At 44.3% G+C, this 284,886-nt stretch overlaps 106 non-coding genes across 106 annotated transcripts; 28 read left to right on the top strand and 78 right to left on the bottom strand.

Moving 5' to 3' along the window:
* Positions 1-55,135: 55,135 nt before the first annotated feature.
* trnat-cgu (transfer RNA threonine (anticodon CGU)) lies at positions 55,136-55,209 on the bottom strand. The gene has a single exon. It is a non-coding gene; the product is annotated as a tRNA-Thr (tRNA).
* Positions 55,210-55,763: 554 nt separating this feature from the next.
* trnat-agu (transfer RNA threonine (anticodon AGU)) lies at positions 55,764-55,837 on the bottom strand. Its single transcript has one exon. It is a non-coding gene; the product is annotated as a tRNA-Thr (tRNA).
* Positions 55,838-58,066: 2,229 nt separating this feature from the next.
* Positions 58,067-58,140, top strand: trnan-guu (transfer RNA asparagine (anticodon GUU)). The gene has a single exon. It is a non-coding gene; the product is annotated as a tRNA-Asn (tRNA).
* Positions 58,141-58,310: 170 nt separating this feature from the next.
* Positions 58,311-58,384, bottom strand: trnat-cgu (transfer RNA threonine (anticodon CGU)). Its single transcript has one exon. It is a non-coding gene; the product is annotated as a tRNA-Thr (tRNA).
* A 550-nt stretch (positions 58,385-58,934) lies between these two features.
* Positions 58,935-59,008, bottom strand: trnat-agu (transfer RNA threonine (anticodon AGU)). Its single transcript has one exon. It is a non-coding gene; the product is annotated as a tRNA-Thr (tRNA).
* Positions 59,009-65,145: 6,137 nt separating this feature from the next.
* Positions 65,146-65,219, top strand: trnan-guu (transfer RNA asparagine (anticodon GUU)). Its single transcript has one exon. It is a non-coding gene; the product is annotated as a tRNA-Asn (tRNA).
* A 170-nt stretch (positions 65,220-65,389) lies between these two features.
* trnat-cgu (transfer RNA threonine (anticodon CGU)) lies at positions 65,390-65,463 on the bottom strand. The gene has a single exon. It is a non-coding gene; the product is annotated as a tRNA-Thr (tRNA).
* Positions 65,464-66,017: 554 nt separating this feature from the next.
* trnat-agu (transfer RNA threonine (anticodon AGU)) lies at positions 66,018-66,091 on the bottom strand. Its single transcript has one exon. It is a non-coding gene; the product is annotated as a tRNA-Thr (tRNA).
* A 1,219-nt stretch (positions 66,092-67,310) lies between these two features.
* Positions 67,311-67,384, top strand: trnan-guu (transfer RNA asparagine (anticodon GUU)). Its single transcript has one exon. It is a non-coding gene; the product is annotated as a tRNA-Asn (tRNA).
* A 170-nt stretch (positions 67,385-67,554) lies between these two features.
* On the bottom strand, positions 67,555-67,628 carry trnas-cga (transfer RNA serine (anticodon CGA)). Its single transcript has one exon. It is a non-coding gene; the product is annotated as a tRNA-Ser (tRNA).
* Positions 67,629-68,185: 557 nt separating this feature from the next.
* On the bottom strand, positions 68,186-68,259 carry trnat-agu (transfer RNA threonine (anticodon AGU)). The gene has a single exon. It is a non-coding gene; the product is annotated as a tRNA-Thr (tRNA).
* Positions 68,260-70,947: 2,688 nt separating this feature from the next.
* Positions 70,948-71,021, top strand: trnan-guu (transfer RNA asparagine (anticodon GUU)). Its single transcript has one exon. It is a non-coding gene; the product is annotated as a tRNA-Asn (tRNA).
* Positions 71,022-71,191: 170 nt separating this feature from the next.
* trnat-cgu (transfer RNA threonine (anticodon CGU)) lies at positions 71,192-71,265 on the bottom strand. Its single transcript has one exon. It is a non-coding gene; the product is annotated as a tRNA-Thr (tRNA).
* A 554-nt stretch (positions 71,266-71,819) lies between these two features.
* trnat-agu (transfer RNA threonine (anticodon AGU)) lies at positions 71,820-71,893 on the bottom strand. The gene has a single exon. It is a non-coding gene; the product is annotated as a tRNA-Thr (tRNA).
* A 4,662-nt stretch (positions 71,894-76,555) lies between these two features.
* On the top strand, positions 76,556-76,629 carry trnan-guu (transfer RNA asparagine (anticodon GUU)). Its single transcript has one exon. It is a non-coding gene; the product is annotated as a tRNA-Asn (tRNA).
* A 170-nt stretch (positions 76,630-76,799) lies between these two features.
* trnat-cgu (transfer RNA threonine (anticodon CGU)) lies at positions 76,800-76,873 on the bottom strand. Its single transcript has one exon. It is a non-coding gene; the product is annotated as a tRNA-Thr (tRNA).
* Positions 76,874-77,427: 554 nt separating this feature from the next.
* On the bottom strand, positions 77,428-77,501 carry trnat-agu (transfer RNA threonine (anticodon AGU)). The gene has a single exon. It is a non-coding gene; the product is annotated as a tRNA-Thr (tRNA).
* A 4,167-nt stretch (positions 77,502-81,668) lies between these two features.
* On the bottom strand, positions 81,669-81,742 carry trnat-cgu (transfer RNA threonine (anticodon CGU)). The gene has a single exon. It is a non-coding gene; the product is annotated as a tRNA-Thr (tRNA).
* A 541-nt stretch (positions 81,743-82,283) lies between these two features.
* Positions 82,284-82,357, bottom strand: trnat-agu (transfer RNA threonine (anticodon AGU)). Its single transcript has one exon. It is a non-coding gene; the product is annotated as a tRNA-Thr (tRNA).
* Positions 82,358-83,820: 1,463 nt separating this feature from the next.
* On the top strand, positions 83,821-83,894 carry trnan-guu (transfer RNA asparagine (anticodon GUU)). Its single transcript has one exon. It is a non-coding gene; the product is annotated as a tRNA-Asn (tRNA).
* Positions 83,895-84,064: 170 nt separating this feature from the next.
* On the bottom strand, positions 84,065-84,138 carry trnat-cgu (transfer RNA threonine (anticodon CGU)). Its single transcript has one exon. It is a non-coding gene; the product is annotated as a tRNA-Thr (tRNA).
* Positions 84,139-84,696: 558 nt separating this feature from the next.
* On the bottom strand, positions 84,697-84,770 carry trnat-agu (transfer RNA threonine (anticodon AGU)). Its single transcript has one exon. It is a non-coding gene; the product is annotated as a tRNA-Thr (tRNA).
* A 9,851-nt stretch (positions 84,771-94,621) lies between these two features.
* trnat-cgu (transfer RNA threonine (anticodon CGU)) lies at positions 94,622-94,695 on the bottom strand. The gene has a single exon. It is a non-coding gene; the product is annotated as a tRNA-Thr (tRNA).
* Positions 94,696-96,658: 1,963 nt separating this feature from the next.
* trnan-guu (transfer RNA asparagine (anticodon GUU)) lies at positions 96,659-96,732 on the top strand. Its single transcript has one exon. It is a non-coding gene; the product is annotated as a tRNA-Asn (tRNA).
* Positions 96,733-96,902: 170 nt separating this feature from the next.
* On the bottom strand, positions 96,903-96,976 carry trnat-cgu (transfer RNA threonine (anticodon CGU)). The gene has a single exon. It is a non-coding gene; the product is annotated as a tRNA-Thr (tRNA).
* A 550-nt stretch (positions 96,977-97,526) lies between these two features.
* trnat-agu (transfer RNA threonine (anticodon AGU)) lies at positions 97,527-97,600 on the bottom strand. The gene has a single exon. It is a non-coding gene; the product is annotated as a tRNA-Thr (tRNA).
* A 3,687-nt stretch (positions 97,601-101,287) lies between these two features.
* trnan-guu (transfer RNA asparagine (anticodon GUU)) lies at positions 101,288-101,361 on the top strand. The gene has a single exon. It is a non-coding gene; the product is annotated as a tRNA-Asn (tRNA).
* A 170-nt stretch (positions 101,362-101,531) lies between these two features.
* On the bottom strand, positions 101,532-101,605 carry trnat-cgu (transfer RNA threonine (anticodon CGU)). Its single transcript has one exon. It is a non-coding gene; the product is annotated as a tRNA-Thr (tRNA).
* Positions 101,606-102,159: 554 nt separating this feature from the next.
* trnat-agu (transfer RNA threonine (anticodon AGU)) lies at positions 102,160-102,233 on the bottom strand. Its single transcript has one exon. It is a non-coding gene; the product is annotated as a tRNA-Thr (tRNA).
* A 4,680-nt stretch (positions 102,234-106,913) lies between these two features.
* trnan-guu (transfer RNA asparagine (anticodon GUU)) lies at positions 106,914-106,987 on the top strand. The gene has a single exon. It is a non-coding gene; the product is annotated as a tRNA-Asn (tRNA).
* Positions 106,988-107,157: 170 nt separating this feature from the next.
* trnat-cgu (transfer RNA threonine (anticodon CGU)) lies at positions 107,158-107,231 on the bottom strand. Its single transcript has one exon. It is a non-coding gene; the product is annotated as a tRNA-Thr (tRNA).
* A 554-nt stretch (positions 107,232-107,785) lies between these two features.
* On the bottom strand, positions 107,786-107,859 carry trnat-agu (transfer RNA threonine (anticodon AGU)). Its single transcript has one exon. It is a non-coding gene; the product is annotated as a tRNA-Thr (tRNA).
* Positions 107,860-115,469: 7,610 nt separating this feature from the next.
* On the top strand, positions 115,470-115,543 carry trnan-guu (transfer RNA asparagine (anticodon GUU)). Its single transcript has one exon. It is a non-coding gene; the product is annotated as a tRNA-Asn (tRNA).
* A 170-nt stretch (positions 115,544-115,713) lies between these two features.
* Positions 115,714-115,787, bottom strand: trnat-cgu (transfer RNA threonine (anticodon CGU)). The gene has a single exon. It is a non-coding gene; the product is annotated as a tRNA-Thr (tRNA).
* Positions 115,788-116,341: 554 nt separating this feature from the next.
* On the bottom strand, positions 116,342-116,415 carry trnat-agu (transfer RNA threonine (anticodon AGU)). Its single transcript has one exon. It is a non-coding gene; the product is annotated as a tRNA-Thr (tRNA).
* A 980-nt stretch (positions 116,416-117,395) lies between these two features.
* On the bottom strand, positions 117,396-117,469 carry trnat-cgu (transfer RNA threonine (anticodon CGU)). The gene has a single exon. It is a non-coding gene; the product is annotated as a tRNA-Thr (tRNA).
* Positions 117,470-118,023: 554 nt separating this feature from the next.
* Positions 118,024-118,097, bottom strand: trnat-agu (transfer RNA threonine (anticodon AGU)). The gene has a single exon. It is a non-coding gene; the product is annotated as a tRNA-Thr (tRNA).
* Positions 118,098-118,589: 492 nt separating this feature from the next.
* On the top strand, positions 118,590-118,663 carry trnan-guu (transfer RNA asparagine (anticodon GUU)). The gene has a single exon. It is a non-coding gene; the product is annotated as a tRNA-Asn (tRNA).
* Positions 118,664-118,833: 170 nt separating this feature from the next.
* On the bottom strand, positions 118,834-118,907 carry trnat-cgu (transfer RNA threonine (anticodon CGU)). Its single transcript has one exon. It is a non-coding gene; the product is annotated as a tRNA-Thr (tRNA).
* A 1,965-nt stretch (positions 118,908-120,872) lies between these two features.
* On the top strand, positions 120,873-120,946 carry trnan-guu (transfer RNA asparagine (anticodon GUU)). The gene has a single exon. It is a non-coding gene; the product is annotated as a tRNA-Asn (tRNA).
* A 170-nt stretch (positions 120,947-121,116) lies between these two features.
* trnat-cgu (transfer RNA threonine (anticodon CGU)) lies at positions 121,117-121,190 on the bottom strand. Its single transcript has one exon. It is a non-coding gene; the product is annotated as a tRNA-Thr (tRNA).
* A 550-nt stretch (positions 121,191-121,740) lies between these two features.
* On the bottom strand, positions 121,741-121,814 carry trnat-agu (transfer RNA threonine (anticodon AGU)). The gene has a single exon. It is a non-coding gene; the product is annotated as a tRNA-Thr (tRNA).
* A 3,687-nt stretch (positions 121,815-125,501) lies between these two features.
* Positions 125,502-125,575, top strand: trnan-guu (transfer RNA asparagine (anticodon GUU)). Its single transcript has one exon. It is a non-coding gene; the product is annotated as a tRNA-Asn (tRNA).
* Positions 125,576-125,745: 170 nt separating this feature from the next.
* Positions 125,746-125,819, bottom strand: trnat-cgu (transfer RNA threonine (anticodon CGU)). Its single transcript has one exon. It is a non-coding gene; the product is annotated as a tRNA-Thr (tRNA).
* A 554-nt stretch (positions 125,820-126,373) lies between these two features.
* trnat-agu (transfer RNA threonine (anticodon AGU)) lies at positions 126,374-126,447 on the bottom strand. Its single transcript has one exon. It is a non-coding gene; the product is annotated as a tRNA-Thr (tRNA).
* Positions 126,448-131,127: 4,680 nt separating this feature from the next.
* On the top strand, positions 131,128-131,201 carry trnan-guu (transfer RNA asparagine (anticodon GUU)). Its single transcript has one exon. It is a non-coding gene; the product is annotated as a tRNA-Asn (tRNA).
* Positions 131,202-131,371: 170 nt separating this feature from the next.
* Positions 131,372-131,445, bottom strand: trnat-cgu (transfer RNA threonine (anticodon CGU)). Its single transcript has one exon. It is a non-coding gene; the product is annotated as a tRNA-Thr (tRNA).
* A 554-nt stretch (positions 131,446-131,999) lies between these two features.
* trnat-agu (transfer RNA threonine (anticodon AGU)) lies at positions 132,000-132,073 on the bottom strand. The gene has a single exon. It is a non-coding gene; the product is annotated as a tRNA-Thr (tRNA).
* Positions 132,074-138,941: 6,868 nt separating this feature from the next.
* trnan-guu (transfer RNA asparagine (anticodon GUU)) lies at positions 138,942-139,015 on the top strand. The gene has a single exon. It is a non-coding gene; the product is annotated as a tRNA-Asn (tRNA).
* Positions 139,016-139,185: 170 nt separating this feature from the next.
* trnat-cgu (transfer RNA threonine (anticodon CGU)) lies at positions 139,186-139,259 on the bottom strand. The gene has a single exon. It is a non-coding gene; the product is annotated as a tRNA-Thr (tRNA).
* Positions 139,260-139,813: 554 nt separating this feature from the next.
* Positions 139,814-139,887, bottom strand: trnat-agu (transfer RNA threonine (anticodon AGU)). The gene has a single exon. It is a non-coding gene; the product is annotated as a tRNA-Thr (tRNA).
* A 736-nt stretch (positions 139,888-140,623) lies between these two features.
* Positions 140,624-140,697, top strand: trnan-guu (transfer RNA asparagine (anticodon GUU)). The gene has a single exon. It is a non-coding gene; the product is annotated as a tRNA-Asn (tRNA).
* A 170-nt stretch (positions 140,698-140,867) lies between these two features.
* Positions 140,868-140,941, bottom strand: trnat-cgu (transfer RNA threonine (anticodon CGU)). Its single transcript has one exon. It is a non-coding gene; the product is annotated as a tRNA-Thr (tRNA).
* A 554-nt stretch (positions 140,942-141,495) lies between these two features.
* On the bottom strand, positions 141,496-141,569 carry trnat-agu (transfer RNA threonine (anticodon AGU)). Its single transcript has one exon. It is a non-coding gene; the product is annotated as a tRNA-Thr (tRNA).
* Positions 141,570-142,296: 727 nt separating this feature from the next.
* Positions 142,297-142,370, top strand: trnan-guu (transfer RNA asparagine (anticodon GUU)). Its single transcript has one exon. It is a non-coding gene; the product is annotated as a tRNA-Asn (tRNA).
* A 170-nt stretch (positions 142,371-142,540) lies between these two features.
* Positions 142,541-142,614, bottom strand: trnak-cuu (transfer RNA lysine (anticodon CUU)). The gene has a single exon. It is a non-coding gene; the product is annotated as a tRNA-Lys (tRNA).
* Positions 142,615-143,168: 554 nt separating this feature from the next.
* trnat-agu (transfer RNA threonine (anticodon AGU)) lies at positions 143,169-143,242 on the bottom strand. The gene has a single exon. It is a non-coding gene; the product is annotated as a tRNA-Thr (tRNA).
* A 980-nt stretch (positions 143,243-144,222) lies between these two features.
* Positions 144,223-144,296, bottom strand: trnat-cgu (transfer RNA threonine (anticodon CGU)). Its single transcript has one exon. It is a non-coding gene; the product is annotated as a tRNA-Thr (tRNA).
* Positions 144,297-144,850: 554 nt separating this feature from the next.
* Positions 144,851-144,924, bottom strand: trnat-agu (transfer RNA threonine (anticodon AGU)). Its single transcript has one exon. It is a non-coding gene; the product is annotated as a tRNA-Thr (tRNA).
* A 736-nt stretch (positions 144,925-145,660) lies between these two features.
* trnan-guu (transfer RNA asparagine (anticodon GUU)) lies at positions 145,661-145,734 on the top strand. Its single transcript has one exon. It is a non-coding gene; the product is annotated as a tRNA-Asn (tRNA).
* Positions 145,735-145,904: 170 nt separating this feature from the next.
* Positions 145,905-145,978, bottom strand: trnat-cgu (transfer RNA threonine (anticodon CGU)). Its single transcript has one exon. It is a non-coding gene; the product is annotated as a tRNA-Thr (tRNA).
* Positions 145,979-146,532: 554 nt separating this feature from the next.
* trnat-agu (transfer RNA threonine (anticodon AGU)) lies at positions 146,533-146,606 on the bottom strand. The gene has a single exon. It is a non-coding gene; the product is annotated as a tRNA-Thr (tRNA).
* A 1,961-nt stretch (positions 146,607-148,567) lies between these two features.
* On the top strand, positions 148,568-148,641 carry trnan-guu (transfer RNA asparagine (anticodon GUU)). The gene has a single exon. It is a non-coding gene; the product is annotated as a tRNA-Asn (tRNA).
* A 170-nt stretch (positions 148,642-148,811) lies between these two features.
* Positions 148,812-148,885, bottom strand: trnak-cuu (transfer RNA lysine (anticodon CUU)). The gene has a single exon. It is a non-coding gene; the product is annotated as a tRNA-Lys (tRNA).
* Positions 148,886-149,439: 554 nt separating this feature from the next.
* Positions 149,440-149,513, bottom strand: trnat-agu (transfer RNA threonine (anticodon AGU)). Its single transcript has one exon. It is a non-coding gene; the product is annotated as a tRNA-Thr (tRNA).
* Positions 149,514-150,493: 980 nt separating this feature from the next.
* On the bottom strand, positions 150,494-150,567 carry trnat-cgu (transfer RNA threonine (anticodon CGU)). The gene has a single exon. It is a non-coding gene; the product is annotated as a tRNA-Thr (tRNA).
* A 554-nt stretch (positions 150,568-151,121) lies between these two features.
* trnat-agu (transfer RNA threonine (anticodon AGU)) lies at positions 151,122-151,195 on the bottom strand. The gene has a single exon. It is a non-coding gene; the product is annotated as a tRNA-Thr (tRNA).
* A 6,373-nt stretch (positions 151,196-157,568) lies between these two features.
* trnan-guu (transfer RNA asparagine (anticodon GUU)) lies at positions 157,569-157,642 on the top strand. Its single transcript has one exon. It is a non-coding gene; the product is annotated as a tRNA-Asn (tRNA).
* Positions 157,643-157,812: 170 nt separating this feature from the next.
* trnat-cgu (transfer RNA threonine (anticodon CGU)) lies at positions 157,813-157,886 on the bottom strand. The gene has a single exon. It is a non-coding gene; the product is annotated as a tRNA-Thr (tRNA).
* Positions 157,887-158,440: 554 nt separating this feature from the next.
* trnat-agu (transfer RNA threonine (anticodon AGU)) lies at positions 158,441-158,514 on the bottom strand. The gene has a single exon. It is a non-coding gene; the product is annotated as a tRNA-Thr (tRNA).
* Positions 158,515-159,241: 727 nt separating this feature from the next.
* Positions 159,242-159,315, bottom strand: trnat-cgu (transfer RNA threonine (anticodon CGU)). Its single transcript has one exon. It is a non-coding gene; the product is annotated as a tRNA-Thr (tRNA).
* Positions 159,316-159,869: 554 nt separating this feature from the next.
* trnat-agu (transfer RNA threonine (anticodon AGU)) lies at positions 159,870-159,943 on the bottom strand. Its single transcript has one exon. It is a non-coding gene; the product is annotated as a tRNA-Thr (tRNA).
* A 980-nt stretch (positions 159,944-160,923) lies between these two features.
* On the bottom strand, positions 160,924-160,997 carry trnat-cgu (transfer RNA threonine (anticodon CGU)). The gene has a single exon. It is a non-coding gene; the product is annotated as a tRNA-Thr (tRNA).
* Positions 160,998-161,551: 554 nt separating this feature from the next.
* Positions 161,552-161,625, bottom strand: trnat-agu (transfer RNA threonine (anticodon AGU)). Its single transcript has one exon. It is a non-coding gene; the product is annotated as a tRNA-Thr (tRNA).
* Positions 161,626-167,180: 5,555 nt separating this feature from the next.
* trnan-guu (transfer RNA asparagine (anticodon GUU)) lies at positions 167,181-167,254 on the top strand. Its single transcript has one exon. It is a non-coding gene; the product is annotated as a tRNA-Asn (tRNA).
* A 170-nt stretch (positions 167,255-167,424) lies between these two features.
* Positions 167,425-167,498, bottom strand: trnat-ugu (transfer RNA threonine (anticodon UGU)). The gene has a single exon. It is a non-coding gene; the product is annotated as a tRNA-Thr (tRNA).
* Positions 167,499-169,177: 1,679 nt separating this feature from the next.
* Positions 169,178-169,251, bottom strand: trnat-cgu (transfer RNA threonine (anticodon CGU)). Its single transcript has one exon. It is a non-coding gene; the product is annotated as a tRNA-Thr (tRNA).
* Positions 169,252-169,805: 554 nt separating this feature from the next.
* trnat-agu (transfer RNA threonine (anticodon AGU)) lies at positions 169,806-169,879 on the bottom strand. The gene has a single exon. It is a non-coding gene; the product is annotated as a tRNA-Thr (tRNA).
* Positions 169,880-171,352: 1,473 nt separating this feature from the next.
* On the top strand, positions 171,353-171,426 carry trnan-guu (transfer RNA asparagine (anticodon GUU)). Its single transcript has one exon. It is a non-coding gene; the product is annotated as a tRNA-Asn (tRNA).
* A 170-nt stretch (positions 171,427-171,596) lies between these two features.
* On the bottom strand, positions 171,597-171,670 carry trnat-cgu (transfer RNA threonine (anticodon CGU)). Its single transcript has one exon. It is a non-coding gene; the product is annotated as a tRNA-Thr (tRNA).
* Positions 171,671-172,224: 554 nt separating this feature from the next.
* On the bottom strand, positions 172,225-172,298 carry trnat-agu (transfer RNA threonine (anticodon AGU)). The gene has a single exon. It is a non-coding gene; the product is annotated as a tRNA-Thr (tRNA).
* Positions 172,299-177,684: 5,386 nt separating this feature from the next.
* Positions 177,685-177,758, top strand: trnan-guu (transfer RNA asparagine (anticodon GUU)). The gene has a single exon. It is a non-coding gene; the product is annotated as a tRNA-Asn (tRNA).
* A 170-nt stretch (positions 177,759-177,928) lies between these two features.
* trnat-cgu (transfer RNA threonine (anticodon CGU)) lies at positions 177,929-178,002 on the bottom strand. The gene has a single exon. It is a non-coding gene; the product is annotated as a tRNA-Thr (tRNA).
* A 554-nt stretch (positions 178,003-178,556) lies between these two features.
* On the bottom strand, positions 178,557-178,630 carry trnat-agu (transfer RNA threonine (anticodon AGU)). Its single transcript has one exon. It is a non-coding gene; the product is annotated as a tRNA-Thr (tRNA).
* A 6,138-nt stretch (positions 178,631-184,768) lies between these two features.
* Positions 184,769-184,842, top strand: trnan-guu (transfer RNA asparagine (anticodon GUU)). The gene has a single exon. It is a non-coding gene; the product is annotated as a tRNA-Asn (tRNA).
* A 170-nt stretch (positions 184,843-185,012) lies between these two features.
* trnat-cgu (transfer RNA threonine (anticodon CGU)) lies at positions 185,013-185,086 on the bottom strand. Its single transcript has one exon. It is a non-coding gene; the product is annotated as a tRNA-Thr (tRNA).
* A 554-nt stretch (positions 185,087-185,640) lies between these two features.
* Positions 185,641-185,714, bottom strand: trnat-agu (transfer RNA threonine (anticodon AGU)). Its single transcript has one exon. It is a non-coding gene; the product is annotated as a tRNA-Thr (tRNA).
* A 1,459-nt stretch (positions 185,715-187,173) lies between these two features.
* trnat-cgu (transfer RNA threonine (anticodon CGU)) lies at positions 187,174-187,247 on the bottom strand. Its single transcript has one exon. It is a non-coding gene; the product is annotated as a tRNA-Thr (tRNA).
* A 554-nt stretch (positions 187,248-187,801) lies between these two features.
* On the bottom strand, positions 187,802-187,875 carry trnat-agu (transfer RNA threonine (anticodon AGU)). Its single transcript has one exon. It is a non-coding gene; the product is annotated as a tRNA-Thr (tRNA).
* A 3,927-nt stretch (positions 187,876-191,802) lies between these two features.
* trnan-guu (transfer RNA asparagine (anticodon GUU)) lies at positions 191,803-191,876 on the top strand. The gene has a single exon. It is a non-coding gene; the product is annotated as a tRNA-Asn (tRNA).
* Positions 191,877-192,046: 170 nt separating this feature from the next.
* On the bottom strand, positions 192,047-192,120 carry trnat-ugu (transfer RNA threonine (anticodon UGU)). The gene has a single exon. It is a non-coding gene; the product is annotated as a tRNA-Thr (tRNA).
* Positions 192,121-193,799: 1,679 nt separating this feature from the next.
* On the bottom strand, positions 193,800-193,873 carry trnat-cgu (transfer RNA threonine (anticodon CGU)). The gene has a single exon. It is a non-coding gene; the product is annotated as a tRNA-Thr (tRNA).
* Positions 193,874-194,394: 521 nt separating this feature from the next.
* On the bottom strand, positions 194,395-194,468 carry trnat-agu (transfer RNA threonine (anticodon AGU)). The gene has a single exon. It is a non-coding gene; the product is annotated as a tRNA-Thr (tRNA).
* Positions 194,469-199,863: 5,395 nt separating this feature from the next.
* Positions 199,864-199,937, top strand: trnan-guu (transfer RNA asparagine (anticodon GUU)). The gene has a single exon. It is a non-coding gene; the product is annotated as a tRNA-Asn (tRNA).
* Positions 199,938-200,107: 170 nt separating this feature from the next.
* On the bottom strand, positions 200,108-200,181 carry trnat-cgu (transfer RNA threonine (anticodon CGU)). Its single transcript has one exon. It is a non-coding gene; the product is annotated as a tRNA-Thr (tRNA).
* Positions 200,182-200,735: 554 nt separating this feature from the next.
* Positions 200,736-200,809, bottom strand: trnat-agu (transfer RNA threonine (anticodon AGU)). The gene has a single exon. It is a non-coding gene; the product is annotated as a tRNA-Thr (tRNA).
* Positions 200,810-203,745: 2,936 nt separating this feature from the next.
* trnan-guu (transfer RNA asparagine (anticodon GUU)) lies at positions 203,746-203,819 on the top strand. Its single transcript has one exon. It is a non-coding gene; the product is annotated as a tRNA-Asn (tRNA).
* A 170-nt stretch (positions 203,820-203,989) lies between these two features.
* trnat-cgu (transfer RNA threonine (anticodon CGU)) lies at positions 203,990-204,063 on the bottom strand. Its single transcript has one exon. It is a non-coding gene; the product is annotated as a tRNA-Thr (tRNA).
* A 554-nt stretch (positions 204,064-204,617) lies between these two features.
* trnat-agu (transfer RNA threonine (anticodon AGU)) lies at positions 204,618-204,691 on the bottom strand. Its single transcript has one exon. It is a non-coding gene; the product is annotated as a tRNA-Thr (tRNA).
* A 3,689-nt stretch (positions 204,692-208,380) lies between these two features.
* trnan-guu (transfer RNA asparagine (anticodon GUU)) lies at positions 208,381-208,454 on the top strand. The gene has a single exon. It is a non-coding gene; the product is annotated as a tRNA-Asn (tRNA).
* A 170-nt stretch (positions 208,455-208,624) lies between these two features.
* trnat-cgu (transfer RNA threonine (anticodon CGU)) lies at positions 208,625-208,698 on the bottom strand. Its single transcript has one exon. It is a non-coding gene; the product is annotated as a tRNA-Thr (tRNA).
* Positions 208,699-209,252: 554 nt separating this feature from the next.
* On the bottom strand, positions 209,253-209,326 carry trnat-agu (transfer RNA threonine (anticodon AGU)). The gene has a single exon. It is a non-coding gene; the product is annotated as a tRNA-Thr (tRNA).
* A 12,549-nt stretch (positions 209,327-221,875) lies between these two features.
* Positions 221,876-221,949, bottom strand: trnat-ugu (transfer RNA threonine (anticodon UGU)). The gene has a single exon. It is a non-coding gene; the product is annotated as a tRNA-Thr (tRNA).
* Positions 221,950-222,495: 546 nt separating this feature from the next.
* On the bottom strand, positions 222,496-222,569 carry trnat-agu (transfer RNA threonine (anticodon AGU)). The gene has a single exon. It is a non-coding gene; the product is annotated as a tRNA-Thr (tRNA).
* A 948-nt stretch (positions 222,570-223,517) lies between these two features.
* Positions 223,518-223,591, bottom strand: trnat-ugu (transfer RNA threonine (anticodon UGU)). Its single transcript has one exon. It is a non-coding gene; the product is annotated as a tRNA-Thr (tRNA).
* Positions 223,592-224,141: 550 nt separating this feature from the next.
* Positions 224,142-224,215, bottom strand: trnat-agu (transfer RNA threonine (anticodon AGU)). The gene has a single exon. It is a non-coding gene; the product is annotated as a tRNA-Thr (tRNA).
* Between the last annotated feature and the right edge of the window lie 60,671 nt (positions 224,216-284,886).

The raw sequence follows: 284,886 nt of genomic DNA on the forward strand, positions 1-284,886 counted from the left end.
GCTCCCCACGTGCATCACTGAGCCTTGGCCACCCATGAGCCTGTCGCCGGTTCACCGCTTTTCCTTCCTTGGACCACTTCTGACCACTGCAGACTGGGAAAACACCACAAGAGCTGCAGTTTTGGAGATGCTCTGACCCAGTCGTCTAGTATATATATACACATATGTGTGTCCTATGGCTCTACAATAAGTGAATGCACTCATGGTTACAAAGTGTAGAACGTATAAACATGGGGGCGAATTGTCATCGGGGACAAATTATTATAGGGGCGAATTGACACGGGGAGAATTGTCGTGGGACAAATTTACGTGCTCCCATAATTTTCAGGTATACTCAACTCAAACACTAATTCTGCAGTGCTTCTGTCCTGCACCTGCTTGCGGAACTGTAACTGAATACAGTTTTCCTGTGCTATGTGCTACAGGTACAATAGCTGGTTTAAGAAAAAAATCTAACTGGTAGAATTCTTATTATTCTTATTTTTATTTTGTTTACAAGTTGAGGAAAGTTTTGGTAATTCAAATCAGCCATATGCATCACTTTTACAAACTGCACGTGCAATGAACCATGGTAGGATCGTCGCCCTGGTAGTCCACAATATAAGAACTGCTACATTTAGGTATCTCTGGTACTGGTACTACTATTGCCTACTGGCACTAGTCATGTCATTTTTAGACTTCTTTGGGGGTGGATTCAAGAGGCTAAGAATCCCCAATACCGAGGAAGACTGGGAGAGTTCTTCAAGGCACTGTGTAGATTATGCACAGATCGAGTGATGCACAAATAATTCTCAGCACCAGAAACCATGGTGTGTGATTATATTATTATATACAGATCATATATTCTGCTCAGAATCTGCTCATTGAGTTTAACAAATCGCCCATTCATTCTGCAGCCGAAGGCAGTGCGAGGACAGATGTGTAAAACTTAAGGTGGACTCGCATATTTGAAGTCAGTTCAGCGTGAAACAAAATATGAAAGATGCAACAGCCAAGCAACAGCAACGGCACTGCGAAACAAGTATTGTATTTGTTTTTATTGACTAAATGCTGCTCGCCAGATGGGTTAGTAATTCATATTTGTCACTCACCCTGCCTTCGAAATATTTGTCAGGGATGAGCAGGTTACCTTAATTTGCAGCCCTGCATCCAACACAGCCTTGTCATGGACAAAGAAACTAAAGGTTTTCTTCACCTTGATCATCAGTTTTCTCTTTGGCTTCTCTTTCTGTAGTGCAATAACCACACAATATCACTTTAGACATTTACTTTTACATGCATTTATGTCGGTATGTGAAGTGTCACAAATAGCTAATATGAAAAGAAAATACACGGGTATATAAACAGGTATAGTTAACTTGGTAACACTTTATAATATGATTCTGCTTATTAATGTGCTATTAATGATTTATACATGTTTAATAGATGGTTTATATACACTTTACAAAGCATTCATAATGTACTATAAACTAGTTATAACTCAGTTATCTTTCAAATATATATATTTGTAATGTGCCTGCAGTCCACCAGCGCACAGGTCAACCGGCTGACTGGGAATTCACCCAGTGCTCCAGATGGCCAGTCAGCTACTGTATAAACTGTCTGACAGAACGAATAACAGAATGACAGAATTAATCGACAAATTGACCACTCCCCCATGTGCTGATTGGTCGCAAGACTAGGAAAATGTCAAACATTCCAGACTAATTATGATTGACAGATTGTCTTCCAATATAAGTTCTCCGGAGCTTATATTATGCCACTGTCTGGTTTCCATTGATCAGTTCATGAGTTTAGGAAAGACAGAGCATCATGATGATGGTGCACAAAAACCTGACTACTGAATGTGAGAGAAATCTTTCAATATAATTATTCACTTTTCTCTGTTGGATTGCATGCAGGACATGCCATAATCAAAAAGGTTAGCATTATCAGTACAGTGCAAATCAAAAACAATAAAAGCCCATGCATAAATGGGAAATCCTATTCATAGCAATAAAATAATAAATAAATAATATAAGCCTGCTCAGGAAGAAACACATAATTAAATGACTCCTTAAACTGGGGCTATAATGGACTGTTCCAGAAAATCAAACAACTTAGTTTAACCATTTAAATGTATCAGCATTGATGGAATTCTAACTGTTAGAGAGGCTTCTGAAGGTTGGACTTCCTCTCATAATCCCATCACTGACTAGCACAAATATATAGATACATCCCCAAAGCTCTTAAAAAACAGCTACTATACTGTATTCAGATTTGAGGTTATCTTTCTTCATGCTCTGCTAGATGGAGTGTGCTTCTCAATTCAAGCTCAGAGAACATACCATGAACTGGTATGGAAGCTTTCAAGAACCTGTCATGAACCATTTCAACTATTATCCATCAAATACTGACTTCTATTCAGCCTTGGACGCTGTTTGTGCAGACTTGATTCTATTTTCCAGATGAGAAAATATGTTTTGCCCAAGGAGTACTGGTGCCTTAAACTGTTAAGCCACTGTATGCTTCTGTGCTTTCAGATGAGGGTCAGTATGGAAGGTTAACAGTCGATTTAGCAGAGTGACTTCCACATAATTTCAGCCAAGAGAGCTTTTATATCACAGTGGATTATGTCACAGTTAATATCACAGTTGATATTATAAATAAGTAACTGATACATTCTCCTTCAGAATCACAGAAATCCTTGTCAATATTTGCTGCCGTGCTTTTTGTTATGATCTTACTTTCCTTATTTTATCAATTTATTTATTTATTTTTCCTAATCCTCACTAATTTAAACTTTCCTATTTACACAAAGATGCAAACTCCTGTTAGCTTTGAAGAAGGTGAGCTGAGTGACAATCTTGATGTTTTGGTGTTTGCTCATACACTTGCTTGGGGAAATGCTAGACACCAAGAGGACCCAGAGCAAAGTTCAGCATGTTGAAAATAAAAACAATATATATATATATATATATATATATAGAGAGAGAGAGAGAGAGAGAGAGAGAGAGAGAGAATTTGTATTGTAGGGAAAACAGGAAGAAACCATGTTTGTCCAAATTTTCTAATATACTGCACATTTCTTTATATGTTTTTGAAATCAAACGTGTATTTGTGTACATGTAATGCAAATGTGCTGAGACTAGAATACAATAGAGAAGGAAAAGATAAACTGGTCACACTTTAAATAAGGTGGTGTAATTCCTCATTAATCAAGATCAACACATGACAATTCCAGACACTTAATCACATGTATAACAGGGTTACGGTTAGAGTTCATGTGCTCAATATCAGAACTGAGATGATGTGTGTGGGTTATTGTTATGTTAATTCTGTGGTATTCCTATATTAATTAAAGAGGATTCACACCACCTTATTTTAAAGTGTTACCATTAAATGATATGTGTATTTATGTATATAAGAAGAAAACAATAAAGCTACAGAGCAAAAGCACCCCTGGTACAAACCATTACCACCATTTTGATATACACACACAATATGTGTTTTAGTAATGCCACTTGCAAGAAAATCCCCTAGTATCCAGCAATACACTATGGGTCTGTACTTCCAAACCAACTGAATATTGCACATTGCATGAGGCTCCCAAGTGGTACAAAAGCACTCCATGGGAATGCAAGATGCATGGAATAAGCCTATCCATTTGTCTGCTTTGGCCACAGGTTCCTAGAGGGTGGTTCACAATTGGCTGTGTGCCACTGGGGGAAAGTGGGTGGAAGCTGGCTGGGGTGAATTGTTTTCTCTGTACACACGCGACTCCTGTGGCTTCTCGGGCACTTGAAGTTTGATGTGTTAGCTGTTTTATCAACATCAAATCCTTTCACTTGTGTGATAGATGGGGAGTATACACTCCAGGCTTTGCAGTGTGAAAAATAGCAGATGGCTTTGATGTGTGCTTTCTCTCATCCCTTCTAAAGAAATATAGAAGTTGTAGCAGTGAATTGAGTTAATTAATTGGTGATACCAAATTAAGCAGAAGGGGTAGAAATTAAAAAAAAATTGAAAATTGCACATCACGTGACCTTTATATTAGAAATGCATTCTATATATACGATGAAAAAATGATTTATAATAGAATAGAATCTTGAACAGTATTTTAAACTGTGTGCAGTACATTCTGTCCTGTATAATACAGGGCAATGAAGAAAAAGGCAAATACATTCTAATGTAAAGAATGTCTGCTTCAAAGGGCTAATAACCATAAACTGTGGTCTACCTGAACTAGATAAAATGAAGAAGAAAGCAGAAGCAAAAGTAAAGTTGCTTTGATCATTAAGAATTATTAACCCTCAGAGTACTAAGCTGACAGCGGCCGTTATATGCATCAGGAGTACAGCACTCTCACACAAATCACAGCACTTGTTATAGTGCAGCAAATTACTTTTTACATAAATAAATATAATGATCATATGAAACCTATATATCACAAGAAACATAAGACTTGAACATTGAACTTTTTTATTCTTTCTATAATTTGTTTATTTTTGGAATGAATACAGAACTGTGCATTAGCAAAGAAATCTAAGTTATACAGACACCACTTTTATTCTCAAAACAATGTTGTTTTCAAAATTAACCTGGCGTATTAACACTTAAAAATATAATATATATATATGAAACCCCCGAATGTTCTTATGAAAATACAAAAAACACAGATGTTTACAAATAATTGCAAGGAGTGCTTGTGAAAACTATGCGGCAAAAAAACTAAATTAACGAAATCGGACAGGCTTGAGAAATCTTAGGAGCGTTAGCGTTTGGGGGTGGTGGGGAGGTGCTGACAGTGTTTTGTCGGATAGTTACTTCATAGTTCTTTGGTCATAACATTTTAAGGGGGGCTTAAGTTCCACTAAATAGGGTCTAGCGATGCCCCTGCTTGTTATTATTGTTGTCGTTATTACTACTAGTAATATTTAATCATAACAATAATAATAATAAATGTACATTGTTTACTATGCACTAATTAACTAAGTGTTTTTGTTTTGGTGCAGTTCTTTCTTCTTTGTTGAGAAATCAGCCAGTCGGGTTTGTTGTGTTGAATACATCTCGGACTATTACTGCTGTGCATTTCTTAATCTTAGCGGCTTTCTTTTGTGTAAATTCTGTAATTTGGGTTGAAAAGGGGATTCTGACATTGAGGTTGACCAGCTGAAATAAACTAGAAACATCTTAATCTGTACATTCACTCCCTCGCATTTACATTCTCGTGATCAAATGCTCTCATAACTGTCTACAATACTGAGCAATGTGTCCAAATAAAAGTTTACAATACTAAACAAAATGCTTAATTAAGTTTTATCAGTCTCAAAAGCAGTAAAATGATCAAAACATCCCTCATTTGACTTCCTTAAAAGCACTCTCATTTAGTGAGCACTTTCAGCATGCCGCCATTTTTCCCATCCTCTAAGAGACGGCTTTGTTTTTTTAACCAATAAAAAAAATCTATTTGTTTTAAAACATGTCTGCTATTGGTTAAGAGAGTTTGGTTGCTATGTAGAATTGTCGAATAAAAAATGAGGGTGGAATTTTGGGGCAAACCTCTAGTCCTCTAGCAACACTACATTAATGGGTTAAATCCTCTGAGGGTAAAGAACTATAAATATCTTCTCAGAGCAGAAGGTGCACTGTATGCTGGCAAATACAGCAATATTGCATTGGAAAAAGATTATTGACTATTTCATGAAATTCAGTTTAAGATAAATTTACTATACCAGTACTTTCAAAATAATATAGAATTAAGTTAAAATTGATAGGAAGGATAGAGGGTTGCTTTAATTGCTTAATTCAGATTATTTCATTTCTTACCTGTTCAAAATCAATTATCTTGCTTCGGCAAGGCTGTGTGTTTTATTTTACGGTAGGTCGTTAATCGTCAAGGTTAATCATGAGCCCTGCAGTAAAGTGCAACATTCACAGCCCAGCAATTCCCAATTGCCGGTTGCCTCTAAAGACACAAGAATGATTGTGTCTTTACACCTTGTAGTTGTTGAAGTGATTTTTATTTAGATATATAAAGTTAATCGTTTTGGGGAAACTGTTTGAGTGAAAATCTGGGACAGAGAGGAAGATTAGGGAAAAATCTATCACAGAAGGCCCTCTTGTTGCTCTTAATCCATATGAAACACCTCAAAAACAAAATGGTTAGTCCTTTGGTTAAGATTATAGGAATATTATGCAGAAGGACCCTCCTGTTTATTTCTTATATTGTACATTTTTTAATTTATTTTATTGGTTGTTGCTGTTTTGGGGGAGCTTTATTGTCTTGAAAATATTTTAAAAACTGAGGAAAATAGAGGGATCTTAACATTCATTGTATCAGTATGGTAGCTTCCTGCTCTTTTAGACAGATAAAATGCTGATCAATATGTAAATACAGGCTTTTCAAATAGTATCAGGTAACTAACTTGTGTTGTCTTTATTTTATTAAATGCTTATAAAATGTACTTGAGTCAAATAAGTTCTAAATCACAGGACTCAGTTGTTCAGTCGTCTTTATCAAGCCATGTAGCAGTGTTACTCAGACTTTGTTGTTGATGTCTTTTAAAGGTAAATAAAACCAAAATGTACATTTAAGAATTACACTATATATATATATGTATATGTTTGTATATATATATATATATATATATATATATATATATATATATATATATATATATATAGAGAGAGAGAGAGAGAGAGAGAGAGAGAAGTCTGAGTTAAGATGACATCCTGTTCTGCTGAAATTTCTTCAAAGTGTGGCATATTGTCGTTTTAGTGTATTTCATATGATAAATGGAGCACTTCAAAAAGAAATTAAGCTTGAAGGAGTACATTCTGCAAAGAGGTGACTTTCCCATACACCATTCTAAGTTATTTAATTAACCTGGTGTGAGCATATAGAAGTCATCCCTCAATATTCTTTAATTTCTTATGGATTAATTTGCCTTCTTTATGTCCTTGTGAACACCAGTTTATTTTGTCTAAGTTCATGACTGGGAAGGGATAAGTCTTGGGACTTGGGATTTATCAAACATTTCTGAAATAAGTGATTTATTTTGTAATAATAAGATTTTACCTGCTGAATTTTAAGTATGATGTTTTAATTTAGACTTTGAAAGTCTTACTGAAATAGTATTATTATTATTATTATTATTATTACTAGTATTATTTAATGTTATTAAACTGTCCCAGTCATGTGCGTCTCATGGTGACTGGAGCCAAATGTAGATCCAGGGCAGGATTAAATCAAAAATGTTTGTCACGCCCTAGTGGGTGCTTAGGGGGGACTATGCTACCCGACCACACCACCTCCTTTGATATATGACGGAGGAGCTCATCTACCCACTCCAATACTTTCTCCGGCAGGCTCGACGGAACCCCAAGACACTCACACAGGCAGGTAAAATATAATAATATTTATTTGACAAGCTGCAGACAGGGCATGAAGACTGTCCTGGATAAACGTACAGGATTATATCAAAAGTAACTATGTAAAACCTAACTAAAACCGCCATTAATTCATAGGGGCAATAAAACGGTAAAAACCCTATCTAAACAAATAACCAAAAATAAGGAAGAAAAAGGAAACTAGTAAAATCCTATAAGACTACAATTTCTTAACACTAGAAGTGCCGGGCCGCTTTGGTTATTATAATTTGGTTAATTTAGTTATTATAATTTGGTTATTAAAATTTGAATTACTGGGTGTTCCTAAATACACTGCACATACCCATTCGTGACTTTTCCTAAATATATGTATTAAACATGCCTAAAGCGTTTTAGCTGGAAAAACGTGAAAATGAATAAGTTATAAACACATTTACCTAGAATAGCCAAAATCTGGTTATTTTGACCGGTCATTTAAATACATAATAACTCAAATATAACGCATAATCCTGCCTTCCCTTTACAATAGAGTCAGTCTGGCACTCCAGTGGTGATCTATACCTGTCTAGGGTCTTTCATGTGCTTGAAAAACACACCCATTGTACAGCATTACAGGTGTTTTCTTACAGCTGTAGTCAGATTGAGTGGATACAGTGATTACCTGCAAATAAACATGTGTTGGAAACGGAGATTGCTGAGAGCGCGTTTTGGAAATGCCGTATATATGAACATGACTGATCAGTGAAATGGAAGACCTCAGGTAAGGAGAAAAACAATGAATGTTCACAGTCCATTCCTTGCCACGACTAGATAAAGCTGAACGTGGCGAGTACCAGGGGAGAGGGGATGCACCCAGTTCCAAATAAAGCCGAGTTCAACAGTACTGATGCGTATGGCTCTTAATTTTCGTGTTCCAAGCCGCTTCACTCGTGCTCTCACTAATTACCACTCTGTTACACATACAGTCAACAAAAACCCATGGACTAGCTGCTCGAAGCTCTCGCCGTCACTGCTCTGCTGCCAAGTCCTTATCTCATCGCTGTCTCAGATTCAGAGTCTCCGTTCTACTATTTGTAATCCACTGGAAGATAAAGAGTTCATCAGCCCCGCTCCCCTCTCCAGCACTGGCTTTGTTTCTGCGTCCTGCTGTTTACCACCATTCTGTCCGTGAACCTCTGTGTGTCCCTACTGAAGGATCCCTCTCAGCTTATATGTGCAAGCAGAGAACCAGGGTGCAGGTGAAGGTGATTGGGAGAGATTATGCAGGTAGGTCCAGAATGTATCTGGTGGCGTGTACTGAGCTGAACAAACAATAAAACAATTAAAAACCCAATAACCCAATTAAACACGGAAAATAATACAACCAAAATAAGTAAAAGAACCTACTTCATAAATGAAAATAAACGTAATCAATTTAAGGTGCACACAACAATATAAAAGTGAAAGAAACAAATACAATAATTAACTAATCAGTGATTAAATTGCCTGTCATGCACCACCCGTAACATTTGCAAAGTGTGAACATGAAAAGTTGCGGAAGAGTTACAGGAGGGAATCTCGCAGCTTAACTTCTCGCTGAATTAAATCTAAAATGTGAGGACCTGCGAGCGGGGAGGAGCCTATTCGGAGGATGTGGCTTCTGGGATGGGCGGGCAGCGCGAGAGGCACCGCGAGCCAATCACTGTGTATGAAATTGAAGAGAAACCAGGGGCAGAAGAGCAGGACGGGCTGCGAGAAGCAGAAATCGGCCAATAAAGCAGATAAACAGTGATCTGGCACTCCGTGCTGTGAATCCACAGCATTAATCTCCCCGCTGACACAAAACTACAACCCTATACTTCGTAGCGGTTACAAATATGAGTAGATAAAAACCAAAGCCGCCATTGATGAAAGCGGTGTAGTTATTATTGGTAGACGCCCTTACTTAGGCGTTATCTATTAGTGGGTGGATCAATGGTTGGGTGAATAACAGATCAATGTAAATATTGTATTCAGCATCCACTTCCCAGCTAACACACAATGTTGCCACAATGTTGAATTAAGTTGCTACAAGCAATTCAACATTGTGGCAAAGTTGTGTGTTAGCTGGGTTATGTGTAGTGGTGCAGATGTGATGCACCGGCTACAAAACTCATAGTGGTTACATTTAGCATTGGAAGAAACTAGCACCTAAAAATCAGCCACAACTATTAATAGGAAATCAGCCATTTCCACCGCTATGTTGGAGTTTCTATGTGAATGCAAGTCTCCTGTTGTGATGCCCAAATTCATCAATAACATCAACGTACATTAGTGCGAGTCCTTATGTACAGGTGCACTACCCATAAAGACTTTCCTCTGTCATAGTGGAGCGCAAATATGTTTTAAGTAATTTTTGCTCACTGAACATAACTTGTAATATGAGCACATTACAAGTGACATAACCTTCCGAATTAAGTACAGTATTAAAAGTGAGAGGGGAGGGACTCACTAAACCCCTCTCTCACTCCCCCAACACAGGTCTGGCAGACAACCCCAGATACACACAGCACAGGCACCAGTTCACAGTTGTCAGTTTATTTACACAATCAACAATCCAGAGGGATGGGGCACAAAGTCCACGCCCTCTGGTAGTTACAGGTTTGAAACCCCCCTTAAAACAGCCTTTAATAAATGGGCAGTATTGTTTCATTCAACACAACACAGGCGTTTCTGTCCTAATTAGTTACAGGTGTCGTATTTAACAGCACCCCCACACCTCTGCACCAGCAGTCAGCGCCAGCAGCCTTCAGTACCCCCCTTCCAAAGGGCCTCCCTTACAAAGGGCAAGGACTCTAGCTGCGGGGACTCCAGCGAGGAGAAGACTGCGAGGAGATGCTGCACAGCAACAACAGGCAACCATGACAATCTCTTCGATTCCTGTCCTGCCGTCTCCTCCCTCTCAGCGTGCACCTGCATGCTATTGTTTCCCTAATCCCTCCAACCTCATCTCTCTGCCTCTCCCCCCCTCCTCCTCCCTTCCCACTACTCCACTCTCTAGGGGCCTGTGGAACTGCCACTCAGCTTCCAACAAGGCCGACTTCATCTCCGCCTTCGCCTCCCACCAGTCTCTGGATTTCCTTGCTCTCACTGAGAAATGCATCTCCCCAGACAACTCTACCACCCCTGCTGCCTTATCCTCTCTCTTTGTCCTGTCCCACTCCCCTCGTCTTACCGGGCAGGGAGGAGGAACAGGGCTCCTGCTCTCCCCTTCTCTGTACCCCCCCTCTCTCTCTCCCACATCTCAACCCACAGCTTTGAATTCCATGCAGTGGAAATCACCTCTCCCTCTCACCTCTTCCTTCTAGTTCTCTACCGTCCACCTGGTCCACTCACCTCCTTCCTGGATGAACTCGACTTTCTTCTCTCCTCCCTGCCCTCGCTGTCCTCACCTACAATCCACCTGGGAGACTTCAACATCCACCTCTCCAACCCTTCCCACTGTGCCGGATTTCTACCTCTCCTTCACTCCTTTAACTTCTCTTTCTCCCTATCTCCCCCCACTCACAGGGCTGGCCGCCAGCTAGACCTCATCTTCTCTAGAGGCTGCTCCACTTCAACACTCTCCGTGACACCCATGGACATCCTGGACCACCACTTAATTTCCTTCTCCCTCTCCCTCCGTCACCTTCCGCCGTAATCTCCGCTCTGTCTCCCCCTCCACCCTTGCCTCCACTGCTCTTACTCTTACCTTCCATTGACTGTTTTTCCCCTTCTATCTGTCAACTGTGCTACCTCCTCTTTGTTCTCCTCCCTCACCTCCTCCCTTGACTCTCTGTCCTCTCACATCTCGTCCTGCCCATCCCTCCCCTCCTCAGCCTTGGCTCTCGGCTGTTCTCCGCGCAACCCGAACTAGTCTGCGTGCCGCCGAACAGAAGTGGGAAAGGACCAAACTCCCAGCTGCCCTCGAACTCTACTGCTCTCTACTGTCTGCTTTTTTTGTTTTTCATTTTTAATAAATTTGCAAAGATTTCAAAGAAACTTCTTTCACATTGTCATTATGGGGTATTGTTTGTAGAATTTTGAGGAAATTAATTAATTTAATCCATTTTGGAATAAGGCTGTAACGTAACATAACAATGTGGAAAAAGTGAAGCGCTGTGAGTACTTTCCGGATGCACTGTACTCTTTACAGTACACCTTTGTAATGTGTGTGTGTGTGTGTGTGTGTGTGTGTGCGATCCGACCGCACTGAGCCTGCTTCATGTACTCTGTGTGTGTGTCAATGTAACATGCATAGTTATCACTTCCACTTCGTATAATGTGCCTGGGATGAAGGCAAAACGTTGACCACCCCCTAGAAAATTATCTGTTCAGATTATATTTGTTTACAATCCTAAATGTATCCACTACATTGAGCAAATTTGCCTTTAACAGATTACTCAATAAACACATAATTAATCCACCCAATGTGCAGTGCACAAATCTGCGGTGAGTGCGTTACTGCACGGGCTTCTAGGGTACAGATGTCACCGCCTAGTGGGCAACTACGCAAGACCACGCCACCTCCTTTGATTAACGAGGTCATCCACACTTTTCTCCCTGATCAGACTCGACAGAATCCCCAGACAAACTCCACACGAACAGGAAGAACAATATTTATTACAGATCCAGTCAGGGCACGAAGGCTGTCCTGGAGTTTTACAAAAGAGTAAAATTCAAATAACCTAGCTAAAACCACCTTTAATCCCGGCGCTAAAAATAAGAAAAGAACCCCTCCTCCCCCCAACATAAAACAAAACGAAAAAGCTGAAAAACTACCAAAACAGACTAAAATACTAATACTATAACATGACTGCATTGCAATATCCTAAAAATGTACTAATGTTACTTCTCTCGCTTTACTCCCACAAACACGGCATCACTCAGCCTTCCCGAGTAAGTACACAGTTCTCCCATGCGTCTTTTTCCCCCCAGGAACCCGGTCGGCGCTTCGTTGCCCAAACAAGCACAGACAAACTGGAAACAAAGGAAATGAAGGTGAGAAGAGAGTTAGAACTCCAAAATCAACCTGTCACATTGGCAGTCCTGTCCAAGTCAATATCTTGCCATACTACTAAAAGGTCTTGTACTTTCTCTCTCCACAGGCAGTTCCGCACAGAATAATCTCCAAAAGAGAAGATGAAAACCAGGAGATTGATATAGCTAATTTAATAAAAGCTGTTCTCAAAAATACGACTGTCTACTCTCTTAATTGCCGGTCGAAAGTCTCAAGTTCTTTTAGTAAATAACCAGTACTGTACCCTCGCTACGCAACCACAGACACCAAGCCCATAGACTTGCTGCCTGAAGCCCATGCCGTCCTGCTCTGCTGCTCAGTCTTCCGTGGGTCTCCTCGCCGTCTCTGGGCTGCAGGCTCCGCGTTGTACTCCGATAAAGGAAACGAACGAGCCAGCTCCAAAGGTCTCCCCCTTTCACCTCTCCAGCACTGGCCCTGCTCCCTGCTCCCTGCTCCCGAAAAAACAAAGCGAACAAAGCAACAGCAGAATAAACGAACAAAGTAAAAAACATAATCGAAACACTGACACATTGGTAAACAAAATATAATATAACATGACATTCAATAACAACATATTTTCTCTCTGTGCACGAACAATAGGCAACAGTTTGTTTGTGTGGATGTTGTTACCCGCACTGTGCACCTGTATTGTAGTTACTGTAGCAATAATCAGTTATTTCCACTGAACACACAGCCTCGGAGGCTGTGAATAAACCCGGAGCTGCGCCTGCGCAGACCTGTGCCGGACGGACTTTCTTTCCACTGTGCCTTTGGACAACTGCGCAGTGTGTAAAACTAGAAGAGCTGCGAGAGCATTGTCAGGGTGTTTTCTCGCAGATATTTTATTGATTTAATACAGCGAAAATGTAACCACTCCCACTGTATTGTTGGGCGGGATTAACTACAATTTTAACCAGCTGCTAATAGCAAACTACAAAACTGTACATCATGGGATTTGCATTAAAAATTAGAAGAGAGTAGCATCTAACTAAACATGAAAGCGCGACTGAGTACAGTGTGTAGTTTTCTAGTGGCGGCTGTGTGAAAGTGGTGTTTTATTCTCTCACGTTGTGCAAGAAAGCAGCTGCGAGAAGGTCGTTTTGTGGCGCAAATCGGGTCAGATTTAAAAGTGCGATAGTTTAGCAGCACGATTTCCATTTGCAGACATGCGCTAATGCTTCTGCGAGTGACTCAAAGCGCGAACATTTTTGATTTAATCCTGCCCCCAGACATGTACATTTCAGTGACAGTCAATCAGTCAAATTATGACAAGACTGCTTCTCTTATAAAATGAAAATGTACTTTTAGTTAGTTATGTTGTTTCTTATCAGGTTAAGCAATATAACATATAGCCTTGGCCTAATCATAAATTCAGTGATTGATTGAAATCAAATATTAATTACTGCATGGTTCTTTTTCAGCCTGACACACATCATTGTTATTGTCAAAGCTATGCAGTGCATATAACTCCTAATTAAGGCAACTCATATTCTTCCATAAAAGCAATCGGTCTTCAAAGGGAAATTAGCAGCTTTTGCTAGAAAAGGAGAGAGATATTAAATTGGCTACTCTTTAAAATTAAAGTAAATGCCATTTTGCTCCCCTGTTAATGAAAATTCATATGTTTGTATTTGTAGCAATTTATTTGCTAAAGCTGGGAGCCAAAGCCTCTTTAAATAGTTTCCTATATTGGGCTTAAAGATTATTTGTAAGTACAGTAATGCTTTCTTGTTTCCAACCTGAATTATTTTAACATCCATTAAAAATATTATTTATCAGATAAGACAAGATATAACACATTTTCCAATATTTCATTATTTCATCCCTGATGTATTGAGCATATATATATATATATATATATTTCACTTTGATTACACTATGTAGTAAGTGTTATTTCCTAATTGCTTATACCTCACTCAAAAGTATAGAAAATGGCTATTATTTCTACCACAAACTTTGCTTTTGTGACCAGGACAGTGATATTTCGAAATGTAACTATTTCCTATGAGAAAACGGATGCATTTGTGTCTTTTCGTTCACATAAAGTCAGAAAATAACAACATATGAATCCAAATTAACATGTATTTATATTAAAGTAATACAAAAATGACTACAAAAGATTTAGAAGTGAGTAGTTTTTTGAGATTTACAATTATACTGTGAATACAAATAACACTTACTACCCAGGAACAAAAAAAAACAAACAGAAAAAGGTGTTATTATTTATTGGCATGAATTCAACAGTGATACATAACTAACTACATATTTCCTAAATTGTTTTCTAAAACAATGAACACTTGCAGTTTGTTTTACTTGTTCCTCATCTTTGAGGAATCTTTTCTGAATAGTTTTTCCAGAAACCATAGTAAGAATGACACAGAAAAGTAGTGTAAAAACAACAACATAGATAAATAATGTTCATTCAGTATGATATAGAACAAAAACGAAGCAAAATAATAGATAACAGATTGGTGATATAAACTTCCCTCAAGGCAAAAAAATAACACTGGTCATGTGATTCCTGACATTCTTAAATAATTGCACAGAGAGCTCAAAGACAACATGTCAGTATGAGTAACAATAGAATTTTCTTTAATTTTTTTACTGGTCTTATAACAAGCTGTTCCTCTGACAGAGACATATGGGAAGAAAAACATTATTAGGAAAAGAAAAGTCATGGTTCTCCTAGAACTTCTGTGCTAACTTTCTAGTGATGATTTCAAGTGAACATCACACCTTACAGATAAAAATGTACTGAGTGAAATGTTTTCATTATTTAATATATTTGGTACATCTGTGTAATATGAGGCACTACATTAGAACAGTAGAGTGACAGTAATTCATACATATATATGTACAACTTAATACTTTATTCAATACTTGAATGCTAACACATTTAATGTAAATTACAGTAAATGTAGTTTTTGTTAAAGAAAATAATAAGAAAATAATATATATTTTGACTGCAGAATTATTCAGACCATCAACTAAATTATTGGTGGAAGGAATTGGCAGCAATTACAGCTGCAAGTCTTTTTGGATAAGTATCCACCAACTTTGTAATAAACTTTCAAATCAGGACTTTGACTGGGCCACTCGAGAACATTAAATGTCTTAATATTTTGCCACTCCAGCTTTGTTCTTAGTCCACTGTCCTCCCGAAAGGTGATTTTTTTACACTGGTGTTAAGTCTTTAAAAGTCTGAAACAAGTTTTCCTCTAGTATTTGCCTCTATGGTGCTATTTTTTTTCCCTTAATCATAACAAGCTTTCCAATCCACGCTCAGGAGAAGCATCCCCATAGCATGATGCAACCACCACTGGGCTTGACTGTAGGGAGGGTGTTTACCAGATGTGTTGTGTTGGGTCTGCAGTAAATTTAATACTTGGCATTTAGACCAAAAGTTTCCAATTTGGATTAATCTGAACAAAACACCTTTTGTCACAGTTTTGAAGGATCACTCAGTTTTTTTTTATTTTTTATTGCAAACTCCATGCAGGACTTGAGATTGCTTATTTTTTTGTAATAGCTTTCTTCTTGCTAGCCTGCCACACAGGCTGGTTTTGTGAAGTGTTCTTGATATTGTTGACTGATGCACATTTTCTGCCATCTCAGCCATTGAACTGTGTAACTCTTTTAAAGTTGTCATTGGCCTCACAGTGGCATTGGTAAAATGCACCTTCCATGTATTGATGATTGAATACACTGTGCTCACATGGATATTCTGGGACATTTATATTTATATTTCTCCTGAGCTTTGTTTTTCAATGACTTGCTTTGGAAGCTCTTTGATCTTCATGGTTGTGTCTTTGCTGACTAAGGAACCTGACATAAATCATACGTACTGTTGGAAATATACCATCTGGGCCAGGTGATGTTTTTGTTTTTAATTCTGGTAGTCCCTTTAGTACCTCCTCTTAATTTACACTGATATCTCTTAGAGTTTGGCTAGACAGATTGTTAACCTGTGGCATGTTATCTGTTTTTTCTTTTGTAAATAGCTCTGTAAAATACTAATTTAGAACATTTGGCACACCTTGTTTTGTTTTCTATGATATTGCAATGTTTAGCCTTTAGCTGTTTCACTTCCTCCTTTATTGACCACTGTCTTTTCTTAACATTCAAGAATCCTGCCAATCAATCACCCTGCCTGGGAATTGATTTGAGTACAATGGCAGGAGCATATTTTCCAGGAATCCTAGATCTTACACAACACTTGAGCTCACATTTACCGGGCTTTAAACCTTTCACATTCATGCTGCCTGACTCCTTACTTCAGGCTGCCAGGAGCTAAAACAAGAAGGCAGCTTTCACATAGTGGGATGCCAGAAAAATAAAATAAAAAGTACTGCCACAAAACATGAAATGTACAGTCTCAGGGGGGCTTGCTGATACAAACAGGCTTATTTACTTAAATCAAAGAAAAAGACTTATGAAATTTGTTCTTCTCTTATGGAACATATTGGATGCTGTCTGTACACAGAAAGTAATAAATAACTAATAATAACATCTTGAAATTATGGCTTAGGGCAGACCTAAAAAACAGTAATACCATGTCGTTCTAGTGTACAGAATCTGATTTCAAGCTACAGTCTCAGTGCAGGGATAGCTTTATATTGAAGCTTTCAGCAATTAATAAGAGAAATTAAAAGTAAAACATATAGTATGTATTTATTGTTTGCTAAAACATGAGGTGGAAGTTAAATAACAGCTGGCAAAAGTCAGACTAGAATCTGGAAATTATTCTAAATACATTACCATCAGAGTTTATCAGAAAATTAAAAAAAAAAATCTGGATATCAGTGAAGCAACACAGAGACATGCTAGAGAATGGTTAGAGACAATGTGACAAGCTCCATTTTACCAATGATCCTGACATTCTGTGATATTTCTTGCAAGAAGTAATGCTTGATGATAGTGGCCCCTTTAGAGAAGAAGAGGAGATACATGTGAGTGACATAAGAAGATCCAATAAACACACAAGCTTGTAAAAGGGGCCTGATCCTGTTATGACTATGGCAATGTGCTCTCTGGCAACTGAGGACAAATATTAAATTCCCAGTGTGACATGTTCCTTTTCCCCTGCCCTCTGCCTAGGAGCTCACACAAAGCCCAACTGCAATGTCATCCCAATATTTATTTATATCTTTGTATTTCATTGTTTGTCAAATGTCTGTTACCATGTGATGTCTCAGTAGGAGTGTTCCTTTTTCTTTCACTTTGACAGGATGATTGAAAGAAAGAATGAATAAAAGTTACATTTATGCTACAAAGACAGTGCACTTTTAGTCCTAAAAATCTTCCTCTTTGTGTTTTTTTTAAATCTAATTTCCATTTCAAAGCTGTGCAATCAGTCAACAAATGACCTGTGATGTCTGTTTCAACAGTAAATGTCTTTCTGCTACTTGAATGATGCTATATATATTAATTTATAAGGCAAATACATTATTTGTCAGATGCAGTGGTATACTTCTTCAGTTTAGCTTTACACACACATAAAAAAAACACCATTATTAACCTTCAATTGTTTATTGAAATATGTATTATGTTCTCTGGTCAGTTAAATCTAAAGTTAAAAAGGCTTACAGTATTGTTTTTTGGCACCATCATGATATACAGTGCATCCGGAAAGTATTCACAGCGCTTCACTTTTTCCACATTTTTTTATGTTACAGCCTTATTCCAAAATTCATTCATTCATTATTTTCCTCAAAATTCTACAAACAATACCCCATAATGACAATGTGAAAGAAGTTTGTTTCAAATCTTTGCAAATTTATTAAAAATAAAAGACAAAAAAGCACATGTACATAAGTATTCACAGCCTTTGCACCTTTGGCACCAATTACAGCCTCAAGTCTTTTTGAGTATGATGCTACAAGCTTGGCACACCTATTTTTGGGCAGTTTTTCCCCTTCTTCTTTGCAGGACCTCTCAAGCTCCATCAGGTTGGATGGGGAGCGTCGGTGCACAGCCATTTTCAGATCTCTCCAGTGATGTTCAATCGGGTTCAAGTCTGGGCTCTGGCTGGGCCACTCAAGGACATTCACAGAGTTGTCCTGTAGCCACTCCTTTGTTATCTTGGCTGTGTACTAAGGGTTGTTGTTGTGTTGGAAGATTAACCTTCGCCCCAGTCTGAGGTCCAGAGCGCTCTGGAGCAGGTTTTCATCAAGGATGTCTCTGTACATTGCTGCATTCATCTTTCCCTCGATCCTGACTAGTCTCCCAGTTCCTGCCGCTGAAAAACATCCCCACAGCATGATGCTGCCACCACCATGCTTCACTGTAGGGATGGTATTGGCCAGGTGATGAGCGGTGCCTGGTTTCCTCCAGACATTAGTTCAATCTTTGTTTCATCAGACCAGAGAATTTTCTGTTTCTCATGGTCTGAGAGTCCTTCAGGTGCCATTTGGCAAACTCCAGGCGGGCTGTCATGTGCCTTTTACTGAGGAGTGGCTTCTGTCTGGTCACTCTACCATACAGGCCTGATTGCTGGAGTGCTGCAGAGATGGTTGTTCTTCTGGAAGGTTCTCCTCTCACCACAGATACACACTGGAGCTCTGTTTGAGTGACCATCGGGTTCTTGGTCACCTCCCTGACTAAGGCCCCCGATCGCTCAGTTTGGCCGGGCGGCCAGCTCTAGGAAGAGTCCTGGTGGTTCCAAACTTCTTCCATTTATGGATGATGGAGGCCACTGTGCTCATTGGGACCTTCAATGCTCCAGGCATTTTTCTGTACCCTTCCCCAGATCTGTGCCTCGATACAATCCTGTCTCGGAGGTCTGCTGACAATTCCTTGGCTTGACTTCATGGCTTGGTTTGCTAAAGGTTTATTTATTTAATCTTGGTTTAGTTTATTTTACATAATTTCAACTGTTAAAGGTCTATTTTTATGTATTTCATTATTTATTTATTTATTTAGTACTATTTATGTATTTATTTTATTTTGCTGTACGTTTACCACTCTGTAAAGCACTCAGTGGCTACCCTGCAAAGGGCACTATACAAATACAAATTGATTGATTGATAATTCAGATAAAAGGTTAGTTAGACATTAACTCTTTATTTTTTCAATTTTTGTTAATCATTGATTGATGAGGTAGAATACTGCATGTTGTCTGTGTTGATGGTTAATAAGCAAATTAGCTTGCCTTGCTCACACTCAACACTGATGCTTTGTTTTGTAGAAAAACTTGAAATGACCTGGCCTATCTATAATAAAACAATGGAAAGAATTTGACACACCCAGGCATTTAAGCAGTTGTAGAGCAATAAAAAGACAAAGGAAGTGTTCAGGAGTTACCCAAGTGAGTCACAGGACAGGTGAGAGAGAGAGCAAGCTATTTTGTTGTGCTTTTACTTTCAGAAAGTCTTAGCATTCCTAATCTTGTTTTAGATTTGCCTTAATTGAAGTAAATCTTATTCCTAGTTTGCCTTAATTGTAGTTAATTCAGTCCAGCTGTTAGACTAGAGTGAAGGAAAGGTGACCTAGTTTGGGACTCTGGAGGTGGAGTCAGTGAGGTGTCAATTGGTGGGCAGAAGCTGAACACAAAGGTAGTTAAGCAGCTGTAGAGAAAGAGCTGTCCTGTTTCTCGGTGACAAAAGGTCGAGCAGTTGAATTAGGGGACAAAAACCAAGAGACGGTGTTTAGGGCACCAAGAACTTATTAAATTTAGAAGCATGTGGCCACTACAGTGTCAGGTTTGCAGAATGATTGCCTTCCTGGATGAACCCATCCAAGAAGATTTCATTTGTGAACACTGTTGACATGTTGAATGTTGAAAGAGATCAAGGTTCGTGATCTTGAGGCTCAGCTTGTTGATATGCGCTGTATTAGTGATATGGAAGAATTGGTCAATTTGCCCATGAAAGAGATGGTGTGCATGCCAAAACCTAGGAGAGTTGAGACTGTAGAGCAGGAAAGTGTAAAGAACTGCTGGGTTACAGTAGGTCGAAACCGCAGAAAGGAGCATGCACATCCCTTAGAGACATCCCAAGAGCTAGAAATGCCCAACAGGTTCCAACTGCTGGACACCGAATTGGACAGTGACGGTTCAGAGGGTGATCAACTGGTCATGGTCCACATTGGAACCAATGACATAGGAAAAGGTAGGACAGAGGTTCTGCAACATAAATTTAAAGAGTTATGAACTAAACAAAAGAGCAGAACCTCCATGGTAGTTTTTTCTGAAATACTTCCGGTACCACGTGCCAGGCCAGGGAGACAGGCTGAGATTAGAATGTTTAACACGTGGTTGAAATCCTGGTGTAGGGAAGAGGGTTTTAGGTTTATGGAGCATTGGTCTTTCTTCTGGGATAGATGTGACCTGTACAAACATGATAGTCTACATCTAAACATAAGGGGGGCTAATGCATTGGGTGAGCGTATGTGCAGACTAATTGAGAATCTTTTAAACTAGGGACCAGGGGGGCAGGGAGCTCTGACAATGGGAGATGTGCTACTAAGGAAAGAAAACTAAGGGAAACTGCTGGTAGGAAAGTCCTGAAGTGTTTGTACCTCAATGCCAGGAGTATAAGGAACAATATGTTAGACCTAGAAGGCACAGTGCTGGTATGTGACTATGCTGTTGTAGGAGTGACAGAAACATGGCTTACAGAAAATGATGGGGATGAATACAAGTTGAAAGGATACACACAGTTTAGGAGAGACAGACAAAATCGAAGAGGGGGTGGGGTAGCATTATATATCAGAAACGACATTGAGGCAGAAGAACTCAAATTAGATCCTAGTAATAAAACAGAATCTTTGTGGGTTAAACTTTTGAATAAAAGATCTGGAGGATTAGTGGTAGGAGTGTGTTACAGGCCACCCAACTCAGATATTCAGAAAGATGTTGCACTGTACAGTGTAATCAGGACTGCATGTACCAAGGATGTGGCTGTCATAATGGGGGATTTCAATTTCCCAAACATAGACTGGGAAAGCCCAGTTGGGACTACAGAAGCAGAAATAGAAATGGTTGAGATGTAAATGACTGCTTTCTAACTGAATTTGTCAGGGAACCAACCAGGGAGAGTGCATGCATTGACTTTATCTTTTCAAATGACCAAGATAGAGTCAGAGGGACGCTAGTTAGAGACCCAATGGCAAACTGTAATCACAATATGGTTAGCTTTCAGGCATTCTTTCAAAAAACAAGGACCAAGTCTAAAAGAATGGTCTACAATTTTAGAAAAGCAAGCCTTGAAGGTATGAGTTGGCACTTGAGGTAGACTGGAGCACACTGGGTACAGATTCAGTTGAAAATGGATGGTTATATTTTAAGAATATACTACGTGATGCTCAGGAGAAATTTGCACCAAAACAAAAACATTTTGGCCAAAATCATTTAATAGAGGTATGCAAAAAAATATCAAGAGAAAATGTTGTATAGTGCATTCAAAAGGGATAGGGATGAAACAAAATACAAATAAAATGTTGAGCTGCAAAGTGATCTTAAGAAAGGGATCACGAAAGCAAAGAGAAATAGAAAGAAACATAGCTCTTGGAGCTTAAACTAAAGCAAAGAGCTTTTTCAATACTACAACAGCAAGAGGTCAATAAAGGAGGAAGTGAAACAGATAAAGGGCAAAAACTGAAGTATCTTGGAAAATGAACAAGATGTGGCAAATGTTCTAAATTAGTATTTCACAGAGGTTTTTACAAAGGAAAAAACAGATAACATGCCACAGGTTAACAATCAGTCCACTCAAACCCTAAGAAAGATCAGGGATCAGTACTATGGCCTTTGCTGTTTATAATCTATATTAATGATCTGGACTGTGGGATAGTTAGCAAACTTGTCAAATTTGCAGATTATACTAAAATAGGTGGCTGAGCAGATACAATCTCCACAGTACAGGCTATTCAAAGGGACTTAGATAATATTCAGGTATGGGCTGACACCTGGCAGATGAAATTCAATGTGGACAAGTGCAAGGTAATGCATGCAGGTTACAAAAATTTCCACTATAATTACACTATGGGAGGAACAGAACTAGATGAAGCAATAAAAAAGGCAAACAGAATGTTAGGGTATATTGTCAAAAGTGTAGAATTTAAAACAAGGCAAGTAATGTTAAGACTGTATAATGTGCTAGTTAGAGCTCATCTGGAATACTGTGTACAGTTCTGGGCACCACACTTCAAGAAGGATATCTCTGCTCTAGAGGCAGTTCAGAGTAGAGCAACCAGACTTATATCAGGTCTGAATGTCCGACTTGGAGAGACTGAGGGAACTGAACCTTTTCACACTGGAACAGAGGAGACTACGTGGGGACTTGATCCAAGTCTTCAGTCGTCACCCCATGTTGTCCAAATCACTCATTCGTTTGTGCTCGAATAGTGCCGGTTTGTGCCATTAAAATGAACAGTATCTATTTCCATTCCTTAGAAATAACAAATATGATTCAGGGCTGTGACATCACTCTCCACCCCATGTTGTCCAAATCGCTCCAAACCGGTGTCATTCGTTTGCATAAACAGTGAAGCAAGGATAAGTGAGGTGTGTGTTTTATTATGTTTCAAATATTTTAAAGCAATTGGTCGGGAACCTGGGCTGGTAGACCAGTTAAGACCAAAAAACCTTATGCTGTTATAAGTTTATTTTTTTCAGCACAGAAATATCATTAATATCAAATAATGTAGTAATTAGTTATGTTTAAATTTCAACATGTAATCAATATTGAAGATTAAGGTATCAAGCAGAATGCAGCTTACAGCATTGCTATTTAAAGATGGTACAAAGAACAGACAACACCCAATGCTTGTGTCAGGGTTTTAAGCCATCACCTTCTCTCTCCACTAGAGGCCGCTGTCTCCCTGTCTTTCCTTTCCCTTCATTGTTCTTTTTTCGCCTATATGTGCACTTGTTCACTCTTCCTCTGTTTCCATTGGCTCTGCACCTTTCTTCCCAGTTCCTGCTCCCTGTCTTAAACCCCTCACTGCCCTCACTCCGGGTGAAGTCTCATCAGCATTTGCTATGATTCCAAGCCATCTCCTCGCTCCTTGTCTCCTCGGCTCTTTGATTATCATTGCCTGTCTTTCCGTTTTCGATTCCATCTTGCCTTTGCTAGTCTGTCTGCCCGATCCCACGACCATTGCTTGTTTCCTCGATCACGTCTTTGCCTAGCCCCTTCGTCTTGTCTGCCCACTCTACGTGAACTGCACCTGGGACTCCTTAAGCTCTGCGGTCCTTCCCTTGAGAGACCGTGACAGCTTGTGTATACTTTTAAATGCAAAGATGAAAAAATGTACAAAGGACAGAACAGAACTATGAAAACGAAGAGATCTATAAATCTGTATGAATAACAGAACAGAACAATTACTGATAAGAATTGCTGTTCAAAAAACATGGAACTGTTTAAATGAGTATGTCAGTAGGCTAATATAAATCAAATGGGAATGAAATTGTCTACGGACTATTTCTGTTATTGACTAACTTATTTATGCAGAGGCCAGAACAAGATATTGATTAACAAAATGTTTTAGTCCTCTTTAGTGAACAATATGACGTGGGGTTGTATTTTGGTTTTTGCTGATACTGTTGTGAGGCGGTCACACAGGTCATCATATTTCTCCCAGCCAACAGATGTTCTCCTGCAGTAAGCCACATAATGTCCGATAGAATCCCTTCTGGGTCCCGGAATGAATGCGACAACACCTCGCAATGTGAACAAATGATTGTCCAGGTCCATGTTCACAGGGATTTCACACAATGGATGGTTTGTATCAGCACTTGTTTCAATACAAAGTAGTTGTCCAGTTATGCAGCTGTGTGTGACTGATCCATTGCAGAGGAATTTAATTGATGAAACATCCTTTATTTTCAAGTTATCTGGGCACTCTTGATGAGACTTCAGCGGCTTCAAGCACTTGGACCTATTGAGGTGTAGTCCATCTTCCAGTGCTGCTTGGAGTTTACCCAATCTATCAGTTTGGAGAATATCCACATATCCACTGTTAGGAGAAAGATGGTCCTTGAAGATTTTGTATTTCGACTGCAGTATGGAGAAGAGCACTCAGTCATAATTGTTGCACTTGGTATTTGTTTCATTGTTGATGTTACTATGGTAGCAACATTGCACTCAGCATCAACCTGCCTCACACCTGATTTAAGGTGAAACACATTGAAACGTTCCCAACAGCATTTTTGCCCTCTTTGCATAAGCATATTTTCCAACTCCTTTTGTGAAAATGGTCTTCACCAAATCAAACATTTCAGTTTTTGTGTGCAGTTTGTTTAGATAATTGCAGAATATCACTGCACAGAATTTGCACAGAGCAAAGGCACTGGCAAAAGGAGTCAAATGTACAAATATTGTTGACACTTACAAGCATTTTGTCTACTCTAATAGGCATTTTAGCCTGGTAGTTTCCATTTTTTAAGAGATTAATTTTGGTATTTTTTCTTTTCAGGTTTGTGTCCGCATGCAGCCACTCTGCGCAAGGGGTCAGGTAGGACAGACCCTTTTTGGGAGGAACACTGAGGCCTTTCCAGTTTTCAACAGGATCTTCTTCCACTGATTGTGGTTTAATCTCTGTATCCTGCTCAATACAGTCAGTTTTTGTCTCAGTCTTTGTCTCGGTGTGCTCACATGGCTTCACTGGAGCAGAAGAAAGCATCATGTTGTCCTCAAGGAATTCAAGGTGACGTATGACAAAGCGGTCAATTCGGATAGGGAGGCTTTTATGTTTGAAGAGACCATGTTTTAAGTTTTTAAATTCAGCCTCAACATTTGCAGAGCTTGCTGTATTGTGTACACGTTTAAAGTGTGGAACCATCACAGCTGTCCAGAGAAGTAAGGAAATGTAGATTGTCTCTATCGCCATAATGTGCTGCAGTCATCTGACTCTCTGCACAGATTTCTGTTACCCATGTTTTCAGATCTGTGTGGAGTGTCTCCTCATGCTCCATCACCTCTGTGAAATTGTCATCTTCAGTGACACATGGCAGCACCCCCTCTGCAATTCGTCTCTTCAGTTGTGCTTTGCATGTTTCAGAAACAACAGGTATGCCTTTTTCGTCATTGCCTTCTGATTCACTGTAGGCAACAACTGTAATTGAGTGAATGAGCTCCCTTGCATCCCAGTGAATCAGATTGTAAAAGTTGTGCCATTGCTCTGAGGAACTCTGTTTCCTCTTTGTCTTAAGCATTCCCACCGGCTAATGAGCTTGATGCAGTGTGCAACATCAACCCTGATGAAGCAAGGTGGTAGCTTTGAGTCATTCCTCATCAACAATCCAAAGCACTCATTGATGTAGGTTTTCAAGTCTGGGTAAGGAGTGAAGGCCTTAACTAATGCTCCAAGCAAAGCCAGAGAGAAATCACAGACTGCCTCTTTGGGCACAGCAGCACCTGCTCGTTGCCATTCTGTGAGCCAGTATGCAATGGGATTGATGGTGTGGTTCTCAGAAAGCATGTGCACTACTGAGACAAGATCTCCCTGTAAACACAAAACTCCTTGGTACAGAAAGACATGCCCAGAACTGCCACAGGGTCTTCGCAGTTTTTTAACGACTGTATCTGTTGCATCAAAACTCACAATGGAACCTGAATCCTTGGATTTTTTTTTTATAAACTTGCATCTGAGATGGAGTCCAGTAATGGCAAAAAAAACTTATCAAGGCCTATGTCATGAATGCTTCCATTGTGGGGCACACTGTATTTCAGCAGATGCAATGAGATTATTGGGTCCCTGTCGCCAAGCTCTTTGTCACCCATCTCCTGTTTGGCTTTTCTTAGTGTTGCCAGATTTGGTAGGTGGCTAGGCTATGGGTCACCAACATCCATCATTTTGTAAGCCTCATCTGCTCGCCATACATGTGCTGGTTTTCATCCTTCCCAGAGTTCTTTAGACACTTGTATTCTGAGATCTCCAGATAATTTGCATTTTGCTTTCCCAGTATCGAGACTGTCATCAACATTCCGGATAACACACTTAAGCACTACTATAGACAGTTGTGTATCACACTCAGTGCAGTTTCCAATTATGTCTGTATAGTGAGATGTAACAGTTGGATAGATGTTTGCTCTCCTAAATCTAAGAGTGCAGGAGGTCTTGATATTTTTCCATATCTCTTCATACAAAATATGAGTGCATGCAGCACGTTTCAAGATGGTGTATTCTCTTTTACATGTGTTGAGTGATTTGTCATTGTAAACAACTTTATCAGGCCAGATTTCTACCCATCTCTGATAAGAGAGACTAATCTCAAACTGAATGTCATAGCATTGACATTGCTGATTTGTGACTGAGTTTGACACGGATAAATGATCTTCTGAGCTGTCTTCAGGGCCGTCACTGTTTGGATTTTCATCTTAGATTTTTTTGTCATTTTTGCAAAGGCCAAGGACTTGCCATATATTGTGTGCCTGTTTGTCTTGACAAAAGTGTAAAGGTTTTTTGATGAAACATTTTTGTTGAGTTTCTGACTTAAATCTACCCACACCTTTTCTGAGGGAACTGCCCTGTAATAATCTGATCTTTTGAAGCACTGATGACTTTGATGTCATCACTTCCACAAGCTGGCCTTCTCGGCATCTAATAAAAACAATAATTATTTTTAATGTAATACCTAGGTCAAGGGCACTAACTCATTTCTAACAGCCCACATAGCAAATGCTGAGGTTGCATGCTTATCCTTAAAGGGAAATATATATATATATATATATATATATATATATATATATATATATATATATATATATTTTTTTTTTTATGTAGTTATTTGTTGAGAATAACAGCCTCAGTTACCGTTCATTTACACTGCATCTTTTTCAAATTAATGTTAAGTAAATGGTGGCTTTCATTTCCTTAAATTCTGCCTAGCATCCACTTTTGTGTTCCACGTAAGAAAGTCATGTGGGTTTGGAACGTCATGAGGGTGAGTAAATGACAAAAAATACAAATTCTTTCATCATTTACTCACCCTCATGTCAGTCCAAACCAATATGACTTTCTCTCTCTCTCATGGACCACAGATTAAAGTACATGTTTGAACAATATCCTGGCCACTTTTTTCCCATATAATGAAAGTGAAGTGGACTGCAGTTGTCAAGTGCCACAAGTGAAGAAAAAAACTAAAACAAACAAACATTATTATCATATATTTATTATCATATATTAACTAGTGCATTTTATTCCATGTCTTCTGAAGTGTTTTGATAGCTTTGTGTGATAAACAGACTGAAATTTAAGGCATCATTCTCTGAAAATCTTGCCATCCATCCTAGATCACTTTGCTGTTTTCATAAGAGAAGTAGCAATGACTTTTTAATGAATTGGTTTATTCAGCTCAAAAAACCTGTCTTAATGATTTGTTCATGTATCGGACAAATTGCTCTTCACTTTCTAACTAAACGATTCAGTTCATTGGAAGGGAAGATTATCAAAAAAATATTGTATTCATTTTTTCCTCAAAGCTATAATGTGACTTGAAATATACTGCACGAGTGGTATGGACCACATTTATGGTACTTTTATATATTGTTTTGTCATTCTGAAGCTTTCCAGCACTAGTCCACATTTACTTTAATTATATGGGAGTATGTGGCCAGGATGTTCTTCAAAAATTTACCTTTTGTGATCTAAGAAAGACAGAGTTTCAATTTTGAAACCTCATGAGGATAAGGGGTATGGGTTTTTAAGGGGAATGTCTGAATATCAAATCTTAATGATGTCAAAGATGTCCTACCCTTATTGGTGTGACCAATGCAGGATAATATTATTCATGAGGATGTTCATTGGAGTTTCTATTGAATGCTAAATATTAATGAAAAAAATTATCTCTCTGAAGTATGTGCTCTGAGTTTAAAAAAATATTTTATTATTTTTTATTCATTTATTTTTGAGTATTGTAACTCAAGCACATGTTAATGCTTACCTTTACTCACAGCCAGACGTTATTTCCTGTTATTTCCTGCGATGCAGTGCTTAGGGTAAATAAAAGTTTTGAAGGGGGCAGAGACTACAAACATCTATAAACTGTTAAGTGTTCACATAACACCACATAAGACACCACACACTGAGATTGTTTAATCATTATTTATTGTAAAAGTTCAAGTGTTACTCCTACTACAGCAGTATCAGTACAGTTACAGTAAATACAGTACATTTTTACAGGTAAATTAGATCACAGTGTATTGTGTCAAATATCTTAAACATCAATCATTACAAACGACAATCTGCAGCACAAATACAGGGCATATGTGATTTGGATTTGAAGCTTGAAGTTACTGCCAATGATCAAACTGTCAATATTAAAAGAAAAGAAAACCATGACAGCAACAGTAAGAAACCTGCACTGAGAGCACAAACGAACGAGTCAGAAAATGAGTGCATTGGACAAGATGGGGTAAATGCATGACTGACGTCACAGATCCGAGAGATAATTTTGTTATTTCTATGTAAGGGAATTAGTTAGATTGTTTCTTTCAACAGCACAAAACAGCACAAATCGAGCACAAACGAATGACACCGGTTTGGAGCGATTCGGACGACATGGGGTGGAGAGTGACGTCACAGCCCCGAATCATATTTGTTATTTCTAAGGAATGGAAATAGATAAAGTGTTCATTTTAACGGCAAAAAAAGGCACACATCGAGCACAAACGAATGACACTGGTTTGGAGTGATTTGGACAACATGGGGTGGAGAATGATGTCACCGCTCCTGAAAACATTCTTGCTATATCTAAGGAAGGGAAATAGTTACAGCGTTTGTTTTAATGGCACAAACCGGCACAAACCGAGCACAAACGACCAGCACCGGTTTGGAGCGATTTGAGCGAGATGGGGTGGAGAGTGATGTCACACAGCCCAAAAAAGAATTCTTAATATCTCAAACACCAAACCAGGACATTTTTTGTACAGGGCAGCCATTTGTTCTGATTGCATCTGCAGATGTGTTTAAGCCTCTCAGCTGGCAGTTGCTTTTAACAATTAGTTTTTCACATAAACTCATACAGTGTAAGATGTTCTGTGAGTATATATTTTGATTGGCAGCTCCATATTAGTATTAAGGGAAGTGTTTTCAAGTGAATACTGCATTGTATTATTTTCTGTACAACTGAAAAGCAACATGCCATGCAGGTGTACTTCTTCAAACACAATCACTCAGGCGTTCAAAGCTAATAATTTCCCTTCAAACAAGTCCTTTCATTTTAATATTTAATTTTGTTTACAGTTGACCTGTGGAGAAGAAAAACGAAATATAAAATGCATCAGTTTAATTCTCTGTTGACAGCACACTCTACTCTACTGCGTGTCTCTAAGTAACACTTTAGTGATGCTGTAGAAGTATAAGGCCAACTAAAGCACAATTGACATAACACACATAACAAATGCCTCTGAATATATTAATTGAAGAAGAAGCAATAAAGTATCAAATGTTTGTTATGCACTATGTGTTGAAATACAAATGTTGCATTAAGGAGAACGCAAAAGACCCACATTCATCCTAAACACAATAAATGTTTGCAATAGACAATTGAAAAAAAGCATCCAAATCCGCAACCTACTTAAATGCTCATAACATTAATATAATATTTACTTCAATAGAAAATAACTTAATTGGCTGGGTTTGAAAGTAATTTATTCAGGCCAGCAGTCTAGTCCAATACCAGTTTAAGAAGATGTACAGTGGGGGAAAAAAGTATTTGATCCCCTGCTGATTTTGTATGTTTGCCCACTGACAAAGAAATGATCAGTCTATAATTTTAATGGTAGGTGTATTTTAACAGTGAGAGACAGAATAACAACAAAAAAATCCAGAAAAATGCATTTAAAAAAAGTTATAAATTGATTTGCATGTTAATGAGGGAAATAAGTATTTGACCCCTTCGACTTAGTACTTGGTGGCAAAACCCTTGTTGGCAATCACAGAGGGTCAGACGTTTCTTTTAGTTGGCCACCAGGTTTGCACACATCTCAGGAGGGATTTTGTCCCACTCCTCTTTGCAGATCCTCTCCAAGTCATTAAGGTTTCGAGGCTGATGTTTGGCAACTCGAACCTTCAGCTCCCTCCACAGATTTTCTATGGGATTAAGGTCTGGAGGCGGGCTAGGCCACTCCAGGACCTTAATGTGCTTCTTCTTGAGCCACTCCTTTGTTGCCTTGGCTGTGTGTTTTGGGTCATTGTCATGCTGGAATACCATCCACGACCCATTTTCAATGCCCTGGCTGAGGGAAGGAGGTTCTCACCCAATATTTGATGGTACATGGCCCCGTCCATCGTCCCTTTGATGCGGTGCAGTTGTCCTGTCCCCTTAGCAGAAAAACACCCCCAAAGCATAATGTTTCCACCTCCATGTTTGACGGTGGGGATGGTGTTCTTGGGGTCATTCCTCCTCCTCTAAACACGGCGAGTTGAGTTGATACCAAAGAGCTCGATTTTGTGGACAGGTATCTTTTATACAGGTAATGAGCTGAGATTAGGAGCACTCCCTTTAAGAGAGTGCTCCTAATCTCAGCTCGTTACCTGTATAAAAGACACCTGGGAGCCAGAAATCTTGTTGATTGACAGGGGATCAAATACTTATTTCCCTCATTAACATGCAAATCAATGTATAACTTTTTTTAAATGCGTTTTTCTGGATTTTTTTGCTGTTATTCTGTCTCTCACTGTTAAAATACACCTACCATTAAATTTATAGACTGATCATTTCTTTATCAGTGGGCAAACATACAATATCAGCAGGGGATCAAATACTTTTTTCCCTCACTGTATATTTTATTATTTCTCACCTGGGAATTATTCTAAATAGGGTTCTTTAATATCAGCAGTGTCATTAATATATTATTCAAATAATTGTAATCCTAAATTATGTTTTCCATATGTCAGCACAAGTAAAAGTTTCTGCAATATGATGGTGAATTAAACTTGTCTGTTTTATAAGCTAAGGATAGCTCTTTTCAGACAATGTTATTCTGAAAGTGCTCTCTTGATGATTCATACTTATCTTTCACAAATGCACTGGTTGTTATTTTTGTTTTTCTTGAGCATGGTTCCACAATCTTATATATATAAATATATATTCTAAGAATTATTATTATACTGCAGCATTATCCTGGAGTTCCTATTATCAGCCCCTGAAGATAATTAGATGGTCTGCAAAGAATGCAACTTAGCTCGTTTGTTTTGTTCAGCCAGGTGAAAATAAAATTGGACATAATGTAAGGTTATATCTAAGTCTGTTGTATACCCCTGATTGATTACCTTATTACTATGGAGGCTGATGGAGTTAGAAGATAACAGTACACTAATATGGAAAAGGAAATCCAATTTAACGCCTGAGAGAAGTACCATTCTGTATTGCATCTAAAGACGAAGGCCTTCTCTCAGAAAATGTCTTCTGTATATTCAATAACATGACATAGAGTGGATGCTTGTTGTTTGTAGAAACATAATTTCCCCCGTTAAAGCCTTTGTAATACGTAAAGAGTTAAAAAGGCTCTCCTTGTGTCCTTTCTTGAAATATGAAATTAAAATTATAGTCAGTCCCAATGATTATTCCCCAGACATTGTTAAATGAAACATTATTTGCAATTAAATACTTGCTATATAACTATTGTAACTGTATTGATACAATCTGTCTTATGTTAACCTCAGAAATATTGCGGATTCTAAAAACCTAAATATTGTAATTGTTATAATGTTCAGTTAACAATATGCTGAACACAAAACACTTATAGTCCACATAATAACAAACAAAAAAAACAGGAAGCAATAGAAAATATATTGCAATATGCAAAAAGAAAATGCAAACAGAACTGAAAGACAAGTATTTGATGCAATGTACAGGCTTTTATCTGAATTTAATATAATTTAATTTAATTTGAATATTATAAGTTGAAAGATGGTAATACTGTCACGGTTCCCTAGCCATTACCCTCTATGCCCACTAGAGGCCGCCAATGTTACCCTGCCTTTTCTTTCTCCCTTCACTGCTTTCATCAGTCATTCTTCCAATTAACATTCCTCCACACCCTTGTGCACTCCTGTTCCTTTCCTCTTCTCCCAGTGGCCCTGCACCTGCCTTCCCAGTTTCTGCTTCCTTTTTTAAACCCCTCACTGCCCTCACTTTTTGCGAAGTGTCGTCAGCTATTCCTGCTTCGCCTAGGTTGCTCCTTGCTCCTTGCTCCTTGCTTTTTGCTCCTTGCTCCTGACCTCGTCTAGCCCCTTTGTCCTGTCAGCTGCCTGAAAGAGCACTGCACCTGGGTACTTAACTCCTGTGCCCTGCGGTCCTCCCTGAGAGACCGTGACAGAACACTTCTCCATCAACATGGACCCAGCAGAGCTCCTCTTTGAGTTACGCCAGGGAAACTGTCCCCTTATGGATTATAGCCAAGTGGATTTCGATGAAACCAACCTTAAGGACCTTTTTCGTTTTGGACTGAAGAAGCCCCTATCCACCTGGCTCCCTGGTGGTAGATGTGACTTTTCTCTGGTCACATTTATGCACTTTCCTATTCTGTTGAGTGGCCCAACCCCGGCCACGCACGCCGCTGAATCAGAGGTCTCGATCCTGGCCGCACCCGCCGCTGAACCAAAGGTCCCAAAGAAAAGAAAAAAAAAAAAAAGGTACCTGCCCCGACCCCGACCGACCAGCCAGAGTTCCCGGTCCCGACCGCGGCCGTGCCCAACGCCGGACCAGAGGTCCCGACCCCAGCCCGCCGCGCCCGCCGCGCCCGCCGCTGAACCAGAGGGCCCAGTCCCGGTCCTGTCAGCGTCTACCGAACCAGAGGTCCCGGTCCCAGTTCTGGTCCCGTCTGCCGAACCAGAGGTCCCGGTCCCAGTTCCGGTTCCATCTGCTGAGCCAGAGGTCCCGGTCTCGTCAGCATCTGCCGAACCAGAGATCCCGGTCCCAGTTCCGGTCCCGTCTGCTGAACCAGAGGTCCCGGTCCTGTCAGCGTCTGCCGAACCAGAGGTCCCGGTCCCAGTTCCGGTCCCGTCTGCTGAGCCAGAGGTCCTTGTCCCGTCAGCAACCGCCAAACCAGAGTTTCCGGTTCTGGTCCCATCTACCTAGCTCGAGTGCCCAGCTGCCGTCGCCGCCTCGCTTATCCTGGAGCCTACCACGGATCTGCCCTCTGAACCTTCCACGGTTAACAAAAAAATCTGAATGCACCTTTTTGCCATGAAATAGCTGTTCATTCAAAAAGTGTAAAATGTAAAAATTATTACCTTTGATAAAAATCTATTCTACCCTGTGATCATGGATAATTTCAAAATATATGTACAGTGAGAGGAAAAAGTATTTGATCCCCTACTGATTTTGTACGTTTGCCCACTGACAAAGAAATGATCAGTCTATAATTTTTATGGTAGGTGTATTTTAACAGTGAGAGACAGAATAACAACAAATGAACATGACAAATGAACTCCAAATGCTGCTAGAGTCAGAGATCATTGAGCCAGCAAATGCTGAACCCTGGATCTCCAACTTGGTCATCACGACAAAGAAGTCAGAGGGGCTCCGCATCTGTGTGGATCTGCGCTCTGTAAACCAGACGGTCATCACATACAAATACCCTTTGCCCACAGCGGAGGAGCTAATCACTCAGTTTTATGGCCCCTCCGCATTCTGAAATGGGGGGGGGGGGGGTTGGGGGATACTTGGTATGAGTGGAAATACAAAATCTCAGAAAATATTGACAATTATGACCTATTCTTGAACCAGACAGTCTGATCAAAACAAGACCATCCACGTTTTGGTAGAAGCAACACACACACCTGTAGAGAGCTCAAAATGTCAAGATGGGAAAACTCTGTTTACAGTGTACTAATACACAAATATTTTACTTAATTGGATCTGAACTGCTCTGTGTGAACATCAAATTCTATATAATGGATTAATAGTTAGGTTTTCTGAACAAAACAAATCTATTTGCAAAGAAATCCAATTGAAACTGAGTGATCTGTGACCGTCTGAATGAGACTCCCCCCCCACCCCCCCTACAGCAGACTGTACATTTACCCCCTCTGCGCTCTGAATGATGGCAGGCAATACAGAAAATGTAAATCAGATTTGTTTGAGAATGAAACGCGCTGGTAGCCAAGAGAATAAGCTATCAAATGATGTGTGCATTGTTGGAATACAGTGTAATTTCCGTGCACAGGAGCTGTGTGTAACACTGCCAAATAATGCTTAAGAGGGTGTAGTAACACAATATATAACTCTGAAATGTGAATTCTTTTTCAGTTTTTAGTAAGCTAAGCTTTTGTTTATAACCTCTGGCAGTTTACCGCTTACCTTTGTACCATTTCAGGTTATTCACTGGACTTAAATTTCAATACAAACTGGAAAATTGGGGTGTTCTAAAACTTTTGACCAGTAGTGTACTGTATATATAAAGAGACTTTATTTAGGCATTGTCAGGAATCTGCACAAGCACTTTATACAAACTGGGTATACTGTATGTTTTTTGGACACTGTGCTTGGTTTGCATTGTGCTTTTGGAAGCTGTTGCTGCTTATGATTTTTATTTTCTTGTGTTGTATTTCGATAGGGTCTTTTAGTATTTTAGACACCCATTTTCATTAAAGGTGGGTTTTACTATAGGTTTTATATAATTCTTCAGCATACTGTATATTGTGTGTTTGCCCAAGAAATCCCAAGAGTCTTCATGCCCTGCCTTGTGTGTGTAAATAAACATGTGTGTGGTGGTGTCTTGGGGTCCTGTCAAGCCTGCCCGGGGAGAGAGGGAGTGGGTGCAATGAGGACCTCTCTCGTTATAAAAAGAGGTCATTCAGCGTGTCGCCCCTAAAACCCACTAAGTGGTGACAGATATTTTCTTGCAGCTTGGCCTACAACCAAGAGTCATTGATGGATTATGTAATTTTTTCCCCATAGGATACTCCTAAAGTAAAGGAACTTTGTAGTAGAGCCCTGTGCAGGACTGGTTAGTTAATCCTGCTCCCGCCTGCTCCCACTGAATTTCTGACCATTACCGCCCGCTCCCGCAGTGTGTGTTCCACTCCCGCCTGTTCCCCCAATGTGTGTGTTTCACTCCCGCCTGCACCCACAACGTGTGTGTCCACTCTCACCCGCACCCGCAAACATTGTGTCACAGCTTGTAAAGATAGTGAAGAATTTACACAAATAATAGGGCTATGCTAAATGTTCAGAATAACAGACAAAACACTGCGTTCAATTAAGCGGACCATAAGATTAACGTGTTCATGTCAAGCTAAAGTAAAGCACCACACATGACAAATAACTTGGGCCTATTTTTTATTTATCACAAGTGTTAGGCTGTAGCAGATCCTACAAAAAAATTATATTCAAAATATGCACAATAACTTACACCTATAATTGACAAATACCAATAACAGTTACACGCAAATATAGCCTAACGAGGCACAACATTTAAATGAATTCCTTTAAAACTCAAATTAAGGCCTCTAAAATGCCAGATGACTAAGTAATAGCCAAATAAATATAAAACAAATAGGAAATAAATAAAAATCTCTCAATTTTTAATAGAAAACACTAATAGAAAAAACTGTTAGGCTAAAACCTACCAAATCACCACATTATAAGAAATAAAATGAACAACAACAGCTTAAAAATTATTAGCTGAATAGCCAGATGCCTCAAGGTATTTTCTTAAAAAAATAAAAACATTCAAACGTAGTCTATGCTCAACAACACAGGCATTATACTACCTGTTTATGTAATTAACAAATAGCGAAAAGAGACATATGAATGGCCTAAATAATAATAAATTAAATGAACTCAACGAATGAATGAAACAAATTAATCACTTGGCCTACTTAAGATTGCTGTGCAGTCCCAGGCTAGTGCTATCGACTGTTTCTGTCTGCCGCTGTGATTGTTGGGAGTGAGTGTGGAGGTGCAGGTGTGCATGTTTGCTGCTGCCAGGTTTGTTTGTGGTTTTTCTCCTTTACTTTTTCCTTTCTTTCTTTCTTTCTTTCTGAATGTGTTTTTGACAGTTTTGTAAAAGGTTTTTCTGAAGAGTTTCCCCATGCTGAGCTGACTCCTGCAGTCAGCGAAGCGATCGGGATGTCTGGGGCTGGGTCGGGGAGGGGGTGGAATCTGAGTTTTTCATTCGAGACTTTAACACGTCGGCATGGCGTTAAAGTGACCTCTGATGAGTTTTTGCCGCTGGAGGAGTGTGTTCTGGCGATCGGGCAAGTTGTCGGTTGTGAAAATATAAAGTCGACAGCTCGTATGAGCGGGTCTGTTGTGCTGTTTCTGAGCAGCATTGAGTTAGTCTCGCGTATCGTTGAGACCGGTATAGTGATCAGTGGTGTTTTGATCAATGTTACCCCCCTAGCAGCTCCTGCCAGGAGAGTTACTTTGTCTAATGTTCCTCCTTTTCTGTCAAACGACCTATTAGAGAGGGAACTAGCGAGACATGGGCAGATAATGTCGGGCTTGAAACGTATACCGCTTGGGTGTAAGTCACAGCAGTTGAAACATGTTGTTTCGTTCAGAAGGCAGGTATTTATGATTTTGAATTACATAAATGGGGATCTGAACAGTGTACTTAAGTTCAAGGTTGATGGCAATGATTATGTTGTTTTTGTCACATCTGATTCTATGAAGTGCTTCAACTGTGGTAATGAAGGCCACACTGTTAGGCATTGCCCTGAGAAGGATCAGGATGAGGGTGCTGGTCCCAGTCGACGGGGAAACTCGGAGGCAGGGAACCGGGGAGGTCAGCCCAAGCAGACCAGGTCGGGGAGTGGTGAGCAGCCTGACCGCCCTACTAGCGGAACAGCCGAAGTGGCAGAGGAGGTGAGAAGAGGGGCTGCGGGGGAGACTGTTGAAGAGAGTGAAGGTCTGGAGGTCCAGGTACAGGAGAGTGTGGGCGGTGAGAGTATTTCTGACCACGGCGGTACCGTGCCGACTGTGGAGGTCCCAGGTATTAGCGGTGTGTCAGCTAATGTTAGTGGAGCATCAGACAGTACGGTTCACAGCCGTTTATCTGGACTGGATGGCAGTATACAGCAGCAGGACGGGGCATCACGTAGTGGAGTGGGGGTGAGCAGCGAGAGGGCTGGTGACCAGACTGAAAAGATCGAGACTTTGAAGACAACACTGAGCAGTGTGTGGGACACGGGAATGGAAGTGGGGACGGATTCTGGTCAGGACAGCAGGGTTTTTAAAGTGCCTGGGAAGAAACACACTCGCAAATCTGTGGACGGTGCTTCTGCTAAAAAACGGAGTCAAGCTCCTGAGCCGGATTAGGCAGTGTGTTCCCAGCCGGGCTCAGATCCCCGTACGCCGTGGAGTGTGCAGGCTGTGACGGCAGTGGGTGATGGCTCGGAGTTTGTTCGTTTAAAGAATATCTCCAGCAAACTCAGTAAAGGTTTGAAAACGAAAAAAGACTCCAATGTACAGTAACACTGGTGTTTGCTTTCTTATTGCGGTCACCTGTTTTTTTGCGTCTCTGTTTTTGTTTTCTTCTTCCTCTTTCTTATCAATGTATAATAATTTACATCTTGGGAGCTTAAATATTAATGGTGGTAGGAATGCTGTAAAGAGAGCCACGGTTCTCTCTTATATCATTCAGAAAGGCCTGGGTGTTACTTTCTTACAGGAGACCCACATAGACAGTGTGAATCAAGTAGATTGGGAGAAGGAGTGGGCAGGAGACTTCATCTTTAGTAATGGGACTAATGTCAGTGCAGGGGTGGCAGTTTTGTTTAGTAGAGGGTTTTTGCCCTCTACTGTCATTCTGAACGAGGTGGTCAAAGGACGTTTGATGAGCGTTCGGGCAGTGGTGGAAAAACACGCTTTTCATTTTATAAACGTTTATGCACCCACTGAGGGAAGAGAGAGAGTGTGTTTCCTCCAAGTGTTGGAAACACTGTTTTTGGAGTGCACACCTGAGGAGACTGTGGTTATAGGGGGGGATTTTAATTGTACAGTTGATCCTCTGAAGGATAGGAATCATTTAGAACCTCATCCTCAGTCCAGCAAAGAGCTTTTAAGGATTATTAAACGTTTTCAATTGGATGATGTTTGGAAAGTTTTTAACAACACCAGACAGTATACTTGGACGAAGATCACAGAGAAGGATGTCTCTCTGGCTAGATTGGATCGCTTTTATACCTTTCAGCACAATGTAAATATTTTAAAAGCTGGTTTTATCACCCCTAGTGGTTTTTCAGATCACAGTTTGGTAACAGCAACTGTGATGTTTCCATCAGTAAAGCCACGTAGCTCCCATTGGCATTTCAATGCAGTTCTGGGTGCTGACATGCACTTTAGGAGAGTATTTACCTTCTTTTGGGAGAGGTGGAGGGCACAGAAATCCGGTTTCTCTTCTGTACGGCAATGGTGGGATGTGGGGAAAGTACAGATTCGGGCTTTTTGTCAGCAGTACACCATGAATGTCACCAATGGCTTAACTGAAGCCATGAAAGTTTTAGAGGTGGAGATTCTGGAGCTCCAGAGAGCCGAAGACTCCTGCCCATCGGCTGGACTGATTGAGAGTCTGCAGAAGAAAAGGAGGGGATTGTCAGATCTGTTGCGAATGAAAGTACAGGGAGCCCTGGTGAGGGCACGTTTTCAGAGTTGTGCGGAGATGGATGCTCCCACTCATTATTTTTTCGGGCTAGAGAAAAAGAGGGCACAGAGTAAGCTGATACACTGCTTGACGACCTCAGCAGGACAGGAGCTGCGCGAGCCTGGGGACATTCGCAGGCTGGCTGTGGAGTTCTACAGGGACTTGTTCATGGCGGAGGCCATGGAGGAGACGTCGGATTCCCAGCGCTTCCTTGAGGACCTCCCGCAGGTTTCAGAGGAGGGAGCCAGGCGACTTGAGCAGCATCTGAGTGAGGAGGAGCTCACTGACGCTTTGCAGGGCCTGAACACTGGCAAGGCTCCTGGGATTGATGGCTTGTCAGTGGAGTTCTACAAACTGTTCTGGTCCTTGTTGAAGGCAGATCTGTGTGAGGTGTTGGAGGAGAGTCTGCAAAGGAAAGAACTGCCTCTGAGTTGCCGAAGGGCTGTGATCTCGCTGCTCCCCAAGAAAGGGGACCTCTGCAGCATAAGGAACTGGAGACCTGTGTCGCTACTCTGTACCGATTATAAGATCATCTCGAAAGCCCTAGCCAATTGCTTAAAGACTGTCATGAGCGAGGTGGTGCATCCAGATCAGACGTACTGTATACCTAACAGGTCCATTTTTGACAATGTTTTTTTGATTCGGGACATTATGGCAGCCTCTAAACTTTTTGGTTTTAAAGCTGGTATTGTGTCGTTGGATCAAGAGAAAGCTTTTGATAGAGTAGATCACTTGTATTTGTGGAAGGTCCTGGATGTCTTTGGGTTTAGTGTCGGCTTTATTGAGAAAATCCAGCTGCTTTATGGTGATATTTTTGGTGTACTGAAGATAAATGGCATTTTAAGTGCCCCATTTTCGGTACGGCGGGGCATTTGGCAAGGCTGCCCTCTCTCTGGCATGCTGTACTCCTTGGCTATAGAGCCCCTGGTGAATGAGTTACGGAGAGTACTGACAGGGGTGACTTTTCCTCAGTGTCCATATATGTCCTTCAAAGTCACTGCATATGCTGATGACATAGCAGTGCTTGTGGTTGGAGACGGGGATGTGGAGCAGCTTGAGGCATGCCAGAGAAAGTATGAGAGGCTCTCCAGTGAAAAAATCAACTGGGCGAAAAGCAATGCAGTGCTAGTGGGTGACTGGAATGGCTGTGCTACGCCGTACCTGCCAGCAGGACTGCGGTGGGACAGGGGGGGTTTCCAGTACTTGGGAGTGTTTTTGGGTGATGACGCCACCACTCAGAAGAATTGGGAAGGGCTGGTGGAGAAATTTAAAGCCAGGTTGCAGCGATGGCGGTGGTTACTTCCTCAACTGTCTTATAGGGGCAGGGCACTTGTAGTTAATAACCTGGTTGCCTCAAGTGTATGGCACAGGTTTATTGTTTTAGAACCTCCTGAGGTTTTGATTAAGCAGCTTCAGTCCATTTTGTTGGATTTTTTTTGGGACAGGCTGCACTGGATCAGACAATGTGTGCTGTATCTGCCTTTGGCAGAGGGGGGGCAGGGTCTGATCGACATTGCCAGTAGGACTGCGGCCTTTCGTCTGAAGGCACTTCAGAGGCTGCTGTACTCTTCAGAGGACCTGCCCTGGGCACAGCTTGCTCTGGGTTTCCTGCGACAGGTGGGGGAGTTTTTCTCATAGAAATGCATTGCCTTAAGGTGACCCAGTTGCCCCTGTACTACTGCAGTCTCCTGAAGGCCTGGAGCTTGTTCAGAATTGTCGGCAGAGATACTGAGAGGTTCAGTTTCTATGGTGTACTGGAGGAGCCCCTGATTCTGAATCCCTTTTTCCAAACACAGCTAGTGGAGAGGTCACATTTCACTAGTGTGTTAGTCAGGGCTGGAGTGGTGAAAGTCGGGCACTTGTTGGACTTGAGTCATTTTAGGTGGAAGGAGCCTGAGCTTTTGGCTGCAGAGCTGGGCATTAACTGTGCGTGTAGTGGAGCGGTTTCTAAATCAGGTCCGTAATGCTCTGCCAACAGAGGGGCTGGTTTTGCTGGAGAGAATGCTTAGGCAAAGGAGGGCCCCACAGCCTGACTCTGAGTTCCCCTTGTTAACAGTGTCCCCAGCATTCAGTCAGCACACTGAGGTGCCGGGTCATTTACTGAAGGTTGAGAATGTTACTGAGCTTTCTCTATTTACTGTGGATGGGAAGCAGGTGTACAAGGCCTGCGTGAAGGTTCGTCACCAGCAGCAGCTCCAGCAGTTACCTGATACGCACTGGCGAGAGCAGTTAGGGGTGGGGGAGGAGTTTGAACCGGCTTGGCGTACTTTGTACAAACCTCCACTGCAAAAAGGGTCGGGGGATCTGCAGTGGAGGATCCTGCATTCCATCATTGCCATTAACTCTTTTCTGACCATCATTAAGCCTGGGGTTACGGACAATTGTCCTTTCTGTTCTCAGAGGGAGACTGTTTTTCACTGCTTTTTTTTCTGTGCCAGACTGAGGCCACTGTTTATGCTAATGAAGACGCTGATTGAGGGTCTGGGTTTGCCGTTTACTGAAGCAAGTTTTATTTTTGGTTTTAAATACCGAAAGACGAGGCGAAGCATTTTTCAGCTGAGCAATTTTATTTTTGGACAGGCCAAGTTTGCCATTTTGAAAAGCAGGAAGAACAAAGACAATGGTTTTATCGCTCAGGATCCTGTGCATATTTTCAAACATCTAGTGGTGTCTAAAATCAGGGTAGATTTTCAGTTCTACAGCGCTATGCAGGATTTGGACAACTTTGAGCTACTGTGGTGTGTAAACAAAGTGTTGTGTGAAGTGGAGGGGGGTGTTTTAGTGTTGTTGATATGATGATTTCATGGGAGGGGATGGGAGGGTTTGGGGTTTTTGCAGTGCTAATGATTTAGTAGATAGGTCTACAATGTTATTGTTATGCTGAAATTATGAATGAAGTTCTAATTTAACTAAAACCTATATCTCTATCAACCTGAGGGGGGGGGGCATTATTATTCTTGAAAATGTTGTGTTGGTTGCTGTGATATGTGCTTTTATGTATAAGATTGCAGGTTTTATACTTTTGCTTGTAGTAGTTGGTGGAATGTGGGTGGGGTGGGGGATGGGAGGGTATGGGTTTTTTTCTGTGTTTCTGTTTTATGTGCTATACTGTATAAGATTGTGGGTTTTATACTTTTGCTTGTAGTAGTTGGTGGAATGTGGGTGGGGTGAGGGATGGGAGGGTTTGGGGTTGTTGCTGTGTTAATGATTTAGTGGATTGCTGTACAGTGTTTTTGTTTATTTCAACTTGTAAATAAAGTGCTTATTAAAACCTATCTATCTGTCTATCTATCTACCTACCTCTCTGTCTTTCTACAGCAAGCACTCACTTGCTTACGCTTGCGGACAAAGCAAGAAGTGTGCGTTTAACAGGATCTGACAGCGGAAAAAGATTTACAGGAAGATGTAGACAGCACTGACAAGTGCAACAAACATTGGGCAGTGTCCGTCTCTGTGCGGCAATGGCATTTTCGCCATCGGACCTAAGGCCAAAGGTGGCCACGCGAAGCCCACCCAGGGAAATCCTTGTCGTCCTGACCCTATTCTTTAAAGACAGGGTTCTGGGAAGGTGACTTTCGGCTTTACTCTCTCAGTGGAAGGGAAATATTATTCCGGTCCGTGATGAAAGGCAATCCTGCAGAATTCTGGAGGGGGAGTTCTTTTTATATTATTGTATTATTACTGAAAGGTCAAACATCTGTTGAATGTTTTTCCCTCCCAAGGTGGGGACTGTAAGATATTATTTGTTAGAATATATTTTTCTATGGGAAATTCTATACCATCTGGTTTGGTAGAGGAAACAGACCTCCTCCATTTTATCTAAGTTCCCTGGTAGCCCTGGTATCCCTGGTAACCCTATCTTTATGACCAGAGACCAAAAAGGGACCTGTCCTCTGATTGGCTCCTAGCCAAATTCAAAATGACCCCCACTTCTAAATTACTTTAGCATAAGGCACCAAAGTCATGGTGTTGGCAAAATGCTATTGTTTGGAAGGAAACCTTATACAAGGGAAAACAAAGAGAATTTGAGTTTCTCTTAACTTCTTCATCCTACAACGAGACACAAGACAGAGCTGGAGAGGAGAGACAGAGAGAGACACACCGCTTCCTGCCTGACCAGACTGGCCTATAAGCTGTACTGTGAGGAGAAAGAAGAAAATGGGTATTATCTGTTTCTTACTGTAATCCAGCAGAAGCTTAATATTACTTATTTTCATTAATATAATTCAATGATATTAGTTTCCTATTTTTGTCAAAATAAATGATTATTGCACATCTGTGACTTGACCGCATCTTGCCTCTAAAAAGAATCTTAAAAGAGAAACCAATTGACCTATGAGTTTTCAGTTCAACTATTTATTTAGATTGACTGGAAAACCAAGCATTTCCAAATTCTCTTACAAAGTGGTGGCCAGTACGGGGATGATGACGGATATTTGCTACAAGTCACAGATTGCTCTGGAGTATTAATGTGCATGCATTGACAGAACAGCGCTGTATATCCGACTTTGCCTGAAAGACGAACCTCGCGTAACGGTGTCGTCAGCAAAGCCAGGATTGTACGAACTGATCATTGACCTTAGGAGTGTGTAGTGATTTCAACTCCAAGGAGGAAAACCACATAAAGTGTGGGCGAGTGATTGAAAAGTTACCTTCTGTAAACAGAGGCAAACATGGATGATCTGTGTCAGAAGGCAAGCCGGTGTGTCCATAAAGACCGAATTAAAAACGCCATAGCAAAGTGTGTGAGCACTTCATTACAGAACTTAGAGTCCTGTTTAGCAGAGTTAACAAACGAAAAAGTGAAGAAGTCACAACTGAAATTATCTGTTCTGTATGGGTTAGCTCAGTGTGTTAAGATCTTATCTGATCATTCTGCCGAGGTAGAAACTAAATTGAAACGTGTTAGCGATGATACATCTGCCCTGCTTTTACAAAATGCAGAGTTGAAACTTCAGATGCAGACAGTGAGCAATAATGCTGTGATCGCAGCTGCTGCCTGTTTCGATGAAGAGCAACGCAGATCTGACAATGAGAGTCTGAGAAAAGAGAATCGCACTTTACAGCAACAGTTGAATGATTGCCAGGCAGCTCTCAGACACACTGCGACCAAAGTTTCCCAAAGTAATCACACCGCATTTAAACAGCTAGTAATGCGCTTAAAAACCAAACTAGGCATGAAAACTGCTATCATTGCAGCTGTCGGAGGTCCGTGTTGTCCTGAACTGGACTCTGATGATGATGAATATTGGGAAGAGCTAGAGAGAGAGGCGTGGGACTGTGAATTCAATCCTGAATCCGCTCCCGTCTGTGTGGTTCGCACTCGGGCTGCAGTGAAACGCAGGATGTTAAGGACGAGCGACACAGAGCCGAGTCCAATACATGAAAGTACGAGAAGACGAAGTCATTCAGAAAGTACAGACAGCTCTGATGATCCTCAAGTCAGTAATGAGCCTCAGACAACTAAGCGTCTGACTGCTCTGGAACTGAGAGCAATCAAAGATGATTTGGGTCCAATTACTCTAGAGACAGATTTAGAGGAATTAATAATTCGACTTTTATCTTGCATTCAGTTACACCCACAACTGAACGACCTGCATTGGAAAACAATAGTTTTAGCTGCATGTTCTCCAACTTTAAGATCCCTGTTAAGTGTTGATGAAGTGGGGAGAGCAAGTTCGTGGACTGAGGTCTTAGAGTTAATAAGCGAATCTTGTGGCTGGGATGCAGCAGATTGGGGAAGTAAATTTTATTCTGCAACACAGAGAAAAGGTGAACATGTAAGGGCATATGCCCTGAGAAAACGAGCTCTCTATTTGTTTCTGGATACAATTGATGATGATATATATGATGAACAGTTTAAGAATTCCTTTTTACATGGATTAAACCCTGATTTGAAGGCAATCCTGGGCATCTCAGCTGATGCAACCGAGGATTGGGAGAATTTGTTTCCTAAAATTTGCAGAGCACAGGAATTAGTGAAAAAAGGAGCTTGGAAATGTGTTAAAATTGATAATAAGGGGAAAACTGAAAAAGAATCCCGTGAAAAACTATTCCAGGTCGAGGGGCCTCATGTTTTCTTAAACACTGAGCCTGAATATGGGCGTTGTCCCCCTCATAATCCTCACTGGGAAAAGAAACCTAACTCTGGTTACAAGCATAACAGGGGCAGAAGTGACCGCGCTGGAGATCAGACTCACACTCACCCCAAGTTTAACAGACAGGCCGGGACACCCCGAGGTGCGGTGCCTAACGTGACTCCTCCCACATACGATGAGTCAAAGGCAGCACCGACTCCTCCTCAGTACTCAACTCCTCCCCTGTATCCGCAGAAAGAGCTACAGCTCCTGCGTCAGGAAGTGCAACAACTGTGCACTAATCTCATACGGAAAGCAGCCCATGCACAGCACGCATAGGGGTGCATGGCCTCCCTGAAGGTAGAAACGAAGCTCTACCGGGACAGATGGAATAGGCCGATCTTAAGAGCAGCTGTTGACGGAGGCCCACAGCAATGCATGCTCTTAGACACTGGTGCTTCTGTGTCTGTCCTACATGCTCAATCTCCACACACACACACACATTATCTACAGGTATTACAGCTAATGTATCTGGGTTTAAGGGAGACATGACTACTGCTATGAAGGGTATAAAATGTAATTTGAAAATAGGTGATTATCAAACAACTTGGTCTCCTATATTAATGCCTTTACCTGAGGGTCAGTCAATTATTGGTTCGGATGTCTTGAGAAGAGAAGGTGTAATACTTGATTACGCTAATAATCAGATTTGGTTTAACAGAGGCAGAAATGTTGTGTACACTGTTAGTGATTCACATGCAGTATGTACTATTAAGTCAGCAGGTGAATTACCGCTTCCATTCAATGAAAATTATGCAGTGAGGCAAATAATAGCAAAATACTCTGATGTGTTTGCCAGGCATAAGCATGATTGTGGTAATGTGGGTCAGGAGGAAGACATCAATGGTCCTCCTCATTAATTTCAAAAACAATATGGGATCCCCACCGAAAGTCACGAATTTGTTGCAACTGTTATTAGTTCTCTGTTACAGCAAGCAGTCATAAGACATTGTACTTCTACAACGAACTCTCCTATTTGGCCTGTGCGGAAGCCAGACGGATCCTGGAGACTGACTGTGGACTACAGGCGACTCAATGCTGTGGCACCTACCTGTGCACCGATTGGAAGAGACACTGCCACTCTTCTGTCCCGTGTCCCAACTGACAGTAAGGTCTTCACAGTGCTGGACATTTCCAATGGTTTCTGGAGCGTTCCACTTGCTCAAAATTGCCAATACAAATTTGCTTTCACTTTTGACAATCAGCAATACACATGGACTCGCTTACCGCAAGGTTTGCATAATTCTCCAACTATTTTTCACAAGCGGATGGCTGAGGCTATAGAAGGTTTTTCCAGACCTGAGTGCCTTGTCCAATACGTCGATGATCTACTGCTTGCTACAACTACAGAAGAAGAACATCTTCAGCTCTTTGATGAACTCTTAAGTCTCCTTTCACAAGCAGGTTTGAAAATCAACCCAAAGAAAGTGCAATTGTTTCGAGACTCTGTTTCATATCTAGGGGTTACTCTCACTCCAGAGGGGAAATCACCTGACAATGCCAAGGTTCAGCTAATCATAAAGTTGCCTTTGCCTGTCACTAAAACTGCATTGCGTTCTTTCCTAGGTTTGATGGGATACCAACGAGACTTTATTCCAGAGTTTGCTACTTTTGCAAAGCCACTATATGAACTTTTGAGAAAAGAGGTGCCTGAAGATTTCTACAGTACTGAAACTTGGACAGAGAACCACACTAAAGCCGTTGAACAGTTAAAACAAGCATTGCTGCAAGCTACTGTGCTGCTAACTCCAAACCCTACACTACCTTTTCACCTAGAGGTGGGCTCCTCCAAAGAAGCACTGACTGCCGTGCTTTGTCAAGAACTCCACGGTGTGCTGAAACCAGTAGCCTTCGCTTCACGGTGTCTTCAGGGTGTTGAGAGACAGTATGATACGTGCACTAGACACTTGTTAGCGACTTTTTGGGCAGTGAAACATTTCACTTATATTACAGGACTGAACAAAGTGGTGCTACACACACCACATACTCCACTGAACTTGTTATTGAAGCCCACAGATACTTTAGTTTCATCACAGAGACTTTCACATTGGACTTTGTTAATGTTGCAACGTGACTTAGACCTTGATTGTAAACGAACCACATTGATTCCACAAATATTGCTTATGCAGGGTAAACCACATGAGTGTCCATTGCCTGACACTGATATTTTGCCTAATCCTTTTGTTTTTGAGCCGCGTTCACAGGTTCCGAATGTGTATATTGATGGATCAGCATACATTTGTAAGAACTCTGGTAGATTGCTAGCAGGTTTTGCAGTATTGTTCCCCGAGTACACTGTTACATTTTCTTGTCCAGGACAATCGTCACAATATTCTGAATTGGCAGCTTTGCTAGAAACCCTTAGGATAACTGATGATTCTGCAGATATTTATACAGATAGTGCTTATGTTGTTACTGCATGTAACTTGCTAACTCTCTATGCCAAAAATAATTTCCGATCATCAGATGATCGTCCCTTGAAACATGCTACCTTACTACAGCATATCTGGTCTTCTATTCAGTCGAGACCAGGCGAAATTGCTGTTTTGAAAGTTAAGGCCCATGTGAGAAAGGATCGTAGAGGTGAACATCATATCAGAAATGATGAAGCTGTTCGGTGTGCTAAATTTGCTGCTAGACATTGTGGTCCGTGGCATTTGCCAGACCCATTACCTACCAATGAAAATGTCTCTGCCTTGGCTAACTCACAGTCTCTTTTTGAGATTCAAAAATTAGATTCAGACATCCAGACTAATATTCACTGGCATTTGCAGGAGAAACCGCTTTAACAACCTACGTTTTGGTCTCACAACAGTACTCTGGTGGGTGTGGGTGATTCTGACAAAGTCCTCATGGTAAACATTCCACAATCTGAATACCCTGTAGTCTGTGTTCCCTCACAATTAGCTCCAGATATTTTTGACCTATTTCACAACTCACCAGTAGGAGGTCATTTTTCTGTAGAAAAGACACTAGAGAAGATTACACAGAACTACTGGTGGCCGACTATGAAAGCTGACATGACCACTGCATGTAACCACTGTCTTGTCTGCTTACAGGTGAATCCTGCACCTTTCACACACAAATCCAAACTCAGACTATCAACTCCGCCGGAAGGTCCCTGGACTCATATTCAAATTGATTTCATTGGTCCTTTAGCCAAAACATCACAGGGAAACCAGTATATTTTGGTTATCCTTGACAAATTCACAAAGTGGATTGAAGCTTTTCCTTGCAGACATGCCACAGCTGCCACTGTAGCGAAAACTCTCATACAAAATGTGTTCACTAGGTGGGGACTACCGAAGGTGATTGATAGTGATCGAGGAACACATTTCACAAGCAGTGTAGTGAAAGTTATGTGTCAAGCATTAGGCATCACCCAGAAATTACATATTCCATTCCTCCCTCAATCGTCAGGAGTAGTCGAGCGTGGAAACCGCGCTTTAAAAACACTTTTGAAAAAAATGTGCCAAGACAATCCAAAAAGGTGGGCTGAGGCATTACCTCTGTGCCTAATGGCAATGCGGTCAACACCACACTCCACTACCAGAATTACACCACATCAAGCAATGACTAGACGTCTTATGCATGTCCCAGGACATTGTTTGCTTCCTTTAGAAGAACAACCTGTTCTTTTGCAAGCTGCTAATGTGACTTGGTTACGAAATTGCCTAGCGTCTGTAGATCAAATGCAACGCTTTGTAGCTAAACAATTAGGCCACAAACAGAGACAAATTAAGAAATATTTTGACACCAAAGTTTATGAAGAATAACTACAGATTGGTGACAGATGTATGGTTCGAAATTACAAACACAAACGCCATACCTCAGAAGCCGATTGGTATGGACCATTCCTCATTGTGGACAAATTAAGTCCAGCAGTGTACAAAGTCAAAATTCAGGAAAAAGGTAAAGATACTCTTAAATGGTTTCACATCAATCAGATAAAAACTGTTAAGTGATCACTGCTACCCTTGATCTTTCAGGTGTTCCTGAGAGAAAATGGAGACCATGATGCTATTCCTCGTTGGTTTCCTGGGGTTTGTCATTGATGCTGCAATAGTTTACAAACAACCATGAGACTCCATAACCATTATGGGAATTGCAAGCCTAAAATTTGTTCTGAATATTGATAATCTGACTTAGATGTAGAAACTGCTCTAATAGTATCCATGTGTGTTATCCTCATTTAAACTCTATAATATGTGTTACTGGATCTGTAGTTAGTAGACACTTGGTTTGTGATGTATATGATGCACAAACTTGTCAATCCCTGTCACTTGAATTTCCGTAACTGATGAAAACTGTTAGTGTTACCAATTGAAACCACATATAGACACTATACTATAGGTTTTGTTTTTATTCTGTATACAGCTGAAAATGTGATGAAGTTCCTGCATAATATGTATGATTTAGGTATTATTGCAGATGGAAAAGTATTAACTCTACGACAATTACCTCCATTTGTAGGTCAAATGAGAACCTCATGGAATGTTGTTGATCATACTGAATGTTGAATCACCTATCGCTCTACTATGTTGTGTACATGTTACGTTACTGGAGACTCATTACAGTTTAGGGTTAATGACATAACCAAGTTATCAACCTTACCTGCTGTACCTGTGGATAAAAAAGGATATTTGCAAGCACGACTAGTAGGCAATGACACGTAGTGCATTACAGCAAACTATTATTTGTACAATAATTTGGAATGTCGAATAACTAACTCCACTTTATGTGTTCAAACCAGAAGTGCAATTAAGATTGGTGATCTGACCTTGCCTTATATTCCGCAAGACTTACATTTTGCACCCACGTTGCCAGCTATGTTTGCAGAGATCCTGAAACCTGTTGATGCGAAGGTTTTATTGAATATGGAGCCTTTGTTGTAACTTTCTAGTATAAAACTCAATCACAAAACAGTTCAACAGGGGGTACAACATTTGATTTCTGATGGAAATATGGAGAACACTTACAATCATTCTTAATGGGATTTTGCTTTTAAAGGTGGTACTTTCTTATCTGTGTTAATTGTTACTATGTGTATGTTTTATTACCTATGTCCTCTAATATGCACTTATTATAGTGATGTTATCACCATTCGGCGTGAGACATTAGTTTCACGTAATAAGCTTGGTAAATCCAATCTACCTCACAACTACATATAACAGGCTCATTGACTAAATGTTTATTTGTATTTTGTAATTCCTGTTTTAATTTGTTTTGTTTTGTTTTGTTTTGTTCTGCATTCTTTTTATATTATTGTATTATTTACTGAAAGGTCAAACATCTGTTGAATGTTTTTCCCTCCCAAGGTGGGGACTGTAAGATATTATTTGTTTGAATATATTTTTCTATGGGAAATTCTATACCATCTGGTTTGGTAGAGGAAACAGACCTCCTCCATTTTATCTAAGTTCCCTGGTAGCCCTGGTAGCCCTGGTAACCCTATCTTTATGACCAGAGACCAAAAAGGGACCTGTCCTCTGATTGGCTCCTAGCCAAATTCAAAATGACCCCCACTTCTAACTTACTTTAGCATAAGGCACCCAAGTCATGGTGGTGGCAAAATGCTATTGGTTGGAAGGAAACCGTATAAAAGGGAAAACAAAGAGAATTTGAGTTTCTCTTAACTTCTTCATCCTGCAACGAGACACAAGACAGAGCTGAAGAGGAGAGACAGAGAGAGACACACCGCTTCCTGCCTGACCAGACTGGCCTATAAGCTGTACTGTGAGGAGAAAGAAGAAAATGGGTATTATCTGTTTCTTACTGTAATCCAGCAGAAGCTTAATTTAACTTATTTTCAGTATTATAATTGAATGATATTAGTTTCCTATTTTTGTCAAAATAAATGATTATTGCACATCTGTGACTTGACCGCATCTTGCCTCTAAAAAGAATCTTAAAAGAGAAACCAATTGACCTATGAGATTTCAGTTCAACTATTTATTTAGATTGACTGGAAAACCAAGCATTTCCAAATTCTCTTACAATATTTATGTCTGTCTATCACTAACTCTCATTCGTTTACACTCTACGATGCAGAGAAAGCGTGCATGCATCAGAAACTGGCAAACTGCAGCGGTAACACGCAACGTGGTGGACCCCAGTGCTTTGACCAACTAAGCCATGGCGCCAAGGCGCAACTCTGTACTACTGTTCAAGCAAGTGGTGGACCTCTGTCTTTCGGACCCAGGTCTTTCCTAGAATGGATTCATCCATCCAGCCATCCATCCTCCCTTTGATTATTTATGTCTGTCAATCACTAACGGTCATTCGTTTACACTCTACGATGCAGAGTAGGCGTGCATGCATCAGAAACAGGCAAACGTCAGCGGTAACACGCAACGTGGTGGATCCCAGTGCTTTGACCAACTAAGCCATGGCGCCAAGGCGCAACTCTGTACTACTGTAAAAGCAAATGGGTGACCTCTGTCATTCGGACCCAGGTCTTTCCTAGAATGGATCCATCCAGCCTACCTCCCGTTGATTTTTATGTCTGTCTATCACTAACGGTCATTCATTTACACTCTACGATGCAGACAAGGCGTGCTTGCAACAGAAACAGGCAAACTGCAGCGGTAACGCGCAACGTGGTGGACCCCAGTGCTTTGACCAACTAAGCCATGGCGCCAAGGCGCAACTCTGTACTACTGTAAAAGCAAATGGTGGACCTCTGTCATTCGGACCCAGGTCTTTCCAAGAATGGATCCATCCAGCCATCCTCCCTTTGATATTTATGTCTGTATATCAATAACGGTCATTCGTTTACACTCTACGATGCAGAGAAGGCGTGCTTGCAACAGAAACAGGCAAACTGCAGCGGTAACGCGCAACGTGGTGGACCCCAGTGCTTTGACCTACTAAGCCATGGCGCCAAGGCGTAACTCTGTACTACTGTAAAAGCAAATGGTGGACCTCTGTCTTTCGGACCCAGGTCTTTCCAAGAATGGATCCATCCAAACATCCTCCCTTTGATATTTATGTCTGTCTATCAATAACGGTCATTCGTTTACACTCTACGATGCAGAGAAGGCGTGCTTGCAACAGAAACAGGCAAACTGCAGCGGTAACGCGCAACGTGGTGGACCCCAGTGCTTTGACCTACTAAGCCATGGCGCCAAGGCGTAACTCTGTACTACTGTAAAAGCAAATGGTGGACCTCTGTCTTTCGGACCCAGGTCGTTCCAAGAATGGATCCATCCAGCCATCCATCCTCCCTTTGATTATTTATGTCTGTCTATCACTAACGGTCATTCGTATACACTCTATGATGCAGAGAAAGCGTGCATGCATAAGAAACTGGCAAACGTCAGCGTTAACGCGCAACGTGGTGGACCCCAGTGCTTTGACCAACTAAGCCATGGCGCCAAGGCACAACTCTGTACTACTGTAAAAGCAAATGGTGGACCTCTGTCATTCGGACCCAGGTCTTTCCAAGAATGGATCCATCCAGCCATCCTCCCTTTGATATTTATGTCTGTATATCAATAACGGTCATTCGTTTACACTCTACGATGCAGAGAAGGCGTGCTTGCAACAGAAACAGGCAAACTGCAGCGGTAACGCGCAACGTGGTGGACCCCAGTGCTTTGACCTACTAAGCCATGGCGCCAAGGCGTAACTCTGTACTACTGTAAAAGCAAATGGTGGACCTCTGTCTTTCGGACCCACGTCTTTCCAAGAATGGATCCATCCAAACATCCTCCCTTTGATATTTATGTCTGTCTATCAATAACGGTCATTCGTTTACACTCTACGATGCAGAGAAGGCGTGCTTGCAACAGAAACAGGCAAACTGCAGCGGTAACGCGCAACGTGGTGGACCCCAGTGCTTTGACCTACTAAGCCATGGCGCCAAGGCGTAACTCTGTACTACTGTAAAAGCAAATGGTGGACCTCTGTCTTTCGGACCCACGTCTTTCCAAGAATGGATCCATCCAAACATCCTCCCTTTGATATTTATGTCTGTCTATCAATAACGGTCATTCGTTTACACTCTACGATGCAGAGAAGGCGTGCTTGCAACAGAAACAGGCAAACTGCAGCGGTAACGCGCAACGTGGTGGACCCCAGTGCTTTGACCTACTAAGCCATGGCGCCAAGGCGTAACTCTGTACTACTGTAAAAGCAAATGGTGGACCTCTGTCTTTCGGACCCAGGTCTTTCCAAGAATGGATCCATCCAGCCATCCTCCCTTTGATATTTATGTCTGTCTATCAATAATTGTCATTCGTTTACACTCTACGATGCAGAGAAGGCGTGCTTGCAACAGAAACAGGCAAACTGCAGCGGTAACGCGCAACGTGGTGGACCCCAGTGCTTTGACCTACTAAGCCATGGCGCCAAAGCACAACTCTGTACTACTTTAAAAGCAAATGCTGGACCTCTGTCATTCGGACCCAGGTCTTTCCTAGAATGGATCCATCCAGCCAGCCATCCATCCTCCCTTTGATTATTTATGTCTGTCTATTACTAACGGTCATTCGTTTACACTCTACGATGCAGAGAAAGCGTGCATGCATCAGAAACTGGCAAACGTCAGCGGTAACACGCAACGTGGTGGACCCCAGTGCTTTGACCAACTAAGCCATGGCGCCAAGGTGCAACTCTGTACTACTGCAGAAGCAAATGGTGGACCTCTGTCAATCGGACCCAGGTCTTTCCTAGAATGGATCCATCCAGCCATCCATCCTCCCTTTGATTATTTATGTCTGTCTATCACTAACGGTCATTTGTATACACTCTACGATGCAGAGAAAGCGTGCATGCATAAGAAACTGGCAAACGTCAGCGTTAACGCGCAACGTGGTGGACCCCAGTGCTTTGACCAACTAAGCCATGGTGCCAAGGCGCAACTCTGTACTACTGTAAAAGCAAATGGTGGAACTCTGTCATTCGGACCCAGGTCTTTCCAAGAATGGATCCATCCAGCCATCCTCCCTTTGATATTTATGTCTGTCTATCAATAACGGACATTCGTTTACACTCTACGATGCAGAGAGGGCGTGCTTGCAACAGAAACTGGCAAACTGCAGCGGTAACACGCAACGTAGTGGACCCCAGTGCTTTGACCAACTAAGCCATGGCGCCAAGGCACAACTCTGTACTACTGTAAAAGCAAATGCTAGACCTCTGTCATTCGGACCCAGGTCTTTCCTAGGATGCATCCATCCAGCCATCCTCCCTTTGATATTTATGTCTGTCTATCAATAACGGTCATTCGTTTACACTCTACGATGCAGAGAAGGCGTGCTTGCAACAGAAACAGGCAAACTGCAGCGGTAACGCGCAACGTGGTGGACCCCAGTGCTCTGACCTACTAAGCCATGGTGCCAAGGCGTAACTCTGTACTGCTGTAAAAGCAAATGGTGGACCTCTGTCTTTCGGACCCTGGTCTTTCCAAGAATGGGTCCATCCAGCCATCCTCCCTTTGATATTTATGTCTGTCTATCAATAATTGTCATTCGTTTACACTCTACGATGCAGAGAAGGCGTGCTTGCAACAGAAACAGGCAAACTGCAGCGGTAACGCGCAACGTGGTGGACCCCAGTGCTCTGACCTACTAAGCCATGGTGCCAAGGCGTAACTCTGTACTGCTGTAAAAGCAAATGGTGGACCTCTGTCATTCGGACCCAGGACTTTCCAAGAATGGATCCATCCAGCCATCCATCATCCCTTTGATTATTTATGTCTGTCTATCACTAACGGTCATTCGTTTACACTATACGATGCAGAGAAGGCGTGCTTGCAACAGAAACTGGCAAACGTCAGCGGAAACACGCAACATGGTGGACCCCAGTCACAGCTGCTGCGCCTGTCTCTGTGGCGCAATCGCATATCGCGTTCGGCTGTTAACCGAAAGGTTGGTGGTTCGAGCCCACCCAGGGACGTCCGTCTACTTCTTACCTCATTGCTTCCATTCGTGGTTTGAGACCTGGACCTCTGCTTTCTAATCTCCTGTCCAAGAAACATCGCCTCATGCAGTAACAATGGCTACGCTGCCAAAAACTTAAACTTGCCCCACAGTCTTGCTGTACATAGCCTCTGCCTCCTTCAGGCCAGGCACCGCTGGGATTTGAACCCAGGATTTCCTGTTTACGAGACAGGTGCTTTCACCAGCTAAGCCACGGCGCCAGAGCTTGCTGCACCCACCCTTTCCTAGTTTCATACCAATTCAGTGGCTGCTACCGTTTACCTACTATATGTTCCACGCATCCATCCAACCAACTATCCACCCACCCATCCATCCATCTATCTATCTATCTATCCTTCTATCTATCTGTCTGTCTATCTACCTACCTCTCTGTCTTTCTACAGCTAGCACTCACTTGCTTACGCTTGCGGACAAAGCAATAAGTGTGCTTTCAACAGGATCTGACAGCGGAAAAAGATTTACAGGAAGATGTAGACAGCACTGACAAGTGCATCAAACATTGGGCGGTGTCCGTCTCTGTGCGGCAATGGCATTTTCGCCATCGGACCTAAAGCCAAAGGTGGCCGCGCGAAGCCTGCACAGGGAAGTATTTGTCGTCCTGACCCTATTCTTTAAATACAGGGTTCTGGGAAGATGACTTTCTGCTTTACTCTCTCAGTGGAAGGGATATATCATTCCGGCCCGTGACGAGAGGCAATCTTGCAAAATCCTGGAAGGGGAGTCCTTATCATGTACCCTAACATGAACAAAGCTGAGGCACCACTGGGATTTGAACCCAGGATCTCCTGTTTACTAGACAGGTGCTTTGACCAACTAAGCCATGGCGCCAAGGCACAACTCTGTACTACTTTAAAAGCAAATGCTGGACCTCTGTCATTCGGACCCAGGTCTTTCCTAGAATGGATCCATCCAGCCAGCCATCCATCGTCCCTTTGATTATTTATGTCTGTCTATCAATAACGGTCATTCGTTTACACTCTACGATGCAGAGAAGGCGTGCTTGCAACAGAAACAGGCAAACGTCAGCGGTAACACGCAACGTGGTGGACCCCAGTGCTTTGACCAACTAAGCCATGGCGCCAAGGCGCAACTCTGTACTACTGCAGAAGCAAATGGTGGACCTCTGTCTTTCGGACCCAGGTCTTTCAAAGAATCGATCCATCCAGCCATCCATCCTCCCTTTGATTATTTATGTCTGTCTATCAATAACGGTCATTCGTTTACACTCTACGATGCAGAGAAGGCGTGCTTGCAACAGAAACAGGCAAACTGCAGCGGTAACGCGCAACGTGGTGGACCCCAGTGCTTTGACCTACTAAGCCATGGCGCCAAAGCACAACTCTGTACTACTTTAAAAGCAAATGCTGGACCTCTGTCATTCGGACCCAGGTCTTTCCTAGAATGGATCCATCCAGCCAGCCATCCATCCTCCCTTTGATTATTTATGTCTGTCTATTACTAACGGTCATTCGTTTACACTCTACGATGCAGAGAAAGCGTGCATGCATCAGAAACTGGCAAACGTCAGCGGTAACACGCAACGTGGTGGACCCCAGTGCTTTGACCAACTAAGCCATGGCGCCAAGGTGCAACTCTGTACTACTGCAGAAGCAAATGGTGGACCTCTGTCAATCGGACCCAGGTCTTTCCTAGAATGGATCCATCCAGCCATCCATCCTCCCTTTGATTATTTATGTCTGTCTATCACTAACGGTCATTCGTATACACTCTACGATGCAGAGAAAGCGTGCATGCATAAGAAACTGGCAAACGTCAGCGTTAACGTGCAACGTGGTGGACCCCAGTGCTTTGACCAACTAAGCCATGGTGCCAAGGCGCAACTCTGTACTACTGTAAAAGCAAATGGTGGAACTCTGTCATTCGGACCCAGGTCTTTCCAAGAATGGATCCATCCAGCCATCCTCCCTTTGATATTTATGTCTGTCTATCAATAACGGACATTCGTTTACACTCTACGATGCAGAGAAGGCGTGCTTGCAACAGAAACAGGCAAACTGCAGCGGTAACGCGCAACGTGGTGGACCCCAGTGCTCTGACCTACTAAGCCATGGTGCCAAGGCGTAACTCTGTACTGCTGTAAAAGCAAATGGTGGACCTCTGTCTTTCGGACCCTGGTCTTTCCAAGAATGGGTCCATCCAGCCATCCTCCCTTTGATATTTATGTCTGTCTATCAATAATTGTCATTCGTTTACACTCTACGATGCAGAGAAGGCGTGCTTGCAACAGAAACAGGCAAACTGCAGCGGTAACGCGCAACGTGGTGGACCCCAGTGCTTTGAACTACTAAGCCATGGCGCCAAGGCACAACTCTGTACTACTTTAAAAGCAAATGGTGGACCTCTGTCATTCGGACCCAGGTCTTTCCAAGAATGGATCCATCCAGCCATCCATCATCCCTTTGATTATTTATGTCTGTCTATCACTAACGGTCATTCGTTTACACTATACGATGCAGAGAAGGCGTGCTTGCAACAGAAACTGGCAAACGTCAGCGGAAACACGCAACATGGTGGACCCCAGTGCTTTGACCAACTAAGCCATGGTGCCAAGGCGCAACTCTTTACTACTGCAGAAGCAAATGGTGGACCTCTGTCTTTCGGACCCAGGTCTTTCAAAGAATGGATCCATCCAGCCATCCATCCTCCCTTTGATTATTTATGTCTGTCTATCACTAACGGTCATTCGTATACACTCTACGATGCAGAGAAGGCGTGCTTGCAACAGAAACTGACAAACTGCAGCGGTAACACGCAACGTGGTGGACACCAGTGCTTTGACCAACTAAGCCATGGCGCCAAGGCGCAACTCTGTACTACTGTAAAAGCAAATGGTGGACCTCTGTCATTCGGACCCAGGTCTTTCCAAGAATAGATCCATCCAGCCATCCATCATCCCTTTGATTATTTATGTCTGTCTATCAGTAACGGTCATTCATTTACACTATACGATGCAGAGAAGGCGTGCTTGCAACAGAAACTGGCAAACGTCAGCGGAAACACGCAACATGGTGGACCCCAGTCACAACTGCTGCGCCTGTCTCTGTGGCGCAATCGGATAGCGCGTTCGGCTGTTAACCGAAAGGTTGGTGGTTCGAGCCCACCCAGGGACGTCCGTCTACTTCTTACCTCATTGCTTCCATTCGTGGTGTGAGACCTGGACCTCTGCTTTATAATCTCCTGTCCAAGAAACATCGCCTCATGCAGTAACAATGGCTACGCTGCCAAAAACTTAAACTTGCCCCACAGTCTTGCTGTACATAGCCTCTGCCTCCTTCAGGCCAGGCACCGCTGGGATTTGAACCCAGGATTTCCTGTGTACGAGACAGGCGCTTTCACCAGCTAAGCCACGGCGCCAGAGCTTGCTGCACCAACCCTTTCCTAGTTTCATACCAATTGAGTGGCTGCTACCGTTTACCTACTATATGTTCCACGCATCCATCCAACCAACTATCCACCCACCCATCTATCTATCTATCTATCTATCCTTCTATCTATCTGTCTGTCTATCTACCTAACTCTCTGTTTTTCTACAGCTAGCACTCACTTGCTTACGCTTGCGGACAAAGCAAGAAGTGTGCGTTCAACAGGGTCTGACAGCGGAAAAAGATTTACAGGAAGATGTAGACAGCACTGACAAGTGCATCAAACATTGGGCGGTGTCCGTCTCTGTGCGGCAATGGCATTTTCGCCATCGGACCTAAAGCCAAAGGTGGCCGCGCGAAGCCTGCACAGGGAAGTATTTGTCGTCCTGACCCTATTCTTTAAATACAGGGTTCTGGGAAGATGACTTTCTGCTTTACTCTCTCAGTGGAAGGGATATATCATTCCGGCCCGTGACGAGAGGCAATCTTGCAAAATCCTGGAAGGGAAGTCCTTAGCATGTACCCTAACATGAACAAAGCTGAGGCACCACTGGGATTTGATCCCAGGATCTCCTGTTTACTAGACAGGTGCTTTGACCAACTAAGCCATGGCGCCAAGGCACAACTCTGTACTACTTTAAAAGCAAATGCTGGACCTCTGTCATTCGGACCCAGGTCTTTCCTAGAATGGATCCATCCAGCCAGCCATCCATCCTCCCTTTGATTATTTATGTCTGTCTATCACTAACGGTCATTCTTATACACTCTACGATGCAGAGAAAGCGTGCATGCATAAGAAACAGGCAAACTGCAGCGGTAACGCGCAACGTGGTGGACCCCAGTGCTTTGACCAACTAAGCCATGGCGCCAAGGCACAACTCTGTACTACTGTAAAAGCAAATGCTAGACCTCTGTCATTTGGACCCAGGTCTTTTCTAGGATGGATCCTTCAAGCCATCCTCCCTTTGATATTTATGTCTGTCTATCACTAACGGTCATTCGTTTACACTCTACGATGCAGAGAAGGCGTGTATGCATCAGAAACTGGCAAACGTCAGTGGTAACACGCAACGTGGTGGACCCCAGTGCTTTGACCAACTAAGCCATGGCGCCAAGGCGTAACTCTGTACTACTGTAAAAGCAAATGGTGGACCTCTGTCTTTCGGACCCAGGTCTTTCCAAGAATTGATCCATCCAGCCATCCTCCCTTTGATATTTATGTCTGTCTATCAATAACGGTCATTCGTTTACACTCTACGATGCAGAGAAGGCGTGCTTGCAACAGAAACAGGCAAACTGCAGCGGTATCGCGCAACGTGGTGGACCCCAGTGCTTTGACCAACTAAGCCATGGCGCCAAGGCGTAACTCTGTACTACTGTAAAAGCAAATGGTGGACCTCTGTCTTTCGGACCCAGGTCTTTCCAAGAATGGATCCATCCAGCCATCCATCCTCCCTTTGATTATTTATGTCTGTCTATCACTAACGGTCATTCTTATACACTCTACGATGCAGAGAAAGCGTGCATGCATAAGAAACAGGCAAACTGCAGCGGTAACGCGCAACGTGGTGGACCCCAGTGCTTTGACCAACTAAGCCATGGCGCCAAGGCACAACTCTGTACTACTGTAAAAGCAAATGCTAGACCTCTGTCATTTGGACCCAGGTCTTTTCTAGGATGGATCCTTCAAGCCATCCTCCCTTTGATATTTATGTCTGTCTATCACTAACGGTCATTCGTTTACACTCTACGATGCAGAGAAGGCGTGTATGCATCAGAAACTGGCAAACGTCAGTGGTAACACGCAACGTGGTGGACCCCAGTGCTTTGACCAACTAAGCCATGGCGCCAAGGCGCAACTCTGTACTACTGTAAAAGCAAATGGTGGACCTCTGTCATTCGGACCCAGGTCTTTCCAAGAATGGATCCATCCAGCCATCCATCATCCCTTTGATTATTTATGTCTGTCTATCAATAACGGTCATTCGTTTACACTATACGATGCAGAGAAGGCGTGCTTGCAACAGAAACTGGCAAACGTCAGCGGAAACACGCAACATGGTGGACCCCAGTGCTTTGACCAACTAAGCCATGGCGCCAAGGCACAACTCTGTACTACTGTAAAAGCAAATGGTGGACCTCTGTCTTTCGGACCCAGGTCTTAACAAGAATGGATCCATCCAGCCATCCATCCTCCCTTTGATTATTTATGTCTGTCTATCACTAACGGTCATTCTTATACACTCTACGATGCAGAGAAAGCGTGCATGCATAAGAAACAGGCAAACTGCAGCGGTAACGCGCAACGTGGTGGTCCCCAGTGCTTTGACCAACTAAGCCATGGCGCCAAGGCACAACTCTGTACTACTGTAAAAGCAAATGCTAGACCTCTGTCATTTGGACCCAGGTCTTTCCTAGGATGGATCCTTCAAGCCATCCTCCCTTTGATATTTATGTCTGTCTATCACTAACGGTCATTCGTTTACACTCTACGATGCAGAGAAGGCGTGCTTGCAACAGAAACAGGCAAACGTCATCGGTAACACGCAACGTGGTGGACCCCAGTGATTTAAACAACTAAGCCATGGCGCCAAGGCGCAACTCTGTACTACTGCAGAAGCAAATGGTGGACCTCTGTCAATCGGACCCAGGTCTTTCCTAGAATGGATCCATCCAGCCATCCTCCCATTGATATTTATGTCTGTCTATCAATAACGGTCATTCGTTTACACTCTACGATGCAGAGAAGGCGTGCTTGCAACAGAAACAGGCAAACTGCAGCGGTAACGCGCAACGTGGTGGACCCCAGTGCTTTGACCAACTAAGCCATGATGCCAAGGCGCAACTCTGAACTACTGTAAAAGCAAATGGTGGAACTCTGTCATTCGGACCCAGGTCTTTCCAAGAATGGATCCATCCAGCCATCCTCCCTTTGATATTTATGTCTGTCTATCAATAACGGTCATTCGTTTACTCTCACGATGCAGAGAAGGCGTGCTTACAACAGAAACTGGCAAACTGCAGCGGTAACACGCAACGTAGTGGACCCCAGTGCTTTGACCAACTAAGCCATGGCGCCAAGGCACAACTCTGTACTACTGTAAAAGCAAATGCTAGACCTCTGTCATTCGGACCCAGGTCTTTCATAGGATGGATCCATCAAGCCATCATCCCTTTGATATTTATGTCTGTCTATCAATAACGGTCATTCGTTAACACTCTACGATGCAGAGAAGGCGTGCTTGCAACAGAAACAGGCAAACTGCAGCGGTAACGCGCAACGTGGTGGACCCCAGTGCTTTGACCTACTAAGCCATGGCGCCAAGGCGTAACTCTGTACTACTGTAAAAGCAAATGGTGGACCTCTGTCTTTCGGACCCAGGTCTTTCCAAGAATGGATCCATCCAGCCATCCATCCTCCCTTTGATTATTTATGTCTGTCTAACACTAACGGTCATTCTTATACACTCTACGATGCAGAGAAAGCGTGCATGCATAAGAAACAGGCAAACTGCAGCGTTAACGCGCAACGTGGTGGACCCCAGTGCTTTGACCAACTAAGCCATGGCGCCAAGGCACAACTCTGTACTACTGTAAAAGCAAATGCTAGACCTCTGTCATTTGGACCCAGGTCTTTCCTAGGATGGATCCATCAAGCCATCCTCCCTTTGATATTTATGTCTGTCTATCACTAACGGTCATTCGTTTACACTCTACGATGCAGAGAAGGCGTGTATGCATCAGAAACTGGCAAACGTCAGTGGTAACACGCAACGTGGTGGACCCCAGTGCTTTGACCAACTAAGCCATGGCGCCAAGGGACAACTCTGTACTACTGTAAAAGCAAATGGTGGACCTCTGTCTTTCGGACCCAGGTCTTTCCAAGAATGGATCCATCCAGCCATCCATCCTCCCTTTGATTATTTATGTCTGTCTATCACTAACGGTCATTCTTATACACTCTACGATGCAGAGAAGGCGTGCATGCATAAGAAACAGGCAAACTGCAGCGGTAACGCGCAACGTGGTGGACCCCAGTGCTTTGACCAACTAAGCCATGGCGCCAAGGCACAACTCTGTACTACTTTAAAAGCAAATGCTAGACCTCTGTCATTTGGACCCAGGTCTTTCCTAGAATGGATCCATCCAGCCATCCTCCCTTTGATATTTATGTCTGTCTATCAATAACGGTCATTCGTTTACACTCTACGATGCAGAGAAGGCGTGCTTGCAACAGAAACAGGCAAACGTCAGCGGTAACACGCAACGTGGTGGACCCAGTGCTTTGACCAACTAAGCCATGGCGCCAAGGCGCAACTCTGTACTACTGCAGAAGCAAATGGTGGACCTCTGTCAATCGGACCCAGGTCTTTCCTAGAATGGATCCATTCAGCCATCCTCCCTTTGATATTTATGTCTGTATATCAATAACGGTCATTCGTTTACACTCTACGATGCAGAGAAGGCGTGCTTGCAACAGAAACAGGCAAACTGCAGCGGTAACGCGCAACGTGGTGGACCCCAGTGCTTTGACCAACTAAGCCATGGTGCCAAGGCGCAACTCTGAACTACTGTAAAAGCAAATGGTGGAACTCTGTCATTCGGACCCAGGTCTTTCCAAGAATGGATCCATCCAGCCATCCTCCCTTTGATATTTATGTCTGTCTATCAATAACGGTCATTCGTTTACTCTCTACGATGCACAGAAGGCGTGCTTACAACAGAAACTGGCAAACTGCAGCGGTAACACGCAACGTAGTGGACCCCAGTGCTTTGACCAACTAAGCCATGGCGCCAAGGCACAACTCTGTTCTACTGTAAAAGCAAATGCTAGACCTCTGTCATTCGGACCCAGGTCTTTCATAGGATGGATCCATCAAGCCATCATCCCTTTGATATTTATGTCTGTCTATCAATAACGGTCATTCGTTAACACTCTACGATGCAGAGAAGGCGTGCTTGCAACAGAAACAGGCAAACTGCAGCGGTAACGCGCAACGTGGTGGACCCCAGTGCTTTGACCAACTAAGCCATGGCGCCAAGGCGTAACTCTGTACTACTGTAAAAGCAAATGGTGGACCTCTGTCTTTCGGACTTAGGTCTTTCCAAGAATGGATCCATCCAGCCATCCTCCCTTTGATATTTATGTCTGTCTATCAATAACGGTCATTCGTTTACACTCTACGATGCAGAGAAGGCGTGCTTGCAACAGAAACAGGCAAACTGCAGCGGTAACGCGCAACGTGGTGGACCCCAGTGCTTTGACCTACTAAGCCATGGCGCCAAGGCACAACTCTGTACTACTGCAGAAGCAAATGGTGGACCTCTGTCATTCGGACCCAGGTATTTCCAAGAATGGATCCATCCAGCCATCCATCCTCCCTTTGATTATTTATGTCTGTCTATCACTAACGGTCATTCGTATACACTCTACGATGCAGAGAAAGCGTGCTGGCAATAGAAACTGGCAAACTGCAGCGGTAACGCGCAACGTGGTGGACCCAAGTGCTTTGACCAACTAAGCCATGGCGCCAAGACACAACTCTGTACTACTGTAAAAGCAAATGCTAGACCTCTGTCATTCGGACCCAGGTCTTTCCTAGGATGGATCCATCAAGCTATCCTCCCTTTGATATTTATGTCTGTCTATCACTAACGGTCATTCGTTTACACTCTACGATGCAGAGAAGGCGTGTATCAATCAGAAACTGGCAAACATCAGTGGTAACACGCAACGTGGTGGACCCCAGTGCTTTGACCTACTAAGCCATGGTGCCAAGGCACAACTCTGTACTACTTTAAAAGCAAATGGTGGACCTCTGTCATTCGGACCCAGGTCTTTCCAAGAATGGATCCATCCAGCCATCCATCCTCCCTTTGATTATTTATGTCTGTCTATCACTAACGGTCATTCGTATACACTCTACGATGCAGAGAAAGCGTGCATGCATAAGAAACTGGCAAACGTCAGCGGTAACACGCAACGTGGTGGACCCTAGTGCTTTGACCAACTAAGCAATGGCGCCAAGGCGCAACTCTGTACTACTGCAGAAGCAAACGGTGGACCTCTTTCAATCGGACCCAGGTCTTTCCTAGAATGGATCCATCCAGCCATCCTCCCTTTGATATTTATGTCTGTCTATCAATAACGGTCATTCGTTTACACTCTACGATGCAGAGAAGGCGTGCTTGCAACAGAAACAGGCAAACGTCAGCGGTAACGCGCAACGTGGTGGACCCCAGTGCTTTGACCAACTAAGCCATGGTGCCAAGGCGCAACTCTGTACTACTGTAAAAGCAAATGCTAGACCTCTGTCATTCGGACCCAGGTCTTTCCTAGGATGGATCCATCAAGCCATCCTCCCTTTGATATTTATGTCTGTCTATCAATAACGGTCATTCGTTTACACTCTACGATGCAGAGAAGGCGTGTATGCATCAGAAACTGGCAAACGTCAGTGGTAACACGCAACGTGGTGGACCCCAGTGCCTTGACCAACTAAGCCATGGCGCCAAGGCACAACTCTGTACTACTGTAAAAGCAAATGGTGGACCTCTGTCATTCGGACCCAGGTCTTTCCAAGAATGGATCCATCCAGCCATCCATCATCCCTTTGATTATTTATGTCTGTCTATCACTAACGGTCATTCTTATACACTCTACGATGCAGAGAAAGCGTGCATGCATAAGAAACAGGCAAACTGCAGCGGTAACGCGCAACGTGGTGGACCCCAGTCACAACTGCTGCGCCTGTCTCTGTGGCGCAATCGGATAGCGCGTTCGGCTGTTAACCGAAAGGTTGGTGGTTCGAGCCCACCCAGGGACGTCCGTCTACTTCTTACCTCATTGCTTCCATTCGTGGTGTGAGACCTGGACCTCTGCTTTATAATCTCCTGTCCAAGAAACATCGCCTCATGCAGTAACAATGGCTACGCTGCCAAAAACTTAAACTTGCCCCACAGTCTTGCTGTACATAGCCTCTGCCTCCTTCAGGCCAGGCAACGCTGGGATTTGAACCCAGGATTTCCTGTGTACGAGACAGGCGCTTTCACCAGCTAAGCCACGGCACCAGAGCTTGCTGCACCCACCCTTTCCTAGTTTCATAGCAATTGAGTGGCTGCTACCGTTTACCTACTATATGTTCCACGCATCCATCCAACCAACTATCCACCCACCCATCCATCCATCTATCTATCTATCTATCCTTCTATCTATCTGTCTGTCTATCTACCTACCTCTCTGTGTTTCTACAGCTAGCACTCACTTGCTTACGCTTGCGGACAAAGCAAGAAGTGTGCGTTCAACAGGATCTGACAGCGGATAAAGATTTGCAGGAAGATGTAGACAGCACTGACAAGTGCAACAAACATTGGGCGGTGTCCGTCTCTGTGCGGCAATGGCATTTTCGCCATCGGACCTAAAGCCAAAGGTGGCCGCGCGAAGCCTACACAGGGAAGTCTTTGTCGTCCTGACCCTATTCTTTAAATACAGGGTTCTGGGAAGATGACTTCCTGCTTTACTCTCTCAGTGGAAGGGATATATCATTCTGGCCCGTGACGAGAGGCAATCTTGCAAAATCCTGGAAGGGGAGTCCTTAGCATGTACCCTAACATGAACAAAGCTGAGGCACCACTGGGATTTGAACCCAGGATCTCCTGTTTACTAGACAGGTGCTTTGACCAACTAAGCCATGGCGCCAAGGCACAACTCTGTACTACTTTAAAAACAAATGCTGGACCTCTGTCATTCGGACACAGGTCTTTCCTAGAATGGATCCATCCAGCCAGCAATCCATCCTCCCTTTGATTATTTATGTCTGTCTATCAATAACGGTCATTCGTTTACACTCTACGATGCAGAGAAGGCGTGTATGCATCAGAAACTGGCAAACGTCAGCCGTAACACGCAACGTGGTGGACCCCAGTGCTTTGACCAACTAAGTCATGGCGCCAAGGCACAACTCTGTACTACTGTGAAAGCAAATGCTAGACCTCTGTCATTCGGACCTAGGTCTTTCATAGGATGGATCCATCAAGCCATCCTCCCTTTGATATTTATGTCTGTCTATCAATAACGGTCATTCGTTTACACTCTACGATGCAGAGAAGGCGTGCTTGCAACAGAAACAGGCAAACTGCAGCGGTAACGCGCAACGTGGTGGACCCCAGTGCTTTGACCGACTAAGCCATGGCGCCAAGGCGTAACTCTGTACTACTGTAAAAGCAAATGGTGGACCTCTGTCTTTCGGACCCAGGTCTTTCCTAGAATGGATCCATCCAGCAAACCTCCCTTTGATATTTATGTCTGTCTATCACTAACGGTCATTCGGTTACACTCTACGATGCAGAGAAGGCGTGCTTGCAACAGAAACTGGCAATCTGCAGCGGTAACGCGCAACGTGGTGGACCCCAGTGCTTTGACCTACTAAGCCATGGCGCCTAGGCGTAACTCTGTACTACTGTAAAAGCAAATGGTCGACCTCTGTCTTTCGGACCCAGGTCTTTCCAAGAATGGATCCATCCAGCCATCCTCCCTTTGATATTTATGTCTGTCTATCAATAACGGTCATTCGTTTACACTCTACGATGCAGAGAAGGCGTGCTTGCAACAGAAACAGGCAAACTGCAGCGGTAACACGCAACGTAGTGGACCCCAGTGCTTTGACCAACTAAGCCATGGCGCCAAGGCGCAACTCTGTACTACTGTAAAAGCAAATGGTGGACCTCTGTCATTCGGACCCAGGTCTTTCCTAGGATGGATCCATCCAGCAAACCTCCCTTTGATATTTATGTCTGTCTATCAATAACGGTCATTCGTTTACACTATACGATGCAGAGAAGGCGTGCTTGCAACAGAAACTGGCAAACGTCAGCGGAAACACGCAACATGGTGGACCCCAGTCACAACTGCTGCGCCTGTCTCTGTGGCGCAATCGGATAGCGCGTTCGGCTGTTAATCGAAAGGTTGGTGGTTCGAGCCCACCCAGGGACGTCCGTCTACTTCTTACCTCATTGCTTCCATTCGTGGTGTGAGACCTGGACCTCTGCTTTATAATCTCCTGTCCAAGAAACATCGCCTCATGCAGTAACAATGGCTACGCTGCCAAAAACTTAAACTTGCCCCACAGTCTTGCTGTACATAGCCTCTGCTTCCTTCAGGCCAGGCACCGCTGGGATTTGAACCCAGGATTTCCTGTTTTCGAGACAGGTGCTTTCACCAGCCAAGCCACGGCGCCAGAGATTGCTCCACCCACCCTTTCCTAGTTTCATACCAATTCAGTGGCTGCTACCGTTTACTTACTATATGTTCCACGCATCCATCCAACCAACTATCCACCCACCCATCCATCCATCTATCTATCTATCTATCTATCTATCCTTCTATCTATCTGTCTGTCTATCTACCTACCTCTCTGTCTTTCTACAGCTAGCACTCACTTGCTTACGCTTGCGGACAAAGCATTAAGTGTGCGTTCAACAGGATCTGACAGCGGAAAAAGATTTACAGGAAGATGTAGACAGCACTGACAAGTGCAACAAACATTGGGCGGTGTCCGTCTCTGTGCGGCAATGGCATTTTCGCCATCGGACCTAAAGCCAAAGGTGGCCGCGCGAAGCCTACACAGGGAAGTCTTTGTCGTCCTGACCCTATTCTTTAAATACAGGGTTCTGGGAATATGACTTTCTGCTTTACTCTCTCAGTGGAAGGGATATATCATTCGTTGATGAGAGGCAATCTTGCAAAATCCTGGAGGGGGAGTCCTTAGCATGTACCCTAACATGAGCGAAGCTGAGGCACCACTGGGATTTGAACCCAGGATCTCCTGTTTACTAGACAGGTGCTTTGACCAACTAAGCCATGGCGCCAAGATGCAACTCTGTACTACTGTTAAAGCAAATGCTGGACCTCTGTCATTCGGACCCAGGTCTTTCCTAGAATGGATCCATCCAGCCAGCCATCCATCCTCCCTTTGATTATTTATGTCTGTCTATTACTAACGGTCATTCGTTTACACTCTACGATGCAGAGAAAGCGTGCATGCATCAGAAACTGGCAAACGTCAGCGGTAACACGCAACGTGGTGGACCCCAGTGCTTTGACCAACTAAGCCATGGCGCCAAGGCACAACTCTGTACTACTGTAAAAGAAAATGGTGGACCTCTGTCTTTCGGACCCAGGTCTTTCATAGGATGGATCCATCAATCCATCCTCCCTTTGATATTTATGTCTGTCTATCAATAACGGTCATTCGTTTACACTATACGATGCAGAGAAGGCGTGCTTGCAACATAAACAGGAAAACTGAAGCGGTAACGCGCAACGTGGTGGACCCCAGTGCTTTGACCTACTAAGCCATGGCGCCAAGGCGTAACTCTGTACTACTGTAAAAGCAAATGGTGGACCTCTGTCATTCGGACCCAGGTCTTTCCAAGAATGGATACATCCAGCCATCCTCCCTTTGATATTTATGTCTGTCTATCAATAACGGTCATTCGTTTACACTCTACGATGCAGAGAAAGCGTGCATGCATCAGAAACTGGCAAACGTCAGCCGTAACACGCAACGTGGTGGACACCAGTGCTTTGACCAACTAAGCCATGGCGCCAAGGCACAACTCTGTACTACTGTGAAAGCAAATGCTAGACCTCTGTCATTCGGACCTAGGTCTTTCATAGGATGGATCCATCAAGCCATCCTCCCTTTGATATTTATGTCTGTCTATCAATAACGGTCATTCGTTTACACTCTACGATGCAGAGAAGGCGTGCTTGCAACAGAAACAGGCAAACTGCAGCGGTAACACGCAACGTGGTGGACCCCAGTGCTTTGACCGACTAAGCCATGGCGCCAAGGCGTAACTCTGTACTACTGTAAAAGCAAATGGTGGACCTCTGTCTTTCGGACCCAGGTCTTTCCAAGAATGGATCCATCCAGCAAACCTCCCTTTGATATTTATGTCTGTCTATCACTAACGGTCATTCGGTTACACTCTACGATACAGAGAAGGCGTGCTTGCAACAGAAACTGGCAATCTGCAGCGGTAACGCGCAACGTGGTGGACCCCAGTGCTTTGACCTACTAAGCCATGGCGCCAAGGCGTAACTCTGTACTACTGTAAAAGCAAATGGTGTACCTCTGTCTTTCGGACCCAGGTCTTTCCAAGAATGGATCCATCCAGCCATCCTCCCTTTGATATTTATGTCTGTCTATCAATAACGGTCATTCGTTTACACTCTACGATGCAGAGAAGGCGTGCTTGCAACAGAAACAGGCAAACTGCAGCGGTAACACGCAACGTAGTGGACCCCAGTGCTTTGACCAACTAAGCCATGGCGCCAAGGCACAACTCTGTACTACTGTAAAAGCAAATGCTGGACCTCTGTCATTCGGACCTAGGTCTTACATAGGATGGATCCATCAAGCCATCATCCCTTTGATATTTATGTCTGTCTATCAATAACGGTCATTCGTTTACACTCTACGATGCAGAGAAGGCGTGTATGCATCAGAAACTGGCAAACGTCAGCCGTAACACGCAACGTGGTGGACCCCAGTGCTTTGACCAACTAAGCCATGGCGCCAAGGCACAACTCTGTACTACTGTGAAAGCAAATGCTAGACCTCTGTCATTCGGACCTAGGTCTTTCATAGGATGGATCCATCAAGCCATCCTCCCTTTGATATTTATGTCTGTCTATCAATAACGGTCATTCGTTTACACTCTACGATGCAGAGAAGGCGTGCTTGCAACAGAAACAGGCAAACTGCAGCGGTAACGCGCAACGTGGTGGACCCCAGTGCTTTGACCGACTAAGCCATGGCGCCAAGGCGTAACTCTGTACTACTGTAAAAGCAAATGGTGGACCTCTGTCTTTCGGACCCAGGTCTTTCCTAGAATGGATCCATCCAGCAAACCTCCCTTTGATATTTATGTCTGTCTATCACTAACGGTCATTCGGTTACACTCTACGATGCAGAGAAGGCGTGCTTGCAACAGAAACTGGCAATCTGCAGCGGTAACGCGCAACGTGGTGGACCCCAGTGCTTTGACCTACTAAGCCATGTCGCCTAGGCGTAACTCGGTACTACTGTAAAAGCAAATGGTTGACCTCTGTCTTTCGGACCCAGGTCTTTCCAAGAATGGATCCATCCAGCCATCCTCCCTTTGATATTTATGTCTGTCTATCAATAACGGTCATTCGTTTACACTATACGATGTAGAGAAGGCGTGCTTGCAACAGAAACTGGCAAACGTCAGCGGAAACACGCAACATGGTGGACCCCAGTGCTTTGACCAACTAAGCCATGGCGCCAAGGCACAACTCTGTACTACTGTAAAAGCAAATGATGGACCTCTGTCTTTCGGACCCAGGTCTTTCCAAGAATGGATCCATCCAGCCATCCATCCTCCCTTTGATTATTTATGTCTGTCTATCACTAACGGTCATTCTTATACACTCTACGATGCAGAGAAAGCGTGCATGCATAAGAAACAGGCAAACTGCAGCGGTAACGCGCAACGTGGTGGACCCCAGTCACAACTGCTGCGCCTGTCTCTGTGGCGCAATCGGATAGCGCGTTCGGCTGTTAACCGAAAGGTTGGTGGTTCGAGCCCACCCAGGGACGTCCGTCTACTTCTTACCTCATTGCTTCCATTCGTGGTGTGAGACCTGGACCTCTGCTTTATAATCTCCTGTCCAAGAAACATCGCCTCATGCAGTAACAATGGCTACGCTGCCAAAAACTTAAACTTGCCCCACAGTCTTGCTGTACATAGCCTCTGCCTCCTTCAGGCCAGGCACCGCTGGGATTTGAACCCAGGATTTCCTGTGTACGAGACAGGCGCTTTCACCAGCTAAGCCACGGCACCAGAGCTTGCTGCACCCACCCTTTCCTAGTTTCATACCAATTGAGTGGCTGCTACCGTTTACCTACTATATGTTCCACGCATCCATCCAACCAACTATCCACCCACCCATCCATCCATCTATCTATCTATCTATCCTTCTATCTATCTGTCTGTCTATCTACCTACCTCTCTGTCTTTCTACAGCAAGCACTCACTTGCTTACGCTTGCGGACAAAGCAAGAAGTGTGCGTTCAACAGGATCTGACAGCGGAAAAAGATTTACAGGAAGATGTAGACAGCACTGACAAGTGCAACAAACATTGGGCGGTGTCCGTCTCTGTGCGGCAATGGCATTTTCGCCATCGGACCTAAAGCCAAAGGTGGCCGCGCGAAGCCTGCACAGGGAAGTCTTTGTCGTCCTGACCCTATTCTTTAAATACAGGGTTCTGGGAAGATGACTTTCTGCTTTACTCTCTCAGTGGAAGGGATATATCATTCCGGCCCGTGACGAGAGGCAATCTTGCAAAATCCTGGAAGGGGAGTCCTTAGCATGTACCCTAACATGAACAAAGCTGAGACACCATTGGGATTTGAACCCAGGATCTCCTGTTTACTAGACAGGTGCTTTGACCAACTAAGCCATGGCGCCAAGGCACAACTCTGTACTACTTTAAAAGCAAATGCTGGACCTCTGTCATTCGGACCCAGGTCTTTCCAAGAATGGATCCATCCAGCCAGCCATCCATCCTCCCTTTGATTATTTATGTCTGTCTATCAATAACGGTCATTCGTTTACACTCTACGATGCAGAGAAGGCGTGCTTGCAACAGAAACAGGCAAACGTCAGCGGTAACACGCAACGTGGTGGACCCCAGTGATTTAAACAACTAAGCCATGGCGCCAAGGCGCAACTCTGTACTACTGCAGAAGCAAATGGTGGACCTCTGTCAATCGGACCCAGGTCTTTCCTAGAATGGATCCATCCAGCCATCCTCCCTTTGATATTTATGTCTGTCTATCAATAACGGTCATTCGTTTACACTCTACGATGCAGAGAAGGCGTGCTTGCAACAGAAACAGGCAAACTGCAGCGGTAACGCGCAACGTGGTGGACCCCAGTGCTTTGACCAACTAAGCCATGGTGCCAAGGCGCAACTCTGAACTACTGTAAAAGCAAATGGTGGAACTCTGTCATTCGGACCCAGGTCTTTCCAAGAATGGATCCATCCAGCCATCCTCCCTTTGATATTTATGTCTGTCTATCAATAACGGTCATTCGTTTACTCTCACGATGCAGAGAAGGCGTGCTTACAACAGAAACTGGCAAACTGCAGCGGTAACACGCAACGTAGTGGACCCCAGTGCTTTGACCAACTAAGCCATGGCGCCAAGGCACAACTCTGTACTACTGTAAAAGCAAATGCTAGACCTCTGTCATTCGGACCCAGGTCTTTCATAGGATGGATCCATCAAGCCATCATCCCTTTGATATTTATGTCTGTCTATCAATAACGGTCATTCGTTAACACTCTACGATGCAGAGAAGGCGTGCTTGCAACAGAAACAGGCAAACTGCAGCGGTAACGCGCAACGTGGTGGACCCCAGTGCTTTGACCTACTAAGCCATGGCGCCAAGGCGTAACTCTGTACTACTGTAAAAGCAAATGCTGGACCTCTGTCTTTCGGTCCCAGGTCTTTCCAAGAATGGATCCATCCAGCCATCCATCCTCCCTTTGATTATTTATGTCTGTCTATCACTAACGGTCATTCTTATACACTCTACGATGCAGAGAAAGCGTGCATGCATAAGATACAGGCAAACTGCAGCGGTAACGCGCAACGTGGTGGACCCCAGTGCATTGACCAACTAAGCCATGGCGCCAAGGCACAACTCTGTACTACTGTAAAAGCAAATGCTAGACCTCTGTCATTTGGACCCAGGTCTTTCCTAGGATGGATCCTTCAAGCCATCCTCCCTTTGATATTTATGTCTGTCTATCACTAACGGTCATTCGTTTACACTTTACGATGCAGAGAAGGCGTGTATGCATCAGAAACTGGCAAACGTCAGTGGTAACACGCAACGTGGTGGACCCCAGTGCTTTGACCAACTAAGCCATGGCGCCAAGGCACAACTCTGTACTACTGTAAAAGCAAATGGTGGACCTCTGTCTTTCGGACCCAGGTCTTTCCAAGAATGGATCCATCCAGCCATCCATCCTCCCTTTGATTATTTATGTCTGTCTATCACTAACGGTCATTCTTATACACTCTACGATGCAGAGAAGGCGTGCATGCATAAGAAACAGGCAAACTGCAGCGGTATCGCGCAACGTGGTGGACCCCAGTGCTTTGACCAACTAAGCCATGGCGCCAAGGCACAACTCTGTACTACTTTAAAAGCAAATGCTAGACCTCTGTCATTTGGACCCAGGTCTTTCCTAGAATGGATCCATCCAGCCATCCTCCCTTTGATATTTATGTCTGTCTATCAATAACGGTCATTCGTTTACACTCTACGATGCAGAGAAGGCGTGCTTGCAACAGAAACAGGCAAACGTCAGCGGTAACACGCAACGTGGTGGACCCAGTGCTTTGACCAACAAAGCCATGGCGCCAAGGCGCAACTCTGTACTACTGCAGAAGCAAATGGTGGACCTCTGTCAATCGGACCCAGGTCTTTCCAAGAATGGATCCATCCAGCCATCCTCCCTTTGATATTTATGTCTGTCTATCAATAACGGTCATTCGTTTACTCTCTACGATGCAGAGAAGGCGTGCTTACAACAGAAACTGGCAAACTGCAGCGGTAACACGCAACGTAGTGGACCCCAGTGCTTTGACCAACTAAGCCATGGCGCCAAGGCACAACTCTGTTCTACTGTAAAAGCAAATGCTAGACCTCTGTCATTCGGACCCAGGTCTTTCATAGGATGGATCCATCAAGCCATCATCCCTTTGATATTTATGTCTGTCTATCAATAACGGTCATTCGTTAACACTCTACGATGCAGAGAAGGCGTGCTTGCAACAGAAACAGGCAAACTGCAGCGGTAACGCGCAACGTGGTGGACCCCAGTGCTTTGACCAACTAAGCCATGGCGCCAAGGCGTAACTCTGTACTACTGTAAAAGCAAATGGTGGACCTCTGTCTTTCGGACTTAGGTCTTTCCAAGAATGGATCCATCCAGCCATCCTCCCTTTGATATTTATGTCTGTCTATCACTAACGGTCATTCGTATACACTCTACGATGCAGAGAAAGCGTGCTGGCAATAGAAACTGGCAAACTGCAGCGGTAACGCGCAACGTGGTGGACCCAAGTGCTTTGACCAACTAAGCCATGGCGCCAAGACACAACTCTGTACTACTGTAAAAGCAAATGCTAGACCTCTGTCATTCGGACCCAGGTCTTTCCTAGGATGGATCCATCAAGCTATCCTCCCTTTGATATTTATGTCTGTCTATCACTAACAGTCATTCGTTTACACTCTACGATGCAGAGAAGGCGTGTATCAATCAGAAACTGGCAAACATCAGTGGTAACACGCAACGTGGTGGACCCCAGTGCTTTGACCTACTAAGCCATGACGCCAAGGCACAACTCTGTACTACTTTAAAAGCAAATGCTGGACCTCTGTCATTCGGACCCAGGTCTTTCCTAGAATGGATCCATCCAGCCAGCCATCCATCATCCCTTTGATTATTTATGTCTGTCTATTACTAACGGTCATTCGTTTACACTCTACGATGCAGAGAAAGCGTGCATGCATCAAAAACTGGCAAACGTCAGCGTTAACACGCAACGTGGTGGACCCCAGTGCTTTGAGCAACTAAGCCATGGCGCCAAGGCGCAACTCTGTACTACTACAGAAGCAAATGGTGGACCTCTGTCATTCGGACCCAGGTCTTTCCTAGAATGGATCCATCCAGCAAACCACCCTTTGATATTTATGTCTGTCTATCACTAACGGTCATTCGGTTACACTCTACGATGCAGAGAAGGCGTGCTTGCAACAGAAACTGGCAATCTGCAGCGGTAACGCGCAACGTGGTGGACCCCAGTGCTTTGACCTACTAAGCCATGGCGCCAAGGCGTAACTCTGTACTACTGTAAAAGCAAACGGTGGACCTCTGTCTTTCGTACCCAGGTCTTTCCAAGAATGGATCCATCCAGCCATCCATCCTCCCTTTGATTATTTATGTCTGTCTATCACTAACGGTCATTCGTATACACTCTACGATGCAGAGAAAGCGTGCATGCATAAGAAACTGGCAAACGTCAGCGTTAACGCGCAACGTGGTGGACCCCAGTGCTTTGACCAACTAAGCCATGGTGCCAAGGCGCAACTCTGTACTACTGCAGAAGCAAATGGTGGACCTCTTTCAATCGGACCCAGGTCTTTCCTAGAATGGATCCATCCAGCCATCCTCCCTTTGATATTTATGTCTGTCTATCAATAACGGTCATTCGTTTACACTCTACGATGCAGAGAAGGCGTGCTTGCAACAGAAACAGGCAAACGTCAGCGGTAACGCGCAACGTGGTGGACCCCAGTGCTTTGACCAACTAAGCCATGGTGCCAAGGCGCAACTCTGTACTACTGTAAAAGCAAATGCTAGACCTCTGTCATTCGGACCCAGGTCTTTCCTAGGATGGATCCATCAAGCCATCCTCCCTTTGATATTTATGTCTGTCTATCACTAACGGTCATTCGTTTACACTCTACGATGCAGAGAAGGCGTGTATGCATCAGAAACTGGCAAACGTCAGTGGTAACACGCAACGTGGTGGACCCCAGTGCTTTGACCAACTAAGCCATGGTGCCAAGGCGCAACTCTGTACTACTGTTAAAGCAAATGCTAGACCTCTGTCATTCGGACCCAGGTCTTTCCTAGGATGGATCCATCAAGCCATCCTCCCTTTGATATTTATGTCTGTCTATCAATAACGGTCATTCGTTTACACTCTACGATGCAGAGAAGGCGTGTATGCATCAGAAACTGGCAAACGTCAGTGGTAACACGCAACGTGGTGGACCCCAGTGCTTTGACCAACTAAGCCATGGCGCCAAGGCGCAACTCTGTACTACTGTAAAAGCAAATGGTGGACCTCTGTCATTCGGACCCAGGTCTTTCCAAGAATGGATCCATCCAGCCATCCATCATCCCTTTGATTATTTATGTCTGTCTATCACTAACGGTCATTCGTTTACACTATACGATGCAGAGAAGGCGTGCTTGCAACAGAAACTGGCAAACGTCAGCGGAAACACGCAACATGGTGGACCCCAGTCACAACTGCTGCGCCTGTCTCTGTGGCGCAATCGGATAGCGCGTTCGGCTGTTAACCGAAAGGTTGGTGGTTCGAGCCCACCCAGGGACGTCCGTCTACTTCTTACCTCATTGCTTCCGTTCGTGGTGTGAGACCTGGACCTCTGCTTTATAATCTCCTGTCCAAGAAACATGGCCTCATGCAGTAACAATGGCTACGCTGCCAAAAACTTAAACTTGCCCCACAGTCTTGCTGTACATAGCCTCTGCCTCCTTCAGGCCAGGCACCGCTGGGATTTGAACCCAGGATTTCCTGTTTACGAGACAGGCGCTTTCACCAGCTAAGCCACGGCGCCAGAGCTTGCTGCACCCACCCTCTCCTAGTTTCATACCAATTGAGTGGCTGCTACCGTTTACCTACTATATGTTCCACGCATCCATCCAACCAACTATCCACCCACCCATCCATCCATCTATCTATCTATCGATCCTTCTATCTATCTGTCTGTCTATCTACCTACCTCTCTGTTTTTCTACAGCTAGCACTCACTTGCTTACGCTTGCGGACAAAGCAAGAAGTGTGCGTTCAACAGGATCTGACAGCGGAAAAAGATTTACAGGAAGATGTAGACAGCACTGACAAGTGCAACAAACATTGGGCGGTGTCCGTCTCTGTGCGGCAATGGCATTTTCACCATCGGACCTAAAGCCAAAGGTGGCCGCGCGAAGCCTACACAGGGAAGACTTTGTCGTCCTGACCCTATTCTTTAAATACAGGGTTCTGGGAAGATGACTTTCTGCTTTACTCTCTCAGAGGAAGGGATATATCATTCCGGCCCGTGACGAGAGGCAATCTTGCAAAATCCTGGAAGGGGAGTCCTTAGCATGTACCCTAACATGAACAAAGCTAAGGCACCACTGGGATTTGAACCCAGGATCTCCTGTTTACTAGACAGGTGCTTTGACCAACTAAGCCATGGCGCCAAGGCGTAACTCTGTACTACTGTAAAAGCAAATGGTGGACCTCTGTCTTTCGGACCCAGGTCTTTCCAAGAATGGATCCATCCACCCATCCTCCCTTTGATATTTATGTCTGTCTATCAATAACGGTCATTCGTTTATACTCTACGATGCAGAAAAGGCATGCTTGCAACAGAAACTGGCAAACTGCAGCAGTAACGCGCAACGTGGTGGACCCAAGTGCTTTGACCTACTAAGCCATGGCGCCAAGGCACAACTCTGTACTACTGCAGAAGCAAATGGTGGACCTCTGACATTCGGACCCAGGTATTTCCAAGAATGGATCCATCCAGCCATCCATCCTCCCTTTGATTATTTATGTCTGTCTCTCACTAACGGTCATTCGTATACACTCTACGATGCAGAGAAAGCGTGCATGCATAAGAAACTGGCAAACGTCAGCGTTAACGCGCAACGTGGTGGACCCCAGTGCTTTGACCAACTAAGCCATGGTGCCAAGGCGCAACTCTGTACTACTGTAAAAGCAAATGGTGGAACTCTGTCTTTCGGACCCAGGTCTTTCCAAGAATGGATCCATCCAGCCATCCTCCCATTGATATTTATGTCTGTCTATCAATAACGGTCATTCGTTTACACTCTACGATGCAGAGAAGGCGTGCTTGCAACAGAAACAGGCAAACTGCAGCGGTAACGCGCAACGTGGTGGACCCCAGTGCTTTGACCAACTAAGCCATGGTGCCAAGGCGCAACTCTGTACTACTGTAAAAGCAAATGCTAGACCTCTGTCATTTGGACCCAGGTCTTTCATAGGATGGATCCATCAAGCCATCCTCCCTTTGATATTTATGTCTGTCTGTCAATAATTGTCATTCGTTTACACTCTACGATGCAGAGAAGGCGTGCTTGCAACAGAAACAGGCAACCTGCAGCGGTAACGCGCAACGTGGTGGACCCCAGTGCTTTGACCAACTAAGCCATGGCGCCAAGGCGCAACTCTGTACTACTGCAGAAGCAAATGGTGTACCTCTGTCAATCGGACCCAGGTCTTTCCTAGAATGGATCCATCCAGCCATCCTCCCTTTGATATTTATGTCTGTCTATCAATAACGGTCTTTCGTTTACACTCTACGATGCAGAGAAAGCGTGCATGCATAAGAAAAAGGCAAACTGCAGCGGTAACGCGCAACGTGGTGGACCCCAGTGCTTTGACCTACTAAGCCATGGCGCCAAGGCGTAACTCTGTACTACTGTAAAAGCAAATGGTGGACCTCTGTCTTTCGGACCCAGGTCTATCCAAGAATGGATCCATCCAGCCATCCTCCCTTTGATATTTATGTCTGTCTATCAATAACGGTCATTCGTTAATACTCTACGATGCAGAGAAGGCGTGCTTGCAACAGAAACTGGCAAACTGCAGCGGTAACGCGCAACATGGTGGACCCAAGAGCTTTGACCTACTAAGCCATGGCGCCAAGGCACAACTCTGTACTACTTTAAAAGCAAATGCTGGACCTCTGTCATTCGGACCCAGGTCTTTCCTAGAATGGATCCATCCAGCAGGCCATCCATCATCCCTTTGATTATTTATGTCTGTCTATTACTAACGGTCATTCGTTTACACTCTACGATGCAGAGAAAGCGTGCATGCATCAGAAACTGGCAAACGTCAGCGGTAACACGCAACGTGGTGGACCCCAGTGCTTTGAGCAACTAAGCCATGGCGCCAAGGCGCAACTCTGTACTACTGCAGAAGCAAATGGTGGACCTCTGTCATTCGGACCCAGGTCTTTCCTAGAATGGATCCATCAAGCCATCCTCCCTTTGATATTTATGTCTGTCTATCAATAATTGTCATTCGTTTACACTCTACGATGCAGAGAAGGCGTGCTTGCAACAGAAACAGGCAACCTGCAGCGGTAACGCGCAACGTGGTGGACCCCAGTGCTTTGACCTACTAAGCCATGGCGCCAAGGCGTAACTCTGTACTACTGTAAAAGCAAATGGTGGACCTCTGTCTTTCGGACCCAGGTCTTTCCAAGAATGGATCCATCCAGCCATCCATCCTCCCTTTGATTATTTATGTCTGTCTATCACTAACGGTCATTCGTATACACTCTACGATGCAGAGAAAGCGTGCATGCATAAGAAACTGGCAAACGTCAGCGGTAACACGCAACGTGGTGGACCCCAGTGCTTTGACCAACTAAGCCATGGCGCCAAGGCGCAACTCTGTACTACTGCAGAAGCAAATGGTGGACCTCTTTCAATCGGACCCAGGTCTTTCCTAGAATGGATCCATCCAGCCATCCTCCCTTTGATATTTATGTCTGTCTATCAATAACGGTCATTCGTTTACACTCTACGATGCAGAGAAGGCGTGCTTGCAACAGAAACAGGCAAACGTCAGCGGTAACGCGCAACGTGGTGGACCCCAGTGCTTTGACCAACTAAGCCATGGTGCCAAGGCGCAACTCTGTACTACTGTAAAAGCAAATGCTAGACCTCTGTCATTCGGACCCAGGTCTTTCCTAGGATGGATCCATCAAGCCATCCTCCCTTTGATATTTATGTCTGTCTATCAATAACGGTCATTCGTTTACACTCTACGATGCAGAGAAGGCGTGTATGCATCAGAAACTGGCAAACGTCAGTGGTAACACGCAACGTGGTGGACCCCAGTGCTTTGACCAACTAAGCCATGGCGCCAAGGCGCAACTCTGTACTACTGTAAAAGCAAATGGTGGACCTCTGTCATTCGGACCCAGGTCTTTCCAAGAATGGATCCATCCAGCCATCCATCATCCCTTTGATTATTTATGTCTGTCTATTACTAACGGTCATTCGTTTACACTCTACGATGCAGAGAAAGCGTGCATGCATCAGAAACTGGCAATCGTCAGCGGTAACACGCAACGTGGTGGACCTCAGTGCTTTGACCAACTAAGCCATGGCGCCAAGGCGCAACTCTGTACTACTGCAGAAGCAAATGTTGGACCTCTGTCAATCGGACCCAGGTCTTTCCTAGAATGGATCCATCCAGCCATCCTCCCTTTGATATTTATGTCTGTCTATCAATAACGGTCATTCGTTTACACTCTACGATGCAGAGAAGGCGTGCTTGCAACAGAAACAGGCAAACTGCAGCGGTAACGCGCAACGTGGTGGACCCCAGTGCTTTGACCGACTAAGCCATGGCGCCAAGGCGTAACTCTGTACTACTGTAAAAGCAAATGGTGGACCTCTGTCTTTCGGACCCAGGTCTTTCCTAGAATGGATCCATCCAGCAAACCTCCCTTTGATATTTATGTCTGTCTATCACTAACGGTCATTCGGTTACACTCTACGATGCAGAGAAGGCGTGCTTGCAACAGAAACTGGTAATCTGCAGCGGTAACGCGCAACGTGGTGGACCCCAGTGCTTTGACCTACTAAGCCATGGCGCCAAGGCGTAACTCTGTACTTCTGTAAAAGCAAATGGTGGACCTCTGTCTTTCGGACCCAGGTCTTTCCAAGAATGGATCCATCCAGCCATCCTCCCTTTGATATTTATGTCTGTCTATCAATAACGGTCATTCGTTTACACTCTACGATGCAGAGAAGGCGTGCTTGCAACAGAAACAGGAAAACTGCAGCGGTAACGCGCAATGTGGTGGACCCCAGTGCTTTGACCTACTAAGCCATGGCGCCAAGGCGTAACTCTGTACTACTGTAAAAGCAAATGGTGGACCTCTGTCTTTCGGACCCAGGTCTTTCCAAGAATGGATCCATCCAGCCATCCTCCCTTTGATATTTATGTCTGTCTATCAATAACGGTCATTCGTTTACACTCTACGATGCAGAGAAAGCGTGCATGCATAAGAAACAGGCAAACTGCAGCGGTAACGCGCAACGTGGTGGACCCCAGTGCTTTGACCTACTAAGCCATGGCGAAAAGGCGTAAATCGGATAGCGCGTACGGCTGTTAACCGAAAGGTTGGTGGTTCGAGCCCACCCAGGGACGTCCGTCTACTTCTTACCTCATTGCTTCCATTTGTGGTGTGAGACCTGGACCTCTGCTTTCTAATCTCCTGTCCAAGAAACATCGCCTCATGCAGTAACAATGGCTACGCTGCCAAAAACTTAAACTTGCCCCACAGTCTTGCTGTACATAGCCTCTGCCTCCTTCAGGCCAGGCACCGCTGGGATTTGAACCCAGGATTTCCTGTTTACGAGACAGGTGCTTTCACCAGCTAAGCCACGGCGCCAGAGCTTGCTGCACCCACCCTTTCCTAGTTTCATACCAATTCAGTGGCTGCTACCGTTAACCTACTATATGTTCCACGCATCCAACCAACTACCCACCCATCCATCCATCTATCCATCTATCTATCCTTCTATCTATCTGTCTGTCTATCTACCTACCTCTCTGTCTTTCTACAGCTAGCACTCACTTGCTTACGCTTGCGGACAAAGCAAGAAGTGTGCGTTCAACAGGATCTGACAGCGGAAAAAGATTTACAGGAAGATGTAGACAGCACTGAGAAGTGCAACAAACATTGGGTGGTGTCCGTCTCTGTGCGGCAATGGCATTTTCGCCATCGGACCTAAAGCCAAAGGTGGCCGCGCGAAGCCTACACAGGGAAGTCTTTGTCGTCCTGACCCTATTCTTTAAATACAGAGTTCTGGGAAGATGACTTTCTGCTTTACTCTCTCAGTGGAAGGGATATATCATTCGTTGATGAGAGGCAATCTTGCAAAATCCTGGAGGGGGAGTCCTTAGCATGTACCCTAACATGAGCGAAGCTGAGGCACCACTGGGATTTGAACCCAGGATCTCCTGTTTACTAGACAGGTGCTTTGACCAACTAAGCCATGGCGCCAAGATGCAACTCTGTACTACTGTTAAAGCAAATGCTGGACCTCTGTCATTCGGACCCAGGTCTTTCCTAGAATGGATCCATCCAGCCAGCCATCCATCCTCCCTTTGATTATTTATGTCTGTCTATTACTAACGGTCATTCGTTTACACTCTACGATGCAGAGAAAGCGTGCATGCATCAGAAACTGGCAAACGTCAGCGGTAACACGCAACGTGGTGGACCCCAGTGCTTTGACCAACTAAGCCATGGCGCCAAGGCACAACTCTGTACTACTGTAAAAGCAAATGGTGGACCTCTGTCTTTCGGACCCAGGTCTTTCATAGGATGGATCCATCAAGCCATCCTCCCTTTGATATTTATGTCTGTCTATCAATAACGGTCATTCGTTTACACTATACGATGCAGAGAAGGCGTGCTTGCAACAGAAACAGGAAAACTGAAGCGGTAACGCGCAACGTGGTGGACCCCAGTGCTTTGACCTACTAAGCCATGGCGCCAAGGCGTAACTCTGTACTACTGTAAAAGCAAATGGTGGACCTCTGTCATTCGGACCCAGGTCTTTCCAAGAATGGATACATCCAGCCATCCTCCCTTTGATATTTATGTCTGTCTATCAATAACGGTCATTCGTTTACACTCTACGATGCAGAGAAAGCGTGCATGCATCAGAAACTGGCAAACGTCAGCCGTAACACGCAACGTGGTGGACCCCAGTGCTTTGACCAACTAAGCCATGGCGCCAAGGCACAACTCTGTACTACTGTGAAAGGAAATGCTAGACCTCTGTCATTCGGACCTAGGTCTTTCATAGGATGGATCCATCAAGCCATCCTCCCTTTGATATTTATGTCTGTCTATCAATAACGGTCATTCGTTTACACTGTACGATGCAGAGAAGGCGTGCTTGCAACAGAAACAGGCAAACTGCAGCGGTAACGCGCAACGTGGTGGACCCCAGTGCTTTGACCGACTAAGCCATGGCGCCAAGGCGTAACTCTGTACTACTGTAAAAGCAAATGGTGGACCTCTGTCTTTCGGACCCAGGTCTTTCCTAGAATGGATCCATCCAGCAAACCTCCCTTTGATATTTATGTCTGTCTATCACTAACGGTCATTCGGTTACACTCTACGATGCAGAGAAGGCGTGCTTTCAACAGAAACTGGCAATCTGCAGCGGTAACGCGCAACGTGGTGGACCCCAGTGCTTTGACCTACTAAGCCATGGCGCCAAGGCGCAACTCTGTACTACTGTAAAAGCAAATGGTGGACCTCTGTCATTCGGACCCAGGTCTTTCCTAGGATGGATCCATCCAGCAAACCTCCCTTTGATATTTATGTCTGTCTATCAATAACGGTCATTCGTTTACACTATACGATGCAGAGAAGGCGTGCTTGCAACAGAAACTGGCAAACGTCAGCGGAAATACGCAACATGGTGGACCCCAGTCACAACTGCTGCGCCTGTCTTTGTGGCGCAATCGGATAGCGCGTTCGGCTGTTAACCGAAAGGTTGGTGGTTCGAGCCCACCCAGGGATGTCCGTCTACTTCTTACCTCATTGCTTCCATTCGTGGTGTGAGACCTGGACCTCTGCTTTATAATCTCCTGTCCAAGAAACATCGCCTCATGCAGTAACAATGGCTACGCTGCCAAAAACTTAAACTTGCCCCACAGTCTTGCTGTACATAGCCTCTGCCTCCTTCAGGCCAGGCACCGCTGGGATTTGAACCCAGGATTTCCTGTTTACGAGACAGGTGCTTTCACCAGCTAAGCCACGGCGCCAGAGATTGCTGCACCCACCCTTTCCTAGTTTCATACCAATTCAGTGGCTGCTACCGTTTACCTACTATATGTTCCACGCATCCATCCAACCAACTATCCACCCACCCATCCATCCATCTATCTATCTATCTATCTATCCTTCTATCTATCTGTCTGTCTATCTACCTACCTCTCTGTCTTTCTACAGCTAGCACTCACTTGCTTACGCTTGCGGACAAAGCAAGAAGTGTGCGTTCAACAGGATCTGACAGCGGAAAAAGATTTACAGGAAGATGTAGACAGCACTGACAAGTGCAACAAACATTGGGCGGTGTCCGTCTCTGTGCGGCAATGGCATTTTCGCCATCGGACCTAAAGCCAAAGGTGGCCGCGCGAAGCCTACACAGGGAAGTCTTTGTCGTCCTGACCCTATTCTTTAAATACAGGGTTCTGGGAAGATGACTTTCTGCTTTACTCTCTCAGTGGAAGGGATATATCATTCCGGCCCGTGACGAGAGGCAATCTTGCAAAATCCTGAAAGGAGAGTCCTTAGCATGTACCCTAACATGAATAAAGCTGAGGCACCACTGTGATTTGAACCCAGGATCTCCTGTTTACTAGACAGGTGCTTTGACCAACTAAGCCAAGGCACCAAGGCACAACTCTTTACTACTGTAAAAGCAAATGCTGGACCTCTGTCATTCGGACCTAGGTCTTACATAGGATGGATCCATCAAGCCAGCCTCCCTTTGATATTTATGTCTGTCTATAAATAACGGTCATTCGTTTACACTCTACGATGCAGAGAAGGCGTGCTTGCAACAGAAACAGGCAAACTGCAACGGTAACGCGCAACGTGGTGGACCCCAGTGCTTTGACCGACTAAGCCATGGCGCCAAGGCGTAACTCTGTACTACTGTAAAAGCAAATGGTGGACCTCTGTCTTTCGGACCCAGGTCTTTCCAAGAATGGATCCATCCAGCCATCCTCCCTTTGATATTGTAAGATATTATTTGTTAGAATATATTTTTCTATGGGATATTCTATACCATCTGGTTTGGTAGAGGAAACAGACCTCCTCCATTTTATCTAAGTTCCCTGGTAGCCCTGGTAGCCCTGGTAACCCTATCTTTATGACCAGAGACCAAAAAGGGACCTGTCCTCTGATTGGCTCCTAGCCAAATTCAAAATGACCCCCACTTCTAAATTACTTTAGCATAAGGCACCCAAGTCATGGTGGTGGCAAAATGCTATTGGTTGGAAGGAAACCTTATACAAGGGAAAACAAAGAGAATTTGAGTTTCTCTTAACTTCTTCATCCTACAACGAGACATAAGACAGAGCTGGAGAGGTGAGACAGAGAGAGACACACCGCTTCCTGCCTGACCAGACTGGCCTATAAGCTGTACTGTGAGGAGAAAGAAGAAAATGGGTATTATCTGTTTCTCACTGTAATCCAGCAGAAGCTTAATATTACTTATTTTCAGTAATATAATTGAATGATATTAGTTTCCTATTTTTATCAAAATAAATGATTATTGCACATCTGTGACTTGACCGCATCTTGCCTCTAAAAAGAATCTTAAAAGAGAAATTAATTGACCTATGAGTTTTCAGTTCAACTATTTATTTAGATTGACTGGAAAACCAAGCATTTCCAAACTCTCTTACATAGTGGTGGCCAGTACGGGGATGATGACGGATATTTGCTACATGTCACAGATTGCTCTGGAGTATTAATGTGCATGCATTGACAGAATAGCGCTGTATATCCGACTTTGCCTGAAAGACGAACCTCGCGTAACGGTGTCGTCAGCAAAGCCAGGATTGTACGAACTGATCATTGACCTTTGGAGTGTGTAGTGATTTCAACTCCAAGGAGTAAAACCACATAAAGTGTGGGCGAGTGATTGAAAAGTTACCAAGACAAACATGGATCATCTGTGTCAGAAGGCAAGCCGGTGTGTCCATAAAGACCGAATTAAAAACGCCATAGCAAAGTGTGCGAGCACTTCATTACAGAACTTAGAGTCCTGTTTAGCGGAGTTAACAAACGAAAAAGTGAAGAAGTCACAACTGAAATTATCTGTTCTGTATGGGTTAGCTCAGTGTGTTAAGATCTTATCTGATCATTCTGCCGAGGTAGAAACTAAATTGAAACGTGTTAGCGATGATACATCTGCCCTGCTTTTACAAAATGCAGAGTTGAAACTTCAGATGCAGACAGTGAGCAATAATGCTGTGATCGCAGCTGCTGCCTGTTTCGATGAAGAGCAACGCAGATCTGACAATGAGAGTCTGAGAAAAGAGAATCGCACTTTACAGCAACAGTTGAATGATTGCCAGGCAGCTCTCAGACACACTGCGACCAAAGTTTCCCAAAGTAATCACACCGCATGTAAACAGCTAGTAATGCGCTTAAAAACCAAACTAGGCATGAAAACTGCTACCATTGCAGCTGTCGGAGGTCCGTGTTGTCCTGAACTGGAGTCTGATGATGATGAATATTGGGAAGAGCTAGAGAGAGAGGCGTGGGACTGTGAATTCAATCCTGAATCCGCTCCCATCTGTGTGGTTCGCACTCGGGCTGCAGTGAAACGCAGGATGTTAAGGACGAGCAACACAGAGCCGAGTCCAATACATGAAAGTACGAGAAGACGAAGTCATTCAGAAAGTACAGACAGCTCTGATGATCCTCAAGTCAGTAATGAGCCTCAGACAACTAAGCGTCTGACTGCTCTGGAACTGAGAGCATTCAAAGATGATTTGGGTCCAATTACTCTAGAGACAGATTTAGAGGAATTAATAATTCGACTTTTATCTTGCATTCAGTTACACCCACAACTGAACGACCTGCATTAGAAAACAATAGTTTTAGCTGCATGTTCTCCAACTTTAAGATCCCTGTTAAGTGTTGATGAAGTGGGGAGAGCAAGTTCGTGGACTGAGGTCTTAGAGTTAATAAGAGAAGCTTGTGGCTGGGATGCAGCAGATTGGGGAAGTAAATTTTATTGTGCAACACAGAGAAAAGGTGAATATGTAAGGGCATATGCCCTGAGAAAACAAGCTCTTTATTTGTTTCTGGATACAATTGATGATGATATATATGATGAACAGTTTAAGAAATCCTTTTTACATGGATTACACCCTGATTTGAAGGCAATCCTGGGCATCTCAGCTGATGCAACCGAGGATTGGGAGAATTTGTTTCCTAAAATTTGCAGAGCACAGGAATTAGTGAAAAAAGGAGCTTGGAAATGTGTTAAAATTGATAATAAGGGGAAAACTGAAAAAGAATCCCGTGAAAAACTATTCCAGGTCGAGGGGCCTCATGTTTTCTTAAACACTGAGCCTGAATATGGGCGTTGTCCCCCTCATAATCCTCACTGGGAAAAGAAACCTAACTCTGGTTACAAACGTAACAGGGGCAGAAGTGACCGCGCTGGAGATCAGACTCACACTGACCCCAAGTTTAACAGACAGGCCGGGACACCCCGAGGGGCGGTGCATAACGTGACTCCTCCCACATACGATGAGACAAAGGCAGCACCGACTCCTCCTCAGTACTCAACTCCTCCCCTGTATCCGCAGAAAGAGCTACAGCTCCTGCGTCAGGAAGTGCAACAACTGCGCACTGATCTCATAGGGAAAGCAGCCCATGCACAGCACACATAGGGGTGCATGTCCTCCCTGAAGGTAGATACGAAGCTCTACCGGGACAGATGGAATAGGCCGATCTTAAGAGCAGCTGTTGACGGAGGCCCACAGCAATGCATGCTCTTAGACACTGGTGCTTCTGTGTCTGTCCTACATGCTCAATCTCCACACGCACACACATTATCTACAGGTATTGCAGCTAATGTATCTGGGTTTAAGGGAGACATGACTACTGCTATGAAGGGTATAAAATGTAATTTGAAAATAGGTGATTATCAAACAACTTGGTCTCCTATATTAATGCCTTTACCTGAGGGTCAGTCAGTTATTGGTTCGGATGTCTTGAGAAGAGAAGGTGTAATACTTGATTACGCTAATAATCAGATTTGGTTTAACAGAGGCAGAAATGTTGTGTACACTGTTATTCACACTGTCATTCACATGCAGTATGTACTATTAAGTCACCAGGTGAATTACCGCTTCCATTCAATGAAAATTATGCAGTGAGGCAAATAATAGCAAAATACTCTGATGTGTTTGCCAGGCATAAGCATGATTGTGGTAATGTGGGTCAGGAGGAAGACATCAATGGTCCTCCTCATAAATTTCAAAAACAATATGGGATCCCCACCGAAAGTCACGAATCTGTTGCAACTGTTATTAGTTCTCTGTTACAGCAGGCAGTCATAAGACATTGTACTTCTACAACGAACTCTCCTATTTGGCCTGTGCGGAAGCCAGATGGATCCTGGAGACTGACTGTGGACTACAGGCGACTCAATGCTGTGACACCTACCTGTGCACCGATTGGATGAGACACTGCCACTCTACTGTCCCGTGTCCCAACTGACAGTAAGGTCTTCACAGTGCTGGACATTTCCAATGGTTTCTGGAGCGTTCCACTTGCTCAAAATTGCCAATACAAATTTGCTTTCACTTTTGACAATCAGCAATACACATGGACTCGCTTACCGCAAGGTTTGCATAATTCTGCAACTATTTTTCACAAGCGGATGGCTGAGGCTATAAAAGGTTTTTCCAGACCTGAGTGCCTTGTCCAATACGTCGATGATCTACTGCTTGCTACAACTACAGAAGAAGAACATCTTCAGCTCTTTGATGAACTCTTAAGTCTCCTTTCACAAGCAGGTTTGAAAATCAACCCAAAGAAAGTGCAATTGTTTCGAGTCTCTGTTTCATATCTAGGGGTTACTCTCACTCCAGAGGGGAAATCACCTGACAATGCCAAGGTTCAGCTAATCACAAAGTTGCCTTTGCATGTCACTAAAACTGCATTGCGTTCTTTCCTAGGTTTGATGGGATACCAACGAGACTTTATTCCAGAGTTTGCTACTTTTGCAAAGCCACTATATGAACTTTTGAGAAAAGAGGTGCCTGAAGATTTCTACAGTACTGAAACTTGGACAGAGAACCACACTAAAGCCGTTGAACAGTTAAAACAAGCATTGGTGCAAGCTACTGTGCTGCTAACTCCAAACCCTACACTACCTTTTCACCTAGAGGTGGGCTCCTCCAAAGAAGCACTGACTGCCGTGCTTTGTCAAGAACGCCACGGTGTGCTGAAACCAGTAGCCTTCGCTTCACGGTGTCTTCAGGGTGTTGAGAGACAGTATGATACGTGCACTAGACACTTGTTAGCGACTTTTTGGGCAGTGAAACATTTCACTTATATTACAAGACTGAACAAAGTGGTGCTACACACACCACATACTCCACTGAACTTGTTATTGAAGCCCACAGATACTTTAGTTTCATCACAGAGACTTTCACATTGGACTTTGTTAATGTTGCAACGTGACTTAGACCTTGATTGTAAACGAACCACATTGATTCCACAAATGTTGCTTATGCAGGGTAAACCACATGAGTGTCCATTGCCTGACACTGATATTTTGCCTAATCCTTTTGTTTTTGAGCCGCGTTCACAGGTTCCGAATGTGTATATTGATGGATCAGCATACATTTGTAAGAACTCTGGTAGATTGCTAGCAGGTTTTGCAGTATTGTTCCCCGAGTACACTGTTACATTTTCTTGTCCAGGACAATCGTCACAATATTCTGAATTGGCAGCTTTGCTAGAGACCCTTAGGATAACTGATGATTCTGCAGATATTTATACAGATAGTGCTTATATTGTTACTGCATGTACCTTGCTACCTCTCTATGCCAAAAATAATTTCCGATCATCAGATGATCGTCCCTTGAAACATGCTACCTTACTACAGCATATCTGGTCTTCTATTCAGTCGAGACCAGGCGAAATTGCTGTTTTGAAAGTTAAGGCCCATGTGAGAAAGGATCGTAGAGGTGAACATCATATCAGAAATGATGAAGCTGATCGGTGTGCTAAATTTGCTGCTAGACATTGTGGTCTGTGGCATTTGCCAGACCCATTGCCTACCAATGAAAATGTCTCTGCCTTGGCTAACTCACAGTCTCTTTTTGAGATTCAAAAATTAGATTCAGACATCCAGACTAATATTCACTGGCATTTGCAGGAGAAACCGCTTCCACAACCTACGTTTTGGTCTCACAAAAGTACTCTGGTGGGTGCGGGTGATTCTGACAAAGTCCTCATGGTAAACATTCCACAATCTGAATACCCTGTAGTCTGTGTTCCCTCACAATTAGCTCCAGATATTTTTGACCTATTTCACAACTCACCAGTAGGAGGTCATTTTTCTGTAGAAAAGACACTAGAGAAGATTACACAGTACTACTGGTGGCCGACTATGAAAGCTGACATGACCACTGCATGTAACCACTGTCTTGTCTGCTTACAGGTGAATCCTGCACCTTTCACACACAAATCCAAACTCAGACTATCAACTCCGCCGGAAGGTCCCTGGACTCATATTCAAATTGATTTCATTGGTCCTTTAGCCAAAACATCACAGGGAAACCAGTATATTTTGGTTATCCTTGACAAATTCACAAAGTGGATTGAAGCTTTTCCTTGCAGACGTGCCACAGCTGCCACTGTAGCGAAAACTCTCATACAAAATGTGTTCACTAGGTGGGGACTACCGAAGGTGATTGATAGTGATCGAGGAACACATTTCACAAGCAGTGTAGTGAAAGTTATGTGTCAAGCATTAGGCATCACCCAGAAATTACATATTCCATTCCACCTTCAATCGTCAGAAGTAGTTGAGCGTGGAAACCGCACTCTAAAAACACTTTTGAAAAAAATGTTTCAAGGGAATCCAAAAAGGCATTACCTCTGTGCCTAATGGCAATGCGGTCAACACCACACTCCACTACCAGAATTACACCACATCAAGCAATGACTGGACGTCTTATGCATGTCCCAGGACATTGTTTGCTTCCTTTAGAAGAACAACCTGTTCTTTTGCAAGCTGCTAATGTGACTTGGGTACGAAATTGCCTAGCGTCTGTAGATCAAATGCAACGCTTTGTAGCTAAACAATTAGGCCACAAACAGAGACAAATTAAGAAATATCTTGACACCAAAGTTCATGAAGAAGAACTACAGATTGGTGACAGATGTATGGTTCGAAATTACAAACACAAAAGCCATACCTCAGAAGCCGATTGGTATGGACCATTCCTCATTGTGGACAAATGAAGTCCAGCAGTGTACAAAGTCAAAATTCAGGAAAAAGGTAAAGATACTCTTAAATGGTTTCACATCAATCAGATAAAAACTGTTAAGTGATCACTGCTACCCTTGATCTTTCAGGTGTTCCTGAGAGAAAATGGAGACCATGATGCTATTCCTCATTGGTTTCCTGGGGTTTGTCATTGATGCTGCAATAGATTACAAACAACCATGAGACTCCATAACCATTATGGGAATTGCAAGCCTAAAATTTGTTCTGAATATTGATAATCTGACTTAGATGTAGAAACTGCTGTAATAGTATCCATGTGTGTTATCCTCATTTAAACTCTATAATATGTGTTACTGGATCTGTAGTTAGTAGACACTTGGTTTGTGATGTATATGATGCACAAACTTGAATTTGAATTTCCATAACTGATGAAAACTGTTAGTGTTACCAATTGAAACCACATATAGACACTAATACTATAGGTTTTGTTTTTATTTTATATACAGCTGAAAAGGTGATGAAGTTCCTGTATAATATGTATGATTTAGGTATTATTGCACATGGAAAAGTATTAACTCTACGACAATTACCTCCATTTGTAGGTCAAATGAGAACCTCATGGAATGTTGTTGATCATACTGAATGTTGAATCACCTATCGCTCTATTATGTTGTGTACATGTTACGTTACTGGAGACTCATTACAGTTTAGGGTTAATGACATAACCAAGTTATCAACCTTACCTGCTGTACCTGTGGATAAAATAGGATATTTGCAAGCACAACTAGTAGGCAATGACACGTAGTGCATTACAACAAACTATTATTTGTACAATAATTTGGAATGTCGAATAACTAACTCCACTTTCTGTGTTCAAACCAGAAGTGCAATTAAGATTGGTGATCTGACCTTGCCTTATATTCCGCAAGACTTACATTTTGCACCCACGTTGCCAGCTATGTTTGCAGAGATCCTGAAACCTGTTGATGCGAAGGTTTTATAGAATATGGAGCCTTTGTTGTAACTTTCTAGTATAAAAATCAATCACAAAACAGTTCAACAAGGGGTACAACATTTGATTTCTGATGGAAATATGGAGAACACTTAAAATCATTCTTAATGGGATTTTGCTTTTAAAGGTGCTACTTTCTTATCTGTGTTAATTGTTACTATGTGTATGTTTTATTACCTATGTCCTCTAATATGTACTTATTATAGTGATGTTATCACCATTCGGCGTGAGACATTAGTTTCACGTAATAAGCTTGGTAAATCCAATCTACCTCACAACTACATATAACAGGCTCATTGACTAAATGTTTATTTGTATTTTGTAATTCCTGTTTTAATTTGTTTTGTTTTGTTTTGTTTTGTTCTGCATTCTTTCTATATTATTGTATTATTTACTGAAAGGTCGAACATCTGTTGAATGTTTTTCCCTCCCAAGGTGGGGACTGTAAGATATTATTTGTTAGAATATATTTTTCTATGGGAAATTCTATACCATCTGGTTTGGTAGAGGAAACAGACCTCCTCCATTTTATCTAAGTTCCCTGGTAGCCCTGGTAGCCCTGGTAACCCTATCTTTATGACCAGAGACCAAAAAGGGACCTGTCCTCTGATTGGCTCCTAGCCAAATTCAAAATGACCCCCACTTCTAACTTACTTTAGCATAAGGCACCCAAGTCATGGTGGTGGCAAAATGCTATTGGTTGGAAGGAAACCTTATAAATGGGAAAACAAAGAGAATTTGAGTTTCTCTTAACTTCTTCATCCTACAACGAGACACAAGACAGAGCTGGAGAGGAGAGACAGAGAGAGACACAACGCTTCCTGCCTGACCAGACTGGCCTATAAGCTGTACTGTGAGGAGAAAGAAGAAAATGGGTATTATCTGTTTCTTACTGTAATCCAGCAGAAGCTTAATATTTCTTATTTTCAGTAATATAATTGAATGATATTAGTTTCCTATTTTTGTCAAAATAAAATATTATTGCACATCTGTGACTTGACCGCATCTTGCCTCTAAAAAGAATCTTAAAAGAGAAACCAATTGACCTATGAGTTTTCAGTTCAACTATTTATTTAGATTGACTGGAAAACCAAGCATTTCCAAATTCTCTTACAATATTTATGTCTGTCTATCACTAACGGTCATTCGGTTACACTCTACGATGCAGAGAAGGCGTACTTGCAACAGAAACTGGCAAACTGCGGCGGTAACGCGCAACGTGGTGGACCCCAGTGCTTTGACCAACTAAGCAATGGCGCCAAGGCGTAACTCTGTACTACTGTAAAAGCAAATGGTGGACCTCTGTCTTTCGGACCCAGGTCTTTCCAAGAATGGATCCATCCAGCCATCCATCCTCCCTTTGATTATTTATGTCTGTCTATCACTAACGGTCATTCGTTTACACTCTACGATGCAGAAAAAGCGTGCATGCATCAGAAACTGGCAAACGTCAGCGTAACACGCAACGTGGTGGACCCCAGTGCTTTGACCAACTAAGCCATGGCGCCAAGGCGCAACTCTGTACTACTGTAAAAGCAAATGGTGGACCTCTGTCATTCGGACCCAGGTCTTTCCAAGAATGGATCCATCCATCCAGCCATCATTCCTCCCTTTGATTATTTATGTCTGTCTATCACTAACGGTCCTTCGTTTACACTCTACGATGCAGAGAAAGCGTGCATGCAACAGAAACTGGAAAACTGCAGCGGTTACACGCAACGTGGAGGATCCCAGTGCTTTGACCAACTAAGCCATAGCGCCAAGGCGCAACTCTGTACTACTGTAAAAGCAAATGGTGGACCTCTGTGTTTCGGACCCAGGCCTTTCCAAGAATGGATCCATCCAGCCAACCTCCCTTTGATATTTATGTCTGTCTATCACTAACGGTCATTCGTTTACACTCTATGATGCAGAGAAAGCGTGCATGCATCAGAAACTGGCAAACCGCAGCGGTAACACGCAACATGGTGGACCCCAGTCACAACCGCTGTGCCTGTCTCTGTGGCGCAATCGGATAGCGCGTTCGGCTGTTAACCGAAAGGTTGGTGCTTCAAGCCCACCCAGCGACTTCCATCTACTTCTTACGTCATTGCTTCCATTCGTGGTGTGAGACCTGGACCTCTGCTTTATAATCTCCTGTCCAAGAAACATCGCCTCATGCAGTAACAATGGCTACGCTGCCAAAAACTTAAACTTGCCCCACAGGCTTGCTGTACATAGCCTCTGCCTTCTTCAGGCCAGGCACCGCTGGGATTTGAACCCAGGATTTCCTGTTTACGAGACAGGCGCTTTCACCAGCTAAGCCACGGCGCCAGAGCTTGCTGCACCCACCCTTTCCTAGTTTCATACCAATTCAGTGGCTGCTACCGTTTACCTACTATATGTTCCACGCATCCATCCAACCAACTATCCACCCACCCATCCATCCATCTATCTATCTATCTATCCTTCTATCTATCTGTCTGTCTATCTACCTACCTCTGTCTTTCTACAGCTAGCACTCACTTGCTTACGCTTGCGGACAAAGCAAGAAGTGTGCGTTCAACAGGATCTGACAGCGGAAAAAGATTTACAGGAAGATGTAGACAGCACTGACAAGTGCAACAAACATTGGGCGGTGTCCGTCTCTGTGCGGCAATGGCATTTTGGCCATCGGACCTAAAGCCAAAGGTGGCCGCGCGAAGCCTACACAGGGAAGTCTTTGTCGTCCTGACCCTATTCTTTAAATACAGGGTTCTGGGAAGATGACTTTCTGCTTTACTCTCTCAGTGGAAGGGATATATCATTCCGGCCCGTGACGAGAGGCAATCTTGCAAAATCCTGGAAGGGGAGTCCTTAGCATGTACCCTAACATGAACAAAGCTGAGGCACCACTGGGATTTGATCCCAGGATCTCCTGTTTACTAGACAGGTGCTATGACGATGGTCATTCGGTCATTTGTTTACACTCTACGATGCAGAGAAGGCGTGCTTGCAACAGAAGCTGGCAAACTGCAGCGGTAACACGCAACGTAGTGGACCCCAGTGCGTTGACCAAATAAGCCATGGCGCCAAGGCACAACTCTGTACTACTTTAAAAGCAAATGCTGGACCTCTGTCATTCGGACCCAGGTCTTTCCTAGAATGGATCCATCCAGCCAGCCATCCATCCTCCCTTTGATTATTTATGTCTGTCTATTACTAACGGTCATTCGTTTACACTCTACGATGCAGAGAAAGCGTGCATGCATCAGAAACTGGCAAACGTCAGCGGTAACACGCAACGTGGTGGACCCCAGTGCTTTGACCAACTAAGCCATGGCGCCAAGGCGCAACTCTGTACTACTGCAGAAGCAAATGGTGGACCTCTGTCATTCGGACCCAGGTCTTTCCTAGGATGGATCCATCAAGCCATCCTCCCTTTGATATTTATGTCTGTCTATCACTAACGGTCATTCGTTTACACTCTATGATGCAGAGAAGGCGTGTATGCATCAGAAACTGGCAAACTTCAGTGGTAACACGCAACGTGGTGGACCCCAGTGCTTTGACCGACTAAGCCATGGTGCCAAGGCGCAACTCTGTACAACTGTAAAAGCAAATGGTGGACCTCTGTCATTCGGACCCAGGTCTTTCCAAGAATGGATCCATCCAGCCATCCATCATCCCTTTGATTATTTATGTCTGTCTATCACTAACGGTCATTCGTTTACACTCTACGATGCAGAGAAGGCGTGCTTGCAACAGAAACAGGCAAACTGCAGCGGTAACGCGCAACGTGGTGGACCCCAGTGCTTTGACCAACTAAGCCATGGTGCCAAGGCGCAACTCTGTACTACTGTAAAAGCAAATGGTGGAACTCTGTCATTCGTACCCAGGTCTTTCCAAGAATGGATCCATCCAGCCATCCTCCCTTTGATATTTATGTCTGTCTATCAATAACGGACATTCGTTTACACTCTACGATGCAGAGAAGGCGTGCTTGCAACAGAAACTGGCAAACTGCAGCGGTAACAAGCAACGTAGTGGACCCCAGTGCTTTGACCAACTAAGCCATGGCGCCAAGGCACAACTCTGTACTACTGTAAAAGCAAATGCTAGACCTCTGTCATTTGGACCCAGGTCTTTCCTAGGATGGATCCATCCAGCCATCCTCCCTTTGATATTTATGTCTGTCTATCAATAACGGTCATTCGTTTACACTATACGATGCAGAGAAGGCGTGCTTGCAACAGAAACTGGCAAACGTCAGCGGAAACACGCAACATGGTGGACCCCAGTCACAACTGCTGCGCCTGTCTCTGTGGCGCAATCGGATAGCGCGTTCGGCTGTTAACCGAAAGGTTGGTGGTTCGAGCCCACCCAGGGACGTCCGTCTACTTCTTACCTCATTGCTTCCATTCGTGGTGTGAGACCTGGACCTCTGCTTTATAATCTCCTTTCCAAGAAACATCGCCTCATGCAGTAACAATGGCTACGCTGCCAAAAACTTAAACTTACCCCACAGTCTTGCTGTACATAGCCTCTGCCTCCTTCAGGCCAGGCACCGCTGGGATTTGAACCCAGGATTTCCTGTTTACGAGACAGGCGCTTTCACCAGCTAAGCCACGGCGCCAGAGCTTGCTGCACCCACCCTTTCCTAGTTTCATACCAATTGAGTGGCTGCTACCGTTTACCTACTATATGTTCCACGCATCCATCCAACCAACTATCCACCCATCCATCCATCTATCTATCTATCTATCCTTCTATCTATCTGTCTGTCTATCTACCTACCTCTCTGTCTTTCTACAGCTAGCACTCACTTGCTTACGCTTGCGGACAAAGCAAGAAGTGTGCGTTCAACAGGATCTGACAGCGGAAAAAGATTTACAGGAAGATGTAGACAGCACTGACAAGTGCAACAAACATTGGGCGGTGTCCGTCTCTGTGCGGCAATGGCATTTTGGCCATCGGACCTAAAGCCAAAGGTGGCCGCGCGAAGCCTACACAGGGAAGTCTTTGTCGTCCTGACCCTATTCTTTAAATACAGGGTTCTGGGAAGATGACTTTCTGCTTTACTCTCTCAGTGGAAGGGATATATCATTCCGGCCCGTGACGAGAGGCAATCTTGCAAAATCCTGGAAGAGGAGTCCTTAGCATGAACCCTAACATGAACAAAGCTGAGGCACCACTGGGATTTGAACCCAGGATCTCCTGTTTACTAGACAAGTGCTTTGACCAACTAAGCCATGGTGCCAATGCACAACTCTGTACTACTTTAAAAGCAAATGCTGGACCTCTGTCATTCGGACCCAGGTCTTTCCTAGAATGGATCCATCCAGCCAGCCATCCATCCTCCCTTTGATTATTTATGTCTGTCTATTACTAACGGTCATTCGTTTACACTCTACGATGCAGAGAAAGCGTGCATGCATCAGAAACTGGCAAACGTCAGCGGTAACACGCAACGTGGTGGACCCCAGTGCTTTAAACAACTAAGCCATGGCGCCAAGGCGCAACTCTGTACTACTGTAAAAGCAAATGGTGGACCTCTGTCATTCGGACCCAGGTCTTTCCAAGAATGGATCCATCCAGCTATCCTATCCTCCAATTGATTATTATGTCTGTATATCAATAACGGTCATTCGTTTACACTCTACGATGCAGAGAAGGCGTGCTTGCAACAGAAACAGGCAAACTGCAGCGGTAACGCGCAACGTGGTGGACCCCAGTGCTTTGACCTACTAAGCCATGGCGCCAAGGCGTAACTCTGTACTACTGTAAAAGCAAATGGTGGACCTCTGTCTTTCGGACCCAGGTCTTTCCAGGAATGGATCCATCCAGCCATCCTCCCTTTGATATTTATGTCTGTCTATCAATAACGGTCATTCGTTTACACTCTATGATGCAGAGCAGGCGTGCATGCATAAGAAACAGGCAAACTGCAGCGGTAACGCGCAACGTGGTGGACCCCAGTGCTTTGACCTACTAAGCCATGGCGCCAAGGCGCAACTCTGTACTACTGTAAAAGCAAATGGTGGACCTCTGTCATTCGGACCCAGGTCTTTCCAAGAATGGATCCATCCAGCCATCCTCCCATTGATTATTATGTCTGTATATCAATAACGGTCATTCGTTTACACTCTACGATGCAGAGAAGGCGTGCTTGCAACAGAAACAGGCAAATTGCAGCGGTAACACACAACGTAGTGGACCCCAGTGCTTTGACCAACTTAGCCATGGAGCCAAGGCACAACTCTTTACTACTGTAAAAGCAAATGCTATACCTCTGTCATTCGAACCCAGGTCTTTCCTAGGATGGTTCCATCAAGCCATCCTCCCTTTGATATTTATGTCTGTCTATCAATAACGGTCATTCGTTTACACTCTACGATGCAGAGAAGGCGTGCTTGCAACAGAAACAGGCAAACTGCAGCGGTAACGCGCAACGTGGTGGACCCCAGTGCTTTGACCTACTAAGCCATGGCGCCAAGGCGTAACTCTGTACTACTGTAAAAGCAAATGGTGGACCTCTGTCATTCGGACCCAGGTCTTTCCTAGAATGGATCCATCCAGCCAGCCTTCCATCCTCCCTTTGATTATTTATGTCTGTCTATTACTAACGGTCATTCGTTTACACTCTACGATGCAGAGAAAGCGTGCATGCATCAGAAACTGGCAAACGTCAGCGGTAACACGCAACGTGGTGGACCCCAGTGCTTTGACCAACTAAGCCATGGCGCTAAGGCGCAACTCTGTACTACTGCAGAAGCAAATGGTGGACCTCTGTCAATCGGACCCAGGTCTTTCCTAAAATGGATCCATCCAGCCATCCTCCCTTTGATATTTATGTCTGTCTATCAATAACGGTCATTCGTTTACACTCTACGATGCAGAGAAGGCGTGCTTGCAACAGAAACTGGCAAACTGCAGCGGTAACACGCAACGTAGTGGACCCCAGTGCTTTGACCAACTAAGCCATGGCGCCAAGGCACAACTCTGTACTACTGTAAAAGCAAATGCTAGACCTCTGTCATTCGGACCCAGGTCTTTCCTAGGATGGATCCATCCAGCCATCATCCCTTTGATATTTATGTCTGTCTATCAATAACGGTCATTCGTTTACACTCTACGATGCAGAGAAGGCGTGCTTGCAACAGAAACAGGCAAATTGCAGCGGTAACACACAACGTAGTGGACCCCAGTGCTTTGACCAACTTAGCCATGGAGCCAAGGCACAACTCTGTACTACTGTAAAAGCAAATGCTATACCTCTGTCATTCGAACCCAGGTCTTTCCTAGGATGGTTCCATCAAGCCATCCTCCCTTTGATATTTATGTCTGTCTATCAATAACGGTCATTCGTTTACACTCTACGATGCAGAGAAGGCGTGCTTGCAACAGAAACAGGCAAACTGCAGCGGTAACGCGCAACGTGGTGGACCCCAGTGCTTTGACCTACTAAGCCATGGCGCCAAGGCGTAACTCTGTACTACTGTAAAAGCAAATGGTGGACCTCTGTCATTCGGACCCAGGTCTTTCCTAGAATGGATCCATCCAGCCAGCCATCCATCCTCCCTTTGATTATTTATGTCTGTCTATTACTAACGGTCATTCGTTTACACTCTACGATGCAGAGAAAGCGTGCATGCATCAGAAACTGGCAAACGTCAGCGGTAACACGCAACGTGGTGGACCCCAGTGCTTTGACCAACTAAGCCATGGCGCTAAGGCGCAACTCTGTACTACTGCAGAAGCAAATGGTGGACCTCTGTCAATCGGACCCAGGTCTTTCCTAAAATGGATCCATCCAGCCATCCTCCCTTTGATATTTATGTCTGTCTATCAATAACGGTCATTCGTTTACACTCTACGATGCAGAGAAGGCGTGCTTGCAACAGAAACTGGCAAACTGCAGCGGTAACACACAACGTAGTGGACCCCAGTGCTTTGACCAACTAAGCCATGGCGCCAAGGCACAACTCTGTACTACTGTAAAAGCAAATGCTAGACCTCTGTCATTCGGACCCAGGTCTTTCCTAGGATGGATCCATCCAGCCATCATCCCTTTGATATTTATGTCTGTCTATCAATAACGGTCATTCGTTTACACTGTACGATGCAGAGAAGGCGTGCTTGCAACAGAAACAGGCAAACTGCAGCGGTAACGCGCAACGTGGTGGACCCCAGTGCTCTGACCTACTAAGCCATGGCGCCAAGGCGTAACTCTGTACTGCTGTAAAAGCAAATGGTGGACCTCTGTCTTTCGGACCCAGGTCTTTCCAAGAATGGATCCATCCAGCCATCATCCCTTTGATATTTATGTCTGTCTATCACTAACGGTCATTCGTATACACTCTACGATGCAGAGAAAGCATGCATGCATAAGAAACAGGCAAACTGCAGCGGTAACGCGCAACGTGGTGGACCCCAGTGCTTTGACCTACTAAGCCATGGCGCCAAGGCGTAACTCTGTACTGCTGTAAAAGCAAATGGTGGACCTCTGTCTTTCGGACCCAGGTCTTTCCAAGAATGGATCCATCCAGCCATCCTCCCTTTGATATTTATGTCTGTCTATCAATAACGGTCATTCGTTTACACTCTACGATGCAGAGAAGGCGTGCTTGCAACAGAAACAGGCAAACTGCAGCGGTAACGCGCAACGTGGTGGACACCAGTGCTTTGACCTACTAAGCCATGGCGCCAAGGCGTAACTCTGTACTACTGTAAAAGCAAATGGTGGACCTCTGTCTTTCGGACCCAGGTCTTTCAAAGAATGGATCCATCCAGCCATCCATCCTCCCTTTGATTATTTATGTCTGTCTATCACTAACGGTCATTCATTTACACTATACGATGCAGAGAAGGCGTGCTTGCAACAGAAACTGGCAAACGTCAGCGGAAACACGCAACATGGTGGACCCCAGTCACAACTGCTGCGCCTGTCTCTGTGGCGCAATCGGATAGCGCGTTCGGCTGTTAACCGAAAGGTTGGTGGTTCGAGCCCACCCAGGGACGTCTGTCTACTTCTTACCTCATTGCTTCCATTCGTGGTGTGAGACCTGGACCTCTGCTTTATAATCTCCTGCCCAAGAAACATCGCCTCATGCAGTAACAATGGCTACGCTGCCAAAAACTTAAACTTGCCCCACAGTCTTGCTGTACATAGCCTCTGCCTCCTTCAGGCCAGGCACCGCTGGGATTTGAACCCAGGATTTCCTGTTTACGAGACAGGCGCTTTCACCAGCTAAGCCACGGCGCCAGAGCTTGCTGCACCCACCCTTTCCTAGTTTCATACCAATTCAGTGGCTGCTACCGTTTACCTACTATATGTTCCACGCATCCATCCAACCAACTATCCACCCACCCATCCATCCATCTATCTATCTATCTATCCTTCTATCTATCTGTCTTTCTATCTACCTACCTCTCTGTCTTTCTACAGCTAGCACTCACTTGCTTACGCTTGCGGACAAAGCAATAAGTGTGCTTTCAACAGGATCTGACAGCGGAAAAAGATTTACAGGAAGATGTAGACAGCACTGACAAGTGCAACAAACATTGGGCGGTGTCCGTCTCTGTGCGGCAATGGCATTTTCGCCATCGGACCTAAAGCCAAAGGTGGCCGCGCGAAGCCTACACAGGGAAGTCTTTGTCGTCCTGACCCTATTCTTTAAATACAGGGTTCTGGGAAGATGACTTTCTGCTTTACTCTCTCAGTGGAAGGGATATATCATTCCGGCCCGTGACGAGAGGCAATCTTGCAAAATCCTGGAAGGGGAGTCCTTAGCATGTACCCTAACATGAACAAAGCTGAGGCACCACTGGGATTTGAACCCAGGATCTCCTGTTTACTAGACAAGTGCTTTGACCAACTAAGCCATGGCGCCAAGGCACAACTCTGTACTACTTTAAAAGCAAATGCTGGACCTCTGTCATTCGGACCCAGGTCTTTCCTAGAATGGATCCATCCAGCCAGCCATCCATCCTCCCTTTGATTATTTATGTCTGTCTATCAATAACGGTCATTCATTTACACTCTACGATGCAGAGAAGGCGTGCTTGCAACAGAAACAGGCAAACGTCAGCGGTAACACGCAACGTGGTGGACCCCAGTGCTTTAAACAACTAAGCCATGGCGCCAAGGCGCAACTCTGTACTACTGCAGAAGCAAATGGTGGACCTCTGTAAATCGGACCCAGGTCTTTCCTAGAATGGATCCATCCAGCCATCCTCCCTTTGATATTTATGTCTGTCTATCAATAACGGTCATTCGTTTACACTCTACGATGCAGAGAAGGCGTGCTTGCAACAGAAACAGGCAAACTGCAGCGGTAACACGCAACGTAGTGGACCCCAGTGCTTTGACCAACTAAGCCATGGTGCCAAGGCGCAACTCTGTACTACTGTAAAAGCAAATGCTAGACCTCTGTCATTCGGACCCAGGTCTTTCATAGGATGGATCCATCAAGCCATCATCCCTTTGATATTTATGTCTGTCTATCAATAACGGTCATTCGTTAACACTCTACGATGCAGAGAAGGCGTGCTTGCAACAGAAACAGGCAAACTGCAGCGGTAACGCGCAACGTGGTGGACCCCAGTGCTTTGACCTACTAAGCCATGGCGCCAAGGCGTAACTCTGTACTACTGTAAAAGCAAATGGTGGACCTCTGTCTTTCGGACCCAGGTCTTTCCAAGAATGGATCCATCCAGCCATCCATCCTCCCTTTGATTATTTATGTCTGTCTATCACTAACGGTCATTCTTATACACTCTACGATGCAGAGAAAGCGTGCATGCATAAGAAACAGGCAAACTGCAGCGGTAACGCGCAACGTGGTGGACCCCAGTGCGTTGACCAACTAAGCCATGGCGCCAAGGCACAACTCTGTACTACTGTAAAAGCAAATGCTAGACCTCTGTCATTTGGACCCAGGTCTTTCCTAGGATGGATCCTTCAAGCCATCCTCCCTTTGATATTTATGTCTGTCTATCACTAACGGTCATTCGTTTACACTCTACGATGCAGAGAAGGCATGTATGCATCAGAAACTGGCAAACGTCAGGGGTAACACGCAACGTGGTGGACCCCAGTGCTTTGACCAACTAAGCCATGGTGCCAAGGCGCAACTCTGTACTACTGTAAAAGCAAATGGTGGACCTCTGTCATTCGGACCCAGGTCTTTCCAAGAATGGATCCATCCAGCCATCCATCATCCCTTTGATTATTTATGTCTGTCTATCACTAACGGTCATTTGTTTACACTATACGATGCAGAGAAGGCGTGCTTGCAACAGAAACTGGCAAACGTCAGCGGAAACACGCAACATGGTGGACCCCAGTGCTTTGACCAACTAAGCCATGGCGCCAAGACACAACTCTGTACTACTGTAAAAGCATATGGTGGACCTCTGTCTTTCGGACCCAGGTCTTTCCAAGAATGGATCCATCCAGCCATCCATCCTCCCTTTGATTATTTATGTCTGTCTATCAATAACGGTCATTCGTTTACTCTCTACGATGCAGAGAAGGCGTGCTTACAACAGAAACTGGCAAACTGCAGCGGTAACACGCAACGTAGTGGACCCCAGTGCTTTGACCAACTAAGCCATGGCGCCAAGGCACAACTCTGTTCTACTGTAAAAGCAAATGCTAGACCTCTGTCATTCGGACCCAGGTCTTTCATAGGATGGATCCTTCAAGCCATCATCCCTTTGATATTTATGTCTGTCTATCAATAACGGTCATTCGTTAACACTCTACGATGCAGAGAAGGCGTGCTTGCAACAGAAACAGGCAAACTGCAGCGGTAACGCGCAACGTGGTGGACCCCAGTGCTTTGACCTACTAAGCCATGGCGCCAAGGCGTAACTCTGTACTACTGTAAAAGCAAATGGTGGACCTCTGTCTTTCGGACCCAGGTCTTTCCAAGAATTGATCCATCCAGCCATCCTCCCTTTGATATTTATGTCTGTCTATCAATAACGGTCATTCGTTTACACTCTACGATGCAGAGAAGGCGTGCTTGCAACAGAAACAGGCAAACTGCAGCGGTATCGCGCAACGTGGTGGACCCCAGTGCTTTGACCTACTAAGCCATGGCGCCAAGGCGTAACTCTGTACTACTGTAAAAGCAAATGGTGGACCTCTGTCTTTCGTACCCAGGTCTTTCCAAGAATGGATCCATCCAGCCATCCATCCTCCCTTTGATTATTTATGTCTGTCTATCACTAACGGTCATTCGTATACACTCTACGATGCAGAGAAGGGGTGCTTGCAACAGAAACAGGCAAACTGCAGCGGTATCGCGCAACGTGGTGGACCCCAGTGCTTTGACCTACTAAGCCATGGCGCCAAGGCGTAACTCTGTACTACTGTAAAAGCAAATGGTGGACCTCTGTCTTTCGTACCCAGGTCTTTCCAAGAATGGATCCATCCAGCCATCCATCCTCCCTTTGATTATTTATGTCTGTCTATCACTAACGGTCATTCGTATACACTCTACGATGCAGAGAAAGCGCGCATGCATAAGAAACTGGCAAACGTCAGCGTTAACGCGCAACGTGGTGGACCCCAGTGCTTTGACCAACTAAGCCATGGTGCCAAGGCTCAACTCTGTACTACTGTAAAAGCAAACGCTAGACCTCTGTCATTCGGACCCAGGTCTTTCCAAGAATGGATCCATCCAGCCATCCTCCCTTTGATATTTATGTCTGTCTATCACTAACGGTCATTCTTATACACTCTACGATGCAGAGAAAGCGTGCATGCATAAGAAACAGGCAAACTGCAGCGGTAACGCGCAACGTGGTGGACCCCAGTGCTTTGACCAACTAAGCCATGGCGCCAAGGCACAACTCTGTACTACTGTAAAAGCAAATGCTAGACCTCTGTCATTCGGACCCAGGTCTTTCCTAGGATGGATCCATCAAGCCATCCTCCCTTTGATATTTATGTCTGTCTATCACTAACGGTCATTCGTTTACATTCTACGATGCAGAGAAGGCGTGTATGCATCAGAAACTGGCAAACGTCAGTGGTAACACGCAACGTGGTGGACCCCAGTGCTTTGACCAACTAAGCCATGGCGCCAAGGCGCAACTCTGTACTACTGTAAAAGCAAATGGTGGACCTCTGTCATTCGGACCCAGGTCTTTCCAAGAATGGATCCATCCAGCCATCCATCATCCCTTTGATTATTTATGTCTGTCTATCACTAACGGTCATTCGTTTACACTATACGATGCAGAGAAGGCGTGCTTGCAACAGAAACTGGCAAACGTCAGCGGAAACACGCAACATGGTGGACCCCAGTGCTTTGACCAACTAAGCCATGGCGCCAAGACACAACTCTGTACTACTGTAAAAGCATATGGTGGACCTCTGTCTTTCGGACCCAGGTCTTTCCAAGAATGGATCCATCCAGCCATCCATCCTCCCTTTGATTATTTATGTCTGTCTATCAATAACGGTCATTCGTTTACTCTCTACGATGCAGAGAAGGCGTGCTTACAACAGAAACTGGCAAACTGCAGCGGTAACACGCAACGTAGTGGACCCCAGTGCTTTGACCAACTAAGCCATGGCGCCAAGGCACAACTCTGTTCTACTGTAAAAGCAAATGCTAGACCTCTGTCATTCGGACCCAGGTCTTTCATAGGATGGATCCTTCAAGCCATCATCCCTTTGATATTTATGTCTGTCTATCAATAACGGTCATTCGTTAACACTCTACGATGCAGAGAAGGCGTGCTTGCAACAGAAACAGGCAAACTGCAGCGGTAACGCGCAACGTGGTGGACCCCAGTGCTTTGACCTACTAAGCCATGGCGCCAAGGCGTAACTCTGTACTACTGTAAAAGCAAATGGTGGACCTCTGTCTTTCGGACCCAGGTCTTTCCAAGAATTGATCCATCCAGCCATCCTCCCTTTGATATTTATGTCTGTCTATCAATAACGGTCATTCGTTTACACTCTACGATGCAGAGAAGGCGTGCTTGCAACAGAAACAGGCAAACTGCAGCGGTATCGCGCAACGTGGTGGACCCCAGTGCTTTGACCTACTAAGCCATGGCGCCAAGGCGTAACTCTGTACGACTGTAAAAGCAAATGGTGGACCTCTGTCTTTCGTACCCAGGTCTTTCCAAGAATGGATCCATCCAGCCATCCATCCTCCCTTTGATTATTTATGTCTGTCTATCACTAACGGTCATTCGTATACACTCTACGATGCAGAGAAGGGGTGTATGCATCAGAAACTGGCAAACGTCAGTGGTAACACGCAACGTGGTGGACCCCAGTGCTTTGACCAACTAAGCCATGGCGCCAAGGCGCAACTCTGTACTACTGTAAAAGCAAATGGTGGACCTCTGTCATTCGGACCCAGGTCTTTCCAAGAATGGATCCATCCAGCCATCCATCATCCCTTTGATTATTTATGTCTGTCTATCACTAACGGTCATTCGTTTACACTATACGATGCAGAGAAGGCGTGCTTGCAACAGAAACTGGCAAACGTCAGCGGAAACACGCAAAATGGTGGACCCCAGTCACAACTGCTGCGCCTGTCTCTGTGGCGCAATCGGATAGCGCGTTCGGCTGTTAACCGATAGGTTGGTGGTTCGAGCCCACCCAGGGACTTCCGTCTACTTCTTACCTCATTGCTTCCATTCGTGGTGTGATACCTGGACCTCTGCTTTATAATCTCCTGTCCAAGAAACATCGCCTCATGCAGTAACAATGGCTACGCTGCCAAAAATTTAAACTTGCCCCACAGTCTTGCTGTACATAGCCTCTGCCTCCTTCAGGCCAGGCACCGCTGGGATTTGAACCCAGGATTTCCTGTTTACGAGACAGGCGCTTTCACCAGCTAAGCCACGGCGCCAGAGCTTGCTGCACTCACCCTCTCCTAGTTTCATACCAATTGAGTGGCTGCTACCGTTTACCTACTATATGTTCCACGCATCCATCCAACCAACTATCCACCCACCCATCCATCCATCTATCTATCTATCTATCCTTCTATCTATCTGTCTGTCTATCTACCTACCTCTCTGTTTTTCTACAGCTAGCACTCACTTGCTTACGCTTGCGGACAAAGCAAGAAGTGTGCGTTCAACAGGATCTGACAGCGGAAAAAGATTTACAGGAAGATGTAGACAGCACTGACAAGTGCAACAAACATTGGGCGGTGTCCGTCTCTGTGCGGCAATGGCATTTTGGCCATCGGACCTAAAGCCAAAGGTGGCCGCGCGAAGCCTACACAGGGAAGTCTTTGTCGTCCTGACCCTATTCTTTAAATACAAGGTTCTGGGAAGATGACTTTCTGCTTTACTCTCTCAGTGGAAGGGATATATCATTCCGGCCCGTGACGAGAGGCAATCTTGCAAAATCCTGGAAGGGGAGTCCTTAGCATGTACCCTAACATGAACAAAGCTGAGGCACCACTGGGATTTGAACCCAGGATCTCCTGTTTACTAGACAGGTGCTTTGACCAACTAAGCCATGGCACCAAGGCACAACTCTGTACTACTTTAAAAGCAAATGCTGGACCTCTGTCATTCGGACCCAGGTCTTTCCTAGAATGGATCCAGCCAGCCAGCCATCCATCCTCCCTTTGATATTTATGTCTGTCTATTACTAACGGTCATTCGTTTACACTCTACGATGCAGAAAAAGCGTGCATGCATCAGAAACTGGCAAATGTCAGCGGTAACATGCAACGTGGTGGACCCCAGTGCTTTGACCAACTAAGCCATGGCGCCAAGGCGCAACTCTGTACTACTGCAGAAGCAAATGGTGGACCTCTGTCATTCGGACCCAGGTCTTTCCTAGAATGGATCTATCCAGCAAACCTCCCTTTGATATTTATGTCTGTCTATCACTAACGGTCATTCGGTTACACTCTACGATGCAGAGAAGGCGTGCTTGCAACAGAAACTGGCAATCTGCAGCGGTAACGCGCAACGTGGTGGACCCCAGTGCTCTGACCTACTAAGCCACGGCGCCAAGGCGTAACTCTGTACTACTGTAAAAGCAAATGGTGGACCTCTGTCTTTTGGACCTAGGTCTTCCAAGAATGGATCCATCCAGCCATCCTCCCTTTGATATTTATGTCTGTCTATCACTAACGGTCATTCGTTTACACTCTACGATGCAGAGAAGGCGTGCTTGCAACAGAAACAGGCAAACTGCAGCGGTAACGCGCAACGTGGTGGACCCCAGTGCTTTGACCTACTAAGCCATGGCGCCAAGGCGCAACTCTGTACTACTGTAAAAGCAAATGGTGGACCTCTGTCTTTCGTACCCAGGTCTTTCCAAGAATGGATCCATCCAGCCATCCATCCTCCCTTTGATTATTTATGTCTGTCTATCACTAACGGTCATTCGTATACACACTACGATGCAGAGAAAGCGCGCATGCATAAGAAACTGGCAAACGTCAGCGTTAACGCGCAACGTGGTGGACCCCAGTGCTTTGACCAACTAAGCCATGGTGCCAAGGCTCAACTCTGTACTACTGTAAAAGCAAACGCTAGACCTCTGTCATTCGGACCCAGGTCTTTCCAAGAATGGATCCATCCAGCCATCCTCCCTTTGATATTTATGTCTGTCTATCACTAATGGTCATTCGTTTACACTCTACGATGCAGAGAAGGCGTGCTTGCAACAGAAACAGGCAAACTGCAGCGGTAACGCGCAACGTGGTGGACCCCAGTGCTTTGACCAACTAAGCCATGGTGCCAAGGCGCAACTCTGAACTACTGTAAAAGCAAATGGTGGAACTCTGTCATTCGGACCCAGGTCTTTCCAAGAATGGATCCATCCAGCCATCTTCCCTTTGATATTTATGTCTGTCTATCAATAACGGTCATTCGTTTACACTCTACGATGCAGAGAAGGCGTGCTTGCAACAGAAACAGGCAAACTGCAGCGGTAACGCGCAACGTGGTGGACCCCAGTGCTTTGACCAACTAAGCCATGGTGCCAAGGCGCAACTCTGTACTACTGTAAAAGCAAATTGTGGAACTCTGTCATTCGGACCCAGGTCTTTCCAAGAATGGATCCATCCAGCCATCCTCCCTTTGATATTTATTTCTGTCTATCAATAACGGTCATTCGTTTACACTCTACGATGCAGAGAAGGCGTGCTTGCAACAGAAACAGGCAAACTGCAGCGGTAACGCGCAACGTGGTGGACCCCAGTGCTTTGACCAACTAAGCCATGGTGCCAAGGCGCAACTCTGTACTACTGTAAAAGCAAATGCTAGACCTCTGTCATTCGGACCCAGGTCTTTCCTAGGATGGATCCATCATGCCATCCTCGCTTTGATATTTATGTCTGTCTATCACTAACGGTCATTCGTTTACACTCTACGATGCAGAGAAGGCGTGCTTGCAACAGAAACAGGCAAACTGCAGCGGTAACGCGCAACGTGGTGGGCCCCAGTGCATTGACCTACTAAGCCATGGCGCCAAGGCACAACTCTGTACTACTGCAGAAGCAAATGGTGGACCTCTGTCATTCGGACCCAGGTATTTCCAAGAATGGATCCATCCAGCCATCCATCCTCCCTTTGATTATTTATGTCTGTCTATCACTAACTGTCATTCGTATACACTCTACGATGCAGAGAAAGCGTGCTTGCAATAGAAACTGGCAAACTGCAGCGGTAACACGCAATGTAGTGGACCCCAGTGCTTTGACCAACTAAGCCATGGCGCCAAGGCACAACTCTGTACTACTGTAAAAGCAAATGCTAGACCTCTGTCATTCGGACCCAGGTCTTTCCTAGGATGGATCCATCAAGCTATCCTCCCTTTGATATTTATGTCTGTCTATCACTAACGGTCATTCGTTTACACTCTACGATGCAGAGAAGGCGTGTATCAATCAGAAACTGGCAAACGTCAGTGGTAACACGCAACGTAGTGGACCCCAGTGCTTTGACCTACTAAGCCATGGCGCCAAGGCACAACTCTGTACTACTTTAAAAGCAAATGCTGGACCTCTGTCATTCGGACCCAGGTCTTTCCTAGAATGGATCCATCCAGGCAGCCATCCATCATCCCTTTGATTATTTATGTCTGTCTATTACTAACGGTCATTCGTTTACACTCTACGATGCAGAGAAAGCGTGCATGCATCAGAAACTGGCAAACGTCAGCGGTAACACGCAACGTGGTGGACCCCAGTGCTTTGAGCAACTAAGCCATGGCGCCAAGGCGCAACTCTGTACTACTGCAGAAGCAAATGGTGGACCTCTGTCATTCGGACCCAGGTCTTTCCTAGAATGGATCCATCCAGCAAACCTCCCTTTGATATTTATGTCTGTCTATCACTAACGGTCATTCGGTTACACTCTACGATGCAGAGAAGGCGTGCTTGCAACAGAAACTGGCAATCTGCAGCGGTAACGCGCAACGTGGTGGACCCCAGTGCTTTGACCTACTAAGCCATGGCGCCAAGGCGTAACTCTGTACAACTGTAAAAGCAAATGGTGGACCTCTGTCTTTCGGACCCAGGTCTTTCCAAGAATGGATCCATCCAGCCATCCTCCCTTTGATATTTATGTCTGTCTATCAATAACGGTCATTCGTTTATACTCTACGATGCAGAGAAGGCGTGCTTGCAACAGAAACTGGCAAACTGCAGCGGTAACGCGCAACGTGGTGGACCCAAGTGCTTTGACCTACTAAGCCATGGCGCCAAGGCACAACTCTGTACTACTGCAGAAGCAAATGGTGGACCTCTGTCATTCGGACCCAGGTATTTCCAAGAATGGATCCATCCAGCCATCCATCCTCCCTTTAATTATTTATGTCTGTCTATGACTAACGGTCATTCGCATACACTCTACGATGCAGAGAAAGCGTGCTGGCAATAGAAACTGGCAAACGTCAGCGGTAACACGCAACGTGGTGGACCCCAGTGCTTTGACCAACTAAGCCATGGCGCCAAGGCGCAACTCTGTACTACTGCAGAAGCAAATGGTGGACCTCTGTCAATCGGACCCAGGTCTTTCCTAGAATGGATCCATCCAGCCATCCTCCCTTTGATATTTATGTCTGTCTATCAATAACGGTCATTCGTTTACACTCTACGATGCAGAGAAGGCGTGCTTGCAACAGAAACAGGCAAACTGCAGCAGTAACGCGCAACGTGGTGGACCCCAGTGCTTTGACCAACTAAGCCATGGTGCCAAGGCGCAACTCTGAACTACTGTAAAAGCAAATGGTGGAACTCTGTCATTCGGACCCAGGTCTTTCCAAGAATGGATTCATCCAGCCATCCTCCCTTTGATATTTATGTCTGTCTATCAATAACGGTCATTCGTTTACTCTCTACGATGCAGAGAAGGCGTGCTTACAACAGAAACTGGCAAACTGCAGCGGTAACACGCAATGTAGTGGACCCCAGTGCTTTGACCAACTAAGCCATGGCGCCAAGGCACAACTCTGTTCTACTGTAAAAGCAAATGCTAGACCTCTGTCATTCGGACCCAGGTCTTTCATAGGATGGATCCATCAAGCCATCATCCCTTTGATATTTATGTCTGTCTATCAATAACGGTCATTCGTTAACACTCTACGATGCAGAGAAGGCGTGCTTGCAACAGAAACAGGCAAACTGCAGCGGTAACGCGCAACGTGGTGGACCCCAGTGCTTTGACCTACTAAGCCATGGCGCCAAGGCGTAACTCTGTACTACTGTAAAAGCAAATGGTGGACCTCTGTCTTTCGGACCCAGGTCTTGCCAAGAATTGATCCATCCAGCCATCCTCCCTTTGATATTTATGTCTGTCTATCAATAACGGTCATTCGTTTACACTCTACGATGCAGAGAAGGCGTGCTTGCAACAGAAACAGGCAAACTGCAGCGGTATCGCGCAACGTGGTGGACCCCAGTGCTTTGACCTACTAAGCCATGGCGCCAAGGCGTAACTCTGTACTACTGTAAAAGCAAATGGTGGACCTCTGTCTTTCGGACCAAGGTCTTTCCAAGAATGGATCCATCCAGCCATCCTCCCTTTGATATTTATGTCTGTCTATCAATAACGGTCATTCGTTTACTCTCTACGATGCAGAGAAGGCGTGCTTACAACAGAAACTGGCAAACTGCAGCGGTAACACGCAATGTAGTGGACCCCAGTGCTTTGACCAACTAAGCCATGGCGCCAAGGCACAACTCTGTTCTACTGTAAAAGCAAATGCTAGACCTCTGTCATTCGGACCCAGGTCTTTCATAGGATGGATCCATCAAGCCATCATCCCTTTGATATTTATGTCTGTCTATCAATAACGGTCATTCGTTAACACTCTACTATGCAGAGAAGGCGTGCTTGCAACAGAAACAGGCAAACTGCAGCGGTAACGCGCAACGTGGTGGACCCCAGTGCTTTGACCTACTAAGCCATGGCGCCAAGGCGTAACTCTGTACTACTGTAAAAGCAAATGGTGGACCTCTGTCTTTCGGACCCAGGTCTTTCCAAGAATTGATCCATCCAGCCATCCTCCCTTTGATATTTATGTCTGTCTATCAATAACGGTCATTCGTTTACACTCTACGATGCAGAGAAGGCGTGCTTGCAACAGAAACAGGCAAACTGCAGCGGTATCGCGCAACGTGGTGGACCCCAGTGCTTTGACCTACTAAGCCATGGCGCCAAGGCGTAACTCTGTACTACTGTAAAAGCAAATGGTGGACCTCTGTCTTTCGGACCCAGGTCTTTCCAAGAATGGATCCATCCAGCCATCCATCCTCCCTTTGATTATTTATGTCTGTCTATCAATAACGGTCATTCGTTTACACTCTACGATGCAGAGAAGGCGTGCTTGCAACAGAAACAGGCAAACTGCAGCGGTATCGCGCAACGTGGTGGACCCCAGTGCTTTGACCTACTAAGCCATGGCGCCAAGGCGTAACTCTGTACTACTGTAAAAGCAAATGGTGGACCTCTGTCTTTCGGACCCAGGTCTTTCCAAGAATGGATCCATCCAGCCATCCATCCTCCCTTTGATTATTTATGTCTGTCTATCACTAACGGTCATTCTTATACACTCTACGATGCAGAGAAAGCGTGCATGCATAAGAAACAGGCAAACTGCAGCGGTAACGCGCAACGTGGTGGACCCCAGTGCTTTGACCAACTAAGCCATGGTGCCAAGGCGCAACTCTGAACTACTGTAAAAGCAAATGGTGGAACTCTGTCATTCGGACCCAGTTCTTTCATTGGATGGATCCATCAAGCCATCATCCCTTTGATATTTATGTCTGTCTATCAATAACGGTCATTCGTTAACACTCTACGATGCAGAGAAGGCGTGCTTGCAACAGAAACAGGCAAACTGCAGCGGTAACACGCAACGTAGTGGACCCCAGTGCTTTGACCAACTAAGCCATGGCGCCAAGGCACAACTCTGTTCTACTGTAAAAGCAAATGCTAGACCTCTGTCATTCGGACCCAGGTCTTTCATTGGATGGATCCATCAAGCCATCATCCCTTTGATATTTATGTCTGTCTATCAATAACGGTCATTCGTTAACACTCTACGATGCAGAGAAGGCGTGCTTGCAACAGAAACAGGCAAACTGCAGCGGTAACGCGCAACGTGGTGGACCCCAGTGCTTTGACCTACTAAGCCATGGCGCCAAGGCGTAACTCTGTACTACTGAAAAAGCAAATGGTGGACCTCTGTCTTTCGGACCCAGGTCTTTCCAAGAATTGATCCATCCAGCCATCCTCCCTTTGATATTTATGTCTGTCTATCAATAACGGTCATTCGTTTACACTCTACGATGCAGAGAAGGCGTTCTTGCAACAGAAACAGGCAAACTGCAGCGGTATCGCGCAACGTGGTGGACCCCAGTGCTTCGACCTACTAAGCCATGGCGCCAAGGCGTTACTCTGTACTACTGTAAAAGCAAATGGTGGACCTCTGTCTTTCGGACCCAGGTCTTTCCAAGAATGGATCCATCCAGCCATCCATCCTCCCTTTGATTATTTATGTCTGTCTATCACTAACGGTCATTCTTATACACTCTACGATGCAGAGAAGGCGTGCTTGCAACAGAAACAGGCAAACTGCAGCGGTAACGCGCAACGTGGTGGACCCCAGTGCTTTGACCTACTAAGCCATGGCGCCAAGGCGTAACTCTGTACTACTGTAAAAGCAAATGGTGGACCTCTGTCTTTCGGACCCAGGTCTTTCCAAGAATTGATCCATCCAGCCATCCTCCCTTTGATATTTATGTCTGTCTATCAATAACGGTCATTCGTTTACACTCTACGATGCAGAGAAGGCGTTCTTGCAACAGAAACAGGCAAACTGCAGCGGTATCGCGCAACGTGGTGGACCCCAGTGCTTCGACCTACTAAGCCATGGCGCCAAGGCGTTACTCTGTACTACTGTAAAAGCAAATGGTGGACCTCTGTCTTTCGGACCCAGGTCTTTCCAAGAATGGATCCATCCAGCCATCCATCCTCCCTTTGATTATTTATGTCTGTCTATCACTAACGGTCATTCTTATACACTCTACGATGCAGAGAAAGCGTGCTTGCAACAGAAACAGGCAAACTGCAGCGGTAACGCGCAACGTGGTGGACCCCAGTGCTTTGACAAACTAAGCCATGGCGCCAAGGCGCAACTCTGTACTACTGTAAAAGCAAATGGTGGACCTCTGTCATTCGGACCCAGGTCTTTCCTAGGATGGATCCATCAAGCCATCCTCCCTTTGATATTTATGTCTGTCTATCACTAACGGTCATTCGTTTACACTCTACGATGCAGAGAAGGCGTGTATGCATCAGAAAGTGGCAAACGTCAGTGGTAACACGCAACGTGGTGGACCCCAGTGCTTTGACCAACTAAGCCATGGCACCAAGGCGCAACTCTGTACTACTGTAAAAGCAAATGGTGGACCTCTGTCATTCGGACCCAGGTCTTTCCAAGAATGGATCCATCCAGCCATCCATCATCCCTTTGATTATTTATGTCTGTCTATCACTAACGGTCATTCGTTTACACTATACGATGCAGAGAAGGCGTGCTTGCAACAGAAACTGGCAAACGTCAGCGGAAACACGCAACATGGTGGACCCCAGTCACAACTGCTGCGCCTGTCTCTGTGGCGCAATCGGATAGCGCGTTCGGCTGTTAACCGAAAGGTTGGTGGTTCAAGCCCACCCAGGGACGTCCGTCTATTTCTTACCTCATTGCTTCCATTCGTGGTGTGAGACCTGGACCTCTGCTTTATAATCTCCTGTCCAAGAAACATGGCCTCATGCAGTAACAATGGCTACGCTGCCAAAAACTTAAACTTGCCCCACAGTCTTGCTGTACATAGCCTCTGCCTCCTTCAGGCCAGGCACCGCTGGGATTTGAACCCAGGATTTCCTGTTTACGAGACAGGCGCTTTCACCAGCTAAGCCACGGCGCCAGAGCTTGCTGCACCCACCCTTTCCTAGTTTCATACCAATTCAGTGGCTGCTACCGTTTACCTACTATATGTTCCACGCATCCATCCAACCAACTATCAACCCACCCATCCATCCATCTATCTATCTATCTATCCTTCTATCTATCTGTCTGTCTATCTACCTACCTCTCTGTCTTTCTACAGCTAGCACTCACTTGCTTACGCTTGCGGACAAAGCAAGAAGTGTGCGTTCAACAGGATCTGACAGCGGAAAAAGATTTGCAGGAAGATGTAGACAGCACTGACAAGTGCAACAAACATTGGGCGGTGTCCGTCTCTGTGCGGCAATGGCATTTTCGCCATCGGACCTAAAGCCAAAGGTGGCCGCGCGAAGCCTACACAGGGAAGTCTTTGTCGTCCTGACCCTATTCTTTAAATACAGGGTTCTGGGAAGATGACTTTCTGCTTTACTCTCTCAGTGGAAGGGATATATCATTCCGGCCCGTGACGAGAGGCAATCTTGCAAAATCCTGGAAGGGGAGTCCTTAGCATGTACCCTAACATGAACAAAGCTGAGGCACCACTGGGATTTGAACCCAGGATCTCCTGTTTACTAGACAGGTGCTTTGACCAACTAAGCCATGGCGCCAAGGCACATGTCTGTACTACTTTAAAAACAAATGCTGGACCTCTGTCATTCGGACCCAGGTCTTTCCTAGAATGGATCCATCCAGCCAGCCATCCATCATCCCTTTGATTATTTATGTCTGTCTATTACTAACGGTCATTCGTTTACACTCTACGATGCAGAGAAAGCGTGCATGCATCAGAAACAGGCAAACGTCAGCGGTAACACGCAACGTGGTGGACCCCAGTGCTTTGAGCAACTAAGCCATGGCGCCAAGGCGCAACTCTGTACTACTGCAGAAGCAAATGGTGGACCTCTGTCATTCGGACCCAGGTCTTTCCTAGAATGGATCCATCTAGCAAACCTCCCTTTGATATTTATGTCTGTCTATCACTAACGGTCATTCGGTTACACTCTACGATGCAGAGAAGGCGTGCTTGCAACAGAAACTGGCAATCTGCAGCGGTAACGCGCAACGTGGTGGACCCCAGTGCTTTGACCTACTAAGCCATGGCGCCAAGGCGTAACTCTGTTCAACTGTAAAAGCAAATGGTGGACCTCTGTCTTTCGGACCCAGGTCTTTCCAAGAATGGATCCATCCAGCCATCCATCATCCCTTTGATTATTTATGTCTGTCTATCACTAACGGTCATTCGTTTACACTATACGATGCAGAGAAGGCGTGCTTGCAACAGAAACTGGCAAACGTCAGCGGAAACACGCAACATGGTGGACCCCAGTCACAACTGCTGCGCCTGTCTCTGTGGCGCAATCGGATAGCGCGTTCGGCTGTTAACTTAAAGGTTGGTGGTTCAAGCCCACCCAGGGACGTCCGTCTATTTCTTACCTCATTGCTTCCATTCGTGGTGTGAGACCTGGACCTCTGCTTTATAATCTCCTGTCCAAGAAACATCGCCTCATGCAGTAACAAAGGCTACGCTGCCAAAAACTTAAACTTGCCCCACAGTCTTGCTGTACATAGCCTCTGCCTCCTTCAGGCCTGGCACCGCTGGGATTTGAACCCAGGATTTCCTGTTTACGAGACAGGCGCTTTCACCAGCTAAGCCACGGCGCCAGAGCTTGCTGCACCCACCCTTTCCTAGTTTCATACCAATTCAGTGGCTGCTACCGTTTACCTACTATATGTTCCACGCATCCATCCAACCAACTATCAACCCACCCATCCATCCATCTATCTATCTATCTATCCTTCTATCTATCTGTCTGTCTATCTACCTACCTCTCTGTCTTTCTACAGCTAGCACTCACTTGCTTACGCTTGCGGACAAAGCAAGAAGTGTGCGTTCAACAGGATCTGACAGCGGAAAAAGATTTGCAGGAAGATGTAGACAGCACTGACAAGTGCAACAAACATTGGGCGGTGTCCGTCTCTGTGCGGCAATGGCATTTTCGCCATCGGACCTAAAGCCAAAGGTGGCCGCGCGAAGCCTACACAGGGAAGTCTTTGTCGTCCTGACCCTATTCTTTAAATACAGGGTTCTGGGAAGATGACTTTCTGCTTTACTCTCTCAGTGGAAGGGATATATCATTCCGGCCCGTGACGAGAGGCAATCTTGCAAAATCCTGGAAGGGGAGTCCTTAGCATGTACCCTAACATGAACAAAGCTGAGGCACCACTGGGATTTGAACCCAGGATCTCCTGTTTACTAGACAGGTGCTTTGACCAACTAAGCCATGGCGCCAAGGCACATGTCTGTACTACTTTAAAAACAAATGCTGGACCTCTGTCATTCGGACCCAGGTCTTTCCTAGAATGGATCCATCCAGCCAGCCATCCATCATCCCTTTGATTATTTATGTCTGTCTATTACTAACGGTCATTCGTTTACACTCTACGATGCAGAGAAAGCGTGCATGCATCAGAAACAGGCAAACGTCAGCGGTAACACGCAACGTGGTGGACCCCAGTGCTTTGACCTACTAAGCCATGGCGCCAAGGCGTAACTCTGTTCAACTGTAAAAGCAAATGGTGGACCTCTGTCTTTCGGACCCAGGTCTTTCCAAGAATGGATCCATCCAGCCATCCATCATCCCTTTGATTATTTATGTCTGTCTATCACTAACGGTCATTCGTTTACACTATACGATGCAGAGAAGGCGTGCTTGCAACAGAAACTGGCAAACGTCAGCGGAAACACGCAACATGGTGGACCCCAGTCACAACTGCTGCGCCTGTCTCTGTGGCGCAATCGGATAGCGCGTTCGGCTGTTAACCGAAAGGTTGGTGGTTCAAGCCCACCCAGGGACGTCCGTCTATTTCTTACCTCATTGCTTCCATTCGTGGTGTGAGACCTGGACCTCTGCTTTATAATCTCCTGTCCAAGAAACATCGCCTCATGCAGTAACAATGGCTACGCTGCCAAAAACTTAAACTTGCCCCACAGTCTTGCTGTACATAGCCTCTGCCTCCTTCAGGCCTGGCACCGCTGGGATTTGAACCCAGGATTTCCTGTTTACGAGACAGGCGCTTTCACCAGCTAAGCCACGGCGCCAGAGCTTGCTGCACCCACCCTTTCCTAGTTTCATACCAATTCAGTGGCTGCTACCGTTTACCTACTATATGTTCCACGCATCCATCCAACCAACTATCAACCCACCCATCCATCCATCTATCTATCTATCTATCCTTCTATCTATCTGTCTGTCTATCTACCTACCTCTCTGTCTTTCTACAGCTAGCACTCACTTGCTTACGCTTGCGGACAAAGCAAGAAGTGTGCGTTCAACAGGATCTGACAGCGGAAAAAGATTTGCAGGAAGATGTAGACAGCACTGACAAGTGCAACAAACATTGGGCGGTGTCCGTCTCTGTGCGGCAATGGCATTTTCGCCATCGGACCTAAAGCCAAAGGTGGCCGCGCGAAGCCTACACAGGGAAGTCTTTGTCGTCCTGACCCTATTCTTTAAATACAGGGTTCTGGGAAGATGACTTTCTGCTTTACTCTCTCAGTGGAAGGGATATATCATTCCGGCCCGTGACGAGAGGCAATCTTGCAAAATCCTGGAAGGGGAGTCCTTAGCATGTACCCTAACATGAACAAAGCTGAGGCACCACTGGGATTTGAACCCAGGATCTCCTGTTTACTAGACAGGTGCTATGACGATGGTCATTCGGTCATTTGTTTACACTCTACGATGCAGAGAAGGCGTGCTTGCAAAAGAAGCTGGCAAACTGCAGCGGTAACACGCAACGTAGTGGACCCCAGTGCGTTGACCAAATAAGCCATGGCGCCAAGGCACAACTCTGTACTACTTTAAAAGCAAATGCTGGACCTCTGTCATTCGGACCCAGGTCTTTCCTAGAATGGATCCATCCAGCCAGCCATCCATCCTCCCTTTGATTATTTATGTCTGTCTATTACTAACGGTCATTCGTTTACACTCTACGATGCAGAGAAAGCGTGCATGCATCAGAAACTGGCAAACGTCAGCGGTAACACGCAACGTGGTGGACCCCAGTGCTTTGACCAACTAAGCCATGGCGCCAAGGCGCAACTCTGTACTACTGCAGAAGCAAATGGTGGACCTCTGTCATTCGGACCCAGGTCTTTCCTAGGATGGATCCATCAAGCCATCCTCCCTTTGATATTTATGTCTGTCTATCACTAACGGTCATTCGTTTACACTCTATGATGCAGAGAAGGCGTGTATGCATCAGAAACTGGCAAACTTCAGTGGTAACACGCAACGTGGTGGACCCCAGTGCTTTGACCGACTAAGCCATGGTGCCAAGGCGCAACTCTGTACAACTGTAAAAGCAAATGGTGGACCTCTGTCATTCGGACCCAGGTCTTTCCAAGAATGGATCCATCCAGCCATCCATCATCCCTTTGATTATTTATGTCTGTCTATCACTAACGGTCATTCGTTTACACTCTACGATGCAGAGAAGGCGTGCTTGCAACAGAAACAGGCAAACTGCAGCGGTAACGCGCAACGTGGTGGACCCCAGTGCTTTGACCAACTAAGCCATGGTGCCAAGGCGCAACTCTGTACTACTGTAAAAGCAAATGGTGGAACTCTGTCATTCGTACCCAGGTCTTTCCAAGAATGGATCCATCCAGCCATCCTCCCTTTGATATTTATGTCTGTCTATCAATAACGGACATTCGTTTACACTCTACGATGCAGAGAAGGCGTGCTTGCAACAGAAACTGGCAAACTGCAGCGGTAACAAGCAACGTAGTGGACCCCAGTGCTTTGACCAACTAAGCCATGGCGCCAAGGCACAACTCTGTACTACTGTAAAAGCAAATGCTAGACCTCTGTCATTTGGACCCAGGTCTTTCCTAGGATGGATCCATCCAGCCATCCTCCCTTTGATATTTATGTCTGTCTATCAATAACGGTCATTCGTTTACACTATACGATGCAGAGAAGGCGTGCTTGCAACAGAAACTGGCAAACGTCAGCGGAAACACGCAACATGGTGGACCCCAGTCACAACTGCTGCGCCTGTCTCTGTGGCGCAATCGGATAGCGCGTTCGGCTGTTAACCGAAAGGTTGGTGGTTCGAGCCCACCCAGGGACGTCCGTCTACTTCTTACCTCATTGCTTCCATTCGTGGTGTGAGACCTGGACCTCTGCTTTATAATCTCCTTTCCAAGAAACATCGCCTCATGCAGTAACAATGGCTACGCTGCCAAAAACTTAAACTTACCCCACAGTCTTGCTGTACATAGCCTCTGCCTCCTTCAGGCCAGGCACCGCTGGGATTTGAACCCAGGATTTCCTGTTTACGAGACAGGCGCTTTCACCAGCTAAGCCACGGCGCCAGAGCTTGCTGCACCCACCCTTTCCTAGTTTCATACCAATTGAGTGGCTGCTACCGTTTACCTACTATATGTTCCACGCATCCATCCAACCAACTATCCACCCATCCATCCATCTATCTATCTATCTATCCTTCTATCTATCTGTCTGTCTATCTACCTACCTCTCTGTCTTTCTACAGCTAGCACTCACTTGCTTACGCTTGCGGACAAAGCAAGAAGTGTGCGTTCAACAGGATCTGACAGCGGAAAAAGATTTACAGGAAGATGTAGACAGCACTGACAAGTGCAACAAACATTGGGCGGTGTCCGTCTCTGTGCGGCAATGGCATTTTGGCCATCGGACCTAAAGCCAAAGGTGGCCGCGCGAAGCCTACACAGGGAAGTCTTTGTCGTCCTGACCCTATTCTTTAAATACAGGGTTCTGGGAAGATGACTTTCTGCTTTACTCTCTCAGTGGAAGGGATATATCATTCCGGCCCGTGACGAGAGGCAATCTTGCAAAATCCTGGAAGAGGAGTCCTTAGCATGAACCCTAACATGAACAAAGCTGAGGCACCACTGGGATTTGAACCCAGGATCTCCTGTTTACTAGACAAGTGCTTTGACCAACTAAGCCATGGTGCCAATGCACAACTCTGTACTACTTTAAAAGCAAATGCTGGACCTCTGTCATTCGGACCCAGGTCTTTCCTAGAATGGATCCATCCAGCCAGCCATCCATCCTCCCTTTGATTATTTATGTCTGTCTATTACTAACGGTCATTCGTTTACACTCTACGATGCAGAGAAAGCGTGCATGCATCAGAAACTGGCAAACGTCAGCGGTAACACGCAACGTGGTGGACCCCAGTGCTTTAAACAACTAAGCCATGGCGCCAAGGCGCAACTCTGTACTACTGTAAAAGCAAATGGTGGACCTCTGTCATTCGGACCCAGGTCTTTCCAAGAATGGATCCATCCAGCTATCCTATCCTCCAATTGATTATTATGTCTGTATATCAATAACGGTCATTCGTTTACACTCTACGATGCAGAGAAGGCGTGCTTGCAACAGAAACAGGCAAACTGCAGCGGTAACGCGCTACGTGGTGGACCCCAGTGCTTTGACCTACTAAGCCATGGCGCCAAGGCGTAACTCTGTACTACTGTAAAAGCAAATGGTGGACCTCTGTCTTTCGGACCCAGGTCTTTCCAGGAATGGATCCATCCAGCCATCCTCCCTTTGATATTTATGTCTGTCTATCAATAACGGTCATTCGTTTACACTCTATGATGCAGAGCAGGCGTGCATGCATAAGAAACAGGCAAACTGCAGCGGTAACGCGCAACGTGGTGGACCCCAGTGCTTTGACCTACTAAGCCATGGCGCCAAGGCGCAACTCTGTACTACTGTAAAAGCAAATGGTGGACCTCTGTCATTCGGACCCAGGTCTTTCCAAGAATGGATCCATCCAGCCATCCTCCCATTGATTATTATGTCTGTATATCAATAACGGTCATTCGTTTACACTCTACGATGCAGAGAAGGCGTGCTTGCAACAGAAACAGGCAAATTGCAGCGGTAACACACAACGTAGTGGACCCCAGTGCTTTGACCAACTTAGCCATGGAGCCAAGGCACAACTCTTTACTACTGTAAAAGCAAATGCTATACCTCTGTCATTCGAACCCAGGTCTTTCCTAGGATGGTTCCATCAAGCCATCCTCCCTTTGATATTTATGTCTGTCTATCAATAACGGTCATTCGTTTACACTCTACGATGCAGAGAAGGCGTGCTTGCAACAGAAACAGGCAAACTGCAGCGGTAACGCGCAACGTGGTGGACCCCAGTGCTTTGACCTACTAAGCCATGGCGCCAAGGCGTAACTCTGTACTACTGTAAAAGCAAATGGTGGACCTCTGTCATTCGGACCCAGGTCTTTCCTAGAATGGATCCATCCAGCCAGCCTTCCATCCTCCCTTTGATTATTTATGTCTGTCTATTACTAACGGTCATTCGTTTACACTCTACGATGCAGAGAAAGCGTGCATGCATCAGAAACTGGCAAACGTCAGCGGTAACACGCAACGTGGTGGACCCCAGTGCTTTGACCAACTAAGCCATGGCGCTAAGGCGCAACTCTGTACTACTGCAGAAGCAAATGGTGGACCTCTGTCAATCGGACCCAGGTCTTTCCTAAAATGGATCCATCCAGCCATCCTCCCTTTGATATTTATGTCTGTCTATCAATAACGGTCATTCGTTTACACTCTACGATGCAGAGAAGGCGTGCTTGCAACAGAAACTGGCAAACTGCAGCGGTAACACGCAACGTAGTGGACCCCAGTGCTTTGACCAACTAAGCCATGGCGCCAAGGCACAACTCTGTACTACTGTAAAAGCAAATGCTAGACCTCTGTCATTCGGACCCAGGTCTTTCCTAGGATGGATCCATCCAGCCATCATCCCTTTGATATTTATGTCTGTCTATCAATAACGGTCATTCGTTTACACTCTACGATGCAGAGAAGGCGTGCTTGCAACAGAAACAGGCAAATTGCAGCGGTAACACACAACGTAGTGGACCCCAGTGCTTTGACCAACTTAGCCATGGAGCCAAGGCACAACTCTGTACTACTGTAAAAGCAAATGCTATACCTCTGTCATTCGAACCCAGGTCTTTCCTAGGATGGTTCCATCAAGCCATCCTCCCTTTGATATTTATGTCTGTCTATCAATAACGGTCATTCGTTTACACTCTACGATGCAGAGAAGGCGTGCTTGCAACAGAAACAGGCAAACTGCAGCGGTAACGCGCAACGTGGTGGACCCCAGTGCTTTGACCTACTAAGCCATGGCGCCAAGGCGTAACTCTGTACTACTGTAAAAGCAAATGGTGGACCTCTGTCATTCGGACCCAGGTCTTTCCTAGAATGGATCCATCCAGCCAGCCATCCATCCTCCCTTTGATTATTTATGTCTGTCTATTACTAACGGTCATTCGTTTACACTCTACGATGCAGAGAAAGCGTGCATGCATCAGAAACTGGCAAACGTCAGCGGTAACACGCAACGTGGTGGACCCCAGTGCTTTGACCAACTAAGCCATGGCGCTAAGGCGCAACTCTGTACTACTGCAGAAGCAAATGGTGGACCTCTGTCAATCGGACCCAGGTCTTTCCTAAAATGGATCCATCCAGCCATCCTCCCTTTGATATTTATGTCTGTCTATCAATAACGGTCATTCGTTTACACTCTACGATGCAGAGAAGGCGTGCTTGCAACAGAAACTGGCAAACTGCAGCGGTAACACACAACGTAGTGGACCCCAGTGCTTTGACCAACTAAGCCATGGCGCCAAGGCACAACTCTGTACTACTGTAAAAGCAAATGCTAGACCTCTGTCAATCGGACCCAGGTCTTTCCTAGGATGGATCCATCCAGCCATCATCCCTTTGATATTTATGTCTGTCTATCAATAACGATCATTCGTTTACACTGTACGATGCAGAGAAGGCGTGCTTGCAACAGAAACAGGCAAACTGCAGCGGTAACGCGCAACGTGGTGGACCCCAGTGCTCTGACCTACTAAGCCATGGCGCCAAGGCGTAACTCTGTACTGCTGTAAAAGCAAATGGTGGACCTCTGTCTTTCGGACCCAGGTCTTTCCAAGAATGGATCCATCCAGCCATCATCCCTTTGATATTTATGTCTGTCTATCACTAACGGTCATTCGTATACACTCTACGATGCAGAGAAAGCATGCATGCATAAGAAACAGGCAAACTGCAGCGGTAACGCGCAACGTGGTGGACCCCAGTGCTTTGACCTACTAAGCCATGGCGCCAAGGCGTAACTCTGTACTGCTGTAAAAGCAAATGGTGGACCTCTGTCTTTCGGACCCAGGTCTTTCCAAGAATGGATCCATCCAGCCATCCTCCCTTTGATATTTATGTCTGTCTATCAATAACGGTCATTCGTTTACACTCTACGATGCAGAGAAGGCGTGCTTGCAACAGAAACAGGCAAACTGCAGCGGTAACGCGCAACGTGGTGGACACCAGTGCTTTGACCTACTAAGCCATGGCGCCAAGGCGTAACTCTGTACTACTGTAAAAGCAAATGGTGGACCTCTGTCTTTCGGACCCAGGTCTTTCAAAGAATGGATCCATCCAGCCATCCATCCTCCCTTTGATTATTTATGTCTGTCTATCACTAACGGTCATTCATTTACACTATACGATGCAGAGAAGGCGTGCTTGCAACAGAAACTGGCAAACGTCAGCGGAAACACGCAACATGGTGGACCCCAGTCACAACTGCTGCGCCTGTCTCTGTGGCGCAATCGTATAGCGCGTTCGGCTGTTAACCGAAAGGTTGGTGGTTCGAGCCCACCCAGGGACGTCTGTCTACTTCTTACCTCATTGCTTCCATTCGTGGTGTGAGACCTGGACCTCTGCTTTATAATCTCCTGCCCAAGAAACATCGCCTCATGCAGTAACAATGGCTACGCTGCCAAAAACTTAAACTTGCCCCACAGTCTTGCTGTACATAGCCTCTGCCTCCTTCAGGCCAGGCACCGCTGGGATTTGAACCCAGGATTTCCTGTTTACGAGACAGGCGCTTTCACCAGCTGAGCCACGGCGCCAGAGCTTGCTGCACCCACCCTTTCCTAGTTTCATACCAATTCAGTGGCTGCTACCGTTTACCTACTATATGTTCCACGCATCCATCCAACCAACTATCCACCCACCCATCCATCCATCTATCTATCTATCTATCCTTCTATCTATCTGTCTTTCTATCTACCTACCTCTCTGTCTTTCTACAGCTAGCACTCACTTGCTTACGCTTGCGGACAAAGCAATAAGTGTGCTTTCAACAGGATCTGACAGCGGAAAAAGATTTACAGGAAGATGTAGACAGCACTGACAAGTGCAACAAACATTGGGCGGTGTCCGTCTCTGTGCGGCAATGGCATTTTCGCCATCGGACCTAAAGCCAAAGGTGGCCGCGCGAAGCCTACACAGGGAAGTCTTTGTCGTCCTGACCCTATTCTTTAAATACAGGGTTCTGGGAAGATGACTTTCTGCTTTACTCTCTCAGTGGAAGGGATATATCATTCCGGCCCGTGACGAGAGGCAATCTTGCAAAATCCTGGAAGGGGAGTCCTTAGCATGTACCCTAACATGAACAAAGCTGAGGCACCACTGGGATTTGAACCCAGGATCTCCTGTTTACTAGACAAGTGCTTTGACCAACTAAGCCATGGCGCCAAGGCACAACTCTGTACTACTTTAAAAGCAAATGCTGGACCTCTGTCATTCGGACCCAGGTCTTTCCTAGAATGGATCCATCCAGCCAGCCATCCATCCTCCCTTTGATTATTTATGTCTGTCTATCAATAACGGTCATTCATTTACACTCTACGATGCAGAGAAGGCGTGCTTGCAACAGAAACAGGCAAACGTCAGCGGTAACACGCAACGTGGTGGACCCCAGTGCTTTAAACAACTAAGCCATGGCGCCAAGGCGCAACTCTGTACTACTGCAGAAGCAAATGGTGGACCTCTGTAAATCGGACCCAGGTCTTTCCTAGAATGGATCCATCCAGCCATCCTCCCTTTGATATTTATGTCTGTCTATCAATAACGGTCATTCGTTTACACTCTACGATGCAGAGAAGGCGTGCTTGCAACAGAAACAGGCAAACTGCAGCGGTAACACGCAACGTAGTGGACCCCAGTGCTTTGACCAACTAAGCCATGGTGCCAAGGCGCAACTCTGTACTACTGTAAAAGCAAATGCTAGACCTCTGTCATTCGGACCCAGGTCTTTCATAGGATGGATCCATCAAGCCATCATCCCTTTGATATTTATGTCTGTCTATCAATAACGGTCATTCGTTAACACTCTACGATGCAGAGAAGGCGTGCTTGCAACAGAAACAGGCAAACTGCAGCGGTAACGCGCAACGTGGTGGACCCCAGTGCTTTGACCTACTAAGCCATGGCGCCAAGGCGTAACTCTGTACTACTGTAAAAGCAAATGGTGGACCTCTGTCTTTCGGACCCAGGTCTTTCCAAGAATGGATCCATCCAGCCATCCATCCTCCCTTTGATTATTTATGTCTGTCTATCACTAACGGTCATTCTTATACACTCTACGATGCAGAGAAAGCGTGCATGCATAAGAAACAGGCAAACTGCAGCGGTAACGCGCAACGTGGTGGACCCCAGTGCGTTGACCAACTAAGCCATGGCGCCAAGGCACAACTCTGTACTACTGTAAAAGCAAATGCTAGACCTCTGTCATTTGGACCCAGGTCTTTCCTAGGATGGATCCTTCAAGCCATCCTCCCTTTGATATTTATGTCTGTCTATCACTAACGGTCATTCGTTTACACTCTACGATGCAGAGAAGGCATGTATGCATCAGAAACTGGCAAACGTCAGGGGTAACACGCAACGTGGTGGACCCCAGTGCTTTGACCAACTAAGCCATGGTGCCAAGGCGCAACTCTGTACTACTGTAAAAGCAAATGGTGGACCTCTGTCATTCGGACCCAGGTCTTTCCAAGAATGGATCCATCCAGCCATCCATCATCCCTTTGATTATTTATGTCTGTCTATCACTAACGGTCATTTGTTTACACTATACGATGCAGAGAAGGCGTGCTTGCAACAGAAACTGGCAAACGTCAGCGGAAACACGCAACATGGTGGACCCCAGTGCTTTGACCAACTAAGCCATGGCGCCAAGACACAACTCTGTACTACTGTAAAAGCATATGGTGGACCTCTGTCTTTCGGACCCAGGTCTTTCCAAGAATGGATCCATCCAGCCATCCATCCTCCCTTTGATTATTTATGTCTGTCTATCAATAACGGTCATTCGTTTACTCTCTACGATGCAGAGAAGGCGTGCTTACAACAGAAACTGGCAAACTGCAGCGGTAACACGCAACGTAGTGGACCCCAGTGCTTTGACCAACTAAGCCATGGCGCCAAGGCACAACTCTGTTCTACTGTAAAAGCAAATGCTAGACCTCTGTCATTCGGACCCAGGTCTTTCATAGGATGGATCCTTCAAGCCATCATCCCTTTGATATTTATGTCTGTCTATCAATAACGGTCATTCGTTAACACTCTACGATGCAGAGAAGGCGTGCTTGCAACAGAAACAGGCAAACTGCAGCGGTAACGCGCAACGTGGTGGACCCCAGTGCTTTGACCTACTAAGCCATGGCGCCAAGGCGTAACTCTGTACTACTGTAAAAGCAAATGGTGGACCTCTGTCTTTCGGACCCAGGTCTTTCCAAGAATTGATCCATCCAGCCATCCTCCCTTTGATATTTATGTCTGTCTATCAATAACGGTCATTCGTTTACACTCTACGATGCAGAGAAGGCGTGCTTGCAACAGAAACAGGCAAACTGCAGCGGTATCGCGCAACGTGGTGGACCCCAGTGCTTTGACCTACTAAGCCATGGCGCCAAGGCGTAACTCTGTACTACTGTAAAAGCAAATGGTGGACCTCTGTCTTTCGTACCCAGGTCTTTCCAAGAATGGATCCATCCAGCCATCCATCCTCCCTTTGATTATTTATGTCTGTCTATCACTAACGGTCATTCGTATACACTCTACGATGCAGAGAAGGGGTGCTTGCAACAGAAACAGGCAAACTGCAGCGGTATCGCGCAACGTGGTGGACCCCAGTGCTTTGACCTACTAAGCCATGGCGCCAAGGCGTAACTCTGTACTACTGTAAAAGCAAATGGTGGACCTCTGTCTTTCGTACCCAGGTCTTTCCAAGAATGGATCCATCCAGCCATCCATCCTCCCTTTGATTATTTATGTCTGTCTATCACTAACGGTCATTCGTATACACTCTACGATGCAGAGAAAGCGCGCATGCATAAGAAACTGGCAAACGTCAGCGTTAACGCGCAACGTGGTGGACCCCAGTGCTTTGACCAACTAAGCCATGGTGCCAAGGCTCAACTCTGTACTACTGTAAAAGCAAACGCTAGACCTCTGTCATTCGGACCCAGGTCTTTCCAAGAATGGATCCATCCAGCCATCCTCCCTTTGATATTTATGTCTGTCTATCACTAACGGTCATTCTTATACACTCTACGATGCAGAGAAAGCGTGCATGCATAAGAAACAGGCAAACTGCAGCGGTAACGCGCAACGTGGTGGACCCCAGTGCTTTGACCAACTAAGCCATGGCGCCAAGGCACAACTCTGTACTACTGTAAAAGCAAATGCTAGACCTCTGTCATTCGGACCCAGGTCTTTCCTAGGATGGATCCATCAAGCCATCCTCCCTTTGATATTTATGTCTGTCTATCACTAACGGTCATTCGTTTACATTCTACGATGCAGAGAAGGCGTGTATGCATCAGAAACTGGCAAACGTCAGTGGTAACACGCAACGTGGTGGACCCCAGTGCTTTGACCAACTAAGCCATGGCGCCAAGGCGCAACTCTGTACTACTGTAAAAGCAAATGGTGGACCTCTGTCATTCGGACCCAGGTCTTTCCAAGAATGGATCCATCCAGCCATCCATCATCCCTTTGATTATTTATGTCTGTCTATCACTAACGGTCATTCGTTTACACTATACGATGCAGAGAAGGCGTGCTTGCAACAGAAACTGGCAAACGTCAGCGGAAACACGCAACATGGTGGACCCCAGTGCTTTGACCAACTAAGCCATGGCGCCAAGACACAACTCTGTACTACTGTAAAAGCATATGGTGGACCTCTGTCTTTCGGACCCAGGTCTTTCCAAGAATGGATCCATCCAGCCATCCATCCTCCCTTTGATTATTTATGTCTGTCTATCAATAACGGTCATTCGTTTACTCTCTACGATGCAGAGAAGGCGTGCTTACAACAGAAACTGGCAAACTGCAGCGGTAACACGCAACGTAGTGGACCCCAGTGCTTTGACCAACTAAGCCATGGCGCCAAGGCACAACTCTGTTCTACTGTAAAAGCAAATGCTAGACCTCTGTCATTCGGACCCAGGTCTTTCATAGGATGGATCCTTCAAGCCATCATCCCTTTGATATTTATGTCTGTCTATCAATAACGGTCATTCGTTAACACTCTACGATGCAGAGAAGGCGTGCTTGCAACAGAAACAGGCAAACTGCAGCGGTAACGCGCAACGTGGTGGACCCCAGTGCTTTGACCTACTAAGCCATGGCGCCAAGGCGTAACTCTGTACTACTGTAAAAGCAAATGGTGGACCTCTGTCTTTCGGACCCAGGTCTTTCCAAGAATTGATCCATCCAGCCATCCTCCCTTTGATATTTATGTCTGTCTATCAATAACGGTCATTCGTTTACACTCTACGATGCAGAGAAGGCGTGCTTGCAACAGAAACAGGCAAACTGCAGCGGTATCGCGCAACGTGGTGGACCCCAGTGCTTTGACCTACTAAGCCATGGCGCCAAGGCGTAACTCTGTACGACTGTAAAAGCAAATGGTGGACCTCTGTCTTTCGTACCCAGGTCTTTCCAAGAATGGATCCATCCAGCCATCCATCCTCCCTTTGATTATTTATGTCTGTCTATCACTAACGGTCATTCGTATACACTCTACGATGCAGAGAAGGGGTGTATGCATCAGAAACTGGCAAACGTCAGTGGTAACACGCAACGTGGTGGACCCCAGTGCTTTGACCAACTAAGCCATGGCGCCAAGGCGCAACTCTGTACTACTGTAAAAGCAAATGGTGGACCTCTGTCATTCGGACCCAGGTCTTTCCAAGAATGGATCCATCCAGCCATCCATCATCCCTTTGATTATTTATGTCTGTCTATCACTAACGGTCATTCGTTTACACTATACGATGCAGAGAAGGCGTGCTTGCAACAGAAACTGGCAAACGTCAGCGGAAACACGCAAAATGGTGGACCCCAGTCACAACTGCTGCGCCTGTCTCTGTGGCGCAATCGGATAGCGCGTTCGGCTGTTAACCGATAGGTTGGTGGTTCGAGCCCACCCAGGGACTTCCATCTACTTCTTACCTCATTGCTTCCATTCGTGGTGTGATACCTGGACCTCTGCTTTATAATCTCCTGTCCAAGAAACATCGCCTCATGCAGTAACAATGGCTACGCTGCCAAAAATTTAAACTTGCCCCACAGTCTTGCTGTACATAGCCTCTGCCTCCTTCAGGCCAGGCACCGCTGGGATTTGAACCCAGGATTTCCTGTTTACGAGACAGGCGCTTTCACCAGCTAAGCCACGGCGCCAGAGCTTGCTGCACTCACCCTCTCCTAGTTTCATACCAATTGAGTGGCTGCTACCGTTTACCTACTATATGTTCCACGCATCCATCCAACCAACTATCCACCCACCCATCCATCCATCTATCTATCTATCTATCCTTCTATCTATCTGTCTGTCTATCTACCTACCTCTCTGTTTTTCTACAGCTAGCACTCACTTGCTTACGCTTGCGGACAAAGCAAGAAGTGTGCGTTCAACAGGATCTGACAGCGGAAAAAGATTTACAGGAAGATGTAGACAGCACTGACAAGTGCAACAAACATTGGGCGGTGTCCGTCTCTGTGCGGCAATGGCATTTTGGCCATCGGACCTAAAGCCAAAGGTGGCCGCGCGAAGCCTACACAGGGAAGTCTTTGTCGTCCTGACCCTATTCTTTAAATACAAGGTTCTGGGAAGATGACTTTCTGCTTTACTCTCTCAGTGGAAGGGATATATCATTCCGGCCCGTGACGAGAGGCAATCTTGCAAAATCCTGGAAGGGGAGTCCTTAGCATGTACCCTAACATGAACAAAGCTGAGGCACCACTGGGATTTGAACCCAGGATCTCCTGTTTACTAGACAGGTGCTTTGACCAACTAAGCCATGGCACCAAGGCACAACTCTGTACTACTTTAAAAGCAAATGCTGGACCTCTGTCATTCGGACCCAGGTCTTTCCTAGAATGGATCCAGCCAGCCAGCCATCCATCCTCCCTTTGATATTTATGTCTGTCTATTACTAACGGTCATTCGTTTACACTCTACGATGCAGAAAAAGCGTGCATGCATCAGAAACTGGCAAATGTCAGCGGTAACATGCAACGTGGTGGACCCCAGTGCTTTGACCAACTAAGCCATGGCGCCAAGGCGCAACTCTGTACTACTGCAGAAGCAAATGGTGGACCTCTGTCATTCGGACCCAGGTCTTTCCTAGAATGGATCTATCCAGCAAACCTCCCTTTGATATTTATGTCTGTCTATCACTAACGGTCATTCGGTTACACTCTACGATGCAGAGAAGGCGTGCTTGCAACAGAAACTGGCAATCTGCAGCGGTAACGCGCAACGTGGTGGACCCCAGTGCTCTGACCTACTAAGCCACGGCGCCAAGGCGTAACTCTGTACTACTGTAAAAGCAAATGGTGGACCTCTGTCTTTTGGACCTAGGTCTTCCAAGAATGGATCCATCCAGCCATCCTCCCTTTGATATTTATGTCTGTCTATCACTAACGGTCATTCGTTTACACTCTACGATGCAGAGAAGGCGTGCTTGCAACAGAAACAGGCAAACTGCAGCGGTAACGCGCAACGTGGTGGACCCCAGTGCTTTGACCTACTAAGCCATGGCGCCAAGGCGCAACTCTGTACTACTGTAAAAGCAAATGGTGGACCTCTGTCTTTCGTACCCAGGTCTTTCCAAGAATGGATCCATCCAGCCATCCATCCTCCCTTTGATTATTTATGTCTGTCTATCACTAACGGTCATTCGTATACACACTACGATGCAGAGAAAGCGCGCATGCATAAGAAACTGGCAAACGTCAGCGTTAACGCGCAACGTGGTGGACCCCAGTGCTTTGACCAACTAAGCCATGGTGCCAAGGCTCAACTCTGTACTACTGTAAAAGCAAACGCTAGACCTCTGTCATTCGGACCCAGGTCTTTCCAAGAATGGATCCATCCAGCCATCCTCCCTTTGATATTTATGTCTGTCTATCACTAATGGTCATTCGTTTACACTCTACGATGCAGAGAAGGCGTGCTTGCAACAGAAACAGGCAAACTGCAGCGGTAACGCGCAACGTGGTGGACCCCAGTGCTTTGACCAACTAAGCCATGGTGCCAAGGCGCAACTCTGAACTACTGTAAAAGCAAATGGTGGAACTCTGTCATTCGGACCCAGGTCTTTCCAAGAATGGATCCATCCAGCCATCTTCCCTTTGATATTTATGTCTGTCTATCAATAACGGTCATTCGTTTACACTCTACGATGCAGAGAAGGCGTGCTTGCAACAGAAACAGGCAAACTGCAGCGGTAACGCGCAACGTGGTGGACCCCAGTGCTTTGACCAACTAAGCCATGGTGCCAAGGCGCAACTCTGTACTACTGTAAAAGCAAATTGTGGAACTCTGTCATTCGGACCCAGGTCTTTCCAAGAATGGATCCATCCAGCCATCCTCCCTTTGATATTTATTTCTGTCTATCAATAACGGTCATTCGTTTACACTCTACGATGCAGAGAAGGCGTGCTTGCAACAGAAACAGGCAAACTGCAGCGGTAACGCGCAACGTGGTGGACCCCAGTGCTTTGACCAACTAAGCCATGGTGCCAAGGCGCAACTCTGTACTACTGTAAAAGCAAATGCTAGACCTCTGTCATTCGGACCCAGGTCTTTCCTAGGATGGATCCATCATGCCATCCTCGCTTTGATATTTATGTCTGTCTATCACTAACGGTCATTCGTTTACACTCTACGATGCAGAGAAGGCGTGCTTGCAACAGAAACAGGCAAACTGCAGCGGTAACGCGCAACGTGGTGGGCCCCAGTGCATTGACCTACTAAGCCATGGCGCCAAGGCACAACTCTGTACTACTGCAGAAGCAAATGGTGGACCTCTGTCATTCGGACCCAGGTATTTCCAAGAATGGATCCATCCAGCCATCCATCCTCCCTTTGATTATTTATGTCTGTCTATCACTAACTGTCATTCGTATACACTCTACGATGCAGAGAAAGCGTGCTTGCAATAGAAACTGGCAAACTGCAGCGGTAACACGCAATGTAGTGGACCCCAATGCTTTGACCAACTAAGCCATGGCGCCAAGGCACAACTCTGTACTACTGTAAAAGCAAATGCTAGACCTCTGTCATTCGGACCCAGGTCTTTCCTAGGATGGATCCATCAAGCTATCCTCCCTTTGATATTTATGTCTGTCTATCACTAACGGTCATTCGTTTACACTCTACGATGCAGAGAAGGCGTGTATCAATCAGAAACTGGCAAACGTCAGTGGTAACACGCAACGTAGTGGACCCCAGTGCTTTGACCTACTAAGCCATGGCGCCAAGGCACAACTCTGTACTACTTTAAAAGCAAATGCTGGACCTCTGTCATTCGGACCCAGGTCTTTCCTAGAATGGATCCATCCAGGCAGCCATCCATCATCCCTTTGATTATTTATGTCTGTCTATTAGTAACGGTCATTCGTTTACACTCTACGATGCAGAGAAAGCGTGCATGCATCAGAAACTGGCAAACGTCAGCGGTAACACGCAACGTGGTGGACCCCAGTGCTTTGAGCAACTAAGCCATGGCGCCAAGGCGCAACTCTGTACTACTGCAGAAGCAAATGGTGGACCTCTGTCATTCGGACCCAGGTCTTTCCTAGAATGGATCCATCCAGCAAACCTCCCTTTGATATTTATGTCTGTCTATCACTAACGGTCATTCGGTTACACTCTACGATGCAGAGAAGGCGTGCTTGCAACAGAAACTGGCAATCTGCAGCGGTAACGCGCAACGTGGTGGACCCCAGTGCTTTGACCTACTAAGCCATGGCGCCAAGGCGTAACTCTGTACTACTGCAGAAGCAAATGGTGGACCTCTGTCATTCGGACCCAGGTATTTCCAAGAATGGATCCATCCAGCCATCCATCCTCCCTTTGATTATTTATGTCTGTCTATGACTAACGGTCATTCGCATACACTCTACGATGCAGAGAAAGCGTGCTGGCAATAGAAACTGGCAAACGTCAGCGGTAACACGCAACGTGGTGGACCCCAGTGCTTTGACCAACTAAGCCATGGCGCCAAGGCGCAACTCTGTACTACTGCAGAAGCAAATGGTGGACCTCTGTCAATCGGACCCAGGTCTTTCCTAGAATGGATCCATCCAGCCATCCTCCCTTTGATATTTATGTCTGTCTATCAATAACGGTCATTCGTTTACACTCTACGATGCAGAGAAGGCGTGCTTGCAACAGAAACAGGCAAACTGCAGCAGTAACGCGCAACGTGGTGGACCCCAGTGCTTTGACCAACTAAGCCATGGTGCCAAGGCGCAACTCTGAACTACTGTAAAAGCAAATGGTGGAACTCTGTCATTCGGACCCAGGTCTTTCCAAGAATGGATTCATCCAGCCATCCTCCCTTTGATATTTATGTCTGTCTATCAATAACGGTCATTCGTTTACTCTCTACGATGCAGAGAAGGCGTGCTTACAACAGAAACTGGCAAACTGCAGCGGTAACACGCAATGTAGTGGACCCCAGTGCTTTGACCAACTAAGCCATGGCGCCAAGGCACAACTCTGTTCTACTGTAAAAGCAAATGCTAGACCTCTGTCATTCGGACCCAGGTCTTTCATAGGATGGATCCATCAAGCCATCATCCCTTTGATATTTATGTCTGTCTATCAATAACGGTCATTCGTTAACACTCTACGATGCAGAGAAGGCGTGCTTGCAACAGAAACAGGCAAACTGCAGCGGTAACGCGCAACGTGGTGGACCCCAGTGCTTTGACCTACTAAGCCATGGCGCCAAGGCGTAACTCTGTACTACTGTAAAAGCAAATGGTGGACCTCTGTCTTTCGGACCCAGGTCTTGCCAAGAATTGATCCATCCAGCCATCCTCCCTTTGATATTTATGTCTGTCTATCAATAACGGTCATTCGTTTACACTCTACGATGCAGAGAAGGCGTGCTTGCAACAGAAACAGGCAAACTGCAGCGGTATCGCGCAACGTGGTGGACCCCAGTGCTTTTACCTACTAAGCCATGGCGCCAAGGCGTAACTCTGTACTACTGTAAAAGCAAATGGTGGACCTCTGTCTTTCGGACCAAGGTCTTTCCAAGAATGGATCCATCCAGCCATCCTCCCTTTGATATTTATGTCTGTCTATCAATAACGGTCATTCGTTTACTCTCTACGATGCAGAGAAGGCGTACTTACAACAGAAACTGGCAAACTGCAGCGGTAACACGCAATGTAGTGGACCCCAGTGCTTTGACCAACTAAGCCATGGCGCCAAGGCACAACTCTGTTCTACTGTAAAAGCAAATGCTAGACCTCTGTCATTCGGACCCAGGTCTTTCATAGGATGGATCCATCAAGCCATCATCCCTTTGATATTTATGTCTGTCTATCAATAACGGTCATTCGTTAACACTCTACTATGCAGAGAAGGCGTGCTTGCAACAGAAACAGGCAAACTGCAGCGGTAACGCGCAACGTGGTGGACCCCAGTGCTTTGACCTACTAAGCCATGGCGCCAAGGCGTAACTCTGTACTACTGTAAAAGCAAATGGTGGACCTCTGTCTTTCGGACCCAGGTCTTTCCAAGAATTGATCCATCCAGCCATCCTCCCTTTGATATTTATGTCTGTCTATCAATAACGGTCATTCGTTTACACTCTACGATGCAGAGAAAGCGTGCATGCATAAGAAACAGGCAAACTGCAGCGGTAACGCGCAACGTGGTGGACCCCAGTGCTTTGACCTACTAAGCCATGGTGCCAAGGCGCAACTCTGAACTACTGTAAAAGCAAATGGTGGAACTCTGTCATTCGGACCCAGTTCTTTCATTGGATGGATCCATCAAGCCATCATCCCTTTGATATTTATGTCTGTCTATCAATAACGGTCATTCGTTAACACTCTACGATGCAGAGAAGGCGTGCTTGCAACAGAAACAGGCAAACTGCAGCGGTAACACGCAACGTAGTGGACCCCAGTGCTTTGACCAACTAAGCCATGGCGCCAAGGCACAACTCTGTTCTACTGTAAAAGCAAATGCTAGACCTCTGTCATTCGGACCCAGGTCTTTCATTGGATGGATCCATCAAGCCATCATCCCTTTGATATTTATGTCTGTCTATCAATAACGGTCATTCGTTAACACTCTACGATGCAGAGAAGGCGTGCTTGCAACAGAAACAGGCAAACTGCAGCGGTAACGCGCAACGTGGTGGACCCCAGTGCTTTGACCTACTAAGCCATGGCGCCAAGGCGTAACTCTGTACTACTGAAAAAGCAAATGGTGGACCTCTGTCTTTCGGACCCAGGTCTTTCCAAGAATTGATCCATCCAGCCATCCTCCCTTTGATATTTATGTCTGTCTATCAATAACGGTCATTCGTTTACACTCTACGATGCAGAGAAGGCGTTCTTGCAACAGAAACAGGCAAACTGCAGCGGTATCGCGCAACGTGGTGGACCCCAGTGCTTCGACCTACTAAGCCATGGCGCCAAGGCGTTACTCTGTACTACTGTAAAAGCAAATGGTGGACCTCTGTCTTTCGGACCCAGGTCTTTCCAAGAATGGATCCATCCAGCCATCCATCCTCCCTTTGATTATTTATGTCTGTCTATCACTAACGGTCATTCTTATACACTCTACGATGCAGAGAAGGCGTGCTTGCAACAGAAACAGGCAAACTGCAGCGGTAACGCGCAACGTGGTGGACCCCAGTGCTTTGACCTACTAAGCCATGGCGCCAAGGCGTAACTCTGTACTACTGTAAAAGCAAATGGTGGACCTCTGTCTTTCGGACCCAGGTCTTTCCAAGAATTGATCCATCCAGCCATCCTCCCTTTGATATTTATGTCTGTCTATCAATAACGGTCATTCGTTTACACTCTACGATGCAGAGAAGGCGTTCTTGCAACAGAAACAGGCAAACTGCAGCGGTATCGCGCAACGTGGTGGACCCCAGTGCTTCGACCTACTAAGCCATGGCGCCAAGGCGTTACTCTGTACTACTGTAAAAGCAAATGGTGGACCTCTGTCTTTCGGACCCAGGTCTTTCCAAGAATGGATCCATCCAGCCATCCATCCTCCCTTTGATTATTTATGTCTGTCTATCACTAACGGTCATTCTTATACACTCTACGATGCAGAGAAAGCGTGCATGCATAAGAAACAGGCAAACTGCAGCGGTAACGCGCAACGTGGTGGACCCCAGTGCTTTGACAAACTAAGCCATGGCGCCAAGGCGCAACTCTGTACTACTGTAAAAGCAAATGGTGGACCTCTGTCATTCGGACCCAGGTCTTTCCTAGGATGGATCCATCAAGCCATCCTCCCTTTGATATTTATGTCTGTCTATCACTAACGGTCATTCGTTTACACTCTACGATGCAGAGAAGGCGTGTATGCATCAGAAAGTGGCAAACGTCAGTGGTAACACGCAACGTGGTGGACCCCAGTGCTTTGACCAACTAAGCCATGGCACCAAGGCGCAACTCTGTACTACTGTAAAAGCAAATGGTGGACCTCTGTCATTCGGACCCAGGTCTTTCCAAGAATGGATCCATCCAGCCATCCATCATCCCTTTGATTATTTATGTCTGTCTATCACTAACGGTCATTCGTTTACACTATACGATGCAGAGAAGGCGTGCTTGCAACAGAAACTGGCAAACGTCAGCGGAAACACGCAACATGGTGGACCCCAGTCACAACTGCTGCGCCTGTCTCTGTGGCGCAATCGGATAGCGCGTTCGGCTGTTAACCGAAAAGTTGGTGGTTCAAGCCCACCCAGGGACGTCCGTCTATTTCTTACCTCATTGCTTCCATTCGTGGTGTGAGACCTGGACCTCTGCTTTATAATCTCCTGTCCAAGAAACATGGCCTCATGCAGTAACAATGGCTACGCTGCCAAAAACTTAAACTTGCCCCACAGTCTTGCTGTACATAGCCTCTGCCTCCTTCAGGCCAGGCACCGCTGGGATTTGAACCCAGGATTTCCTGTTTACGAGACAGGCGCTTTCACCAGCTAAGCCACGGCGCCAGAGCTTGCTGCACCCACCCTTTCCTAGTTTCATACCAATTCAGTGGCTGCTACCGTTTACCTACTATATGTTCCACGCATCCATCCAACCAACTATCAACCCACCCATCCATCCATCTATCTATCTATCTATCCTTCTATCTATCTGTCTGTCTATCTACCTACCTCTCTGTCTTTCTACAGCTAGCACTCACTTGCTTACGCTTGCGGACAAAGCAAGAAGTGTGCGTTCAACAGGATCTGACAGCGGAAAAAGATTTGCAGGAAGATGTAGACAGCACTGACAAGTGCAACAAACATTGGGCGGTGTCCGTCTCTGTGCGGCAATGGCATTTTCGCCATCGGACCTAAAGCCAAAGGTGGCCGCGCGAAGCCTACACAGGGAAGTCTTTGTCGTCCTGACCCTATTCTTTAAATACAGGGTTCTGGGAAGATGACTTTCTGCTTTACTCTCTCAGTGGAAGGGATATATCATTCCGGCCCGTGACGAGAGGCAATCTTGCAAAATCCTGGAAGGGGAGTCCTTAGCATGTACCCTAACATGAACAAAGCTGAGGCACCACTGGGATTTGAACCCAGGATCTCCTGTTTACTAGACAGGTGCTTTGACCAACTAAGCCATGGCGCCAAGGCACATGTCTGTACTACTTTAAAAACAAATGCTGGACCTCTGTCATTCGGACCCAGGTCTTTCCTAGAATGGATCCATCCAGCCAGCCATCCATCATCCCTTTGATTATTTATGTCTGTCTATTACTAACGGTCATTCGTTTACACTCTACGATGCAGAGAAAGCGTGCATGCATCAGAAACAGGCAAACGTCAGCGGTAACACGCAACGTGGTGGACCCCAGTGCTTTGAGCAACTAAGCCATGGCGCCAAGGCGCAACTCTGTACTACTGCAGAAGCAAATGGTGGACCTCTGTCATTCGGACCCAGGTCTTTCCTAGAATGGATCCATCTAGCAAACCTCCCTTTGATATTTATGTCTGTCTATCACTAACGGTCATTCGGTTACACTCTACGATGCAGAGAAGGCGTGCTTGCAACAGAAACTGGCAATCTGCAGCGGTAACGCGCAACGTGGTGGACCCCAGTGCTTTGACCTACTAAGCCATGGCGCCAAGGCGTAACTCTGTTCAACTGTAAAAGCAAATGGTGGACCTCTGTCTTTCGGACCCAGGTCTTTCCAAGAATGGATCCATCCAGCCATCCATCATCCCTTTGATTATTTATGTCTGTCTATCACTAACGGTCATTCGTTTACACTATACGATGCAGAGAAGGCGTGCTTGCAACAGAAACTGGCAAACGTCAGCGGAAACACGCAACATGGTGGACCCCAGTCACAACTGCTGCGCCTGTCTCTGTGGCGCAATCGGATAGCGCGTTCGGCTGTTAACCGAAAGGTTGGTGGTTCAAGCCCACCCAGGGACGTCCGTCTATTTCTTACCTCATTGCTTCCATTCGTGGTGTGAGACCTGGACCTCTGCTTTATAATCTCCTGTCCAAGAAACATCGCCTCATGCAGTAACAAAGGCTACGCTGCCAAAAACTTAAACTTGCCCCACAGTCTTGCTGTACATAGCCTCTGCCTCCTTCAGGCCTGGCACCGCTGGGATTTGAACCCAGGATTTCCTGTTTACGAGACAGGCGCTTTCACCAGCTAAGCCACGGCGCCAGAGCTTGCTGCACCCACCCTTTCCTAGTTTCATACCAATTCAGTGGCTGCTACCGTTTACCTACTATATGTTCCACGCATCCATCCAACCAACTATCAACCCACCCATCCATCCATCTATCTATCTATCTATCCTTCTATCTATCTGTCTGTCTATCTACCTACCTCTCTGTCTTTCTACAGCTAGCACTCACTTGCTTACGCTTGCGGACAAAGCAAGAAGTGTGCGTTCAACAGGATCTGACAGCGGAAAAAGATTTGCAGGAAGATGTAGACAGCACTGACAAGTGCAACAAACATTGGGCGGTGTCCGTCTCTATGCGGCAATGGCATTTTCGCCATCGGACCTAAAGCCAAAGGTGGCCGCGCGAAGCCTACACAGGGAAGTCTTTGTCGTCCTGACCCTATTCTTTAAATACAGGGTTCTGGGAAGATGACTTTCTGCTTTACTCTCTCAGTGGAAGGGATATATCATTCCGGCCCGTGACGAGAGGCAATCTTGCAAAATCCTGGAAGGGGAGTCCTTAGCATGTACCCTAACATGAACAAAGCTGAGGCACCACTGGGATTTGAACCCAGGATCTCCTGTTTACTAGACAGGTGCTTTGACCAACTAAGCCATGGCGCCAAGGCACATCTCTGTACTACTTTAAAAACAAATGCTGGACCTCTGTCATTCGGACCCAGGTCTTTCCTAGAATGGATCCATCCAGCCATCCATCCTCTCTTTGATTATTTATGTCTGTCTATCACTAACGGTCATTCGTATACACTCTACGATGCAGAGAAAGCGTGCATGCATAAGAAACAGGCAAACTGCAGCGGTAACGCGCAACGTGGTGGACCCCAGTGCTTTGACCTACTAAGCCATGGCGCCAAGGCGTAACTCTGTACTACTGTAAAAGCAAATGGTGGACCTCTGTCTTTCGGACCCAGGTCTTTCCAAGAATGGATCCATCCAGCCATCCTCCCTTTGATATTTATGTCTGTCTATCAATAACGGTCATTCGTTTACACTCTACGATGCAGAGAAAGCGTGCATGCATAAGAAACAGGCAAACTGCAGCGGAAACACGCAACATGGTGGACCCCAGTGCTTTGACCTACTAAGCCATGGCGCCAAGGCGTAACTCTGTACTACTGTAAAAGCAAATGGTGGACCTCTGTCTTTCGGACCCAGGTCTTTCCAAGAATGGATCCATCCAGCCATCCTCCCTTTGATATTTATGTCTGTCTATCAATAACGGTCATTCGTTTACACTCTACGATGCAGAGAAAGCGTGCATGCATAAGAAACAGGCAAACTGCAGCGGAAACACGCAACATGGTGGACCCCAGTCACAACTGCTGCGCCTGTCTCTGTGGCGCAATCGGATAGCGCGTTCGGTTGTTAACCGAAAGGTTGGTGGTTCGAGCCCACCCAGGGACGTCCGTCTACTTCTTACCTCATTGCTTCCATTCGTGGTGTGAGACCTGGACCTCTGCTTTATAATCTCCTGTCCAAGAAACATCGCCTCATGCAGTAACAATGGCTTCGCTGCCAAAAACTTAAACTTGCCCCACAGTCTTGCTGTACATAGCCTCTGCCTCCTTCAGGCCAGGCACCGCTGGGATTTGAACCCAGGATTTCCTGTTTAAGAGACAGGCGCTTTCACCAGCTAAGCCATGGCGCCAGAGCTTGCTGCACCCACCCTTTCCTAGTTTCATACCAATTCAGTGGCTGCTACCGTTTACCTACTATATGTTCCACGCATCCATCCAACCAACTATCCACCCACCCATCCATCCATCTATCTATCTATCTATCCTTCTATCTATCTGTCTGTCTATCTACCTACCTCTCTGTCTTTCTACAGCTAGCACTCACTTGCTTACGCTTGCGGACAAAGCAAGAAGTGTGCGTTCAACAGGATCTGACAGCGGAAAAAGATTTACAGGAAGATGTAGACAGCACTGACAAGTGCAACAAACATTGGGCGGTGTCCGTCTCTGTGCGGCAATGGCATTTTGGCCATCGGACCTAAAGCCAAAGGTGGCCGCGCGAAGCCTACACAGGGAAGTCTTTGTCGTCCTGACCCTATTCTTTAAATACAGGGTTCTGGGACGATGACTTTCTGCTTTACTCTCTCAGTGGAAGGGATATATAATTCCGGCCCGTGACGAGAGGCAATCTTGCAAAATCCTGGAAGGGTAGTCCTTAGCATGTACCCTAACATGAACAAAGCTGAGGCACCACTGGGATTTGAACCCAGGATCTCCTGTTTACTAGACAAGTGCTTTGACCAACTAAGCCATGGCGCCAAGGCACAACTCTGTACTACTTGAAAAGCAAATGCTGGACCTCTGTCATTCGGACCCAGGTCATTCCTAGAATGGATCCATCCAGCCAGCCATCCATCCTCCCTTTGATTATTTATGTCTGTCTATTACTAACGGTCATTCGTTTACACTCTACGATGCAGAGAAAGCGTGCATGCATCAGAAACTGGCAAACGTCAGCGGTAACACGCAACGTGGTGGACCCCAGTGCTTTAAACAACTAAGCCATGGCGCCAAGGCGCATCTCTGTACTACTGTAAAAGCAAAAGGTGGACCTCTGTCATTCGGACCCAGGTCCTTCCAAGAATGGATCCATCCAGCCATCCTCCAATTGATTATTATGTCTGTATATAAATAACGGTCATTCGTTTACACTCTACGATGCAGAGAAGGCGTGTATGCATCAGAAACTGGCAAACGTCAGTGGTAACACGCAACGTGGTGGACCACAGTGCTTTGACCAACTAAGCCATGGCGCCAAGGCGCAACTCTGTACTACTGTAAAAGCAAATGGTGGACCTCTGTCATTCGGACCCAGGTCTTTCCAAGAATGGATCCATCCAGCCATCCATCATCCCTTTGATTATTTATGTCTGTCTATCACTAACGGTCATTCGTTTACACTATACGATGCAGAGAAGGCGTGCTTGCAACAGAAACTGGCAAACGTCAGCGGAAACACGCAACATGGTGGACCCCAGTCACAACTGCTGCGCATGTCTCTTTGGCGCAATCGGATAGCGCGTTCGGCTGTTAACCGAAATGTTGGTGGTTCTAGCCCACCCAGGGACGTCCGTCTACTTCTTACCTCATTGCTTCCATTCGTGGTGTGAGACCTGGACCTCTGCTTTATAATCTCCTGTCCAAGAAACATCGCCTCATGCAGTAACAATGGCTACGCTGCCAAAAACTTAAACTTGCCCCACAGTCTTGCTGTACATAGCCTCTGCCTCCTTCAGGCCAGGCACCGCTGGGATTTGAACCCAGGATTTCCTGTTTACGAGACAGGCGCTTTCACCAGCTAAGCCACGGCGCCAGAGCTTGCTGCACCCACCCTTTCCTAGTTTCATACCAATTCAGTGGCTGCTACCGTTTACCTACTATATGTTCCACGCATCCATCCAACCAACTATCAACCCACCCATCCATCCATCTATCTATCTATCTATCCTTCTATCTATCTGTCTGTCTATCTACCTACCTCTCTGTCTTTCTACAGCTAGCACTCACTTGCTTACGCTTGCGGACAAAGCAAGAAGTGTGCGTTCAACAGGATCTGACAGCGGAAAAAGATTTGCAGGAAGATGTAGACAGCACTGACAAGTGCAACAAACATTGGGCGGTGTCCGTCTCTGTGCGGCAATGGCATTTTCGCCATCGGACCTAAAGCCAAAGGTGGCCGCGCGAAGCCTACACAGGGAAGTCTTTGTCGTCCTGACCCTATTCTTTAAATACAGGGTTCTGGGAAGATGACTTTCTGCTTTACTCTCTCAGTGGAAGGGATATATCATTCCGGCCCGTGACGAGAGGCAATCTTGCAAAATCCTGGAAGGGGAGTCCTTAGCATGTACCCTAACATGAACAAAGCTGAGGCACCACTGGGATTTGAACCCAGGATCTCCTGTTTACTAGACAGGTGCTTTGACCAACTAAGCCATGGCGCCAAGGCACATGTCTGTACTACTTTAAAAACAAATGCTGGACCTCTGTCATTCGGACCCAGGTCTTTCCTAGAATGGATCCATCCAGCCAGCCATCCATCATCCCTTTGATTATTTATGTCTGTCTATTACTAACGGTCATTCGTTTACACTCTACGATGCAGAGAAAGCGTGCATGCATCAGAAACAGGCAAACGTCAGCGGTAACACGCAACGTGGTGGACCCCAGTGCTTTGAGCAACTAAGCCATGGCGCCAAGGCGCAACTCTGTACTACTGCAGAAGCAAATGGTGGACCTCTGTCATTCGGACCCAGGTCTTTCCTAGAATGGATCCATCTAGCAAACCTCCCTTTGATATTTATGTCTGTCTATCACTAACGGTCATTCGGTTACACTCTACGATGCAGAGAAGGCGTGCTTGCAACAGAAACTGGCAATCTGCAGCGGTAACGCGCAACGTGGTGGACCCCAGTGCTTTGACCTACTAAGCCATGGCGCCAAGGCGTAACTCTGTTCAACTGTAAAAGCAAATGGTGGACCTCTGTCTTTCGGACCCAGGTCTTTCCAAGAATGGATCCATCCAGCCATCCATCATCCCTTTGATTATTTATGTCTGTCTATCACTAACGGTCATTCGTTTACACTATACGATGCAGAGAAGGCGTGCTTGCAACAGAATCTGGCAAACGTCAGCGGAAACACGCAACATGGTGGACCCCAGTCACAACTGCTGCGCCTGTCTCTGTGGCGCAATCGGATAGCGCGTTCGGCTGTTAACCGAAAGGTTGGTGGTTCAAGCCCACCCAGGGACGTCCGTCTATTTCTTACCTCATTGCTTCCATTCGTGGTGTGAGACCTGGACCTCTGCTTTATAATCTCCTGTCCAAGAAACATCGCCTCATGCAGTAACAAAGGCTACGCTGCCAAAAACTTAAACTTGCCCCACAGTCTTGCTGTACATAGCCTCTGCCTCCTTCAGGCCTGGCACCGCTGGGATTTGAACCCAGGATTTCCTGTTTACGAGACAGGCGCTTTCACCAGCTAAGCCACGGCGCCAGAGCTTGCTGCACCCACCCTTTCCTAGTTTCATACCAATTCAGTGGCTGCTACCGTTTACCTACTATATGTTCCACGCATCCATCCAACCAACTATCAACCCACCCATCCATCCATCTATCTATCTATCTATCCTTCTATCTATCTGTCTGTCTATCTACCTACCTCTCTGTCTTTCTACAGCTAGCACTCACTTGCTTACGCTTGCGGACAAAGCAAGAAGTGTGCGTTCAACAGGATCTGACAGCGGAAAAAGATTTGCAGGAAGATGTAGACAGCACTGACAAGTGCAACAAACATTGGGCGGTGTCCGTCTCTGTGCGGCAATGGCATTTTCGCCATCGGACCTAAAGCCAAAGGTGGCCGCGCGAAGCCTACACAGGGAAGTCTTTGTCGTCCTGACCCTATTCTTTAAATACAGGGTTCTGGGAAGATGACTTTCTGCTTTACTCTCTCAGTGGAAGGGATATATCATTCCGGCCCGTGACGAGAGGCAATCTTGCAAAATCCTGGAAGGGGAGTCCTTAGCATGTACCCTAACATGAACAAAGCTGAGGCACCACTGGGATTTGAACCCAGGATCTCCTGTTTACTAGACAGGTGCTTTGACCAACTAAGCCATGGCGCCAAGGCACATCTCTGTACTACTTTAAAAACAAATGCTGGACCTCTGTCATTCGGACCCAGGTCTTTCCTAGAATGGATCCATCCAGCCAGCCATCCATCATCCCTTTGATTATTTATGTCTGTCTATTACTAACGGTCATTCGTTTACACTCTACGATGCAGAGAAAGCGTGCATGCATCAGAAACTGGCAAACGTCAGCGGTAACACGCAACGTGGTGGACCCCAGTGCTTTGAGCAACTAAGCCATGGCGCCAAGGCGCAACTCTGTACTACTGCAGAAGCAAATGGTGGACCTCTGTCATTCGGACCCAGGTCTTTCCTAGAATGGATCCATCCAGCAAACCTCCCTTTGATATTTATGTCTGTCTATCACTAACGGTCATTCGGTTACACTCTACGATGCAGAGAAGGCGTGCTTGCAACAGAAACTGGCAATCTGCAGCGGTAACGCGCAACGTGGTGGACCCCAGTGCTTTGACCTACTAAGCCATGGCGCCAAGGCGTAACTCTGTTCAACTGTAAAAGCAAATGGTGGACCTCTGTCTTTCGGACCCAGGTCTTTCCAAGAATGGATCCATCCAGCCATCCTCCCTTTGATATTTATGTCTGTCTATCAATAACGGTCATTCGTTTACACTCTACGATGCAGAGAAGGCGTGCTTGCAACAGAAACAGGCAAACTGCAGCGGTAACGCGCAACGTGGTGGACCCCAATGCTTTGACTTACTAAGCCATGGCACCAAGGCGTAACTCTGTACTACTGTAAAAGCAAATGGTGGACCTCTGTATTTCGGACCCAGGTCTTTCCAAGAATGGATCCATCCAGCCATCCATCCTCCCTTTGATTATTTATGTCTGTCTATCACTAACGGTCATTCGTATACACTCTACGATGCAGAGAAAGCGTGCATGCATAAGAAACTGGCAAACGTCAGCGTTAACGCGCAACGTGGTGGACCCCAGTGCTTTGACCAACTAAGCCATGGTGCCAAGGCGTAACTCTGTACTGCTGTAAAAGCAAATGGTGGACCTCTGTCTTTCGGACACTGGTCTTTCCAAGAATGGATCCATCCAGCCTTCCTCCCTTTGATATTTATGTCTGTCTATCAATAATTGTCATTCGTTTACACTCTACGATGCAGAGAAGGCGTGCTTGCAACAGAAACAGGCAAACTGCAGCGGTAACGCGCAACGTGGTGGACCCCAGTGCTTTGAACTACTAAGCCATGGCGCCAAGGCGTAACTCTGTACTACTGTAAAAGCAAATGGTGGACCTCTGTCTTTCGGACCCAGGTCTTTCCAAGAATGGATCCATCCAGCCATCCATCCTCTCTTTGATTATTTATGTCTGTCTATCACTAACGGTCATTCGTATACACTCTACGATGCAGAGAAAGCGTGCATGCATAAGAAACAGGCAAACTGCAGCGGTAACGCGCAACGTGGTGGACCCCAGTGCTTTGACCTACTAAGCCATGGCGCCAAGGCGTAACTCTGTACTACTGTAAAAGCAAATGGTGGACCTCTGTCTTTCGGACCCAGGTCTTTCCAAGAATGGATCCATCCAGCCATCCTCCCTTTGATATTTATGTCTGTCTATCAATAACGGTCATTCGTTTACACTCTACGATGCAGAGAAAGCGTGCATGCATAAGAAACAGGCAAACTGCAGCGGAAACACGCAACATGGTGGACCCCAGTGCTTTGACCTACTAAGCCATGGCGCCAAGGCGTAACTCTGTACTACTGTAAAAGCAAATGGTGGACCTCTGTCTTTCGGACCCAGGTCTTTCCAAGAATGGATCCATCCAGCCATCCTCCCTTTGATATTTATGTCTGTCTATCAATAACGGTCATTCGTTTACACTCTACGATGCAGAGAAAGCGTGCATGCATAAGAAACAGGCAAACTGCAGCGGAAACACGCAACATGGTGGACCCCAGTCACAACTGCTGCGCCTGTCTCTGTGGCGCAATCGGATAGCGCGTTCGGTTGTTAACCGAAAGGTTGGTGGTTCGAGCCCACCCAGGGACGTCCGTCTACTTCTTACCTCATTGCTTCCATTCGTGGTGTGAGACCTGGACCTCTGCTTTATAATCTCCTGTCCAAGAAACATCGCCTCATGCAGTAACAATGGCTTCGCTGCCAAAAACTTAAACTTGCCCCACAGTCTTGCTGTACATAGCCTCTGCCTCCTTCAAGCCAGGCACCGCTGGGATTTGAACCCAGGATTTCCTGTTTAAGAGACAGGCGCTTTCACCAGCTAAGCCATGGCGCCAGAGCTTGCTGCACCTACCCTTTCCTAGTTTCATACCAATTCAGTGGCTGCTACCGTTTACCTACTATATGTTCCACGCATCCATCCAACCAACTATCCACCCACCCATCCATCCATCTATCTATCTATCTATCCTTCTATCTATCTGTCTGTCTATCTACCTACCTCTCTGTCTTTCTACAGCTAGCACTCACTTGCTTACGCTTGCGGACAAAGCAAGAAGTGTGCGTTCAACAGGATCTGACAGCGGAAAAAGATTTACAGGAAGATGTAGACAGCACTGACAAGTGCAACAAACATTGGGCGGTGTCCGTCTCTGTGCGGCAATGGCATTTTGGCCATCGGACCTAAAGCCAAAGGTGGCCGCGCGAAGCCTACACAGGGAAGTCTTTGTCGTCCTGACCCTATTCTTTAAATACAGGGTTCTGGGACGATGACTTTCTGCTTTACTCTCTCAGTGGAAGGGATATATAATTCCGGCCCGTGACGAGAGGCAATCTTGCAAAATCCTGGAAGGGTAGTCCTTAGCATGTACCCTAACATGAACAAAGCTGAGGCACCACTGGGATTTGAACCCAGGATCTCCTGTTTACTAGACAAGTGCTTTGACCAACTAAGCCATGGCGCCAAGGCACAACTCTGTACTACTTGAAAAGCAAATGCTGGACCTCTGTCATTCGGACCCAGGTCATTCCTAGAATGGATCCATCCAGCCAGCCATCCATCCTCCCTTTGATTATTTATGTCTGTCTATTACTAACGGTCATTCGTTTACACTCTACGATGCAGAGAAAGCGTGCATGCATCAGAAACTGGCAAACGTCAGCGGTAACACGCAACGTGGTGGACCCCAGTGCTTTAAACAACTAAGCCATGGCGCCAAGGCGCATCTCTGTACTACTGTAAAAGCAAAAGGTGGACCTCTGTCATTCGGACCCAGGTCCTTCCAAGAATGGATCCATCCAGCCATCCTCCAATTGATTATTATGTCTGTATATAAATAACGGTCATTCGTTTACACTCTACGATGCAGAGAAGGCGTGTATGCATCAGAAACTGGCAAACGTCAGTGGTAACACGCAACGTGGTGGACCACAGTGCTTTGACCAACTAAGCCATGGCGCCAAGGCGCAACTCTGTACTACTGTAAAAGCAAATGGTGGACCTCTGTCATTCGGACCCAGGTCTTTCCAAGAATGGATCCATCCAGCCATCCATCATCCCTTTGATTATTTATGTCTGTCTATCACTAACGGTCATTCGTTTACACTATACGATGCAGAGAAGGCGTGCTTGCAACAGAAACTGGCAAACGTCAGCGGAAACACGCAACATGGTGGACCCCAGTCACAACTGCTGCGCATGTCTCTTTGGCGCAATCGGATAGCGCGTTCGGCTGTTAACCGAAATGTTGGTGGTTCTAGCCCACCCAGGGACGTCCGTCTACTTCTTACCTCATTGCTTCCATTCGTGGTGTGAGACCTGGACCTCTGCTTTATAATCTCCTGTCCAAGAAACATCGCCTCATGCAGTAACAATGGCTTCGCTGCCAAAAACTTAAACTTGCCCCACAGTCTTGCTGTACATAGCCTCTGCCTCCTTCAGGCCAGGCACCGCTGGGATTTGAACCCAGGATTTCCTGTTTACGAGACTGGCGCTTTCACCAGCTAAGCCACGGTGCCAGAGCTTGCTGCACCCACCCTTTCCTAGTTTCATACCAATTCAGTGGCTGCTACCGTTTACCTACTATATGTTCCACGCATCCATCCAACCAACTATCCACCCACCCATCCATCCATCTATCTATCTATCTATCCTTCTATCTATCTGTCTGTCTATCTACCTACCTCTCTGTCTTTCTACAGCTAGCACTCACTTGCTTACGCTTGCGGACAAAGCAAGAAGTGTGCGTTCAACAGGATCTGACAGCGGAAAAAGATTTACAGGAAGATGTAGACAGCACTGACAAGTGCAACAAACATTGGGCGGTGTCCGTCTCTGTGCGGCAATGGCATTTTGGCCATCGGACCTAAAGCCAAAGGTGGCCGCGCGAAGCCTACACAGGGAAGTCTTTGTCGTCCTGACCCTATTCTTTAAATACAGGGTTCTGGGACGATGACTTTCTGCTTTACTCTCTCAGTGGAAGGGATATATCATTCCGGCCCGTGACGAGAGGCAATCTTGCAAAATCCTGGAAGGGTAGTCCTTAGCATGTACCCTAACATGAACAAAGCTGAGGCACCACTGGGATTTGAACCCAGGATCTCCTGTTTACTAGACAAGTGCTTTGACCAACTAAGCCATGGCGCCAAGGCACAACTCTGTACTACTTTAAAAGCAAATGCTGGACCTCTGTCATTCGGACCCAGGTCATTCCTAGAATGGATCCATCCAGCCAGCCATCCATCCTCCCTTTGATTATTTATGTCTGTCTATTACTAACGGTCATTCGTTTACACTCTACGATGCAGAGAAAGCATGCATGCATCAGAAACTGGCAAACGTCAGCGGTAACACGCAACGTGGTGGACCCCAGTGCTTTAAACAACTAAGCCATGGCGCCAAGGCGCATCTCTGTACTACTGTAAAAGCAAAAGGTGGACCTCTGTCATTCGGACCCAGGTCCTTCCAAGAATGGATCCATCCAGCCATCCTCCAATTGATTATTATGTCTGTATATAAATAACGGTCATTCGTTTACACTCTACGATGCAGAGAAGGCGTGCTTGCAACAGAAACAGGCAAACTGCAGCGGTAACACACAACGTAGTGGACCCCAGTGCTTTGACCAACTTAGCCATGGAGCCAAGGCACAACTCTGTACTACTGTAAAAGCAAATGCTAGACCTCTGTCATTCGAACCCAGGTCTTTCCTAGGATGGTTCCATCAAGCCATCCTCCCTTTGATATTTATGTCTGTCTATCAATAACGGTCATTCGTTTACACTCTACGATGCAGAGAAGGCGTGCTTGCAACAGAAACAGGCAAACTGCAGCGGTAACGCGCAACGTGGTGGACCCCAGTGCTTTGACCTACTAAGCCATGGCGCCAAGGCGTAACTCTGTACTACTGCAGAAGCAAATGGTGGACCTCTGTCAATAGGATCCAGGTCTTTCCTAGAATGGATCCATCCAGCCATCCTCCCTTTGATATTTATGTCTGTCTATCAATAACGGTCATTCGTTTACACTCTACGATGCAGAGAAGGCGTGCTTGCAACAGAAACAGGCAAACTGCAGCGGTAACGCGCAACGTGGTGGACCCCAGTGCTTTGACCAACTAAGCCATGGTGCCAAGGCGCAACTCTGTACTACTGTAAAAGCAAATGGTGGAACTCTGTCATTCGGACCCAGGTCTTTCCAAGAATGGATCCAGCCAGCCATCCTCCCTTTGATATTTATGTCTGTCTATCAATAACGGACATTCGTTTACACTCTACGATGCAGAGAAGGCGTGCTTGCAACAGAAACTGGCAAACTGCAGCGGTAACACGCAACGTAGTGGACCCCAGTGCTTTGACCAACTAAGCCATGGCGCCAAGGCACAACTCTGTACTACTGTAAAAGCAAATGCTAGACCTCTGTCATTCGGACCCAGGTCTTTCCTAGGATGGATCCATCCAGCCATCCTCCCTTTGATATTTATGTCTGTCTATCACTAACGGTCATTCGTTTACACTCTACGATGCAGAGAAGGCGTGTATGCATCAGAAACTGGCAAACTGCAGCGTTAACACGCAACGTGGTGGACCCCAGTGCTTTGACCAACTAAGCCATGGTGCCAAGACGCAACTCTGTACTACTGTAAAAGCAAATGCTAGACCTCTGTCATTCGGACCCAGGTCTTTCATAGGATGGATCCATCAAGCCATCCTCCCTTTGATATTCATGTCTGTCTATCAATAACGGTCATTCGTTTACACTCTACGATGCAGAGAAGGCGTGCTTGCAACAGAAACAGGCAAACTGCCGCGGTATCGCGCAACGTGGTGGACCCCAGTGCTTTGACCTACTAAGCCATGGCGCCAAGGCGTAACTCTGTACTACTGTAATAGCAAATGGTGGACCTCTGTCTTTCGGACCCAGGTCTATCCAAGAATGGATCCATCCAGCCATCCATCCTCCCTTTGATTATTTATGTCTGTCTATCACTAACGGTCATTCGTATACACTCTACGATGCAGAGAAAGCGTGCATGCATAAGAAACTGGCAAACGTCAGCGTTAACGCGCAACGTGGTGGACCCCAGTGCTTTGACCAACTAAGCCATGGCACCAAGGCACAACTCTGTTCTACTGTAAAAGCAAATGCTAGACCTCTGTCATTCGGACCCAGGTCTTTCATAGGATGGATCCATCAAGCCATCATCCCTTTGATATTTATGTCTGTCTATCAATAACGGTCATTCGTTAACACTCTACGATGCAGAGAAGGCGTGCTTGCAACAGAAACAGGCAAACTGCAGCGGTAACGCGCAACGTGGTGGACCCCAGTGCTTTGACCAACTAAGCCATGGCGCCAAGGCGTAACTCTGTACTACTGTAAAAGCAAATGGTGGACCTCTGTCTTTCGGACTTAGGTCTTTCCAAGAATGGATCCATCCAGCCATCCTCCCTTTGATATTTATGTCTGTCTATCAATAACGGTCATTCGTTTACACTCTACGATGCAGAGAAGGCGTGCTTGCAACAGAAACAGGCAAACTGCAGCGGTAACGCGCAACGTGGTGGACCCCAGTGCTTTGACCTACTAAGCCATGGCACCAAGGCACAACTCTGTACTACTGCAGAAGCAAATGGTGGACCTCTGTCATTCGGACCCAGGTATTTCCAAGAATGGATCCATCCAGCCATCCATCCTCCCTTTGATTATTTATGTCTGTCTATCACTAACGGTCATTCGTATACACTCTACGATGCAGAGAAAGCGTGCTGGCAATAGAAACTGGCAAACTGCAGCGGTAACGCGCAACGTGGTGGACCCAAGTGCTTTGACCAACTAAGCCATGGCGCCAAGACACAACTCTGTACTACTGTAAAAGCAAATGCTAGACCTCTGTCATTCGGACCCAGGTCTTTCCTAGGATGGATCCGTCAAGCTATCCTCCCTTTGATATTTATGTCTGTCTATCACTAACGGTCATTCGTTTACACTCTACGATGCAGAGAAGGCGTGTATCAATCAGAAACTGGCAAACATCAGTGGTAACACGCAACGTGGTGGACCCCAGTGCTTTGACCTACTAAGCCATGGCGCCAAGGCACAACTCTGTACTACTTTAAAAGCAAATGCTGGACCTCTGTCATTCGGACCCAGGTCTTTCCTAGAATGGATCCATCCAGCCAGCCATCCATCATCCCTTTGATTATTTATGTCTGTCTATTACTAACGGTCATTCGTTTACACTCTACGATGCAGAGAAAGCGTGCATGCATCAAAAACTGGCAAACGTCAGCAGTAACAAGCAACGTTGGTGGACCCCAGTGCTTTGAGCAACTAAGCCATGGCGCCAAGGCGCAACTCTGTACTACTGCAGAAGCAAATGGTGGACCTCTGTCATTCGGACCCAGGTCTTTCCTAGAATGGATCCATCCAGCAAACCACCCTTTGATATTTATGTCTGTCTATCACTAACGGTCATTCGGTTACACTCTACGATGCAGAGAAGGCGTGCTTGCATCAGAAACTGGCAATCTGCAGCGGTAACGCGCAACGTGGTGGACCCCAGTGCTTTGACCTACTAAGCCATGACGCCAAGGCGTAACTCTGTACTACTGTAAAAGCAAATGGTGGACCTCTGTCTTTCGGACCCAGGTCTTTCCAAGAATGGATCCATCCAGCCATCCTCCCTTTAATATTTATGTCTGTCTATCACTAACGGTCATTTGTTTACACTCTACGATGCAGAGAAGGCGTGCTTGCAACAGAAACAGGCAAACTGCAGCGGTAACGCGCAACGTGGTGGACCCCAGTGCTTTGACCTACTAAGCCATGGCGCCAAGGCGCAACTCTGTACTACTGCAGAAGCAAACGGTGGACCTCTTTCAATCGGACCCAGGTCTTTCCTAGAATGGATCCATCCAGCCATCCTCCCTTTGATATTTATGTCTGTCTATCAATAACGGTCATTCGTTTACACTCTACGATGCAGAGAAGGCGTGCTTGCAACAGAAACAGGCAAACGTCAGCGGTAACGCGCAACGTGGTGGACCCCAGTGCTTTGACCAACTAAGCCATGGTGCCAAGGCGCAACTCTGTACTACTGCAGAAGCAAACGGTGGACCTCTTTCAATCGGACCCAGGTCTTTCCTAGAATGGATCCATCCAGCCATCCTCCCTTTGATATTTATGTCTGTCTATCAATAACGGTCTTTCGTTTACACTCTACGATGCAGAGAAAGCGTGCATGCATAAGAAACAGGCAAACTGCAGCGGTAACGCGCAACGTGGTGGACCCCAGTGCTTTGACCTACTAAGCCATGGCGCCAAGGCGTAACTCTGTACTACTGTAAAAGCAAATGGTGGACCTCTGTCTTTCGGACCCAGGTCTTTCCTAGAATGGATCCATCCAGCAAACCTCCCTTTGATATTTATGTCTGTCTATCACTAACGGTCATTCGGTTACACTCTACGATGCAGAGAAGGCGTGCTTGCAACAGAAACTGGCAATCTGCAGCGGTAACGCGCAACGTGGTGGACCCCAGTGCTTTGACCAACTAAGCCATGGCGCCAAGGCGTAACTCTGTTCAACTGTAAAAGCAAATGGTGGACCTCTGTCTTTCGGACCCAGGTCTTTCCAAGAATGGATCCATTCAGCCATCCTCCCTTTGATATTTATGTCTGTCTATCAATAACGGTCATTCGTTTACACTCTACGATGCAGAGAAGGCGTGCTTGCAACAGAAACAGGCAAACTGCAGCGGTAATGCGCAACGTGGTGGACCCCAGTGCTTTGACTTACTAAGCCATGGCGCCAAGGCGTAACTCTGTACTACTGTAAAAGCAAATGGTGGACCTCTGTCTTTCGGACCCAGGTCTTTCCAAGAATGGATCCATCCAGCCATCCATCCTCCCTTTGATTATTTATGTCTGTCTATCACTAACGGTCATTCGTATACACTCTACGATGCAGAGAAAGCGTGCATGCATAAGAAACTGGCAAACGTTAGCGTTAACGTGCAACGTGGTGGACCCCAGTGCTTTGACCAACTAAGCCATGGTGCCAAGGCGCAACTCTGAACTACTGTAAAAGCAAATGGTGGAACTCTGTCATTCGGACCCAGGTCTTTCCAAGAATGGATCCATCCAGCCATCCTCCCTTTGATATTTATGTCTGTCTATCAATAACGGTCATTCGTTTACACTCTACGATGCAGAGAAAGCGTGCTTGCAACAGAAACTGGCAAACTGCAGCGGTAACACGCAACGTAGTGGACCCCAGTGCTTTGACCAACTAAGCCATGGCGCCAAGGCACAACTCTGTACTACTGTAAAAGCAAATGCTAGACCTCTGTCATTCGGACCCAGGTCTTTCATAGGATGGATCCATCAAGCCATCCTCCCTTTGATATTTATGTCTGTCTATCAATAATTGTCATTCGTTTACACTCTACGATGCAGAGAAGGCGTGCTTGCAACAGAAACAGGCAACCTGCAGCGGTAACGCGCAACGTGGTGGACCCCAGTGCTTTGACCTACTAAGCCATGGCGCCAAGGCGCAACTCTGTACTACTGTAAAAGCAAATGGTGGACCTCTGTCTTTCGGACCCAGGTCTTTCCAAGAATGGATCCATCCAGCCATCCATCCTCCCTTTGATTATTTATGTCTGTCTATCACTAACGGTCATTCGTATACACTCTACGATGCAGAGAAAGCGTGCATGCATAAGAAACTGGCAAACGTCAGCGGTAACACGCAACGTGGTGGACCCTAGTGCTTTGACCAACTAAGCAATGGCGCCAAGGCGCAACTCTGTACTACTGCAGAAGCAAACGATGGACCTCTTTCAATCGGACCCAGGTCTTTCCTAGAATGGATCCATCCAGCCATCCTCCCTTTGATATTTATGTCTGTCTATCAATAACGGTCATTCGTTTACACTCTACGATGCAGAGAAGGCGTGCTTGCAACAGAAACAGGCAAACGTCAGCGGTAACGCGCAACGTGGTGGACCCCAGTGCTTTGACCAACTAAGCCATGGTGCCAAGGCGCAACTCTGTACTACTGTAAAAGCAAATGCTAGACCTCTGTCATTCGGACCCAGGTCTTTCCTAGGATGGATCCATCAAGCCATCCTCCCTTTGATATTTATGTCTGTCTATCACTAACGGTCATTCGTTTACACTCTACGATGCAGAGAAGGCGTGTGTGCATCAGAAACTGGCAAACGTCAGTGGTAACACGCAACGTGGTGGACCCCAGTGCTTTGACCAACTAATTCATGGTGCCAAGGCGCAACTCTGTACTACTGTAAAAGCAAATGCTAGACCTCTGTCATTCGGACCCAGGTCTTTCCTAGGATGGATCCATCAAGCCATCCTCCCTTTGATATTTATGTCTGTCTATCAATAACGGTCATTCGTTTACACTCTACGATGCAGAGAAGGCGTGTATGCATCAGAAACTGGCAAACGTCAGCGGAAACACGCAACATGGTGGACCCCAGTCACAACTGCTGCGCCTGTCTCTGTGGCGCAATCGGATAGCGCGTTCGGCTGTTAACCGATAGGTTGGTGGTTCGAGCCCACCCAGGGACGTCCGTCTACTTCTTACCTCATTGCTTCCATTCGTGGTGTGAGACCTGGACCTCTGCTTTATAATCTCCTGTCCAAGAAACATCGCCTCATGCAGTAACAATGGCTACGCTGCCAAAAACTTAAACTTGCCCCACAGTCTTGCTGTACATAGCCTCTGCCTCCTTCAGGCCTGGCACCGCTGGGATTTGAACCCAGGATTTCCTGTTTACGAGACAGGCGCTTTCACCAGCTAAGCCACGGCGCCAGAGCTTGCTGCACCCACCCTTTCCTAGTTTCATACCAATTCAGTGGCTGCTACCGTTTACCTACTATATGTTCCACGCATCCATCCAACCAACTATCCACCCACCCATCCATCCATCTATCTATCTATCTATCCTTCTATCTATCTGTCTGTCTATCTACCTACCTCTCTGTGTTTCTACAGCTAGCACTCACTTGCTTACGCTTGCGGACAAAGCAAGAAGTGTGCGTTCAACAGGATCTGACAGCGGAAAAAGATTTACAGGAAGATGTAGATAGCACTGACAAGTGCAACAAACATTGGGCGGTGTCCGTCTCTGTGCGGCAATGGCATTTTCGCCATCGGACCTAAAGCCAAAGGTGGCCGCGCGAAGCCTACACAGGGAAGACTTTGTCGTCCTGACCCTATTCTTTAAATACAGGGTTCTGGGAAGATGACTTTCTGCTTTACTCTCTCAGAGGAAGGGATATATCATTCCGGCCCGTGACGAGAGGCAATCTTGCAAAATCCTGGAAGGGGAGTCCTTAGCATGTACCCTAACATGAACAAAGCTAAGGCACCACTGGGATTTGAACCCAGGATCTCCTGTTTACTAGACAGGTGCTTTGACCAACTAAGCCATGGTGCCAAGGCACAACTCTGTACTACTGTAAAAGCAAATGCTAGACCTCTGTCATTTGGACCCAGGTCTTTCATAGGATGGATCCATCAAGCCATCCTCCCTAAGATATTTATATCTGTCTATCAATAATTGTCATTCGTTTACACTCTACGATGCAGAGAAGGCGTGCTTGCAACAGAAACAGGCAACCTGCAGCGGTAACGCGCAACGTGGTGGACCCCAGTGCTTTGACCAACTAAGCCATGGCGCCAAGGCACAACTCTGTACTACTGTAAAAGCAAATGCTGGACCTCTGTCATTCGGACCCAGGTCTTTCCAAGAATGGATCCATCCAGCCATCCTCCCTTTGATATTTATGTCTGTCTATCAATAACGGTCATTCGTTTACACTCTACGATGCAGAGAAAGCGTGCATGCATAAGAAACAGGCAAACTGCAGCGGTAACGCGCAACGTGGTGGACCCCAGTGCTTTGACCTACTAAGCCATGGCGTAAAGGCGTAAATCGGATAGCGCGTACGGCTGTTAACCGAAAGGTTGGTGGTTCTAGCCCACCCAGGGACGTCCGTCTACTTCTTACCTCATTGCTTCCATTCGTGGTGTGAGACCTGGACCTCTGCTTTATAATCTCCTGTCCAAGAAACATTGCCTCATGCAGTAACAATGGCTACGCTGCCAAAAACTTAAACTTGCCCCACAGTCTTGCTGTACATAGCCTCTGCCTCCTTCAGGCCAGGCACCGCTGGGATTTGAACCCAGGATTTCATGTTTACGAGACAGGCGCTTTCACCAGCTAAGCCATGGCGCCAGAGCTTGCTGCACCCACCCTTTCCTAGTTTCATACCAATTCAGTGGCTGCTACCGTTTACCTACTATATGTTCCACGCATCCATCCAACCAACTATCCACCCACCCATCCATCCATCTATCTATCTATCTATCCTTCTATCTATCTGTCTGTCTATCTACCTACCTCTCTGTGTTTCTACAGCAAGCACTCACTTGCTTACGCTTGCGGACAAAGCAAGAAGTGTGCGTTCAACAGGATCTGACAGCGGAAAAAGATTTGCAGGAAGATGTAGACAGCACTGACAAGTGCAACAAACATTGGGCGGTGTCCGTCTCTGTGCGGCAATGGCATTTTCGCCATCGGACCTAAAGCCAAAGGTGGCCGCGCGAAGCCTACACAGGGAAGTCTTTGTCGTCCTGACCCTATTCTTTAAATACAGGGTTCTGGGAAGATGACTTTCTGCTTTACTCTCTCAGTGGAAGGGATATATCATTCTGGCCCGTGACGAGAGGCAATCTTGCAAAATCCTGGAAGGGGAGTCCTTAGCATGTACCCTAACATGAACAAAGCTGAGGCACCACTGGGATTTGAACCCAGGATCTGCTGTTTACTAGACAGGTGCTTTGACCAACTAAGCCATGGCGCCAAGGCACAACTCTGTACTACTTTAAAAACAAATGCTGGACCTCTGTCATTCGGACCCAGGTCTTTCCTAGAATGGATCCATCCAGCCAGCAATCCATCCTCCCTTTGATTATTTATGTCTGTCTATTACTAACGGTCATTCGTTTACACTCTACGATGCAGAGAAAGCGTGCATGCATCAGAAACAGGAAAACTGAAGCGGTAACGCGCAACGTGGTGGACCCCAGTGCTTTGACCTACTAAGCCATGGCGCCAAGGCGTAACTCTGTACTACTGTAAAAGCAAATGGTGGACCTCTGTCATTCGGACCCAGGTCTTTCCAAGAATGGATACATCCAGCCATCCTCCCTTTGATATTTATGTCTGTCTATCAATAACGGTCATTCGTTTACACTCTACGATGCAGAGAAAGCGTGCATGCATCAGAAACTGGCAAACGTCAGCCGTAACACGCAACGTGGTGGACCCCAGTGCTTTGACCAACTAAGCCATGGCGCCAAGGCACAACTCTGTACTACTGTAAAAGCAAATGCTGGACCTCTGTCATTCGGACCCAGGTCTTTCCAAGAATGGATCCATCCAGCCATCCTCCCTTTGATATTTATGTCTGTCTATCAATAACGGTCATTCGTTTACACTCTACGATGCAGAGAAAGCGTGCATGCATAAGAAACAGGCAAACTGCAGCGGTAACGCGCAACGTGGTGGACCCCAGTGCTTTGACCTACTAAGCCATGGCGTAAAGGCGTAAATCGGATAGCGCGTACGGCTGTTAACCGAAAGGTTGGTGGTTCTAGCCCACCCAGGGACGTCCGTCTACTTCTTACCTCATTGCTTCCATTCGTGGTGTGAGACCTGGACCTCTGCTTTATAATCTCCTGTCCAAGAAACATGGCCTCATGCAGTAACAATGGCTACGTTGCCAAAAACTTATACTTGCCCCACAGTCTTGCTGTACATAGCCTCTGCCTCCTTCAGGCCAGGCACCGCTGGGATTTGAACCCAGGATTTCCTGTTTACGAGACAGGCGCTTTCACCAGCTAAGCCACGGCGCCAGAGCTTGCTGCACCCACCCTCTCCTAGTTTCATACCAATTGAGTGGCTGCTACCGTTTACCTACTATATGTTCCACGCATCCATCCAACCAACTATCCACCCACCCATCCATCCATCTATCTATCTATCTATCCTTCTATCTATCTGTCTGTCTATCTACCTACCTCTCTGTTTTTCTACAGCTAGCACTCACTTGCTTACGCTTGCGGACAAAGCAAGAAGTGTGCGTTCAACAGGATCTGACAGCGGAAAAAGATTTACAGGAAGATGTAGACAGCACTGACAAGTGCAACAAACATTGGGCGGTGTCCGTCTCTGTGCGGCAATGGCATTTTCGCCATCGGACCTAAAGCCAAAGGTGGCCGCGCGAAGCCTACACAGGGAAGACTTTGTCGTCCTGACCCTATTCTTTAAATACAGGGTTCTGGGAAGATGACTTTCTGCTTTACTCTCTCAGAGGAAGGGATATATCATTCCGGCCCGTGACGAGAGGCAATCTTGCAAAATCCTGGAAGGGGAGTCCTTAGCATGTACCCTAACATGAACAAAGCTAAGGCACCACTGGGATTTGAACCCAGGATCTCCTGTTTACTAGACAGGTGCTTTGACCAACTAAGCCATGGCGCCAAGGCGTAACTCTGTACTACTGTAAAAGCAAATGGTGGACCTCTGTCATTCGGACCCAGGTCTTTCCAAGAATGGATCCATCCAGCCATCCTCCCTTTGATATTTATGTCTGTCTATCAATAACGGTCATTCGTTTATACTCTACGATGCAGAGAAGGCGTGCTTGCAACAGAAACAGGAAAACTGAAGCGGTAACGCGCAACGTGGTGGACCCCAGTGCTTTGACCTACTAAGCCATGGCGCCAAGGCGTAACTCTGTACTACTGTAAAAGCAAATGGTGGACCTCTGACATTCGGACCCAGGTATTTCCAAGAATGGATCCATCCAGCCATCCTCCCTTTGATATTTATGTCTGTCTATCAATAACGGTCATTCGTTTACACTCTACGATGCAGAGAAAGCGTGCATGCATCAGAAACTGGCAAACGTCAGCCATAACACGCAACGTGGTGGACCCCAGTGCTTTGACCAACTAAGCCATGGCGCCAAGGCACAACTCTGTACTACTGTGAAAGCAAATGCTAGACCTCTGTCATTCGGACCTAGGTCTTTCATAGGATGGATCCATCCAGCCATCCTCCCTTTGATATTTATGTCTGTCTATCACTAACGGTCATTCGTTTACACTCTACGATGCAGAGAAGGCGTGTATGCATCAGAAACTGGCAATCTGCAGCGTTAACGCGCAACGTTGTGGACCCCAGTGCTTTGACCAACTAAGCCATGGTGCCAAGACGCAACTCTGTACTACTGTAAAAGCAAATGCTAGACCTCTGTCATTCGGACCCAGGTCTTTCATAGGATGGATCCATCAAGCCATCCTCCCTTTGATATTCATGTCTGTCTATCAATAACGGTCATTCGTTTACACTCTACGATGCAGAGAAGGCGTGCTTGCAACAGAAACAGGCAAACTGCAGCGGTATCGCGCAACGTGGTGGACCCCAGTGCTTTGACCTACTAAGCCATGGCGCCAAGGCGTAACTCTGTACTACTGTAAAAGCAAATGGTGGACCTCTGTCTTTCGGACCCACGTCTTTCCAAGAATGGATCCATCCAGCCATCCATCCTCCCTTTGATTATTTATGTCTGTCTATCACTAACGGTCATTCGTATACACTCTACGATGCAGAGAAAGCGTGCATGCATAAGAAACAGGCAAACTGCAGCGGTAACGCGCAACCTGGTGGACCCCAGTGCTTTGACCAACTAAGCCATGGCGCCAAGGCGCAACTCTGTACTACAGTAAAAGCAAATGGTGGACCTCTGTCATTCGGACCCAGGTCTTTCCAAGAATGGATCCATCCAGCCATCCTCCAATTGATTATTATGTCTGTATATCAATAACGGTCATTCGTTTACACTCTACGATGCAGAGAAGGCGTGCTTGCAACAGAAACAGGCAAATTGCAGCGGTAACACACAACGTAGTGGACCCCAGTGCTTTGACCAACTTAGCCATGGAGCCAAGGCACAACTCTGTACTACTGTAAAAGCAAATGCTAGACCTCTGTCATTCGAACCCAGGTCTTTCCTAGGATGGTTCCATCAAGCCATCCTACCTTTGATATTTATGTCTGTCTATCAATAACGGTCATTCGTCTACACTCTACGATGCAGAGAAGGCGTGTATGCATCAGAAACTGGCAAACGTCAGCCGTAACACGCAACGTGGTGGACCCCAGTGCTTTGACCAACTAAGCCATGGCGCCAAGGCACAACTCTATACTACTGTGAAAGCAAATGCTAGACCTCTGTCATTCGAACCCAGGTCTTTCCTAGGATGGTTCCATCAAGCCATCCTCCCTTTGATATTTATGTCTGTCTATCAATAACGGTCATTCGTTTACACTCTACGATGCAGAGAAGGCGTGCTTGCAACAGAAACAGGCAAACTGCAGCGGTAACGCGCAACGTGGTGGACCCCAGTGCTCTGACCTACTAAGCCATGGTGCCAAGGCGTAACTCTGTACTGCTGTAAAAGCAAATGGTGGACCTCTGTCTTTCGGACCCTGGTCTTTCCAAGAATGGATCCATCCAGCCATCCTCCCTTTGATATTTATGTCTGTCTATCAATAATTGTAATTCGTTTACACTCTACGATGCAGAGAAGGCGTGCTTGCAACAGAAACAGGCAAACTGCAGCGGTAACGCGCAACGTGGTGGACCCCAGTGCTTTGAACTACTAAGCCATGGCGCCAAGGCGTAACTCTGTACTACTGTAAAAGCAAATGGTGGACCTCTGTCTTTCGGACCCAGGTCTTTCCAAGAATGGATCCATCCAGCCATCCATCCTCTCTTTGATTATTTATGTCTGTCTATCACTAACGGTCATTCGTATACACTCTACGATGCAGAGCAGGCGTGCATGCATAAGAAACAGGCAAACTGCAGCGGTTAAGCGCAACGTGGTGGACCCCAGTGCTTTGACCTACTAAGCCATGGCGCCAAGGCGCAACTCTGTACTACTGTAAAAGCAAATGGTGGACCTCTGTCATTCGGACCCAGGTCTTTCCAAGAATGGATCCATCCAGCCATCCTCCCATTGATTATTATGTCTGTATATCAATAACGGTCATTCGTTTACACTCTACGATGCAGAGAAGGCGTGCTTGCAACAGAAACAGGCAAATTGCAGCGGTAACACACAACGTAGTGGACCCCAGTGCTTTGACCAACTTAGCCATGGAGCCAAGGCACAACTCTTTACTACTGTAAAAGCAAATGCTATACCTCTGTCATTCGAACCCAGGTCTTTCCTAGGATGGTTCCATCAAGCCATCCTCCCTTTGATATTTATGTCTGTCTATCAATAACGGTCATTCGTTTACACTCTACGATGCAGAGAAGGCGTGCTTGCAACAGAAACAGGCAAACTGCAGCGGTAACGCGCAACGTGGTGGACCCCAGTGCTTTGACCTACTAAGCCATGGCGCCAAGGCGTAACTCTGTACTAATGTAAAAGCAAATGGTGGACCTCTGTCATTCGGACCCAGGTCTTTCCTAGAATGGATCCATCCAGCCATCCATCCTCCCTTTGATTATTTATGTCTGTCTATCACTAACGGCCATTCATTTACACTATACGATGCAGAGAAGGCGTGCTTGCAAGAGAAACTGGCAAACGACAAATGCTGGACCTCTGTCATTCGGACCCAGGTCTTTCCAAGAATGGATCCATCCAGCCAGCCATCCATCATCCCTTTGATTATTTATGTCTGTCTATTACTAACGGTCATTCGTTTACACTCTACGATGCAGAGAAAGCGTGCATGCATCAGAAACTGGCAAACGTCAGCGGTAACACGCAACGTGGTGGACCCCAGTGCTTTGAGCAACTAAGCCATGGCGCCAAGGCGCAACTCTGTACTACTGCAGAAGCAAATGGTGGACCTCTGTCTTTCGGACCCAGGTCTTTCCAAGAATGGATCCATCCAGCCATCCTCCCTTTGATATTTATGTCTGTCTATCAATAACGGTCATTCGATTACACTCTACGATGCAGAGAAGGCGTGCTTGCAACAGAAACAGGCAAACTGCAGCGGTAACGCGCAACGTGGTGGACCCCAGTGCTTCGACCTACTAAGCCATGGCGCCAAGGCGTTACTCTGTACTACTGTAAAAGCAAATGGTGGACCTCTGTCTTTCGGACCCAGGTCTTTCCAAGAATGGATCCATCCAGCCATCCATCCTCCCTTTGATTATTTATGTCTGTCTATCACTAACGGTCATTCTTATACACTCTACGATGCAGAGAAAGCGTGCATGCATTAGAAACAGGCAAACTGCAGCGGTAACGCGCAACGTGGTGGACCCCAGTGCTTTGACAAACTAAGCCATGGCGCCAAGGCGCAACTCTGTACTACTGTAAAAGCAAATGGTGGACCTCTGTCATTCGGACCCAGGTCTTTCCTAGGATGGATCCATCAAGCCATCCTCCCTTTGATATTTATGTCTGTCTATCACTAACGGTCATTCGTTTACACTCTACGATGCAGAGAAGGCGTGTATGCATCAGAAACTGGCAAACGTCAGCGGTAACACGCAACGTGGTGGACCCCAGTGCTTTGAGCAACTAAGCCATGGCGCCAAGGCGCAACTCTGTACTACTGCAGAAGCAAATGGTGGACCTCTGTCATTCGGACCCAGGTCTTTCCTAGAATGGATCCATCCAGCAAACCTCCCTTTGATATTTATGTCTGTCTATCACTAACGGTCATTCGGTTACACTCTACGATGCAGAGAAGGCGTGCTTGCAACAGAAACTGGCAATCTGCAGCGGTAACGCGCAACGTGGTGGACCCCAGTGCTTTGACCAACTAAGCCATGGCGCCAAGGCGTAACTCTGTTCAACTGTAAAAGCAAATGGTGGACCTCTGTCTTTCGGACCCAGGTCTTTCCAAGAATGGATCCATCCAGCCATCCTCCCTTTGATATTTATGTCTGTCTATCAATAACGGTCATTCGTTTACACTCTACGATGCAGAGAAGGCGTGCTTGCAACAGAAACAGGCAACCTGCAGCGGTAACGCGCAACGTGGTGGACCCCAGTGCTTTGACCTACTAAGCCATGGCGCCAAGGCGTAACTCTGTACTACTGTAAAAGCAAATGGTGGACCTCTGTCTTTCGGACCCAGGTCTTTCCAAGAATGGATCCATCCAGCCATCCATCCTCCCTTTGATTATTTATGTCTGTCTATCACTAACGGTCATTCGTATACACTCTACGATGCAGAGAAAGCGTGCATGCATAAGAAACTGGCAAACGTCAGCGGTAACACGCAACGTGGTGGACCCCAGTGCTTTGACCAACTAAGCCATGGCGCCAAGGCGCAACTCTGTACTACTGCAGAAGCAAATGGTGGACCTCTTTCAATCGGACCCAGGTCTTTCCTAGAATGGATCCATCCAGCCATCCTCCCTTTGATATTTATGTCTGTCTATCAATAACGGTCATTCGTTTACACTCTACGATGCAGAGAAGGCGTGCTTGCAACAGAAACAGGCAAACGTCAGCGGTAACGCGCAACGTGGTGGACCCCAGTGCTTTGACCAACTAAGCCATGGTGCCAAGGCGCAACTCTGTACTACTGTAAAAGCAAATGCTAGACCTCTGTCATTCGGACCCAGGTCTTTCCTAGGATGGATCCATCAAGCCATCCTCCCTTTGATATTTATGTCTGTCTATCAATAACGGTCATTCGTTTACACTCTACGATGCAGAGAAGGCGTGTATGCATCAGAAACTGGCAAACGTCAGTGGTAACACGCAACGTGGTGGACCCCAGTGCTTTGACCAACTAAGCCATGGCGCCAAGGCGCAACTCTGTACTACTGTAAAAGCAAATGGTGGACCTCTGTCATTCGGACCCAGGTCTTTCCAAGAATGGATCCATCCAGCCATCCATCATCCCATTGATTATTTATGTCTGTCTATCACTAACGGTCATTCGTTTACACTATACGATGCAGAGAAGGCGTGCTTGCAACAGAAACTGGCAAACGTCAGCGGAAACACGCAACATGGTGGACCCCAGTCACAACTGCTGCGCCTGTCTCTGTGGCGCAATCGGATAGCGCGTTCGGCTGTTAACCGAAAGGTTGGTGGTTCGAGCCCACCCAGGGACGTCCGTCTACTTCTTACCTCATTGCTTCCATTCGTGGTGTGAGACCTGGACCTCTGCTTTATAATCTCCTGTCCAAGAAACATGGCCTCATGCAGTAACAATGGCTACGCTGCCAAAAACTTAAACTTGCTCCACAGTCTTGCTGTACATAGCCTCTGCCTCCTTCAGGCCAGGCACCGCTGGGATTTGAACCCAGGATTTCCTGTTTACAAGACAGGCGCTTTCACCAGCTAAGCCACAGCGCCAGAGCTTGCTGCACCCACCCTTTCCTAGTTTCATACCAATTCAGTGGCTGCTACCGTTTACCTATTATATGTTCCACGCATCCATCCAACCAACTATCATCCCACCCATCCATCCATCTATCTATCTATCCTTCTATCTATCTGTCTGTCTATCTACCTACCTCTCTGTCTTTCTACAGCTAGCACTCACTTGCTTACGCTTGCGGACAAAGCAAGAAGTGTGCGTTCAACAGGATCTGACAGCGGAAAAAGATTTACAGGAAGATTCAGGTCATTCCTAGAATGGATCCATCCAGCCAGCAATCCATCCTCCCTTTGATTATTTATGTCTGTCTATTACTAACGGTCTTTCGTTTACACTCTACGATGCAGAGAAAGCGTGCATGCATCAGAAACTGGCAATCGTCAGCGGTAACACGCAACGTGGTGGACCCCAGTGCTTTGACCAACTAAGCCATGGCGCCAAGGCGCAACTCTGTACTACTGCAGAAGCAAATGTTGGACCTCTGTCAATCGGACCCAGGTCTTTCCTAGAATGGATCCATCCAGCCATCCTCCCTTTGATATTTATGTCTGTCTATCAATAACGGTCATTCGTTTACACTCTACGATGCAGAGAAGGCGTGCTTGCAACAGAAACAGGCAAACTGCAGCGGTAACGCGCAACGTGGTGGACCCCAGTGCTTTGACCGACTAAGCCATGGCGCCAAGGCGTAACTCTGTACTACTGTAAAAGCAAATGGTGGACCTCTGTCTTTCGGACCCAGGTCTTTCCTAGAATGGATCCATCCAGCAAACCTCCCTTTGATATTTATGTCTGTCTATCACTAACGGTCATTCGGTTACACTCTACGATGCAGAGAAGGCGTGCTTGCAACAGAAACTGGCAATCTGCAGCGGTAACGCGCAACGTGGTGGACCCCAGTGCTTTGACCTACTAAGCCATGGCGCCAAGGCGTAACTCTGTACTACTGTAAAAGCAAATGGTGGACCTCTGTCTTTCGGACCCAGGTCTTTCCAAGAATGGATCCATCCAGCAAACCTCCCTTTGATATTTATGTCTGTCTATCAATAACGGTCATTCGTTTACACTCTACGATGCAGAGAAGGCGTGCTTGCAACAGAAACAGGAAAACTGCAGCGGTAACGCGCAACGTGGTGGACCCCAGTGCTTTGACCTACTAAGCCATGGCGCCAAGGCGTAACTCTGTACTACTGTAAAAGCAAATGGTGGACCTCTGTCTTTCGGACCCAGGTCTTTCCAAGAATGGATCCATCCAGCCATCCTCCCTTTAATATTTATGTCTGTCTATCAATAACGGTCATTCGTTTACACTCTACGATGCAGAGAAAGCGTGCATGCATAAGAAACAGGCAAACTGCAGCGGTAACGCGCAACGTGGTGGACCCCAGTGCTTTGACCTACTAAGCCATGGCGAAAAGGCGTAAATCGGATAGCGCGTACGGCTGTTAACCGAAAGGTTGGTGGTTCGAGCCCACCCAGGGACGTCCGTCTACTTCTTACCTCATTGCTTCCATTCGTGGTGTGAGACCTGGACCTCTGCTTTCTAATCTCCTGTCCAAGAAACATCGCCTCATGCAGTAACAATGGCTACGCTGCCAAAAACTTAAACTTGCCCCACAGTCTTGCTGTACATAGCCTCTGACTCCTTCAGGCCAGGCACCGCTGGGATTTGAACCCAGGATTTCCTGTTTACGAGACAGGCGCTTTCACCAGCTAAGCCACGGCGCCAGAGCTTGCTGCACCCACCCTTTCCTAGTTTCATACCAATTCAGTGGCTGCTACCGTTTACCTACTATATGTTCCACGCATCCATCCAACCAACTATCAACCCACCCATCCATCCATCTATCTATCTATCTATCCTTCTATCTATCTGTCTGTCTATCTACCTACCTCTCTGTCTTTCTACAGCTAGCACTCACTTGCTTACGCTTGCGGACAAAGCAAGAAGTGTGCGTTCAACAGGATCTGACAGCGGAAAAAGATTTGCAGGAAGATGTAGACAGCACTGACAAGTGCAACAAACATTGGGCGGTGTCCGTCTCTGTGCGGCAATGGCATTTTCGCCATCGGACCTAAAGCCAAAGGTGGCCGTGCGAAGCCTACACAGGGAAGTCTTTGTCGTCCTGACCCTATTCTTTAAATACAGGGTTCTGGGAAGATGACTTTCTGCTTTACTCTCTCAGTGGAAGGGATATATCATTCCGGCCTGTGACGAGAGGCAATCTTGCAAAATCCTGGAAGGGGAGTCCTTAGCATGTACCCTAACATGAACAAAGCTGAGGCACCACTGGGATTTGAACCCAGGATCTCCTGTTTACTAGACAGGTGCTTTGACCAACTAAGCCATGGCGCCAAGGCACATCTCTGTACTACTTTAAAAACAAATGCTGGACCTCTGTCATTCGGACCCAGGTCTTTCCTAGAATGGATCCATCCAGCCAGCCATCCATCATCCCTTTGATTATTTATGTCTGTCTATTACTAACGGTCATTCGTTTACACTCTACGATGCAGAGAAAGCGTGCATGCATCAGAAACTGGCAAACGTCAGCGGTAACACGCAACGTGGTGGACCCCAGTGCTTTGAGCAACTAAGCCATGGCGCCAAGGCGCAACTCTGTACTACTGCAGAAGCAAATGGTGGACCTCTGTCATTCGGACCCAGGTCTTTCCTAGAATGGATCCATCCAGCAAACCTCCCTTTGATATTTATGTCTGTCTATCACTAACGGTCATTCGGTTACACTCTACGATGCAGAGAAGGCGTGCTTGCAACAGAAACTGGCAATCTGCAGCGGTAACGCGCAACGTGGTGGACCCCAGTGCTTTGACCTACTAAGCCATGGCGCCAAGGCGTAACTCTGTTCAACTGTAAAAGCAAATGGTGGACCTCTGTCTTTCGGACCCAGGTCTTTCCAAGAATGGATCCATCCAGCCATCCTCCCTTTGATATTTATGTCTGTCTATCAATAACGGTCATTCGTTTACACTCTACGATGCAGAGAAGGCGTGCTTGCAACAGAAACAGGCAAACTGCAGCGGTAACGCGCAACGTGGTGGACCCCAGTGCTTCGAACTACTAAGCCATGGCGCCAAGGCGTTACTCTGTACTACTGTAAAAGCAAATGGTGGACCTCTGTCTTTCGGACCCAGGTCTTTCCAAGAATGGATCCATCCAGCCATCCATCCTCCCTTTGATTATTTATGTCTGTCTATCACTAACGGTCATTCTTATACACTCTACGATGCAGAGAAAGCGTGCATGCATTAGAAACAGGCAAACTGCAGCGGTAACGCGCAACGTGGTGGACCCCAGTGCTTTGACAAACTAAGCCATGGCGCCAAGGCGCAACTCTGTACTACTGTAAAAGCAAATGGTGGACCTCTGTCATTCGGACCCAGGTCTTTCCTAGGATGGATCCATCAAGCCATCCTCCCTTTGATATTTATGTCTGTCTATCACTAACGGTAATTCGTTTACACTCTACGATGCAGAGAAGGCGTGTATGCATCAGAAACTGGCAAACGTCAGTGGTAACACGCAACGTGGTGGACCCCAGTGCTTTGACCAACTAAGCCATGGCACCAAGGCGCAACTCTGTACTACTGTAAAAGCAAATGGTGGACCTCTGTCATTCGGACCCAGGTCTTTCCAAGAATGGATCCATCCAGCCATCCATCATCCCTTTGATTATTTATGTCTGTCTATCACTAACGGTCATTCGTTTACACTATACGATGCAGAGAAGGCGTGCTTGCAACAGAAACTGGCAAACGTCAGCGGAAACACGCAACATGGTGGACCCCAGTCACAACTGCTGCGCCTGTCTCTGTGGCGCAATCGGATAGCGCGTTCGGCTGTTAACCGAAAGGTTGGTGGTTCAAGCCCACCCAGGGACGTCCGTCTATTTCTTACCTCATTGCTTCCATTCGTGCTGTGAGACCTGGACCTCTGCTTTATAATCTCCTGTCCAAGAAACATCGCCTCATGCAGTAACAAAGGCTACGCTGCCAAAAACTTAAACTTGCCCCACAGTCTTGCTGTACATAGCCTCTGCCTCCTTCAGGCCTGGCACCGCTGGGATTTGAACCCAGGATTTCCTGTTTACGAGACAGGCGCTTTCACCAGCTAAGCCACGGCGCCAGAGCTTGCTGCACCCACCCTCTCCTAGTTTCATACCAATTGAGTGGCTGCTACCGTTTACCTACTATATGTTCCACGCATCCATCCAACCAACTATCCACCCACCCATCCATCCATCTATCTATCTATCTATCCTTCTATCTATCTGTCTGTCTATCTACCTACCTCTCTGTTTTTCTACAGCTAGCACTCACTTGCTTACGCTTGCGGACAAAGCAAGAAGTGTGCGTTCAACAGGATCTGACAGCGGAAAAAGATTTACAGGAAGATGTAGACAGCACTGACAAGTGCAACAAACATTGGGCGGTGTCCGTCTCTGTGCGGCAATGGCATTTTCGCCATCGGACCTAAAGCCAAAGGTGGCCGCGCGAAGCCTACACAGGGAAGACTTTGTCGTCCTGACCCTATTCTTTAAATACAGGGTTCTGGGAAGATGACTTTCTGCTTTACTCTCTCAGAGCAAGGGATTTATCATTCCGGCCCGTGACGAGAGGCAATCTTGCAAAATCCTGGAAGGGGAGTCCTTAGCATGTACCCTAACATGAACAAAGCTAAGGCACCACTGGGATTTGAACCCAGGAACTCCTGTTTACTAGACAGGTGCTTTGACCAACTAAGCCATGGTGCCAAGGCACAACTCTGTACTACTGTAAAAGCAAATGCTAGACCTCTGTCATTCGGACCCAGGTCTTTCCTAGAATGGATCCATCCAGCAAACCTCCCTTTGATATTTATGTCTGTCTATCACTAACGGTCATTCGGTTACACTCTACGATGCAGAGAAGGCGTGCTTGCAACAGAAACTGGCAATCTGCAGCGGTAACGCGCAACGTGGTGGACCCCAGTGCTTTGACCTACTAAGCCATGGCGCCAAGGCGTAACTCTGTACTACTGTAAAAGCAAATGGTGGACCTCTGTCATTCGGACCCAGGTCTTTCCTAGAATGGATCCATCCAGCAAACCTCCCTTTGATATTTATGTCTGTCTATCAATAACGGTCATTCGTTTACACTCTACGATGCAGAGAAAGCGTGCATGCATCAGAAACTGGCAAACGTCAGCGGTAACACGCAACGTGGTGGACCCCAGTGCTTTGACCAACTAAGCCATGGCGCCAAGGCACAACTCTGTACTACTGTAAAAGCAAATGGTGGACCTCTGTCTTTCGGACCCAGGTCTTTCATAGGATGGATCCATCAAGCCATCCTCCCTTTGATATTTATGTCTGTCTATCAATAACGGTCATTCGTTTACACTATACGATGCAGAGAAGGCGTGCTTGCAACAGAAACAGGAAAACTGAAGCGGTAACGCGCAACGTGGTGGACCCCAGTGCTTTGACCTACTAAGCCATGGCGCCAAGGCGTAACTCTGTACTACTGTAAAAGCAAATGGTGGACCTCTGTCATTCGGACCCAGGTCTGTCCAAGAATGGATACATCCAGCCATCCTCCCTTTGATATTTATGTCTGTCTATCAATAACGGTCATTCGTTTACACTCTACGATGCAGAGAAAGCGTGTATGCATCAGAAACTGGCAATCTGCAGCGTTAACGCGCAACGTTGTGGACCCCAGTGCTTTGACCAACTAAGCCATGGTGCCAAGACGCAACTCTGTACTACTGTGAAAGCAAATGCTAGACCTCTGTCATTCGGACCTAGGTCTTTCATAGGATGGATCCATCCAGCCATCCTCCCTTTGATATTTATGTCTGTCTATCACTAACGGTCATTCGTTTACACTCTACGATGCAGAGAAGGCGTGCTTGCATCAGAAACTGGCAAACGTCAGCCATAACACGCAACGTGGTGGACCCCAGTGCTTTGACCAACTAAGCCATGGCGCCAAGGCACAACTCTGTACTACTGTGAAAGCAAATGCTAGACCTCTGTCATTCGGACCTAGGTCTTTCATAGGATGGATCCATCCAGCCATCCTCCCTTTGATATTTATGTCTGTCTATCACTAACGGTCATTCGTTTACACTCTACGATGCAGAGAAGGCGTGTATGCATCAGAAACTGGCAATCTGCAGCGTTAACGCGCAACGTTGTGGACCCCAGTGCTTTGACCAACTAAGCCATGGTGCCAAGACGCAACTCTGTACTACTGTAAAAGCAAATGCTAGACCTCTGTCATTCGGACCCAGGTCTTTCATAGGATGGATCCATCAAGCCATCCTCCCTTTGATATTCATGTCTGTCTATCAATAACGGTCATTCGTTTACACTCTACGATGCAGAGAAGGCGTGCTTGCAACAGAAACAGGCAAACTGCAGCGGTATCGCGCAACGTGGTGGACCCCAGTGCTTTGACCTACTAAGCCATGGCGCCAAGGCGTAACTCTGTACTACTGTAAAAGCAAATGGTGGACCTCTGTCTTTCGGACCCACGTCTTTCCAAGAATGGATCCATCCAGCCATCCATCCTCCCTTTGATTATTTATGTCTGTCTATCACTAACGGTCATTCGTATACACTCTACGATGCAGAGAAAGCGTGCATGCATAAGAAACAGGCAAACTGCAGCGGTAACGCGCAACCTGGTGGACCCCAGTGCTTTGACCAACTAAGCCATGGCGCCAAGGCGCAACTCTGTACTACTGTAAAAGCAAATTGTGGACCTCTGTCATTCGGACCCAGGTCTTTCCAAGAATGGATCCATCCAGCCATCCTCCCATTGATTATTATGTCTGTATATCAATAACGGTCATTCGTTTACACTCTACGATGCAGAGAAGGCGTGCTTGCAACAGAAACAGGCAAATTGCAGCGGTAACACACAACGTAGTGGACCCCAGTGCTTTGACCAACTTAGCCATGGAGCCAAGGCACAACTCTGTACTACTGTAAAAGCAAATGCTAGACCTCTGTCATTCGAACCCAGGTCTTTCCTAGGATGGTTCCATCAAGCCATCCTACCTTTGATATTTATGTCTGTCTATCAATAACGGTCATTCGTCTACACTCTACGATGCAGAGAAGGCGTGTATGCATCAGAAACTGGCAAACGTCAGCCGTAACACGCAACGTGGTGGACCCCAGTGCTTTGACCAACTAAGCCATGGCGCCAAGGCACAACTCTATACTACTGTGAAAGCAAATGCTAGACCTCTGTCATTCGGACCTAGGTCTTTCATAGGATGGATCCATCAAGCCATCCTCCCTTTGATATTTATGTCTGTCTATCAATAACGGTCATTCGTTTACACTCTACGATGCAGAGAAGGCGTGCTTGCAACAGAAACAGGCAAACTGCAGCGGTAACACACAACGTAGTGGACCCCAGTGCTTTGACCAACTTAGCCATGGAGCCAAGGCACAACTCTTTACTACTGTAAAAGCAAATGCTATACCTCTGTCATTCGAACCCAGGTCTTTCCTAGGATGGTTCCATCAAGCCATCCACCCTTTGATATTTATGTCTGTCTATCAATAACGGTCATTCGTTTACACTCTACGATGCAGAGAAGGCGTGCTTGCAACAGAAACAGGCAAACTGCAGCGGTAACGCGCAACGTGGTGGACCCCAGTGCTTTGACCTACTAAGCCATGGCGCCAAGGCGTAACTCTGTACTACTGTAAAAGCAAATGGTGGACCTCTGTCATTCGGACCCAGGTCTTTCCTAGAATGGATCCATCCAGCCAGCCATCCATCCTCCCTTTGATTATTTATGTCTGTCTATTACTAACGGTCATTCGTTTACACTCTATGATGCAGAGAAAGCGTGCATGCATCAGAAACTGGCAAACGTCAGCGGTAACACGCAACGTGGTGGACCCCAGTGCTTTGACCAACTAAGCCATGGCGCTAAGGCGCAACTCTGTACTACTGCAGAAGCAAATGGTGGACCTCTGTCAATCGGACCCAGGTCTTTCCTAAAATGGATCCATCCAGCCATCCTCCCTTTGATATTTATGTCTGTCTATCAATAACGGTCATTCGTTTACACTCTACGATGCAGAGAAGGCGTGCTTGCAACAGAAACTGGCAAACTGCAGCGGTAACACGCAACGTAGTGGACCCCAGTGCTTTGACCAACTAAGCCATGGCGCCAAGGCACAACTCTGTACTACTGTAAAAGCAAATGCTAGACCTCTGTCATTCGGACCCAGGTCTTTCTTAGGATGGATCCATCCAGCCATCATCCCTTTGATATTTATGTCTGTCTATCAATAACGGTCATTCGTTTACACTCTACGATGCAGAGAAGGCGTGCTTGCAACAGAAACAGGCAAATTGCAGCGGTAACACACAACGTAGTGGACCCCAGTGCTTTGACCAACTTAGCCATGGAGCCAAGGCACAACTCTGTACTACTGTAAAAGCAAATGCTATACCTCTGTCATTCGAACCCAGGTCTTTCCTAGGATGGTTCCATCAAGCCATCCTCCCTTTGATATTTATGTCTGTCTATCAATAACGGTCATTCGTTTACACTCTACGATGCAGAGAAGGCGTGCTTGCAACAGAAACAGGCAAACTGCAGCGGTAACGCGCAACGTGGTGGACCCCAGTGCTTTGACCTACTAAGCCATGGCGCCAAGGCGTAACTCTGTACTACTGTAAAAGCAAATGGTGGACCTCTGTCATTCGGACCCAGGTCTTTCCTAGAATGGATCCATCCAGCCAGCCATCCATCCTCCCTTTGATTATTTATGTCTGTCTATTACTAACGGTCATTCGTTTACACTCTACGATGCAGAGAAAGCGTGCATGCATCAGAAACTGGCAAACGTCAGCGGTAACACGCAACGTGGTGGACCCCAGTGCTTTGACCAACTAAGCCATGGCGCTAAGGCGCAACTCTGTACTACTGCAGAAGCAAATGGTGGACCTCTGTCAATCGGACCCAGGTCTTTCCTAAAATGGATCCATCCAGCCATCCTCCCTTTGATATTTATTTCTGTCTATCAATAACGGTCATTCGTTTACACTCTACGATGCAGAGAAGGCGTGCTTGCAACAGAAACTGGCAAACTGCAGCGGTAACACACAACGTAGTGGACCCCAGTGCTTTGACCAACTAAGCCATGGCGCCAAGGCACAACTCTGTACTACTGTAAAAGCAAATGCTAGACCTCTGTCATTCGGACCCAGGTCTTTCCTAGGATGGATCCATCCAGCCATCATCCCTTTGAAATTTATGTCTGTCTATCAATAACGGTCATTCGTTTACACTGTATGATGCAGAGAAGGCGTGCTTGCAACAGAAACAGGCAAACTGCAGCGGTAACGCGCAACGTGGTGGACCCCAGTGCTCTGACCTACTAAGCCATGGCGCCAAGGCGTAACTCTGTACTGCTGTAAAAGCAAATGGTGGACCTCTGTCTTTCGGACCCAGGTCTTTCCAAGAATGGATCCATCCAGCCATCAACCCTTTGATATTTATGTCTGTCTATCACTAACGGTCATTCGTATACACTCTACGATGCAGAGAAAGCATGCATGCATAAGAAACAGGCAAACTGCAGCGGTAACGCGCAACGTGGTGGACCCCAGTGCTTTGACCTACTAAGCCATGGCGCCAAGGCGTAACTCTGTACTGCTGTAAAAGCAAATGGTGGACCTCTGTCTTTCGGACCCAGGTCTTTCCAAGAATGGATCCATCCAGCCATCCTCCCTTTGATATTTATGTCTGTTTATCAATAACGGTCATTCGTTTACACTCTACGATGCAGAGAAGGCGTGCTTGCAACAGAAACAGGCAAACTGCAGCGGTAACGCGAAACGTGGTGGACACCAGTGCTTTGACCTACTAAGCCATGGCGCCAAGGCGTAACTCTGTACTACTGTAAAAGCAAATGGTGGACCTCTGTCTTTCGGACCCAGGTCTTTCAAAGAATGGATCCATCCAGCCATCCATCCTCCCTTTGATTATTTATGTCTGTCTATCACTAACGGCCATTCATTTACACTATACGATGCAGAGAAGGCGTGCTTGCAACAGAAACTGGCAAACGTCAGCGGAAACACGCAACATGGTGGACCCCAGTCACAACTGCTGCGCCTGTCTCTGTGGCGCAATCGGATAGCGCGTTCGGCTGTTAACCGAAAGGTTGGTGGTTCGAGCCCACCCAGGGACGTCCGTCTACTTCTTACCTCATTGCTTCCATTCGTGGTGTGAGACCTGGACCTCTGCTTTATAATCTCCTGCCCAAGAAACATCGCCTCATGCAGTAACAATGGCTACGCTGCCAAAAACTTAATCTTGCCCCACAGTCTTGCTGTACATAGCCTCTGCCTCCTTCAGGCCAGGCACCGCTGGGATTTGAACCCAGGATTTCCTGTTCACGAGACAGGCGCTTTCACCAGCTAAGCCACGGCGCCAGAGCTTGCTGCACCCACCCTTTCCTAGTTTCATACCAATTGAGTGGCTGCTACCGTTTACCTACTATATGTTCCACGCATCCATCCAACCAACTATCCACCCACCCATCCATCCATCTATCTATCTATCTATCCTTCTATCTATCTGTCTGTCTATCTACCTACCTCTCTGTCTTTCTACAGCTAGCACTCACTTGCTTACGCTTGCGGACAAAGCAATAAGTGTGCTTTCAACAGGATCTGACAGCGGAAAAAGATTTACAGGAAGATGTAGACAGCACTGACAAGTGCAACAAACATTGGGCGGTGTCCGTCTCTGTGCGGCAATGGCATTTTCGCCATCGGACCTAAAGCCAAAGGTGGCCGCGCGAAGCCTACACAGGGAAGTCTTTGTCGTCCTGACCCTATTCTTTAAATACAGGGTTCTGGGAAGATGACTTTCTGCTTTACTCTCTCAGTGGAAGGGATATATCATTCCGGCCCGTGACGAGAGGCAATCTTGCAAAATCCTGGAAGGGGAGTCCTTAGCATGTACCCTAACATGAACAAAGCTGAGGCACCACTGGGATTTGAACCCAGGATCTCCTGTTTACTAGACAAGTGCTTTGACCAACTAAGCCATGGCGCCATGGCACAACTCTGTACTACTTTAAAAGCAAATGCTGGACCTCTGTCATTCGGACCCAGGTCTTTCCTAGAATGGATCCATCCAGCCAGCCATCCATCCTCCCTTTGATTATTTATGTCTGTCTATCAATAACGGTCATTCATTTACACTCTACGATGCAGAGAAGGCGTGCTTGCAACAGAAACAGGCAAACGTCAGCGGTAACACGCAACGTGGTGGACCCCAGTGCTTTAAACAACTAAGCCATGGCGCCAAGGCGCAACTCTGTACTACTGCAGAAGCAAATGGTGGACCTCTGTAAATCGGACCCAGGTCTTTCCTAGAATGGATCCATCCAGCCATCCTCCCTTTGATATTTATGTCTGTCTATCAATAACGGTCATTCGTTTACACTCTACGATGCAGAGAAGGCATGCTTGCAACAGAAACAGGCAAACTGCAGCGGTAACACGCAACGTAGTGGACCCCAGTGCTTTGACCAACTAAGCCATGGTGCCAAGGCGCAACTCTGTACTACTGTAAAAGCAAATGCTAGACCTCTGTCATTCGGACCCAGGTCTTTCATAGGATGGATCCATCAAGCCATCATCCCTTTGATATTTATGTCTGTCTATCAATAACGGTCATTCGTTAACACTCTACGATGCAGAGAAGGCGTGCTTGCAACAGAAACAGGCAAACTGCAGCGGTAACGCGCAACGTGGTGGACCCCAGTGCTTTGACCTACTAAGCCATGGCGCCAAGGCGTAACTCTGTACTACTGTGAAAGCAAATGGTGGACCTCTGTCTTTCGGACCCAGGTCTTTCCAAGAATGGATCCATCCAGCCATCCATCCTCCCTTTGATTATTTATGTCTGTCTATCACTAACGGTCATTCTTATACACTCTACGATGCAGAGAAAGCGTGCATGCATAAGAAACAGGCAAACTGCAGCGGTAACGCGCAACGTGGTGGACCCCAGTGCGTTGACCAACTAAGCCATGGCGCCAAGGCACAACTCTGTACTACTGTAAAAGCAAATGCTAGACCTCTGTCATTTGGACCCAGGTCTTTCCTAGGATGGATCCTTCAAGCCATCCTCCCTTTGATATTTATGTCTGTCTATCACTAACGGTCATTCGTTTACACTCTACGATGCAGAGAAGGCATGTATGCATCAGAAACTGGCAAACGTCAGGGGTAACACGCAACGTGGTGGACCCCAGTGCTTTGACCAACTAAGCCATGGCGCCAAGGCGCAACTCTGTACTACTGTAAAAGCAAATGGTGGACCTCTGTCATTCGGACCCAGGTCTTTCCAAGAATGGATCCATCCAGCCATCCATCATCCCTTTGATTATTTATGTCTGTCTATCACTAACGGTCATTTGTTTACACTATACGATGCAGAGAAGGCGTGCTTGCAACAGAAACTGGCAAACGTCAGCGGAAACACGCAACATGGTGGACCCCAGTGCTTTGACCAACTAAGCCATGGCGCCAAGACACAACTCTGTACTACTGTAAAAGCATATGGTGGACCTCTGTCTTTCGGACCCAGGTCTTTCCAAGAATGGATCCATCCAGCCATCCATCCTCCCTTTGATTATTTATGTCTGTCTATCAATAACGGTCATTCGTTTACTCTCTACGATGCAGAGAAGGCGTGCTTACAACAGAAACTGGCAAACTGCAGCGGTAACACGCAACGTAGTGGACCCCAGTGCTTTGAACAACTAAGCCATGGCGCCAAGGCACAACTCTGTTCTACTGTAAAAGCAAATGCTAGACCTCTGTCATTCGGACCCAGGTCTTTCATAGGATGGATCCTTCAAGCCATCATCCCTTTGATATTTATGTCTGTCTATCAATAACGGTCATTCGTTAACACTCTACAATGCAGAGAAGGCGTGCTTGCAACAGAAACAGGCAAACTGCAGCGGTAACGCGCAACGTGGTGGACCCCAGTGCTTTTACCTACTAAGCCATGGCGCCAAGGCGTAACTCTGTACTACTGTAAAAGCAAATGGTGGACCTCTGTCATTCGGACCCAGGTCTTTCCAAGAATGGATCCATCCAGCCATCCTCCCTTTGATATTTATGTCTGTCTATCACTAACGGTCATTCTTATACACTCTACGATGCAGAGAAAGCGTGCATGCATAAGAAACAGGCAAACTGCAGCGGTAACGCGCAACGTGGTGGACCCCAGTGCTTTGACCAACTAAGCCATGGCGCCAAGGCACAACTCTGTTCTACTGTAAAAGCAAATGCTAGACCTCTGTCATTCGGACCCAGGTCTTTCATAGGATGGATCCTTCAAGCCATCATCCCTTTGATATTTATGTCTGTCTATCAATAACGGTCATTCGTTAACACTCTACGATGCAGAGAAGGCGTGCTTGCAACAGAAACAGGCAAACTGCAGCGGTAACGCGCAACGTGGTGGACCCCAGTGCTTTGACCTACTAAGCCATGGCGCCAAGGCGTAACTCTGTACTACTGTAAAAGCAAATGGTGGACCTCTGTCATTCGGACCCAGGTCTTTCCAAGAATGGATCCATCCAGCCATCCTCCCTTTGATATTTATGTCTGTCTATCACTAACGGTCATTCTTATACACTCTACGATGCAGAGAAAGCGTGCATGCATAAGAAACAGGCAAACTGCAGCGGTAACGCGCAACGTGGTGGACCCCAGTGCTTTGACCAACTAAGCCATGGCGCCAAGGCACAACTCTGTACTACTGTAAAAGCAAATGCTAGACCTCTGTCATTCGGACCCAGGTCTTTCCTAGGATGGATCCATCAAGCCATCCTCCCTTTGATATTTATGTCTGTCTATCACTAACGGTCATTCGTTTACACTCTACGATGCAGAGAAGGCGTGTATGCATCAGAAACTGGCAAACGTCAGTGGTAACACGCAACGTGGTGGACCCCAGTGCTTTGACCAACTAAGCCATGGCGCCAAGGCGCAACTCTGTACTACTGCAGAAGCAAATGGTGGACCTCTGTCATTCGGACCCAGGTCTTTCCTAGAATGGATCTATCCAGCAAACCTCCCTTTGATATTTATGTCTGTCTATCACTAACGGTCATTCGGTTACACTCTACGATGCAGAGAAGGCGTGCTTGCAACAGAAACTGGCAATCGGCAGCGGTAACGCGCAACGTGGTGGACCCCAGTGCTTTGACCTACTAAGCCACGGCGCCAAGGCGTAACTCTGTACTACTGTAAAAGCAAATGGTGGACCTCTGTCTTTTGGACCTAGGTCTTCCAAGAATGGATCCATCCAGCCATCCTCCCTTTGATATTTATGTCTGTCTATCACTAACGGTCATTCGTTTACACTCTACGATGCAGAGAAGGCGTGCTTGCAACAGAAACAGGCAAACTGCAGCGGTAACGCGCAACGTGGTGGACCCCAGTGCTTTGACCTACTAAGCCATGGCGCCAAGGCGTAACTCTGTACTACTGTAAAAGCAAATGGTGGACCTCTGTCTTTCGTACCCAGGTCTTTCCAAGAATGGATCCATCCAGCCATCCATCCTCCCTTTGATTATTTATGTCTGTCTATCACTAACGGTCATTCGTATACACTCTACGATGCAGAGAAAGCGCGCATGCATAAGAAACTGGCAAACGTCAGCGTTAACGCGCAACGTGGTGGACCCCAGTGCTTTGACCAACTAAGCCATGGTGCCAAGGCTCAACTCTGTACTACTGTAAAAGCAAACGCTAGACCTCTGTCATTCGGACCCAGGTCTTTCCAAGAATGGATCCATCCAGCCATCCTCCCTTTGATATTTATGTCTGTCTATCACTAACGGTCATTCGTTTACACTCTACGATGCAGAGAAGGCGTGCTTGCAACAGAAACAGGCAAACTGCAGCGGTATCGCGCAACGTGGTGGACCCCAGTGCTTTGACCTACTAAGCCATGGCGCCAAGGCGTAACTCTGTACTACTGTAAAAGCAAATGGTGGACCTCTGTCTTTCGGACCCAGGTCTTTCCAAGAATGGATCCATCCAGCCATCCATCCTCCCTTTGATTATTTATGTCTGTCTATCACTAACGGTCATTCTTATACACTCTACGATGCAGAGAGAGCGTGCATGCATAAGAAACAGGCAAACTGCAGCGGTAACGCGCAACGTGGTGGACCCCAGTGCTTTGACCAACTAAGCCATGGTGCCAAGGCGCAACTCTGAACTACTGTAAAAGCAAATGGTGGAACTCTGTCATTCGGACCCAGGTCTTTCATTGGATGGATCCATCAAGCCATCATCCCTTTGATATTTATGTCTGTCTATCACTAACGGTCATTCGTTTACACTCTACGATGCAGAGAAGGCGTGCTTGCAACAGAAACAGGCAAACTGCAGCGGTATCGCGCAACGTGGTGGACCCCAGTGCTTTGACCTACTAAGCCATGGCGCCAAGGCGTAACTCTGTACTACTGTAAAAGCAAATGGTGGACCTCTGTCTTTCGGACCCAGGTCTTTCCAAGAATGGATCCATCCAGCCATCCATCCTCCCTTTGATTATTTATGTCTGTCTATCACTAACGGTCATTCTTATACACTCTACGATGCAGAGAAAGCGTGCATGCATAAGAAACAGGCAAACTGCAGCGGTAACGCGCAACGTGGTGGACCCCAGTGCTTTGACCAACTAAGCCATGGTGCCAAGGCGCAACTCTGAACTACTGTAAAAGCAAATGGTGGAACTCTGTCATTCGGACCCAGGTCTTTCATTGGATGGATCCATCAAGCCATCATCCCTTTGATATTTATGTCTGTCTATCAATAACGGTCATTCGTTAACACTCTACGATGCAGAGAAGGCGTGCTTGCAACAGAAACAGGCAAACTGCAGCGGTAACACGCAACGTAGTGGACCCCAGTGCTTTGAGCAACTAAGCCATGGCGCCAAGGCGCAACTCTGTACTACTGCAGAAGCAAATGGTGGACCTCTGTCATTCGGACCCAGGTCTTTCCTAGAATGGATCCATCCAGCAAACCTCCCTTTGATATTTATGTCTGTCTATCACTAACGGTCATTCGGTTACACTCTACGATGCAGAGAAGGCGTGCTTGCAACAGAAACTGGCAATCTGCAGCGGTAACGCGCAACGTGGTGGACCCCAGTGCTTTGACCTACTAAGCCATGGCGCCAAGGCGTAACTCTGTTCAACTGTAAAAGCAAATGGTGGACCTCTGTCTTTCGGACCCAGGTCTTTCCAAGAATGGATCCATCCAGCCATCCTCCCTTTGATATTTATGTCTGTCTATCAATAACGGTCATTCGTTTACACTCTACGATGCAGAGAAGGCGTGCTTGCAACAGAAACAGGCAAACTGCAGCGGTAACGCGCAACGTGGTGGACCCCAGTGCTTCGACCTACTAAGCCATGGCGCCAAGGCGTTACTCTGTACTACTGTAAAAGCAAATGGTGGACCTCTGTCTTTCGGACCCAGGTCTTTCCAAGAATGGATCCATCCAGCCATCCATCCTCCCTTTGATTATTTATGTCTGTCTATCACTAACGGTCATTCTTATACACTCTACGATGCAGAGAAAGCGTGCATGCATTAGAAACAGGCAAACTGCAGCGGTAACGCGCAACGTGGTGGACCCCAGTGCTTTGACAAACTAAGCCATGGCGCCAAGGCGCAACTCTGTACTACTGTAAAAGCAAATGGTGGACCTCTGTCATTCGGACCCAGGTCTTTCCTAGGATGGATCCATCAAGCCATCCTCCCTTTGATATTTATGTCTGTCTATCACTAACGGTAATTCGTTTACACTCTACGATGCAGAGAAGGCGTGTATGCATCAGAAACTGGCAAACGTCAGTGGTAACACGCAACGTGGTGGACCCCAGTGCTTTGACCAACTAAGCCATGGCACCAAGGCGCAACTCTGTACTACTGTAAAAGCAAATGGTGGACCTCTGTCATTCGGACCCAGGTCTTTCCAAGAATGGATCCATCCAGCCATCCATCATCCCTTTGATTATTTATGTCTGTCTATCACTAACGGTCATTCGTTTACACTATACGATGCAGAGAAGGCGTGCTTGCAACAGAAACTGGCAAACGTCAGCGGAAACACGCAACATGGTGGACCCCAGTCACAACTGCTGCGCCTGTCTCTGTGGCGCAATCGGATAGCGCGTTCGGCTGTTAACCGAAAGGTTGGTGGTTCAAGCCCACCCAGGGACGTCCGTCTATTTCTTACCTCATTGCTTCCATTCGTGGTGTGAGACCTGGACCTCTGCTTTATAATCTCCTGTCCAAGAAACATCGCCTCATGCAGTAACAAAGGCTACGCTGCCAAAAACTTAAACTTGCCCCACAGTCTTGCTGTACATAGCCTCTGCCTCCTTCAGGCCTGGCACCGCTGGGATTTGAACCCAGGATTTCCTGTTTACGAGACAGGCGCTTTCACCAGCTAAGCCACGGCGCCAGAGCTTGCTGCACCCACCCTCTCCTAGTTTCATACCAATTGAGTGGCTGCTACCGTTTACCTACTATATGTTCCACGCATCCATCCAACCAACTATCCACCCACCCATCCATCCATCTATCTATCTATCTATCCTTCTATCTATCTGTCTGTCTATCTACCTACCTCTCTGTTTTTCTACAGCTAGCACTCACTTGCTTACGCTTGCGGACAAAGCAAGAAGTGTGCGTTCAACAGGATCTGACAGCGGAAAAAGATTTACAGGAAGATGTAGACAGCACTGACAAGTGCAACAAACATTGGGCGGTGTCCGTCTCTGTGCGGCAATGGCATTTTCGCCATCGGACCTAAAGCCAAAGGTGGCCGCGCGAAGCCTACACAGGGAAGACTTTGTCGTCCTGACCCTATTCTTTAAATACAGGGTTCTGGGAAGATGACTTTCTGCTTTACTCTCTCAGAGGAAGGGATATATCATTCCGGCCCGTGACGAGAGGCAATCTTGCAAAATCCTGGAAGGGGAGTCCTTAGCATGTACCCTAACATGAACAAAGCTAAGGCACCACTGGGATTTGAACCCAGGAACTCCTGTTTACTAGACAGGTGCTTTGACCAACTAAGCCATGGTGCCAAGGCACAACTCTGTACTACTGTAAAAGCAAATGCTAGACCTCTGTCATTTGGACCCAGGTCTTTCATAGGATGGATCCATCAAGCCATCCTCCCTTTGATATTTATGTCTGTCTATCAATAATTGTCATTCGTTTACACTCTACGATGCAGAGAAGGCGTGCTTGCAACAGAAACAGGCAACCTGCAGCGGTAACGCGCAACGTGGTGGACCCCAGTGCTTTGACCAACTAAGCCATGGCGCCAAGGCGCAACTCTGTACTACTGCAGAAGCAAATGGTGGACCTCTGTCAATCGGACCCAGGTCTTTCCTAGAATGGATCCATCCAGCCATCCTCCCTTTGATATTTATGTCTGTCTATCAATAACGGTCTTTCGTTTACACTCTACGATGCAGAGAAAGCGTGCATGCATAAGAAACAGGCAAACTGCAGCGGTAACGCGCAACGTGGTGGACCCCAGTGCTTTGACCTACTAAGCCATGGCGCCAAGGCGTAACTCTGTACTACTGTAAAAGCAAATGGTGGACCTCTGTCTTTCGGACCCAGGTCTGTCCAAGAATGGATCCATCCAGCCATCCTCCCTTTGATATTTATGTCTGTCTATCAATAACGGTCATTCGTTAATACTCTACGATGCAGAGAAGGCGTGCTTGCAACAGAAACTGGCAAACTGCAGCGGTAACGCGCAACGTGGTGGACCCAAGTGCTTTGACCTACTAAGCCATGGCGCCAAGGCGCAACTCTGTACTACTGTAAAAGCAAATGCTAGACCTCTGTCATTCGGACCCAGGTCTTTCCTAGGATGGATCCATCAAGCCATCCTCCCTTTGATATTTATGTCTGTCTATCAATAACGGTCATTCGTTTACACTCTACGATGCAGAGAAGGCGTGTATGCATCAGAAACTGGCAAACGTCAGTGGTAACACGCAACGTGGTGGACCACAGTGCTTTGACCAACTAAGCCATGGCGCCAAGGCGCAACTCTGTACTACTGTAAAAGCAAATGGTGGACCTCTGTCATTCGGACCCAGGTCTTTCCAAGAATGGATCCATCCAGCCATCCATCATCCCTTTGATTATTTATGTCTGTCTATCACTAACGGTCATTCGTTTACACTATACGATGCAGAGAAGGCGTGCTTGCAACAGAAACTGGCAAACGTCAGCGGAAACACGCAACATGGTGGACCCCAGTCACAACTGCTGCGCATGTCTCTTTGGCGCAATCGGATAGCGCGTTCGGCTGTTAACCGAAATGTTGGTGGTTCTAGCCCACCCAGGGACGTCCGTCTACTTCTTACCTCATTGCTTCCATTCGTGGTGTGAGACCTGGACCTCTGCTTTATAATCTCCTGTCCAAGAAACATGGCCTCATGCAGTAACAATGGCTACGCTGCCAAAAACTTAAACTTGCCCCACAGTCTTGCTGTACATAGCCTCTGCCTCCTTCAGGCCAGGCACCGCTGGGATTTGAACCCAGGATTTCCTGTTTACGAGACAGGCGCTTTCACCAGCTAAGCCACGGCGCCAGAGCTTGCTGCACCCACCCTCTCCTAGTTTCATACCAATTGAGTGGCTGCTACCGTTTACCTACTATATGTTCCACGCATCCATCCAACCAACTATCCACCCACCCATCCATCCATCTATCTATCTATCTATCCTTCTATCTATCTGTCTGTCTATCTACCTACCTCTCTGTTTTTCTACAGCTAGCACTCACTTGCTTACGCTTGCGGACAAAGCAAGAAGTGTGCGTTCAACAGGATCTGACAGCGGAAAAAGATTTACAGGAAGATGTAGACAGCACTGACAAGTGCAACAAACATTGGGCGGTGTCCGTCTCTGTGCGGCAATGGCATTTTCGCCATCGGACCTAAAGCCAAAGGTGGCCGCGCGAAGCCTACACAGGGAAGACTTTGTCGTCCTGACCCTATTCTTTAAATACAGGGTTCTGGGAAGATGACTTTCTGCTTTACTCTCTCAGAGGAAGGGATATATCATTCCGGCCCGTGACGAGAGGCAATCTTGCAAAATCCTGGAAGGGGAGTCCTTAGCATGTACCCTAACATGAACAAAGCTAAGGCACCACTGGGATTTGAACCCAGGATCTCCTGTTTACTAGACAGGTGCTTTGACCAACTAAGCCATGGCGCCAAGGCGTAACTCTGTACTACTATAAAAGCAAATGGTGGACCTCTGTCATTCGGACCCAGGTCTTTCCAAGAATGGATCCATCCAGCCATCCTCCCTTTGATATTTATGTCTGTCTATCAATAACGGTCATTCGTTTATACTCTACGATGCAGAAAAGGCATGCATGCAACAGAAACTGGCAAACTGCAGCGGTAACGCGCAACGTGGTGGACCCAAGTGCTTTGACCTACTAAGCCATGGCACCAAGGCACAACTCTGTACTACTGCAGAAGCAAATGGTGGACCTCTGACATTCGGACCCAGGTATTTCCAAGAATGGATCCATCCAGCCATCCATCCTCCCTTTGATTATTTATGTCTGTCTATCACTAACGGTCATTCGTATACACTCTACGATGCAGAGAAAGCGTGCATGCATAAGAAACTGGCAAACGTCAGCGTTAACCCGCAACGTGGTGGACCCCAGTGCTTTGACCAACTAAGCCATGGTGCCAAGGCGCAACTCTGTACTACTGTAAAAGCAAATGGTGGAACTCTGTCTTTCGGACCCAGGTCTTTCCAAGAATGGATCCATCCAGCCATCCTCCCATTGAGATTTATGTCTGTCTATCAATAACGGTCATTCGTTTACACTCTACGATGCAGAGAAGGCGTGCTTGCAACAGAAACAGGCAAACTGCAGCGGTAACGCGCAACGTGGTGGACCTCAGTGCTTTGACCAACTAAGCCATGGTGCCAAGGCGCAACTCTGTACTACTGTAAAAGCAAATGCTAGACCTCTGTCATTTGGACCCAGGTCTTTCATAGGATGGATCCATCATGCCATCCTCCCTTTGATATTTATGTCTGTCTGTCAATAATTGTCATTCGTTTACACTCTACGATGCAGAGAAGGCGTGCTTGCAACAGAAACAGGCAACCTGCAGCGGTAACGCACAACGTGGTGGACCCCAGTGCTTTGACCAACTAAGCCATGGCGCCAAGGCGCAACTCTGTACTACTGCAGAAGCAAATGGTGGACCTCTGTCAATCGGACCCAGGTCTTTCCTAGAATGGATCCATCCAGCCATCCTCCCTTTGATATTTATGTCTGTCTATCAATAACGGTCTTTCGTTTACACTCTACGATGCAGAGAAAGCGTGCATGCATAAGAAACAGGCAAACTGCAGCGGTAACGCGCAACGTGGTGGACCCCAGTGCTTTGACCTACTAAGCCATGGCGCCAAGGCGTAACTCTGTACTACTGTAAAAGCAAATGGTGGACCTCTGTCTTTCGGACCCAGGTCTATCCAAGAATGGATCCATCCAGCCATCCTCCCTTTGATATTTATGTCTGTCTATCAATAACGGTCATTCGTTAATACTCTACGATGCAGAGAAGGCGTGCTTGCAACAGAAACTGGCAAACTGCAGCGGTAACGCGCAACGTGGTGGACCCAAGTGCTTTGACCTACTAAGCCATGGCGCCAAGGCACAACTCTGTACTACTTTAAAAGCAAATGCTGGACCTCTGTCATTCGGACCCAGGTCTTTCCTAGAATGGATCCATCCAGCCAGCCATCCATCATCCCTTTGATTATTTATGTCTGTCTATTACTAATGGTCATTCGTTTACACTCTACGATGCAGAGAAAGCGTGCATGCATCAGAAACTGGCAAACGTCAGCGGTAACACGCAACGTGGTGGACCCCAGTGCTTTGAGCAACTAAGCCATGGCGCCAAGGCGCAACTCTGTACTACTGCAGAAGCAAATGGTGGACCTCTGTCATTCGGACCCAGGTCTTTCCTAGAATGGATCCATCCAGCAAACCTCCCTTTGATATTTATGTCTGTCTATCACTAACGGTCATTCGGTTACACTCTACGATGCAGAGACGGCGTGCTTGCAACAGAAACTGGCAATCTGCAGCGGTAACGCGCAACGTGGTGGACCCAAGTGCTTTGACCTACTAAGCCATGGCGCCAAGGCACAACTCTGTACTACTGCAGAAGCAAATGGTGGACCTCTGACATTCGGACCCAGGTATTTCCAAGAATGGATCCATCCAGCCATCCATCCTCCCTTTGATTATTTATGTCTGTCTATCACTAACGGTCATTCGTATACACTCTACGATGCAGAGAAAGCGTGCATGCATAAGAATCTGGCAAACGTCAGCGTTAACGCGCAACGTGGTGGACCCCAGTGCTTTGACCAACTAAGCCATGGTGCCAAGGCGCAACTCTGAACTACTGTAAAAGCAAATGCTAGACCTCTGTCATTCGGACCCAGGTCTTTCATAGGATGGATCCATCAAGCCATCCTCCCTTTGATATTTATGTCTGTCTATCAATAATTGTCATTCGTTAATACTCTACGATGCAGAGAAGGCGTGCTTGCAACAGAAACTGGCAAACTGCAGCGGTAACGCGCAACGTGGTGGACCCAAGTGCTTTGACCTACTAAGCCATGGCGCCAAGGCACAACTCTGTACTACTTTAAAAGCAAATGCTGGACCTCTGTCATTCGGACCCAGGTCTTTCCTAGAATGGATCCATCCAGCCAGCCATCCATCATCCCTTTGATTATTTATGTCTGTCTATTACTAACGGTCATTCGTTTACACTCTACGATGCAGAGAAAGCGTGCATGCATCAGAAACTGGCAAACGTCAGCGGTAACACGCAACGTGGTGGACCCCAGTGCTTTGAGCAACTAAGCCATGGCGCCAAGGCGCAACTCTGTACTACTGCAGAAGCAAATGGTGGACCTCTGTCATTCGGACCCAGGTCTTTCCTAGAATGAATCCATCCAGCAAACCTCCCTTTGATATTTATGTCTGTCTATCACTAACGGTCATTCGGTTACACTCTACGATGCAGAGAAGGCGTGCTTGCAACAGAAACTGGCAATCTGCAGCGGTAACGCGCAACGTGGTGGACCCCAGTGCTTTGACCAACTAAGCCATGGCGCCAAGGCGTAACTCTGTTCAACTGTAAAAGCAAATGGTGGACCTCTGTCTTTCGGACCCAGGTCTTTCCAAGAATGGATCCATCCAGCCATCCTCCCTTTGATATTTATGTCTGTCTATCAATAACGGTCATTCGTTTACACTCTACGATGCAGAGAAGGCGTGCTTGCAACAGAAACAGGCAAACTGCAGCGGTAACGCGCAACGTGGTGGACCCCAGTGCTTTGACTTACTAAGCCATGGCGCCAAGGAGTAACTCTGTACTACTGTAAAAGCAAATGGTGGACCTCTGTCTTTCGGACCCAGGTCTTTCCAAGAATGGATCCATCCAGCCATCCATCCTCCCTTTGATTATTTATGTCTGTCTATCACTAACGGTCATTCGTATACACTCTACGATGCAGAGAAAGCGTGCATGCATAAGAAACTGGCAAACGTTAGCGTTAACGCGCAACGTGGTGGACCCCAGTGCTTTGACCAACTAAGCCATGGTGCCAAGGCGCAACTCTGAACTACTGTAAAAGCAAATGCTAGACCTCTGTCATTCGGACCCAGGTCTTTCATAGGATGGATCCATCAAGCCATCCTCCCTTTGATATTTATGTCTGTCTATCAATAATTGTCATTCGTTTACACTCTACGATGCAGAGAAGGCGTGCTTGCAACAGAAACAGGCAACCTGCAGCGGTAACGCGCAACGTGGTGGACCCCAGTGCTTTGACCTACTAAGCCATGGCGCCAAGGCGTAACTCTGTACTACTGTAAAAGCAAATGCTAGACCTCTGTCATTCGGACCCAGGTCTTTCATAGGATGGATCCATCAAGCCATCCTCCCTTTGATATTCATGTCTGTCTATCAATAACGGTCATTTGTTTACACTATACGATGCAGAGAAGGCGTGCTTGCAACAGAAACTGGCAAACGTCAGCGGAAACACGCAACATGGTGGACCCCAGTCACCACTGCTGCGCCTGTCTCTGTGGCGCAATCGGATAGCGCGTTCGGCTGTTAACCGAAAGGTTGGTGGTTCGAGCCCACCCAGGGACGTCCGTCTACTTCTTACCTCATTGCTTCCATTCGTGGTGTGAGACCTGGACCTCTGCTTTATAATCTCCTGTCCAAGAAACATGGCCTCATGCAGTAACAATGGCTACGCTGCCAAAAACTTAAACTTGCCCCACAGTCTTGCTGTACATAGCCTCTGCCTCCTTCAGGCCAGGCACCGCTGGGATTTGAACACAGGATTTCCTGTTTACAAGACAGGCGCTTTCACCAGCTAAGCCACAGCGCCAGAGCTTGCTGCACCCACCCTTTCCTAGTTTCATACCAATTCAGTGGCTGCTACCGTTTACCTATTATATGTTCCACGCATCCATCCAACCAACTATCATCCCACCCATCCATCCATCTATCTATCTATCCTTCTATCTATCTGTCTGTCTATCTACCTACCTCTCTGTCTTTCTACAGCTAGCACTCACTTGCTTACGCTTGCGGACAAAGCAAGAAGTGTGCGTTCAACAGGATCTGACAGCGGAAAAAGATTTACAGGAAGATTCAGGTCATTCCTAGAATGGATCCATCCAGCCAGCAATCCATCCTCCCTTTGATTATTTATGTCTGTCTATTACTAACGGTCATTCGTTTACACTCTACGATGCAGAGAAAGCGTGCATGCATCAGAAACTGGCAATCGTCAGCGGTAACACGCAACGTGGTGGACCCCAGTGCTTTGACCAACTAAGCCATGGCGCCAAGGCGCAACTCTGTACTACTGCAGAAGCAAATGTTGGACCTCTGTCAATCGGACCCAGGTCTTTCCTAGAATGGATCCATCCAGCCATCCTCCCTTTGATATTTATGTCTGTCTATCAATAACGGTCATTCGTTTACACTCTACGATGCAGAGAAGGCGTGCTTGCAACAGAAACAGGCAAACTGCAGCGGTAACGCGCAACGTGGTGGACCCCAGTGCTTTGACCGACTAAGCCATGGCGCCAAGGCGTAACTCTGTACTACTGTAAAAGCAAATGGTGGACCTCTGTCTTTCGGACCCAGGTCTTTCCTAGAATGGATCCATCCAGCAAACCTCCCTTTGATATTTATGTCTGTCTATCACTAACGGTCATTCGGTTACACTCTACGATGCAGAGAAGGCGTGCTTGCAACAGAAACTGGCAATCTGCAGCGGTAACGCGCAACGTGGTGGACCCCAGTGCTTTGACCTACTAAGCCATGGCGCCAAGGCGTAACTCTGTACTACTGTAAAAGCAAATGGTGGACCTCTGTCTTTCTGACCCAGGTCTTTCCAAGAATGGATCCATCCAGCAAACCTCCCTTTGATATTTATGTCTGTCTATCAATAACGGTCATTCGTTTACACTCTACGATGCAGAGAAGGCGTGCTTGCAACAGAAACAGGAAAACTGCAGCGGTAACGCGCAACGTGGTGGACCCCAGTGCTTTGACCTACTAAGCCATGGCGCCAAGGCGTAACTCTGTACTACTGAAAAAGCAAATGGTGGACCTCTGTCTTTCGGACCCAGGTCTTTCCAAGAATGGATCCATCCAGCCATCCTCCCTTTAATATTTATGTCTGTCTATCAATAACGGTCATTCGTTTACACTCTACGATGCAGAGAAAGCGTGCATGCATAAGAAACAGGCAAACTGCAGCGGTAACGCGCAACGTGGTGGACCCCAGTGCTTTGACCTACTAAGCCATGGCGAAAAGGCGTAAATCGGATAGCGCGTACGGCTGTTAACCGAAAGGTTGGTGGTTCGAGCCCACCCAGGGACGTCCGTCTACTTCTTACCTCATTGCTTCCATTCGTGGTGTGAGACCTGGACCTCTGCTTTCTAATCTCCTGTCCAAGAAACATCGCCTCATGCAGTAACAATGGCTACGCTGCCAAAAACTTAAACTTGCCCCACAGTCTTGCTGTACATAGCCTCTGCCTCCTTCAGGCCAGGCACCGCTGGGATTTGAACCCAGGATTTCCTGTTTACGAGACAGGCGCTTTCACCAGCTAAGCCACGGCGTCAGAGCTTGCTGCACCCACCCTTTCCTAGTTTCATACCAATTCAGTGGCTGCTACCGTTTACCTACTATATGTTACACGCATCCAACCAACTACCCACCTATCTATCCTTCTATCTATCTGTCTGTCTATCTACCTACCTCTCTGTCTTTCTACAGCTAGCACTCACTTGCTTACGCTTGCGGACAAAGCAAGAAGTGTGCGTTCAACAGGATCTGACAGCGGTAAAAGATTTACAGGAAGATGTAGACAGCACTGACAAGTGCAACAAACATTGGGTGGTGTCCGTCTCTGTGCGGCAATGGCATTTTCGCCATCAGACCTAAAGCCAAAGGTGGCCGCGCGAAGCCTACACAGGGAAGTCTTTGTCGTCCTGACCCTATTCTTTAAATACAGGGTTCTGGGAAGATGACTTTCTGCTTTACTCTCTCAGTGGAAGGGATATATCATTCGTTGATGAGAGGCAATCTTGCAAAATCCTGGAGGGGGAGTCCTTAGCATGTACCCTAACATGAGCGAAGCTGAGGCACCACTGGGATTTGAACCCAGGATCTCCTGTTTACTAGACAGGTGCTTTGACCAACTAAGCCATGGCGCCAAGATGCAACTCTGTACTACTGTTAAAGCAAATGCTGGACCTCTGTCATTCGGACCCAGGTCTTTCCTAGAATGGATCCATCCAGCCAGCCATCCATCCTCCCTTTGATTATTTATGTCTGTCTATTACTTACGGTCATTCGTTTACACTCTACGATGCAGAGAAAGCGTGCATGCATCAGAAACTGGCAAACGTCAGCGGTAACACGCAACGTGGTGGACCCCAGTGCTTTGACCAACTAAGCCATGGCGCCAAGGCACAACTCTGTACTACTGTAAAAGCAAATGGTGGACCTCTGTCTTTCGGACCCAGGTCTTTCATAGGATGGATCCATCAAGCCATCCTCCCTTTGATATTTATGTCTGTCTATCAATAACGGTCATTCGTTTACACTATACGATGCAGAGAAGGCGTGCTTGCAACAGAAACAGGAAAACTGAAGCGGTAACGCGCAACGTGGTGGACCCCAGTGCTTTGACCTACTAAGCCATGGCGCCAAGGCGTAACTCTGTACTACTGTAAAAGCAAATGGTGGACCTCTGTCATTCGGACCCAGGTCTGTCCAAGAATGGATACATCCAGCCATCCTCCCTTTGATATTTATGTCTGTCTATCAATAACGGTCATTCGTTTACACTCTACGATGCAGAGAAAGCGTGCATGCATCAGAAACTGGCAAACGTCAGCCATAACACGCAACGTGGTGGACCCCAGTGCTTTGACCAACTAAGCCATGGCGCCAAGGCACAACTCTGTACTACTGTGAAAGCAAATGCTAGACCTCTGTCATTCGGACCTAGGTCTTTCATAGGATGGATCCATCCAGCCATCCTCCCTTTGATATTTATGTCTGTCTATCACTAACGGTCATTCGTTTACACTCTACGATGCAGAGAAGGCGTGTATGCATCAGAAACTGGCAATCTGCAGCGTTAACGCGCAACGTTGTGGACCCCAGTGCTTTGACCAACTAAGCCATGGTGCCAAGACGCAACTCTGTACTACTGTAAAAGCAAATGCTAGACCTCTGTCATTCGGACCCAGGTCTTTCATAGGATGGATCCATCAAGCCATCCTCCCTTTGATATTCATGTCTGTCTATCAATAACGGTCATTCGTTTACACTCTACGATGCAGAGAAGGCGTGCTTGCAACAGAAACAGGCAAACTGCAGCGGTATCGCGCAACGTGGTGGACCCCAGTGCTTTGACCTACTAAGCCATGGCGCCAAGGCGTAACTCTGTACTACTGTAAAAGCAAATGGTGGACCTCTGTCTTTCGGACCCACGTCTTTCCAAGAATGGATCCATCCAGCCATCCATCCTCCCTTTGATTATTTATGTCTGTCTATCACTAACGGTCATTCGTATACACTCTACGATGCAGAGAAAGCGTGCATGCATAAGAAACAGGCAAACTGCAGCGGTAACGCGCAACCTGGTGGACCCCAGTGCTTTGACCAACTAAGCCATGGCGCCAAGGCGCAACTCTGTACTACTGTAAAAGCAAATGGTGGACCTCTGTCATTCGGACCCAGGTCTTTCCAAGAATGGATCCATCCAGCCATCCTCCCATTGATTATTATGTCTGTATATCAATAACGGTCATTCGTTTACACTCTACGATGCAGAGAAGGCGTGCTTGCAACAGAAACAGGCAAATTGCAGCGGTAACACACAACGTAGTGGACCCCAGTGCTTTGACCAACTTAGCCATGGAGCCAAGGCACAACTCTGTACTACTGTAAAAGCAAATGCTAGACCTCTGTCATTCGAACCCAGGTCTTTCCTAGGATGGTTCCATCAAGCCATCCTACCTTTGATATTTATGTCTGTCTATCAATAACGGTCATTCGTCTACACTCTACGATGCAGAGAAGGCGTGTATGCATCAGAAACTGGCAAACGTCAGCCGTAACACGCAACGTGGTGGACCCCAGTGCTTTGACCAACTAAGCCATGGCGCCAAGGCACAACTCTATACTACTGTGAAAGCAAATGCTAGACCTCTGTCATTCGGACCTAGGTCTTTCATAGGATGGATCCATCAAGCCATCCTCCCTTTGATATTTATGTCTGTCTATCAATAACGGTCATTCGTTTACACTCTACGATGCAGAGAAGGCGTGCTTGCAACAGAAACAGGCAAACTGCAGCGGTAACGCGCAACGTGGTGGACCCCAGTGCTCTGACCTACTAAGCCATGGTGCCAAGGCGTAACTCTGTACTGCTGTAAAAGCAAATGGTGGACCTCTGTCTTTCGGACCCTGGTCTTTCCAAGAATGGATCCATCCAGCCATCCTCCCTTTGATATTTATGTCTGTCTATCACTAACGGTCATTCGTATACACTCTACGATGCAGAGCAGGCGTGCATGCATAAGAAACAGGCAAACTGCAGCGGTTAAGCGCAACGTGGTGGACCCCAGTGCTTTGACCTACTAAGCCATGGCGCCAAGGCGCAACTCTGTACTACTGTAAAAGCAAATGGTGGACCTCTGTCATTCGGACCCAGGTCTTTCCAAGAATGGATCCATCCAGCCATCCTCCCATTGATTATTATGTCTGTATATCAATAACGGTCATTCGTTTACACTCTACGATGCAGAGAAGGCGTGCTTGCAACAGAAACAGGCAAATTGCAGCGGTAACACACAACGTAGTGGACCCCAGTGCTTTGACCAACTTAGCCATGGAGCCAAGGCACAACTCTTTACTACTGTAAAAGCAAATGCTATACCTCTGTCATTCGAACCCAGGTCTTTCCTAGGATGGTTCCATCAAGCAATCCTCCCTTTGATATTTATGTCTGTCTATCAATAACGGTCATTCGTTTACACTCTACGATGCAGAGAAGGCGTGCTTGCAACAGAAACAGGCAAACTGCAGCGGTAACGCGCAACGTGGTGGACCCCAGTGCTTTGACCTACTAAGCCATGGCGCCAAGGCGTAACTCTGTACTACTGTAAAAGCAAATGGTGGACCTCTGTCATTCGGACCCAGGTCTTTCCTAGAATGGATCCATCCAGCCAGCCATCCATCCTCCCTTTGATTATTTATGTCTGTCTATTACTAACGGTCATTCGTTTACACTCTATGATGCAGAGAAAGCGTGCATGCATCAGAAACTGGCAAACGTCAGCGGTAACACGCAACGTGGTGGACCCCAGTGCTTTGACCAACTAAGCCATGGCGCTAAGGCGCAACTCTGTACTACTGCAGAAGCAAATGGTGGACCTCTGTCAATCGGACCCAGGTCTTTCCTAAAATGGATCCATCCAGCCATCCTCCCTTTGATATTTATGTCTGTCTATCAATAACGGTCATTCGTTTACACTCTACGATGCAGAGAAGGCGTGCTTGCAACAGAAACTGGCAAACTGCAGCGGTAACACGCAACGTAGTGGACCCCAGTGCTTTGACCAACTAAGCCATGGCGCCAAGGCACAACTCTGTACTACTGTAAAAGCAAATGCTAGACCTCTGTCATTCGGACCCAGGTCTTTCTTAGGATGGATCCATCCAGCCATCATCCCTTTGATATTTATGTCTGTCTATCAATAACGGTCATTCGTTTACACTCTACGATGCAGAGAAGGCGTGCTTGCAACAGAAACAGGCAAATTGCAGCGGTAACACACAACGTAGTGGACCCCAGTGCTTTGACCAACTTAGCCATGGAGCCAAGGCACAACTCTGTACTACTGTAAAAGCAAATGCTATACCTCTGTCATTCGAACCCAGGTCTTTCCTAGGATGGTTCCATCCAGCCATCCTCCCTTTGATATTTATGTCTGTCTATCAATAACGGTCATTCGTTTACACTCTACGATGCAGAGAAGGCGTGCTTGCAACAGAAACAGGCAAACTGCAGCGGTAACGCGCAACGTGGTGGACCCCAGTGCTTTGACCTACTAAGCCATGGCGCCAAGGCGTAACTCTGTACTACTGTAAAAGCAAATGGTGGACCTCTGTCATTCGGACCCAGGTCTTTCCTAGAATGGATCCATCCAGCCAGCCATCCATCCTCCCTTTGATTATTTATGTCTGTCTATTACTAACGGTCATTCGTTTACACTCTACGATGCAGAGAAAGCGTGCATGCATCAGAAACTGGCAAACGTCAGCGGTAACACGCAACGTGGTGGACCCCAGTGCTTTGACCAACTAAGCCATGGCGCTAAGGCGCAACTCTGTACTACTGCAGAAGCAAATGGTGGACCTCTGTCAATCGGACCCAGGTCTTTCCTAAAATGGATCCATCCAGCCATCCTCCCTTTGATATTTATGTCTGTCTATCAATAACGGTCATTCGTTTACACTCTACGATGCAGAGAAGGCGTGCTTGCAACAGAAACTGGCAAACTGCAGCGGTAACACACAACGTAGTGGACCCCAGTGCTTTGACCAACTAAGCCGTGGCGCCAAGGCACAACTCTGTACTACTGTAAAAGCAAATGCTAGACCTCTGTCATTCGGACCCAGGTCTTTCCTAGGATGGATCCATCCAGCCATCATCCCTTTGAAATTTATGTCTGTCTATCAATAACGGTCATTCGTTTACACTGTACGATGCAGAGAAGGCGTGCTTGCAACAGAAACAGGCAAACTGCAGCGGTAACGCGCAACGTGGTGGACCCCAGTGCTCTGACCTACTAAGCCATGGCGCCAAGGCGTAACTCTGTACTGCTGTAAAAGCAAATGGTGGACCTCTGTCTTTCGGACCCAGGTCTTTCCAAGAATGGATCCATCCAGCCATCAACCCTTTGATATTTATGTCTGTCTATCACTAACGGTCATTCGTATACACTCTACGATGCAGAGAAAGCATGCATGCATAAGAAACAGGCAAACTGCAGCGGTAACGCGCAACGTGGTGGACCCCAGTGCTTTGACCTACTAAGCCATGGCGCCAAGGCGTAACTCTGTACTGCTGTAAAAGCAAATGGTGGACCTCTGTCTTTCGGACCCAGGTCTTTCCAAGAATGGATCCATCCAGCCATCCTCCCTTTGATATTTATGTCTGTTTATCAATAACGGTCATTCGTTAACACTCTACGATGCAGAGAAGGCGTGCTTGCAACAGAAACAGGCAAACTGCAGCGGTAACGCGCAACGTGGTGGACACCAGTGCTTTGACCTACTAAGCCATGGCGCCAAGGCGTAACTCTGTACTACTGTAAAAGCAAATGGTGGACCTCTGTCTTTCGGACCCAGGTCTTTCAAAGAATGGATCCATCCAGCCATCCATCCTCCCTTTGATTATTTATGTCTGTCTATCACTAACGGCCATTCATTTACACTATACGATGCAGAGAAGGCGTGCTTGCAACAGAAACTGGCAAACGTCAGCGGAAACACGCAACATGGTGGACCCCAGTCACAACTGCTGCGCCTGTCTCTGTGGCGCAATCGGATAGCGCGTTCGGCTGTTAACCGAAAGGTTGGTGGTTCGAGCCCACCCAGGGACGTCCGTCTACTTCTTACCTCATTGCTTCCATTCGTGGTGTGAGACCTGGACCTCTGCTTTATAATCTCCTGCCCAAGAAACATCGCCTCATGCAGTAACAATGGCTACGCTGCCAAAAACTTAAACTTGCCCCACAGTCTTGCTGTACATAGCCTCTGCCTCCTTCAGGCCAGGCACCGCTGGGATTTGAACCCAGGATTTCCTGTTCACGAGACAGGCGCTTTCACCAGCTAAGCCACGGCGCCAGAGCTTGCTGCACCCACCCTTTCCTAGTTTCATACCAATTGAGTGGCTGCTACCGTTTACCTACTATATGTTCCACGCATCCATCCAACCAACTATCCACCCACCCATCCATCCATCTATCTATCTATCTATCCTTCTATCTATCTGTCTGTCTATCTACCTACCTCTCTGTCTTTCTACAGCTAGCACTCACTTGCTTACGCTTGCGGACAAAGCAATAAGTGTGCTTTCAACAGGATCTGACAGCGGAAAAAGATTTACAGGAAGATGTAGACAGCACTGACAAGTGCAACAAACATTGGGCGGTGTCCGTCTCTGTGCGGCAATGGCATTTTCGCCATCGGACCTAAAGCCAAAGGTGGCCGCGCGAAGCCTACACAGGGAAGTCTTTGTCGTCCTGACCCTATTCTTTAAATACAGGGTTCTGGGAAGATGACTTTCTGCTTTACTCTCTCAGTGGAAGGGATATATCATTCCGGCCCGTGACGAGAGGCAATCTTGCAAAATCCTGGAAGGGGAGTCCTTAGCATGTACCCTAACATGAACAAAGCTGAGGCACCACTGGGATTTGAACCCAGGATCTCCTGTTTACTAGACAAGTGCTTTGACCAACTAAGCCATGGCGCCATGGCACAACTCTGTACTACTTTAAAAGCAAATGCTGGACCTCTGTCATTCGGACCCAGGTCTTTCCTAGAATGGATCCATCCAGCCAGCCATCCATCCTCCCTTTGATTATTTATGTCTGTCTATCAATAACGGTCATTCATTTACACTCTACGATGCAGAGAAGGCGTGCTTGCAACAGAAACAGGCAAACGTCAGCGGTAACACGCAACGTGGTGGACCCCAGTGCTTTAAACAACTAAGCCATGGCGCCAAGGCGCAACTCTGTACTACTGCAGAAGCAAATGGTGGACCTCTGTAAATCGGACCCAGGTCTTTCCTAGAATGGATCCATCCAGCCATCCTCCCTTTGATATTTATGTCTGTCTATCAATAACGGTCATTCTTATACACTCTACGATGCAGAGAAAGCGTGCATGCATAAGAAACAGGCAAACTGCAGCGGTAACGCGCAACGTGGTGGACCCCAGTGCGTTGACCAACTAAGCCATGGCGCCAAGGCACAACTCTGTACTACTGTAAAAGCAAATGCTAGACCTCTGTCATTTGGACACAGGTCTTTCCTAGGATGGATCCTTCAAGCCATCCTCCCTTTGATATTTATGTCTGTCTATCACTAACGGTCATTCGTTTACACTCTACGATGCAGAGAAGGCATGTATGCATCAGAAACTGGCAAACGTCAGGGGTAACACGCAACGTGGTGGACCCCAGTGCTTTGACCAACTAAGCCATGGCGCCAAGGCGCAACTCTGTACTACTGTAAAAGCAAATGGTGGACCTCTGTCATTCGGACCCAGGTCTTTCCTAGAATGGATCTATCCAGCAAACCTCCCTTTGTTATTTATGTCTGTCTATCACTAACGGTCATTCGGTTACACTCTACGATGCAGAGAAGGCGTGCTTGCAACAGAAACTGGCAATCTGCAGCGGTAACGCGCAACGTGGTGGACCCCAGTGCTTTGACCTACTAAGCCACGGCGCCAAGGCGTAACTCTGTACTACTGTAAAAGCAAATGGTGGACCTCTGTCTTTTGGACCTAGGTCTTCCAAGAATGGATCCATCCAGCCATCCTCCCTTTGATATTTATGTCTGTCTATCACTAACGGTCATTCGTTTACACTCTACGATGCAGAGAAGGCGTGCTTGCAACAGAAACAGGCAAACTGCAGCGGTAACGCGCAACGTGGTGGACCCCAGTGCTTTGACCTACTAAGCCATGGCGCCAAGGCGTAACTCTGTACTACTGTAAAAGCAAATGGTGGACCTCTGTCTTTCGTACCCAGGTCTTTCCAAGAATGGATCCATCCAGCCATCCATCCTCCCTTTGATTATTTATGTCTGTCTATCACTAACGGTCATTCGTATACACTCTACGATGCAGAGAAAGCGCGCATGCATAAGAAACTGGCAAACGTCAGCGTTAACGCGCAACGTGGTGGACCCCAGTGCTTTGACCAACTAAGCCATGGTGCCAAGGCTCAACTCTGTACTACTGTAAAAGCAAACGCTAGACCTCTGTCATTCGGACCCAGGTCTTTCCAAGAATGGATCCATCCAGCCATCCTCCCTTTGATATTTATGTCTGTCTATCACTAACGGTCATTCGTTTACACTCTACGATGCAGAGAAGGCGTGCTTGCAACAGAAACAGGCAAACTGCAGCGGTATCGCGCAACGTGGTGGACCCCAGTGCTTTGACCTACTAAGCCATGGCGCCAAGGCGTAACTCTGTACTACTGTAAAAGCAAATGGTGGACCTCTGTCTTTCGGACCCAGGTCTTTCCAAGAATGGATCCATCCAGCCATCCATCCTCCCTTTGATTATTTATGTCTGTCTATCACTAACGGTCATTCTTATACACTCTACGATGCAGAGAAAGCGTGCATGCATAAGAAACAGGCAAACTGCAGCGGTAACGCGCAACGTGGTGGACCCCAGTGCTTTGACCAACTAAGCCATGGTGCCAAGGCGCAACTCTGAACTACTGTAAAAGCAAATGGTGGAACTCTGTCATTCGGACCCAGGTCTTTCATTGGATGGATCCATCAAGCCATCATCCCTTTGATATTTATGTCTGTCTATCAATAACGGTCATTCGTTAACACTCTACGATGCAGAGAAGGCGTGCTTGCAACAGAAACAGGCAAACTGCAGCGGTAACACGCAACGTAGTGGACCCCAGTGCTTTGACCAACTAAGCCATGGCGCCAAGGCACAACTCTGTTCTACTGTAAAAGCAAATGCTAGACCTCTGTCATTCGGACCCAGGTCTTTCATTGGATGGATCCATCAAGCCATCATCCCTTTGATATTTATGTCTGTCTATCAATAACGGTCATTCGTTAACACTCTACGATGCAGAGAAGGCGTGCTTGCAACAGAAACAGGCAAACTGCAGCGGTAACGCGCAACGTGGTGGACCCCAGTGCTTTGACCTACTAAGCCATGGCGCCAAGGCGTAACTCTGTACTACTGTAAAAGCAAATGGTGGACCTCTGTCTTTCGGACCCAGGTCTTTCCAAGAATTGATCCATCCAGCCATCCTCCCTTTGATATTTATGTCTGTCTATCAATAACGGTCATTCGTTTACACTCTACGATGCAGAGAAGGCGTTCTTGCAACAGAAACAGGCAAACTGCAGCGGTATCGCGCAACGTGGTGGACCCCAGTGCTTTGACAAACTAAGCCATGGCGCCAAGGCGCAACTCTGTACTACTGTAAAAGCAAATGGTGGACCTCTGTCATTCGGACCCAGGTCTTTCCTAGGATGGATCCATCAAGCCATCCTCCCTTTGATATTTATGTCTGTCTATCACTAACGGTCATTCGTTTACACTCTACGATGCAGAGAAGGCGTGTATGCATCAGAAACTGGCAAACGTCAGCGGAAACACGCAACATGGTGGACCCCAGTCACAACTGCTGCGCCTGTCTCTGTGGCGCAATCGGATAGCGCGTTCGGCTGTTAACCGAAAGGTTGGTGGTTCAAGCCCACCCAGGGACGTCCGTCTATTTCTTACCTCATTGCTTCCATTCGTGGTGTGAGACCTGGACCTCTGCTTTATAATCTCCTGTCCAAGAAACATCGCCTCATGCAGTAACAATGGCTACGCTGCCAAAAACTTAAACTTGCCCCACAGTCTTGCTGTACATAGCCTCTGCCTCCTTCAGGCCAGGCACCGCTGGGATTTGAACCCAGGATTTCCTGTTTACGAGACAGGCGCTTTCACCAGCTAAGCCACGGCGCCAGAGCTTGCTGCACCGACCCTTTCCTAGTTTCATACCAATTCAGTGGCTGCTACCGTTTACCTACTATATGTTCCACGCATCCATCCAACCAACTATCAACCCACCCATCCATCCATCTATCTATCTATCTATCCATCTATCTATCTGTCTGTCTATCTACCTACCTCTCTGTCTTTCTACAGCTAGCACTCACTTGCTTACGCTTGCGGACAAAGCAAGAAGTGTGCGTTCAACAGGATCTGACAGCGGAAAAAGATTTGCAGGAAGATGTAGACAGCACTGACAAGTGCAACAAACATTGGGCGGTGTCCGTCTCTGTGCGGCAATGGCATTTTCGCCATCGGACCTAAAGCCAAAGGTGGCCGCGCGAAGCCTACACAGGGAAGTCTTTGTCGTCCTGACCCTATTCTTTAAATACAGGGTTCTGGGAAGATGACTTTCTGCTTTACTCTCTCAGTGGAAGGGATATATCATTCCGGCCTGTGACGAGAGGCAATCTTGCAAAATCCTGGAAGGGGAGTCCTTAGCATGTACCCTAACATGAACAAAGCTGAGGCACCACTGGGATTTGAACCCAGGATCTCCTGTTTACTAGACAGGTGCTTTGACCAACTAAGCCATGGCGCCAAGGCACATCTCTGTACTACTTTAAAAACAAATGCTGGACCTCTGTCATTCGGACCCAGGTCTTTCCTAGAATGGATCCATCCAGCCAGCCATCCATCATCCCTTTGATTATTTATGTCTGTCTATTACTAACGGTCATTCGTTTACACTCTACGATGCAGAGAAAGCGTGCATGCATCAGAAACTGGCAAACGTCAGCGGTAACACGCAACGTGGTGGACCCCAGTGCTTTGAGCAACTAAGCCATGGCGCCAAGGCGCAACTCTGTACTACTGCAGAAGCAAATGGTGGACCTCTGTCATTCGGACCCAGGTCTTCCCTAGAATGGATCCATCCAGCAAACCTCCCTTTGATATTTATGTCTGTCTATCACTAACGGTCATTCGGTTACACTCTACGATGCAGAGAAGGCGTGCTTGCAACAGAAACTGGCAATCTGCAGCGGTAACGCGCAACGTGGTGGACCCCAGTGCTTTGACCTACTAAGCCATGGCGCCAAGGCGTAACTCTGTTCAACTGTAAAAGCAAATGGTGGACCTCTGTCTTTCGGACCCAGGTCTTTCCAAGAATGGATCCATCCAGCCATCCTCCCTTTGATATTTATGTCTGTCTATCAATAACGGTCAATCGTTTACACTCTACGATGCAGAGAAGGCGTGCTTGCAACAGAAACAGGCAAACTGCAGCGGTAACGCGCAACGTGGTGGACCCCAGTGCTTCGACCTACTAAGCCATGGCGCCAAGGCGTTACTCTGTACTACTGTAAAAGCAAATGGTGGACCTCTGTCTTTCGGACCCAGGTCTTTCCAAGAATGGATCCATCCAGCCATCCATCCTCCCTTTGATTATTTATGTCTGTCTATCACTAACGGTCATTCTTATACACTCTACGATGCAGAGAAAGCGTGCATGCATTAGAAACAGGCAAACTGCAGCGGTAACGCGCAACGTGGTGGACCCCAGTGCTTTGACAAACTAAGCCATGGCGCCAAGGCGCAACTCTGTACTACTGTAAAAGCAAATGGTGGACCTCTGTCATTCGGACCCAGGTCTTTCCTAGGATGGATCCATCAAGCCATCCTCCCTTTGATATTTATGTCTGTCTATCACTAACGGTCATTCGTTTACACTCTACGATGCAGAGAAGGCGTGTATGCATCAGAAACTGGCAAACGTCAGTGGTAACACGCAACGTGGTGGACCCCAGTGCTTTGACCAACTAAGCCATGGCACCAAGGCGCAACTCTGTACTACTGTAAAAGCAAATGGTGGACCTCTGTCATTCGGACCCAGGTCTTTCCAAGAATGGATCCATCCAGCCATCCATCATCCCTTTGATTATTTATGTCTGTCTATCACTAACGGTCATTCTTATACACTCTACGATGCAGAGAAAGCGTGCATGCATAAGAAACAGGCAAACTGCAGCGGTAACGCGCAACGTGGTGGACCCCAGTGCTTTGACCAACTAAGCCATGGCGCCAAGGCACAACTCTGTACTACTGTAAAAGCAAATGCTAGACCTCTGTCATTCGGACCCAGGTCATTCCTAGGATGGATCCATCAAGCCATCCTCCCTTTGATATTTATGTCTGTCTATCACTAACGGTCATTCGTTTACACTCTACGATGCAGAGAAGGCGTGTATGCATCAGAAACTGGCAAACGTCAGTGGTAACACGCAACGTGGTGGACCCCAGTGCTTTGACCAACTAAGCCATGGCGCCAAGGCACAACTCTGTACTACTGTAAAAGCAAATGCTAGACCTCTGTCATTCGGACCCAGGTCTTTCCAAGAATGGATCCATCCAGCCATCCATCATCCCTTTAATTATTTATGTCTGTCTATCACTAACGGTCATTCGTTTACACTATACGATGCAGAGAAGGCGTGCTTGCAACAGAAACTGGCAAACGTCAGCGGTAACACGCAACGTGGTGGACCCCAGTGCTTTGAGCAACTAAGCCATGGCGCCAAGGCGCAACTCTGTACTACTGCAGAAGCAAATGGTGGACCTCTGTCATTCGGACCCAGGTCTTCCCTAGAATGGATCCATCCAGCAAACCTCCCTTTGATATTTATGTCTGTCTATCACTAACGGTCATTCGGTTACACTCTACGATGCAGAGAAGGCGTGCTTGCAACAGAAACTGGCAATCTGCAGCGGTAACGCGCAACGTGGTGGACCCCAGTGCTTTGACCTACTAAGCCATGGCGCCAAGGCGTAACTCTGTTCAACTGTAAAAGCAAATGGTGGACCTCTGTCTTTCGGACCCAGGTCTTTCCAAGAATGGATCCATCCAGCCATCCTCCCTTTGATATTTATGTCTGTCTATCAATAACGGTCAATCGTTTACACTCTACGATGCAGAGAAGGCGTGCTTGCAACAGAAACAGGCAAACTGCAGCGGTAACGCGCAACGTGGTGGACCCCAGTGCTTCGACCTACTAAGCCATGGCGCCAAGGCGTTACTCTGTACTACTGTAAAAGCAAATGGTGGACCTCTGTCTTTCGGACCCAGGTCTTTCCAAGAATGGATCCATCCAGCCATCCATCCTCCCTTTGATTATTTATGTCTGTCTATCACTAACGGTCATTCTTATACACTCTACGATGCAGAGAAAGCGTGCATGCATTAGAAACAGGCAAACTGCAGCGGTAACGCGCAACGTGGTGGACCCCAGTGCTTTGACAAACTAAGCCATGGCGCCAAGGCGCAACTCTGTACTACTGTAAAAGCAAATGGTGGACCTCTGTCATTCGGACCCAGGTCTTTCCTAGGATGGATCCATCAAGCCATCCTCCCTTTGATATTTATGTCTGTCTATCACTAACGGTCATTCGTTTACACTCTACGATGCAGAGAAGGCGTGTATGCATCAGAAACTGGCAAACGTCAGTGGTAACACGCAACGTGGTGGACCCCAGTGCTTTGACCAACTAAGCCATGGCACCAAGGCGCAACTCTGTACTACTGTAAAAGCAAATGGTGGACCTCTGTCATTCGGACCCAGGTCTTTCCAAGAATGGATCCATCCAGCCATCCATCATCCCTTTGATTATTTATGTCTGTCTATCACTAACGGTCATTCTTATACACTCTACGATGCAGAGAAAGCGTGCATGCATAAGAAACAGGCAAACTGCAGCGGTAACGCGCAACGTGGTGGACCCCAGTGCTTTGACCAACTAAGCCATGGCGCCAAGGCACAACTCTGTACTACTGTAAAAGCAAATGCTAGACCTCTGTCATTCGGACCCAGGTCATTCCTAGGATGGATCCATCAAGCCATCCTCCCTTTGATATTTATGTCTGTCTATCACTAACGGTCATTCGTTTACACTCTACGATGCAGAGAAGGCGTGTATGCATCAGAAACTGGCAAACGTCAGTGGTAACACGCAACGTGGTGGACCCCAGTGCTTTGACCAACTAAGCCATGGCGCCAAGGCACAACTCTGTACTACTGTAAAAGCAAATGCTAGACCTCTGTCATTCGGACCCAGGTCTTTCCAAGAATGGATCCATCCAGCCATCCATCATCCCTTTAATTATTTATGTCTGTCTATCACTAACGGTCATTCGTTTACACTATACGATGCAGAGAAGGCGTGCTTGCAACAGAAACTGGCAAACGTCAGCGGAAACACGCAACATGGTGGACCCCAGTCACAACTGCTGCGCCTGTCTCTGTGGCGCAATCGGATAGCGCGTTCGGCTGTTAACCGAAAGGTTGGTGGTTCAAGCCCACCCAGGGACGTCCGTCTACTTCTTACCTCATTGCTTCCATTCGTGGTGTGATACCTGGACCTCTGCTTTATAATCTCCTGTCCAAGAAACATCGCCTCATGCAGTAACAATGGCTACGATGCCAAAAACTTAAACTTGCCCCACAGTCTTGCTGTACATAGCCTCTGCCTCCTTCAGGCCAGGCACCGCTGGGATTTGAACCCAGGATTTCCTGTTTACGAGACAGGCGCTTTCACCAGCTAAGCCACGGCGCCAGAGCTTGCTGCACCCACCCTTTCCTAGTTTCATACCAATTCAGTGGCTGCTACCGTTTACCTACTATATGTTCCACGCATCCATCCAACCAACTATCCACCCATCCATCCATCCATCCATCTATCTATCTATCCTTCTATCTATCTGTCTGTCTATCTACCTATCTCTCTGTCTTTCTACAGCTAGCACTCACTTGCTTACGCTTGCGGACAAAGCAAGAAGTGTGCGTTCAACAGGATCTGACAGCGGAAAAAGATTTACAGGAAGATGTAGACAGCACTGACAAGTGCAACAAACATTGGGCGGTGTCCGTCTCTGTGCGGCAATGGCATTTTCGCCATCGGACCTAAAGCCAAAGGTGGCCGCGCGAAGCCTACACAGGGAAGTCTTTGTCGTCCTGACCTTATTCTTTAAATACAGGGTTCTGGGAAGATGACTTTCTGCTTTACTCTCTCAGTGGAAGGGATATATCATTCCGGGCCGTGACGAGAGGCAATCTTGCAAAATCCTGGAAGGGGAGTCCTTAGCATGTACCCTAACATGAACAAAGCTGAGGCACCACTGGGATTTGAACCCAGGATCTCCTGTTTACTAGACAGGTGCTTTGACCAACTAAGCCATGGCGCCAAGGCACAACTCTGTACTACTTTAAAAGCAAATGCTGGACCTCTGTCATTCGGACCCAGGTCTTTCCTAGAATGGATCCATCCAGCCAGCCATCCATCCTCCCTTTGATTATTTATGTCTGTCTATCACTAACGGTCATTCGTTTACACTCTACGATGCAGAAAAAGCGTGCATGCATCAGAAACTGGCAAACGTCAGCGGTAACATGCAACGTGGTGGACCCCAGTGCTTTGACCAACTAAGCCATGGCGCCAAGGCGTAACTCTGTACTACTGTAAAAGCAAATGGTGGACCTCTGTCTTTTGGACCTAGGTCTTCCAAGAATGGATCCATCCAGCCATCCTCCCTTTGATATTTATGTCTGTCTATCACTAACGGTCATTCGTTTACACTCTACGATGCAGAGAAGGCGTGCTTGCAACAGAAACAGGCAAACTGCAGCGGTAACGCGCAACGTGGTGGACCCCAGTGCTTTGACCTACTAAGCCATGGCGCCAAGGCACAACTCTGTACTACTTTAAAAGCAAATGCTGGACCTCTGTCATTCGGACCCAGGTCTTTCCTAGAATGGATCCATCCAGCCAGCCATCCATCATCCCTTTGATTATTTATGTCTGTCTATCACTAACGGTCATTCGTATACACTCTACGATGCAGAGAAAGCGTGCATGCATAAGAAACTGGCAAACGTCAGCGTTAACGCGCAACGTGGTGGACCCCAGTGCTTTGACCTACTAAGCCACGGCGCCAAGGCGTAACTCTGTACTACTGTAAAAGCAAATGGTGGACCTCTGTCTTTTGGACCTAGGTCTTCCAAGAATGGATCCATCCAGCCATCCTCCCTTTGATATTTATGTCTGTCTATCACTAACGGTCATTCGTTTACACTCTACGATGCAGAGAAGGCGTGCTTGCAACAGAAACAGGCAAACTGCAGCGGTAACGCGCAACGTGGTGGACCCCAGTGCTTTGACCTACTAAGCCATGGCGCCAAGGCGTAACTCTGTACTACTGTAAAAGCAAATGGTGGACCTCTGTCTTTCTTACCCAGGTCTTTCCAAGAATGGATCCATCCAGCCATCCATCCTCCCTTTGATTATTTATGTCTGTCTATCACTAACGGTCATTCGTATACACTCTACGATGCAGAGAAAGCGCGCATGCATAAGAAACTGGCAAACGTCAGCGTTAACGCGCAACGTGGTGGACCCCAGTGCTTTGACCAACTAAGCCATGGTGCCAAGGCTCAACTCTGTACTACTGTAAAAGCAAACGCTAGACCTCTGTCATTCGGACCCAGTTCTTTCCAAGAATGGATCCATCCAGCCATCCTCCCTTTGATATTTATGTCTGTCTATCACTAACGGTCATTCGTTTACACTCTACGATGCAGAGAAGGTGTGTATCAATCAGAAACTGGCAAACGTCAGTGGTAACACGCAACGTGGTGGACCCCAGTGCTTTAACCTACTAAGCCATGGCGCCAAGGCACAACTCTGTACTACTTTAAAAGCAAATGCTGGACCTCTGTCATTCGGACCCAGGTCTTTCCTAGAATGGATCCATCCAGCCAGCCATCCATCATCCCTTTGATTATTTATGTCTGTCTATCACTAACGGTCATTCGTATACACTCTACGATGCAGAGAAAGCGTGCATGCATAAGAAACTGGCAAACGTCAGCGTTAACGCGAAACGTGGTGGACCCCAGTGCTTTGACCAACTAAGCCATGGTGCCAAGGCGCAACTCTGTACTACTGTAAAAGCAAATGGTGGACCTCTGTCATTCGGACCCAGGTCTTTCCTAGAATGGATCCATCCAGCCAGCCATCCATCATCCCTTTGATTATTTATGTCTGTCTATCACTAACGGTCATTCGTATACACTCTACGATGCAGAGAAAGCGTGCATGCATAAGAAACTGGCAAACGTCAGCGTTAACGCGAAACGTGGTGGACCCCAGTGCTTTGACCAACTAAGCCATGGTGCCAAGGCGCAACTCTGTACTACTGTAAAAGCAAATGGTGGAACTCTGTCATTCGGACCCAGGTCTTTCCAAAAATGGATCCATCCAGCCATCCTCCCTTTGATATTTATGTCTGTCTATCAATAACGGTCATTCGTTTACACTCTACGATGCAGAGAAGGCGTGCTTGCAACAGAAACAGGCAAACTGCAGCGGTAACGCGCAACGTGGTGGACCCCAGTGCTTTGACCAACTAAGCCATGGTGCCAAGGCGCAACTCTGAACTACTGTAAAAGCAAATAGTGGAACTCTGTCATTCGGACCCAGGTCTTTCCAAGAATGGATCCATCCAGCCATCCTCCCTTTGATATTTATGTCTGTCTATCAATAACGGTCATTCGTTTACACTCTACGATGCAGAGAAGGCGTGCTTGCAACAGAAACAGGCAAACTGCAGCGGTAACGCGCAACGTGGTGGGCCCCAGTGCTTTGACCTACTAAGCCATGGCGCCAAGGCGTAACTTTGTACTACTGTAAAAGCAAATGGTGGACCTCTGTCTTTCGGACCCAGGTCTTTCCAAAAATGGATCCATCCAGCCATCCATCCTCTGATTATTTATATCTGTCTATCACTAACGGTCATTCGTATACACTCTACGATGCAGAGAAAGCGTGCATGCATAAGAAACAGGCAAACTGCAGCGGTAACGCGCAACGTGGTGGACCCCAGTGCTTTGACCTACTAAGCCATGGCGCCAAGGCGTAACTCTGTACTGCTGTAAAAGCAAATGGTGGACCTCTGTCTTTCGGACCCAGGTCTTTCCAAGAATGGATCCATCCAGCCATCCTCCCTTTGATATTTATGTCTGTCTATCAATAACGGTCATTCGTTAACACTCTACGATGCAGAGAAGGCGTGCTTGCAACAGAAACAGGCAAACTGCAGCGGTAACGCGCAACGTGGTGGACCCCAGTGCTTTGACCTACTAAGCCATGGCGCCAAGGCGTAACTCTGTACTACTGTAAAAGCAAATGGTGGACCTCTGTCTTTCGGACCCAGGTCTTTCCAAGAATTGATCCATCCAGCCAGCCATCCATCATCCCTTTGATTATTTATGTCTGTCTATTACTAACGGTCATTCGTTTACACTCTACGATGCAGAGAAAGCGTGCATGCATCAGAAACTGGCAAACGTCAGCGGTAACACGCAACGTGGTGGACCCCAGTGCTTTGAGCAACTAAGCCATGGCGCCAAGGCGCAACTCTGTACTACTGCAGAAGCAAATGGTGGACCTCTGTCATTCGGACCCAGGTCTTTCCTAGAATGGATCCATCCAGCAAACCTCCCTTTGATATTTATGTCTGTCTATCACTAACGGTCATTCGGTTACACTCTACGATGCAGAGAAGGCGTGCTTGCAACAGAAACTGGCAAACTGCAGCGGTAACGCGCAACGTGGTGGACCCAAGTGCTTTGACCTACTAAGCCATGGCGCCAAGGCACAACTCTGTACTACTGCAGAAGCAAATGGTGGACCTCTGTCATTCGGACCCAGGTATTTCCAAGAATGGATCCATCCAGCCATCCATCCTCCCTTTGATTATTTATGTCTGTCTATCACTAACGGTCATTCGTATACACTCTACGATGCAGAGAAAGCGTGCTGGCAATAGAAACTGGCAAACGTCAGCGGTAACACGCAACGTGGTGGACCCCAGTGCTTTGACCAACTAAGCCATGGCGCCAAGGCGCAACTCTGTACTACTGCAGAAGCAAATGGTGGACCTCTGTCAATCGGACCCAGGTCTTTCCTAGAATGGATCCATCCAGCCATCCTCCCTTTGATATTTATGTCTGTCTATCAATAACGGTCATTCGTTTACACTCTACAATGCAGAGAAGGCGTGCTTGGAACAGAAACAGGCAAACTGCAGCGGTAACGCGCAACGTGGTGGACCCCAGTGCTTTGACCAACTAAGCCATGGTGCCAAGGCGCAACTCTGAACTACTGTAAAAGCAAATGGTGGAACTCTGTCATTCGGACCCAGGTCTTTCCAAGAATGGATCCATCCAGCCATCCTCCCTTTGATATTTATGTCTGTCTATCAATAACGGTCATTCGTTTACTCTCTACGATGCAGAGAAGGCGTGCTTACAACAGAAACTGGCAAACTGCAGCGGTAACACGCAATGTAGTGGACCCCAGTGCTTTGACCAACTAAGCCATGGCGCCAAGGCACAACTCTGTTCTACTGTAAAAGCTAATGCTAGACCTCTGTCATTCGGACCCAGGTCTTTCATAGGATGGATCCATCAAGCCATCATCCCTTTGATATTTATGTCTGTCTATCAATAACGGTCATTCGTTAACACTCTACGATGCAGAGAAGGCGTGCTTGCAACAGAAACAGGCAAACTGCAGCGGTAACGCGCAACGTGGTGGACCCCAGTGCTATGACCTACTAAGCCATGGCGCCAAGGCGTAACTCTGTACTACTGTAAAAGCAAATGGTGGACCTCTGTCTTTCGGACCCAGGTCTTTCCAAGAATGGATCCATCCAGCCATCCTCCCTTTGATATTTATGTCTGTCTATCAATAACGGTCATTCGTTTACACTCTACGATGCAGAGAAGGCGTGCTTGCAACAGAAACTGGCAAACTGCAGCGGTATCGCGCAACGTGGTGGACCCCAGTGCTTTGACCTACTAAGCCATGGTGCCAAGGCGCAACTCTGAACTACAGTAAAAGCAAATGGTGGAACTCTGTCATTCGGACCCAGGTCTTTCCAAGAATGGATCCATCCAGCCATCCTCCCTTTGATATTTATGTCTGTCTATCAATAACGGTCATTCGTTTACACTCTACGATGCAGAGAAGGCGTGCTTGCAACAGAAACTGGCAAACTGCAGCGGTAACACGCAACGTAGTGGACCCCAGTGCTTTGACCAACTAAGCCATGGCGCCAAGGCACAACTCTGTACTACTGTGAAAGCAAATGCTAGACCTCTGTCATTCGGACCTAGGTCTTTCATAGGATGGATCCATCAAGCCATCCTCCCTTTGATATTGTAAGATATTATTTGTTAGAATATATTTTTCTATGGGATATTCTATACCATCTGGTTTGGTAGAGGAAACAGACCTCCTCCATTATATCTAAGTTCCCTGGTAGCCCTGGTAGCCCTGGTAACCCTATCTTTATGACCAGAGACCAAAAAGGGACCTGTCCTCTGATTGGCTCCTAGCCAAATTCAAAATGACCCCCACTTCTAAATTACTTTAGCATAAGGCACCCAAGTCATGGTGGTGGCAAAATGCTATTGGTTGGAAGGAAACCTTATACAAGGGAAAACAAAGAGAATTTGAGTTTCTCTTAACTTCTTCATCCTACAACGAGACATAAGACAGAGCTGGAGAGGTGAGACAGAGAGAGACACACCGCTTCCTGCCTGACCAGACTGGCCTATAAGCTGTACTGTGAGGAGAAAGAAGAAAATGGGTATTATCTGTTTCTCACTGTAATCCAGCAGAAGCTTAATATTACTTATTTTCAGTAATATAATTGAATGATATTAGTTTCCTATTTTTATCAAAATAAATGATTATTGCACATCTGTGACTTGACCGCATCTTGCCTCTAAAAAGAATCTTAAAAGAGAAATTAATTGACCTATGAGTTTTCAGTTCAACTATTTATTTAGATTGACTGGAAAACCAAGCATTTCCAAACTCTCTTACATAGTGGTGGCCAGTACGGGGATGATGACGGATATTTGCTACATGTCACAGATTGCTCTGGAGTATTAATGTGCTTGCATTGACAGAATAGCGCTGTATATCCGACTTTGCCTGAAAGACGAACCTCGCGTAACGGTGTCGTCAGCAAAGCCAGGATTGTACGAACTGATCATTGACCTTTGGAGTGTGTAGTGATTTCAACTCCAAGGAGTAAAACCACATAAAGTGTGGGCGAGTGATTGAAAAGTTACGAAGACAAACATGGATCATCTGTGTCAGAAGGCAAGCCGGTGTGTCCATAAAGACCGAATTAAAAACGCCATAGCAAAGTGTGCGAGCACTTCATTACAGAACTTAGAGTCCTGTTTAGCGGAGTTAACAAACGAAAAAGTGAAGAAGTCACAACTGAAATTATCTGTTCTGTATGGGTTAGCTCAGTGTGTTAAGATCTTATCTGATCATTCTGCCGAGGTAGAAACTAAATTGAAACGTGTTAGCGATGATACATCTGCCCTGCTTTTACAAAATGCAGAGTTGAAACTTCAGATGCAGACAGTGAGCAATAATGCTGTGATCGCAGCTGCTGCCTGTTTCGATGAAGAGCAACGCAGATCTGACAATGAGAGTCTGAGAAAAGAGAATCGCACTTTACAGCAACAGTTGAATGATTGCCAGGCAGCTCTCAGACACACTGCGACCAAAGTTTCCCAAAGTAATCACACCGCATGTAAACAGCTAGTAATGCGCTTAAAAACCAAACTAGGCATGAAAACTGCTACCATTGCAGCTGTCGGAGGTCCGTGTTGTCCTGAACTGGAGTCTGATGATGATGAATATTGGGAAGAGCTAGAGAGAGAGGCGTGGGACTGTGAATTCAATCCTGAATCCGCTCCCATCTGTGTGGTTCGCACTCGGGCTGCAGTGAAACGCAGGATGTTAAGGACGAGCGACACAGAGCCGAGTCCAATACATGAAAGTACGAGAAGACGAAGTCATTCAGAAAGTACAGACAGCTCTGATGATCCTCAAGTCAGTAATGAGCCTCAGACAACTAAGCGTCTGACTGCTCTGGAACTGAGAGCATTCAAAGATGATTTGGGTCCAATTACTCTAGAGACAGATTTAGAGGAATTAATAATTCGACTTTTATCTTGCATTCAGTTACACCCACAACTGAACGACCTGCATTAGAAAACAATAGTTTTAGCTGCATGTTCTCCAACTTTAAGATCCCTGTTAAGTGTTGATGAAGTGGGGAGAGCAAGTTCGTGGACTGAGGTCTTAGAGTTAATAAGCGAAGCTTGTGGCTGGGATGCAGCAGATTGGGGAAGTAAATTTTATTGTGCAACACAGAGAAAAGGTGAATATGTAAGGGCATATGCCCTGAGAAAACAAGCTCTCTATTTGTTTCTGGATACAATTGATGATGATATATATGATGAACAGTTTAAGAAATCCTTTTTACATGGATTACACCCTGATTTGAAGGCAATCCTGGGCATCTCAGCTGATGCAACCGAGGATTGGGAGAATTTGTTTCCTAAAATTTGCAGAGCACAGGAATTAGTGAAAAAAGGAGCTTGGAAATGTGTTAAAATTGATAATAAGGGGAAAACTGAAAAAGAATCCCGTGAAAAACTATTCCAGGTCGAGGGGCCTCATGTTTTCTTAAACACTGAGCCTGAATATGGGCGTTGTCCCCCTCATAATCCTCACTGGGAAAAGAAACTGGGTTTAAGGGAGACATGACTACTGCTATGAAGGGTATAAAATGTAATTTTAAAATAGGTGATTATCAAACAACTTGGTCTCCTATATTAATGCCTTTACCTGAGGGTCAGTCAGTTATTGGTTCGGATGTCTTGAGAAGAGAAGGTGTAATACTTGATTACGCTAATAATCAGATTTGGTTTAACAGAGGCAGAAATGTTGTGTACACTGTTAGTGATTCACATGCAGTATGTACTATTAAGTCACCAGGTGAATTACCGCTTCCATTCAATGAAAATTATGCAGTGAGGCAAATAATAGCAAAATACTCTGATGTGTTTGCCAGGCATAAGCATGATTGTGGTAATGTGGGTCAGGAGGAAGACATCAATGGTCCTCCTCATAAATTTCAAAAACAATATGGGATCCCCACCGAAAGTCACGAATCTGTTGCAACTGTTATTAGTTCTCTGTTACAGCAGGCAGTCATAAGACATTGTACTTCTACAACGAACTCTCCTATTTGGCCTGTGCGGAAGCCAGATGGATCCTGGAGACTGACTGTGGACTACAGGCGACTCAACGCTGTGACACCTACCTGTGCACCGATTGGATGAGACACTGCCACTCTACTGTCCCGTGTCCCAACTGACAGTAAGGTCTTCACAGTGCTGGACATTTCCAATGATTTCTGGAGCGTTCCACTTGCTCAAAATTGCCAATACAAATTTGCTTTCACTTTTGACAATCAGCAATACACATGGACTCGCTTACCGCAAGGTTTGCATAATTCTGCAACTATTTTTCACAAGCGGATGGCTGAGGCTATAAAAGGTTTTTCCAGACCTGAGTGCCTTGTCCAATACGTCGATGATCTACTGCTTGCTACAACTACAGAAGAAGAACATCTTCAGCTCTTTGATGAACTCTTAAGTCTCCTTTCACAAGCAGGTTTGAAAATCAACCCAAAGAAAGTGCAATTGTTTCGAGACTCTGTTTCATATCTAGGGGTTACTCTCACTCCAGAGGGGAAATCACCTGACAATGCCAAGGTTCAGCTAATCACAAAGTTGCTTTTGCATGTCACTAAAACTGCATTGCGTTCTTTCCTAGGTTTGATGGGATACCAACGAGACTTTATTCCAGAGTTTGCTACTTTTGCAAAGCCACTATATGAACTTTTGAGAAAAGAGGTGCCTGAAGATTTCTACAGTACTGAAACTTGGACAGAGAACCACACTAAAGCCGTTGAACAGTTAAAACAAGCATTGGTGCAAGCTACTGTGCTGCTAACTCCAAACCCTACACTACCTTTTCACCTAGAGGTGGGCTCCTCCAAAGAAGCACTGACTGCCGTGCTTTGTCAAGAACGCCACGGTGTGCTGAAACCAGTAGCCTTCGCTTCACGGTGTCTTCAGGGTGTTGAGAGACAGTATGATACGTGCACTAGACACTTGTTAGCGACTTTTTGGGCAGTGAAACATTTCACTTATATTACAAGACTGAACAAAGTGGTGCTACACACACCACATACTCCACTGAACTTGTTATTGAAGCCCACAGATACTTTAGTTTCATCACAGAGACTTTCACATTGGACTTTGTTAATGTTGCAACGTGACTTAGACCTTGATTGTAAACGAACCACATTGATTCCACAAATGTTGCTTATGCAGGGTAAACCACATGAGTGTCCATTGCCTGACACTGATATTTTGCCTAATCCTTTTGTTTTTGAGCCGCGTTCACAGGTTCCGAATGTGTATATTGATGGATCAGCATACATTTGTAAGAACTCTGGTAGATTGCTAGCAGGTTTTGCAGTATTGTTCCCCGAGTACACTGTTACATTTTCTTGTCCAGGACAATCGTCACAATATTCTGAATTGGCAGCTTTGCTAGAAACCCTTAGGATAACTGATGATTCTGCAGATATTTATACAGATAGTGCTTATATTGTTACTGCATGTACCTTGCTACCTCTCTATGCCAAAAATAATTTCCGATCATCAGATGATCGTCCCTTGAAACATGCTACCTTACTACAGCATATCTGGTCTTCTATTCAGTCGAGACCAGGCGAAATTGCTGTTTTGAAAGTTAAGGCCCATGTGAGAAAGGATCGTAGAGGTGAACATCATATCAGAAATGATGAAGCTGATCGGTGTGCTAAATTTGCTGCTAGACATTGTGGTCCGTGGCATTTGCCAGACCCATTGCCTACCAATGAAAATGTCTCTGCCTTGGCTAACTCACAGTCTCTTTTTGAGATTCAAAAATTAGATTCAGACATCCAGACTAATATTCACTGGCATTTGCAGGAGAAACCGCTTCCACAACCTACGTTTTGGTCTCACAAAAGTACTCTGGTGGGTGCGGGTGATTCTGACAAAGTCCTCATGGTAAACATTCCACAATCTGAATACCCTGTAGTCTGTGTTCCCTCACAATTAGCTCCAGATATTTTTGACCTATTTCACAACTCACCAGTAGGAGGTCATTTTTCTGTAGAAAAGACACTAGAGAAGATTACACAGTACTACTGGTGGCCGACTATGAAAGCTGACATGACCACTGCATGTAACCACTGTCTTGTCTGCTTACAGGTGAATCCTGCACCTTTCACACACAAATCCAAACTCAGACTATCAGCTCCGCCGGAAGGTCCCTGGACTCATATTCAAATTGATTTCATTGGTCCTTTAGCCAAAACATCACAGGGAAACCAGTATATTTTGGTTATCCTTGACAAATTCACAAAGTGGATTGAAGCTTTTCCTTGCAGACATGCCACAGCTGCCACTGTAGCGAAAACTCTCATACAAAATGTGTTCACTAGGTGGGGACTACCGAAGGTGATTGATAGTGATCGAGGAACACATTTCACAAGCAGTGTAGTGAAAGTTATGTGTCAAGCATTAGGCATCACCCAGAAATTACATATTCCATTCCACCCTCAATCGTCAGGAGTAGTCGAGCGTGGAAACCGCACTCTAAAAACACTTTTGAAAAAAATGTGTCAAGACAATCCAAAAAGGTGGCCTGAGGCATTACCTCTGTGCCTAATGGCAATGCGGTCAACACCACACTCCACTACCAGAATTACACCACATCAAGCAATGACTGGACGTCTTATGCATGTCCCAGGACATTGTTTGCTTCCTTTAGAAGAACAACCTGTTCTTTTGCAAGCTGCTAATGTGACTTGGTTACGAAATTGCCTAGCGTCTGTAGATCAATTGCAACGCTTTGTAGCTAAACAATTAGGCCACAAACAGAGACAAATTAAGAAATATTTTGACACCAAAGTTCATGAAGAAGAACTACAGATTGGTGACAGATGTATGGTTCGAAATTACAAACACAAAAGCCATACCTCAGAAGCCGATTGGTATGGACCATTCTTCATTGTGGACAAATTAAGTCCAGCAGTGTACAAAGTCAAAATTCAGGAAAAAGGTAAAGATACTCTTAAATGGTTTCACATCAATCAGATAAAAACTGTTAAGTGATCACTGCTACCCTTGATCTTTCAGGTGTTCCTGAGAGAAAATGGAGACCATGATGTTATTCCTCGTTGGTTTCCTGGGGTTTGTCATTGATGCTGCAATAGTTTACAAACAGCCATGAGACTCCATAACCATTATGGGAATTGCAAGCCTAAAATTTGTTCTGAATATTGATAATCTGACTTAGATGTAGAAACTGCTCTAATAGTATCCATGTGTGTTATCCTCATTTAAACTCTATAATATGTGTTACTGGATCTGTAGTTAGTAGACACTTGGTTTGTGATGTATATGATGCACAAACTTGTCAATCCCTGTCACTTGAATTTCCATAACTGATGAAAACTGTTAGTGTTACCAATTGAAACCACATATAGACACTAATACTATAGGTTTTGTTTTTATTTTGTATACAGCTGAAAATGTGATGAAGTTCCTGCATAATATGTATGATTTAGGTATTATTGCACATGGAAAAGTATTAACTCTACGACAATTACCTCCATTTGTAGGTCAAATGAGAACTTCATGGAATGTTGTTGATCATACTGAATGTTGAATCACCTATCGCTCTACTATGTTGTGTACATGTTACGTTACTGGAGACTCATTACAGTTTAGGGTTAATGACATAACCAAGTTATCAACCTTACCTGCTGTACCTGTGGATAAAATAGGATATTTGCAAGCACGACTAGTAGGCAATCACACGTAGTGCATTACAGCAAACTATTATTTGTACAATAATTTGGAATGTCCAATAACTAACTCCACTTTCTGTGTTCAAACCAGAAGTGCAATTAAGATTGGTGATCTGACCTTGCCTTATATTCCGCAAGACTTAAATTTTGCACCCACGTTGCCAGCTATGTTTGCAGAGATCCTGAAACCTGTTGATGCGAAGGTTTTATAGAATATGGAGCCTTTGTTGTAACTTTCTAGTATAAAAATCAATCACAAAACAGTTCAACAGGGGGTACAACATTTGATTTCTGATGGAAATATGGAGAACACTTACAATCATTCTTAATGGGATTTTGCTTTTAAAGGTGCTACTTTCTTATCTGTGTTAATTGTTACTATGTGTATGTTTTAATACCTATGTCCTCTAATATGTACTTATTATAGTGATGTTATCACCATTCAGCGTGAGACATTAGTTTCACGTAATAAGCTTGGTAAATCCAATCTACCTCACAACTACATATAACAGGCTCATTGACTAAATGTTTATTTGTATTTTGTAATTCCTGTTTTAATTTGTTTTGTTTTGGTTTGTTCTGCATTCTTTTTATATTATTGTATTATTTACTGAAAGGTCAAACATCTGATGAATGTTATTCCCTCCCAAGGTGGGGACTGTAAGTTATTATTTGTTAGAATATATTTTTTTATGGGAAATTCTATACCATCTGGTTTGGTAGGTTGGTGGTTCAAGCCCACCCAGGGACGTCCATCTACTTCTTACCTCATTGCTTCCATTCGGGGTGTGAGACCCGGGCCTCTGCTTTATAATCTCCTGTCCGACAAACATCGCCTCATGCAGTAATAATGGCTACGCTGCCAAAAATGTAAACTCGCCCCACAGGCTTCCTGTCCTTAGCCTCTGCCTCCTTCAGGTCAGGCACCGCTGGGATTTGAACCCAGGATTTCCTGTTTACAAGACAGGGGCTTTCACCAGCTAAGCCACGGCGCCAGAGCTTGCTGCACCCACTCTTTCCTAGTTATATACTAATTCAGTGGCTGCTAGCGTTTACCTACTATATGTTCCACGCATCCATCCAACCAACTATCCACCCACCCACCCATCCATCCATCCATCCAACCATGTATCTGTCTGTCTATCTACCTACCTCTCTGTGTTTCTACAGCTAGCACTCACTTGCTTACGCTTGCGGACAAAGCAAGAAGTGTGCGTTCAACAGGATCTGACAGTGGAAAAAGATTTACAGGAAGATGTAGACAGCACTGACAAGTGCAACAAACATTGGGCGGTGTCCGTCTCTGTGCGGCAATGGCATTTTCGCCATCGGACCTAAAGCCAAAGGTGGCAGCGGGAAGCCCACCCAGGGAAGTCTTTGTCGTCCAGACCATATTCTTTAAAGACAGGGTTCTGGGAAGGTGACTTTCTGCTTTACTCTCTCAGTGGAAGGGATATATCATTCCGGCCCGTGATGAAAGGCAATCTTGCAAAATCCTGAAGGGGAAGTCCTTAGCATGTAACCTAACATGAGCAAAGCTGAAGCACCACTGGGATTTGAACCCAGGATCTCCTGTTTACTAGACAGGTGCTTTGACCAACTAAGCCATGGCGCCAAGGTGCAACTCTGTACTACTGTTAAAGCAAATGGTGGACCTCTGTCTTTCGGACCCAAATCTTTCCTAGAATGGATCCATCCAGCCAACCTCCCTTTGATATTTATGTCTGTCTATCACTAACGGTCATTCGGTTACACTCTACGATGCAGAGAAAGCGTGCATGCATCAGAAACTGGCAAACGTCAGCGGTAACACGCAACGTGGTGGACCCCAGTGCTTTGACCAACTAAGCCATGGCGCCAAGGCGCAACTCTGTACTACTGTAAAAGCAAATGGTGGAACTCTGTCATTCGGACCCAGGTCTTTCCTAGAATGGATCCATCCAGCCAACCTCCCTTTGATATTTATGTCTGTCTATCACTAACGGTCATTCGGTTACACTCTACGATGCAGAGAAGGCGTGCTTGCAACAGAAACTGGCAAACGTCAGTGGTAACACGCAACGTGGTGGACCCCAGTGCTTTGACCAACTAAGCCATGGTGCCAAGGCGCAACTCTGTACTACTGTAAAAGCAAATGGTGGACCTCTGTCTTTCGGACCCAGGTCTTTCCAAGAATGGATCCATCCATCCAGCCATCCATCCTCCCTTTGATTATTTATGTCTGTCTATCATTAACGGTCATTCGTTTACGCTCTACGTTGCAGAGAAGGCGTGCTTGCAACAGAAACTGGCAAACTGCAGTAGTAACATGCAACGTGGAGGACCCCAGTGCTTTGACCAACTAAGCCATGGCGCCAACCGAAAAGTTGGTGGTTCGAGCCCACCCAGGGACGTCCGTCTGCTTCTTACCTCATTGCTTTCATTCGGGGTGTGAGACCTGGACCTCTGCTTTATAATCTCCTGTCCAAGAAACATCGCCTCATGCAGTAACAATGGCTACGATGCCAAAAATGAAAACTTGCCCGACAGGCTTCCTGTCCATAGCCTCTGCCTCCTTCAGGCCAGGCACCGCTGGGATTTGAACACAGGATTTCCTGTTTACAAGACAGGCACTTTCACCAGCTAAGCCACGGTGCCAGAGCTCGCTGCACCCACCCTTTCCTAGTTTCATACCAATTCAGTGGCTGCTAGCGTTTACCTACTATATGTTCCACGCATCCATCCAACCAACTATCCACACACCCATCCATCCATCCATCTATCTATCTATCTGTCTGTCTGTCTGTCTATCTACCTACCTCTCTGTCTTTCTACAGCTAGCACTCACTTGCTTACGCTTGCGGACAAAGCAAGAAGTGTGCGTTCAACAGGATCTGACAGCGGAAAAAGATTTACAGGAAGATGTAGACAGCACTGACAAGTGCAACAAACATTGGGCGGTGTCCGTCTCTGTGCGGCAATGGCATTTTCGCCATCGGACCTAAAGCCAAAGGTGGCAGCGGGAAGCCCACCCAGGGAAGTCTTTGTCGTCCAGACCATATTCTTTAAAGACAGGGTTCTGGGAACGTGACTTTCTGCTTTACTCTCTCAGTGGAAGGGATATATCATTCCGGCCCGTGATGAAAGGCAATCTTGCAAAATACTGGAGGGGGAGTCCATAGCATTTACCCTAACATGAGCAAAGCTGAGGCACCACTGGGATTTGATCCCAGGATCTCCTGTTTACTAGACAGGTGCTTTGACCAACTAAGCCATGGTGCCAAGGCGCAACTCTGTACTATTGTTCAAGCAAATGGTGGACCTCTGTCTTTTGGACCCAGGTCTTTCCTAGAATGGATTCATCCATCCAGCCATCCATCCTCCCTTTGATTATTTATGTCTGTCTATTACTAACGGTCATTCGTTTACACTCTACGATGCAGAGAAAGCGTGCATGCATCAGAAACTGGCAAACGTCAGCGGTAACGCGCAACGTGGTGGACCCCAGTGCTTTGACCAACTAAGCCATGGCGCCAAGGCGCAACTCTGTACTACTGTAAAAGCAAATGGTGGACCTCTGTCATTCGGACCCAGGTCTTTCCAAGAATGGATCCATCCAGCCATCCTTCCTTTGATATTTATGTCTGTCTATCACTAACGGTCATTCGTTTTCACTCTACGATGCAGAGAAGGCGTGCTTGCAACAGAAACTGGCAAACTGCAGCGGTAACACGCAACGTGGTGGACCCCAGTGCTTTGACCAACCTGATATTACACATTCTAAAGTTTATGACTCACAGAATAACATTTCTAATTGATTTCTCAAATGTCATGAATAATAAACTCCAAATTGTTAAATTTATCAGAACTGCGTCGCAGAGAGGCCTCTCTGCCTTCGGGATCAGATAAATGCACATGGCACGAGGTTCCACGGGGTGGAGCGAGGTCCGTGTGGTTTGGAACGAAGGCAGTCCGGTTCGGCTTTGTCCAATAACTTCCTAAGTCGATGCTCCTGGAAGTTGGGGTTTCCCGAAAGTAGAGTCTTTTCCAAACAGATTTTCCACTGGTTTGAAGGCTCCAAGGTTGTGCACAGGATGTCCTCTTTACAAGCAGGGTTCTCCACCATCGTTACTTGAAGACAAAGTCTTTGAGGAAAGCAGTGCCCTGTTCGCTTCCAAGTGTCAAGTTTCTTAAGACTCAATAGCTATTTAAATGAATGAACACTTCTGTATTACAGTGGACAGTCAATTGTCCAGCTGTATGAACTCCACTGATCAGGTGGGCACAGGGTGCAGGTTCTAAAGTTCTTTACTTAATAAAGTTCTTTAAAAAATTCTTCGTATGGCTCAATCTCCTTCTCCCAGTTAACTCTTCTGTTGCCGGCAAAGACTCTTCTGTTTCCGGATCCGGTTCTGGCAACAGAGCTACAAGTTGAGTTGTGGCAGTGAGTTACCGGTTCAGGTAAGAGAGAGAGAGAGAAAGTGCTGTGCGCTACTTTTTATGCCTTCAGATCATAGACGATTGGTTCTTGAGTTTGCGAGGTTGGATTTGTGCTAGCCCCCAGTCTCCTATTGGGGGAGGCTCGATTCATGCCTGATGCCAATCCATGCCATCTTTTGGAAATGCTGGTTTGCCTGGATTCATAGCTGTTTCGGGATTTCGGCTCTCGCCTGCTTCAAAGGGTTTTATTACGTCCAGGCCATATTCCCCAGACATTCTCATTCTAGGTGAGCCATCACTTTGGAAACTGTCACTTTGACATAGAACAGTTCATGGGCCGATGAGTTCAGGAATTCTGGTATCTTTGGGGGAGAAGTCTTCTTTAGATCAGAGCTCCAGCTCAGGGCTAGAATGCTCTTATCACAATACACCCCCCCTCCTTAATGCTACAATTACATTAGTATACATCCTTTTAGAAAATGCCTTCACAAGCCTGAAACTAATTCCACAAAGGATCTAAAGGACAGTGGTGTTTATTCTGTTACATACATTTTAACGAAAAAGAAAATGAAAAGTTTCCCCAGTTATGAAAGCTTTTCTACCCAGCTGGGCTGACTTTAAAGTGAAAGTGCCAGCTGCTTTCAGTGGTTGGTAGATATATGGTGTACATTTATTTGCCTTGCTGGCTCAGCATGGCCCAATGATAGATTAATGTGATGGACTACTTGCTACATCATTTCCCAGCTCTTGCAAGATTATAAACCACAAATTCTGGGATTTAAGCCATTAACCTGCTGTCAGGTTTTCAATATATGTAGCAGACTGCTATAAAGTAAGCATAGTATATTTGAGGACAGATATACTTTACCCTGTATAACTGTTCACAATGTTGCCAATTTAAAACTTTATGAGTGTAAAGTGGCACACTCTTTCTTGCTAGTGTTCATTTTATTACCAATACTAGAGCCCTACTGAAACACTAGTATTAGCTGTTTCATATTAAATATTTAGTATGACATGTTCGCTAATAATCAAACGTCTGTAAGCAGTCGACTGTTTAAAATTTAAATATTAGACCTGCTGTGCCAAAATGGCAGAGGCATTTAATAAATAGCAAGAAAAAGGCTGTCTTGTTGGTTAGAACGTGTTACAAGTCTCGATCACATGAAAGTCAAGTTGCAATTTGCAAAAGAAGAGTTACAGGAAAGTAATAAATCTATTTTATTCAAACTCAAATGGCCTCTAAAGTTAAATAAGTGCCAACTGCATTAATGTGGCTTGTCATTTTAAATACAAATTACCTATCCTCCTAAAAGCATGGCATGATGACAGTTATCAATCACAGACTTCTTGAATGTACATATATATTTAAATCTCCAGAAATAAAAAATGTCCGTTATAATCTGATTTGCCTGAAAGTTGCAGGTTCTCCCCAGAAACATCTCCATTGAGGAATAACATTTCCTCCTGACTAAAATGCATGGTGCCCTGCCTTCCTTCATACTTGGGCAGTCTATAAAAAAGAGATGATAATCAATGGATGATAATTTCTGCCAATTGGTCTTGTGACATTAAGCATTGCGTCTTACATGCATTAACCTTTCACGCCCTTAGAGACAGCATTAAACAATAATCTGTAATCTAAGAAACTTTTAAACACCATAAATTCAAAATTAGTGTTCACAAAATGTCATATTGGTGTTATTTTCATTCAGATCATGTTTTATAATTACTTTTTCATTTTTTCATAAAGACATGACAAAATCCTTACAGCTGGATTTTAAAAAGGGCGCACTCTCGCCGTATTTGCGTTCAAGATAGCAGGCCTCTATACCTGACAACACAGCAGAATGCAGCTGTAACTTGCACCAGGTAGAACCAAATATATGCCTCATTAATTCAGCTAATTCACTCAGGTTTGCAATGGGTGGAAGTGGAGATGGAACACCACCCGACAAATTATTATGTATATTTTTTATTTATTGGAGATATTGGGTAATAACTGTAATCACTGTCTCTGGTAATGTGTAATGAATAGGGCGTTCTATTTATTTTCAAGACCAATGCAGCTAACATAAAGATTAAATACTTTCAGCAATTGTTAGCAAGCCCTAAATTCATAAAGTAATGTAAATACAGTTCATGTACCTTAATGCACACTATCAAGGGTTAACACTTTATTTATGAATCAACTAAGTTATATGAATATGTCATATAATCCAGGGTAGTTTGTGGGAATATTTGTAATGATACATTGATAGTCACATATTATTTGCACATTTAACCCTTTGAGCAGTAAGAATGTACCGGTATGTTCTACAATAGAAAGGTAATACAGCGCATATGAAACTATATAAAATTAGCTACATCTATGTTTTTTTTTTAATAATTTGACAATCATACGTTACTGTAATTATACTGTAATTCATTTAATTTGGTCCCTGTCTTGTTATTTTGGACACTTTCAGTGTTTTAGACTAACAACTGAACAACAGTAAAAGAGTTGGATAAAAACCCACATACTGTCCCTTACAGAAATTAAATATATGCAGAATATATTTTTCAAAATATGTTATTGGAAAAAACGATATATATTTTAAATTATCTGTTACAATATATTCCTGGAAATATATACAATTTTTTTTTAATATAATGCAACATATTTTAAAATATGTAAATTATTGCTGTTTTTGTATATTGTGATTTATTTTTCAAAATATGTAAACATATTATAAATATATCATAAAAACATCAATATATATTTTAACAAAATGTAACAATATATTGTTCTATCTTCCTGGAACATACTATATTTAATATACAATATATGACTACAGTATATTTTAAAATATATAAATGATTGCTGTGTTTGTATATTGAGATATTTTTTGTAAAATATATCAAATTAAAATTCAAGTTCAAATTAGCTTTATTGGTATTACTTCCGTGACCTCGACTATTCTTTGGCTCAACCCTTTTGGCTTTCCTGACGCCGCAACTGGATCCTAATTACTCTAATTACCTACGGTTCCAGCCCTGACAGAAATACAATAAAATCATAATATAAACAGGGATGGGAAAATACAAACAAACAGAATTAAACAATATATATCAATACATAAGAAATATATTATCAAAAAATCAAAATATAGTATAATATATATTACAATATACAGTAATGCCATTTTTCAGGAATATATATTACAGTATCTTGTAATATACTTTGTAATATAGAAATTACAGTTTTTGTATATTGTGATATATTTTGTGAAATACATTAATATATTTTTGAAACATAAAATAAAAATACATAATATTTTATCTCTATATTTTAAACTTCTAAATATATTGTAAACACCTTTACATATAAAACATAGACACTGATTGTCTTTTTAACCACTTCAACTCCAGATACCAGATGACTTGCTTAAAAAGTAAATGTATGATGAGTGAAATACAAGAAAAATTAACCAAAATGTGTTTTTCATTAACCCTTTATGCTCCTGTGTATTACATGTCCACTGAAGAGAAACACATGTTTTGGTTTGAACAAATAAAACAATGCAAATGCAATATTTTTAAACTTTTTATTTTAAAATAACCTACATTTTGTAATAATAAAAACAAAAAAATCACTTAAATGCAAATAAACAAACAAAACAAATACAAATAATATGCAATACTCTGAAATGCAAATGAAAATAAAACACTGAAATGCTATAATGATAATAAACAATAAACAGTAATTATCAACTAAAACTCATCAAAGCCTGTGCCATCACCGGCTTTCTCTGTGCCATTTATTGAAATGTTCAATACAATAAACTTGGAAGGCTGTGCTACAGGGTCAGTTGCGCAGCACTGTGATGGATCTGGCTGCTCCAAACACTGTTTCATTGCCTTCTGTTCAGCACTGTTTTCTTGTCACAGGACTGTATAGCATTTGCTAAAAACTACATAAACTAAAACTAAACAAGTACAGTGAACAATAAAACTAGCAATAATAATATAAAACACTGTTTATATACATGTAAAAGCTAGTATGGTACTATCTGGGGATCATCCCCAGCTGCAGACTAAAGTTAGTACACATTGCAACTAAAAAAGAGGTGGAGCAAAGTTGGAGACTAGCTGATCCCCAGCTTTAGTACCGTACTAAGGATTAGGTGTGTTGTTATGCTACCAAACGGGAAGTGAAGTCAGAGAAGAGGCCGGGCCTCGACTCGAGTGCCGGTGGTAACATGCTAATGCTGCTGCGCTTTGGCAGTGCTAATCGAGTTAAAATGTGAATGCCATATAACACAATATAATGATACATTTATTTTAGAAGCATAATCGATAATACAATTTCTGGAGGAATGTTTTTTTTTTGTGATGTTATATACACCGATCAGCCATAACATTATGACCACCTGCCTAATATTGTGTAGGTCCCCCTTTTGCCACTAAAATAACCCTGACCCATTGAGGTATAGACTCCACTAGACCTCTGAAGGTGTGCTGTGGTATCTGGCACCAAGACGTTAGCAGCAGATCCTTTAATTCCTGTAAATTGCGAGGTGGGGCCTCCATGGATCAGACTTGTTTGGCCAGCACATCCCACAGATGCTCGATTGGATTGAGATCTGGGGAATTTGGAGGCCAAGTCAACACCTTGAACTCGTGATTCATCAGACCAGGACACCTTCTTCCATTGCTCTGTGGTCCAGTTCTGATGCTCACGTGCCCATTGTAGGTGCTTTCAGCAGTGCACAGGGGTCAGCATGGGCACCCTGACTGGTCTGTGGCTATGCAGCCCCATACGCAACAAACTGCAATGCACTGTGTGTTCTGACACCTTTCTCTCAGAACCAGCATTAACTTTTTCAGCAATTTGAGCTACAGTAGCTCGTCTGTTGGATTGGACCACACAGGCCAGCCTTCGCGCCCCACGTGCATCAATGAGCCTTGGCCGCCCATAACCCTGTCGCCGGTTCACCGCTTTTCCTTCCTCGGACTACTTTTGATAGGTACTGGCCACTGCAGACCGGGAACACCCAAAAAGAGCTGCAGTTTTGGAGATGCACTGACCCAGTAGTCTAGCCATCACAATTTGGCCCTTGATCATTATGCTTGCCTATTTTTCCTGCTTCTAACACATCAACTTTGAGGACAAAATGTTCACTTGCTGTGACAGTGGCAGTGTGAGAGGCAAGGCTGGGGTCAGGGCTGGTCTTTCAGTGGAGGAGACTACAAAACCTCTTCTCCAAGACTCCAAACCCCAGAAGCCAGAAGGGCTCCTGATGGCCATAGCCATCCGATTCCATCTCTTAGATTTCTACGCAATGCTGAACATGCATATTTTTAAACAGGAAAACTCATATGAGCAAACTTCATTTCCCAGCGGCAATTGCATATTGACCTCGAAACTCCAGAAATGTTTTGGAATAGTGTAAGGAAACTGCTATAATTATATAGTATATATTAAATGAATACTTACATGGCGAAATAGAAGATAGTTTGTTTCCTAGTGGCAATTGTATTTTCATGCTTTTGTGTGAAAAGTACTTTTACGAAATCAGTTTGGTCCTTAATAACATCATGTTACAGCGGCTCACGGATGATGCATTTAAAGAATAAGTAATTCATATTAAGATGAATAAAGAGAATACTCTGTCAAAATACTGTAAAACACTGTACTATTGACTACAAAAATCAATTATGTATTTGTACATAACTTAAAAAAAAAGTATTATGTTGCAATACACATAAATAATACAGCGTCAGAATTTACAGAAATGTGGCCCAATGTAAAACAACCTTTAATCTGTTAAATTAACATTATATTGATAGTCAGATAAAAACCTGTTACAGGCTTCGTACTGATAAGACACACACCCTGGTCTGATTTGTAATTTGCAATTAGCGATCAAAGTGTTATTTAGATTATTATAAAGTAAACTCTTTGTAAGTGAATGTCCTGTTACAAATTGGGACAGTTTACTCCAGTAATACTGTAGGCAGTGCAACGAGTTCATATGCATTGGGACAGGCTAGTGTTTGAAAGGAAAACAAATAAAACTGGGAATACAGAGCAAAAAGGTGCCTTCTGACATTTTATTTTGGCTTTTCAGAAAACACGCAATAACAGATCATTAAAACAAAATTTCCTCCTCACGGATGTATATGCTCCAAAAAAACAACTAAAACTAAAAGACAGTGAGTCACAGCACTTCCTGGTTGCAATATGTGTTGATTGCATTTCGTACTGCTAGATAAATATCTAAATAAGGAGATAATTGTCATTGATTTCATTTACATCCTACATAGATCTATAACATGGGAAAAAACACAAGCAAAACAACAGCTAAAATGCATATTGTCAACCAATAATTTCTCATAGAAAAAAATCTGTATACACACTCTCTCTCTCTCTCTCTCTCTCTCTCTCTCTCTCTCTCTCTCACATACATCCAAACTTTGAAGTGCTTTATTGGAATGAAAAACAAGTGTTTACAGTGCTATAATTTAAATATTTATACAATTAAAAGTGAATTTATTCTCACTCTCAAACTTTCTTGTCTTTGTTGTTTACTAAATAAACTGGTAATGGTTAGAAATGTAAATAATAGTTAATTTTCCTGTGTTCAATATTATATATTGTAACACTTTGGGGGTTTTCGGGTCATGGCGAGATAAGGAATTGGACCCTGGTCTCCTGCACCACAATGCAGTGATCTTACCGCACTACCTCCCCCCCACCCAGTGCTAGTGTGTCCCCACACTACTCCCATATCTCCACCCCAACTGGAGTTGGGTTGCTTCACGCTTTGGGGTACGTATCTCAGTGGCCCCTGCCCCTGTCACAGGTTTGGTACACACTTCTGACACCAGTGTAACACTTTGGGGGTTTTCAGGTCACAGCAAGATGGGGAACTGAACCCTGGTCTCCTACACCACAGTGCAGCAATCTTACCACATCACTAAAAGGCCCAGGCCTCCTAGTGTAGCTCGAGATTTCTACAATATTTAAAATATGATGTTGATTCAGATATTTAAAGTATACATCTAGTTCCAGCATTTCCTTCTGGGATGAATAAGATGCTTGTAAGCTGCAGGAATCGAATTTTAAGTGAGTTCAAAAACAGTCACTCCCTGAGTCATGGCAGAGCACTTTAGAACGTACTGCTCAAATGACACAATACATTCACTTTCCGATTTCAGAATCAGTTCATCAAAGTATGCGTGACTCCCGCAGTACATTTTGATACATTTTCATATTGAGGACTTGTGAAATACCTTTTTCGGTCACCGTTAGACTTAGAGGTCTGTGACAGCACATAGGCAAAACTGTAGTGCTGTGTTCATAGTCAATATAGGAATTGCATGATTCCTTCTGGTGGGTGATACTAGTTAATTGTGCACATATATTATTATTATTATTATTTATTTTTTTATTTTATTTCTTGGTATTTGGAGAGGTTGAGCTGGAGGTGGTGTGAGTGCATCCAGGTGGAGATAGCAGACAAGCAGGAAGAGATGCAAGAGGGGATGAGAGGGTCAGAAGAGGGAAAAGACAGGAAGATCTGGGCATCATCAGCATAAAAGTGGTAGGAGAAACCATGGGATGCGATGAGGGGGCCCAGGGAGCAAGTGTAGAGAGAGAACAGGAGGGGGCCCAGGACGGAGCCTTGGGGAACACCTGTGAGGAGAGGTTGGGGGGTGGATGAGGAACCTCGCCATGTCACTTAGTATGTCCAGTCGCTGATGTAGGAGGAGAACCAGGTGAGAGCAGTCCCAGAGATTCCAAGGTCAGTGAGGCAGGAGAGGAGGATGGAGTGATCGACAGTGTCAAATGCTGTGGAAAGGTCAAGTAGGATGAGGATTGAGGAGAGGGAGGCCGCCCGAGCACAGCTGAGGGAGTCAGTGACTGCCAGGAGAGCCGTCTCAGTGGAGTGAGCTGTGCGGAAGCCGGATTGCAGAGGATCAAGGAGTGAGTGTTGGGACAGAAAATCAGAGAGCTGACAGTGGACAAGCCCGTCAAGGGTTGGTTTCTTGAGGAGTGGGATGACAGCAGCTTGTTTAAATGCAGAGGGGAAACAGCCAGAGAGGAGTGAGGAGTTGGGTATTTATATATAAAATATTCTGTTTGTTGAATCGGTATTTTCGTAATATTAGCTGCTCAGTAGCATCCATAAAGTTTTCAGTATTCTGTAAATTCTGTTTTCAGGATATAGTCTACACATTGCCTTCGCCGCCAAAGCACCTGGAAAGCCATTTTGCAGGAACAAAGTAGAAATCAAGAATTGCAGCTTGGACTTGCACCACTTATTACCTTGACTTAGCACAACCAGGCTGTGAGAGACGATATGTGCTTAAAATTGAAACTACCAATGCAGACTACCTGCTCTTCTCAATAACATATTTTAATCAACAGGTTACGCTCATACTGTGGGATTGGGTACAGGCGAGATGTAGGCACTTCTGAAAATTGACACAGAGAGTTTAGTGGAGCCCAAATGCTGTTACACACACGCAACAAGATTTACGCCTTTTTAAAATCCAGTTGTTAATGTGCAGTATCAAAGTGCACAGTGGTAACTCCCAAGATATGTTGTCAGGCTGACTGATTAAGTTTGCACTGTTTTTGCTAAATTAATGCACTGGAACTAATATAGCAATTAGAGGGCAGATAGCACCTGCAGACACCACCAAGTCTCTGTTGCATCCAGACAGTCCCGAGAGTTTCTGTACCAGTAAGTCAGAAAATGCCATGGCTGTATCTCAGGACTCCTGTTTGTGCTCTTTACTCTATTAGCACACACTAAAATCCAAATGGTGATCTGTGGACTGTTGTATATATACTTTTGTTCATCAAACCATTGTTAGAATACTAGAATCATCCAGAGAATCACATCATTTTTGTTTTGCTAGTGTTGCACTTAATTGTGTATCCTTGTTTATGGTGTGTATGGTACTGATTCCAAAATAATAATAATAAAAAAAAGATAATTTAAGTTAGATTTCAGCCTCAAAGATTATAAATGTTCCCTGATTGTGGTGCGGTTCCAAAGTAGTGTTGAATCACACTGCCTGCGTCACCATATTCATAGGTGACATCAAGAGAGCAGCAGACTTACAGTGTAATGTACATTACAAAGTTAATGTACATTACTTAAACAGCTGTAGCAACATGTGGTGATATATAATGCTTTTAAATTTTAAAACTAACCTTGATATTTGCTCTTAAACATTTCCTGGCCTCTTCAACTTTGGCACAAGTTATCTTTATCTAGCAATTTAGTCTTAGACTTGTATTCACAACATGCTTTTCTCCTTGCTGACTTTCTGAGGAACTGGGTAATTTTAAAGTCTTATACACATGAATAATGCATGGATCTCTTGCAGTATAATATTACTTACTTCTGCCTACTGTAAGGTGTTCCTCTGGTGGATGGGGGGGGAGGTGTAAAAGAACTTCTAGATGAATAGGGACCAATTTTCTAGAGACCAATGATGACAATACATTTAGCAAACACTCCTCGGAGCTGAAGGTGACTTCATGGCATTGGAAAGTATATCAGTTTTGCATATACCTGACTGAATCATTTCCTCACATATGAGATTTACAGCTTTGTGTAGGCCAAATGTATGCTTACTATCAATCAGCTTTGAGGTCTTTTCAGATCCTACTTTAGATGGAGCAGTCACTTAGCATTCCGAGAAACCACACATATCAAAGAGCCACAGAGAGCCACAAGTTAAGATATTATCGGAAAGAATCCACAGACGGAAAAGAATATATATTGCAAGGATTGAAAATGTCCAATTGAAATCAATTATAAGGATTTACTAATTTTATTTAATTACTACTTCCATTTCTAAACACAAACCAGGACCAGCATACTAGGGTTCAGACATATTTTCAGTATACAGAATTAAAGCTAGTTATTTGCACAAGGGAGCTATGACACTGCTAAAAATGTTATTGTGCTGACACAGATGTCGCAATGGGGTAGGCAAACCAATAGCCTGGTGCCCCGAGCTGGAAGGGGGCCCCCCAAAGACTAAAGTGTGGCCCATGAGGGGCAACTAAACAGAATCCACAGCATCGACCGTAACACAAACAGAAAAAAAAGATAAAACACCGTTAGCCCCTTGTGTTCTAAAAGCCATTAATGTGCTCTTTAAAAAACTTTATACAGCCCATGTTTTTAGTAAGCTTTTAAATGCACATGTCTATGTGCATTATGTTCTGACCCACAGACAGGCTTCCACTAAAATTCAATGCATTTATTGTGGACTTTATATTATTGTTATATATATACACACACATATATATATATATATATATATATATATATATATATATAAAATGGTGTTTGTACATACTGTCCTCAGACATAGTCTACAACTAATTAGCCTTTTGGAATATGCCTATTTGTTTATTGTTTGGCCCTAGAGCCTTCCAAGCACAGACTGCTATAAAACCCATACTGAATTACATCAAATAGAGCCTTACAGATATTCATTACCATAAGCAGACTGATATAAATCTGCTCTTTTCACCAGCAGTTCTGTTACAAGCATGACATTGTTTAAATTGTGCATCTTAAAATAAACAACCAAAGAAGAAATACAGTTGAATGTTGTATAATGATGCAATTAACAACCACTACTTTAATTATAGATAAGTTATTGATTTGCAAGTCTTCCACAATACTTACAGTAAAATATTGTTTAAATCTGTAGTTAATCCAGTTGTCATATTCCCCTCCTGACCATTCTCAGTTTTCAGCACCAGATGGCAGTGTTAACCACATTTTAGTTCTGCTCTCTCCCGACTTGTAGTATATCAACCTGTTATTTACTTAATTGAGTGATTCGTGTTCCTCAAGCAATCATCTCACCTGTCTCTCATCACCGGCGCATCAGCCCAGAACATGTATACCCCATGGTTCCCAGTACTCTTTGCGAAACCTTGTCTTCCCTTTGAGCGACATTTGGGGCCTGTGATAGCCCCTGCTCCAGGTGCTGTCCATTTATGTAATACTGTACGGTTTCCACTTGAGCTTGGGGCCAAGGTAGCCCCTGGTTATAAGCTTTTGTTTTAGTTACCAGTTGAGCTTGGGCCCTGTGATGGCCTCTTCTCCCGATTGTTGTGTACATTTTCCCTTTCAGTAGAGTTGCAGGGCCCCATTTGGGCTCCCTGTTCCTGATTGTGTTCTAACCCTCAGTTGAGCATGGTCTATAATTGCTACAATTGCTATTCAGTCAAGTCCCAGGACCCATGGAAGCTCCCTGCTTCTGAACATTTTTTCTGCCCAGTGGTGACATAGTATCCATGTAGACTATGGCCTTGGGCATGGCCTCACTGGGCTCTATTGATAGTCCTCCCTTGCAACGGCTTGGGTACTCGATACCCCATAATCCCCTTTGGGAGCTATTTTTGACTATTAATGTTAGGTTTATGTATGCAACCCTGGTTATCTGAAAGGGAAAAAGCTCCCAAAACTGCAACATCTCTCGTGTGTGTATGTGCACTGGATAAATTGAGCAGACAAAAGGGAGGGTTCATCTGAATGATGCATATCGGCAGCTTTCTTATTACTTTTTCTCTACTTGCCATTGTGTGCGCAATGTCCCATAGTCCCCTTTGGGATCCGTTTTCTTTTTCAGATAACGTTTGCTTATGCTTAAAGTTCACTTTTACCAAAGAGGTTCATCTTGCAAACTCCTGGGCACAATCCAGACTGTGCCTTTTTTATGTATTGTTTCTGAAAGTACAAGAGATATCAGATGTATCTGTGGTCATACGCAATCTGAGCAGTACAGCAAGCACAGGCTTGAGATCAAAATAAAATAAAATAAATCCATAATAATCCACCACTTTCCAGACTTATGCTACAGAATACCAAGTTGTTCATGCAGAAGAAGGCAAAAAGTGTGTTCTGCAGCAAGCTTTATCACGGTGCTGAGCAGGTGAATGAGCAAGTGAATGCTCATGCTTCAGTGTGTTCCTGTTTTGCTTTCCCTGGAATGTCAAAATCTATTTTTGCAGGCTCATCGCTAGCTTTTGCTCCACTCTTTCAGTTACCTAAATGGTTTTTTTTTATGGGATTCAGTGTGACATATTATTACTGATGATTGTTCTGGCTTTATATTGCATAGTCTTGCAGGATTGTTTATGGTTGCCAGTTTTAATTTATAGAATGCTGCATGAGAGTTTACCCAGTTTCTTACACCCCAGCTTGTTGAGGTCAAATGGAGACCATAAAATCACTGTTGTAATATGTAATTTTACATGATTTGTTTTATTTAATGGAATTTGGGTAGGGTTCAATAAAATGTGGCATATTAATATTGCAAAATTCTGTGCATATTGTGATGGAGAAACAAAGGCAACAAAATTGTATTTTTCAACTGCAATTACATAATGTACAGTATTTATTGTATTGTACTGTATTTATAGAAATGTATTTGCCAAAATGATGAATAAAAGGATACTCACAATCAAATCAGTAACTTTATCATAGGTGTTTAAATAACCTTGATTTTATGTTGAAATAGAGCATTTGCAATTATTTTGTGTTTGCTTTATTTTCAACTTACATGTAAGATTACATTCAAATATGCATACTCTGCACCCACAAGATATTAAAGTGACAGTTAAATAACCTTTTCAGTTTAATGTCCTAAAGTTCATTAAGTTTGCCTGTAGTTTTGGACTGCATAGCATTGTTATTACAAAAAGTAAAAGCTATTCCATCATAACTGTATTCAAAATAGTAAAGTTTTTCAATGTCATTGTTTTGACCAACAAAGCTTATAGTTTGAAGGCTTTTTTACACAGCCATTGAGATTTGAAATGTTCAAGTCTCATCTAACAGCTTAGACATCTGCAGGGCCTGATACGCAAAGCTGTTTTCCTAATCTGACTGAAGATACTCTTCTCTTCTTTGTTGCAATCCTAGCAGAACATGTTTTCATTTCCTGTCAGCTTGTTTCTCTGTGTGCTGATCCCAGAGAAAAACCTACAGCACCAATCACCTCAGCTCTCCTTTCCTCATCTGCAAACTTTCCTCACCTGAAAACTGAAACCTTGTCTTGCAGTTTTTTGCTTTGATGGCAGATATTTATATTTCTATATTTTTCTTATCCTTCAGTGTCCCCAAATTGGGATAGTAAATTGACATTCAATTCCCTATTAGTGGCCTGTGAGAGAAGAAGACATCACGTGTCCTATAAGACACATCAGTGATAAATATAGACACATCTAGCTATACACTCCTATAAGGTAGACAGCTCTACCTGATAGTGTTGGTGGCCAGAGGTTCCTGCTCCACAGCAGGGGTCGCTGAGGGCAATTAGAGGAGAGTCCAACAGCAGGAATCCAATCAATCCTGGCATCTCTCAGACATCTCTGCACCGTCACTGCTCATATCTCTCCTCCGCAGTTGGGAAGTACACGTATAAAATTCAGACTGGCGTCCGTCAGGCTCTGGGATTAATCTTCCTCTCAAAGTTGTTGTTTAATAACTTGGGATACTGTATGTAACAGTGGAGATGCCATGTGCACAAAATAGATGTAGGAAGTTGTCAGATTCAGATGAGGATTTTTTTTTTATTTAGTAATATTCAGCATTGCTGCATTTTACTTGATTCATTTTGATCTGCTTGTATTCTGACCTCTTTGTAAGGGAGTATTAATGCAGACATTGTCATTTTCTTTTAGTTTATTAGTCACGTCTCAGGAAACGCAATAAATCACATTAGGACAGCGATGCGTCTTGATCAGTTGACATTCTGCAGGTGTATACATTTACTGAAGACCCCTATTGCTTCTGCAGTTTTGATTTGTTGAGCATGTTAAATCTGAGCACTAGAAATGAAAATCTTGAGGGAATAAAATGTCAAAATGGCCCAAATTTGTAATTGATTAAGATATTCTGGATTACTTTAATATTATCCACATGCAATTAATTTAAAACTAGAGACTGACAGTTTGGGCATTTGTCTTAAATTGTCTTAAAGAATTGAGAAGGATTTTGTTCCTGAAAACTTTAGAGCTGTGAAAGTGAAGACAGCATTTAATGAATTACTTACACATAATACCGAATTTGGAGTAGGGAAAGAAATAACAGGAAAAGTCAGATCATATCCTTTTAGCTACTAGTTAATGATACATTTTAGAAATGTAATTGTATTGCTATGGAATAATAGTGAGGATAACAGACTCCGAAATCTGCTTAGACAAATGATAAAGTACTTGAAATGGAAATACATATTCTGCATTTTACAGAGTCTATGATGCAGTGATAAATTATAATGCTGAAAAATTTTAGGGCAGCAAGCAACTCTAGCATTCCCAGTGACTAACCTTCCACCGAGATTAATTATCTGCAGTCATGATTGTGGATAACACTCATCTTAACGTGATTAGTCTAGCCATCACAATAATAAATACAAGCTGCTGACTGGCTTTCTGGCATTAAGAATCAAGCTGATTTGTTAAACACATCAACAGCACACTGATGAAGAAATGTAACATGGGAGCTTTGTAGATTGTTCAAGCAGCAAAACATGTTTTTCAGTTTGGTTTACATGGTTTGTATTTCTTTGGAGCAGATTGGTGCAATGTGTGTAAAATAAGAGCAAGAGTGCCCCCTGTTGATCATTTCAGATGTTTCAAATTCATAAAACAGCTGGTTGAAGCTCTTACCATATGTAGCCAAAGGTTATTAAAAAACAAACCTGGTGTATTTTAAAACACAAAGGCACTTTTTTATTTTGTCATGTGGTGACATGGTCCAGAACTTGAAATTCGCATATGAGGTTTAGGTTCCTCTAGATGATAAAGTAAATTAAAAAGATTAAGCACCTGGGGGAAGAATACTATTTATTTTGTAGTACTTTGTTGGTGATGATCCTTATGAACATAAATATAGAGCATTCAATTATGTTGGAGGAGGAAATACATTGCCTTCCAAGAATGATAAAACAGTCAGATATAAATTGCAGTCAGTACACTACTAGCAGCCAAATTGCCAAGATGGGCTGAATGACCTCTTCTAATTTATAACCATTTATGTTCTTATAAAAGTGTGAAACAAGTATTGAAATCATCCAGAAAGGTATTGCCAGCTGTGGAGGACATCTGTTGAGCCAGCTACACAGTTCAATCCTGTGTCTAGTGGGGTAACATACCTGTAACAGCTTTGTATGCAGATAATTACAAGGGTACAAGTTTGTGCTTTTTAATTATATCCTGCCAATACATTAGGCCTGACTTTAACATGTATAAGACAATGAGATGGTAGATATAAGAAGGATAACTGCAGAGTTATAGCAACCACAACCACAAAAACATTTAAAGCAGTTCAATTATGCTGTAAATACTAATAAAGAATGATCCATTTGTTGATATAATAGACCTGTAATCCTGATCTGCTTTACTGTACATGGATGAGTAATTAATAAGACAAAATGACACAATCTTTAATGTCCCTGGGGTTTTACAGTTACCAGCTATCACTTCCACTGTATGAAATGTATGAAAGTAGTCTCTATCAAAAGAGTATCCATCCTCTGGCCCACAGTCTTATTAACGGCATCTCCACTCTCTGTGCATGAATGTAATCAGTCATCTCTGTATTAGTGAAGATGACACTGCTAATGATTAAAAAGTATTATTCAGTAATGGTGTAATGCGATGAATGGTGTTGGTATGTTAACTATGTATAAATGCTAAATGAAAGGACCATCACTGATTAGTAGTCCAAAACACTTCTGAAATGTGGTTCTCTGTTTTGTCTTCCATTTTCTTCATAGGGATTTCAAGTTGTCTTTGGCAACCAGTATCTATTAGAGATGTATTTTTAAGTAGGCCACTCATTTTATAAATATGTATTCTCCACAATTTGTTATGCAGGATTGTGGCTGTTATTGTCCTCTGTTTGGTAGCCTATGGGTAATTCTGTGCATGCTTTTGACTTTGAGACAGAGAAAGAGCATTTCCTTCCATAATAATACAAATGTGTTTGACGTTCATTAAAAACAAATGAAAGAAATGTATTTGCAGGAGGCACATGGAGATTAAATATCAGGTAGCCCAATAATTCTGAACACATTTGTGTGAGGAAGTCTTGTTTTATTAAAGAACTGGTTGCTCTGTTCCATTGCTTTGTGATAAAAAATAAAAATAAATAATTTGAACTCTAACCTAAATCTCTCAAAATAATAGTAATTTGCTCTAATTTGTGTGAAATCAATAATCATTTTAGCTATTAATCAAAAATAGCTATTTTTAATTTTTTAAGATGCCATTAATATTGTAAAGCCTTTTTATATAAATGTGCAATTGGCAAGAACATATTTGAAAACCTATTTTTGTCACATTCACTACCTGACAGTTCCCAAGAGCACCACCAGAGGCCGCCTTTGCCACAGTTTTTTTTTCCCAGGCTCTATGCTTCCATTCACCTCATTATTGACTTATTAATCCCTTGTCTCTCTGTTCTCACTGCACCTGCTCCTCATTCTCTACCCATTAGCCGCTTGTATATATAGCCCTTTGTTCCCAGCATTTATTGTGAAGTCTTGTCTTTCTAGTCACAAAACTGAGCCTTATTCTTCTAGAATTGTCATCTCTTGTACCAGTCCCTTGCTTTTGTCCTTCGATCTCCGACCCTTGGATTCTCTTGACCAGCCTGTTCGCCCGATCTCTTGACCATCCGCTAGTTCCCATGACCTCGAGTTCTGCTTAGCCCATATTATTCCTCTTTGCTGGCTATCGACCACTCGCCCAACCTGACTTGTCTCTTGTACTGTGCACCTGGGTCCACCACACCTAGCGATCCCTGACCTGACCCTGACAGAAGACTTTTCCATAGAAACCATGGACCCAACAGAGCTGTTAAAAGTACACACAGCCTGCTCAAGGAGCTCTCCTCTGTGAATATGCAGCGATGCTTAAACAGATTGCTGAAATCCTTGACGCACTAGTGCTGAGACTCCAACTGAGCACGCAACTGCTTAACCCCCCTGTAGCTGCTGCTGCTAGATAAGGTGACACCTGTTCGACTTGCCATCCCAGAAAGGTATGATGGTGCCCCAGATGATGTGAAGGCTTTCTTCTTTAATGCTCGCTCTATTTTGCCAATCAAACCGCCTTTCCCTGTGATGCTTCTAAAATAGCATTTGTCATCACCCTCCTCACTGGGAAGGCACTCCAGTGGACATCGGTGGTCTGGGCGCAGCAGGGGGAGATCACCCGATCCCTTACAGCCTTCCTTGATTACTTTAAAGAGGTGTTTAGTCACCCTGCAGAAGGCAGGGATGTTGGGGAGCAGCTGCTTGTTCTCCAACAAGGATCCTCCTCAGCAGCGGATTCCACTTTCTGGGCAGCCAATCCCAACAGGACTGGAGCCAGTACCTGCCCTGGGTGAAATATGCACAGAATTCCTTGGTTAAGCGCATCGACTGGCCTCCATTCCAGTCCATCCTTGGTTTTCAGCATCCCTTATTCCCTTGGTCAGGAGAGACATTCGACATCCTGTGTGTTGTTGATTGCTTCCATTGCAGTGAAGAGGTCTGGCATATTTTGTATTAATTATATAATTTTAAATATAAAAGATACATAAAACATTTAAAAGCACATAGGTCAGAATGATTAAATTATATTATTATATTAAGGTGAGAATTTTATATTATCCCATGTTGTCTAAATTGTCTATATATATATATATATATAAACAAATAAATATCCTCCTGAAGCCGTCTTTCTCAACAGTATTAAGCGGGACCATGTCTTTGGCTAAGTGGATAGTGATAGAATTTGTAATAAGAACATAAGAACATAAGAAAGTTTACAAACGAGAGGGGGCCATTCGACCCATGGTGCTCGTTTGGTGTTCATTAATATCTAAGTGATCCAAGGATCCTATCCAGACTATTTTTAAATGTTCCCAAACTTTCAGCTTCAACCACATCGCTGGGTAGTTTATTCCAGATTGTGTTGATCGTTGTGTTTAATCTTGATCCACCGTTTGCTTTTCTTGTCGTAGGCAGTCCCTCTAGTAAACGCATCTTCAAGTGACATCTGACTCGACTTTTCTTTTGCTTTTCCAGTGTTACCTGCTGATGTGGAGGACGCTGATCTTAGTTTCATGCATTCATTATATTCCAAGACATGTTTGCGCCTAAGGTGGTGGAGCAAATTGCTCGTGTTGCCGTCTCTGGCAACAACTTTAACCCGACAATATTTGCAGAAAATAGCTGTTTGGTCGTCGTCGGATTTTTTAAAACCAAAGAACCTCCAAACAACAGACACGGCTGCTCTATTTGGCACAAGTTCTTCTGTGTCATCACGTTCTACTTGTTCTACAGCTTCAGTTTCGGAACTTTCAATGCCTTTCTTTATCCATCTTCGTCGTCACGCTTAGTAACACATACAGCCTGTGCCCTCACCACAGTGCAATGTTGTTTAAGCGACATACACCGGTATTGCGGTATATTAAAAATTCATATCATAACAAAAATAAACAGCGGTATTCGGTATGAACCGGTATACTGCCCAGCACTAATATATTTAATATAGTACAAATAATGTTAGCAAATGCAAGGAAATCAATATAAACTTAAGCATTGTGAGGGGGGAAAATAATCTCCAAAAGAAAGCCCTCTTTAAACAAACAAAAATCTACAAAAATTATAAAAATCAACAAAACTACAAAACTACAGGCTGAGGCTCACAGAAGTCCAATAGAGTATGGAAATAGGAGCAAGAAAAATGATTGCACACTTCAGCTACTTTGACAACCTTCCAAAACATAGCTTATAAAACTTGAATAGCCTTTCTGCCAATGACAGCAGACTTTTAGATGTACAACAAATTGTACATTGAAAATATATGGTGTAGTGTATTATTCTGAATGTTAAAATTACTGGTTCTTTATTCCATTAACCATAAATAAATGAATAAATAAATATGTGCATAATTATATTTAGATCATATACACAGTTTAGACATGCCTGATTTGAATGATCACCAATTTAATCTATGGACAATACAAGTAGCACTTTAATAGAATATGATTTGCTGATAAATATGTTCTGCTCTTTGCCTTATTCAAGGGAACAGTGTAGTGACACATGTTGTGGATGAGATCAGCCTGCTAGGAGTACTTGTAGCCTATTCTTGATACAGATTCAATAGGAAGAAGACCAGAGAAGTGGAAACGCTGGGATATTCAAAGGCAGAGACTACTATTACTACTAAGAATAATATACTTCGTGAATCGGTATTTGAGTAATATCTATTTATTACACCACAGGGTCATTGGAAAGGAAGTTGTAATCATGAGGAAAGTTTTAGACACAAATTATTGTGAAACAAAGGAATGTAATTATGTGATGTTTATTTATAGGAATCTCTCAGACAGTGCAAGTCTAGAGCTCACCATTAGAGGGAGCTATGTTCCTATAGAACTGAACAATTAATGTTTAGATTCTCTATCTCTGGTGCTAATACTGTACATGGCTAACTGGATTTCCAGCCTCCAGAGACATCATCATGCATTCTGAGAGTTTAACATACAATTAATCATAAATTCTGTGTGGAAATGCAATACATATATAAATGTGTATTGCAATCATATATTTTGTAATTTTACTATATAGCTGCCTTAATATAGCTGTTTTATTTTTTATCAAATAGATATTATATGCAGATTCTCTCTGTAATAGTTTGTTATGTAATCTCGATTAATCTTTAATTTAGCTGGTCTCCTTCATGCTTAATAGCATTGGTACTATTTATTTTTTAACCCTCTTACAAAATAGCAGTGTTAGCCTTTATGAAATGTACACATAACCCTCAACTCAAACTCCATCCATTTGTGCACATCCTAATTGCTTAATTGCATTTTAATTACAACAGGGCAAGACTATTGTGAACTTTTCTCATTGTAATATATTGTGTATACATGTTCTTAAGTTTTAAACCTGAAATAAACCTAGCAGAATGTAAGATATTTTGCTATTTTGCAAATATACAGAGCACATACAAATTTCAAATGCTAAGGTGTAAGGCCTTGAATCAATCCATTTGCTGGTCAAATTGCTGTCTCAGTCACATTTCAAAGCCCTCAGACACTGTACAGCTTCTACATGTACAGAGTAAGAATTAAGTCATCCTCTTTACAACCAGAAGAAATCACACCGTGAAGCACAAAGACTCAACCTCTGGGAGGAGTGAATAGACACCTTTTCATTGCAGACAACTAGACAGGTTAAAATGTGAGGAATGTTTACACCGCAGAGCATAATTATAATTTTCATTATTGTATAATTACAGTAATAACATAACACATTGGATACGAGCCTTGTTAGTGTCATTAAACAGTAGTTAAGTATATTATTTCCTGCCAGGCTATTGCTCTATGTGTTGTATGCCAATGCTGCATTGTTTCTATTTTACAGATCATCTTGAAGATATTGTATCAAACGGTAAGTGGCATCTCTCAATCCGTATCCTTTTGCCCTCTTGATTTTTGCATCCACACACCCTTAGAAACTCAAGACAAATCTTGGTTGTCTTGAGACTTTCTAATGGCCTGGTGAATTCACACACATATTCACAATCACAAATGTATTTTAATGCGTTCTGCTTGATCTGTTTCTTGGGGTATATTGGAAAATGAAGCTCCAGTGCCCATGGAAAGTAGTTAAGAATGAGATAGTTCCCTTAGTAAATGACTAATTATTTTAATTAAAGTTGCTCGTAATTGGATATGTTAAATTTAAACTCCTTCGAGTTTTGTTGTGCTTAAAAGCAACCTATTGCAAAAAGTTCATTGAATTATTCAGTGAAATCACATTAGACTGCAAAGAAAAACGATCATGGTAAAAGCAAGAGATTTAATTACCCACAATTAACTTTTAATTTTCTGTAATTTACTATAAACTATTAAAAGCCCGAAGCAATACGCTTTATTTTTGGCAATGATTCATTACAATATATTTAAACCCCACCCTCTGCAATCTAGACATACTTTACAAATTAACCTATTTGCAGCTGGAGAACTATATTATATGATACTGAACAATATACATTAATATATATTGTTTAATGTAGCAATACATATAAATATGTTCTTTCTAAAAAAAAAAAACAGGATATGAACAAAGTAGGTTTTTATGTATAGTGTTAATTAGACAACATTCAAAAGATCACTACAAATCTCAATAAAAAATAATATTACAGGAAGGTACTTTTTTATCAGTTTTTCTATAGCTTCATGCTTTATACATATTTCATTTACATACTATATTTGGTATTAAATCGCTGAGTACGATAATTATATTAAATTACAACAAAAACAGGCAAAATTGCATATGCCCAGCCACCACCAGATGACAAGCACAGATAACCTTAGTTAGAAACTGATAGACAACTTCAAAGGAGTTGTCTATCAGTCTTGAGGAGTTGTCTATGGTCTTCTCCTACCATACTTATATTTATGTACAAACTGGTAGCACACTCCAGCCTATGAGAGATCAAAGAAGCCAGCCAACACATGACTTTAAAAGCTTTATGCAAATGGGCTTAGGGTCTTGGTACAATTCTAGCAGCCATGGAAATCTAAACCCATGGAGTTCAAAATGTCTCACAAGGTTACTTATGTCAACACGCTCAGAAGTGCTTTGGAAATTGTATCATGCAGTGGACCTGAATTATTAATAATAGGTCAACAGCCTCTATACCTAAATGACATAGGGAGTTAATATGGTGCATAGCTCTTAAGATTGTGTTACCTCAGCTTGTAAAGGTTATGAATAAAGAATGCTTAATACAAGTAGTTCACTTGTCATTTGTAAATGGGCCACATCTTTAACCTTTTTTTTCAGTTAAGAAACAGATGCAATGAAATGAACAATCTTGCCCCCAGACAGTTTCTTCAGCTCCCAAATGAATAATGACTTATCGCATGCAGTGCTCTAAATATGCATACAATGCAGGCATAATAGGAGCTTTACAGCTACACAACTACAGTCACTGAATATGTACCATGTAAATGTATTTGATATTTTTATAGACCACACAATTTTATAGTGAACATATCTAAAAATGTATGATGTCTTACATGTATAGTATTTAGCTGTTTGTATAAGGCAGACGGCTTTTATGCAAGCAACATTAAATTATCATGTGATGTTTAATAAGCAACATTTACAACTTTGTAATAGTAGAAACTTTACAGGATATTTAACAAATATTCTTCTTTTATGAATGGTTTAAAATGGAGTCATTTGACTTGTGTGTGCTGTATGAACTGATAATAGTTTGTTTTGATTATTTAAATATCCATTCAGGAAGCTTTGGTTAGATATCTCAAATAAGCATTAATACTAATGGTTAATTCACATACATATTAAGGTATTGTAATAAGGAAAGTGTATATGAATGTGCTAATTAACTTTATTTCCTTGACAGTATTACACTTTATTTGCATGAATAAACGGTCTTTAAACTAATATTTCCAAAATATTGCCGCCATTAGACCCTGAATTCCTTTTATGCTAGCAACAGGTATGCACTTCATCACAATATATGTTTTGCTTTTTCTTTAATAACACACCATGTACAGGGCAGATAGAAGATCATTTATCAAAGGTGACAATCTCATCTCAGTAGCTGTTTGAGTTTCTGTTTTTCTCTTATTGCATTAGGACAACAATGATGTATTGCATGAATTTAAGTAACCCTCTGCAATCTGTTGCATTTTTCTCAGCGCTAAAGCCTACATCTGACAGTCAGAAAATCTAACATTTATGAGCTCGACTTATCAAAAAGGCAATATTTTACACCCCCTAAATCAGATTTGCTCATATGAAAACCCTTCCCTTATAAAAAGACAAATCCCAAAGCATTCAGTGATACCCCCACCCCTCCTACCTCCAGCAATAAATTCAGCTATTTTTCTTTTGCTATTTTAAATGCAAAATTATATTTTCATAATGTTTAGAGCTGTATTTATAGAATTACCTCATCAATGTGGCAAGAATGATTAGTGTTAAAATGTTCACATAAAGAATAGCTGGGACATAAATGCAACAATATTGGACCCAATTTTGTTCTTTTTTAAAATTGATTTTTGACAGTTTGATAAATGCGCTTACAACTCTAGAGCCAATCAATACAGGTACTGGCTAAATAATGTCATTTATAACCCTGTGTTGTTTTATTGGTTTTTAATTTATGGCAGTAATGAAAATAATATATTTATATTTATGTTATTGTTTAAACTAGCTAATAAATCTAGATCTGCTCTGGGATCTGAGGCTGTTGAGGAATGCTCTTTATTTAAAGTCTATGGTGTTTTTTATGCAAGTTATTGCCATGAATAATTGTACTAAGCCTAAGAAAGAATACTTTCTATAATATTTCCCACATTTAATGGAAGAATCAGCACATCGAGAGAACTTAAAGTAAAGAGACAATAGTTAAGAAGATGCCTTGTATCACACACATATCTAAATATTGACTTATTTCAGTTAATTTTATTTACTTTTTGATTTTGAAAGTTTTCTTGTGAGTGGGCTGTCCTTAATATCCCAACTGAGTATTTGCACATAAAACAAGCATGCCAGAATGTTATAGACTGAGAAATCTAAATTGCAAGAAAATGATAGCAGTGTGCTGCTTAATTAATTGCCAATCTGATCTGACCTTTTTAGGGTGAGCAGATGGTTTAACCCAGTCCACACATTGAGATAGTTCAATTTCTGACTAAAGTATTTATTTGGTTTAGTTGCAACTCATATTAAAAAAGGCATTGATGGAGAAAACAAATATATTGGTCACAATTTTAAAATATTTGTTCTGTAAAAAATAATCCCATATCTCCTAGTTTACTGTAAGCCTTGCTTAAAGTAGTTCACATGTGCTCCTTTCAGTATTCTAAAGCTGAAGCCTAAACTTTTTGGAATCTGGATTTTCAAATTAATTGCAAAAAGATATAATATTGGGGTAAGTTCCAGATTATTGCCATTACGCTGTTTCTTACATGCATGTTATGTAAAGATGCTACATGCTTCAGACATACTTAAACAAATCTGTGGAATCATAACACTATGATAATAATCTATTTACCATGAAACCTGAGATGGGTGTGCTTTACTTAAATATGTGTCTACCATATCCATTATAAAGGATTCATTGGGAGTGGTGTGTGGGGGAGGCGATAAATTGATTTGCCGTAAAGTGTTAGTTTGTGCTCATGGCCTAACCAGGTGTGATGCCATAATAAAGTATATCTTTGCAGACTCGCACTAATGATGTCATGGTAATGACGGATCACTTCAATATTTCTTGCATTGCCCTGATCCCATTTATCTCAGGATATAATGCCTGCCAGGACTGGTTTCCAATTCAAAAATTATTCTATAAACAGGATTGAAATTGACAAGAGGCGATGTAATGCAGCTTTATATGTTCCCTAAAGCCTAACCCCCCCGCTTGGAAAATATCTTGCATAAATAAAGACATTTTCAACAAGTCTGACCACCTAAAACTGCTCTGCCTTAGAATGCCTGACATTGTGTCTGCACCCGCCCCCCATCTCAATCTACAAACACAACATAAAATTTTCATTAAATACTTAAAGCATTGCGGTGAGCTGCAGAACAATAGCTATTAATGACCTTCTTTTTATTGCATTTAAATAGGATTAAGATATCTGTTCCTTCAGGCAATTGTAATATAAATGTCTTCATTAGTCTCACTTGCTCGTATTTTTGGGAGGATATGGAAGATTTATTTATGTATGTATGTATGTATGTATATATGTATGTATTTATTTATTTAATATCTTAGGTTATTGATAGATATTATCAACTTCTGCTTTAGAGAAAATTTGGATTTTGTTATTTTGTGATATGAATGTTCCTATCCTTATTTTTCTATGCCAAGTTGTCTTTGATATTCCTGTTACACAGTAAGACTTCTTTTTAATGCACATTATTTCATTGGTGTCCAGAAGTGAAAAAACCTAATAACATTCGTAAGAGAAGCTGGATTCATTTACACAGATATGATATGTATTTGAAACATTTTAACATTTTGAAAAAAATGCATTATGAATATTCTAAATTTGTATCATTAACACATAAATACTTTTTACTTGGCCATTTTCCTTTCCATTAAAATCCTTCATTGACCTTAAATTCATATTTATACCACTATTTCTTAATTGTAACCTTTTCTGAATTTTACTGACAGCATAAAATTGACCTTATCATGAGGAACTTCTTAGAGAAAGGTTTCATAAATGTGTTTTAATATCATAGGAAAATTAATACTATATGATGCCTGTTCACGTTCAGTGTCTACAGATTTTGACACTTAAAGCAGTCCAATTCTAAGTCTGCCTAAATCAAACAGATTTTGCCCTCACTTAAGACATTAATGCCTATACTGTTGTATTGGAGACTTTAAAGTGGCAGTATAGTCCATGTGCTTTCAAGCTACTAATATGCCCTAGTATTTCTAACACCTTTTCCAATTAATGATACGGCTGTACACTGAAAAACATAAGCAATGTAATTTAGAAGGTAACGATCTCATCCCTCAATATCCAGTCAATATCATTAAGGGACTCCCATTGCATCTATCAAGCCAATTTGTTCTCATTTTCAAATAATGTTCCACTTTAACACATTGATTTAGATAAATGTCACTGGTATCATAGCTATTAATTTTCATTTATAAAACTAGACAGAAAACATATTCTTGATTCCAAGTTTGAAGCAAGAATAAGCTGCAAACAGTTCGAGAAAACTTTGTAAAAAATAACTTGATGCACACTGAAAACATGTTATATATATTGAAAGATTATATGAATTACAGAATTGTGTAATTTTGTATTTGTGGACAAATTATTAAATAAAAATGGCATTGTTCGATAGTAAATAAATTACTATCATGAAAATGTATATACAGTGCATCCGGAAAGTATTCACAGCGCTTCACTTTTTCCACATTTTGTTATGTTACAGCTATATTCCAAAATGGATTAAATTAATTATTTTCCTCAAAATTCTAAACAATACCCCATAATGACAACGTGAAGTTTGTGTGAAATCTTTGCAAATTTATAAAAAAAAAAAAAAAAAAAAAAAGCACATGTACATAAGTATTCACAGTCTTTGCTCAATACTTTGTTGAAGCACCTTTGGCACCAATTACAGCCTCAAGTCTTTTTGAGTATGATGCTACAAGCTTGGCACACCTATTTTTGGGGAGTTTCTCCCATTCTTCTTTGCAGGACCTCCATCAGGTTGGATGGGGAGCGTCGGTGCACAGCCATTTTCAGATCTCTCCAGAGATGTTCAATCGGGTTCAAGTCTGGGCTCTGGCTGGGCCACTCAAGAACATTCACAGAGTTGTCCTGTAGCCATTCCTTTGTTATCTTGGCTGTGTGCTTAGGGTCATTGTCCTGTTGGAAGATGAACCTTCGTCCCAGTCTGAGGTCCAGAGTGCTCTGGAGCAGGTTTTCATCAAGGATGTCTCTGTACATTGCTGCATTCATCTTTCCCTCGATCCTGACTAGTCTCCCAGTTCCTGCTGCTGAAAAACATCCCCACAGCATGATGCTGCCACCACCATGCTTCACTGTAGGGATGGTATTGGCCAGGTGATGAGCGGTGCCTGGTTTCCTCCAGACATGAGTTCAATCTTTGTTTCATCAGACCAGAGAATTTTGTTTCTCATGATCTGAGAGTCCTTCAGGTGCCTTTTACTGAGGAGTGGCTTCGGTCTGGCCACTCTACCATACAGGCCAGATTGGTGGAGTGCTGCAGAGATTGTTGTTCTTCTGGAAGGTTCTCCTCTCTCCACAGAGACACGCTGGAGCTCTGTCAGAGTGACCATCGGGTTCTTGGTCACCTCCCTGGCTAAGGCCCTTCTCCCCCGATTGCTCAGTTTGTTCCGGGCAGCCAGCTCTAGGAAGAGTCCTGGTGGTTCCAAACTTCTTCCATTTATGGATGATGGAGGCCACTGTGCTCATTGGGACCTTCAATGCTGCAGAAATGTTTCTGTACCTTTCCCCAGATCTGTGCCTCGATACAATCCTGTCTCGGAGGTTTACAGACAATTCCTTGGACTTCATGGCTTGGTTTGTGCTCTGACATGCACTGTTAACTGTGGGACCTTATATAGACAGGTGTGTGCCTTTCCAAATCATGTCCAATCAACTGAATTTACCACAGGTGGACTCCAATCAAGTTGTAGAAACATCTCAAGGATGATCAGTGGAAACAGGATGCACCTGAGCTCAATTTTGAGTGTCATGGCAAAGGCTGTGAATACTTATGTACATGTGCTTTTTTTGTTTTTTATTTTTAATACATTTGCAAAGATTTCAAACAAACTTCTTTCACGTTTTCATTATGGGGTATTGTTTGTAGAATTTTGAGGAAAATAATTAATTTAATCCAACATAACATTTGTAACATAACAAAATGTGGAAAAAGTGAAGCGCTGTGAATACTTTCCGTTTGCACTGTATACTACTACTTCTAATAATAATAATAATAATAATAATAATAATAATAATAATAATAATAATAAAGTAACTTTCTTACCTTGTAGTATGTGGGACATATATTGTCTTACCCTATTTATTAGCTTGTAATTCATGACAGCAAAAACATACATTCGTGAAACAGCTCACATGGGTCAGACCCATTTTAATACTGTGCCCACAAGCTGATGCCAAGAAGGCAAGTCAGTTAGAGATTTATTAAAGTGTCTTACTGAAATGACACATGATGTCTAAAATGAACTGTCCATGTGCGAATTTAACAGCTTGAGTTTCAATATGCGCAATGTCCTTGGGTTTAGGAAGAGGAAAAAATATTTTCATTTTTGCTCAGCAGCACATCAACGATAGCAGTAAGAAAATGTAATGCAGCACTGGGCTTGATCCTCCTTAGAATAATAAAGTACTGTCATTCATTGGTTAGATTCATTGGAGGGAAAAAGAAGAAAAGAAGATGGAGCCAGGAGCCGCCCATCCACAGTCAGTCTTTCAAACTTGTGTTTTATGTTTGAACTAATTCAGACCTTTATTAAGGATTCTATGATTACGGGTTTACAAATAACTCACAAACAAATATTGGCTGAGAGTAACAGCAAAGAGCTGTACCAATATTCATCCAAATTACAATCAAATATTTTAGTTAGTTAAGCTGTTCTGAGGGAAGCACTGCCCCAGGGGCAGAACAGGATGATGCGTCTGATTGGTTACTTAACTTGAGAAGGTGGGATATATATAATGCGTTTGAAGATGGGACTTAGCTCTAGGTTGGTATTATTTTTAAATAAAAACATTTCAAACTTTATCCTAACAGGCGACCAGCTGTATTCTGAACTGCAGCCAGAGGTCTTCCGTGGCCAGATTAAACCCAGTGAAAATTGAAATTACATACAAGGACATATTAACATACATGAAAATATGTGGTAACAGACACAATTTACATTAAGATATACATATGTCTCCTCTGTATTCACTGTGATAATCCAGTAACAAAGTCATTTGGACCATTCTGATTTATATATAATTATTAGTATTTATTTAGCTTAAATCTTTATCCAGGGTGACTTTGTGACATCATGAAATTGTGAAATATAAGTAAAATATATAGCCTACCTTTATATATGTACATTTCACATAGAATTAAAAGTGAACTCCACCGAAAATCCATATTTTCTCAGGTCATTCTATAAGTAGAAATATATTCTTTGAAGTGAGTTTTTCATGTCCAGCTCACTCTATTTACCAGAAATTAGAGATTGAAAAATATGCCGTGATGTCACCAGGGTGCAACTCTGGAGCTGCTTTGCTGGGAGTAAATTGAGAAAATCAGAAAAGTCACGAAAATCATTAAAAACGGGGGGACTCTCTTTTTGGAGAATGCGTGTGCTCAGTTCGCATTCCATTGTAGCATACAGGGCAGTGCATGGAATAAAATAATCATGTAAAATAATAGCGATAGTTCTGGGTGGTGAAGTACACTTTTGATGACTACAAACCGATGGATCTTAAGGAAAAATAGGGTGATGTGGCAATCGAACGTGTAAAACGATATAATCAAACTTTTACAAACACATCCAAAATATCATTCCATGTCTCCTCTCCCAAATCGACATGCTTCTGTAGTGTCTCGTTCCCAACAACACTACAGCGCTAATGCCTGAATTCTCTCTTTTCTGTGTGACTGGGTACATGCCTGCAATTTTCTGGCATTCAGAGCCAGTGTGAATTGGGGTTGCAACAGGAAAAATGAAGGCACACATTACTTGCATTTTGCTGGCATTTTAGTGTGAATGGGGTTTTACATATTGCTTCAATGTATGTATTGATATTCAAACAATACAATTTATATCAGGACTATAATTGCATTTTTATGTCATCCATGTAAAACATAATACAAATGAAGATGTTAAGGTATTGTGTCAAGCCATGCCTCACTATTAACAATCACAATATCATTGAATATTGATTACTATGAATAATAATAATTACATTGATCTGAGTAGGTATCTCACCCAGATGCACATTTTTGTAAGATTTGTGATTTTTTTTAATTCCAGAAAACCTTCACTTTGTAGACTAAAGAAGCTTCGGTCTTGAATAAAGGTTAACCAAAAATAAACATTTATTTTAAATTATGAAAAAAAAAAATGCTTCCAAACCTGGCAACAGTTAAAGCTTTGATGCACAGCAAACAAAGCATCAAATCTTTTATTATGAATAATGCACCCAATTCACAATAAAGTTTGTCGATTCATGTGCGTCCCCAATGAATTAAACATTTAAGTTGCTGAGACATCTCTTGCAAAATGAAAATGTTTTAATACTTTTTTGCAGATGTTATGGAATGAAAAGCAATGAAAAATGAATTACATTTTTATTATATTTTTCATTATGTCTCATTTTAATGGGGCTGAATTAGAACACTATAAATCTGTGATGGAAAGGGTGATGGATGGGGGAGGGAGGGGAAGTTCTTCCATGAGATGCTGTGGCAGCACACTAAATAGAAACAATAAAGATAACATTCCAGCGTATGAAAGAGTGCCTTCTTAATAATTATATCAATTATACCAGTACGTCATGGGAATACTTAACTCGTTTGTGGATAACTAAAGAAAAGAAAACAATAAATTAATAAAGTTGTGAAACTAAACTTATAATATTGCTGCATCACACTGGAGAGAGCATGTGGTGCATATTTTCTAAATGTATTTTGACTACCTCAAAGTAGTACCCCTGGTACCCCATATATCTCCAAGAGTATATTAATGTCTGTCTCCCCTCTCACCTCTCCCATTTCCCTCTCTCTGTGTATGTAGAAGGTCTATAGGTTATGGTCAACTAAAGCTGTAATAGATAATGTAAAAAGTTATAAACATGATTCCACTTACTCGGTAATACCCCTAATCAGAGAATTTAGAAGCATTTCAAACATTCCGTCTCATATACAGTTGACACCATTTTAATTTGTTCCGTTTAATTACTTTATCAATTAAAACCAACTGTCTGGGTGTAATTCTACTAGGATATAACACAATTTAGGATTTCAACAGGCTTTTCCCTGGAGACTTTAATGTAAGACGTATTTTCCACTCTCCCAGGTTCCAAATGCTTCACTATTCTCATGTTATTAAGGACTTATTAAAAATTATATTTAATTTATTAACAGATAAATCAACTGCCTAAATGTGCTGTTTGTTACTTACCAGAATAACAATGGACTGTACATTTCCACACACATCCAAAGATTTTGTGATATTGCGTACATTGCACAAGTTTAAAAATGTTAGTTTAACAATTATTATTATTATTTATATTATTATTATTTTAACTTTTACCTTAGATGGATGCCACAGACTGTGATTAGGTTATTCATCATTTGACTACTTTAAGGTACAATGAGCTATGAAGTGAACTAGCCACCATGGAATTAGTTAAATAAATCCAGCCCCCTACACTGTATAAATTCTGATTATTTCTAGAGCACTGGTCTGGGGTAAGATGGGTCCAAAATACAATAATTTCTTAAGGGCAGTATCTGAAAGAGAAGTACATTAGTCTAGAGATACAGTGGCACAATTATAAACCACAAATAAGAACATAAGAAAGTTTACAAACAAGAGGAGGCCATTTGACCCATCATGCTCGTTTGGTGTCCCATTAATAACTAAGTGATCCAAGAATCCTATCCAATCTATTTTTAAATGTTCCCAAATTTTCAGCTTCCCCCACTGGGGAGTTTGTTCCAGATTGTGACAACTCTCTGTGTGTTTATATGGATGATATACAACAAAACACAGAATATGCATTAACCCTATAACAGTGTGAAAGAGAGAAAAAATAAAAATTCAGAGCATCCAGAGTGAAGTACTTATCCAACTAAATAAAATAATTAACAAGAAATAAAAACATTTTTTTATATTTCACCAAAAATAAGAATTATTTATGTAATGTGAGAGGGATCCAGTGCGAGTCTGCTTAGGAAATGGCTAGTGTGAAGCTTCCAGTCATATGAAGGAAGCAAGTTTATTACATTTCACAGTACAATCTGAGGTCAAAATGGATTTTCTAAATATTTTGTCAGTCTTAGAAATGATTATTACAGATAGAAGTGTGTTTTTTTTTAATAGCATGGTTTCATCACAGTAAAATTTAATTAGTCATAACCTCTTTGAATGGTAAGAAACTACTGGTTATGAAAACAATGGATTGAAGTCCACATTCAGAGTTTCCAGTTCAAATTGCCATGAGACATAACTACGTGAAAGAATAAATACATAGTTTATTGTCACTCCTAGGGCGGATTATTTTAGCCCAGGGCAAAATGATGGAGCGCTGACAATAAAACAGTACCCTTCAAATAAATTCCCTTTAAAACAGATCTGTTTTCAATCACAGCTGACTGGTGAGACATTACACCTAAGGGCAGGACAGGTAAATTTCTTCAAGATCTTCTATTCAGATGAGTGATTAGAGATTAGACAGCTAAAGAATGCCAGGGCACTTATCTTTGACTTTCAATCTGTCTCATACTGGAAAGTGCATTTTTGTGGTTTAAAATGGGATGTGGTGCTCTGCAGTACTTAAAATGTAAGGGGGAGGAAATAGGGTGTGTAAAGTATTCATTTTAAGGTGTCATAAGTTATATGCATTTTGAAAATGTCCCTTTTCAATTAAATATCAAAGTTAAAAGACTTTAAATGAGAATACTTAGAAAGTGATGTTTATTCTTTAGTTTACTATGTATGAATACTTAACTACTGTATTTTAGTTATTAATTAAAGGCACGAATTTAGTCAAATGACATCCTGGGGAAGTAAATAAATAAATTATTGTGGTCCTGAGATGAATGGAAATAAATGTTAACCTTAATGAAAAAATATATAATTTATTCATAATAGAAAGGTGTGTTTACACCCTCTCTCATATAACTAATTTCAATCAGCTAGAACCATTACAACACATTATTTATTTTGACTGAATTGGGGTTCAACTCATTCTGATAATAATTAATTGATAAATAAGTACAGTTTAATGAACAATATTTCGTAAACCAAATAAATCACTGATAACATTGTTTTTCATACATTGTGTAAATACTATTGACATTTGTATTCTGAACAAGAATACAAAGGCAACAAGTAAAGTGTTGGTCCCATATTTCATGAGCCCAGAATTTTTCCATATGCACAGTAAGCTTATTTCTCTCAAATTTGTGCACAGTTTTGCTTACATCCCTGTTAGTGAGCATTTCTCCTTTGCCAAGTTAATCCATCCACCTGACAGCTATGGCATATCAAGAAGCTGATTAAACAGCACAATCATTACACAGGTGCACCTTATTGCACCTAAATTGTACAGTTGTACACAATACCACAGATGTCTCAAGTTTTGAGGGAGTGTGCAATTGGTGTGCTGACTGCAGGAATGATAGGAAGGTTGAGGGTAGGTACTAGACTACACTGAACTACAGACAAATATTTAAAAATAAAATATATTTGAATTTCATTCATTTGAAATCCTATCATTACAGCTTGGAAGAACCTCTGACAAATTTGGTAGTTTCACAACACCGATTTGCATTGGGGCGGGGGAATGTGATTTTAATTGATTTTAGCTTATTCTCTTGGGTATGGGAATGACGGTCTGGAGCCGGTCTGGAACGTCAAACCCCCCACTTACAGGGACTGAGCCAAGGAACTGCTGCAGAGGTGGTTGGTGACAGGGGAGGTGGTGGGATGCAAGAGAAGAAGCGCTGGGTGTTGATGACGGGGTATTTATACTCTTTGACCAGAAGTGAGTGTGATGACATCGGAATTGTTTACTCCTGAAATTAATTTATAAATTCCACCAAAAATTCTGGTTTGTAATGTCTATCATGTGCCATTTCTGTTTAGGATTAAGAACCATTGATTCTAATGTATTAAAAACTTAAATCATAGGGGGAACAAAAATCTGTATGTAAACAAAGGGAAATCTTTCTCTCATTCATAAATAACAGTTAATTTGCCGAAAATAAATTAAATAAATTAGGGGCTAGTTAGTGGTTTTAAACAATCCAAACTGCCCCCAAAAAAAAGTCATACCAGTGCAGCACAACAGAAATTGAGGACAGAGCTACTGTAACTCTCTATCTGCACATAATGTTCTTGGAAGGAGCTTCAACAATGGCTTGTTCTGTCCCTTGGTATTCTGTCTATCCAGAAGGTTTTTTTTTTTTTTTTTTTTTTTTACGTGGCTAAGTTTTGCAAGGCTGTTTATTTAATATTTGGCAGTTCTGGAAATAATCTATGGAGCTTTGTCTAGATGTATAAAATGGTGCCAAGCTGTTTTGCAATTCATATAAACAAGGGGCTTTATAGAGTAAGGTCATGCTATTCATGTCTACGGTAATGGCAAAGAAGATAGAATGATGTCATTTTCAAGGCGAACTGCAAAATGATGATGTCCAGTTAAGTTATATGTCACTTAGATTGATTGACACTGCTCCTTTATCAGTAAGATTCCTTTGATCTAATAAACAAATGACCCAGTAAACTGAAATATTTTTGCACATCAATGCAAGCCTTGTGAAAAATTATTTGCAACTTGTTACAATGTATAAATAAACTAGGCTATATGCAGTTTTATTTATAAGTAGTAGTAAGATAAATGCTTTTAATTGAATTCCACAAAATAGGGCCTCTGTACACACACACAGGTAGGGGACAAAAACATGGAAACAGCAGGTTATAGGCTATACAATATGTATGCAAAATATGTAGCTGCCACAGTATGAAAATCTCTTCCCAACAGTCCTGTGAATCTGCATTCATAAACAGGCTGCATCTCATGACCCAGCATGGCTGCAAGAGGAGACCTCAGTGACTTTGAATGTGGTGTAATTGTCACGAGGAACCTGTTCAAAGGTGATGTCAGCCTGGGAATAAGGAAAGACATTCTCATTGCAGAGCAACAGCGGATAAAAGGGCAAACTCCAAAACCGTGATGCATGGGTATTAGACCTATGGTCTGTTAGGTAAACCAGAAGAGCAATGGTGGACAAACCGTGTGCAGAGTTCAGCATGGGTCGTAAGCATCCTGTATCATCGAAAACATGGCCTGGGTCCACTCATTCCAACTAAAGTCTGAGTAGATATTTATACACACATTTAAACACATTTAAAGATTATTTTAACAGATTATCAAGCTGTTAAAAATAAGACCTAATATGAGCCCCCACCTGCACCTCATGTAAGGCACCTCTGAAGGGTCAGTGTGTGTGTAGCAGGAAAAATCTCTAGATACCAAGTAGGATTTGTCAGCTGCTAATGGACGATGTACAGAAATAGATAACCTTGCCTACTCTTGTGCATCTACCTAGCCCTCAATTTCTAGCCATCTGAGCATCAATAAAGCAGATAGAAAAAAGAAAATGCACACACACACAGAGACACACACACACTCTCAAACACAAACCCAACACTCTTACGTCACCCTTGCTAGGATCAACAAATGGCGACGGCCAGTGGGTTGCTGTGCCTGTAGAGCATCCTCCTCCGCTGTGACTGTAAGAAGACCAGGCGTCCCTCAAGCGGTTTGCCATCACCCAGTGACACCATTTGTCTGAATTCACTGTCAAACAAGGCTGTGCGGAAATGCTTGTGATTAATGAGATGCCTCTGTCAATAAAACTGACTCATAACATCCTCCAAGATGTCAAGGTTTTACAGAGAGAGGGAGAGAGGGGGGAAGATCCATCACAGACACCCCGAGAACATAAGCACACTTTCTTTTCGGGAGTTACTTTACTGCACTGTCTGAATTTTGCAATAGGCTTTGCTTTTGTTAACTTACACATCTTACACACATTAAAACACATCTGCTTGTGGTTTCACTTCCTAGACTTTAATAGCTGCATTGCATTCTGTATATTGCTTTGGATCAGGGAAGCTCCCATTATATATAGTTGTGTGTATTGTGAATAGAAATATTTGTTTAACTCCAAGGTTGAATTTATTACTGTAATTATGAACATTTTGGAGAAAAAACAATCAGTTCTTATAGCAAGGGAACCAAAACTGTTTGTGTGTATGTATGTGGGTGTGTGCATGCATGTGTGTATGTATATATATGTTATATATATATATATATATATATATATATATATATATATATATATATATATATATATATATAATTGTGATATGACAGCTACTAATAATGTATGTTTACTTTTTTCCTGTGTGAATCAGAAAACTGTTTTCTGAAGGAAAACAAAATACATTTTACATTTTACATACAGTGGCTCTCAAAAGTATTCACCTCCCTTTGACTTTTCCACATTTCATTGTGTTACAACATGAAATCAGAATGGAATGGAGTTTTTGCCACTGATCAACACAGAAAATGTCCATAATGTCAAAGTGAAAAATAAAATCTGCAAATTGTTCAACATTTTTTACAAATACAAAACATAAAATAATTGAATGCATAAGTAATCACCCCCATCAGTCAGTATTTGGTAGAGGCACCTCTATGAGTCTCTGTGGATAAGTCTCTACCAGCTTTGCACATCTGAACATAATGTAAAAGTGAAAAATATAATATAATATGTTCAAATACAAAACAGAAAATAGAGCTTTTTGGCCTCACTGCTACGTTTGGTGCAAGCCTAACACATCATCCTGAGAACACCATACCTACCGTGAAGCATGGTGGTGGCAGCATCATGCTATGGGGAGGCCTGGAGACCTTGTAAAGGCAGAGGGCAAAATGGATGCAGCAAAGTACAGAGAAATCCTGGAAGAAAACATGCTGAAGCCTACAAGAGACCTGGGACTTGGGAGAAGATTCATCATCCAGCAGGACAATGACCCCATACATACAGCCTAAGCCACACTGGAGTGGCTTAAAAACCAAAAGGTCAATGTCCTGGAGTGGCCTAGTTAAAGCCCGGACCTCAATCCAATTGCGAATATGTGGAAAGAGTTGAAAATTGCTGTTCACCAAAGGTCCCCATCCAACCTGATGGAGCTTGAGCAATATTGCAAAGAAAAATGGGCAACAATTGTTGTGTTCAGATGTGCAAAGCTGGTAGAGACTTATCTACATAGACTCATAGAGGTGCCTCTACCAAATATTGACTGATGGGGGTGATTACTTATGCATTTCATTATTGTATGTTTTGTATTTTTAAAAAATGTAGAACAATTTGCAGATTGTATTTTTCACTTTGACATTACAGACATTTTCTGTGTTGATCAGTGGCAAAAACTCCTGATTAAATCCATTCTGATTTCATATTGTAACACAATTAAATGTGGAAAAATCCAAGGCGGGCGAATTATTTTAAGAGTCCACAGATTATAATTCCTACTAGTTTCAAAGATATACATATATACAGTACTATGCAAATGTTTTAGGCAGGTGTGAAAAAATGCTGTAAAGTAAGAATGCTTTCAAAAATAGACATGTTAATAGATTATATTTATCTATTAACAAAATGCAAAAAAGTGAGCGAACGGAAGAAAAATCAAATTTGGTGTGACCACCCTTTGCCTTCAAAAAAGCATCAATTCTTCTAGGTACACTTGCACACAGTTTTTGAAGGAACTCGCCAGGTAGGTTGGCCCAAACATCTTGCAGAACTTACCACAGTTTGTCTGTGGATTTAGACAGCCTCAGTTCCTTCTCTCTTCATGTAATCCCAGACAGACCCGATGATGTTGAGATCAGGGCTCTGTGGGGCCATACCATCACTTCCAGGACTCCTTGTTCTTCTTTACGCTGAAGATAGTTCTTAATGAATTTCGCTGTATGTTTGGGGTTATTGTCATGCTGCAGAATAAATTTAGGGCCAATCACATGCCTCCCTGATGGTATTGCATGATGGATCTGTCTGTACTTCCCAGCATTGAGGAGACCATTAAGTCTGACCAAATACCCAACTCCATTTGCAGAAATGCAGACCCAAACTTGCAAGGAACCTCCACCATGCTTCATTGTTGCCTGCAGACACTCATTCGTGTACCGCTCTCCAGCCCATCGGCGAACAAACTGCCTTCTGCTACAGCCAAATATTTCAAATTGTGACTCATCAGTCCAGAGCACCTGCGGCCATTTTCTGCATCCCACTTCCTGTGTTTTTGTACATAGTTGAGTTGCTTGGCCTTGTTTCCACAGGTATGGCCACAAGTATTCCATGAAGGCCACTTCTGACCAGACTTCTCCGGACAGATGGATGTACCAGGGTCCCACCATTTTCTGACAATTCTGAGCTGATGGCACTGCTGGACATCTTCCGATTCTGAAGGAAACTAAGCTTGATGCATCTTTCATCTGCTGCAGTAAGTTTCCTTGGCCAACCACTGTGTCTACGGTCCTCAACATTGCCCGTTTCTTTGTGCTTCTTCAAAAGAGCTTGGACAGCACATCTGGAAATTTCTGCCTGGGAGAGACCTTACTGATGCAGTATAACTACCTTGTCTTGTTGCTGTGCTCAGTCTTGCCATGGTGTAGGACTATTGTCAGTAAACTGTCTTCAGCAACCTCACCTTGTTAGCGGAGTTTGGCTGTTCCTCACCCAGTTTTATTCCTCCTACACAGCTGTTTCTGATTCAGTTAATGATTGTGTTTCAACCTACATATTGAATTGATGATCATTAGCACCTGTTTGGTATAATTGTTTAATCATACACCTGACTATATGCCTACAAAATCCCTGACTTTGTGCAAGTGTACCTAGAAGAATTAATGCTGTTTTGAAGGCAAAGTGTGATCCACCAAATATGGATTTGATTTAGATTTTTCTTCTGTTCACTCACTTTGCATTTAGTTAATTGATAAATATAATCTATTAACATGTCTATTTTTGAAAGCATTCTTACTTTACAGCATTTTTTCACACCTGCCTAAAACATTTGCACAGTACTGCATATATATATATATATATATATATATATATATATATATATATATATATATATACACACACCGATCAGCCATAACATTATGACCACTGACAGGTGAAGTGAATAACAATGATAATCTCGTTATCATGGTAGTTGTTAGGGGGTGGGATATATTAGGCAGCAAATGAACATTTTGTCCTCAAAGTTGATGTGTTAGAAGCAGGAAAAATGGGCAAGCGTAAGGATCTGAACGACTTTGACAAGGGCCAAATTGAGATGACTAGACGACTGGGTCAGAGCATTTCCAAAACTGCAGCTCTTGTGGGGTGTTCCCGGTCTGTAGTGGTCAGTACCTATCAAAAGTGGTCCAAGGAAGGAAAAGCGGTGAACTGGCGACAGGGTCATGGGCGGCCAAGGCTTATTGATGCACGTGGGGAGTGAAGGCTGGCCCGTGTGGTCTGATCCAACAGACGAACTACTGTAGCTCAGATTGCTGAAAAAGTGAATGCTAGTTCTGATAGAAAGGTGTCAGAACACACAGTGCATCGCAGTTTGTTGCGTATGGGGCTGCGTAGCCGCAGACCAGTCAGGGTGCCCATGCTGACCCCTGTCCACTGCCGAAAGCACCTACAATGGGCACATGAGCATCAGAACTGGACCACAGAGCAATGGAAGAAGGTGGACTGGTCTGATGAATCACGAGTTCAAGGTGTTGACTTGGCCTCCAAATTCCCCAGATCTCAATCCAATCGAGCATCTGTGGGATGTGCTGGACAAACAAGTCCGATCTATGGAGCCCCCACCTCGCAACTTATAGGACTTAAAGGATCTGCTGCTAACGTCTTGGTGCCAGATACCACAGCACACCTTCAGAAAGGTCAGGGCTATTTTGGCGGCAAAAGGGGGACCTACACAATATTAGGCAGGTGCTCATAATGTTATGGCTGTTCAGTGTATATTGTAATGACAACTCTTGTGGGAATGAAAATGCAAGGATGTCACTCATTTCTCAGGATTAATCTGATGTTTACAAAATAATCATACAGATAATATATATATATATAAGATAACATATTGCTTTGCCACTTAACCCATTTAAATCATTTTTTGACATTTCACTGAACAAATAGTGTAAAACTGAATTCAATCATTTCCCACACAAAATAATGGCAGTGTTTCAACTGCTTGATTGAGCAGACAAAAGGGTTAGAAACATGTATCACCCCAGTCTATGAGCCTTTCATTCATTCTGATTAGACTATAAAAAAATATGTCAAAGACTTATAATTTGAAAGGCGGGACCTGTGCAGTTAATGGTTTGTGGTATTAATTTAACATCACTATGCGGTGAGATGCGAAGATTCAGTTAGGAAAACTCAGGCTGTCACCACCTCCAAATCTTCAAAAATTACTCACAAGGTTGAGTCCCTTTCCAAATCGAATGCTAAGCCAGGTTGCTTATTCACTTGTCTATGTGTCACCAGTCCTCCCTTCATCTCCAATGCTATCTTAAGCCTGTTTGGGTGAACTTCCAACAGAAGCCATGTACTGCATAAACAGAGGCTCAGCTTACTTATCATGACAGGCTTTGAGGAATTAGGAGGCAGATACCCACGGAACAAAGAGCTCAGCGATGCATTTTTACAAAAAGGCCTGCTGTTAATTTTCCACCATATGTGTAACCTTAGCTTAGCTGTAGTACAGTTCTGTTTTCAGTCTGTTGAATGATGCATCTCAACTCACTGTTTCCATTAAACACTTAGAGGTACCACCTAAACTTTACCTCATTAGATTTAAAACTGCATAGAAACAATGCTTAAATTATAATCAAACACAATATCCTAAACTGTACATCCTTATTTAAAAAAACAAATAAACAAAACAATCTATATTATTACTTGTTTGACAACTTTGTTCAATTGAAACCTACTCAATTACCTTATAACACATTTCTCCCAAGGTTTTTTTGGGAATGTTTGAAGCATGTGTCAACAGTCATTCAGGAGTTAAAGTCTCATTGATCTGCCAAGAATCTGGTCAGATATGTGGCCTCTCTGTTCAGGAAAATAGACAGTATGTGTCTCAAATCAGTGTCCTTAAGCAAAACAGCAGGAGGCCACAAACCACACGTAATGAGTTCATTACAGAGAAGCAGGACAAAGGCAATGGCTTGTATAAAAATAAAAGATGCCTCAATCTGCACTTTGGGAGGGAGGTTTTGTAAAAATGTTTTCCATTGTGGCTATGACACCACAAGGGCTTTTAGACACAGATCTCCCTTGGCCCAAGCTGGGGACTCTACTCTCCCAAGAGAAGTAATCTAGAGAGCTCCATAAGAGGTGGGGTTAGAGACCTAGCCCCTTGCTTTCTGTCAGATAACATTACACTAAGGCCAAAGCCCAGGACACAAGGGAAGCAAGAACAGATCTTCTCCTCTGGGTCCAAGATCCTGGACAGGTTGTCAGCTCAGATTCCACCTTCCTTTGGGAAGACTGATCTTGTCGAGGGAGGATGAAGAGGCCAGTAGAAAAAGAAAAAGGGATTAAGCAATGCAAATTCTAGGTCTACATATGCATACTGTATGTATATATGTATTTATGTATACATATACATATATTAGTTTTTCCATATATATATTTAATTAATTTTATTTGATTGTGATGTGACAATTCACCAAATGTTAGTTTTCACAAGTCAATTAATTCTCCTATTCTTAAACAATATCCAATATTCACAGGCCATGTCTAGAATATAATCATTCAAATATGTGTAAGATAGGTGTCCTGGCTCCTTCAAGAGAAATATCATCAAATTAGCAGGAATTAATTAGTTCTCATTTCTTTTCCCCAGCACCAGGGTTAAGTGATAGAGTTCTCAACCATCTGTGACAGTTGAGAGTAATAAAGTTGAATCCCTTGCTTTTTTTTGGACCAGGATCAATAAATCATTGGGGTTTTAATGAGGTTCCCTAACCGCACACTTTAACCTTGGAGATAATGGGGTGAGCAGCAGTAATTTTTATTGACAGCCCAGGGTCTGCGTTCTAAATGATCTAATCAATATGTGTGCTCATCTTAATTTCCAGCTAATTGCTCTTTAATGATGCCTGATAATGGGCAGCCTCCAGTGAAATGGGGATGAGGCTGAACAAGATGGGAAACAAAAAGCTTGCCTCTTTTTATTTATTTATTAACAGTTTCAGCAATCATACAGACACCGAAAGTAAGCAATATCAGGTTCTGTATTTTTTAGATAAATTGTGATATATTTGCTTTTTATCTACCATGATGAAGGTCAGCAATGGAATAAAAATTGTTGGTAAACCACTGGTACATTTAGTGTTCCTTCAGTGTGGAAAAGCTTAATCAAGACACAACAGAAAGCCAAGTCCATGAAGAATTTCACCATAAGTTTTCATTTCAAATCAATGTAGATTTTTAATATAATATCTCTAAAAACAGTTGAAAACAAAGGTCTGCTATAGTTTACCTTAAAACACCTGTGTTCAAACAAGAATTTCACTCGGTTACAGAATACAGGAAGACCAACATCTGTGTATACAGACAGAAGTAATTATGACTCGACTAACTGAACACCTGTTTTTGAGATTTGGAATATGGTGAGACACGGTACATTTCCATCATATAAAATGTGTGTGTGTGTGTGTATATATACATAAATATGTACATATACATATACATTAGTATACATTTCAGTGTGTGTATGTTTGGTGTGTGTTTTTCTTCCATTAATATGCAAAATGCTTAAATGTAGAAGAACTCATCCAAAATATTTTTTGTTTCTGTTAAATGTTACTGAATGGATACTTGACAGATAGAAGCACATGTGCTGAATGGGGTTTCTGTTCGATAATAAAAAAAATTCAGAGGAAGTGTTTTGTAGCAGTAGAAGAAAATGTTTACAAATATGCTGGAACATTTTATATGCACACAATTATCCCATTAGAATTGAGTGGCTCAGCTGTGTTTATGCAAATTGAAGGCTATAAAGATTATTATGCTTTCCGCTAGAGGGCAGCAAAGCATGCTATAGAGAATGCATTCTGCTGAATCACAGAGCCATGAGTAAGAACCCTGCTGAAATGTTGCAGGGGAGAATTCATAGTAGTGAATAAAGTTTGATTCAGCTTATCAGTAATAATTTCAAAAGCTGTAATTTTAGCATAAGTTTAATGTGGGTCAAAAAGTTTTCATAATTCAATACAGATGATAAACAGCTTTAAAACTCCAAAGGAGTGTTCAATATTGGAAATTTCAACTCTCATAACTAATAACATATCAGACAAAGTTATGTCAACTTTTTGTAAGCCAACATGAATAGGTCTGAATTAGCTGAGTAAGTCTGAGTTAATTTTGGGATATAATTAGTGGGGCTTTTGGGAGCAGCAATGGAGAAACAGGTCAAAATGTTCCATGGATTTTAAGTGGCTTAGTACTACTTATATAAACACACAAGTATAACATTGAAATATCTAAAATAACATTGGACTGCAAAATAATTCATTTATTTTGCTGACATTTTACAATCAGAGTTATTCACTATGAAGGAAACAAATATAAGCTTAATTATAAGCCAGACCTACAAAACACATAATCTGTTGAAAAATTGCATCTGCTTAAATATCAGTTTGTTCAGAGGCATTTTATGCTTTTGGCTTCTAATTTAAGTTGTTTATAAAACTACAGCTGTAAGATTCTGACTTAACAGTCAACATTTCCTCTACTGTGAAACCTAATTTCAACATGTGTATCTATAGTGATGAAAGTTAAATCTACTACAATCATTCTTTTAGGGAAAACTTTATATTGATTTTTACTTTACAGATTTATAAACCATGGTTTGATTATGAAATTATTATTGTAATGAATAATCCCAATTTGACCATATGCATTTGTTTTCAGTTACCTTTGTTCGTATAAATATGACAACACATTTATATTATAGAAGGGCATAGAATTTATTTGTATAAATGTGATCTCTGACAAGGAGTTTTTATGGCATTTGCAAGTTTGCAAGTTTCACTGTCTTACATTTAGACAGTTCTGTGGTAGATTTCAAAATAGACAGAAACTATTACGAGCCATTCCATAATTTAAAAAATAAAGAAAACCTTCAATGGTGTTAAAAATATTAGTTTTGTTTATCCTTCCATTGCAAATATGGAGAATTAAATAAAAAAAACATACAGAATTATTAGTGACAGAGGAAAAAAACACAGTATAAATATTTGGAAATATGTATAATCCTGGCACAGGATTGATGGAACTTCAAGATGCAGGTCCATAAATATGCTTAATTTGGGAACCTAGCCAAGCTCTGGGTTGTTGCTTATGTTGTCCTTTTGGCAAAAACCACCTCCAATCAAATGTCACTTATTATACATCTCATATGGTGTATTATAAATTGGAACAGTTCAGTAGCATGTTTGTTTTAAGTAGTTACAGAAAGTTATGGAAAGTATTTATAAGACCTGTTATACTTTGTGGTGTGCTTAATATTAAAATCTGTTAAATTAAATGTGTTAATTAGAATTCAAAAATGACAATGACATTCAAATGAATGACATAAACTATATAGAAACCACAGGTGTAAATATAGGTTCATATCTCACCTTATGAAGCCTATGAAGTGAATTCTCCAGCATGGCACTAACTGAGACTGCAGGAGATTAATTGGGCTTTTGGTTCCCACTAAATGCATTTTATCTGAGTATATTTGGTAAAATATGGGTAGGGTGGGGTCTGCTCTGTTTAATTAGTGTGTAGTTTTCTTCAGTACGTATTTATAATTGACAGATACTACTAGTCTGAATTCTTAACTTACTCCTAGACACAGCATGAAGGTACCCTCCATTCTTTCCACTCAACATGGCTTCAGAGTTGTTTTTTGGCCAGTACTTTCATTTGGAAATTACACAAGCTCACTCTGCCAAACACATAGTATAGCTTAAACATTGTTTATGCACAGGCAGAATTTCAAGAGTTCTGAAATACTGTATTTGGTAAACCATTTGTCTCAATCTAGTGCATGCATCAGTTTATTATTGGTAACCTAAGACAAACGTTTGCTAAAATCCACTGCAGATATGTTTCTGTATTTTACAACAGAAATAAAATCATAGTAATTATTGCACATCCCTATACTGGTGTTGATGTTCTTACTTACTTGACAATTTCAAAGTAAAACTCTAAAATCTGTTATTAACACAAAACATAATAATTTCCTCTTCTTTACATGACATATTCAAGAGGATAAATTAAATAAATCTAAAGAAGATAAACACATTCATTATTTGTACCAATAATACTCTGGGTTTGTCAATTGGAAAAGTGAGCTGTGACCCTTTCACTACACAGAGGGCACATCCAACATTGAATCTAGTAATCCTAGACCAACTCTTTACAGTAGCCTACCTGTAGGAAAGTAGCCAAAATCTGACAGAGAATATGACATGATGTAGTTTGTTGTTTGAAGGCTTTGGGTCAGTGGCTGTAAATTCTGCTTGTAGAGAGATTGTAATAAACCTTGGGCACAATCTATATTTTGTAAGTCACCCTGGATAAGGGTGTCTGCTATGAAATAAATAATAATAATACATAAAAGAGTCCACAACATTACTGTAATTGCAAAGGGTTTGCATTGCGTTTAGTTCTACTTAAGGATACCTACAAAAATATCTGCCAGAAAGTATAAATTCAATGGAAGTTGAAACTCAGCCATGATTAAAGTTGTTAGAGATTTAAAATAAATACTTGCTTTAAAAGGGATAAGTTCCTGTTAATTATAATTGTTCTAGAAACACGCTTAGGGGTGTAGTGTTTTTGTATCTTGCCTCACACTGTTTATTTACATTTCACTCCAGTGCTATAGAGCGCCTCATCCCCGGGGTCAGCAGGCTGTATCAGGAGACTTATGTTGTTTGTAGAAATCTACAGCTGTGTAATCTATTCCCTACTGCTGCTGGCTATATTTCAAAATAATTATTGAATGTCCAGTAAAATGTATGCTATGTTATATAAGAATATCTGTCAGAGCGTTACTCTGAAATACTAATGCTCTGACAGATATTCTTATATAACATAGCATACATTTTACTGGACATTCAATAATTATTTTGAAATATAGCCAGCAGCAGCAGGGAATAGATTCCACAGCTCTAGATTTCTACAAACAACATAAGTCTCCTGATACAGCCTGCTGACCCCGGGGATGAGGCGCTCTATAGCACTGGAGTGAAATGTAAATAAACAGTGTGAGGCAAGATACAAAAACACTACACCCCTAAGTGTGTTTCTTAAGTTGTAATGGTTGATATGGCTTGAAAGCAAACCAAGGTAGAAAATGTGGTATTTGAATGTCTCTTTCAGGAAAATAACAATAAACAAAATTAAATTAAAGCAACCGGATATGTTGTCCTTTAATATTGATATTATGCAAAACAAAATGGATAATGCAAAACAGAAAGCATCATACTTGAATATGAATATATTTCTTTGTCTGTAGAAAATCTGTATATTTATTTATTCTTAATACTTTGAGAATGTTATCAATGCAGGACAATGCAGGTCACTGACAGATACTACATATAGCAATATTAGCCACTGAAGAGTTTCTTACAGACATAGAGAAGTGGCATGTACTATTCTCTATGGCTGCAGTACTATTTTTTGGGTTGGATTTCTGTCTTTCCACAAATCATTAGTTGAACTATACCATGTGAAACCTTTCAGAAAGAATTTCTCTCAAGGTCGTCTTCAACCACTAAGATCTCATTGCATCAAATTCCTGTCCCATTAATACCACCACACTTTCCAACCAACTATTTATGGTGTGTAACCTATGTGGTTACCTGCAGCAGTAAAAACAACTATAACCAAGTCAGGGGAAACAGATGATGTTGCTTTAGTTCTCCCTGAGCACTTTCCAGGTCACGAGAAGAAACTCCACCTTTTCATTATGAAACAACACACAACTTCTGGCTAACACAAAGGGACACTGTTCCTTTAAATGTTTATTTTTTCCTCCTTTTTTAAACCATGTTCTGCTTGGAAAGGCCCAGGAGGGGCTTCCTAGGACCCCAAAGGATGTCCATTCAACTGCCAAAAACATTCTGACCATAGCATACAGCAGACAGTTCTGTCAGTTAATAGAATGTCCACCAGATGTGGGATAAACTAGTAGGCTGATTTGTGAAATAAGTATGATGTCATTTATTGATTATTTTATAGCTTTACATGTTTTTTCAAAATGTGTGATGTAAGTGAAGTCTTACTGCTATTGTTGATCTTGGGAATCTGATATTAACAATTGGTCATAATTTTGTAGCAGCAGTTCTGTAGATAATTACAATACCTTAATGTTTCACATGAGTTAAACCTGTAACCTCCATCCATTTCTTTTCTATTTGAATAATACAATTAATCTAGCTGTTTTTTGCTTGTTTTCATTATGCAGAAAGAGCAGCAGTTTCAGTACATATAGTCTGTGTGCTCTATGCCCTTAAAAGTAGTGTAAAAACTAAATAAATGATTAAAAAAAAACTTTGACCCACCCGCTAACAGAAAGCTACAGAACTCTAGCTCAGTTGCAGCTTCAGTCTTAACTGAATGCCTAAATGTGTTTTACCAAGGCTTGAAAGGTTTGGTTTCTTCTTGCCATAACGGACTGACATTGTTAGATACATTTGTTTATTTTTTTACCTTTTACTACTTTAATGCAACTTCACAGTTTCTCAAACACTTACCTCTGAGAAGTCATAATCCCAATGAAACTTTTCCCCTCAAGAACTGGTTTGTCCCTGCACTTGTTCATTTCTAGCTCTCTGAAAATGTGCCATTTTGTGATGCTGAGAAAGAATGATTCATCAGTTAAAGTTATTTTTCTTCAATACCAGCTGGAAGATGTCCAATTAAAATCGCCTCCATGAAACCACACACAGTGCACCTCATTAAATGCACAGAGGTTCCTCGTTCCTGTGGATAAAGTTGCACAGAGAGAACTACATTGTTTTTGTTCCACAGGAGTCATTTTGAGCACACCCACCTACCTAATTACTGTGGTTGGTAAAATAAATCCTTTTCATGACAATAATACTGTGTGTAGTTTGGAATGTTTGGAACAGTTAGTTAAGAGAGGTTTCAAAGGTTTAAAGTAGTTATTGGCAAAGAGAGAGTGTTAATGGATGAGAGACTTGTACTAATATATTGAAATATAGTCTTCAATTATAAAACTTACTATGAATTGGAGTTTATTCAATTGTAACTTCTACTTGCAGAGAAGCAAAACACAAAAACAGGCACATCAGAAATGTCTAGCTTTTAGTATCATTATAGATACAGCTTGATAATTCAGACACTCTCTTTTTCTTTGTTAAATCAAAGCTGCCAGATAACAAATTAAAACCTGAGAACACCCATCCCACACATGTAGAAGCATACTCCATGCTACCAAATCAGCCTTAACATACTTAGCTAGATCATTGGATCTATTTCAGCTGCTAAATGTAAATCATCCCCCTTTCAGAAATTCATTTTTTTTTGTTTGAGTGAATGGAACTGGTTCATGCCCTTTGGTAAAACTCAAAATATTTGAGAAATGCCTAAAGGGACGTTTTCTTATTAAAATCATGTCTAAGATTAAATCCTATTACAGAATGATGTTGAGCTAACTCAAGTAGCTTATCCCTGAGCTGCACGCCTTGTAGCTATTCTCAGATTAGTATTTACATCTCTGATATCCCCAATCTTGGGCCTGGATGACTATCAGAACAAATCTAGCAGGAAGGTGTAATGCTTTACATCTAATATACTGTACATACACTCACCTAAAGGATTATTAGGAACACCTGTTCAATTTCTCATTAATGCAATTATCTAACCAACCAATCACATGGCAGTTGCTTCAATGCATTTAGGGGTGTGGTCCTGGTCAAGACAATCTCCTGAACTCCAAACTGAATGTCTGAATGGGAAAGAAAGGTGATTTAAGCCATTTTGAGCGTGGCATGGTTGTTGGTGCCAGACGGGCCGGTCTGAGTATTTCACAATCTGCTCAGTTCCTGGGATTTTCACGCACAACCATTTCTAGGGTTTACAAAGAATGGTGTGAAAAGGGAAAAACATCCAGTATGCGGCAGTCCTGTGGGCGAAAATGCCTTGTTGATGCTAGAGGTCAGAGGAGAATGGGCCGACTGATTCAAGCTGATAGAAGAGCAACTTTGACTGAAATAACCACTCGTTACAACTGAGGTATGCAGCAAAGCATTTGTGAAACCACAACACGTACAACCTTGAGTCGGATGGGCTACAACAGCAGAAGACCCCACCGGGTACCACTCATCTCCACTACAAATAGGAAAAAGAGGCTACAATTTGCACAAGCTCACCAAAATTGGACAGTTGAAGACTGGAAAAATGTTGCCTGGTCTGATGAGTCTCGATTTCTGTTGAGACATTCAGATGGTAGAGTCAGACATTTGGCGTAAACAGAATGAGAACATGGATCCATCATGCCTTGTTACCACTGTGCAGGCTGGTGGTGGTGGTGTAATGGTGTGGGGGATGCTTTCTTGGCACACTTTAGGCCCCTTAGTGCCAATTGAGCATCGTTTAAATGCCACGGCCTACCTGAGCATTGTTTCTGACCATGTCCATCCCTTTATGACCACCATGTACCCATCCTCTGATGGCTACTTCCAGCAGGATAATGCACCATGTCACAAAGGTCGAATCATTTCAAATTGGTTTCTTGAACATGACAATGAGTTCACTGTACTAAACTGGCCCCCACAGTCTCCAGATCTCAACCCAATAGAGCATCTTTGGGATGTGGTGGAACGGGAGCTTCGTGCCCTGGATGTGCATCCCACAAATCTCCATCAACTGCAAGATGCTATCCTATCAATATGGGCCAACATTTCTAAAGAATGCTTTCAGCACCTTGTTGAATCAATGCCACGTAGAATTAAGGCAGTTCTGAAGGCGAAAGGGGGTCAAACACAGTATTAGTATGGTGTTCCTAATAATCCTTTAGGTGAGTGTATATAGATATATCATCACCATCACCACCATCAGCCTTTGATTTCCTCCATAATATCTGTCTTTACTGATTTGTAGTCCAAGGTAGACCTAACTATTGACATCTTCGAGTATTTTCTTGGATGCAACAAAGCTGCTCAAGATTTCTCAAGACTTTCATGTAGCATTGTTGTGCATATAATTTAATAAGAGTTATATAGGTTTCCTCAATGTTCTGATTTATTAGAGCTCTGAAGAGTTTTTATATATTGAATAAAATGCACTCTTAGTCAATAAAACCCAGGCACCGAGGAATCTCATATTCTCTGCATCTTTCCAATAATTCTCATACAACTTGTATATGATCCATCGTGTTATACCCACTTCTGAACCCTGCTTGTTCTCTTGGTTGGGGTGAAGTCAAGTATGTCTTGAAGGTGATGTGTTAATATCTTTGTAAATACTTTGTATAAAATTGGAAGGAGACTAATGGGCCTATAGTTTTTCAGATCTTCTTTGTCTAATTTCTTGTGAAGGAAATTGACAGTTGTTTAATTTATCTGGTATATTCTTATTTCTGAGACACTTTGTGAAAGGTTTTGCCAGAATATTATCAATTTATTCTCCAGCTTCTTTTAGGATCTTCACTGTGATTCCATCATCTCCTGGTGTTTTTCAGTTTTTCATCTTCTTGAAAAGAGGTCTCAATGAACACAAGTGAAATACCAGATGTGATTCCAGAAGAAGTAGGTTATGCCATCGTCTTTTGTCTTCTTTAAAAGACAAAGCTTTTCAAGAAGACAAAAGACAATGGCATAACCTACTTCTTCTGGAATCACATCTGGTATTTCACTTGTGTTCATTGAGACCTCTTCTTCTTCACTGCTGTCATCACAACTATATACATTTTTGTAGAATTCTTCCACTCTTCTGATAATTGCATCTCTATTTTTGGTAGTTGTGCCATCATAATATTTAAGGGCAATGATTTGATTATTTCCTATTCTGAGGCATTGCTTTGGCTTTTTGATGTTCCCATTATGTTCAATGTTTTCTTCAATTAGTTTGCAGTTAAACTTTCTTACATCTTCAGTAAATTATTTTCCTTATGGTTTTGCACAGCTCAATGTAATTATCATTTGGGTATTGACTGTATTTTATTTCTCTTATTTTCCCCATAGGTTCTCTTCTGTCTTGACAGATCTTTGTATCTTCTTTTGATGTGCTAGTTCCTCTAAATTCTCTTGGAAATTCCATGGTGTCACTCGATATTTCTCTCTCTCTCTCTCTCTCTCTCTCTCTCTCTCTCTCTCTCTCTCTCTCTCTCTTTCTATATATATATTTAAAGAGATAATAAGGGTTATTTATAAAGTATTTTCCTTTAATTTCTTAAAAAGCAACTTTCTGAAAGTATCCAATTTTAATGTATTGCTATTTTTAAACTCCTTGAATCAGGTTCCTCCAAGGCACATTTTTCACACAATATGAGCTACTATACTCTACCAGTAGTAAACCATTACAGCTTCAAACTGGTAAGGCCAACATAAATATACCAGCAAGCTACACTCTCTGGAATCTTTAGTCTTAAATTACTTAAACAGAAACCAAGCAGACATCTATTAGGCTCTGGAGATCCAGCCCCCTATATATTCCCATTACATTAGGCACCATTTAAAAAAGTAAATGATACCAGTACCCACTGAGAGGTGTTAAATAGAATATGTTATGTAATCATGTTTGTATGTAGTTTAACATTAGAAATATACTGTAGGGTTTGCTTAAATTATATTCAGCCTACAATATGATAGCATTGCCAAGTTGGCAGAAAAAGTGCTATGTAAGTTTTTTCTCATTCATTGTTGTTGGAAAAAAAATTATTCTGGTCAATAACAAAGGCATAAAGCCATTGGGTTAAGAGGCAGGTGCTGTTACTTAAGGATTAAGTAATGTGAAATGGTAAATATCTGGGGTTGGCACACTTAAAATTGTAAGGTTAAGCAGATCTTGCAGTGACAGGCTAAAATAATTTAAATTATGGCTTCTTATTTCCAAGTGGTGTGGAGGCAAGAATTAATTTACATTGGGATTATAATAAGACCTGTTTCAATTGACAGTAGCTTCCAAAAAGAGTCCCCAAATACCACAAAAACAATTCTACTTGCTTAAAATGTATTTTTATATTTTAAATTACAATTATTTTTTAATACCAGGATAGAAATGTATTTCAATGGAACTGAATATTTTCTGTTTTACGATTGTCAAAATTTCAGAATATCAGTTTCTCATGAGAGGTGCACATCTAATTGCCTGTCTTGCATGGCTTAGTTATCTTTCAAGTTGAGAATAACACACAAAGGGGTCTATGGAAAGTGTGCCAGCACATCAGATTTTGTGAATATATTATCCCAAAGCTGCCAATAAGGCCATTTTTGAGGTAGCTAGGCAACAGTAGGTTGTGTTACACCAATTCCCATGGAACTTCATATGATTTTTTTTTCTATCTTAGCGGAAAGAGGAAATTCCAGTTTGTGCATCACAATTTATACAAACAGGAAACACACAAACTGGAATTTCCTCTTTTCCGGGAGTCTGAACTCCCAAGTGACCTTGCAACCTTTGGGTAGTGCTCTCTTGTTCCCGGGGGCCACACAAAGATCCACCTATCACCCCACACCAACCCTCACAAAATCCCTGAAAAGCCTGCCACTTTAATATTTTTATTAAAGTGAGGAAGAAGAACCTCACATCACCCCTATATTAGAACCCCCAACTCAGGCTTGCATCCCTGCCAGAGGACCACCATGGAAAGATCAAGCAGTTCAACTGATTTAATAATTTCTTTATTCCTTCCTCTTCTCCATAGCACACATCCTAACATTATATCAAATCGGGGAGAATTTATTAACCTAATTAAAACCCTTAACTAAATCTCTAAACACACACTAAAATTACCCCATACATAAACCACTTCTATCCCCAACAATCAAACAGAGCACCGTACATACAGACAGGACAAATCATACGTTCAGTCTCTAATAGCAGCACCTTCAGTATACAGAGAGCAAGAGAGTTCATTACATTTTAATTCAGCTTTTTCCATAACAGTGCCCTCATCCTACAGAAAGCAATACAGTCATTCCGCTTAGTCTTTTCTTGATAGCAGCATTATCATCAAAGATAGCAAGACCATTCTTAATATTAAGTCCATTCAAAACTCCAACAGATGCAGGGCTATGATCGCATCCTTCAACAATCGCACACTGCCTCCTGGAACGACCCGCTGGATTCACCATCAGTCCACTGCCTTTCATCGTTTCTGGGGAGGCTCATCCAAGGTGACATCTTCTTCTCCTCGGGCAAGCCGCCCACACACCTGCTGTGCTCTAACCTGCATATCTTGTTCTGTCCATTAACCCAGCTTTTAAACTTGGAGCTCTCAACTGGGAGGGCAGCTGGAGTTCATGTGAGTAGGGCTGCTGGCCAGTCATAGGAGTCTCCCAATCCACACTAATAAATACAATTAGAGCAGAACTTAAACAAACCCAATTGAATTCTTACAATACTTATCACAAGAAAAAATTGTGAACAATAAAGCAATATAAGGTGCTTTCACGCAAAACTCAAATTAGACAAAATAATAAAATTAACATCAAACCATGGAAAATCTCATAATTCAATAATAGTCACCTCCCATGACACTTACACACCTACTAAAGAGCCTCAACTTGAACCAGACCTGGATAGAAACCACAAGGGCCTTCCAGCAGGAACACATAACATACTCTACTGGCTCTTGGCCAGGATCATCACAGCAAGCTTGACTGTGCTGGCCTGAACATAACAACAACATGGCAACCCATGTGCCCATCCAGAAAAACACTGTGGAAGTGTCAATGAACTAATACAATACAGAGAAGGCAGGGCCACAGCAGCTACAGTTGGGGAAAAAAGTATTTGATCCCCTGCTGATTTTGTACGTTTGCCCACTGACAAAGAAATGATCAGTCTATAATTTTAATGGTAGGTGTATGTACAGAATAACAACAAAAAAATCCAGAAAAATGCATTTCAAAAAAGTTATAAATTGATTTGCATGTTAATGAGGGAAATAAGTATTTGACCCCTTCGACTTAGTACTTGGTGGCAAAACCCTTGTTGGCAATCACAGAGGTCAGAGTTTTCTTGTAGTTGGCCACCAGGTTTGCACACATCTCAGGAGGGATTTTGTCCCACTCCTCTTTGCAGATCCTCTCCAAGTCATTAAGGTTTCAAGGCTGACGTTTGACAACTAGAACCTTCAGCTCCCTCCACAGATTTTCTATGAGATTAAGGTCTGGCCACTGGCTAGGCCACTCCAGGACCTTAATGTGCTTCTTCTTGAGCCACTCCTTTGTTGCCTTGGCTGTGTGTTTTGGGTCATTGTCATGCTGGAATACACATTCACGACCCATTTTCAATGCCCTGGCTGAGGGAAGGAGGTTCTCACCCAAGATTTGACGGTACATGGCCCTGAGATTAGGAGCACTCCCTTTAAGAGAGTGCTTCCCTTTAAGAGAGTGCTCCTTATCTCAGCTCGTTATCTGTATAAAAGACACCTGTCCACAGAAGCAATCAATCAACCAGATTCCAAACTCTCCACCATGACCAAGACAAAAGAGCTGTCCAAGGATGTCAGGGACAAGATTGTAGACCTACACAAGGCTGGAATGGGCTACAAGACCATCGCCAAGCAGCTTGGTGAGCAGGTGACAACAGTTGGTGCGATTATTCGCAAATGGAAGAAACACAACTGTCAGTCTCCCTCGGTCTGGGGCTCCATGCAAGATCTCACCTCATGGAGTTTCAATGATCATGAGAATGGTGAGGAATCAGCCCAGAACTACACGGGAGGATCTTGTTCATGATCTCAAGGCAGCTGGGACCATAGTCACTAAGAAAACAATTGGTAACACACTACGCTGTGAAGGACTGAAATCCTGCAGCGCCCGCAAGGTCCCCCTGCTCAAAAAAGCACATGTACAGGCCCGCCTGAAGTTTGCCAATGAACATCTGAATGATTCAGAGGAGAACTGGGTGAAAGTGTTGTGGTCAGATGAGACCAAAATCGAGCTCTTTGGCATCAACTCAACTCACCGTATTTGGAGGAGGAGGAATGACCCCAAGAATACCATCCCCACCGTCAAACATGGAGTTGGAAACATTATGCTTTGAGGGTGTTTTTCTGCTAAGGGGACAGGACAACTGCACCGCATCAAATTATTTTGAGTTTTGGGGTTTCGTGGCTCCCCCCTGTCTACAGGGTTGGTTTAGCCAGGGAGTGGTGATTGGGGGGTGGGATCATGTGGGAATAAAAGAGGTGGATGATGTGGCACACGGAGAGTTCAAGCAGGTGTTAACAAGCTGTAAGAGAGAGTGGTTTTGCTGGTGCAGACATGCAGTGAAGGGAAGGTTGATGTACCACCCTAGTCGGTTAATAAAGCCTTGTTTTGTTTTGGAAAACTTCTTGTTTGAGGTACACTTTGAGCATGGATGGAGACTTGCTCTCATCCAATAGATCCTTCAAGAATTGTAACCTCGTAGAGGGAGATCTTGCTGATTGGATAGTGGCTACTACAGCTTCAGAAAGACCCCAGGCCACTAGGCAATCATGCTCAGGGGCCAGGCCCAGAGCTGGAGCAGGCCTGGGTCGGGTTGCCAAAATGTGCCCTGAGCCAGCGCATCAATCCCCAGGGTTCTGGAGCAGTCTCGGATGGAGAACTATAGTGGGCAATGAGTGGACTCTCCTGAGGTGAAGAGGTCTAGTTCTGCTCTGCCCAAGTGGTTCCACAGCTGCCGAATCACCAGAGGAGGTCTGCCACCATGTTGGACAGGCCGGAAAGATGGACTGCTTTGATGGAGCAGAGCCGAGGCTGCCCCAACAATAGCAGATGGCGCACCAGGTGGTATAGCCTGAAGACCCCCTTGCCGGTTGATGTAGGCAACCACCGTTGTGTTGTCAGCACGTATCAGCACGTGCCTGTCCTGAAGGATTGTCAAGAAGTGCTGGAGTCCGAGGAACATCGCAGACTGCATTCCAGCCTAGGTTGGAGGCATCTGTCATCATAATCACTCGGTGACAGATCGGAGTCTGTTGGTGGCAGAGCCCCAACCAGTATGCCTGAGTGACCATCCTTCGGCACAATCGTGGTATGGGTGCACTCTCAATGCGCAAATACACAACTTCAAGGGCCTCATCCTGAGGAGTGGGGAGGGAGCGGGAGGGTTTGCGACACTGCTGCGAGAAGACCCAGCATCCTCTGACAAAGGGACACCGTAATGCGGCCTATCAACCAGATGAGGAAGAGGCAGGGATGTATGGAGGCAACTCTCTCTGGCACCGGTGTAGCAACCATGGCAGTGGAGTCGAGGTGCAGTCCTGCGAGATGGTGCGATGGTTGAGCATCTTGAAGCACAACACCTTGAGCTGACAGTTCAGACAGCTCAAATCCAAGATGGGGTGGAAACTTGTCTTACTTGGGCACCAGGTAGTAGGGGGAATAGAATCCATCAGGCTGTTCCGGAGGGGTCCGCACACTGCAAAGAGTCCTTCACTTGTATCCACTACACATCCTGGTAGGGGGGAACGGGTCTGAAACTGTGGGAAGTAGCCAACTGATATAATTTTGAGCATATAATCTGTGGGTTTGCCAATTTGAGAGGTGCTGTGGGGTGTATGAGTGGGTCAGAGGCAGCTGCAAGCAAGTCTTGGCATTTGGCCTGGGATGACAGAGCTCTGTTGGTTGAACTGGGGAGTGGTGGCGCCGTGGGCAGTGAACAGCACGACAACCACTGAGATGCCTCCACGCAAGGTTTGGAATGACTAGTGGAGCTTGGGCCACTGTTAGTTCACTCCACCCAACACTATAGGCCAGGGGTGCACAATTAGAATTCAAAGAGGTCCAGTGACTCAAACTGTCTCTCCCCAAAGGTCCAAACCATTAAAATGTCTAACTTGCGCTATGATTCGGGGGCATATGTAGTTCTTGCATATGTATAGCTAATAAACAAAGTACTACATTTCAATAACATTTCAACAATATTTATTACACATTTTCAATGCAGACACCTTAAACATGAAGTAAAATAAATATGCAGCCTAATCATAAATAAAAGTAGGCCGCCCACAAATGTTATAATTTCAAGAAAAACAAGGCTGCATCTTCACAAAACAAATTACAAAGAAAGTGCCTTTCATTCCATGAAAATCCATGAGTGACCTGAATGACATTCTTTGGGTGTCATTCTCTTTCAGATAAATGGGGTTATATATACTCTCATTCCTGTAATTGAGTAGCTTTTTCGTGTACTTTGAGTATTTTTCAAATTCGGTAATTTTACTTTTACATAAGTATGTTTTGAGTTAAGTATTGTACTTCACTACTTTTAAAAAAGGCATTCATTACAGAGTACAAATTTTGTAGGCTGTCAGGAAAAAACTATGTGGGTGACAGTCAGACAAAAAGACCAATAAATGAAGGAGCAATACATTAAAATGGCAAGCATTCCGCCTACAACACTCAACAGGCCAATCAAATTGTGTGTCGTTGTGACGTCCTCTAGGACCAAAGGAAAGGATCCAAGTGCAGGCTTTAGAGTTGAAGCAGATAATCCAATAAGGGCAAAACGAGAGAGCATAAACAGGACAGTCCAGATCAATAGATCAAGTGAACAGGCTAGTAGGGAGATCCGAACGGGGTAAACGAGAGAAGGAAGCAAGAGGTCAAAAATACACGGGAAGGCAATCAAGAAACAAGGCTTAGAATTGATCCAGGAGAGAATGCAAGACTTCACGATGAATCTAGGAAACAGAGGGGTTTAAGTACTGTGAAGGAGAGAGGGATTGAACGAGGTGAATGAAGGATTGACCAATGATAGGAGAGGAGGACAGAACAGGTGCACCTGGTAGGGAAGAATGTGGAAAGACTGGTTTGACTGGACAAAGGAAAGGAGAAGCACTAAACTAGTATTCGGGAGAGAGAGACCTCTGGTGGTGAACTAAGGTGGAAGCAGGGGAGACCGTGACAGGCATGATGGTTACTGTTGGTCAGTCAATTAATCAAAGATTTTAAGTTAGTCATCCAATCCAGCAGCAGTAAGGTAAGTTAACTAGCTATCTAGCCACGAGTATTAGTGAGTAGGGGTGTACATTTTTAAATCGAAATCGAAGATCGTTCGAAACGAGCGTTTCATTTTGTCCATCAAATTTTGTGATTTATATATTCATTTGGCTTTGCCAAACCAAAATTATTTCAAATATCAGAATTTCTCCCACTTATCTGTTCTCATGTCATTAAATATTTAAATTAAATACTTACACAGCATTTCAGCTGTGAACAAATTTAATAAGTTATAAACACTTTTTTCTCCAACCGCAGTTTATTCAGGATATACTGAATACAATATATCTGACAATCTGGGCTTTGTAGGGTTATAATCATGCTGATTCCTGAAACGTGATTCCGTCTGCTAGTCCTCTGATCCGCTCAGCAAGTTTCTAACGTTCCTTGGAATTCAATCATGACAACTCCAGAATAGTGTTCATGCAAATCTAGAACTACTTGAAGTCCATTAAAGTGCATTTCATAAGCCCTTACTGTTAATTTACTGTTAATACACTGTTATTGCCTGGCTAGCAGTGTTAAAATAATTCTTAGATTTTTCTCAAAATTTTTTATTAATTTGGAGACAACTGTGTGAAGAAAATAACAAATAAAATCTAAAATTTAACAGAATTGAAAATGTGTGGAATCGTTACACTCCTATTAGTGAACAAATATTTGAAGAGCTTCGTGGCAAAACGTGATAAAAGCCAATTCCACACATAATTCAAGTTATATGGATATACTCCTAGAGAGTACGCTTTTCACGTAGTATACACAGTTTAATCTAAAATTTGTTATGTCTTTCCTAAACACGAAATATGACATTTGACTGATTATATTTATATATATATATATATATATATATATATATAATAAGTGTGTGTGTGTATGTGTTAATGTTTGCTTGGAGATCATATGACAATGCTTGGTTAAAAGTAACTATGTAACTTAACTTAAATGAGCTACTTTTTACTTTTACTTGAGTCATTTTATATACCAGTACTTTTACTTCTACTTGAGTAACATTTCATCAAAGTAACAGTACTTCTATTTGAGTAGGATTTTTCAGTACTCTTTCCACCTCTGGTTATATCCACAACTTATCGTCACATTACATTTTTGTATTCCTTTATAATAAATCAAAGAAACTGAAAAATGAAATCACAAGTCCCCTTCCAATATAGTCCAATACAGAATAAACTGACAGAGATTGGAATAAGCACAGTATCTTAATTCAAATTTCAAATGAACATGTTTATTTTCACAAATAAATGTATGTACAGTTAGGTCCATAAATATTTTGACAGTGACACAATTTTCATTATTTTGGATCTGTATGCCACCACAACGGATTTGAAAGGAAACAATCAAGATTGTGCTTTAAGTGTAGACTTTCATCTTTATTTTGAGGGTAGTTACATCCAAATTGGATGAACAGTGTAGGAATTACACCCATTTTTATATGTGGTCACCCCAATTATAGGGGCTCAAAAGTAATTGGACAAACTAACATAATCATGAATTAAATTGTGAGTTTCATTACTTGGTTACAAATCCTTTGCAGTCAATGACTGCCTGAAGTCTGGAACCCATGGACATCACCTGATGCTGGGTTTCTTCCCTGGTGATGCTGTGCCAGGCCTGTACTGCAGCTGTCTTTAGTTCCTGCTTGTTCTTGGGGCATTTTGCCTTCAGTTTTGCCTTCAGCAAGTGAAATGCAAGCTCAATTGGATTCAGGTCAGGTGATTGACTTGGCCATTGCAGAACATTTCACTTCTTCGCCTTAAAGTCTTGGGTTGCTTTCGCTATATGCTTCGGGTCATTGTCCATCTGCACTGTGAACCAGTTCCCTTGTCACCCATACAT

This window comes from Amia ocellicauda, chromosome 20 (genome assembly GCF_036373705.1).
Source record: "Amia ocellicauda isolate fAmiCal2 chromosome 20, fAmiCal2.hap1, whole genome shotgun sequence".
NCBI classification, from domain to species: domain Eukaryota; kingdom Metazoa; phylum Chordata; class Actinopteri; order Amiiformes; family Amiidae; genus Amia; species Amia ocellicauda.